We start from the raw sequence: 288,358 nt of genomic DNA on the forward strand, positions 1-288,358 counted from the left end.
TGCTGCTGACCAGACACTTCCTTCACAACTGACCATATGGTTTTAATTTTATCCTGTGAATTTGCTATTCTATTTCAGTACCACATACTCCTTGCCCTCCTAATAAAATTTTTAAGCACCTCACAATACTGTTTGTAATGGGCTGCTGTAGCTTGATTGTGACTATTTCCAACATTTTGATATAATTCCCGCTTTGTTCTACATGATATTCTTGTCACACTACTCAGCCACCCATGCTTTTACTGCTAGTACCCCGTTTAGAACGTTCTAATTGAAAGCAATTCTCAAAGAGCATGAGAAATGTGTTAAGGAAAGCATTATATTTGTCACATCCTGCCACTCTTGTTCCTTGTTTAAAAAACTCTCTATTACCGTTGGATTAGCTTTCCTACATAGTTTGTAATTACATGTTACATTTGTTTGAGTACAAAAGCCTTTTAGTGTTAAAATTTTCGCATCATGGTCTCGAAGGCCATTCACCCTTTTACTAACAGAATGCTCATCTGCTAATGAAGAATGAATAAAAATATTATCTATGATTGTGCTACTGTTTCCCTGCGCCCTAGTTGGAAAGAATACAGTCTGCATCAGATGATATGAGTTCAGGAGATCCACCAACATCCTTCTTCTTGCACAATCATGTACAATATTAATATTGAAGTCACTACATGTAATTAATTTCTGGTACTTCGCATAAAGTGAACCAAGAACCCTCTCTAGCTCGAGCAAAAATGCTCTGAAGTCAGAGTTAGGGGACCTATAAACAACAACAATTAGAAGTTTAGTTTCACTAAATTCAACTGCCCTGCACAACATTCAAATATCTGTTCAGTGCAGTGTCGTGATACGTCTATGGACTGAAACTGAATACTGCTTTTTATGTACATCGCCACTCCCCCCCGCAAGTACTTCTTTGAAAAACAGCCAGCTTATCTGTATCCAGGTATAGGAAGCCTCTGAATTGTCAAATTATTTTAGTGGTGATCCGATATAGCAATAACGTCAGAGTCAACCTATCAGCAGTTCACTAACTTTATTGCCTCAACATGTGATTGATGACCTCGTTCACAGCATGCCTCGTCGTTACCCGACCTGTATAGCTACCAAAGGTGGTCGCAATCTACACTCCTGGAAATGGAAAAAAGAACACATTGACACCGGTGTGTCAGACCCACCATACTTGCTCCGGACACTGCGAGAGGGCTGTACAAGCAATGATCACACGCACGGCACAGCGGACACACCAGGAACCGCGGTGTTGGCCGTCGAATGGCGCTAGCTGCGCAGCATTTGTGCACCGCCGCCGTCAGTGTCAGCCAGTTTGCCGTGGCATACGGAGCTCCATCGTAGTCTTTAACACTGTTAGCATGCCGCGACAGCGTGGACGTGAACCGTATGTGCAGTTGACGGACTTTGAGCGAGGGCGTATAGTGGGCATGCGGGAGGCCGGGTGGACGTACCGCCGAATAGCTCAACACGTGGGGCGTGAGGTCTCCACAGTACATCGATGTTGTCTCCAGTGGTCGGCGGAAGGTGCACGTGCCCGTCGACCTGGGACCGGACCGCAGCGACGCACGGATGCACGCCAAGACCGTAGGATCCTACGCAGTGCCGTAGGGGACCGCACCACCACTTCCCAGCAAATTAGGGACACTGTTGCTCCTGGGGTATCGGCGAGGACCATTCGCAACCGTCTCCATGAAGCTGGGCTACGGTCCCGCACACCGTTAGGCCGTCTTCCGCTCACGCCCCAACATCGTGCAGCCCGCCTCCAGTGGTGTCGCGACAGGCGTGAATGGAGGGACGAATGGAGACGTGTCGTCTTCAGCGATGAGAGTCGCTTCTGCCTTGGTGCCAATGATGGTCGTATGCGTGTTTGGCGCCGTGCAGGCGAGCGCCACAATCAGGACTGCATACGACCGAGGCACACAGGGCCAACACCCGGCATCATGGTGTGGGGAGCGATCTCCTACACTGGCCCTACACCACTGGTGATCGTCGAGGGGACACTGAATAGTGCACGGTACATCCAAACCGTCATCGAACCCATCGTTCTACCATTCCTAGACCGGCAAGGGAACTTGCTGTTCCAACAGGACAATACACGTCCGCATGTGTCCCGTGCCACCCAACGTGCTCTAGAAGGTGTAAGTCAACTACCCTGGCCAGCAAGATCTCCGGATCTGTCCCCCATTGAGCATGTTTGGGACTGGATGAAGCGTCGTCTCACGCGGTCTGCACGTCCAGCACGAACGCTGGTCCAACTGAGGCGCCAGGTGGAAATGGCATGGCAAGCCGTTCCACAGGACTACATCCAGCATCTCTACGATCGTCTCCATGGGAGAATAGCAGCCTGCATTGCTGCGAAAGGTGGATATACACTGTACTAGTGCCGACATTGTGCATGCTCTGTTGCCTGTGTCTATGTGCCTGTGGTTCTGTCAGTGTGATCATGTGATGTATCTGACCCCAGGAATGTGTCAATAAAGTTTCCCCTTCCTGGGACAATGAATTCACGGTGTTCTTATTTCAATTTCCAGGAGTGTATATTGAGCAAATGAACTAGTTGTTGGAATGTGCGTGCAATTCCGATAAGCTGGAACAAAGGGAGTAGTTTCGTCTACTGTGATGCATGTTGCAGTTGTTTACGTTCTGTATTCTTTACACTGTTTCACTTTAATGCAACCTGTTTATACGGTACTGTAGCAAAATATGCGCAACATATGCGTAACATTTCCATTTGTTGCTTTAATTTTAGAGACCAGTCTATTTTAATTTGTGTGGAATATCGCTAATGTCAAGTGCTACAAGACATTGATTCACGATGGGAGAGTTATGAAGTTTTGTCTAATATGAGACATATTACTGTTAAGAATTTTTTTATACTCGTATCATCTAGGAAATGCTTGCCTGTATCAAAAATAATACTCATAATAATGGGACGAGTACATTTGTAACGCGTTCTGTCTGAGAGACTACTATTCTATTCATACCTGAAGCTGTTCAGGTACCTTTTTCAATAATATCCTCTCAACATTTTATAAACGATAATTGTCTGCTTAGGAATGAGAAATCATTTTAAATGTAAAGTCCTCGTTATAGGATAGATAAATCACAATGCTTCCTGTACAAATCGGGAAATTATCGGCAGGTCATCCAGCGGATTGCGTTCTATTTACATGTTTATCATATTTCTTCGTAGCAGTATCCATGACAGTGACATTAGCTCAAAAAAGTTACGCGAACTCTAATCAGAACGTGGTTGGAATCCAATTACTCTGGGTGTTAAAAAGCCTCGCTTATGAAATGTGTGAGTATTTAGCCTAGATAAAGGGTAATACTTTCTTATAGGACAAAGACGTCACAGGTGCACCACGCACCATGAAGCTTTTGGCGCTAGCGAAGTATAGTGCTTTGTAGGTGCTATTGGAAACGTCGTCCGTCTAAATTAATATACAACTGACTTCTACGTGATAATAATGGTTTAACACACTGAAAAAACTGTTTCACGAATAATTACATCAAATTCAACCAAATAGGCAAGCACTTCTTCTTGTGCTTCCATCGATAATACATACTTCGAACGCTCCCCAATCCCTCAAAAACAAAAAACAAAGAAAAAAAACTCTCTCCCTCCTCCCCCCCCCCCCCCCCCCGACACAAATACCATACGGCGTCAGCAAACTGACTAAAATAATATTCGACACACGGCAGTCTCAACATGATAACCAAAAATTGCTAGCTTCGAAACTTTCTAGCTGCGAAACGATGGACATGTGACACTTTTGGCGCAAAAAAAAAAAAGGAATTTCTTACAGCTAATATATGAGAGGGTGCAATGACAATCCCTCATAAATCGCCTGAATGTTGTACTAGAACATACTGTTTCGCAAATAAATACTGGATTTCCCTATTAGATAATATAATCGAAACGAACAACCTATCAATAAAGATTTTTAGGCTGTCTTCCTATTATTGTCTTCAGTAGTACTTTCATCTGACTGAAACCATTCAATGATCTGTTATTCTAGTCTGTTACTTTGGTGATAGCTGAACACTGTAAAAAAGCATAAAAGTTAGCGTACAAGGCGAAGCAATGAAGCAAAAAATCCTTATTGCTTCATACACTACTGGCCATTAAAATTGCTACACCAAGAAGAAATGCAGATGATAAACGGGTATTCATTGGACAAATATGTTATACTAGAACTGATATGTGATTACATTTTCACGCAATTTGGGTTAATAGATCCTGAGAAATCAGTACACAGAACAACCACCTCTGGCCGTAATAACGGCCTCGATACGCCTGGGCATTGAGTCAAACAGAGCTTGGATGGCGTGTACAGGTACAGCTGCCCATACAGCCTCAACACGATACCACAGTTCATCACGAGTAGTGACTGGCGTATTGTGACGAGCCAGTTGCTCGGCCACCATTGACCAGATGTTTTCAGTTGGTGAGAGATCTGGAAAATGTGCTGGCCAGGGCAGCAGTCGAACATTTTCTGTGTCCAGAGAGGCCCGTACAGGACCTGCAACATGTGGTCGTGCATTATCCTGCTGAAATGTAGGGTTTCGCAGGGATCGAATGAAGGGTAGAGCCACGGATCGTATGTAACGTCCACTGTTGAAAGTGCCGTCAATGCGAACAAGAGGTTACCGAGACGTGTAACCAATGGCACCCCATACCATCACGCCGGGTGATATGCCAGTATGGCGATGACGAATACACGCTTCCAATGTGCGTTCACCACGATGTCGCCAAACACGGATGCGACCATCATGATGCTGTTAACATAACCTGGATTCATCCGAAAAAATGAAGTTTTGCCATTCGTGCACCCAGGTTCGTCGTTGAGTGCACCATCGCAGGTGTTCCTGTATGTGATGCAGCGTCAAGGGTAACCGCAGCCATGGTCACCGAGCTGATAGTCCATGCTGCTGCAAGCATCGTAGAACTGTTCGTGCAGATGGTTGTTGTCTTGCAAACGTCCCCATCTGTTAGGGATCGAGACGTGGCTGCGCGATCCGTTACAGCCATGAGGATAAGATGCCTGTCATCTCGACTGCTAGTGATACGAGGCTGTTGGGATCCAGCACGGCGTTCCGTATTACCCTCCTGAACCCACCGATTCCATATACTGCCAACAGTCATTGGATCTCGAACAATGCGACCAGCAATGTCGCGATACGATAAACCGCAATCGCGATAGGCTACAATCCGTCCTTTATCAAAGTCGGAAATGTGATGGTACGCATTTCTCCTCCTTACACGAGGCATCACAACAACGTTTCACCAAGCAACGCCGGTCAACTGCTGTTTGTGTATGAGAAATCGGTTGGAAACTTTCCTCATGTCAGCAGGTTGCAGGTGTCGCCACCGGCGCCAACCTTGTGTGAATGCTCTGAAAAGATAATCATTTGCATATCACAGCATCTTGTTCCTGTCGGTTAAATTTCGGGTCTGTAGCACATCTTCATGGTGTAGCAATTTTAATGGCCAGTAGCGTATTAAAAAAGCATGAAAATAGTAGAGAAACTATGTCCTACGTTTTATATGCTACCTCTATGCAGTTACTGTGTCACCCAAAGTCATCTATTAAGCTTACTCACGTATGTCCGAAACACTATGTGGAAGAGTTATGTTAAGTTTTTCACATGTTCTTTACTCACAGTAACCTCTCTTCACATACTGGTTTTAACTGCTCTGCATTTTTGACTGGCTGATTTTTGCTAATTATGTCGAAGAATGTTACATAATGTCTTGTGTGCTCCAAGTTCTCTTTTTAAAGCTCTCCTTGTGTTAATAAATTCTGTCACATCCTAGCAACGAAATATATAGTGCATAGAATACTGAAAATGAGGGTCGACATGAGTGTTCGATACCACCTGTCAACTTGGGGCCGTAACGTAGTGCTGTTGTCGTGGGCGACGTCTTTCGTTAACGGGTTTGCGTTCCTAATCAGTCAGACCATGGAATCTGATATTATCCATTTTATTTGGCTGTTCTAATAACAAACAAAAACACTGACTTCAAATACTTGAACTTGGAATTATTTATGTCGCCATGACAACGGGTAATGTTACAGGTCGCCATTATGAAATCATGTTATGTTAGGTATTGGGACTTGTTATGACATCATTGATTAAAGCCGACGGTTGATGCTGACGACTCTGATTTAAACCAAAGTGTTACGTGAGATAACTATACCGAAATAAAAAATATGGAACATCAATATGATCAACTATTTCAATTTTCTTTAAAAAGGCATTTAGCAATATAGACAATGCAATACACGCATCGTTGTATTGAAGCACCTAAATTTTAAGAATCTAAACTCGTAAATATTATTATAGTTTACAAACTATCACAGTCGGAATCTGTCATATAGCTGTAATGCGTCTCAGAAACTGCTTGTAATAATACTCCAAAATTGCTGATTTATCTTTCCAGTTAACAGAAGCTGTCATTTTCATTGATATATATGTATATGTATGTATGTATGTATGTATGTATATTTGACAGTGGGTGAACTGTTGGAGCGATCTGAATTGTTACATTATTCCTAAAAACAAGGTTCGCAAAGACCGCTTGTAAATCTTTTTATTTATTACCGATTTCAACAGATCTGCGCTTTCATAAGCGAATCTGAAAGTTTAACAAACAAGCATTCCAGTCAAGGCAGATAATACATATATGATTTCATGTAAACACTGTATACATGACTGAAACATGAGAGCATACCTTGTAACATATTGACAGAAGTTCATGATCTTTAAAAGCTTGCAAGCCACAATAATGATGTTGTGTGATTTTACAATAAAAGGTAGTAAGGAACATTAGCATGGCAGACAAAAAAATACCACAAATATAAAACGCAGAGCATGTTGTACTGATGTCCTAGCTCACTTGTTCAATTGGTTCCACATTGGGGGCTGAGCTAGTACGATATCTGCAGGGATTAGTCTGTGTACAGTTGTTTACTTTGTGATAGGCGACAACTGATATGTATGCGTATAAATTTCAAATTTCATGTGCAACAATACAAATTCTTTCTTCATCCCAATTTCATTAAAATTACTTTTGAAAGAATTAGATGAGATATTTAAATTACAAATTTATGGAAAATAATATTTTGAAAATATGCAGTGTCATTTATAAAATGTAAATTTACGATAAAATTATTGTTAGAATTATTCATCTACACACGGTACATACATCACTACAATTGGCAGAAATAGATCACTATGATAACTGGGTGCAAAACACTGGATCATACTTCTTTTTGAATATATATAAGGCAATGTCCTGATTGACTGACTGACTGACTGACTCATCATTGCTCAGTCCAAATCGCTAAACATAAAAACTTGAAATCTGGAGAAAGTATAGGTCCTCCCCCACACATTCAGGCGATTTATAAGGGATTGTCATTGCACCCTCTCATATATCACGTGTAAGAAATTCCTTTTTTTGCGCTAAAAGTGTCACATGTGCAACGTTTCGCAGCTAGAAAGTTTCGAAGTTAGTAATTTTTGGGTACCGTGTTCAGACTGCCGTGTCACGAATATTATTTTAGTCATTTTTCTGACGCCATATGATATTTGTGTGTGGGGGCGTGTGTGGGCGTCATTTAAGAAGGGATTTTTCGAAAATCCAATCCTAAGGGGATGAAATAGGGAAGAAAGTTTATTTTTGAACAATGTCTCTATTAAGCTAATTTTGAAGATAGATATACGAAAATTGGTGTTTGGTTTCTCGGTCAAAAGTAAAGAAATATGAGTTTCAGCATTCTTGGAAACTTAAGCTCTTGGGGGTGAAATAGTGCGTGAATGCTTTTTTTGAAAATATATCATTAAAGAACCAGTAAAGTGTTTTTAAAGCTACATCTCTCAACACTGGTATTTGACTTATAGGTTATAAAAAAGTACGTGTTTCAGTCTTCCTGGAAATTGAAGCCCTAAGGGCATGAAATAGGCGATCTGATTTTTTATGAAAATTATTTTGAAAGCATTTTTGAAGCTAAATGTATGAAAATTTGAATTTGGCTTTTCAATTAGACATAAAAAATATGTATTTCACTGTTTTTGGAAATTCAGGTCCTCTTGGCATTGATATAGGGGACAAAAGTTTTTATGGAAATATTTAATTATGCAAACATTTTTGAAGATAAATCTATGAAAATTTGTATTTGGCTTCCCTGCTAGGAATAAAACATATGCATGCAACTGTTTTTGGAAATTTAACCCTTTGGAGCTGAATTCATGATTCACTGACTCGTCATTACCCAGCCTAAATCGCTAAGGATCGGAGCTCGATGTCTGGAGGCGGTGTGATATTATGCTCTAGGCATCGTTTAAGAAGGGATTGTCCGATATTCCACTCCTAAGGATGTGAAATAGGCGATGAAAGGGTTTCTGAAAGCCTGTCGCCATTAAAGGATTTTTGAAGCCAGAACTACAAAAACTGGTTTTTGGTTTCTCAGTCAGAAGATAAAAAAATATATGATTCAGGATTTTTTAAAATTCAACCTCTAACGTGTTAAAACAGCGAGTGACATATATGACAACTGGTATTTAACTTCTGGGTTAGAAATTAAAAAAAAAGTATTTCATTGTTCCTGGATGGAAGTGCAATATGGGAGTAAATCTTAAAGAAAATATTTCCTTACATTAAAAAATTTTAAAACTAAATTTATGAAAATTGGTATTTCACTTCTCAGTTAGATGTGAAGAAATATTTGTTAGGGGATGAAAGTTGCCATGGAAATATCTCCACAGGAATTTAAAAGGCTTGATTAACAAAGACTTTGGACTCCAGCTTTTGGAATCGCTTTTTAGTCAGAAGTGCACGTGGAAAAAACCAAGGCAGTTAATTAACTTCCAAAGCTCAGAAGGTGTTGCAATTTGTGAATAACTTAAAAATTCGATTAAATAAAAACCAAAGAATATCTGCAGGTCTTACAGTTTACACGTGTGAAGCACTGGACGCCGAGCTAGTACAAGGTATTGCGGAGCTCGTGGCATAATGTGGTGTGATGCCTGCTGTCTGCTCAAAATTACATTAACAACCAAAATCACAGATATATATGTACGATATGGCAATGACCATGACCCTTATTATGTAATCATTTTCTGACACACTGTTAGGTTTACATAAAAGTAATTATCACACCACATAAATTATAGAAAAACATACATACAAATATGCCATTTTCGAGGTGTATGTACGAGAAAGTCCGTTTAAGAAACATGTGTAAAGTCAGAATAATACAGTTCACAAGCCACCAGGCTCACATGACAGCTATCATAATACATTCGTGCATAGTACAAGGTCCCATTCAATAAAAGACTAGCAAATTGTTATAGAGCTCAAAGCAGAGGTATGACTAATTGCTTGAGGTTTCCACTTGTTACAGTACTCGAGATTTAGTTAATAACAGGACCAACAGTAGATTCATAAAGTAGTCAGGCATGAAATAGTACTGAAGTACAAATATTCCTTAACAATATATAAATAAACTAAGAAGATCCTACATGCAAAGGATGCAGTATTTACATAACTGCACATCCACTCACATCAGAGTCTAAAGGTGCTGTAGCAACTAATCATTACTTTATAATATATAACATATAATAAAATACTTTGTAATACATAACATATAATAAATTTTAAAAGACCCTATATGCAGCTGTTATGGTGATCGAGGTCAACATAAGATCACGTGCACCCATGAAAATGGCGGTAAGGTTAGAATGATGTGGTGCATAAGGCATGAGGCTTACAAAATTCAATTTCTTGTGTAGTACTTGCTCACTCACAAAAAGATTCTCACGTATGGCAGAGCTTAAGGTTCAGGTATGCTACAGAGCTCAAGCTTTATATCTCTTATGGTACTCAAGTTTTAGTTTAAGTAGGCATAAGGTACATCCAGAAATGAGATGTGCTTCCAAATACATGAATGAAAAGATTATATGTAAATTATGTGGTGCTCAATGTTTATGCTTTTTATGGTGCTCGAGATTTAGTTCAAAGTAGGCCCAGCAGTAGATATATCACAGCAGACTGACGTGTTACAGCAAAGAATTACAAAATTTACTGCATAATTACATTCACAATATATAAAATGAAATTGAAATTATACTTGCAAATGATGTGACAATAATAATAATAATAATAAGTCTTGCATAGACCACCAAATAACCCACAGGTCGAAACAACAATAACACTATCAATACAATTGTACACAACAAAATAAATGGAAATACAACTATGGAAGAGTTACAACTACTGGTTTATATAGGACCACTCACTACACTAAATATACACACTAGGCAGAGGTCAGAACAAACCAACACACAGAAGAAACCCACAAAACCAGCATGGCAACACAGGCTACAGATCAGAATAGAAAAACGGAGAAAAGACATCGGACAGCTAACACAATTTATAAGAAACGAAATATCAGACAAAAAACGAAAAAGGTTAGGTAAAATCTCACATCAAGAAGCGATAGAGCAATTAGATGAAAAGAAGCAGAAATTACGAGAATTGGCCAAACGACTTAGAAGATACAAAAAAAGTAAAAATAGAAGCTAACAAAACCAAACATTCAACACAAACCAAAAGAAATTTTATCAGACAATGAATAACACACACACTAAAATAGACAACCCACCAAACATAACAGACATGGAACACTTTTGGAGCAACATATGGTCAAACCTGGTACAACATAACAGGCATGTACGGTGGATACATGTAGAAACAGACACATACAATATGATACCACAAATGCCTGAAGTGATAATTTGCAACATGAAGTCACCCGAGCAATTAATTCTATGCACAGTTGGAAAGCCCCTGGAAAACATAAAATAGCAAATTTCTGGGTAAAGAAGTTCACCTGAACACATTCACATCTAACTATATTATTTAACAGTTACATTGCAGACCCATACACATTCCCTAATACACTTACACATGGAATAACTTACCTGAAACCTAAAGATCAAGCAGACACAGCAAACCCAGCAAAATATCGCCCCATAACATGCCTACCAACAATATAGAAAATATTGACTTCAGTCATTACACAGAAATTAATGACACATACAACACAGAACAAAATTATAAATGAAGAACAAAAAGGCTGTTGCAAAGGAGCATGAGGATGTAAAGAGCAACTAATAATAGATGCAGAGGTGACATATCAAGCTAAAACTAAACAAAGGTCGCTACACTGAGCATACATTGATTACCAAAAAGCTTTTGATAGTGTACCCCACACATGGTTACTACAAATATTGGAAATATACAAAGAAGATCCTAATTTGATACAGTTCCTAATCATAGTAATGAAAAATTGGAAAACCACACTTAATATCCAAACAAATTCAAATAATATCACATCACATCCAATACAGATTAAGCGTGGAATATACCAAGGAGACTCATTAAGTCCTTTCTGGTTCTGCCTCGCTCTGAACCCACTATCCAACATGCTAAATAATACAAATTATGGATACAATATTATCTGAACATACCAACACAAAATCACACATTTGCTATGCATGGATGATCTAAAACTACTGGCAGCAACAAATCAACAACTCAACCAACTACTAAAGATAACTGAAGTATTCAGCAATGATATAAATATGGCTTTTGGAACAGACAAATGTAAGAAAAATAGCATAGCCAAGAGAAAACACACTAAACAAGAAGATTACATATTGGATAACCACAGCGACTGCATAGAAGCGATGGAAAAAACAGATGCCTATAAATATCTAGGATACAGACAAAAAATAGGAATAGATAATACAAATATTAAAGAAGAACTAAAAGAAAAATATAGACGAAGACTAACAAAAATACTGAAAACAGAATTGACAGCAAGAAACAAGACAAAAGCTATAAATACCTATGGTATACCAATATTGACCTACTCATTTGGAGTAGTGAACTGGAGTAACACAGACCTAGAAGCACTCAATACACTTACACGATCACAATGCCACAAATATAGAATACATCACATACATTCAGCAACAGAAAGATTCACATTAAGCAGAAAGGAAGGAGGAAGGGGATTTATCGACATAAAAACCTACATTATGGACAGGTAGACAATTTAAGAAAATTCTTTATAGAACGAGCAGAAACTAGCAAAATACACAAAGCAATCACTCATATAAATACATCGGCTACACCATTGCAATTTCATAAACACCTCTACAACCCTTTAGATCACATAACATCAACAGATATGATGAAAGCAAATTGGAAAAAGAAAACACTACATGGCAAGCACCCGTATCATCTAATATAGCCACACATCGATCAAGATGCATCCAACACATGGCTAAGAAAAGGCAGTATATACAGTGAGATGGAAGGATTCATGATTGCAATACAGGATCAAACAATAAACACCAGATATTACAGCACGCATATCAATAAAGATCCCAATACCACAACAGATAAATGCAGACTTTGCAAACAACAAATAGAAACAGTAGATCACATCACAAGCGGATGTACAATACTAGCAAATACAGAATACCCCAGAAGACATGACAATGTAGCAAAAATAATACATCAACAACTTGCCATACAACATAGACTAATAAAACAACACATTCCCATATACAAGTATGCACCACAAAATGTACTGGAGAATGATGAATACAAATTATACTGGAACAGAACCATTATAACAGATAAAACAACACCTCATAACAAACCTGACATCATACTCACCAATAAAAAGAAGAAATTAACACAACTAATCGAAATATCCATACCCAATACAACAAATATACAGAGGGAAACAAGAGAAAAAATTGAAAAATACATCCAACTGGCTGAGGAAGTCAAAGACATGTGACATCAAGATAAAGTTGACATCATACCAATCATACTATCAACTACAGGAGCCATACCACACAATATCCACCATTACATCAACGCAATACAGCTACATCCAAATGTATATTACAACTACAGAAATCTGTAATTCTTGATACATGTTCAATTACCCAAAAGTTCCTAAATGCAATGTAACATATACCATACAGTTAAAAGGATGTCACGCTTGATCAAGGTCCACGTCACTCTCCATTTTTAACCAGACATAATGTCTGAGACAGGAAAGAATAATAATAATAATAATAATAATAATAATTTAGTAACACATCAAAGGTTAGGTGAAGTGGAAATATTGGAATTAACTGAACATCTACAGTTTTCACTTGCCTACAACAATTTAAAATTTCATAGTAAAATCTATCACCAAAATGAAGGGTAAGTCATGGTAATAGTCAATCAGGGTCCATGGCTCACAGTTTTATAAATAAATTAGAAAATAAATTCTTTTTTCTGCACAAGAAACTCGCTGATAAAACAATATATTTTAAATGATATATCGATAGCATAATTGTTCTTATAAATGAAAGCATGAGTGATGTTAGAAACTACTGTACCAAATTGACAACATACACAACAAAATAAAATTTTCCTTAGAAATCGAAAAATATAACAGCATTTATTACCTAGATCTAGCTATAAAAATATGAAGTATATATTCAGCAATTACAGAAAACTTACAAAATTGGCTAGGGTTATTAATTCTTCTTTTTGTCATCCGATGTGGTACAAAATGGCATATTTTAATCATATGTTACATCACTTAATAAAACTGACATTAGAAAAGAAAGTGATAGAACAGTAATTTACTACACTGAGGTACATTGCCTTTGCAAGTGGCTACACTCATAATTTAGTCAATGGTCTGTATACTAAACTTAAAAACATAATTAACGAGAATAAAAATAAAAATACAGAGAGAGCAATTCAGAATACAAAAGTAAAATATATTCCCATGACATACAGAGATGAAGTGTCAGACAGTCTTGAACTCAGCTTCATAGATTTGATGCGGTCCTAATGTTTAACATGAAGATAGGGTAAAGTAAAAACTAAGGCATAAACTGAGGAAGTGGTCATTAAATATAACAAGACAGCTGTATACAGGTGGAATTGTGAATATAAGGACTTTTACATAGGTCAGACGGGTAGATCATATTTCATTAGGGTTAAAGAACATACAGCAATACATAACAAAATAACTTTTGCTGATCATCTCAGAAACAGGAAACATAAGATTACAGATATACAGCATAATATGAAAATATTGCATGATATGCCCAAAGAAAAGAAATTAAGAAGTCCTGAAAATTTACAGACATATAGTCACCACAAAGAGATCCCAGGAGGTTTGCTCAACGATCAATTAGATTCAAATCAAAAGAATTTTTTTGCTATCTTCGATGATATTTTATAGCTGCACACACTACCGGGCAAGACGAAAAGGTCATCAGGTATTAGCTATACAGCATTGTATGTTATACATAAATATACTTCCAGCTAATTCACGATGTACACTCCTGGAAATTGAAATAATAACACCGTGAATTCATTGTCCCAGGAAGCGGAAACTTTATTGACACATTCCTGGGGTCAGATACATCACATGATCACACTGACAGAACCACAGGCACATAGACACAGGCAACAGAGCATGCACAATGTCGGCACTAGTACAGTGTATATCCACCTTTCGCAGCAATGCAGGCTGCTATTCTCCCATGGAGACGATCGTAGAGATGCTGGATGTAGTCCTGTGGAACGGCTTGCCATGCCATTTCCACCTGGCGCCTCAGCTGGACCAGCGTTCGTGCTGGACGTGCAGACCGCGTGAGACGACGCTTCATCCAGTCCCAAACATGCTCAATAGGGGACAGATCCGGAGATCTTGCTGGCCAGGGTAGTTGACTTACACCTTCTAGAGCACGTTGGGTGGCACGGGATACATGCGGACGTGCATTGTCCTGTTGGAACAGCAAGTTCCCTTGCCGGTCTAGGAATGGTAGAACGATGGGTTCGATGACGGTTTGGATGTACCGTGCACTATTCAGTGTCCCCTCGACGATCACCAGTGGTGTAGGGCCAGTGTAGGAGATCGCTCCCCACACCATGATGCCGGGTGTTGGCCCTGTGTGCCTCGGTCGTATGCAGTCCTGATTGTGGCGCTCACCTGCACGGCGCCAAACACGCATACGACCATCATTGGCACCAAGGCAGAAGCGACTCTCATCGCTGAAGACGACACGTCTCCATTCGTCCCTCCATTCACGCCTGTCGCGACACCACTGGAGGCGGGCTGCACGATGTTGGGGCGTGAGCGGAAGACGGCCTAACGGTGTGCGGGACCGTAGCCCAGCTTCATGGAGACGGTTGCGAATGGTCCTCGCCGATACCCCAGGAGCAACAGTGTCCCTAATTTGCTGGGAAGTGGCGGTGCGGTCCCCTACGGCACTGCGTAGGATCCTACGGTCTTGGCGTGCATCCGTGCGTCGCTGCGGTCCGGTCCCAGGTCGACGGGCACGTGCACCTTCCGCCGACCACTGGCGACAACATCGGTGTACTGTGGAGACCTCACGCCCCACGTGTTGAGCAATTCGGCGGTACGTCCAACCGGCCTCCCGCATGCCCACTATACGCCCTCGCTCAAAGTCCGTCAACTGCACATACGGTTCACGTCCACGCTGTCGTGGCATGCTACCAGTGTGTTAAAGACTGCGATGGAGCTCCGTATGCCACGGCAAACTGGCTGACACTGACGGCGGCGGTGCACAAATGCTGCGCAGTTAGCGCCATTCGACGGCCAACAGCGCGGTTCCTGGTGTGTCCGCTGTGCCGTGCGTGTGATCATTGCTTGTACAGCCCTCTCGCAGTGTCCGGAGCAAGTATGGTGGGTCTGACACACCGGTGTCAATGTGTTCTTTTTTCCATTTCCAGGAGTGTATATTAAAAAGCAATGACTTAGAATGTGATATGAGAATAATCATGTAAACTATATCTCAGGTCATGCACCACGCCATTCTGACTTTGCCAATACATTCTGGATTAGAGATACTCTTAGGTAGGCCTTGAACACCACATCTTTTGCACATAGAATCCTTTCATTTTATACATGTATTAGGGAAATTATTATGTAAGCAATATATTAATGCAATTTATTGCCATACCAAATCTGATTTCATGATGAATTTCATGTCTCTCCATAAATAAAACTTGAATACTACAATGTATACACATCTCGAAATCTGTATTACACTTAAACGGTTGTTTTTTGCGTTAAGTGAACACACTCTATAACAGAATGCATTATGAGTGTCTTTTTGTAAACGTGGCGCTGTGTGCATTGATCTTTCTGACCTTGCCAATGTCTTTGTAGCTGAGAAGGATCTTATGTAGACCTCGACCAACATGTCAATCAAATATAGGTCTTTATATGATTATTTTATTTTATATGATAGGAGAACAGTTGTATAAACATTATTTTGATCCATTAATGTATTGTGTGTGACTTCTTGATGTGGGTGCACGCACTCTTATGTAGACCTCAAGTACTGCATCTTTGATGTATAGGATCTTTTTAGTTTATTTTATATATTCCTTAGAAATATTCTAATTTATTATCACATCACACCTGACTTCTTTATTTATGTACTGTTTCGCTAGTTTTTAAATAAACCTCGATTACTCTAACAAATATAAACCTCAAGCACTGAATCAAACATTAATTTTGAGTTTTACAATATTTGTGTCTTTTGAAAAATAGCATGTACTATACACAAATGGATTGTGGTTACTGTTATGTAGGGCTAGCGGCCCATGCACCGAATTATTCTGAGTTTATTGAGATGCTCGTGAGAGGACATGCTCTTACATAGAGTCCAAGCTCTCCATCATTTGAATGTATGACTTCTATTAATGTTATATGTTGTTAAAATAATTACATTGTAAATTTTTCGACTCTTTATGATAAAATGTCTGTCTACCGTGATGTATGTACGCTAGAGTGTACTTTGAACTAAATCTCAAATACTGCAACAAACATTAACATCAAGCAAATCATTAACATATAATCTTATTATTAAGCAGTATAGTAACCTGTTACCATACCACATCTGATGTACCTCATGCCTACTTAAACTAAGATTCGGATACTTCAACATATATAAAGCTCTATAGCATACTTAAACGTCAAGCTCCACAATACATATCAAATTTTCATGCACGAGTATGTACTACACAAGTAATTTTTATGATTGCCTTTTGTATGCCTTGTGCCTTACGCACCATGTCATTCTAAGCTTACTGCTATCTTTCTGGGAGCACGTGTTCTATGTAGACCTCCACCACCATAAAATTTGCATATATGATCTTTTAAAATTTGCTATTTGTTGTTTGTGTTCGCATTATTCTGACATTACCAATATTTCTTAATTCGACATGCTCATATGTAGACATCAAACGCCACATCATTTGCACATATGGCTTTTTATAGTTTATTTTCGATAGTGTGATAATTACTTTTATGTAAACCTAAAGGTTTGTAGTAGAACGATTGATGCTAAGAAGAGTTGTATTCATTGCCATATTGTACATTTACCTCAGTGATTTTAATTATGGGTGTAATTTTGAGTAGGCAGCAGGCACCGTATTACATTATACCACGAGCTCTACAATATCTTGTATTTAAAAAAAGTATGACTGTGGTCTATAGTGTTTAGAATACCGTTATCATGGTGAACTATTTCTGTCCATTACAGTCGCTGCATGTACTGTGCTGTAGATGAATAATTTTCAGAACAATTTTCTTGTAAATTTATATTGAAAAATGGCACTATATACTTTGAAAATATATTTATCATAAATTTGTAATTTAAAAGTCTTACCTAATACTGCCACAAGTAATTTTAATAAAATTCGAGTGAAGAAAGAATTTGTATTGTGCCACATGTAGTTATTTTGCGAGTACACATCCGTTGTCGACTATCGCAATGTAAACAACTGTATACAGACTCATCTGTGCAAATATAGTATTAGCTCAGTCGCCATTGTTGTGCCAACTATACAAGTGCGCTAGGACATCAGTACAACATGATTTGCATTTTATATTTTTTTAAATTTGTGTTTGTCATGCTAATGTCCCTTGACACCTTTTATTGTAAAATCATGAACTATGTGGCTTGCAAGTTTGTAAAGATCATGAACTACTATTAATATGTTACAAGGTACGTTCTAGTGATTCAGTAATGTATACTGTGTTTACATGAAATAATATATGTATCAGCCACCTTCACTTGCAATGCTTGTTTATTAAACTTTCAGATCCGATGATGACAGCACAGATCTGTCAAAGCTAGTAATCAGTAAAAAGATTTACAAGCGGTCTTGGCGAACCTGGTGTTTAAGAACAATATAGATGTAATATTTACTATTTGAAACAACTGTTGTGTGCACACTACAGAATTAAGAATAAGAAACAATTGTAAACAGTAGTCTACTAATGTTTTGTGGCACCTAACATGGCGGCAACGTTCAGTGTAAGTGTGTAGCGCCATATCGCCTTACTGTATCTGTATGGGTTTGAAGCTTATCTTATGGGGCTGTAAGGCAGCCACTAAACTGCGTGTGATACGTGAGCGTACAGCACACGGCAAATGCGAGCGTTATTCTATTTAATGTACTTAAAACACTCTCCACTTCAACCTCGTAAAGGAAAGTGTATGTGAAAACAGGAACACTCACTGGAAGAGAAAAGGGTAGGTAAACTTATCGCTATGACAGATAACAACAGAGTAATCATATAAAAAAACTAAAACCACAGAGCCCAAAAGTGTCTGTTTTTAGGCACGGAAAATGCGCATGCGTCAACGCCTCAGGCGGCGAGCATGCGAACTTCTTTGACGTAACTTGGGGATCAGCTGATCGCGCTGCGAAACGCGCGATCTCCGCCGTCGCCAGAGTTTCATCGCATTTTGAGTCCGACGTGTATAATTCTTTGAAAGAGTAACTCTCCACTTCAACCTCGTAAAGGAGTCCACGTTTACTCTGTGACTTTACGCTGGTTCTTCCAGTCGCATCCAGTTGGGATTAAACATATATTAATGAGTATTAACGAAATTTACATTATCGATAGCCGGAACTTATACAACAATAAGAATAGACATACGCACTATATACGTATTTATATATTCTGCACAGTTCATTTACATTATATATAAGCAATAAACGTTTTTGAAATCCTGCAAACAGCGCTGAATGAATGCCCAGAGTGCACAACCAGTCAGAGGAAAATCGATGAACTCACACATTGGCGATAGTTCTACTGCAGCTGGAGGTCCGATAATTTTGGTTGTAAAGTCAGTTTTCGTAAAATGATTGAAGCTTTGCACACGCCAGGCATGTGCTGTACAATGCTGTGATTTAGGTCTCTGCGTGTGTAATAGCTAAATCCCAAAGTGCTCTCAATGGAACAAAACGTGTTTGAATAAGTATCTCTGCAAGTAAGACGACAAAGGAAACTCGGATCCTGCATCTGGCGCGGTGAAGTGGTGATCCATCGGGTACACAATAGGACCACCTGGCTCGCATAATTGGTAATTTGCACATCATCCGTTACATTTCTGACGTGTTTAGATCTGTGGCTGTCTTATGTTCGATCTACCTGTGACTTTATCTTTCACCAAAATAACAAAAGAGCGCACGTTGCCCGTGCGGCTCGTCTACAGAGAGTGCCAGATAAAATGCTGCAAATTAAAACATTTTTTTGAAGAGATGGCGTTTGGACAGCACCTGGGCGTCACCACTACATTTGTTCCGGAAGAAAGATGGTACGTGGCATCCTTGCTTGGATTACTCGAGATTAAATGCCAGGACTTTGCATACAAATATCCTAGTCCACATATTAAAAAATTCACAAACGCTTTGGCTGCGGCAACTGTTTTTACAGTAGTTGATTGCCGCAGAGCCTAGAACCAGATTATTTTAGCAGGTATGGATGTTTCCAAGATAGCAGTGATCACAATCTTAGGCCTTTTAGAGTTCTTGGAAATGCCCTTCGGTCTTAAAAGGTGGGTCAGATCTGACAATGGTTGATCGACAACATTTTTCACAGATTGCCGTTTTCTGTGTATCTCGACCGCATTTTGGTATTATCTTTTGAAGCACAATCACATGTCAGGCTGGTGGCCAAGGTACGGAAAGGTTACAAGATTACGATACGACACTGAACAAAGACAAATACATAACAGATCAAACTGACGTGACGTTTCTCGGTTGTAGATTTTCATGGAATGGAATGGAATTTTCCTGTTGCTGGAAAAGTTGGCTTTGTTGTGAGAGCTGCAACGTCTGAAGAATTACCGACAACTTGGATGACCGTACAGATGGTGAATTTTTGTCGCCGTGATATACTAGCAAGATCATCCTATTCAAGCACTTCTTACGAACGTTCGTGCTAGCCACTACACTAAAGGGAAGTCTTTACTGAAGTGGACTTCAGAGATTAACGCGGCCTTTCGCACTTTGCAGAACAGTGTTGAGCAAGCAGTGTTACTGGCCCACCTGGTACCAGCTGCACCGTTTGGTGTGATGTTCGACCTCAATTGGGGCCGCGCCGCAACAGAAAGTGGACGATTGTTTGCAGCACATTAGTTTTTTTCCGAAGATGCTACTGCCACAGCAACGGAAGTGGAGCACCTATGATGGAGAATTGTTGGCAATTTTTGAAAGACGAAGCGCTTTCATCTTCATGTCGACGCTCGTCCACTGAGAATTTTATGGACCGCAAGTCAACTTTCCCCGCAATCCAGAATGCAAACTATTAGTGCTTAACTCTACAGGTACATCGAGTCTGTTGCCAGTTCACGACGGATGTTCGACATATTAGAGGCGCTGAAAACATATTGACCGACTTCCTCTCCCGCGCGTCTGGAGCGGTTGCGATCCTGATGTACGATGACCTCGCCAAGGCACAAATGGCAGACCATTAGCTGCAAGACCTACCGAGGGATCAGTGTTCGAATCTGCCGTTACGGCAGGTCGAGGTTTCACGTTGCGGTGTTACGTGTTGGTGGAGCGTCCTTTTTCAGTCCAGAACCACGTGGCTGCTACGGTCGCAGGTTCGAATCCTGCCTCGGTCATGGATGTGTGTGATTTCCTTAGGTTTACGTAGTTCTAAGTGTAGGGGACTGTTGACCTCAGACGTTAAGTCCCATAATGCTTAGAGCCATTTGAACCATTTTTTTGGTGCGTACTTTGCCAAGGGCCGCGGCCCTACATCGCTCCACAATTTCGTAAGATAGTGCCCGAAAGCGTGCACAGCCTAGTGCATGCAGGGGCGAAGACCACTGTCAAAATGATAATGGAACGTTTCGTGTGGCCATCGGTTGGCAAGCTGGGTGCACTCTGTCCTTGTGTCTGGTCTCGTAAAGTGACACACGGCCGCGTGAGAGCTGCGTGCTGACCACAGACCACAAACCCCACATACCGCCGCTCCACCCCCCCCCCCCCCCTCCGCTTCGATATCCGCCTGTGGGCTGAGGATGACCGGCGGCTGGTCGGTACCGTTGGGCCTTCGTGGCCTGTTCGGGAGGAGTTTAGTTTTACTCCACGAATAGCGATAATGTAGTAAGCAATAAATCTGTTACTTTTCTTTTTTGGGGGTCTGGGCGGGAGGAGGGGGGGGCGGCAGGAGAGGGGGGGGGGCGACGGGACCAGTGAGAAGAAGTTTCGAGAAGCTTCGAAATTATGTGTGATATTTGTTGGAACTGGATAAATAATCTTGTACTGAAATACTGGATCAACGTAGTCTGGCTATTCGCGCGCCCTGATTTAAACTGCCTGAGGTGGTATACTCAGTTTCTAACTGTGATACTTCACTTATTGTGATAAAATTTTAACGTAAGATTGTACCTCTTATTGAGGAGGTTATGGCGGCAAACGTTTCAGTTCGGTCAATGATTGTATGAAATACCAAAGATAAAATGTTGCCCCTGAAAGCCGTTATATAGGCAACTTGCAACTGTGACCTGGTGAAGCTGTTGGCCGTTTAATACGAGTGACAGAGGTTCTGATTACGCAGAGTGAGTAAAATTTCTGACTTTGCCGTGCTTCCTGGAGTTACAGTTGTGACGACCAGCAGTGTACTTTGTTCCCGGTGCGCAGCCCGGCCAGCGTGAGATGGAGCTGGTGCGCCTGCTGCTGCGCCTGCTGCACTGGAGCGGCGCCCTGCGACACCCCTCCCCGGCCGCCGGCTGCTACCCGCTCTACTCGGCCGCCCTGCTCGGCCTCACCGCCTGCTTCGTCGCCACACAGGTAACACGGCGGGACGTGTCCGCATTTCGTTTTATGACAGCCTGAACTCTGGTGGGAATTGTGAATGTCTGTGGAGGAAGGACATTGTTCCTCAGCAGCAAAAACTAGAGACGCTAGTGATTTTAATTATTTGTTTATTCTTCGCAAGTACCACTTATTATTTCAGAAGCTAAAATAGGACAAATAATTCACATTTTCGTGGACAATAACAAATACGTAATTAACTACTTCTTCCTGGTAGTTGATCTGTTCCGTTGTTGTTCATTTATTTTGGAGCATTTAAACACTAGATGGTTGTTTCCGCTAATGGATCCACCCTCATCTTACACCAGTCAACAACCACCGCCTACTGGGTTCCTTGGGTGTAGGGCAAGACATCAGCAACGTTTCCACTGAAACGAACAGTTTCACGATCCACTGTTACATCTTCGAATCCACACTTCCGTGATCACTTGCACCAACACAATGTAAATTCTCAAGAAACTTGAAGATTGTGATGTTGGATGTCGGGATGTGAACCGACGTTGTAACTATTTCAGAGCTGTGCGATGTGTTCAGATTGGTATTCTGGGCAGGCCAGTCTATTTCAGGAATGTAATTGTTCACAAACCATTGTCTCACAGATTTTGCTTTGTGGCAGGTTGCATTGTCATGCTGATACAAACAATGACAGACTCCGAACTGTTCCTCTGCTGTGCACAGTGCTGTGAAATGTTTTCGTATCCTCCAGAATTTAGCGCTTTCTTAAGAGCGATAGGAGAACCAAAACTTGACCTCGATAACCACCGCGATACCGTAACACCACCTCCTCTGTACCGCACTGTTGGCACTATACACGATGACAAGTGATTTTCTCCAGGCACTCGCCGAAAGCAAAACGCCTCCATCGGTTTGCCATACGGTATAGCATTATTCATCACTCCAAATCAATCGTTTCGACTTATCCAGTGTGAAGTCGCGTCGCTCTTTACACCAGCTCAAGTGTAGCTTAGTATTGGCTAGAAAAATGTGTGGCTTATGAGCCGCTGCTCCACCATTGTATCCATTCTTTAAATTCCTACGCATACTAACAGCTGACTAATGCTAGCGTTTCCGAACTCGCGAGTGATTTCTTCCGCCAATTTCGTGCGCAATGCTGGGCGATCCCGACCTTCAGCTCATAAAGGCTGTCTTGGTTTAGATGTGATTGTACCTCCGCGTTTCCGGTTCACAATTACATCATCAACAGTCGATTTCGGCAGCTTCAGAAGGGTTCAAATGTTGCTGATGGATTTATTGCTCAGATGTTATCGACTATGTTGTCCACGTTCGAAGCCACTGAGCTCTCCTGCCCGACCCATTCTGATGATGTTGATGATGGTTGGTTTGTGGGGCGCTCAACTGCGTGGTTGTCAGCGCCCTTTCAAATTCCCAACCTTTGCTCAGTCCAAACTCGCCACATTCATGAATGATGGTGAAATGATGAGGACAACACAAACACCCAGTCATCTCGAGGCAAGTGAAAATGCCTGACCCCGCCGGGAATCGAACCTGTGACCCCGTGCTCGGGAAGCCCGACCCATTCTGGTGCTACTGCTTCTCATGTAGTGGTCAGCTGCGCATCACATAGGAGTGTCCCTATACTTCGGATCACATAATATACATTCATAATAACCCTCTCAAATCAGAATGACAACAAGTCCATGCTGATGAGTAAAGTATTCTACTAAAAGCATATTCATCCTAGGCACAGGTCAGTTGTGCCTGCTTTGCTCTCTCATTGTGGTGACCTACAGAGAGGATTGCTAGCACATTTTCACTTAGTACTATCTTAGTACTATCATATGGGATAGGCTTCTGTGTAACGTACGAGGGTCACTGCCAAACAAAAACCTCACATTTAATTTCGTGGAAACTACGACACATACAGAAAGCACAACAGAGTAAGACTTCACTCACACACTGTCGTTTTTCTGCATACTCACTACCATCCATTATGCAGTTTTGCGAAGGATGAACCAAGTGAGGCTAGCAACAGTCTTGCCACTTTGACGACACCATGTGAGTCTAGAGAGTGTTGGGACATAGGTCATCTGTTACAGACACAGGGTAATGGAATTCTGAAAGTGCTAATGCGGACTGTGTGGCGAATGTGGGAGGAAAGTCCATCCAAGCAGGGAAATGAGTTCCACAGTCGCGAAACTGTTGAGGGACCTGGAGTCATCACGTTGCAAGCGCAGTTCGTATTCTTCTCTGGCGTGACCTTTAAAATTCAGGCTTGCAGCCTAGTCTATGTCGTATTGTAGCATTCTGAAAGGACAGTTGCTTTTGGCTCCAAGACATCCAAAAGAACCATATCCGTTGCCTACACATGGCTGTATCTTGAATTACTTCTTTTCTGGAGAAATCGCATGTCGCCATTCTGTGGAATGTCGTTTGGATTCCTGCTCGTAATGGTAACACCACGTAATGGTGTTCAGTCTTATATTGGTGCAACAAGTCCCGACAAAATTAGATGATTTGCTTGGTCTCTTCTGAGCATGTCACATACGCCTTGTGATAAACCAAGTTGCGTAAGATATTGTCTTCTATAACAGCCGACTATCAGCTGCACATAGAATTTCTCTGTCGTAATCCGCCGATCATCACGGATGAGTTGATCTGGATGCTATTCTTCATGAAGGATGAGTAGGGCGACAGGGGTGTGGCCTATCACGCACACTCACTTCGCCACAACTGAATCGCAGTAGGCATCGCCTCAGATTATTGACGTCTACTGTATCGTCTCCTTACACCTTTCGATGGATTTCAATTTGCTCAGTTTGTTAAACAGTCAGGAATTCTGTGGTGTCACCGCCAGACACCACACTTGCTAGGTGGTAGCTTTAAATCGGCCGCGGTCCATTAGTACATGTCGGGCCCGCGTGTCGCCACTGTCAGTAATCGCAGACCTAGCGCACCACATGGCAGGTCTAGAAAGACGTACTAGCACTCGCCCCAGTTGTACGACGACTTTGCTAGCGACTACACTGACGAAGCCTTTCTCTCATTTGCCGAGAGACAGTTAGAATAGCCTTCAGCTAAGTCCATGGCTACGACCTAGCAAGGCGCCATTAACCATATCTGGAGAGAGTCTCATTTGTATAGTCAAGAGCGATGTACCACAAGGATGAATTAAAAGTTAAGTAAACAGACGCTACGTGCTTTTTTAGTGCATTAATAACGTATCCTGTTCCAGACTTCACGCCAGTCGGCGTGTGTGTACGCGTGCCTTTCGGTTACCCGTCACTGTGGACTGGCTGTCTTGTCAGTCCACTACAAATTCAATTACACATCACTGTTCAAGCGTACGCCATTTCCGAACGCTCCCTGCTGTCGTTGTCCGTCGCAGGACAACGAAACCAACAGTATATAAGAGGGACGATCAATACTACAATCTGGCTCGGAGGCCGGCCGCGGTGGTCTAGCGGTTCTAGGCGCGCTCAGTCCGGAACCGCGCGACTGCTACGGTCGCAGGTTCGAATCCTGCCTCGGGCATGGATGTGTGTGATGTCCTTAGGTTAGTTAGGTTTAAGTAGTTCTAAGTTCTAGGCGACTGATGACCACAGATGTTAAGTCCTGTAGTGCTCAGAGCCATCTGGCTCGGACACTCAACAAATCAACACAAAAAATAAGAGACATTAGTTTCGGAAAGAACTTTGTAGCTTGGGCAAAAAGAAATATACAGGGTCGTTATAATTAACATTTCTCTACTTGAAAGGACACGCGTAATCGTAGGGCAATGGAATATTGTAAGGACATGCTGAAGAGAAATAACAAACAAACCATTGAAAGAAAAATATTTTAATTTCCACATGAGATGATACCATTTGTTTATTACGTATTATGTTTACGCTCCAGGTTACAAACGTTCAATGTGACGACCATCTGAATCCACGACATCCTGGATTCGCACTGGAGATACCATTTCAGAGCTGTTCTCAGCACTTTTTGAACGCCGGACCATGAAATGTTCAGCCGTCGCTACGCAGGTCGTCCACTGCTCGAAGATCTCACACTGCATACTGCATTCGCAGTCGTGGCAACACTAAGTTCTTCAACAGTTTGTGACGTAATTGGTGGTCGCCTTCTCGCAGGAGCAATTCCTAAATCCTTAATTAATTCTACTTTTGTATCACATTCTTTAATCCCTGTGCGGAAAGAGGACGTCTCCGTCTTCCTCTAATGCGTCGATACTCGCTGGGAGCGGCAGCGCTAATGCTGTTGTTTTGCTATAACATTTTTACGAGTAAAGCGCGCTCACCTTCTGCAGACCAGTATTAACTGTCTGCAACTGTAATGCACATTGATGCTCGTGTTTCAGTCTTACGTCGCCATACCAATACCGGCGCCTAATGGCAAGTCATGACACTGACACTACGTATAGTAAAAATATTATGTAAAGTAGGTAATCAAATATCCTGCAGAAGCGTCTTCCCAGACTTGTGTGTCATTGCATACAGAGTATCCAGCTGCGCCTACCTATGGGTTTTATGCAACCCACAACACCTTCAAATGCCACAAGTAAGATCCTCATATTCTCACACTCGCTATGAGTAGAGTGTTAGTCCTGGAGAAAAAACGAACAGGATCTTTATGTAGGAAATTTAATGTAGTTAAATAATGTCCTGGTATAAGTTCTTGCTAGAGGCCATAGTTATCGAATTATCCAAGAAAAAAGTACAAAAGTGACCTTCAAAAGCGTTTTTCTTGAATAATTCGAGAACCGTAGTCTCCAGCAAAAACATATATACAAAATTGAACTATATTAAATTTCCTACGAAGAGGTTCTGTTAATTTTTTTCTTTGGGACTAATAGTCTGCACATAGGAAGTGAGAGAATAAGAAAATCTCTTGTGTGGTTTTTGAAGGCATTGCAGGTTACATAAAACCCAGTGACAGAGGCAGCTGAATAACCCTGCAGATCGCTAGTGGTGTTTATGATTAATAATAGTAAGACTGAATTTAGGATGAACTGTGCAATTCATAATCATAACTATAGTAATTTGTATAATGACCATGTGTCCCTATGTAGAGCTCAGAATTAAATTTTATACTTTGCAAGAACACATCTGTCAGGAAATCCCCAGACAAAACAAAGAAAAAGATTATCTTATGGTTTGCTGGTTCTAGAATTTATCAGAATATATTATCTCAGCAACGCAAATTCTACTTAAAATAATGTTGATTTTAAGCAAGTCGTTAACTTTAGCAATATACGAGAAGCAAGTTGTGTTCTGTTGTGATCCCACCGAATAGTTCCTTATCGAATCCACCACGAAGATAACGATGACGATCGGTGTACTGGCCAGCCTGGGATGTGTTTTTACGTGGTTTTCCCCATCTGACTAGGTGAATACTGAGCTGGTACCCGACGACCCGCCACAATTTACGACTGGCAAACACTTCGAAAACGTTCTTACACTTTCACACTGGGTAACACTAGGTGCAGACAAATGAGACCCAACAACTCCTTCCTAGGAGGATTGGGTTGCCGACAGAAAGGACATCTGGCCGGCCTCTACCAATACTTAACTATCGCTTTGGCCTGGAAGACCACATGTATTCGCTACATTCCTCCTCCAGTCATTTCTGTTCGTGACTTTTGTGGTCCATTCTCCTTTCCCCAGGCCCATAGTTTCGGAGTCCCTGTCAATATCACCGTTCTATCTTGTCCGTGGCCTCCCCTTTCTGCGTTCCACGGGTAATGAGAATGCTACTCGTGGTAGTCTTCCCCCTTCCATCCTAATTATCCCACTTCAATCTTCTTTTCTCATCCTACCGACAATATCAGCTTGTGAGTATAGGTCTGCCAGTGTCCGGTTTTTTAAAATCTTCCATTTCTGTGACAGGTGTCCCTTTTTGGGTCAAATACCTTCCTTAATGTCTTTCTCTCAAAAGACTTCGGAGGGTACTACTAATTTGATTTTAAAACTTCTCAAAACTTCTTTACAGCACGGTACGTCCCGTAAGCCATAATATGATCTATTTTCCGCTGCGGTCCTTGCCTTAATATCAATTTCCATTCTATTCTGCGCGCTAAAAACGCTTCCCAAATTTTTAAATATGTCTACTCCTTTAAAAGTGAACAGGTCAACTATACATGGGGTTTAATCATTGTGTGCCCTGCTCACGACCATGTACTCAGGTTTCTCCTCGTTGGTTTGTAACCCTGATTTCCTTACAATATTTCTGTAAAAATTTGTCATGAGCTGTAAGTTCTCCTTACTACCAATTGATAGCACATCATCGTCTGAGTATTCAAGCGGATTTATTGTGATATTATCCAGTTTGGTTTAATTTTTAGTGTTCTCTGTCTTCCTTCTCTAAAATTAAATTAAAAAAATGGAGCTAATGTGTCTTCTTGTCTAAGACCATTTCTGGTCTCAAAAAGCTCTGGAATTCCTGCAATGATCTTCATTCTGCAAGCCTTCAGTGCAGATGCACAACACGAGCGAACTCTTTCGGGAATCAGCGGAACGCTGCGAGTAATGAGAATAATGGACATAGGCACTAGGTCAGTAGCATGTGGATAAGTTGAGAATTTAGGTCTGACGGGAGGCCGTCTATGATAGTCCGTGCAGGTGCTATGATGTCTGTGTCCGGGCTGCATAGTGGTCAGGGCATGTGCTTAGTGAGCAGGGCACCAGGGTTAAAATGTCCGCCACAAATTTCCAACTTTCCTCATTGACATAAATCAGTGCCAACTACGCAGCAAAATGTCATTCATTGCTTTTTGTCTTGATGCCTGAGAATTGTTAGACTGTTTTAGGCAACGTTAGAGAATATATTGCAGAAACCTACTCCTTCGGAGTTAAAGATGCCGTCATGTCAGGTTTCAAGTGCAGTTTCGTCCAGAAAGGAATTTTCTTTCACGATTGTTCGATAATGAGTGGCAAAGGTGAACATTCGAAGGCCAAAGATTACAACACACGGTGCAGTTTTGTCGATAATTTCTCTTACATTGCGACCAAAAGTTTTCTCAGTTGTTGGCCCCGTGCGACCAACTGTATCAACCAGAACGTTGCGTCCCTTTTGCTGCAGTTGGTCCCAACCCACCACAGTTTCACAAACTCAACCAACGGATTGATGTTGGGAACTACTTCATTAACAAAATTTTAAGTATAATTATGGCAGTGGTGAATGATATATCCTACCAACAGGCTACTAATGGCCTCATTCCACTACTACAAACAAACTCAATCCGGAAGCTAATCCAAAATGAGTTAACCCTATTCCTTACGCCACAAAACGGCCTATAAAATCATCCAGTGGGACATAGGATCGCTCAAGGCAAACAAGGGTAGCCTTAGACATATTCTGCTCGAAACTCAAGTAGACATTTGTGCCATCACAGGAACATGGTTAAAACCGAGCGAATCATTATCGCTCCCAGACTTCCCTGTCATTAGAGGAGATAAAAATGATGCAAAAGCGGTGCAGCATTGTTGGTAAAACAAGACATCCACATTTCCCTTGTCAAAACTGCCACTCAGCACGACTCATTGCAAGTGGTAGGTATCCGTCTGCGGATTGACACACCCTTTCTGCTACTAGATGACTTAAACGGCCAACATGCATTGTGGGGCTGCAGATATGCCAACGCAAATGGCAGAAATGCTAGTGGGCGTACTATTTTCGGAAAACCTTAAAGTACTAAATGTTGGCTCAGGAATAGTCCAACCAAATGCAGCCCCAGCGGCAGTGGACTTGAGCATAACATCCCTTGTACTGTCTACCGGAACAACATGGGGAGTGATACCGGATACTTTAGATTTGGATCATTTACCAATTCAAATTATATTAAACGCACAACCTAGGGAGACTGTCATATATGCAAACGGAGAGAGATAGAACGCAACCAAAAGGCAGTTGGAACCTATACGAAACACTACTGGAAGACAACTGGAATCGATCATCGGAATTGGGAATCCCGAAAGAGACTCTGAGGTTCTGATATTCCTTATCAGTGATGCAGCGGAAGTCTCAATACCTCAAGAAAGACATAAGCGGACTACTCACAGGCCATCACCCAGTTGGTGGGATTCAGATTGTGACGCAGACATCAAGTAACGGTGGGAGGGATTAACAAAACACAAAAATCTGTGTAATGGTACAAACTTTCTTGTCCTTAAGAAAGCACAAGCTGCAGCCAAGAAAATATTCAAGCACAAAAAAAGAAAATCGTGGCACAGATTCTGTACTGCAGTCTGCAAAGAAACTCCGTTAACCAGGCTCTGGAATGTAATACGGAACATTAAAACAGATCCAACAATGGATATGCACACACCTACAACATCCGACGAACTTCTAGAACCGTTCTTGCGTATGAGAGCTGCGCCTGATGTAATGGACAAGCAAGACGAGGCGGAATCTGAAGAGGACAACGGTGGCATAACACAACCATTTTCGCTACCAGAGCTCCAAGGTGCTGCACTTGGCGCGAAATATAAGGGTGTTTCAAAACGGACTTTACAATTTTAAAAATTCATATAAATTTATAGAAAGAAGATATAGAGCTGGGTTTACTATTATTTTGTAGGCAAACACATCAAGGTTTTTTACCTTACATTAAAGATGATTTATGTTGGTTATCCTGCACACGTCCCATTGAAAGTTAATTTCTTCCCATACTCACTGTAGCATTGCACATGTAACTTACTCGGTGGTTGCGTGAATTCTTGCTCTAAGTTCAGATACTTCCCCCCGTGAACCATGGACCTTGCCGTTGGTGGGGAGGCTTGAGTGCCTCAGCGATACAGATAGCCGTACCGTAGGTGCAAACACAACGGAGGGGTATCTGTTGAGAGGGCAGACAAACGCGTGGTTCCTGATGAGGGGCAGCAGCCTTTTCAGTAGTTGCAGGGGCAACAATCTGGGTGATTGACTGATCTGGCCTTGTAACACTAACCAAAACGGCCTTGCTGTGCTGGTACTGCGAACGGCTGAAATCAAGGGGAAACTACAGCCGTAATTTTTCCCGAGGCCATGGAGCTTCACTGTATGGTTAAATGATGATGGCGTCCTCTTGGGTAAAATATTCCGGAGGTAAAATAGTCCCCCATTCGGATCTCCGGGCGGGGACTACTCAAGAGGACGTCGTTATCAGGAGAAAGAAAACTGGCGTTCTACGGATCGGAGCGTGGAATGTCAGATCCCTTAATAGGGCAGGTAGGTTAGAAAATTTAAAAAGGGAAATGGATACGTTAAAGTTAGATATAGTGGGAATTAGCGAAGTTCGGTGGCAGGAGGAACATGACTTCTGGTCAGGCGAATACAGGATCATAAACACAAAGTCAAATAGGGGTAATGCAGGAGTAGGTTTAATAATGAATAGGAAAATAGGAGTGCGGGTAAGCTACTACAAACAGCATAATGAACGCATTATTGTGGCCAAGATAGACACGAAGCCCACACCTAGTACAGTAGTACAAGTTTATATGCCAACTAGCTCTGCAGATGTCGAAGAAATTGAAGAAATGTATGATGAAATCAAATAAATTATTCAGATAGTGAAGGGAGACGACAATTTCATAGTGATGGGTGACTGGAATTCGGTAGTAGGAAAAGGGAGAGAAGGAAACGTAGTAGGTGAATATGGATTGGGGCTAAGAAATGAAAGAAGATGCCGCTTGGTAGAATTTTGCACAGAGCACAACTTAATCATAGCTAACACTTGGTTCAAGAACCATGAAAGAAGGTTGTATACATGGAAGAACCCTGGAGATACTGACAGGTTTCAGACAGATTATATAATGGTAAGACATAGATTTAGGAACCAGGTTTTAAATTGTAAGACATTTCCAGGGGCAGATGTGGCCTCTGAATACAGAAATACAGTAGAAGAAGAATGGGTAGATTTGAGGGATGAAGTAGTGAAGGCAGCAGAGGATCAAGTAGGTAAAAAGACAAGGGCTAGTAGAACTCCTTGGGTAACAGATGAAATATTGAATTTAATTGATGAAAGGAAAAATATAAAAATGCAGTAAATGAAGCAGGCAAAAAGGAATACAAACGTCTTAAAAATGAGATCGACAGGAAGTGCAAAATGGCTAAGCAGGGATGGCTAGAGGACAAATGTAAGGATGTAGAGCAAAGAAGGGAAAGCAGAAAGGTGGAAGGAATATATAGAGGGTCTATACAGGGGCGATGTTCTTGAGGACAATATTATGGAAATGGAAGAGGAGGTAGATGAAGATGAAGTGGGAGATATGATACTGCGTGAAGAGTTTGACAGAGCACTGAAAGACCTAAGTCGAAACAAGGCCCCTGGAGCAGGCAACATTCCATTAGAACTACTGACAGCCTTGAGAGAGCCAGTCCTGACAAAACTCTACCATCTGGTGGGCAAGATGTATGAGACAGGCGAAATTCCCTCAGACTTCAAGAAGATTATAATAATTCCAATCCCAAAGAAAGCAGGTGTTGACAGATGTGAAAATTACCGAACTATCGGTTTAATAAGTCACAGCTGCAAAATACTAACGCGAATTCTTTACAGACGGATGGGAAAACTGGTAGAAGCCAACCTCGGGGAAGATCAGTTTGTATTCTGTAGAAGTGTTGGAACACGTGAGGCAGTACTGACCCTACGACTTATCTTAGAAGCTAGATTAAAGAAAGGCAAACCTACGTTTCTAGCATTTGTAGACTTAGAGAAAGCGTTTGACAATGTCGAGAAGAATACTCTCTTTCAAATTCTGAAGGTGGCAGGGGTAAAATACAGGGAACGAAAGGCTATTTACAATTTATACAGAAACCAGATGGCAGTTATAAGAGTCGAGGGACATGAATGGGAAGAAATGGTTGGGAAGGGAGTGAGACAGGGTTGTCGCCTATCCCAGATGTTATTCAATCTTTATATTGAGGAAGCAGTAAAGGAAACAAAAGAAAAATTCGGTGTAGGTATTAAAATCCATGGAGAAGTAATAAAATCTTTGAGGTTTGCCGATGACCTTGTAATTCTGTCAGAGACAGCAAAGGACTTGGAAGAGCAGTTGAACGCAATGGATAGTGTCTTGAAAGGAGGATATAAGATGAACATCAACAGAAGCAAAACGAGGATAATGGAATGCAGTCGAATTAAGTCGGGTGATGCTGAAGGAATTAGATTAGGAAATGAGACACTTAAAGTAGTTAAGGAGTTTTGCTATTTGGGGAGCAAAATAACTGATGATTGTCGAAGTAGAGAGGATATAAAATGTAGACTGGCAATGGCAAGGAAAGCGTTTCTGAAGAAGAGAAATTTGTTAACATCGAGTATTGATTTAAGTGTCAGGAAGTCGTTTCTGAAAGTATTTGTATGGAGTGTAGCCATGTATGGAAGCGAAACGTGGACGATAAATAGTTAAGACAATAAGAGAATAGAAGCATTCCAAATGTGGTGCTACAGAAGAATGCTGAAGATTAGATGGGTAGCTCACATAACTAATGAGGAGGTATTGAATAGAATTGGGGATAAGAGGAGTTTGTGGCACAACTTGACTAGAAGAAGGGATCGGTTGGTAGGACATGTTCTGAGGCATCAAGGGATCACCAATTTAGTACTGGAGGGCAGCGTGGAGGGTAAAAATCGTAGAGGGAGACCAAGAGATGGGTACACTAAGCAGATTCAGAAGGATGTAGGCTGCAGTAGGTACTGGGAGATGAAGAAGCTTGCACAGGATAGAGTAGCATGGAGAGCTGCATCAAACCAGTCTCAGGACTGAAGACCACAACAACGACAACAAGTTCAGATATAGAAGCTGATAAAGGAGGTACAAACACGATATCCTCGATGAACCCCATTAAAAAAGATCGAGTGGCGTCAGGTGTGAGTAACGTGGGTGCCATGCAATTGGCGCATCACGCCAATCGATTGACTTGAAAAGCGCTCACTGAAAAAGTCCCGGACGTCAGCCAGGTAGTGGGGTGGTGCACCATCCTGCAAGAAGTAAACGTTTCAGTCTTGGTCTTCCTCATCGATCTGTGCCATCAAAAAGTGTTGTAACACATCCAGGTACGCTCAACGGCGTCGTTAGATGTGCTTGGACGACCTGATGATCTCCCATGTCTTAACGAACACCCTGTTTCTACAAAACATTTATGCCACTCATGAATTATAGGTATACTAGGAGGATATGTAGCATACTTGGTACGGAAATTACTCTGAACTGTTGTCGCCAGCTTCAATTCTTCAAACCAAAACACACAGCTATCACGCTCGGGTCCAGTGAAGGCAGCCATCTTGAAGGAACCTGCCATTAGCGCTCGTTACGGTGCGATTCGTCACTAGCAAACTACGCGAAGCAAAACTTGATGCTGATGATGTTTGGTATGTGGGGCGCTCAACTGCGCGATCATCAGCGCCCATACAAAATCCCAATTTTTTGCTCAGTCTAATCTAGCCCAGTCCCCAGGCAGAGAAAATCGCCAACCCAGCCGGTAATCCAACCTGGGACCCTGTGATCCAGAGGCAGCAACGCTAGCCACCAGACCACGAGTTGTGGGCACAAAACGCGATGTATTTTCCTACAAATTGACACTACAGTCACCTCTGTAGGTACCGTGAATTAATTTATATGAATTTTCAAGTTGTAAAGTTCTTTTTGAAACAACTCGTATTGACCACCCTTTGTTACGACTCATCCCACACAAAGGAAACTGCTGCTGCTCAAAATTTACCGTAGTATATGGACAGAAAAGATCCAAACCGACTCGCTACAAAAATGTCTTGCAGTCCCCATCGACAAATCGGGAAGAAGATGTGATAAACCTTATTCTTATCGGCCTGTCATCTTACTACTCTATTCGGCACAGAGAATGGTGGAGTGAAAACAAGAAACTAATACCGCAAAAACGACTTGGATTTCGAAAAGGAAAAGGAACAAGTGAAATCCTTTTACGGTTAGTTACTGACATACAGCTAAATTTCCCTCGGAATAATAATATGATAGGTGCGTTTATAGACTTGACCAAAGCATACGACAACGTTGTCTTATCAGTCTTAGGGAAGAAGTAAAGAAACTCTTGATTCCAAAATCACTCTTTCATAACGCTGTAAGGTTTCTGAGCAACAGGGAGACAATCATTTTGCAACACAGAACTACACTGGGACCCAGAGAAACTAGCTGGGGATTCCCACCGGGATCAGTCTTGGCTTCCTTAAAGTTCCGTGTCTATACTGCAGACCATCACCCCCTCTTCGACAGTGATATTCAAATATTACAATACGCAGACGACGCATGCATATATTCCGAAGCCAGTACTCATCAGTTCTGTCATCTGAAAATAACACCGCACTCATATGTCTGCATGAATGATGTACAGAAAGTGGCTTCAAAATCTCTGACAGCAAGTCCATTCTTATGGTCTTTGTTCGCAACCTGATTCCACTTTCCAGAATAAGATTTTCACTCTCCAGCGGAGTGTGCGCTGATATGAAACTTCCTGGCAGATTAAAACTGTGTGCCCGACCGAGACTCGAACTCGGGACCTTTGCCTTTCGCGGGCAAGCGCTCTACCATCTGAGCTACCGAAGCACGACTCACGCCCGGTACTCACAGCTTTACTTCTGCCAGTACCTCGTCTCCTACCTTCCAAACTTTACAGAAGCTCTCCTGCGAACCTTGCACAAGTAGCACTCCTGAAAGAAAGGATATTGCGGAGACATGGCTTAGCCACAGCCTGGGGGATGTTTCCAGAATGAGATTTTCACTCTGCAGCGGAGTGTGCGCTGATATGAAACTTCCTGGCAGATTAAAACTGTGTGCCCGACCGAGACTCGAACTCAGGACCTTTGCCTTTCGCGGGCAAGTGCTCTACCATCTGAGCTACCGAAGCACGACTCACGCCCGGTACTCACAGCTTTACTTCTGCCAGTACCTCGTCTCCTACCTTCCAAACTTTACAGAAGCTCTCCTGCGAACCTTGCAGAAGTAGCACTCCTGAAAGAAAGGATATTGCGGAGACATGGCTTAGCCACAGCCTGGGGGATGTTTCCAGAATGAGATTTTCACTCTGCAGCGGAGTGTGCGCTGATCTGAAACTTCCTGGCAGATTAAAACTGTGTGCCCAACCAAGACTCGAACTTGGGACCTTTGCCTTTCGCGGGCAAGCGCTCTACCATCTGAGCTACCGAAGCACGACTCACGCCCGGTACTCACAGCTTTACTTCTGCCAGTACCTCGTCTCTGTGGGTACCGGGCGTGAGTCGTGCTTCGGTAGCTCAGATGGTAGAGCGCTTGCCCGCGAAAGGCAAAGGTCCCGAGTTCGAGTCTCGGTCGGGCACACAGTTTTAATCTGCCAGGAAGTTTCATATCAGCGCACACTCCGCTGCAGAGTGAAAACTCATTCTGGAAACATCCCCCAGGCTGTGGCTAAGCCATGTCTCCGCAATATCCTTTCTTTCAGGAGTGCTAGTTCTGCAAGGTTCGCAGGAGAGCTTCTGTAAAGTTTGGAAGGTGGGAGACGAGGTACTGGCAGAAGTAAAGCTGTGAGTACCGGGCGTGAGTCGTGCTTCGGTAGCTCAGATGGTAGAGCGCTTGCCCGCGAAAGGCAAAGGTCCCGAGATCGAGTCTCGGTCGGGCACACAGTTTTAATCTGCCACGAAGTTTCATATCAGCGCACACTCCACTGCAGAGTGAAAACCTCATTCTGGAAACATCCCCCAGGCTGTGGCTAAGCCATGTCTCCGCAATATCCTTTCTTTCAGGAGTGCTAGTTCTGCAAGGTTCGCAGGAGAGCTTCTGTAAAGTTTGGAAGGTAGGAGACGAGGTACTGGCAGCAGTAAAGCTGTGAGTACGGGGCGTGAGTCGTGCTTCGGTAGCTCGGATTGTAGAGCGCTTGCCCGCGAAAGGCAAAGGTCCCGAGATCGAGTCTCGGTCGGGCACACAGTTTTAATCTGCCAGGAAGTTTCATATCAGCGCACACTCCACTGCAGAGTGAAAATCTCATTCTGGAAACATCCCCCAGGCTGTGGCTAAGCCATGTCTCCGCAATATCCTTTCTTTCAGGAGTGCTAGTTCTGCAAGGTTCGCAGGAGAGCTTCTGTAAAGTTTGGAAGGTAGGAGACGAGGTACTGGCAGAAGTAAAGCTGTGAGTACGGGGCGTGAGTCGTGCTTCGGTAGCTCGGATGGTAGAGCGCTTGCCCGCGAAAGGCAAAGGTCCCGAGTTCGAGTCTCGGTCGGGCACGCAGTTTTAATCTGCCAGGAAGTTTCATATCAGCGCACACTCCGCTGCAGAGTGAAAATCTCATTCTGGAAACATCCCCCAGGCTGTGGCTAAGCCATGTCTCCGCAATATCCTTTCTTTCAGGAGTGCTACTTCTGCAAGGTTCGCAGGAGAGCTTCTGTAAAGTTTGGAAGGTGGGAGACGAGGTACTGGCAGAAGTAAAGCTGTGAGTACCGGGCGTGAGTCGTGCTTCGGTAGCTCAGATGGTAGAGCGCTTGCCCGCGAAAGGCAAAGCTCCCGAGTTCGAGTCTCGGTCGGGCACACAGTTTTAATCTGCCAGGAAGTTTCATGTCAGCGCACACTCCGCTGCAGAGTGAAAATCTCATTCTGGAAACATCCCCCAGGCTGTGGCTAAGCCATGTCTCCGCAATATCCTTTCTTTCAGGAGTGCTAGTTCTGCAAGGTTCGCAGGAGAGCTTCTGTAAAGTTTGGAAGGTAGGAGACGAGGTACTGGCAGAAGTAAAGCTGTGAGTAGGGGGCGTGAGTCGTGCTTCGGTAGCTCGGATGGTAGAGCGCTTGCCCGCGAAAGGCAAAGCTCCCGAGTTCGAGTCTCGGTCGGGCACACAGTTTTAATCTGCCAGGAAGTTTCAGATCAGCGCACACTCCGCTGCAGAGTGAAAATCTCATTCTGGAAACATCCCCCAGGCTGTGGCTAAGCCATGTCTCCGCAATATCCTTTCTTTCAGGAGTGCTACTTGTGCAAGGTTCGCAGGAGAGCTTCTGTAAAGTTTGGAAGGTAGGAGACGAGGTACTGGCAGAAGTAAAGCTGTGAGTACCGGGCGTGAGTCGTGCTTCGGTAGCTCAGATGGTAGAGCGCTTGCCCGCGAAAGGCAAAGGTCCCGAGTTCGAGTCTCGGTCGGGCACACAGTTTTAATCTGCCAGGAAGTTTCATATCAGCGCACACTCCGCTGCAGAGTGAAAATCTCATTCTGGAAACATCCCCCAGGCTGTGGCTAAGCCATGTCTCCGCAATATCCTTTCTTTCAGGAGTGCTAGTTCTGCAAGGTTCGCAGGAGAGCTTCTGTAAAGTTTGAAGGTGGGAGACGAGGTACTGGCAGAAGTAAAGCTGTGAGTACCGGGCGTGAGTCGTGCTTCGGTAGCTCAGATGGTAGAGCGCTTGCCCGCGAAAGGCAAAGGTCCCGAGTTCGAGTCTCGGTCGGGCACACAGTTTTAATCTGCCAGGAAGTTTCTAATTCCACTTTCCCGAACAATGCAACTGCGACAACATACTTTTCCATTTGCGAAAATTGTTCAATATCTTGGAATGATCGATGACAAACTACGATGCAGTAGCTGACATATCATTACCAGATGTGAAAAAGCTTGCAATCTCATCAGAGCTACAAGTTTAGTATGGTGGGGACAGCGATGGCTTTATACCAGCTCCTACTAAGGAGACTTTACAGACACCTATGCTACGGATAAGCATCACACGGCACGGTTAAAAGAATTGACACTACACAGTACAAAACCTTGCGTAGAGTTACTGGGGCGTTCATGTCAAGCCTGACGAACGCATTACTGGTTGAAGCCAATAAGCCACCATTAAAAGTTGCGACGAATATTCCAGTACAAGAAATTCCTCCTATTACTCTGTTTCGAAGAATATGAATCCTTTGACGAAAAAATTCGGGTATAAACATCCTGTTGTGCAAGCGGAAGATACTGGATAAATAAGCAACTTCCACCTATCGCCGCTGAATACATGGAGATGCAGATATTAGGGCACCAAGTGTTGAAAAGTGTTCTTCTACCGCACTACAAGAGGCCACACGAAGCGTTGACCCTGCAGATTGATATCATGACCAGTATACCAGTTTACGTGTCAAATCCAGGACCCAATTAACGCAACGAAAATGGGATTCCTACCTCACAAACACGATAGATGTGTGATGTGTCCAAATGGATCCAAGTCTAGTGAAGGCGCTGGTAATACATACTGGATACCCCCAGGCAAACAACAAGGCCTATACAAGCTGGATCGAGACTCCACTATTATGACAGCCGAGCTGACTGCCATTTTGTAAACCTTATAATTCGCATAGACGTCCACACGAGTTATAGTAGTCACTATCTCTGTTAGTACATTGTGCCGGCCGGAGTGGCCGTGCGGTTCTAGGCGCTGCAGTCTGGAACATAGCGACCGTAGGTTCGAATCCTGCCTCGGGCATGGAAATTTTAGGTTAGTTAGGTTTAATTAGTTCTAAGTTCTAGGCGACTGATGACCTCAGAAGTTAAGTCGCAAAGTGATCAGAGCCATTTGAACCATTTTTGTTAGTACATTGTACCAGCTATAGTACAGTTGTACCAACTCCATAGTAGCTGAAATTGTCGATGTTGTGTTTTGGATGCAGAGGAACACTCGCGACATCGTGAAGTATGGATGAAAGACCACTCTTGGATGCCTGGAAACGAACAAGTAGAAGCCCTAGCAAAGCAAGCATCTCTGCCTGGAGCTATGAAATATGATACCCTTGCAAATAATCTTCGGGCTCTTGGTCATCGGTTTCGAAGCTCCCTCCAAAACTTGCTAGCATCCAAGGATGTAGCAATGTACTAGTTTGTCAACAGTGCTAACAGCATATAGCTCCTTGCGCTGCTAACCTAATAACTCGCTACGATCACGTTTAATACTCGCACTGGGTACGACATTCACTGCAGAGCTCTCAGAACACTAACGAACGCTCATTGGTTGTCAAAGAATGATTGGCGCAGGTGTGGCGAGCGAGCCTCGACCGCCGCCGTCTGTGACCCCACTTTTAGACTACGAGCAGATACAGCTTTGTGACAACACTTCGTCCAGAAACTTTTGTGTCCTACAGTGTTGTAAAATCGTGCCGACGGCCAGACCTAGAATTCTGACGTGTGGAAAATTTTTTGTGCTGTTTCCTGTACTCAGGAAAGAGTACTGCTCTGCGTTTAACAGTGACATTCTTGTTGCGCTCTTAATGTTGACGCCTTTGGTCTTCTACATCTACAACCATACTCCGCAAGCCACCTGACGGTGTGTGGCGGAGGGTACGCTGAGTACGTCTATCGGTTCTCCCTTCTATTCCAGTCTCGTATTGTTCGTGGAAAGAAGGATTGTCTGTATGCTTCTGTGTGGGCTCTAATCTCTCTGCTTTTATCCTCATGGTCTCTTCGCGAGATATACGTAGGAGGGAGCAATATACTGCTGGACTCTTCGGTGAAGGTATGTTCTCGAAACTTTAACAAAAGTCCGTACCGAGCTACTGAGCCTCTCTCCTGTAGAGTCTTCCACTGGAGTTTATCTATCATCTCCGTAACGCTTTCGCGATTACTAAATGATCCTGTAACGAAGCGCGCTGCTCTCCGTTGGATCTTCTCTATCTCTTCTATCAACCCTATCTGGTACGGATCCCACACCGCTGAGCAGTATTCAAGCAGTGGGCGAACGAGTGTACTGTAACCTACTTCCTTTGTTTTCGGATTGCATTTCCTTAGGATTCTTCCAATGAATCTCAGTCTGGCATCTGCTTTACCGACGATCAACTTTATATGATCATTCCATTTTAAATCACTCCTAATGCGTACTCCCAGATAATTTATGGAATTAACTGCTTCCAGTTGCTGACCTGCTATTTTGTAGCTAAATGATAAGGGATCTATCTTTCTGTGTATTCGCAGCACATTACACTTGTCTACATTGAGATTCAATTGCCATTCCCTGCACCATGCGTCAATTCGCTGCGGATCCTCCTGCATTTCAGTACAATTTTCCATTTCACCGAATGTCGTCGTGACTTCACGTAACTTGTAACTGTCCTTCTGATAATCATTTCCTTTGTGATTTGTTCAGATTTTTCCTGCAATCACTTAGCTTTACCTACTCTGCACATATTATTTATGTCGATCCTAACACATTGACATTGTATTATTCTTTGCTTTTCCTGAAGTTTTTTCCCTTCCTTCTTTCGACGATTAGTTCAAGTATTTCTTCTGTTACCCGTGGTTTCTTCGCTGTTACATACCTTGTACCTATATTTGTCTGCTACTACTATGGTAGTCACTATCACGGTATCTACATCTTTCGCGAACTTGAAATAAACATCATCATTTTTCAGTAGTTGAACATCCCAATTATTCCACACTGATTCTTCCTGACTATTCTCCTAAACTTCAGTCTGCTCTTCATAATTAATAATTTGTGATCTGGGTCTACAGATGCTCCTGGCCATGCCTTGGAATTCACTATCTGATTTCGGAATCTGTCTCTGGCCATGATGCAGTCCAGCTTGAGTCTTCCCGTGCCTCCAAGTATGCTTCCTCCTCCTGTGGTTTCTGAACAGTGGTTTCTATTACACGGTCCAATCACACTACTGAGACCACCGCCTATATTCGATGTCAACGTGCAATAACCCCTTACAGGCGGCATGTGACACCACTAGCGGTGGAGAGTGTATAAAGTGAAACGGGGGAACGCAGAAAACCGTGCAGACTTTGTCGGAGTGCTGAAACGGAGCGATTTATCTGACGTCCAAAAGGGCATGATAATTGGCTTTCCGGCCAAGGGTGGAACCATTTCCGAAACGGCCAAGTTTGTAAACTGTTCGCGTGCCACCGTGGGTAAAGTATACCGTGTATGACAAAACGGCGCTGTCCAAAACTGACGCCGAGGCATCTGTGGTGAACAACGGGCCATACATGACACGGATGGACGCCTGCGGAGATGTGCAGGAGCGAATGGATGCGCAACTGTTGAACAGTTGACCACCCATATCCGGTGGATACACATTATGTGTCTTTAAGGCAGTGGTTTCAATTGCCTTCTGCATCTTCATGCCGTTGATCGCTGCTGATTCTTCCGCATTTTGAGGGCAGTTTCTCACCCCAAGGGTAAGAAAGTGTCCCCAACCTCCATTCGCTTCTCCGTTCTCTTTTACAAGGCCTTCGGCAGTGTCTCCTTATGCTATGACTGTAGGAGGATACAAGATGACTTGGACAGGGTTTGTGATCGGTGTAAAGAATGGCTGCTAACTCTAAATATAGATAAATGTAAATTAATGCAGATGAATAGGAAAAATAATCCCGTAATGGTTGAATACTTCATTAGTAGTGTAGCGCTTGAGACAGTCACGTCGATTAAATATTTGGGTGTAACATTGCAGAGCGATATGAAGTGGGACAAGCATGTAATGGCAGTTGTGGGGAAGGCGGATAGTCGTCTTCGGTTCATTGGTAGAATTTTGGGAAGATGTGGTTCATCTGTAAAGGAGGCCGTTTATAAAACACTAATACCACCTATTCTTGAGTACTGCTCGAGCGTTTGGGTTACCTATCAGGTCAGATTGAGGGAGGACATAGAAGCAATTCAGAGGCGGGCTGCTAGATTTGTTACTGGTAGATTTGACCATCACGGGAGTGTTGCGGAAATGCTTCAGGAACTCGGGTGGGAGTCTCTGGAGGAAAGGAGGCGTTCTTTTCGTGAATTTCTACTGAGGAAATTTAGAGAACCAGCATTTGAGGCTGACTGTACAATTTTACTGCCGCCAACTTATATTTCGCGGAAAGACCACAAAGATAAGATAAGAGAGATTAGGGCTCGTAGAGAGGCATAGAGGCAGTCATTTTTCCCTCGTTCTGTTTGGGAGTGGAACAGGGAGAGAAGATGCTAGTTGTGGTTCAAGGTACCCTCCGCCAAGCACCGTATGGTGGATTGCGGAGTATGAATGTAGATGTAGATGTAGATGTAGGGGTCTTCAATCGCCAATGCTTATAATTTTCATCCAAAATTTAAACAGTGGCTGGGATTGAAATTGGCGTACAATACGTAATTGATTTTCAGCCAAACACACTACTCCTAGTGGCCGGTGCTGGGGTTGTGCAAACAAATTAAAAATATATGACGCAGCTTAATTTTTTTCAGTTATAACTTTGTGATTGGGCCTCGAAATAAATACGCTCTCCGAACGAAAGGCTGTAAGAGATAAGGCAGCAGCGCCGAGCGGCGCCGCCCTGCACAGTTGAGGAGCGGGACCTGCAGAAGATGTGCTGGTGTGTGGTGCTGTGCCGGCAGGTGGTGTGCTGGTGTGTGGTGCTGTGCCGGCAGGTGGTGTGCTGGTGTGTGGTGCTGTGCCGGCAGGTGGTGTGCTGGTGTATGGGGCTGTGCCAGCAGGTGGTGTGCTGGTGTGTGGTGCTGTGCCGGCAGGTGGTGTGCTGGTGTGTGGTGCTGTGCCGGCAGGTGGTGTGCTGGTGTGTGGTGCTGTGCCGGCAGGTGGTGTGCTGGTGTGTGGTGCTGTGCCGGCAGGTGGTGTGCTGGTGTGTGGTGCTGTGCCGGCAGGTGGCGGCGGTGGTCGACAGGCAGGCGGGCGCCGACCTGGACCAGGCGACGCTGGCGCTCTGCGTCGCCTCCACCATGTGCGTCGCCATCTGCAAGGTCCTCAACATCCTGCGCTCCGAGCAGCTGTTCCTCAGGCTGGCGCACGAGGTGAGTCTCCGGTCTGGCGCCGAGTGAGGTGCCGCAGTGGTTAGCAGACCGCACTCGCATTCGGGAGGACTACGGTTCAAACCCACATCCGGCCATCCTCATTTAGGTTTTTCGTGATTACACAAAATCGTTTCAGGAAAATGCAGGGACGGTTCCTTTAAAAGGGCACAACCAACTTCCTTCCCCATCCTCCTCCAATCCGATGGGACCGATGACCTCGCTTTCTGGTCTCCTCCCCCAATCAATGAATCCAGTCTGCCCAACGTGGCGACTTCCTTTTGTTCAGTTCAAATGGTTCAAATGGCTCTGAGCACTATGGGAGTTAACATATGAGGTCATCAGTCCCCTAGACTTAGAACTACTTAAACCTAACTAACCGAAGGACATCACATACATCCATGCCCGAGGCAGGATTCGAACCTGCGACCCTAGCGGTCGCGTGGTTCCAGACTGTAGCGCCTAGAACCGCTCGGCCACAGCGGCCGGCTTCTTCAGTTCTTGCAACCTCTTTATAGGGAACGTAACTCGAAAGATGCGAGTAATTAAATGAAAGCGTGGTGTCTGTTCTTGTCCAAAAGAATGTACACCACGCGGGATCTGCAGCTGAGACACATATTACGTTAACTTAAAGGGGGGGGGGGGAGGAGGCGGGCAGACAGGAAGGGAAAGGGAAGGCGCTAGTAGTGTTAGCTGCATCAGGACTTTGTACGTAATCTGTGACGATAAGAGAAAATGTATGGCGAACCGAGACTCGTTCTCCTGCTTACTGCGCAGTTGCGTTTACCACTCCACTACCTGGACACAGTGTTTATCTCAAATGCGCGGACTGTCTCCCACCAGGCACCACCTACCAGCAGCCCTGCCCAAGTCTTCATGTTCGCTAATTTTACATCCGCGCTGGCGGTCGAACATCAATTTTCATCTGCACTGAAGGTTGTAGATTTATTACCCATAGAAGCGAATAAATCATGTGAATGCATGGTGTCTGTTCTTCCTGATCTATCCAGGTGTTTGCGATGGACACTATATCCAGGTGACGCAGTGGTAAACGCAACTGGTTCCAGTCCCGGTCCGGCACACTCGTCCCGCCGATTCCCCACAACTCGCGATGCTGCTGATATCATTAGTTCCTTCCCTTCCATTTCCTTCCGCCCCCCCCCCTCTTACTTCAATTTACATAATATGGGAGTAATTATCTTCCAGTTTCTTTACAGATATATTTCTCGGCGCCGCGAGGGACTTAGGTACACAATAGTAGAACTTTTCACGTCACAGTTTCAAGTCAAGGAGAGTTGCTCGACAGAGAATTCCCTTTATACATTCACTCACCTAGGCTTAAACAACAACATACACTAGTTGATATTTCTTGCGATCTGTCGAAACGTTTGATTACGTTGATCACAATAGTCTCTTAGAAAAACTTAAATTTTAGAGAACTATTGGCTTTCCAAACAATTCACTTGAATCAAACTTAAGAAAAAGAACGTAAAAATTTGTTGAACGAGAGAAAAGTTAAGTGACTAGGGAGGAATTATTAACAGAGCTGCACGTGGTTGTAATTTCGGTCTACTCCCATTTCTTAAATACCTTAGTGACATTGTAATAAGTAGTATTTATAAATGAGACAAGCGTTATAATTAATCGTGGTAGGAACAAACCAGAAGAAATTGTTAGCAATCTTTTTAAACCAATTATTAAGTGGTTGTCTCAAAATGTACTCTTTGTTCATTGTAATAAGAAAACACTACATTCAGCTCTATACAAAACATACAAATAACACAACAATTCATGTTTCAAACTTACAGGAGTCAGTAAAAAAGGGTGGAATGGTCCACATTTTAGAGTGCACAACTTAATAAAAACTCTAAGTGGAAGAAATATATTACTGAGTAGAGCAAAGAGCAAAGTCCAGCAACTTTTACTGTCCTGGAAATTAAAAAATCACTGCTTTCACTTCTTTTTTATATTGCTAGGGCCATTCTCTAATAGTATTTTCTTCTGGGTAGCTCATCACTTAGAAAGAAATTATTTATTGCAAAAGTATGAGCAATGGGAATACTATGTGGTGTACACTCACAAACATCTTATAGATGCCTATTTAAGGAACTAGCAATTTTAGCTGTTCCCTCACAATGTATATTTTTACAAATGAAATTCGTTGTTAATACTACATCACAACATGTGCAGAATAGTCATGTCCACTGCTACAAGATTACAACGGAAGAGATTACCTTCATTACTTTTTACTTTACTTTACAGAGGATCAGAAAGGAGCACAATATAAAGTCACGAAGAACTTTGATCATTTTCACAATAACACTAAATATTTTATAGGCACGGAGTAAATTCCAAATCTAACCTAAAACCATTTTTACTGGACAACTCCTTCTACTCTATAGACGAATTTTTAATTAACAATAGTTAGCATACGTAGCTCAAAAAATAAAACTTTAATGTATCACCAGTTAAATGAGTAGTATTAAATACTAATACAGTATATGTGCCCCCCCCCCCCCCCATGAACATTGGACCTTGCCGTTCGTGGGGAGGCTGGCGTGCCTAGCGATACAGATAGTCGAACCGTAGGTGCAACCACAACGGAAGGGTATCTGTTGAGAGACCACAGAAACATGCGGTACCTGAAGAGGGGCAGCAGCCTTTTCAGTAGTTGCAGGGGCAGCAGTCTGGATGAATGACTGATCTGGCCTTGTAAGACTGGTGTACTGGTACTGCGGACGGCTGAAAGCAAGGGGAAACTACAGCCGTAATTTTTCCCGAGGGAATGCAGCTTTACTGTATGGTTAAATGATGATGGCGTCCTCTTGGGTAAAATATTCCGGAGGCAAAATAGTCCCCCATTCGGATCTGCGGGGGGAACTACTCAGGAGAAACAAAACTGACGTTCTACGGATCGGAGTGTGGAATGTCAGATCCCTTTATAGGGAAGATAGGTTAGAAAATTTAAAAATGGAAATGGATAGGTTGAAGTTAGAAATAGTGGAAATTAGTGAAGTTCGGTGGCAGGAGGAACCAGACTAGTGGTCAGATGAATACAAGCTTATAAATACGAAATCAAATAGGGGTAATGCAGGAGTAGGTTTAATAATGAATAAAAAAATAGGAGCATGGATAAGCTACTACGAACAGCATAGTGAACGGATTATTGTAGTCCAGATAGACACAAAGGCCACATCTATCACAGTAGTACAAGTTTCTATGCCAACTAGCTCCACAGATGACGAAGAGATTGAAGAAAAGTATGATGAAAGAAAATAAATTCTTCAGACAGTGAAGGGAGACGAAAATTTAATAGTCACGGGGACCCTAATTCGATAGTAGGAAAAGGGAGAGAAGGAAAAGCAGTAGTTGAATATAGAATGAGGGTAGAATTCTGCACAGAGCAGTTTGGTCCCATAGGATCTTACAACAAATTTTCAGTATAAATCCTTGAGTAACAGAAGAGATACTGAATTTCATTGATGAGAGGAGAAAATATAAAAATGCAGTAAACGAAGCAGGCAAAAATAAATACAAAAGTCTCAAAAATATCGACAGGAAGTGGAAAATGACTAAGCAGGGATGGCTAGAGGACAAATGTAAGGATATAGAGGCATATATCACTAGGTGTAAGATAGATAGTGCCTACAGGAAAATTAAAGACATCTTTGGATAAAAGAGAACCACTTGTATGAATATCAAGAGCTTAGATGGAAAACCAGTTCTAAGCGAAGAAGGGAAAGCAGATAGGTGGAAGGAGTATATAGAGGATCTATACAAGGGCGATGTACTCGAGGACAATATTGTGGAAATGGAAGAGGGCGTAGGTGAAGATGAAATGGGAGTTATGATACTACGTGAAGAATTTGACAGAGCACTGGAAGACCTAAGTCGAAACAAGGCCCCGGTAGTAGACGACATTCCATTAGAACTACTGATAGCCTTGAGAGAGCCAGTCCTGACAAAAGTCTACCATCTGGTGAGCAAGATGTATGAGACAGGCGAAATACCCTCATACTTCTAGAAGAACATACACTCCTGGAAATGGAAAAAAGAACACATTGACACCGGTGTGTCAGACCCACCATACTTACTCCGGACACTGCGAGAGGGCTGTACAAGCAATGATCACACGCACGGCACAGCGGACACACCAGGAACCGCGGTGTTGGCCGTCGAATGGCGCTAGCTGCGCAGCATTTGTGCACCGCCGCCGTCAGTGTCAGCCAGTTTGCCGTGGCATACGGAGCTCCATCGCAGTCTTTAACACTGGTAGCATGCCGCGACAGCGTGGACGTGAACCGTATGTGCAGTTGACGGACTTTGAGCGAGGGCGTATAGTGGGCATGCGGGAGGCCGGGTGGACGTACCGCCGAATTGCTCAACACGTGGGGCGTGAGGTCTCCACAGTACATCGATGTTGTCGACAGTGGTCGGCGGAAGGTGCACGTGCCCGTCGACCTGGGACCGGACCGCAGCGACGCACGGATGCACGCCAAGACCGTAGGATCCTACGCAGTGCCGTAGGGGACCGCACCGCCACTTCCCGGCAAATTAGGGACACTGTTGCTCCTGGGGTATCGGCGAGGACCATACGCGACCGTCTCCATGAAGCTGGGCTACGGTCCCGCACACCGTTAGGCCGTCTTCCGCTCACGCCCCAACATCGTGCAGCCCGCCTCCAGTGGTGTCGCGACAGGCGTGAATAGAGGGACGAATGGAGACGTGTCGTCTTCAGCGATGAGAGTCGCTTCTGCCTTGGTGCCAATGATGGTCGTATGCGTGTTTGGCGCCGTGCAGGTGAGCGCCACAATCAGGACTGCATACGACCGAGGCACACAGGGCCAACACCCGGCATCATGGTGTGGGGAGCGATCTCCTACACTGGCCGTACACCACTGGTGATCGTCGAGGGGACACTGAATAGTGCACGGTACATCCAAACCGTCATCAAACCCATCGTTCTACCATTCCTAGACCGGCAAGGGAACTTGCTGTTCCAACAGGACAATGCACGTCCGCATGTATCCCGTGCCACCCAACGTGCTCTAGAAGGTGTAAGTCAACTACCCTGGCCAGCAAGATCTCCGGATCTGTCCCCCATTGAGCATGTTTGGGACGGGATGAAGCGTCGTCTCACGCGGTCTGCACGTCCAGCACGAACGCTGGTCCAACTGAGGCGCCAGGTGGAAATGGCATGGCAAGCCGTTCCACAGGACTACATCCAGCATCTCTACGATCGTCTCCATGGGAGAATAGCAGCCTGCATTGCTGCGAAAGGTGGATATACACTGTACTAGTGCCGACATTGTGCATGCTCTGTTGCCTGTGTCTATGTGCCTGTGGTTCTGTCAGTGTGATCATGTGATGTATCTGACTCCAGGAATGTGTCAATAAAGTTTCCCCTTCCTGGGACAATGAATTCACGGTGTTCTTATTTCAATTTCCAGGAGTGTATTAATTCCATCCTGACAGGTGTGAAAATTACCGATCAGTTTAATAAATCACGGCTGCAAAATACTGACACGAATTCTTTACTGACGGGTGAAAAACTGGTAGAAGCCGACCTTGGGGAAGATCAGTCTGGATTCGGTAGAAATGTTGAAACACGTGAGGCAATACTGACCCTACGACTTATGTTAGAAGATAGATTAAAGAAAGGCAAACTTATGTTGGTTGCATTTGTAGACTTAGAGAAAGATTTTGACAATGTTGACTGGAACACTCTCTTTCAAATTCCGAACTTGGCAGGGGTCAAATACAGGGAGCGAAAGGCTGTTTACAAGTTGTACAGAAGCCAGATGGCAGTTATAAGAGTCGAGGGGCATGAAAGGGAAGCAGTGTTTGGGAAGGGAGTGAGACAGGGTTGTAGTCCATCTTGATATTATTCAGTCTATATATTGAGCCGGCAGTAAAGGAAGCAAAAGAAAAATTTGGAGTAGGAATGAAAATCCATGGAGAAGAAATAAAAACTTTTGAGGTTTGCGGTCACAATGTAATTTTGTCAGTGACGGCAAAGGACCTGGAAGAGCAGTTGAACGGAAATGGACAGAGCCTTCAAAGGACGATACGAGGGTTGGAACTTAAATAGTGGCAACTATTCATTCGCAACCGATACAAAAGACTTACATGTTTGCACCTGTCACTGTCCTTCAAAGTAGTCACCAGCGTTGTATAGAACCCGTTTCCATCGATGTGGAAGTCGTAGTATACCGTTAGCAGAGCCTGTTTTGTTGATGGTGCTAATGGAGCGGTCTACTGCCTATCGAACCTCTGGAGTTCTGAAGCGAATGCCACGAAGTGGTTCCTTCATCTTCTTCATCTTCAGAATCAAATCAAAGTCACAAGCGCATAAGTCCGGGGATGGTACAGTACTTCCCAGTCCCACCGACCGAACAGAACACCCGCAGCTTGTGCTGTATGCGCCCGTGCATTGTCACGCAAAATGATGAGTGGGTTGCGCAGAAAGTGTCGCCGCTTCTTTCGCAAAGCTGGTCGCAGGTGATGCTCCAAAAACGAACAGTAATACGACTTAAGTCCTTGTGACTTTGATTTGATTCCGAAGATGGAAGGAACCACTTCGTGGTATTCGCTTCAGAGCTGTTCCAGAGATTCGACAGGCAGTAGACCGCTCCATTCGCACCATGAGCAGAACAGGCTCTGCTAGCGGTATACTACGCCTTTCACATTGCTGGCAATGGGTTCTAAACAGTGCTGGTGACTACTTTGAAGGACAGTAACAGGTGCAAACGTGTAACTCTTTTGTATCGGTTGTGAATAAATAATTGCCACTATTTTTTGTTCCAAAACGAGGATAATGGAATGTAGTCGAATTAGGTGATGCTGAGGGATTTGCATTGGGAAATGAGACACTTAAAGTAGTAGATGAGCTTTGCTATTTGCGAAGCAAAATAACTAATCATGGTCGAAGTAGAGAGGATATAAAAAGTGAACTGGCAATGGCAAGAAAAGTGTTTCTTAAGAAGAGAAATTTGTTAACATTGAGCATAGATTTAAGTGTCAGGAAGTCGTTTCTGAGAGTATTTGTATGGAGTGTAGCCATGTATAGAAGTGAAACATGGACGATAAATAGTTTAGACGAGAAAAGAACTGAAGCTTTCGAAATGTGGTGCTACAGAAGAATGCTGAAGATTAGATGGGTAGATCACATAACTAATGAGGAGGTATTGAATAGGATTGGGGAGAAGAGGAATTTGTGGTACAACTTGACAAGAAGAAGGGACCGGTTGGTAGGACGTGTTCTGAGGCATCAAGGGATCACCAAGTTAGTGTTGGAGGGCAGCGTGGAGGGTAAAAATCGTAGAGGGAGACCAAGATATGAATACACTAAGCAGCTGCAGAAGAATGTAGGGTGCAGCAGTTACTTGGAGATGAAGAAGTTTGCAGAGGATAGAGTAGCATGGAGAACTGCATCAAAACAGTCTCTGGACTGAAGGCCACAACAACAACAACACAGTATGTTCATTATTTTTAATTTTAAGCCATTGTGCGATGTATTAATCTGTAAGCATGTAGCCATCCATATTCACCAACTAATCAGTTATATTTAGCTAGTAAAGGCCTGGAGCATTATGGGCTGGGCCCTCCATCCAACTTTGGAGTTTGATGATCTTATCCCAAATTGACGCGGGAAGAAAACTGAAAATGTTTTATACATCTAACTCTCCAGTCGGACAGAACCTGGCACAACATCCCTCAGGATAACTGATTGCATAAAGGCCAGAGGTGGGCCAACGTGTTATTAACTAGCTCTTCTTCTTGAATAAATCACGTATTTTTTCTGAAATTGTAATCATTTATTTGTCTGCATATTTATATCAAATTTACGGATTACCGTCCCACTCTGATAATTTCTTCGTGGCGCGTCGGCTTTTTTGTCTTAGAGTGTACCTTGGGTCTGTGTTTAATAGACATCGAAGCTGAGAAAAGGATACACAAGTACAACAGCAAATGAACCAGAAACAAAAAGCCGTACAACGTCTAAATGATACGTCGTGAACGAAATTGACAAGATATGATGTTAAGAAACGGATATATTATATAATTGGATAAGGAAGTACGCTCCACAGATGAACAGTATGGAACTTTAACAATAAACAAAGATAAGATTGTTGATTGTGGTCATGCCGATAATTAGAAGAAGCTGCGGAGAATTGTGCTGCAGTATGTGACAAATGTAACCATAAAACAACGGGCGAAGAGAATATATTAAGGCAAGACAGAATAAAATAATTCGCTATGTGACGGACGTCTTAGAAGAATCGAAGACGAAGAAAGATCTTTAAAAATTGGAATTAGTTCTCTTCTGAAGAACGACGACGGAGAAGCCAGAGATAACACGGGGATTAGTAGTTGTGGTATGAAACAGTTAATAATAGAGACTTTCGGCGACTGAGTGTAGAAAACGACGAACTCTATGAAACAGATTTTATAAATGCAAGAAGAAGATTATTGGAGAGATAGCTGACTCTTAAGGAGTTGTCGGACCACTGAGAGCTTTTAACGCTATTGACGCTTTTTCGCTACTCTAAGCGGAGGTCTCGGGTTGAATTCACAATACTGCTGGTTTTTTCCCCCCTTGTTGGGAGGAATGGAACTGGGAGCACTCAGTCTCGTGAGACCAATTGCGAGTTAATGGAATAAGAAATGGTGTCTCGAAGGTCCCAAAAACTTAGGGAATCGCGTGCCGTCTTTGGCAGTGAAATGCATACGGCTTCTGTTGTTTTAACGCCCAGGAGATTTTTCGACAGAACTCCAGACTGGCGGAACACATTTAGGTGTTATTTTTTGCTTTGGAGTCATTCAAATTATTTTCGTTTTGGTAATGATCTAGCCAGAAATTCTTTAAATCGGGACATCAGTTCTTTTTGATTTGTTGTGTCATTGTTGTTGCCTTCTGTCCGTAGACTGATTTGATGCAGCTCTCCGCAGTACCCTGTGCGAATCTCTTCACGTCAGCAAATCTATTGCAGTCCATACTCATTTGCACCGACTTAGACTTCCTCCTCATTAGACATCGTATCTATCCATCTGCACTGACGGAAAAAATCACAACACTAGAAAGGAGTTGCGAGACATAAACGAAAGTTGGTAGGTCTATTTCTACAGCTGAGAGATGATATCTGTTCAAATTTAGCGCAACTGCAAAAGAATGGCGCTAGTAGCGACACTGTGTAGATGCAAATCAGATTTGCGTTAAGTACACGCTGTAACGATCGTGAGAGTCAGTTACCTTTGAGATTGGACATGGCGACAAAGACGCCGTTATCAACACCTCACTGAGTTTTAACGACGCCGAGTAATAGGACCACGACAAGCTGGATGTTCTTTCTGCGACGCTGCAGAAATACGTGGCAGTAATGTTGTCATTTTACGTGATTGCTGGCAGCAGTGGTCACGATAATTGACAATCGCAAGAAGGCTCTGCTCTGGATGGCTCTGGTGCATCGTACTTTATCAGCGGTTGCATTTCAAGAAGCAGTCGGCAGCACAGTGACACAACGAACTGTGGCCAATCGGTTACTTCAAGGACAGCTCAGAACCAGACGTCCTGAAGCGTGTATTCCACCGACCTTCCACCGACCCCAAACCACTACCATTTGCGACTTAGTGATGTCAGGCGAGAGCTCACTGGAGGGCAGAGTGGAGGTCTAAAAATGGTTCAAGTGGCTCTAAGCACTATGGGACTTAACATCAGAGGTCATTAGTCCCCTAGACTTAGAACTACTTAAACCTAACTAACCTAAGGACATCACACACATCCATGCCCGAGGCAGGATTCGAACCTGCGATTTTAGCAGCAGCGCGGTTCCGGACTGAAGCGCCTCGGCTCGGTCACAGCGGCCGGCAGTGGAGGTTTGCTGTGTTTTCTGATGAAACCTGGTTTGTCTCGTTGCCAGTGGTGGCCGTGTGTAGGTTACAAAGAGGCCAATTGAGAGCCTACAACCAACCTGCCTGCGTGATAGAAACGGTGAATCTAAACCTGGAGTTATGGACTGGGATGCGATTTCATATGACAGCAGGAGCACTATCGTGGTTATCTCATGTATCCTGTTGCAAATTTGCACGTCAATCTGGTGATTTTACCCGTTTTGCCGTCAAACATGAGCTGCATTCCAGGAGTATTTTCCAGTAGGATAACGCTCGCCCACACATCGCTGTTGTAACCGAACATACTCTACAAAGTGACGACATGTTGCCTTGGCCTGCTCGATCACAAAATATGTCTACAATCGAGCACATATTGGACACCATCGGACGACAACTCTATCATCCACAAACAGCATTAACCAGCTCTGTATTGCCCGACCAAGTGCAACAGGCATGGAACTCCATTCCACAGACTGACGTCTGGCATCTGTACTACACAGTGCATGCACATTTGCATGCTTGCAGTCAAGAGATGGGATTATTATTGTACCACCATTTCACATTTACAATGGCTTATCTCGCACTTACATTAACCTGTGATCTTGCAATATTAATCACTTAAATATGTTATCCAGACAAATGTATTCCCAGAATCTAATTCCTCTACATTAATTATTTTTTGGTGCTCCGATTTTTTTCGTCGTTGTGGATTTCAGCATTCTTTCGTAGCACAACATGTCAAAAGCTTCTACTCTTTTCTTGTCTGAACCGTTTATCATCAACGTATCACTTGCGTACAGGGTTATAAATCATTCAAAAAAGTTCAGAAAAAACATCATAACAATTAATTTACTTTCGGCATTTGCATATTTTTCTTTTTCAGAAGTTCTTTGTCTTGCTAATGTAAGTCTGCCTTTCATGTCCTCTCTACTTCGGTTATAATCACTTATTTTGCTGCCCAATTAAAAGGGACCTCAGCCACTGGTTTCGGTGTCTCATTTTGTAAGCTAAATCCCTCAGCATTTCATTACTCTTGTTTCATTTTTTTGTATACATCTTATAACTTCTTTTCAAGACACTATCCATTCTTTTCCACTGATCTTGGCCTTGCCGTTTCTGAGAAAATAACATTGTCGGCGGGAAACCTTAAAGCTATTTTTTATTCCTTTCCCTCAACGTTAATCCCCTGTCCAAATTTGCCTGTCATTTCCTTTACTGCTTTCTCAATGTACAGATTATATAAGATCGGGGATAGGCTGCAAATCTATGTCACTCTCTTTCGAACCACTGTTTCCGTTTTACGTCTTTCGCCTCTTACAACTGCAGTCTGTTTTCTGCGCAAGCTGTAAATAACCTTCAACTCCCTGTATTTCATCCCTGTTACTTTGAGAATTTCAAGGAGTGTGTTTCTTCAAAACTTCAAATGCTATCAACGTAGATTTATGGTTCATCAATCAATCGTCGAAGATAAGTCGTAACATCAGTACTGCCGCACATATTCGTACGTTTCTCGACAACTGTGTGTTCTGTTTCAAATATTTTTGACAGTGAAGTTATTAGTCTATTTGATCAACTGAGAGCGTTAAACAAATACGACTGGTGGAACTTTAGTAGTGGCAACACCGCCGTGGAGATGCAATGGAATCATGTAATGTCGGTTACACCACAACCTAGTACGTAAAGCTGCTGTACATCAGCACAAATGCACGTTGTGTTTCCACGACACACGCATGCCCAGTTGTAAGAGGAACAGAGCCCCGTGTTTCGTAGTGCTGTCACAATGTTTTCGAAACAACGACAACAGAGTTGGATAAAAATTGTATGTGCCAAAGGACGTACAACACGGCAGTAATTGCTCAGACGAAGGAAGCATTCCGTTGCATTCGCCTCAGAAGTAGGTATTCCAGTGAATAAAGAGACCGCCTGCCCTACTCTTGTCCGTCCTCTTCTGGAGTATTGCTGCTTGGTATCGGTATCAGATAGTAGTGACGGGGCACATCGAAAAAGTACAAATAAGTTTGCTCGTTTTCTATTATCGCGAAGTAGGGGGGGGGGGGTTAATCCGCGGCCTGGGGTGACATTCATTAAAACAAAGGCGATTTTCTTTTCAAGAAATTTTAATCACCAGCTTTGTCCTCTGAACGCGAAAATGTTTTATTAGCGGCCTCCTACATACGGAGAAATGATCATCTTATAAAATAAGAGAAATCAGAGCTCGCAAGGAAAGATTTATGTGTTAATTTTGCCCGAGAGTGCAATAGTAGAGAAAGAGCTTGAAGGTGGCTCGATGAACACCCTGCCGGGCACTTAATTGTGAACTGCAGATGTGAACTGTAGATGTAGATTTTTCGGGCAATGGAATGCTCCATTCGAACTGTTAACACATGCTGCTGTTCAAGATATCCAAAGATGCGGCCGGACGGGGTCGGTCTTCTGCGTTTTTATTAACGCCATCGTTCAGTCCATCTATCTACCTCTATAGGATTCTTGCCGATGTCCCTTCACTCTGTGGTAGCAGATACGTGCTAGGCAGTGCAGAGCAGCGTTGATGAAACCACCACCTGATACCTACCACACAGAGGCCGCGTAACTCTATTGAAAGTCAGTTCCTGAAAGTTAATGATTAAGAAATCGGCCGTTCGGAATATTGAGTCTACTTGCAGAAAAGCGTTTAACATTAGATTGTATCTGCTTTTTATTCATATTGAAACACATAAAATGGATATGGTAAAATGTTACCATTCAAAATTCACTGTCTGTATAACAAATATTCACTCGAGAAGCATTCAGAATTTTAGTAAGTCCGACCCGACTAATTGTCACGTTCTACCAGTCACAGACCCACAACTATTCACGAGTTAAACATTCGGTCGTTTCAGAGGTCTGCGTAAGAGGTGCTCGCCAAAACATTCCGTACAGAGTACGAAACACGCTACGCGGAGTTGTTACTACGACCAGAAAGTTCACACGCTCATACCTCTCAAACTATTCAATTTATAAACACCAAACTTTCATTAAAATGTTCATAAGTCCAGTTGCTTCAGTCACGGTATGTTCGAACCGAAATTAGATCACTATTACCTCAACTTACAGAGTATTTTTAAGGAGCGATCTGACATCGTGTTATCCGTAGACCGGCTAGAAAGCGATTCCTCTTTTCGTGCGGGAACAGCTTCATTCTGATTGGTTGTTGATCCAGATTATTCTCGCGGTAAATCTTGCCTCCTTATCGAATCACTAATCTGATAGTAATTCATGTCAGCAAAACTTCAAATTCTTCTATTCTGTTTAATCAAAATAAACTAAGTGCGAAATATTCTTCAAGTTGATAAATAAAATTATTCCACCTCTAGCTTCCATTCTGGCTGCTTTTATACAAAAGCATGCTCACACAGACATACGCCACCTGAGTGGTGGTGCAACATCTTTCCCATTGTTAGTTTGTACAAGGTTTTACATAAAATGAAATATTAAATATTAACGTATGTCCCACATACACTCTCTCAATCATTGTCACGCACTCACACGGAAAAATATAAGCAAATAATAATTTTGACCGATTTTTGTATTACGTAATGCACAGTGACAGAAGTTTTAAAAAAGAATATTCTAATTAATTGATTTTTATACACTGATAACTTTGGAAGGGCTTCAGATGATAATGAAAGTTAATCTGTTACTGTGCATAACTTAGTTTTAAAAAACAAGTGTAGGTTTTAGGAGTTTTAGGTAATTCTCTTTATCTCCAGAACTATAACAAATAAAAATCTGACATGATCGTTCCATCAATAACAAAAGGCTGTGTAGCAAATTTGAACAAAATCGGATAATAACAAATATGGGTTATTTAGATTCGTAGAGGGTATGAATCTTCGTATCGACTGAATTTACGCCATGCAGCGTCAGCTGTGCTGTGAGCGAGGCGAAAAAAAAAAACCATCCTGCAGCCACCGTACTAAACGGCTCCGTGCCTTACTGCAACGAATGTCTTCTCGTAATAACTTTTTGCGTTACACGCTGGCGGCTTGTTATACACAATGCTCGTAACTTCCACGAAGAGCAGTGAAGCTTCGGAACACGTATCGATTATGCATCAGTTTGCCACTGTAAAGTGTCGACGGCCTCGCGTTGTTGAATGCGGCACTCTCGTTAGAATCCTAAGATAAGCAACGTCGGCCGTCCCGAGGATTTACCTGGTCAACTTCAACTTCTTGGTACAGCTCGTGTGGCTGACTGCTTTGGCTTTACGACAAAGGTGAGGAGATAGGTGGCGGCAAGTTTCTGATCACCAGACTTCGCGCCGCTGCCCTGGGTTTGTGAGGCAACGTGAAACTGTTCAGGTGATCCGTCCGTCGGATGCCGTCGTTAAGCTTGGCGGCCCCCTTGCTGCTATTGGAGAGGCGTAGGCTGTGTGGCGGCACCGGGTTTGACCCTCGCCCTTCTCCAACCATCATTCAACACAAACACGGCGGTACACTGTACAGGCTCCCATTACAATCACCTGCAAGGTGATTATTTTTCCACCGTGTAAAAACTTTGGGGATTGATCGACGAGAGGATACGGAACGAAAAGGGTCTGATGAACTTACGTCCTATAACGCATGGTTTCCGTGCAAGAGACCATCTATTCAGTCAGACATTGTTACAGAGACTGCGGTCTAATACGCACTATACCATGCAGGCACAGTTACAGTATGCTTGGTTTCCTTCTAGAGTCTGATATTCTTCCTCATACATTATGCCTTAGCCCCCTCTCCTGCCATAGTAATTGGTAATACGTCCAACACATTTCTCTTGCTGACTCACCTTGTGGTGGATATGATGCAGCATTGTACACATTGGTTCCGTATTCGAATCGAGAACTTGCCGACATGGTGTTTACTTACGGAAAGGCAAATGGCAACGGGTGGCGGGCAATGAGGTAGTATCGGGTGACCTATCCCGCTGACAACAACAGCATTCAATGTCTGGAACAGTGTCTCGCCGTTTGTCTGAAACAGGGTCGTTTCAGGAAGCAGGAAATCATGAAGGGCGTATCACAAATGTTCGGATACCAGACTTGGAGGAAAATGTGATTAACACTGTGGAGCCGTGTCAGTACTAGACTGTTGGCCCGCCAGTACAGGCTAAACCAGACGTCGATGTGTTACTAACCTTATCGCTTACTAGCAACAGACTTTCCCCATTAGGAGCAGTTTTGTCACTGATTTCTTTACCAGGCAACCACGATTCCAGGACTTTTGTTCTCCATCCTATTCAAAGAAGACGCCACCTTTACGCGGAGTGCTATCTTCAACTTTCATAACAGGCACCTGTCATACAGTATGCAGAACCTCCACGGTATGGCTACCGTCTTTTGGGACCAGTCTTCCTTCCACGTCGCCTAATGGGCCGGAACTATCGGGATTTCTTGCGGGTAACTTTGCCTCCCCTGCAGGAAGTAGTGCCATTGATGATTCGGAAGGTTATGTTGCTGCGCCCACTTCGCCGTTAACATCCGCATGCATCTCAGTCGTGTCTTTCCTGCTCGATGGATCAGACGAGGGGCTGCAGTTGCATGACCCGCTCGTTAGTTGGATCTCAACCCGTGCGATTTCTGGTTGCGGGGCCATCTGAAAAGTATCGTGTATACAGGCCCACTCCAGATGTGGAGACACTGGTGCAGCCCAATCATGCTGCCTTTCACACTGTTCGTATGCAGCCTCGCCGATGTGAAGGTGTGAGACAGAACATGCTACGGAGCGTACACGCAAGCGTCGAGGCAAATGGAAACCATTTTCAGCAAGCACTGTAACTGTGGCTGCATGCTACAGTGCATGTCAGATAGCAGTCTCTGTAACCATGTATGAGTGAATAAATGGTCTCTAGCACGGAAATCCATGGAGAAGAGATAAAAACTTTGAGGTTCGCCGATGACATGTCAGAGACAGCAAAGGACTTGGAAGAGCAGTTGAACGGAATGGACAGTGTCTTGAAAGGAGGAAATAAGATGAGCATCAACAAAAGCGAAACGAGGATAATGGAATGTAGTCGAATTAAGTCGGGTGATGCTGAGGGAATTAGATTAGGAAATGAGACACTTAAAGTAGTAAAGGAGTTTTGCTATTTGGGGAGCTAAATAACTGATTTCTGAAGAAAAAGATTTGTTAACATCGAGTATAGATTTAAATGTCAGGAAGCCGTTTCTGAAAGTAGCCATGTATGGTAGTGAAACGTGGACGATAAATACACTCCTGGAAATGGAAAAAAGAACACATTGACACCGGTGTGTCAGACCCACCATACTTGCTCCGGACACTGCGAGAGGGCTGTACAAGCAGTGATCACACGCACGGCACAGCGGACACACCAGGAACCGCGGTGTTGGCCGTCGAATGGCGCTAGCTGCGCAGCATTTGTGCACCGCCGCCGTCAGTGTCAGCCAGTTTGCCGTGGCATACGGAGCTCCATCGCAGTCTTTAACACTGGTAGCATGCCACGACAGCGTGGACGTGAATCGTATGTGCAGTTGACGGACTTTGAGCGAGGGCGTATAGTGGGCATGCGGGAGGCCGGGTGGACGTACCGCCGAATTTCTCAACACGTGGGGCGTGAAGTCTCCACAGTACATCGATGTTGTCACCAATGGTCGGCGGAAGGTGCACGTGCCTGTCGACCTGGGACCGGACCGCAGCGACGCACGGATGCACGCCAAGACCGTAGGATCCTACGCAGTGCCGTAGGGGACCGCACCGCCACTTCCCAGCAAATTAGGGACACTGTTGCTCCTGGGGTATCGGCGAGGACCATTCGCAACCGTCTCCATGAAGCTGGGCTACGGTCCCGCACACCGTTAGGCCGTCTTCCGCTCACGCCCCAACATCGTGCAGCCCGCGTCCAGTGGTGTCGCGACAGGCGTGAATGGAGGGACGAATGGAGACGTGTCGTCTTCAGCGATGAGAGTCGCTTCTGCCTTGGTGCCAATGATGGTCGTATGCGTGTTTGGCGCCGTGCAGGTGAGCGCCACAATCAGGACTGCATACGACCGAGGCACACAGGGCCAACACCCGGCATCATGGTGTGGGGAGCGATCTCCTACACTGGCCGTACACCACTGGTGATCGTCGAGGGGACACTGAATAGTGCACGCTACATCCAAACCGTCATCGAACCCATCGTTCTACCATTCCTAGACCGGCAAGGGAACTTGCTGTTCCAACAGGACAATGCACGTCCGCATGCATCTCGTGCCACCAAACGTGCTCTAGAAGGTGTAAGTCAACTACCCTGGCCAGCAAGATCTCCGGATCTGTCCCCCATTGAGCATGTTTGGGACTGTATGAAGCGTCGTCTCACGCGGTCTGCACGTCCAGCACGAACGCTGGTCCAACTGAGGCGCCAGGTGGAAATGGCATGGCAAGCCGTTCCACAGGACTACATCCAGCATCTCTACGATCGTCTCCATGGGAGAATAGCAGCCTGCATTGCTGCGAAAGGTGGATATACACTGTACTAGTGCCGACATTGTGCATGCTCTGTTGTCTGTGTCTATGTGCCTGTGGTTGTGTCAGTGTGATCATGTGATGTATCTGACCCCAGGAATGTGTCAATAAAGTTTCCCCTGTCTGGGACAATGAATTCACGGTGTTCTTATTTCAATTTCCAGGAGTGTAGTTTAGACAAGAAGAGAATAGACGCTTTCGAAATGTGGTGCTACAGAAGAATGCTGAAGATTAGATGGGTAGATCACATAACTAATGTTGAGGTATTGAATAGAATTGGGGATAAGAGGAGTTTGTGGCACAACTTGACAAGAAGAAGGGACCGGTTGGTGGGACATGTTCTGAGGCATCAGGGGATCGCAAATTTAGCATTCGAGGGCAGCGTGGAGGGTAAAAATCGAAGAGGGAGACCAAGAGATGAATACACTAAACAGGCTGCAGTAGGTACTGGGAGATGAAGAGGCTTGCACAGTATAGAGTAGCAAGGAGAGCTGCATCAAACCAGTCTCAGGACTGAAGACCGCAACAACAACAACAGCACGGAAACCATGCATTTCTTGACATACGTTCATTAGACCTGTTTTGTTCTGTATCCTCTCGTCGATCAATCCCTAGACTTCGTACACGGTGGACAAAATCACCCTGTATTCACTTAGAACACACAAACTCTACATTTCGCGAAGGAAAAGCGTCACTGTGCGCGAAGGGCAGGAAAACATTCCTGTCAGGAGGTGAACCTGTCCGCTGGCGGCTCTCGGGCACCAGTGCCTGATATGCGGTCGCCTCAGTAGCGACCTTGACCACTGCTCTGCGATAACTCAGGTGACGACGCAGCCGGACGGCCTCTCCGCCTGGGAGCGCGCGGCGTGGGTGGCGTCGGCGCGCCGCGTGCGGCGCCTGTCGGCGGTGTACGGCGCGCTGGCCGCCTCCATGGCCGTCACGTGGCCGGCGGCGCCGCTGGTGGCGCGCGGGGGCGGCGGGGCGCTGCCGTTCGTGGCGCGCTTCCCCTTCGACGTGGGCGCGCCCGCCGGCTACGCGGCCGCCTTCGCCTTCCAGCTGGTCGTCGTCGGCGTGGTGGCCGTCGTCGTGCCCTGCAGCGACCTGTTCACCGTCGCCTGCGTCCAGCGCCTCGGCACGCTGCTGCGCATCCTGGAGCGCCGCGTCGAGCGCCTCGGAGCCGCGGCCAGTGGAGGGCCGCGCCCCACCCCCGCCACGGGACGCGCCGTCGCCGGCGCCGACCCCCTGCACCGGGCGCTGCGCGACTGCGTCTCGCTCCACCAGCGCATCATCAGGCAAGCTCACAGTGTGTGGCACCTGTCTGCATCTCACAGGATACGACCGTGCCTTACACGCGCCACTGCCGAGCTCCTTTTGCAGCTAAGCTCAGTACGCCAACTATTAGTCACCCCACTGAAAGAGCCCACTGGTCGGTTATGAGCGCTGTAGATGGTGCATCATTCTACGAGGGTGGTTTGATAAGTCTGGTAAATTTCCATTAGAGAACGCATCATTTTTGTCGCGCCTTCACGGTTGGTAAGCTCGATTACTCCAAGGTTCGTATAAACAATTTCAACAATTTGCATTGTACGCCTTATTCTTGACAGTCGTTTGAATTGGTCATTGAGTCGACTGTAGCTGAAAACGGAGAAAACTGAAGTATGTGCTGTTATCAAAAATTTTCATTTCGAGGTTTGAAGTCTCCACATATCAAAACAGAGTAGGATGAAGTTCACACGGACTCTGCGCCGTTATTGAAGACCATTTACTTTTGGAACGTGTTCGGACAAGCACCGAAGATGGAGTGAGTTCCGGCTATCCATTTGAGGTCACTACAAAGGAAACCATTGACAGAATCTATGGTATGGTAATGCAAGACCAGCAAATAAAAATTTGTGCGATTGCTAAGGCTGTAGGCATCTCAAACGAACGAATACATAACGTCTTGCACAGAGAATTTTCTACGAACAAGCTGTGTGCGAGGTGCATGCCGCGATTGTTCACAGTTGATTAAAAGCGCATCTGGCATGACGTTTCGATACAACGTCTGGCTATGTTTAGTAGCAATCTGCAAAACTTTTTGCGCCGATTTGTGAATGTTGGTGAAACCTGGGTCCATCATTACACACCACAGTCAAAACGAAAGTCAAAAAAATGGACGAACGCTGATGAAAGTGCACCAAGGAAGGCAAGGCCATTTTTTTAGCTGGTAAGGCGATGATCACTATTTTTTGGGATTTCCAAGAAATAATCCTAAAACATACCTCTCAGCCATAACAACGTCGAAAATACATGAGGATTGGAGATTGAATTTCTTCTTCATTCAACCTACTCCCTAGACTTAGTCCCAAGTGACTTCTTCCTGTTCCCTAACTTGGAACTTGCTGGGGAGAAATTGTCATCAGATGAGGAAGTGATAGTTGCAACTTTACTCTCGTGGATATTCTGATCCTCCAACACTGATGCAAGTCATGACGATAATGCAGTGTGTATGGAATGAGTGCAGTATGATGGATCGACATCATGGACTGCCATGAATGGGATGTCATGTTTGAACGTGACCATGAACGCACCGAGACTGAAGTTATCCAATTTCTTGCTGCATCAATGAGGACTGTCCAAGTTGTCTAAAAATAATGGTATACCACTCGGAGCCACGTAACATGACGTCACAGCAAAGCAACCTAGCTGACAGCGACAGAAGACGAGTGCCACGCCTTGTTCTGACAACTGCTTTGAAACCAGACTGGAAAAACTGCTGTCGGTGAATACAGGTACACCTCAACCACTTCTCTATTTGAAGCAATGGAAAGGGAAACGCTTGGAATGGACATTGGGAGTCATCTACCTCACAAAAGTTGTGCATGGGCCAAACAACCCAGAATTTGGATAGCAGCTGGTGTGTAGTGCACTGTGCTCCAACAAGTCACGGCTTTCAAATGACGCAAAAGGTGGACACCGACCGCCTATGAGACATTTGACCTCTACTGTGTGGACGATGTAGTTCATTCAGGAGGTCATTCTGTGGTATTTTGGGCCTATTCACTCAGAATACCGTCGTGAACATGAAGCAGGATATTCCTTTCAGCTCTCTAAATCATAGTGTTGACCTTTCTTCTCGTCCGCAGCTCGTGGTCGTGCGGTAGCGTTCTCGCTTCCCGCGCCCGGGTTCCCGGGTTCGATTCCCGGCGGGGTCATGGATTTTCTCTGCCTCGTGATGACTGGGTGTTGTGTGATGTCCTTAGGTTAGTTAGGTTCCAGTAGTTCTAGGGGACTGATGACCATAGATGTTAAGTCCCATACGGCTCAGAGCCATTTGAACCATTTTTTGAACCTTTCTTCTCGTTTTCGTGGTGAGTATGCTGTAAACACTCCCGTCTTGCAAGATGCGGATACATGTGTTCATGGAACTGTGCCCACACATTCCTCGTCCGTCCAACAGTCGCCACCCATGGCACCTCGACTGGCCCGCTTAATCACCCGATCGTAGTCCCACAGGAAACATCCGGTACTGTTTGGATCAGTGGGTGAAACATAGCAGTCAACAAACACTTCATCGACTGTGCAGTACTGTAATGCACCAATTTCGTAACACCAGATCTCACTATCTTACCACACAACCCATTGGCTGTCCAGTTTCATTATTGTATATCTTGTACTTGGAGCATTATTTTGTAAATGGTACACTGATCAGAAAATTGTTTTGTTCACTGACTTATCGTCTTTATTTCATTTGTAATCACATGTGGTATCTAGTGTGTATTGGGTTTATTATTGAAACAAATAATTGTTGTATGGGAATATAGACTTCATTGGCGAATTTCACGGTGAAATCTTCTCATGTTACCAGCCGAGCCGTAGCGTCGTGTTGACGCAACGCTTCGACGAGTTTCCTATTCATCATCTTCAGGAGAATGGTCAAGTTCACGTCTAGTTCGTTCCCTTAAAGATGGATGACTGCAGAGTCTTTTGCCTAGAGCTCAGTTTGGCGGGTCAGTCACGTACCTTGGTAGAGATGTATCAGCCGGTGATGGCTCTGGACATCGATTCCTGTCTCTTTCGCTCGCTGCCTCCATTGCTCTCCTCACATCAGATTCCTCAGGTATTTTTGATAAAGCCACGCCCCTTGCAGAGTTCACAAGATCGTCAGGTATTCGTATTTCCACTGCCCCTTTTATCGCCGCATCCCGGAAACCGTTGGAGCGGCGCAGCACCTTTGTCTATTCGGAAAAAAAACCATGCGTCCTTCGTTGATGTTGTGCTGTGTCACTACAGATTTCTCGTCGATTTGGCCGAGGCAAACGCTTCTCACATGCTCCGAATATTGATACGAGATGCATCGCTGCATCTGGCCAATGCTCTGTCTGCTATACTCGCAACTGAATTACAGATGTCAGGTGCCCATAGCCCTAGTTGGTCTTTGACCCAAGCCTGTTCCTGATTTTAACCGTTGAGTGTAAAGTTATTTCCTGTTGAGTTTGTCCATTATCTTGGCAGTCCTTGCTGTGGGTGGTCCTGCATGCGGAAGGAACGCAAGGCGCTTGGTTTCTTCTTTTGGATTGCTTTCTTTCTTCTTCTTGCTGGCTGGACGTCTTGTTTGTACGTCCGAGTTCCCGTTCCTGCAAAAGATTTCACATAGATACTGTAACTTGATAACTCGTCGCATGTCTGTACCAGGGCGATGAGCAAATATTTGCTGGAAGCTATTGGCGTTTGGACATAGGTCTGTGTGTGTCTTCTTGCAGTAGACGGATTATTCCGGCGTACAATCGGGTTCTTTTTTATTAGAATGTCCAAGAACAGCAGGCATCCCTTTTGTTCATCTCCATGGTGAACCTGACGTTATCACGTATGTTGTTAAAGTGACAGAGGAATTCATTTCAGTTTTCTTCACCATACAGCCAAACCACGAATGTATCTTCTACATATCTGTAGAATGCCTTTTGTTTCAGGCGCGCAGTTTCGACAATCGTTACCTCAAAATGCTACATGTAAGGGTTAGCGATACCTTGGTCTAGAGGGCATCTCATGATGATTCCGTTCGTCTGTTCGCAGAACTTTCTATGAGTACCACGTTGGAATTAAATGATGATAAACGCATATTGCACATTTTCACCACACTGCTGTCGAAATTACTTTCTAGCAGTTCTGATATGAAATGTTTATGATATTGTAGCTGATAGGAGATTATCAGATATATCTCTTGAAGCACTTTCACAAACTCTCTCAAGTTCTTGACATAGTGTGGGCAGCGGCCCATGAGAGGATTCCGTTGCTGTGCCAGACGTTTGACTATGCCATACTCTTGCAAATGTACAGTATTCACTGTTGGACATGGTGGAACTCCCTTTTTTTCAGTAGACTATAAAGCCATTGTGGCACCGGTAGTATGGGTTACTGTACTCTGGCCACATTCTTGTTCAGTCATGTGTTGTTGAGGAGTAACATGATCTTTCTTGTCACAGCTTGTCTAGGACGTTGCTTCACTTGCTTATATCCCAGATCCCGCAATAGCATCTCAAGCAAGCCTGACAGCATCATCATAATGCCTTTATCAGCTACCTGGACGACTCTGTCATTTTCCTCACAGAAGACACGTATAGTCCAGCGTTCTGCCCGTGAGTCGTTATTCTTTGGCATTTTGGCTTCGTCAAGGTCCTACAGGTGTTTCTTCCCACCTTTGTGGTAGTACGGGAGGAGATTATAGTCCCCTAATCACTAGTGCTGACCTCCTGCAGGCAAGTGCTCGGAACTTGCTGCACCGTCGTGGTAGCTTTCCACTTACAGAGTTGTCTGGTTGAATGGTGAGAGACTGGATGCAAGGTGCAGTTGGCAACTGTGGAGCGTTCGTGTAATTTGCAGTACTAGCCTGGTGACACACATGTGTTCCTGCACTAAGCAGTACACTATAGAATGCGTTTTGTTTTCGTCGTGCTGACGGGTTTTCACCAGTAAGCTAACTGCGCCACAACCTTCTCACTCCGACACCACTGTAAGAAGACGAGCCCGCTGCGCATAGTCAGCTTACTGCGCCAGGTACATACCTTAGATTCACAGATTAAATTTAAGGGGGTTGTAGAATGAATGGTAAGGCCTTGTGACACTAAAAGCCTTATGAAACGAAAAGAATAACTTTGTGAAACAAAAATAAAACAATACCAAAATAAAGGCTGTAAGTTCGAAGGCGCAAATTTTTGTACATCTATGAAGTCAGAACTGCTGCTGGGTAATATTTTACGTCCTGTTCCCGCGCCCCCTGCGCTGAAACGTGTCTGAATCCTAATGACAAGATATCCACAAGACGCTGGAGACGTTGTTCCTCAAGCCTGTACCACTCTTCGACGCTGGCGCTCCTGACGTCATTCAATGCATAAGGAAGGTTTCTTCGACGATACACTCCTGGTTTCAGCTGGTCGCAAGCGTTCTCAATCGGGTTGATATCAGGCGACGCCACAGGTCAGTCCATTTGATTGATTATTGCCTCCGGGAGGGAAGATTTGACTAGGTGGGTGCGATGCTCTAGTGGACAGGTGTCTTGAAACACTAATACATTGCCAGCAAGTAAACTATAGGGCTGGTCAGTAGGTTGGAGGATTCTATTCTTGTACTAAATAGCTCACAAATTATCCTCCATAATGATAAGATGCGTTCTGGATGCGTCCCAAATATTGACTGACCCTCCTCTTTGGTGGATACATGGGACAGAATGCCGGAGACGCACATTCCTATATAGTCGCCTTCACACTCTTCTCCAACTATTATCAAGCCACATGCACATCCTGCAATAGTCGGTGAAGGGATGCAAGTTCCATCAATTTCAAGTGCTTCCTTGGGCACTTTCGTGTGCACCACGGTACGGGGGAGATGGAGGGAGGAAAGGCTGTACTCATATTGGTGGTGGACACCTAGAGGCGAAAGTGTCCTTTGAAGACGGTACCGTACAATTTCAGTCCATATGGTACTCGCAGTTGTCTCCAAAAGAGCCGCACCCAGTTCTGCTGCGTTCTCCTCGGAACCTAGAGGTGCCTACTAGCCGTAATGTGTAGATAATGACGGTCGCACAGTGTCGTTCATCGCTGCAGACCATTACGAACTAGATCTTCAGTGTCTTGTACCTCACGATAGTGGTTCAGTGTTTGAATGGTGTCCCTGAATGTTGGTTAAAAAATGGCTCTGAGCACTATGGGACTTAACATGTGTGGTCATCAGTCCACTAGAACTTAGAACTACTCAAACCTAGCTAACCTAAGGACATCACACACATCCATGCCCTAGGCAGCATTCGAAACTGCGACCGTAGCGGTCGCACGGTTCCAGACTGAAGCGCCTAGAACCGCTCGGCCACATCGGCCGGCTGAATGTTGGTCAAACCAGGAATGCAGGTGTACAGCCTTATGGAAAGAACTTTCGTCTTAGAAGGCAGGAATGATCAGCGTATACTCATGAAGAAGATGTAGAACATAGGGCAACACTCGGTCAACGAAAATGATGAAATGACCATCCTGATAGATGTACGTGGTAACCTTAATGAGTGGACAGAAGCCATGGTACGAGAAACATACTCAAACCACGACTGAACGACCTCTGGTTTTAACTACGTCTCATTGGGCGGTCGGCTCACTCGGAGTCTCGTATAATTTGAAAAGAGGCAAATTCGTGACTCATTGGGTCTCACCGCAACCATATGCATCCAGTCGGCTATTGCGTGGTTTCTGTGACGTTTGACCCATTGAACAGGTACAGATATTTGCGCCGCTACGAGCGATGGCGTTCTGGGAGTTACACGACTCCAAATGTTCTTTGCATATAGTGTCCTTCGAAATGTTCGCTCGGAAATTGATTGAGACGGATCTGTAGCATCTCTGCCAGGTATGACACGGATTGTCAATGACAAGGCCTAATACTCGTCTCTGGTCCCTGTCTGTTAGTCTTTTCGGTCAGTGTTCTTATGCAGTGTTACATCGCTGTGAAGTGTACACCTTTTTATGTGCGCACATTTGACACTCTGCATTAATACAACAACGAATTAGACCACTTCATACACATATAGTCATGAGCACATCCAAACACTATAGGTCTTTTCTGCCAATCAATCACGTCGAACCATATTACTGCAAGATTCCATACAAACAATTGGCACATACGCACACCCCTTCACTGCCATCTCTTACATCAGCAGTGGATCGTTATAGGGCCGACTGGCATCACTTATAGACTACCTACACGACTCCAAAGTGACCTACGTATCTCTTAACGAGGTGATTAATATTTTTTTCCGTGATCTTACAAAGCACACAGCGTGGTCGAACTCCTCACTAGTGATACCTTGTGTAGTCCGACATTAAGAAGCCAGTTTCCAAACAGTCGTATTTACAAAGAGTGTGTCAACCCTCTTGGGTTAACGCTCCGCAGTTGACCTGGGGCGGGATACTAAGTACATGGAGAAAGTAAAGGTAGGTGGTCGGATGAGAGGAGTGGGGTGCCAGAAGTATCCTACCAAATGTTACGCTGCACCCTTCATTATTTTATACGAAAGCGCTTTACATGACTTAAAACCCTTTGCTTCATCTGTCATAAAGAACGGAATTCTTCACTGAATGAGGGGGCTGCAAAAAGATACTTGCTATGTTGGCATATCAAGTATCTTTCATTGACTGCTGCACTACAGTTCAAAGTGACGCAGATACATGAGACAATTCCTAGACGACAGAAATCCGTTCCTTGGTTACGGAGACATTGGAGTGTGACCGACGCCGTTGTCGGGAAATGTGCGACTGCTGCTGGTGAGTTGCTCAGTTGCCTGGTCAGTGCTGCCTGCGGTTGATTCAGATTGCCTTCCTCCCCAACCAGCATCACGCACGTCAGTGTGGCCTTGGTCAAACTGTTTGCACCATTTCACTACGGCTGGACACGGCGTTGCATTTGGTCAACACACTGTCAGAATTTCACGGTGAATCTGTGTACAATGAAGGTGTTTTGCTCACAAGAATTGTACTGTCCCACATATTTCAACTTTGTGGTACAGTTCATGTTCCTGCGCTACTTAACTCCCATAATGTGATACACTTGATATCTATCACAGCAGTACTGTGCGTGCACGGAACCCAGAACACGTACTGTCATACGACAATGCGCCACTCTTGTCGCACAGTAGTATTACCGTGTGCAAGGGTTGGGTCGTGACTCCCAGAGTGGCAGCTGACAATACCAAAATAAAGGCTGTAAGTTAGAAGGCGCAAATTTTTGCACATCTGTGAAGTGAGAACTGCTGCTGGGTAATATTTTACGTCCTGTTCCCGCAATCCCTGCGCTGAAACGTGTGTGAATCCTAATGACAAGATATCCACAAGACGCTGCTGGTAACTCAGATGAAGCTCAGCTCAGCTCAGCTCTGCCAGTGCATGGTCTGCAGTGATCTTAGTGGCACTAGCTGCACTGTGGCCCGCCAGTAAAATATCCCTGATTAGGAAAGTACACTACTGGCCATTAAAATTGCTACACCACGAAGATGACGTGCTACAGACGCGAAATTTAACCGACAGGAAGAAGATGCTATGATATGCAAATGATTAGCTTTTCAGAGCATTCACACGAGGTTGGCGGCGGTGGCGACACCTACAACGTGCTGACATGAGGAAAGCTTCCAACCGATTTCTCATGCACAAACAGCGGCTGACCGGCGTTGCCAAGTGAAACGTTGTTGTGATGCCTCGTGTAAGGAGGAGAAGTGCGTACCATCACGTTTCCGACTTCGATAAAGGTAGGATTGTAGCCTATCACGATTGCGGTTTATCGTATCGCGACATTGCTGCTCACGTTGGTCGAGATCCAATGACTGTTAGCAGAATATAGAATCGGTGGGTTCAGGATGGTAATACGGACAGCCGTGCTGGATCCCAACGGCCTCGTATCACTAGCAGTCGAGATGGCAGGCATCCGCATGGCTGTAACGGACCGTGCAGCCACGTCTCGGTCCCTAAGTCAACAGATGGGGAGGTTTGCAAGACAACAACCATCTCCACGAACAGTTCGACGACTTTTGCAGCAGCATGGACTATCAGCTCGGAGAACATGGCTGCGGTTACCCTTGACGCTGCATCACAGACAGCAGCGCTTGCGATGGTGTACTCAACGACGAACCTGGGTGCACGAATGGCAAACCGTCAGTTTCTCGGATGACTCCAGATTCTGTTTAGAGCATCATGATGGTCACATCCGTGTTTGGCGACATCGCGGTGAACGCGCATTGGAAGCGTGTATTCGTCATCGTCATACTGGCGTATCATCCGGCGTGATGGTATGGGGTGCCATTGGTTACACGTCTCGGTCACCTCTCGTTCACATTGCCGGCACTTTGAACAGTGGCCGTTACATTTCAGATGTGTTACGACCCGTGGCTCTACTCTTCATTCGATCCCTGCGAAACCCTACATTTCAGCAGGATAATGCACGACCGCATGTTGCAGGTCCTGTACGGGCCTTTCTGGATACAGAAAACGTTCGACTGCTGCCCTGGCCAGATCTCTCACCAATTGAAAACGTCTGGTCAATGGTGGCCGAGCAACTGGTTCGTCACAATACGCCAGTCACTATTCTTGATGAACTGTGGTATCATGCTGAAGCTGTATGGGCAGCTGTACCTGTACACGCCATCCAAGCTCTGTTTGACTCAATGCCCAGGCGTATCAAGGCCGTTATTACGGCCAGAGGTGGTTGTTCCGGGTACTGATTTCTCAGGATCTATGCACCCAAATTGCGTGAAAATGTCACTTCTAGTATAATATATTTGTCCAATGAATATCCGTTTATCATCTGCATTTCTTCTTGGGTTAGCAATTTTAATGGCCAGTAGTGTAGTTTGTTCATAATATTTACAGTGATGGAATCACTGCTGGAGGGACAGTCAGTGGTCTCTCATAACATTGTCAGCCACAGTCACTGCAGCATGCCAGGACCACTGGTTGGCCGCCAGGAAGGTAGGGCACGTGCATTGGTGGCTAGTAGTGGCTAATGCCGACAGAAAACCGAGGGCAACGCTGCTGCTGGCTCCCTTCTGTAGTGGCAGTGTAAAGGCCACGGAGCAAGAGGGTTAAGCTGAGGCCTGCGATATGGCGGATGTCGATGGTGTACACTGGGTCTGGGCAATGGACGGCACCAACGTGCGCCCACACGGGGCGATGGACAGCGATATGCAGCTGGGCAACTGGGTGGCCCAGGCTCGGGTCAGCGGCTCACAGAGGAGGCGCCAACAGCAGGGGGCACTCAATCTTTAGTTTGCTTCAGATTGAAGAGAATAAGAGGAACTGTTGGCCAATATCTTACTTATGGTACATACCATATATATGTTTTACGTGAGCACTGTTCCGGGATGTGTTTCTCGGGAAAACGTAAGGGGAACCTTTGTTTCGAAGAAGAAGTTCCAAATGATGTAAAGAAGCAACGAGTTAAAAAAGCTGCTGGATAAATGAAGAAATACCGAGCATAAAAAATTAAATGTGAAAGGCCATCAGATTATTACCGATCTTTTAAGAGAATTTGTTGAGAAAAGTGAGTTCTATAATATTATTTTATCAACTGGTTAGTGATGATTTAATGGTGTAATGTCTGCGTGGGAAACTGGCTAATGTTTGGAAATAGCTCTTGAGTTAGTAAGAAACCTCTCAGGCTAAATTTGAGTACAGACGCCAAGTTGACTGCATACATACTTAGCTAAAGCAGACGCCTGTAGTTACTGTCAGTAAAGTCTGTCATGGGCAGTTGCCTGTCCCATCTCAGAATGCACGCGGTCTTTTTCTCGCAGTTATTAGCTGGCACCGATTACGTTACTGCGCATAATGTGCACAGCTGAACACCACTGACATTGACGGTCTAAAGTGGGCGGTACGTACGTGAGCCCGGCTTGCTAGTGTTTCCCCAGTGGCAGCACTCTTGGCCTATAAGCCAAAAAAATGGTTCAAATGGTTCTGAGCACTATGGGACTTAACTGCTGTGGTCATCAGTCCCCTAGAACTTAGAACTACTTAAACCTAACTAACCTAAGGACATCACACACATCCATGCCCGAGGCAGGATTCGAACCTGCGACTGTAGCGGTCACGCGGTTCCAGACTGTAGCGCCTAGAACCGCACGGCCACTCCGGCCGGCCCTATAAGCCACACCGAGCGAGGTAGCGCAGTGGTTAGCACACTGGACTCGCATTCGGGAGGACGACGGTTCAATCTCGCGTCCGGCCTTCCTGATTTAGGTTTCCCGTGATTTCCCTAAATTGCTCCAGGCAAATGCCAGGATGGTTCCTTTGAAAGGGCACGGCCGACTTCCTCCGCCGTCCTTCTCTAACCTGATGGACCGATGACCTCGCTACTTGGTCTCCTCCTCCAAAAACAACCCAACCCTGTGAGCCACTATAGGCTGGAGCAGCCGGCCTTAGTCGTTGGGCAACCATGACTTCGTCTACCCTAGTTTTTCCAGTGTGGCCAGCTCTTCCAGAAGACCTGGATCTGTTGTAAGGCGTCACAAATTCAGCTTTCAGATACGCTGGTTATCCTTTTTCACGTTATCAGCGTACTGAATGAGTGTTCTCGCGTACTGAGTACTCACTAATGTGCCATGGAAGCTAGTTAACGAGCTGATGGTGTCGGGCAGATTTGTGATGATATTCGGTGCGAATGTGCAATCATTAACCCACGTTACACATCACAGGAGCTTCTAAGCTCTTACCTTTTTTTGGCATGTGTCGGAAACTTGCTGTTTGAAATGTCGCCGAGCGCGGGGGTGAGTTCTCATGGCGCCACACTTTTGTAGCATTACAGGCATTTGTAGCATTGCAGGCAGCCTTGAGCCAATTCAGACGTATATGTCGCAGTGGGAGACGGTTACAGGAGTTCGAAGAAGTGATCGTTTAATCCTATTGTGCAGTCTAATTAACGAGCTGGTGGATGCTTCTCTCTACATGACGTTCTCTTGAACTCATGCTGTAGCATTCAATTAACCTCATTGACGTCCGGTGCACCATGCGGGGAGAGAAGCTTCTTTCTTAAGTCCTTTCATAGTTAATGTTGATATGGCAAGTGTTTTCTTATTATTGTGTGTCAGCCTTTATAGCTGAATGATGAAACTACAGTAACTTAGGTTTGCACCGAGAGTCGAAGAGACGTAGATCTCATACTGTTGATGTGCTCACTATAAGTGGGTAATCTTGGAAGCCACACAAGCACTCTCATCTGTGCGTATCATATCTCAAAGCACTCGTATGATTCGAAAGTAGGCTCCTCAATCTTTCGCCCGTGGCAGAAGATGGTACACTGGGAGCCCATTTTCTCAATTATGTACCTCTATCCCACAAAGGTACTTTCAGCACTGCTGTTGGTAGGCGATGTGCATCACCCCATATGGATTTCTACGCACTCGTAGCCTGCTATTGGCGTATAACAACGTGTACCGAGATTCATCTGACTAGTCGTAGCCGGCCGGAGTGGCCGAGCGGTTCTAGGCGCTACAGTCAGGAACCGCGCGACCGCTACGGTCGCAGGTTCGAATGCTGCCTCGGACATGGATGTGTGTGACGTCCTTAGATTAGTTAGGTTTAAGTAGTTCTAAGTTCTAGGGGACTGATGACCTCAGAAGTTAAGTCCCATAGTGCTCAGAGCCATTTGAACTAGTCGTAATTTAGAGTGTCTACTGACGGTATACCTGCGCCCGTGCTAATATTTGTGCTCCGTGACGAATGTTGAGTAGAGGAGGCGTATGCGACTGTGTTCTGCACCTCATAACGAGGAAACGGGATGATGCGAGTGCTCATCATTTCTTGTCCAGCTCTGAGCTGGGGACTGGGATGCTACACTGCGACCCACATATCCATTGCAGAACTGGCGTAGTTGCGCACAGTAACTGGCCTTTGCGGCAGCTGTTTTCCCTGTATTAGACATCTCCGGCACATCCGTGATCCGGTGGCTTGTGAAAAGTCTTGAGCCTCTCTCGACCTCGGTGATGAAGTGAACTGCGGACTCGATATTCATAATGTGTGCATCAAGTCGGCTGAAATCACACTGCTGGATTGTCCAGCCTATGGCCAATACAAGGTCTGAAGACAATGAAGTGACTGTCTCAACTATTCCATTCGCCGAGTAGACAAGGGAGAGGGGGAGGGGGGGCCTCTACACGACACAGTAGCTATCTCTTATCCACATGCTCGACAAGGGTAAAGGGGGGGGGGGCATCTACGTGATACAGTAGTTATATTCACTTGCTCAGAAGTGTAAACGATAGCGGAATTTCTGCAATAGGATCTAGTCCCGCTCCAGAACAATGTATCAACTGCTCGCCTCTTTTTCGCTTTTCGTCGTATCTTCATGTGACAGGTCGAATGGCTGGCTTGTTATTACAGTCCTCGCCAACGACAGTTATTTACTTACATGTCGTGTCGGAATATTGTGGAACAGAATGCATGTCTTGCGTCTCCTGTGTGTTGGCAGTCGGGGGAGTGCACCTGGGTGGCCTTACACTTGCGTGCGTTGTTGCAGCGAGGCGGAGTGCCTCAACCAGGCCGTCGGCGGGGCGCTGCTGCCGCAGGTCGTCGCCTCGGCGGCGGGCATCTGTTTCCTGCTCTTCCAGGTGGCCAAGGTAAGCGTGCAGCTCCAGGAGTTGTCTTCTCTGCCATGGAGCCTCGTAGGCAGAGCCCGGAAATACTTAACGTGGAAAACATTAACACCAGTGAAGTCACAGTCAGAAAGGAAGGCGTTGTCGTAAAACGCGTGAACGAGTTTGTCGCGCCACTTTGCCTTCACCAACACATTCGGATCGGCCGTCATAATCTCCATAGTCGTTTCCCTTTGCGATTTTTTGTGGTTAATAACGCCACCGGTCGCATTGGTCTAGTCTTGTAGGATAGTTCTTGTTGGGTGCAGATTTCCGTTATTGCTTATGATAATGCTGGTGTCATCCGCATATACGTGACATACGGGTTTAGTATTGGTGACTTATATAGGCCATGTAGAATTGTATGTAACTTTTTCAGGAGAGGTTCTACTACTTGCACCAAGAGTTACAGAAAGTGGGCAACGCCGTCGTATGGGTTGTTTGAATAGTATTGGACGAGTTGTTTGACCATTTACCTTGTAAACTGAGAGAGTGTTTGGAAAGCTCTGTTGTATTGTGCGAATTACTTTAGCCTGATATGAGAAGTGACAAAAGCTAACGCTAACTGTACTTTAATGGCGCTTGTTAGGTGAGTTTTATCCATTCCGCTACAATATTCACCATGGAACATCCTTTTATGGCGCTGCTCTGATACTGACCGACTACTTCTGGGAGAAGTTCTTTTATCCTGTCATTTAACATCCGTGTCCATAATTTTAAATCAGAGTTGAGCGCGATTACCGGCTGGTAATATAGGATTTTTATTTTCTTGTGTGTATGTGTGTGTGTGTCTGTGTGTGTGTGCGTGAACACTGAAAGTCCTTCTGTAAAGTATGAAGGTAGATTTTCGTCAAACATTGTCTCTGTACTCTGTGTGCATCTTGGTTATTTGCGGGCCGATCAAATATCAGAAATATAACGAAAATTCGACAGACATTCCATCAAAACCTGCTTCTTTCTTTTTCTGTGACTCCTCAATAACTGTTTGCAACTTTGATAGCTTTGTCTCATATAACATAGTTTCTTTGTTTTCTCAATTGATGCTGTGTGTTACGTCTGATAAGAAAACTTCATGAGTGTCGTACTCGTTTCGGTCTTGGCAGACATATCCGTGAAATACGGTACGATGTAGGGAAGAGTGGTGTACCTTTTCGCCTCTAGCAAGTCCATTAAAAGGAAGTTAATGTATGTTCCATTTTTAATTGATAGCATTCATATTTTGTGGTGCTGTGGTCCTTTTCTGAAATTATGGAAGTTGCTCCGTAAACGTAAGGTTTCTCCAGATATGAAATAATGTTCGAAGGTACAACACAGTCGTGTACTTGGGAACAAATATTCTATTCAGATTTAATAATGTTGCAATTGAGAAACTCTTGTCAACACTTGCATTTCATACTTTATCTGTTAAATTATTGCTCTACTAGACACCAGTAACCAGTAAGTGAAATGAGATTCAGTATAAGTAGTATCGAAAACCAGTTACAAGTTAAAACACATTATGGAATATAAAGCTATTGGAAACTAACACAAATTTCCGTTTTGAAGATAGGTAAAACTGTTACGAGATTAATTAAATTTAGTTCGTTTGCAAATACCACATGTTACGTGGTAAAAGACTTTGTTCCGTTACAGCTTAACTGTCCAAACTGTACATAATTAGTTTTAAAGATATTGAAAAAGAAAGACTGAAACACGGGCCAGGAAACATAATGTGTTCCTAGGTAAGCTATGCCTTAGTCTCTCCCCTATCCACTGATGGAATTTTATATATCATATTGCTCCACTCATGCGTTATCTTAAAGATGATCTTTTGTTGAGCTGTTCCCGTTTCTCTTTCGATGTGGCCTGTGCCACGCGGCTACTTTCCATAGCTACGCGGTGGTCTAGCTTCACCCCTCTCCCCCGTGAGGAAATGCAGGCATACATCCGCCGACTGGCCGAGCTGATGCTTCCCTCCCTCTTGCCACCCTCACTCCGGCGTCACACGCACCATGCGACGACTGTGCTTACCGGCCTGGTCCGGCGACTATGCTGCAACTTTCCAGACACACATCGCTCAGTTAAACCTTCTATCCCATGACCAGTACATGTGCTCGTATATGAGTAACTGCTCGTAACACCACGTGCTGAGTTATTGGAGGAGCTCAGTGGCCATTGTTTACAATCCATAACGTAAAGCTTGATATTGTTTTTAATATACATTCTGTAAGAACTGGAAGCGAGGTGTAGCAAAGCTAATGCAGTGAGCGCTCAGCTACGATCTACTCTCTTCTGCAAGAAGGAAGTCAGTACCAAGACTAAGTTACCTGTGCACCGTTCAATCTTTCGACCAACTTTGTTGTATGGGAGCGAAAGCTGGGTGAATTCAGGTTACCTTATCAACAAGGTTGAGGTTACGGATATGAAAGTAGCTAGGATGATTGCAGGTACTAGTAGATGGGAACAATGGCAGGAGGGTGTCCACAATGAGGAAATCAAAGAAAAACTGGGAATGAACTCTATAGATGTAGCAGTCAGGGCGAACAGGCTTAGATGGTGGAGTCATGTTACACGCATTGGAGAAGCAAGGTTACCCAAGAGACTCATGGATTCAGCAGTAGAGGGTAGGAAGAGTCGGGGCAGACCGAGGAGAAGGTACCTGGATTCGGTTAAGAATGATTTTGAAGTAATAGGTTTAACATCAGAAGAGGCACCAATGTTAGCACTGAATAGGGGATCATGGAGGAATTGTATAAGGGGGGCTATGCTCCAGACTGAACGCTGAAAGGCATAATCAGTCTTAAATGATGATGATGATGATGATGATACATTCTGTCTAATCTGCTAATGGCGGTGTTGCTAACACACGAGAAAGCGGCGGCATTTGGTTGAACGAATGTCTACATATCGACTAACTTAATTCCGTCTGCTAAAATACGAAATTCTTGACAAATATTAAAATTAGAATTGTAAAATTGTTTAAAACACAACAACCACGCCTGGAGGAAAACTAGCCTTCCAGCCGGTCCCAAGCCGCGATATTGGTTCAAATGGCTCTGAGCACTATGGGACTTAACATCTATAGTCATCAGTCCCCTAGAACTTAGAACTAGTTAAACCTAACTAACCTAAGGACAGCACACAACACCCAGTCATCACGAGGCAGAGAAAATCCCTGACCCCGCCGGGAATCGAACCCGGGAACCCGGGCGTGGGAAGCGAGAACGCTACCGCACGACCACGAGCTGCGGACCAGCCGCGATATAGTGGGACGGTTTAATCTTTGGGCTAACCAACATTGTAAAGAACTGATGGGTTCCTATACACTCACACACAGCCTCGGATTGGAATGGATATAACGGAAAACGACCCAAGCTTCTGAATAAAGGACTACGAATAGGTACATGGAACGTAAAAACACTGTACTCTGCAGATCAACAAAGATACTTGATGAAGAACTAACAGAGTACAAGACGGATATTACAGCCCTGCAGGAGATAAGATGGCCTGGACAAAGTATGCACAGAGAAAAAAACTACACGATCATATACAGCGGAAACAAGCTAGAAAATGTCAATGAAAGAATATGTTACATCAGAATGAAAGGCAAATATAGAAATACTAATAAGTGTTCATGCCCCAGCTGAGGAGAAGGAGGAAGACATAAGAGACGAATTCTATGACATCTTAGACCAAATGTACTCCTGATTACCACAGTATGATATCAAAATTGTGCTGGGAGATTTAAGTGCCAAAATAGGACAAGAACAGCAATGGCAACCATATATAGGCATGTTCAGCCTTCACACTGAATCAAATGATAATGGTACAAGGCTTATCAACTTCGCCACAGCTAGAAATGAAAATAGCAAGTACACCATTCCCCCATAAACACATACATAAAGCAGCATGTATCTCACTGTATGGATTAACTAGGAACCAAATGGACCATGTTTTGATAGAGAAAAAACATAAAAAGGCAGTAACAGATGTTAGGACAATGAGAGGAGCTGAGATAGGATCAGACCATTCTCTTGTGCTAATAAAGATGAAACAATCATTACCAAAACCACCTAGTAAGAGCAAAAGTGGTAAAAGAACCCAAAGAATAGACGTGAGTAGGCTAAAAGAGAAGGAGGTGAATAAGCAGTTTAAGATTAACCTTAAAAATAGATTAGCTGAATTAGAGAATGACAACAATAGAAAAGAAGATATGAACACAAAATGGAAGAAGTTGACAAGAGTTATGAGGGAGACTGCGCATGAACTACCAGTTGATAATAATAATAGCAATATAAAACGCAAATCATGGTTCAGTGAAACATGTAGAAAAACAGTACAGGACAGGAAGAGAGCCAGACGGGCAATGATGAACAGTTGTTGTGTTGTTGTGGTCTTCAGTCCAGAGACTGATTTGATGCAGCTCTCCATGTTACTCTCTCCTGTGCAAGGTTCTTCATCTCCCAGTACCTACTGCAACCTACATCCATCTAAATCTGCTTAGTGTATTCATCTCTTGGTCTCCCTCTACGATTTTTACCCTCCACGCTGCCTTCCAATACTAAATTGGTGATCCCTTCATGCCTCAGAACATGTCCTACCAACTGATCCCTTCTTCTAGTCAAGTTGTGCCACAAACTTCTCTTCTCCCCAATCCTATTCAATACCTCCTCATTAGTTAAATGATCTACCATCTAATCTTCAGCATTCTTCTGTAGCACCACATTTCGAAAGCTTCTATTCTCTTCTTGTCCAAACTAGTTATTGTCCATGTTTCACTTCCATACATGGCTACAATCCATACAAATACTTTCAGAAACGACTCCCTGACACTTAAATCTATACTCGATGTTAACAAATTTCTCTTCTTCAGAAACGCTTTCCTTGCCATTGCCAGTCTATATTTTATATCCTCCCTACTTCGACTATCATCAGTTATTTTGCTCCCCAAATAGCAAAACTCCATTACTACTTTAAGTGTCTCATTTCCTAATCTAATTCCTTCAGCATCACCCGACTTAATTCGACTACATTCCATTATCTTCGTTTTGCTTTTGTTGATGTTCATCTTATATCCTCCTTTCAAGACACTATCCATTCCATTCAACTGCTCTTCCAAGTCCTTTGCTGTCTCTGACAGAATTACAATGTCATCGGCGAACCTCAAAGTTTTTATTTCTTCTCCACGGATTTTCATTCCTACTCCGAACTTTTTTTTTGTTTACTTTACTGCTTGCTCAATATACAGATTGAATAACATCGGGGAGAGGCTACAACCCTGTCTCACTCCCTTCCCAACCACTGCTCCCCTTTCATGTCCCTCGACTCTTATAACTGCTATCTGGTTTCTGTACAAATTGTAAATAGCTTTTCGCTCCCTGTATTTTACCCCTGCACCTTCAGAATTTGAAAGAGTGTATTCCAGTCAACATTGTCAAAAGCTATCTCTAAGTCTACAAATGCTAGAAACGTAGGTTTGCCTCTCCTTAATCTAGCCTCTAAGATAAGTCGTAGGGTCAGTATTGCCTCACGTGTTCCACTATTTCTACGGAATCCAAACTGATCTTCCCCGAGGTTGGCTTCTACCAGTTTTTCCATTCGTCTGTAAAGAATTCGCGTTAGTATTTTGCATCCGTGACTTATTAAACTGATAGTACGGTAATTTTCACATCTGTCAACACCTGCTTTCTTTGGCATTGGAATTATTATATTCTTCTTGAAGTCTGAGGGTATTTCGCCTGTCCCATACATCTTGCTCACCAGATGGTAGAGTTTTGTCAGGACTGGCTCTCCCAAGGCCGTCAGTAGTTCTAATGGAATGTTGTCTACTCCCGGGGCAGTAACAACCATGAAAACCAAAGAACGAACAGGAAAGCCACGAGAGAAATGAAGGGTATAATAAGGCGAGGGAAAAGAGCATTCATATGTAAACAGATAGAGGTGGCTGAGGAGGATTATAACCAGAACCCACAATTAAACACAGGACAATTAATAGCTACAGAAAAGAGTACAGAGCTAAGTCTTTGATAATGGAGGACGAGAATGGAAAACTGATCACTACAAATTAAGGAAATTTAAAGAACTGGAGGAAATGCTTCAAAGAAATGCTGAATAACGCGGCATATACCTACAACATCGAAAACAAGGCAGAAAATCAGAACGTTCAACAATTAGTCGAAGAACCAACTCTGATGGCGGTGAAGGATGCAATAAAAAGACTAAAAAATGGGAAGGCCCCTGGCATAGACATGATATCAGCAGGGCTAATCAAAGAAGGGGGAGAGAAGATACATTAATTGTTAGCCGAACTGATAAAAGAGGTATGGAGAGAAGAAGTAATGCTAGAGGAATGGAAAACTGCTGATGTATATCCCATATACAATAAAGGATACAAAATACTGACACAGAACTACAGAGGGATATCTCTACTATGCACATGCTTTAAAGTAATATCAAGAATTAAACTAAACAGGCTGAACCCATACATTGTGGAAATATTAGACAGCACAAGGGTTCAGAAAAGGTAAATCAACGGTCGACCAAATATTCACATTAAGACCAATATTAGATAAGAACTGGGACCACAATCATGATACATTTTGCCTGGTTATAGATTTCAACAAAGCATATGACAGCATAGTAAGAGAGGAAATATGGAGGATAATGCATAGTGTGGGATACCTGAAAAGCTGATAAAGTTAACTAAAATGTGTGTGATGGAATAGAAGTGTAGAGTGAAAGTACAGGAGAAGTTCTCAGAAGCATTTGAAGTAAAAACTGGAGTGAGACAGGGATATATTAGATCACCAAATGTTCAAATGTGCTTGAATTCCTAAGGGACCAAATTGCTTAGGTCATCGGTCCCTAGACGTACACACTACATAAACTAACTTATGCTAAGAACAACACACACACCCCTGCCCGAGGGACGACTAAAATCTCCGGCTGGAGGGGCTTATATCACCAACCCTGTTCAATTTGGCCCTCAACAGCACCCTGAGGAAAGTAACATGTGAAAGTTCAGGAGTCACCATAGGAAAAAAGATAAATGTCTTGGCTTTTGCAGATGATGTTGTGCTGATAGGAAAGAACATGGAAGACCTGGAGAAAATGGGGAGTGTACTAATGGAAGAAGCTAAGAAAGTAGGTCTAAGTATAAATGAAAGTAAAACAAAGTTCATGTGGTATTCGAGTTGCCAATACTCCGTGATCTGCTACGGCAGATTTTGTTTTTCTTGATTGGAGACAGCCGTGTGACTATGGCATCACAGCTTGGTGTAAATTGTGGCATATTCCTGTAGTCCAGCGATTGGTGGTCGTGTGTAGAGGATGGAATGAGATCAGTGTAAAAATATGAAATACACTCCTGGAAATGGAAAAAAGAACACATTGACACCGGTGTGTCAGACCCACCATACTTGCTCCGGACACTGCGAGAGGGCTGTACAAGCAATGATCACACGCACGGCACAGCGGACACACCAGGAACCGCGGTGTTGGCCGTCGAATGGCGCTAGCTGCGCAGCATTTGTGCACCGCCGCCGTCAGTGTCAGCCAGTTTGCCGTGGCATACGGAGCTCCATCGCAGTCTTTAACACTGGTAGCATGCCGCGACAGCGTGGACGTGAACCGTATGTGCAGTTGACGGACTTTGAGCGAGGGCGTATAGTGGGCATGCGGGAGGCCGGGTGGACGTACCGCCGAATTGCTCAACACGTGGGGCGTGAGGTCTCCACTGTACATCGATGTTGTCGCCAGTGGTCGGCGGAAGGTGCACGTGCCCGTCGACCTGGGACCGGACCGCAGCGACGCACGGATGCACGCCAAGACCGTAGGATCCTATGCAGTGCCGTAGGGGACCGCACCGCCACTTCCCAGCAAATTAGGGACACTGTTGCTCCTGGGGTATCGGCGAGGACCATTCGCAACCGTCTGCATGAAGCTGGACTACGGTACCCCACACCGTTAGGCCGTCTTCCGCTCACGCCCCAACATCGTGCAGCCCGCCTCCAGTGGTGTCGCGACAGGCGTGAATGGAGGGACGAATGGAGACGTGTCGTCTCCAGCGATGAGAGTCGCTTCTGCCTTGGTGCCAATGATGGTCGTATGCGTGTTTGGCGCCGTGCAGGTGAGCGCCACAATCAGGACTGCATACGACCGAGGTACACAGGGCCAACACCCGGCATCATGGTGTGGGGAGCGATCTCCTACACTGGCCGTACACCACTGGTGATCGTCGAGGGGACACTGAATAGTGCACGGTACATCCAAACCGTCATCGAACCCATCGTTCTACCATTCCTAGACCGGCAAGGGAACTTGCTGTTCCAACAGGACAATGCACGTCCGCATGTATCCCGTGCCACCCAACGTGCTCTAGAAGGTGTACGTCAACTACCCTGGCCAGCAAGATCTCCGGATCTGTCCCCCATTGAGCATGTTTGGGACTGGATGAAGCGTCGTCTCACGCGGTCTGCACGTCCAGCACGAACGCTGGTCCAACTGAGGCGCCAGGTGGAAATGGCATGGCAAGCCGTTCCACAGGACTACATCCAGCATCTCTACGATCGTGTCCATGGGAGAATAGCAGCCTGCATTGCTGCGAAAGGTGGATATACACTGTACTAGTGCCGACATTGTGCATGCTCTGTTGCCTGTGTCTATGCGCCTGTGGTTCTGTCAGTGTGATCATGTGATGTATCTGACCCCAGGAATGTGTCAATAAAGTTTCCCCTTCCTGGGACAATGAATTCACGGTGTTCTTATTTCAATTTCCAGGAGTGTATAAAAATTAGAAACAAGAAGAATAAACAAAATACCGCAGTATTCTCGAAAAAATTCAGATGCAGTTTCGCCAGTGTGCGTTGTCACGAATAGCGACTGGATTTTTATGCAACTCTAAGATAAGTTTTTTTAAATATTCGCGTGCATTGCTCATAGGGAAACAAATCTCAGTGTTTTCGTGCTGAAAGAAACTTTTCAATCAATTCTATACTCTTGTGACTCACTTGCGAAGAAACATACCAAATACGCTACCAGAAAGAAATTCCACATACTCAAGGACTGTGTTCAGTGGCACAAGGATATATAATATGCGCATACTCAGGAGTCGTAGTATTAGTGATTCATTTACCACAGCCATTGGCAACCATATGGAGCTCAGGGGGTCTGTCTGTGCACCCTCTGTTTTGACTATGCAGGCAGTAACTGTACGAGGTGCATTCAAGTTCTAAGGCCTCCGATTTTTTTTATAATTAACTACTCGATGAAACTGGCGCTACTTCTCGACGTAATCGCCCTGCAGACGTACACATTTTTCACAACGCTGTCGCCATGATTCCATGGCAGCGGCGAAGGCTTCTTTAGGAGTCTGTTTTGAGCACTGGAAAATCTCTGAGGCAATAGCAGCACGGCTGGTGAATGTGCGGCCACGGAGAGTGTCTTTCATTGTTGGAAAAAGCCAAAAGTCACTAGGAGCCAGGTCAGGTGAGTAGGGAGCATGAGGAATCACTTCAAAGTTGTTATCACGAAGAAACTGTTGCGTAACGTTAGCTCGATGTGCGGGTGCGTTGTCTTGGTGAAAGAGCACACGCGCAGCCCTTCCCGGACGTTTTTGTTGCAGTGCAGGAAGGAATTTGTTCTTCAAAACATTTTCGTAGGATGCACCTGTTACCGTAGTGCCCTTTGGAACGCAATGGGTAAGGATTACGCCCTCGCTGTCCCAGAACATGGACACCATCATTTTTTCAGCACTGGCGGTTACCCGAAATTTTTTTGGTGACGGTGAATCTGTGTGCATGGACACCATCATTTTTTCAGCACTGGCGGTTACCCGAAATTTTTTTGGTGACGGTGAATCTGTGTGCTTCCATTGAGCTGACTGGCGCTTTGTTTCTCGATTGAAAAATGACATCCACGTCTCATCCATTGTCACAACCGACGAAAAGATAGTCCCATTCGTGCTGTCGTTGCGTGTCAACATTGCTCGGCAACATGCCACACGGGCAGCCGTGTGGTCGTCCGTCAGCATTCGTGGCACCCACCTGGATGACACCTTTCGCAATTTCAGGTCGTCATGCAGGATTGTGTGCACAGAACCCACAGAAATGCCAAGTCTGGAGGTGATCTGTTCAACAGTCATTCGGCGATCCCCCAAAACAATTCTCTCCACTTTCTCGATCGTGTCGTCAGACCGGCTTGTGCGAGCCCGAGGTTGTTTCGGTTTGTTGTCACACGATGTTCGGCCTTCATTAAACTGTCGCACCCACGAACGCACTTTCGACACATCCATAACTCCATCACCACATGTCTCCTTCAACTGTCGATGAATTTCAATTGGTTTCACACCACGCAAATTCAGAAAACGAATGATTGCACGCTGTTCAAGTAAGGAAAACGTCGCCATTTTAAGTATTTAAAACAGTTCTCATTCTCGCCGCTGGCGGTAAAATTCCATCTGCCGTACGGTGCTGCCATCTCTGGGACGTATTGACAATGAACGCGGCCTCATTTTAAAACAATGCGCATATTTCTATCTCTTTCCAGTCCGGAGAAAAAAAATCGGAGGCCTTAGAACTTGAATGCACCTTGTAGTGACTTAAGAGATGAAGAATGTTTGCAGGATTCATTCTAGGATACAACTGTGCCCCACTGACGAGTACGTACTCTGCGAACGACTTCAGTTATTGGAACGGGATTGCACAGTGGGTCTGTGGGGAGCTCCACAGCCGTGTAGAAGGATTGTTGCACACAGTGAATCGCTGTTATGGCGGCGCTTCCTGCAGTGGTCTGTCGAACGTTCCCACAGCCGTAGAACAGGTTGTGGACGTCGACGTGGTACAGAGGCACGTAAGGGTGGACGGCCGAGCATCGTCCAGGGAAGAATTCCGGGCACGTGTTGCACCTGCTGCCACATCAGGGTCTGTTGCGACAGGATTAAGACCACGTGTGTCTCTGGCCAGGCTGCTGGTACACTGTGGACACGTTTCGCTGTGGCGCGTGTGTTTGGTTTTAATTTGTTATCGTATACTCCGACAGCGATGAACTACTTGTTTGCCTTGTACTTGAGGCAGTTGCATCTTTTCTGGCACTGGATGTAGAAAAATCAGTGTAATATGTTTGTTTGCGTGGCGATCTTCCGCAGCAGCTGTTAACATATATTTTTATAGGTTATCTGTCTTGAGCTGACTTTTAATCAGTTTGCAGTCACTCAAGACAGATAACTATAGTAACAAAATCACTGTATATATGGTAAGGCTGAAACTTCTTAATGAAGATTTTGCTTAAACTGCTGAATGATTACTCAAGTATTTGCTTAAACTGCTGAGTGAAATTGAATGCGAGTGAATCTACTTTCTCTTTACTTATTCTTATCATCGCAACACTGACCCACGATACTCTAGCGCAACGCTATCCGACTGCTCAAAAATGATAACCTGACTTTAAATAATCAATACAAAAGAATGGCCATGAATTAGAAGAAATACTGACAATAACCCATACATATCATAAGTCACTTACCTCATAGAAAATTTTCATTACCCGAACTACTGCAACTCAGCAAGCGCCAATACAGCCAGATAAATAAAAGATTCTAACTACTGTAGGCTCTAACTACTAATAGGCATAAGGTTAGCAAAGGAAATATTTTGTTGCAAAGCAAACATTGTATTTTTTTACCTTAATAATGTGACATCCAGTTAAAAAAAAATAGTCTTCCGTGACATCCAGTTCCAAGAAGTATATAGTCATGAATAATATTCAGTCTCCAAGTCGGACACGTCGAGATCGTCCGCTCGCGCTAACACTTCAAACCTCCGCCACTGCTAATTGTTAACCTCTAACCTCCATTACTACTGACTACTCACACCCAACTTCCATCACTACTGGCTGTTCACCTCTAGTTCTCGCATTTCTTTTGTCTTGTTGTTTCGAGGTTGGTTGCCGAATGTTGGATTATAAATGTGTTTAATCTGGTAAAGATCTTGTCTCTGGAACAAAGGAATTTAACGGCACGTGCATAAAACTCGTATTTGCTGTCCTTTTAGTTATACTTTTGAGGATATATCACTATGTTTATGAGTTAAAATGTTTGCAGTTGCACAAATTTGGTTTTGTCTTTGCCATTTTTCAAGTAGGTTCTCTACTTCCTTCTTTATTATTTCGTCTAATCTTCTTGAATCAAAATTCACTCCAGGGGCACTGTCTTTGAATAGTAGCACAAAATTTAGAAGCAGTACCTCCTTGGAGGTTAACGATATCCAGAACAGAGAAAGACAACTAAAATAGGGGCCTTTGTTGGACATATTAGCATCTGTTTCCTCATTTTTCAACACATCTTAGAGAGTGCAAATTGAGATCGCAATCTGTGGCTCGTATGTATTCACAACACTCTTAACAGTTGACAGTGTCTGGTATTCAGATTTCTAACATATGACCACCGTTTCAGTGTGTGGTAATTATTTGCGATGGCAGGGGAATGTCAAGAAGCTTTGGCTTTGAATGCGTGTTTTCTGTATGGTCTTTAAGTAACTTCTCTACAACGAATATAACAGCTTACGTTAACAGGTTGCACGAATACTTTGCATGTTGCAGTCCACAGCTAATTTTACCACGCCTAGACGTATATCTTTCAGAGCTATACCAGTTTTTATTGTGTAATTTGTGTAATCACTCAAAAAGAGCAGTGAGCGCTTTTACTGAATGCCATACAGTCATAATAAGTTCATGGAATCAATAAAAATGATAAATCTGCAAAGTTTTTTGTCGTCTTACACAGCTCTCCCGTAAGAACATATGGCTTAGGTGTTCATTGCTAAAAAAATGACTAACAACATAAATCGCATTAAATTTAATTTGACACGAACCACTAAATAATTTTTTGTGATGTATTGGTATTTAGCATTTCATTACCTGGTTACAGTTGTAGTCATCTTCGACGTCGACATGTGCAAATCAGTGAAGTGCTCATTGTTTAAGAATGGTATTACAATCACTGCATTAAACAACTGTCACACAGTTACATTTTGTCGACAGACATACTTTTTATTGCTGTCTCTTGTACTTAAAGAGAGGTCGTACCTTTGATTAACGTAAGTTTTTGCAAACAGTGGATTCAACTGGAAGCATATTGTAGACATACCCAGCGCGAAACAATTATGTGAGCCCCGAAGGGATGAATAAGCTTCCAGCCAAAAAGCTTCCTGCAACTAAAACTTTTCACCTCCGATTTTTTTAAAGATGTTGATGATTACTCTGCACAAACCATCAATATATACTTTCAAGAGTAATTATTGTACTTAATGTTCATTCCACGGAATTATCAGTTTTTAATTTTGTAACTTTCGCCTGAGGCTTTTGCAAATCTCATACTGTTTCTGTACCCGACAAATGCCGAAATTTTACTTATGCGTCTTCTTCTCATAGTAGTTAGTGCTGTTGAAAGCTGACATGTACATGCAAATGGCAGTGGTATTTCCTGTATTGCAGAAAACCTCGTTCCATGTGGTGGAGACAGGCAAGCTGCTAGGCTACCTGACGTTCATGCTGTCGCAGCTGCTCTTCTACTGCTGGTTCGGTGACGACATGCTTTCCAAGGTAACACTCTCACATCAGAACGCATTCTCTCATTCATCACCACGTCATACCCGCCACTAGTCGGTTAAGAAAACTGCGTTGGGAACTGGGGACATATTTTAATCCCTTAACCTCTCTCTCTCTCTCTCTCTCTCTCTCTCTCTCTCTCTCTCTCTCTAACGCAAGTTTTACCCTCTATATTTGGCTCCACATCTTACAATTAGAGAGGACCTGTAAATAATGTTGTTTCTGTGCACGTCGATATTCGTTTGTTATTTATCAGCTCATTGTGTACTCCAAAGTCGTGCCGAAGATATTTTAAGGTTAGAGTGACTTGTTGACTCGTAAATAATTAATCTCACTTTTTTTTCAATTCGTGGTGAAATGGTGAGACAAAAGCCAAAAGAGCATCATGTGCTTTTAGAGCTTCGCTAGGGTAGTAACGCAACAGTTGCTACCAAAAACATGTACTATGTTTCTCCAAGTGCGTTAGACGTTCGTAAGTACCAGAGCTAGTTTTCTAAGTTCAACTGGTAATTTTGATCTTACCAACTCCTAGAAAATGATATGTCAAGGGCGGAAGTGGAAGCAAATCTTTGTCAGTCAAGCGAGGATCTGTCGAACACTCTTAACTAATTTTGATCGACCATCCAAGAACATTGTTGCAGCAGACTGGTAAACACAAACAAAGCTAACCGATCCACCACATTCAAGTTATTGCTTCAGTAACAAAGTACAGGAGCGTTTTTTGATCGCTTGGTCACTGGAAATGACAAATGGGTTCTCTATGAGTAAAACACAAAAGGCAGCGACTCTCTACGAATGAATCGCCACGAACTACTGCTAAGCCAGGTTTACACCCCAAAACCGTGCTTTATTGTGTTTGGTGAAGTATTCGCTGGGTCGTTCATTTTCAAGTTCTGTAACCTGGACAAACCGCGAGTGCAGACCTTTTTTGTGAACAATTAAACTGAATAAATCAATCTTTAATCGAAAAACGCCAAGATATTGTCAAAAGAGGAGGTATTATTCTGCAACACGATAACGCAAGACCGCACTGCACAAAACGAATCCTGGAAAAAATTAATGAATTGGGGTAGGAGGTATTGTCTCACCCAAAATATTCGCTCGATGTTGCACCATAGGATTTCCATTTATTCCGAACGCTGCAGCTTTTCTTAAGTAGCATACGATTTCAAAATGTGGATGGCATCTCCAGGTATTTTACCCAAAGCCGATTGATTTTTATCCATCCAGCATTGAAAATTGCACACTAGATGGCAAAAGGTTGTTGATAACGAGGGTGATTACGCCACTGATTGAAAATAAAAATTTGTTAAGAATTTATGTGGTTTAATTTAGAGTAAAAAAAACGACCCTGCTTTCCAGTCCTCCTAATGCAGTATTCTGAAGTACCTTTTCACGCACAAGAAGAAATTCTACTATAGATGCCAGCGTTTACTGCACAAAATCTGACGAGTCTTTCAGCTTTTCTTTCCCATTGTGTTGATTTGAATTTTATTGCCTTCTTTATTTTACTCTTCCATTACCGAAATTTGCGGAAGAAGAGGCTTCAAATATGTCTTCGTCGAACTAGTTTGTGTTCAATCGGCTGGAGTTGCTGTTCCTTAGTTTCATAGAATTTAGATCTCAGAGATTAGATTGAGGTTTAGTTTTTCTCTCCATTTCTGAAGAAACATTACTTTGAAGGTGTCAAATACTTTATTTATGGTTAAGTCAGCGTTTTGTGAAACACTGCTTCGTCCAATAATATTCACTGCAGGGCGCTGGTTTAAAAAATCCAATAACGTAGTTCAGCGGCTCCTGCGCGTGCAACTGCGAGATGATGTCAATGTGTAAAGGACAATACAGTAGTAAAAATATTTTTGGTGATGGATTACTGCTACACCTGAGTACGGGGAGTAGATGTGAAAGAAAAATAGGATTGATGTTGATGCGTTAATGAAGTGACGGCCCCTAAAACGTGATTGAGAATTGAAATGTGGGTAATATGTTGGAGGAAAGAGTGGTGATGTGATAATGGTTGAGAAGAAAGGAAACGAAAGAATCTTTAGAATGTATTTACAACTGCAGACTACAAGACATTTCTGCAAATTGCAGTAAGTGGTCTGCAGACCTATTATCAACTAAAGATTAGGATTTTATAAAGAGAAACATTTAGCTCAGTGTTCTCATGAAATGTCCACCAAACAGAAACCACTCTGTGAGATCTGCCAGAAGCGTTCAGAAACTTTGTGCAGTTTTAGCAGATCTCTCGATACTCGAGAGAAACACACTCTCATGCATAGTCGTCATACGGCCAGATTACAAAAGATGGCAGCAGCAGACACCTTTCGGGCCTATACAGCAGGGAAAGAACCAACGAGTGTTTCAACAGTGTACGTAGACAAGGATACCAACAGCAGAATTTGTTAGACATTAAGCCCTGGCCACAAGTGTCTATGATGCAGTTATAGCTTTTAAGTAAAGTTCTCAATTACCCCAGTAGTTTGTCATTAATCCAGCGCCCAGGGTTGTTAATATGATTACATAAATAGAAGAACTGTAGGCACCCCGGTGTTCCTTCAACCTGGCAAACCGCCGTCCGCCGTCTCCTCCTACCGTCCCATCAGCCTTACCTCGGTCTTCAGCAAGGTCCTGGAATCTATCCTCATCCGACGCATCCACCAGCATCTCCGCCAGCACCGCCTCCTTCCCGTTACCCAGTGTGGCTTTCGGCCGTCCTTCTCTTCCGACGACCTTCTCCTTCACCTCACTCATCTCCTTTCCGAACAGCTTAATTCCCGTCGCTCCGCAATCTTCCTCTCCCTGGACCTCGAACGTGCATATGACCGCGTATGGCATTCCGGTCTCCTCTTCAAGCTCCAAACCTTCGCCCTTCCCATTAACTACGTTCGTCTGATCGGCTCCTTTCTCTCCCGCCGTCCTTCCTATGTCACCATTCATAACACCGATTCCTACACCTTTTTCCCCTCTGCCGGTGTGCCCCAAGGCTCCGTCCTCTCCCCCCTTCTGTACCTTTTGTACACGGCGGACATGCCGTCGCCGTCAGCCCCCGTCCACCTTCTCCAGTTTGCCGATGACACCGCCTTCCTTGCCCTTGCCCCTACCCTACAGCGCTCCCAACACCTTCTCCAATCCCATCTTGACCGGTTCACCGCTTGGTGCAACCAGTGGTTGCTCAAGGTCAATCCCTCCAAAACCCAGGCGATCATTGTAGGCAAAACCACCCCTTCCTTCCGCCTCCTTGATTTCTATCTCACCATCTATGGCCGTCCTATCGCACTCACTCCCACCCTTAAGTACCTTGGCGTCACCCTCGACTGTCGCCTCTCCTGGACTCCCCACCTCCGGACAATCCAAGCCAAGGCACGCTCCCAACTCAGTCTCCTCAAGCTCCTCTCCGGCCGTACGTGGGGTCTGGACCCCTCCACCATCCTCCACACCTATAAGTCCCTCATCCGCCCTATCCTTTGTTATGCCCATCCGGCTTGGATCTCCGCCCCCCGTACTTTTTATAAATCCCTCCAATTCCTTGAACGTCATGCTCTCCGCCTCGCCTATTGCATCCGTCTCCCCTCCCTCACGCGGATCCTGTATGATCTCATCCCCTTCCCCCACCTCCTCCTTTTCCTTGAAAGGATACAGCTCCTGTACACCTCCCGCAAACTCGATCCTCCTCACCCGCTTGTCTCCCCGATCCTCTCCCACCCCTGCCCGCTGCCGCGCCTGTATTCGCACGTCCCACCCGGTCTCCATCTCTCCACCCTCCTTACCCTCTCCCAAGGTGGCTTCCGCCAGCTCCCCCTCCCTGATGATGCCTTCCTCCCCTCCATCTACCCCTCCTACCAACTTTGATCCTCCTGCCCTCCTCCTGTTCTTGCTCCTCTGGGCACCCTCCCTCCTTTCTCTCCCTTTTCCCTCCCTCCTCCTTTTCTCCCCTCTCCTCCCCTGGGCTTCCCCTCCCCAGTCCCTCTCCTCCTGCCCCCGTCTCCTCAGCCATTGGCATCCTTTTTCTCCCCTCTCCCCCACCTCACCCCTGTTCCCCTCTTGGCAGGTCCTCGGACTCGCACACGCTAAGTGGACATTCGCGCGCCGGAGATCACCGCCATCAGTGTTTCGTGTGTACCGTCGTGTTTAGTGCTCAGTGTTCACCGTCACACTCCATCGTTCACCAGTGCCATCGTCATCTTCAGTGTTTGTGTGTCGTCTCATCAGTTAGCAGTGTGGATTATCGACGAGTGTGAACGGCTCCGTGTTTGTCTCTATGTGTCTCCTGTTTTATTGCCCACTGTTCTGTCATTTATGTGTCTTCTCACTGTTTTTGCTCGTTGTATATTCTACGGCTGAAGAGCAGCATAGTGTGCTGCTGACAGCCTGCCTGTTGTCGAGGTTTACAATAACAATAAAGTAAAAAAAAAAAAAAAAAAAAGGACCCCAGTGGTCCTGGTCGCCTGCGGTGGAGGCCGAGCGATGACCTCTCCAGTTGGCAGGATGCTAGGAAATGACCGTGGACGCTTCAGAAACGCCAAAGAAACATTATTAATTCATAACCACTTTATTCCTGCCGAGTACAATGTGGTCCACGTAACACAGGCTGGCTGAGCTTGGTGATATCAACGACCTTCCCCGAGTCCTTGCTGATTCGTAGTGATGACACCAGCTCCAGGTCGCACAGTCTTGCTAGCGCAGCGCCGTGTGCTGTGACGTAGCGAAGGAATGTCCTTACTTCGTACTTCGGCCGCGCGTGGCTGGTGGCGCCCGGCTGGCCGGCCGGCTCGGCTGCAGACAGCAAGCCGCTGCACGTATGAGGCTCCGGGTTGGAGTCCCGGCGCTGTCGGCACGAGAGGCGTTCTCGTAGTGCGGGGTGTACTCTATCCCTCCCCGTCTTCTTCCCTGCTCCTCCTGGTGGCTCGTCCGCGGTAGACGGGCGGAACGGGTTGCAGGCCCCCAGCGTCGTCGGCTCACCCGGTTGTGACAGCGGATGCACAGGGCCTAGGCCCCGCACGATCTCGACGACGGCTCACTGATGTGGTCAGCACTGGCAGCGAGCGAGTCTGCCGCGATGTCTGCTAATCCCGGGTTGATGATTGACAGCGGCAGCAGAGAGGACCAGAGCTGGTACTGTCCACTCACGCCTGCTGCTGGATGAGCCGCCCTTACTGCAACATCTCCTTAACAAAGATTAACACGTCGATCACTGAGCTGAGCGCTACCCAGCGACCCAGTACACACCTAACTGCGAGTGCGAGTGCCTCGTTGCTATCAAAGCTGTAGCATTTAAAGGAAGCACCCAGCGACGTCCCTACGTCGTGCTCGTTTGTAATGACGGCATTCCTTCCACTTATACTGCTGATTCATCTGTCGTACTCGCCCCTCAGGTGTTCTTGCGACAGAGTTACGTGTTATTACGGCAGACTTACGCGGAGTTGTGAAATGCAGTACAGCTGACGCTATACCTCTGTCTTGCACTCTACGAAAGTCTCCGTCTAAGACAAACCCGCGTGCTAAGCAATTCTCTCTCGCCTGTTGTGTGTAACCAGGCCATTTCCCCTGCGTGACGACACATTCCGATTTATGTGCAGTCACCTACTGCCTCTGGCTCACGGCATAGGCAACGAAACTTTAACAATATTCCACGTTTCCAACTCTTTACTATTCCACGACACTACAGAACGGATGCAATTAAGAAAGTTAAGTAAGTCTTAAGGATTTGAAAATACCTGGAGGAAATCTAAAAAGAAGAGTACAGTGGGAAAAGAAGCACCTGAAGTTGAAGATGACGAACTCTGTACATGGGCAATATTAGAGGTATGTTTTGTTCCACTTATACGAAAGAGATTTTGAATATAAAAACTCGATTTCCTTAAAGTCCATTCAACATAAATTTTTACAGCGTGTATATTACATTTTTTGAAGTTGCTGCTATATTATAGTCAAGTATTCTGTAAAGTTACCAACTTTCATATTAAGCTATCAATGATAAACATTATTAAAAAAGCTAGATTTGAAAAAGTCAAAAAATAGCAGTTGACTTCAGTTCCCACAGCAGTCATTATATTCGTAAAGCCAGCACCTAAGAGTGCAGACTGATGACCATAGCTGTTAAGTCCCATAGTGCTCAGAGCCATTTTTGAGCCTAAGAGTGCACCAAGTTTCTAATGGTACTTTTCGTAGTTTTTAACGTAAAATGGCCTTAAATATGATAAATTTAATAATGTGTAGATAGGATGTACAAATGCACAGATGTTGGTCAGGCTTGAATGACTCTTACAGCTCTTTCTTTACTCAACACTCATACGAAAAGAGTCTCCCTCATGATGTAATGTATGATACTTACCTGGAGCTAACATCTGTGTCAGAAATTGTTATAATGCATTATGTGTCATCTTACCCCTAGTGCTGCCATTGCCGGCCGCGGTGGCCGTGCGGTTCTTGCGCTGCAGTCCGGAACCGCAGGACTGCTACGGTCGCAGGTTCGAATCCTGCCTCGGGCATGGGTGTGTGCGGTGTCCTTAGGTTAGTTAGGTTTAAGTAGTTCTAAGTTCTAGGGGACTTATGAGCTAAGATGTTGAGTCCCATAGTGCTCAGAGCCATTTCTTTTGCTGCCATTGCACTGTGTTGTGTTGTGGTCACATTACTTTGCAAATATTTCAACTCGTTCGCTACAGCCCACATTTTTACATCAAGTAGAATGTCATTTTCTCTCTGAACTGTTTAAGATTCTCTCTTAGTGAATGAACCAGAAGGGTAGCTGCACAGAAAAGCAAAATAAAAGATCTACACCTGGCAATGAAGGTCTGTGGTCTGTAGACAAAAAATTTTATGAACCCCGACAGTTTCGCACAGGTAGACCTACAGGGGTAGACAAAAATATGGGAACTCCAAAAACAACACACTGCCATGCCCAATACGGTTTAGCAATAACTTTTGACATTCAAAACAGCTTCCAGTCGTCTCGGTATGGATACGTACGGCCCTCAAGGGAATTTTATACACTTCTCCCTGCAAAATAGTGGCAAGTTAAGGTAACGGTGAAGGAGATGGATAACGATTAGGCACCCTTCTCTCCAGAGTAGACGACAAAATCCCAGTAGTACTGAGATCTGATGACTGTAATGACCATGAGAGATTCATCCTGGAGCTCACAAAACCAGTCGTGGACGATGCGAGCTGTGTGAACATGGGCCCCGTCGTCTCGGATCGTTGCATCACCACTGAAGAACAAATCTTTGTACCATTGGACGGACCTGATCAGCCAGAATGACCACACAATCCTTGGCAGTAATTCGATCTTCCAGAGTAGCCATGGGACCCATGCAGTACTACGATACGACCACCCAAATCGTCATTGAAACCCCGCCTTGTTTCACTCTTGGGACGTAAGTTCGGCCAGAAGTTGGAAATAGTGTGAAACTAGACTTATCCGACCAAATGATTCCACAGTCCAGATTTTATGGCTTCGATTTTGCTGTGATCTCTGACGCTGTTGTCCTCTTATTTTTTGTCACATTCCTCGTAAATGACCGTCTGTCAGGATCAGGCAACATACTTTCGTCCGCGTTGCGTCCCAGCGGGTGACATTCTTTCCCATTCCCTGTATGCTGTAGACACCTTCGATACGGTGCCTCTTACAGCACCAGTGTCTCTTCCAACGTCAAGCACTTCGGCTACCTCGGTTACGGAGGCACCCACCATACGAACACTAACAATTTGCCCACTTACCTCCGCCATAATGCACTCTCATCTACTCAGAACACCGCTCTGACCACGAGTGACGCTCGCACAGTATTCGGGGCATTTCACGGCTGCTGTTCGTGGTCAAATATGAGAGTGCAACATGCAGGCTTGACTAATATGTGTGTATTCATCTCTTGGTCTCCCTCTACGATTTTTACTCTCCACGCTGCCCTCCAATACTAAATTGGCGATCCCTTGATGCCTCAGAACATGTCCTACCAACCGATCCCTTCTTCTAGTCAAGTTGTGCCACAAACTCCTCTTATCCCCAATTCTATTCAATACCTCATCATTACTTATGTGAGCCCGCATCTCGTGGTCGTGCGGTAGCGTTCTCGCTTCCCACGCCCGGGTTCCCGGGTTCGATTCCCGGCGGGGTCAGGGATTTTCTCTGCCTCGTGATGGCTGGGTGTTGTGTGCTGTCCTTAGGTTAGTTAGGTTTAAGTAGTTCTAATTTCTAGGGGACTTATGACCACAGCAGTTGAGTCCCATAGTGCTCAGAGCCATTTGAACCATTACTTATGTGATCTACCCATCTAATCTTCGGCATTCTTCTGTAGCACCACATTTCAAAAGCTTCTATTCTCTTCTTGTCTAAGCTATTGATCGTCCATGTTTCACTTCCATAAATGGCTACACTCCATACAAATACTTTCAGAAAAGACTCCCTGACACTTAAATCTATACTCGATGTTAACAAATTTCTCTTCTTCAGAAACGCTTTCCTTGTCCTTGCCAGTCTACATTTTATATACTCTCTACTTCGACCATCATCAGTTATTTTGCTCCCCAAATAGCAAAACTCCTTTACTACTTTAGTTGTCTCATTTCCTAATCTAATTCCTTCAGCATCACCAGACTTAATTCGACTACATTCCATTATCCTCGATTTGCTTTTGTTGATGTTCATCTTATATTCTCCTTTCAAGACACAGTCCATTCCGTTCAACTGCTCTTCCAAGTCCTTTGCTGTCTCTGACAGAATTACAATGTCATCGGCGAACCTCAAAGTTTTTATTTCTTCTCCATGGATTTTAATTCCTACTCCGAATTTTTCTTTTGTTTCCTTCACTGCTTAGTCAATATACAGATTGAATAACATCGGGGAGAGGCTACAACCCTGTCTCACTCCCTTCCCAACCACTGCTTCCCTTTCATGTCCCTCGACTCTTATAACTGCCATCTGATTTCTGTACAAATAGTAAATAGGCTTTCACTCCCTGTATTTTACCCCTGCCACCATCAGAATTTGAAAGAGAGTATTCAAGTCAACATTGTCAAAAGCTTCCCTCTAAGTCTACAAATGCTAGAAACGTAGGTTTGCCTTTCCTTAATCTAGCTTCTAAGATAAGTCGTAGGGTCAGTATTGCCTCACGTGTTCCAATATTTTTACGGAATCCAAACTGATCTTTCCCGAGGTCGGCTTCTACTAGTTTTTTTCCATTCGTCTGTAAAGAATTCGCGTTAGTATTTTGCAGCTATGACTTGTTAAACTGATAGTTCAGTAATTTTCGCATCTGTCAACACCTGCTTTCTTTGGGATTGGAATTATTATATTCTTCTTGAAATCTGAGGATATTTCACCTGTCTCATACATCTTGCCCACCAGATGGTAGAGTTTTGCCAGGACTGGCTCTCCCAAGGCCGTCAGTAGTTCTAATGGAATGTTGTCTACTCCCGGGGCCTCGTTTCGACCAAGGTCTTTCAGTGCTCTGTCAAACTCTTCACGCAGTATCATATCTCCCATTTCATCTTCATCTACATCCTCATCCATTTCCATAATATTGCCCTCAAGTACATCAGCCTTGTATAGACCCTCTATATATTCCTTCCACCTTTCTGCTTTCCCTTCTTTGCTTAGAACTGTGTTTCCATCTGAGCTCTTGACATTCATACAAGTGGCTCTCTTTTCTCCAAAGGTCTCTTTAATTTTCCTGTAGGCAGTATCTATCTTACCCCCAGTGAGATCAGCCTCTACATCCTTACATTTGTCCTCTAGTCATGTCTCCTTAGCCATTTTGCACTTCCTGTCGATCTCATTTTTGAGACGTTTGTATTCCTTTTTGCCTGCTTCATTTACTGCATTTTTATATTTTCTCCTTTCATCAATTAAATTCAATATTTCTTCTGTTACCCAAGGATTTCTACTAGCCCTCGTCCTTTTACCTATTCGATTCACTGCTGCCTTCACTATTTCATCCCTCAAAGCTACCCATTCTTCTTCTAGTGTATTTCTTTCCCCCGTTCCTGTCAATTGTTCCCTTATGCTCTCCCTGAAATTCTGTACAACCTTTGGTTTAGTCAGTTTATCCAGGTCCCATTTCCTTAAATTCCCACCTTTTTGCAGTTTCTTCAGTTTTGATCTACAGTTCATAACCAATATATTGTGGTCAGAGTCCACATTTGCCCCTGGAAATGTCTTTTAATTTAAAACCTGGTTCCTAAATATCTGTCTTACCATTATATAATCTATATGAAACCTGTCAGTATCTCCAGGATTCTTCCATGTATACAACCTTCTTTTATGATTCTTGAACCAAGTGTTAGCTATGATTAAGTCGTCCTCTGTGCAAAATTTTACCAGGCGGCTTCCTCTTCCATTTCTTACCCCCAATCCATATTCACCTACTACGTTTCCTTCTCTCCCTTTTCCTACTCTCGAATTCCAGTCACCCATGACTATTAAATTTTCGTTCCCCTTCACTACCTGAATAATTTCTTTTATCTCATCATACATTTCATCAATTTCTTCGTCATCTGCGGAGCTAGTTGGCATATAAACTTGTACTACTGTAGTAGGTGTGGGCTTCGTGTCTATCTTGGCCACAGTAATGCGTTCACTATGCTGTTTATAGTAGTAAGTTAGTAGGACCAATTTTTTCGCTTTGTGATAGATGGCGCTGTAATAGTCACAAACATATGGCGCACAATTTTAGACGAACAGTTGGTAACATGTAGGCTTTTTAAATTAAAATACAGAACATAGGTACGTTTGAACATTTTATTTCGGTTGTTCCAATGTGGTACATGTACCTTTGTGAACTTATTATTTCTGAGAACGCATGCTGTTACAGCGTGATTACCTGTAAATACCACGTTAATGCAATAAATGCTAAAAATGATGTCCGTCAACCTCAATGCATTTGGCAGTACGTGTAACGAAATTCGTCTCAACAGCGAGTAATTCGCATTCCGTAATGTTCGCACATGCATTGAGAATGCGATGACGCATGTCGTCAGGCGTTGTCGGTGGATCACGATAGCAAATATCCAACTCTCCCCACAGAAAGAAATCCGGGGACGTCAGATCCGGTGAATGTGCGGGCAATGGTATGGTGCATCGACGACCAATCCACCTGTCATGAAATATGCTATTCAATACCGCTTCAACCTCACGCGAGCTGTGTGCCGGACATCCATCATGTTGGAAGTACATCGCCATTCTGTCATGCAGCGAAGCATCTTGTCGTAACATCGGTAGAACATTACGTAATAAATCACCATAGATTGCACTATTTAGATTGCCATCGATAAAATGGGGGCCAATTATCCTTCCTCCCATAATGCCTCACCATACATTAACCCGTCAAGGTCGCTGATGTTCCACTTGTCGCAGCGATCGTGGATTTTCCGTTGCCCAATAGTGCATATTATGCCGGTTATATAGAACGCGTGCAAAAAATCTGTCATCGTCCCGTAATTTCTCTTGTGCCCAGTGGCAGAACTGTACACGACGTTCAAAGTCGTCGCCACGCAATTCCTGGTGCATAGAAATATGGTACGGGTGCAATCGATGTTGATGTAGCATTCTCAACACCAACGTTTTTCAGATTCCCGATTCTCGCGCAATTTGTCTGCTACTGATGTGCGGATTAGCCGCGACAACAGCTAAAACACCTACTTGGGCATCATCATTTGTTGCAGGTCGTGGTTGACGTTTGACATGTGGCTAAACACTTCCTATTTCCATAAATAACGTAACTATCCGGCGAACGGTCCGCACACTTGGATGATGTCGTCCAGGATACCGACCAGCATACATAGCACACGCCCGCTGGGCATTTTTATCACAATAACCATACATCAACACGATATCGACCTTTTCCGCAATTATTAAACGGTCCATTTTAACACGGGTAATGTATCACGAAGCAAATACCGTCCGCACTGGCGGAAGGTTACGTGATATCACGTATTGATACGTTTGTGACTATTACAGCGCCATGTAACACAAAGCGAAAAAAGTGGTCCAACTAAAACATTCATATTTATTTACGTACTACACGAATATGTGATAATAAATGGGCGTTCCTATTTTTAAAAAACGCAGTTGATATCCGTTTGACCTATGGCAGCGCCATCTTGCGGGCCAACCATAGCGCCATCTGGTTTCCCCCTTCAAGCTAGACGAGTTTCGTTCTCCGTAGTTTTTTCGTTTGAGATATTTCGTTTGAGATATTTGGCCCGGTCATGATCAATGGACCACCATGTATAGAAACCTTAAACGTGAATCAGTCTATCTATTAGTGAAAACGGCATCAAAATCGCTACAGTAGTTTCTAAGATTAACCATCATATTCAGATAGCAAAAAGCGACGGGAGAATTTAATTCATCACAGTTCAGCAAATTTGCCTGTTGGTGTGACCTATCGCAAAACATTAGTAGAAGTGAAGCAGTCTTATGACTATGTATTGTTTTACTAACATTTAAGTTTGACAAGGCCAAATTCTGGCATGTTTTAATTTTATATTGTGACTTTTCTGAAGAAGCCTACATCATTATAGCCGAAATCTAGGTAAAGTTTCTTTGCTTATGCAACTGGAGACTGAAATTTAATACAATTATGTACATAAACCTTCGTGAACTGGTCTATCAACAAGTGAAAATCGTGTCAAAATCCATACAGTAGTTCCAGATTAGTGTTCACGTACATACAGAAAACGTGCCGTGGGGCTTTAAGTATGTCGTCAAAAGTATCCGGACACCTGATAGTGGACGTCAGTATGAGGTGCGTCTATCCTTCACCTTGATGACAGCTTGAACTCTGTTTGGGACGCTTTCAGTGATGAGGCTGGAGGTCTGTGGAGAAATGACAGCCGATTGTTCACCAAAAGTTCAAACCAGAGAAGGTAGTGACGTTGCACGCTCGGGTCTGGAGCGAAGTCGACGTTCAAACTCATCGCTAAGGTGTTCCACGGCTTTCAGATGCGGACTCTGGGTAGTCCAGAGTTGCCTTATGAGAGGGAGCATTACCATGCTGGTACAAGCAGTCATCATCTCCGAACTGTTTCTCTACCGTTCGCACTAAACAAGGCTGTAAAATCTGTCCATATCCTTCAGCATTTTCCGTTTTCTTAAGCGCAGTTGGGGGACCACATCCCAACACTTCCACACGCTTACACGACCGCCTGATTACTTCACTCTTAGCACTACACAGGGTGACAGCAACGTTTTCCAGGCAATGCACAAACCGAAACCCTTCGATCACATTGCAACAGGGTAGGGCGTATTCCACCACTCCAAATCGTGACTACAAAAACGTGTGTGGCTCATGCGCAGCTGTTCGACCATTGCATCCCATTCTTTTTAGTTCCTTACCTGCAATCACTGTCCTACCTGGCCTGCTGGTAGTACTTTGGAACTCACGGGCGATTCTTTCGCTGATTTCATGCTTTTTTTTCAGCTAGCCTCAGGAATGCTCGACGGTCCCCGTCTTTCAGTTTAGGACGTGTGCCGTGCCTGGCCTTGGTTTATTTGCGGTTGTTCCTTCGCGATTCCATTTGACTGTCACACCACCAACAGCCGACTTGGAGATTTTCTACTCAGATGACATCCGATGATTAGCTCACGTTCGAAGTCACTGAGCTCTCTGATCTGCTGATACCGCCTCTACTGACAACACAGTACCACCTGCTTCCTTTTATATTGGCACGACAATCCCTCTAGACATCTAGTAGTCAATTCTGCATTACACAGGGGTGTGCGGCTACATTTCAGCAGATAGTACACGTCTAGATGTTCTCAGTTTTTCAGTATATCTCCTTTCAGGACTGGGCACTTTATATAACTTTTATCCTAACGATAATTATTCCAGTCTGAACTTAAGATTTCGTTGCTATTCACTTCCGGTGTGAACCAACTTTCTTTTCCTAATACTATCTGAGCGCGATAACTTCCAATAAGCGATACTAATTCTCGGAGCTGCAGTTTACCAATGCATATCAATCTTTTTATATCCTGTCTGCGAATACGAGCATTCTCTGAGAACGCTGGAGGTTTTCTCTAAACTAAAAAAATCCCATTTGCGCACCGTATGCATTCCACTACTTGGTCCTCGGTATGCTCATCAGTGCAACAGAATTAAATCTTGAAAGTAGTATACCACTCTGCATCTAGTACACCGCCCACGAATGAACAATAGGGAAATGATAACTGAAAGCACGAAAAATTTGGAGGTTCAGTCAATGAAATGTGTAATGAAGCCAGTTGGACTTGAAATTCAGCATGATATGAATATCGATTATGTTTCAGGGTTCTATATTAGGACCAAAGGCTCCCAAGATATGCCTGGAAGAACGTTTCCCGAGTTATGTTTTCGTGGCCGTGGAGAACCAGTTGCTGCCGGTTTCTGCTTTACGAGGTGTTTACACTAGCCATTCCACGGCAGAAAGCTAAACAGATTCTTAAACCGAAAGCCCTCTCCATCATACGACGCACTGCGACCAAACAGTCCTGCGTAATTTGCTAACTGTACGCTGTACATAGTTAGCGTTTTATTTCTGCTAACAAAACCGTGTATTATGTTACACGATTTGCATCTACATATGCACTGGTACTCCACAAGTTACCGTAGTGTACGAGGCAGAGCGTATGTAGTGTACTAGTAAACCTCCCTCCTCCTCCACCACCCCCTTCTCCTCTTCATCCCATTCCACCCCCATCACAAAAATCTCTTACCCACTCCCCTTTGCTACTCCACTCTAGAACGGTACGCACGAAAAATGAATGCCAGTATCCCTTTATTACGTTCCCGAATTTTAGCGTTGTTATCATTAAGTGACATGTATGTTCGACTGTCTTCTCAATCTCCTCTTCTGGCATTCACTTTTGATGCTGATTACATTAAACTCGGCTTTAAAAGATATAAACTAAGGTCTGTTATTGCTGTGTTAATGTCTGTTCTTGTTGTGTTCTTGCAGCTCTTTACGCTACTCTATCCTGTGAAAGCTTCTTCATCTGCACATAACTTCCTGTAGCGCAACCTACTTAGTGTATTCCCTTCCGCAATTTACCTTCCCCTCCCCCCTCTACATCTCCTTCTCTTTATTACGCAACTGATGATTCCTTAATGCCTCAAAATATTCTCTGTCAACCGACCCTTCTTATAGTCAAATTGTGCAACAAATTTCTTTTCTCTCCAGTTAGATTCACTACTTGTTTATCAGTTATTCTATCTACCCGTTGAATCTTCAGCATTATTTTCCAGTAACACGCTTCGAAAGCTTCTATTCTCTTATTGTCTGAAGTGTTTATCGTGCACATTTCACTTCTGTGCAAGGTTAAACTACAGGTAAAAAGTTTCGAAAAATATACTAAACACTTAAATTTGTATTTGATATTAAAAAATTCCTCTTTTACAGAAATGCTTTCCCTCCTATTATTAGTCTTCATTTCATGTACATTCTAGTTAGGCCATCATCACTTATTTTGCTGCCGAAATAGCAAACTCATCTAACACCTTTATTGTCTCACATACTAATCCAGTTCTCTCACCTTCGCCTGATTTCATTCGACTACATTCCATTACCCTCGATTTTACGTCTGGTGATGCTCATCTTATAATCTCATTTTAAGTCACTATCCATTCCGTTCAACTGTCCTTTCAAGTTTTTTGCCATCTCTGATTGTGATACATTGCGATGTCGCTGACAATCTAAAAGATTTTTATTGTTCCCTCTCAACTTTAATGGCGTTTTTCATATTTTTGTTGGGTTTCTTTACTAATTTTATAATGCACAAATACATAATAAATCAGATGACGTGCAACACTGTCTCATTCCATTTTCAACTACTGCTTCATTATAATTGCTACCCAGTTTCTGTACAAGTAGAAGACAACCTTTCGCTTTTATATATTTCCCTTCAGAATATCAGCATCATAGTCAAGAGTGTCGTAAGTTTTTCCCAAATCTACAAATACTATAAACGTAGGTTTCGTTTATTTCAGTCAACTACTGCTGAAACAAATGAAGCAGGCGATAGTGAATAAAGATTGGTAAAAATGAGATCGACAGATCATGCAAAATGACTAAACTGGGACTAGAGGAGAAATGCAAGGCCGTACTAACATGCATCATAAGGGAAAAGGCAGACACCACAGTGGGAAAATGTAAGCGACCTTTGGACAAAAGAGGAGCTGCTGTATAAATATCAAGAGCTCAAATGGTAAGCAGGTATTAAGCAAAGAAGAAAAAACTGAAAGGTGGAAGGAATATATGAACGGTTATATAAGGGAGCCAAAATTGAGGACAATACTATAGAAAGAGAAGGGGAGGTAGATGGAGATGAGATAGAAGATATGATACTGCGAGAATAATTTGACAGAGCACTGGAAAACTTAATGGAAACGAGGCCCTGGAATAGGTGACATTCCTTCTGAATTACTGAGATCCTTGACGGAGCCAGATATGACAAAACTATTCCACCTGGTGTGCAAGATAGACAGGCGAAATACTCTCAGACTTCCAGAAGAATGTAATAATTTCTGTTTCAAAGAAGGCAGTTGTTGACAGGTGTGAGCACTACTGAACCGTTGGTTTAATCAGTCACGCTTGCGTAACATTGATACGAGTTATTTACAGAAGAATGGAAAAACTTGTAGGACTCAACCTCGGGGAAGGTCAGTTTGGGTTGTGGAGATATGTAGCAACGCGCGAAACTATCTGACCTTGCGTCTTATCTTTTAAGATACATAATTTTGTATAAAGTTTGCAAAGTTTATATATAAAGCTCAATATAGTTTATATAAACTCTGCCGCTGTCCTTAGAACTGAACTACGGGCGAGTGCGGCACTTGTGAGAGAAAGGGAGCGCTATATACGTCAGGAATTGTGCTTGGTGTCCACACAGTTACTATCTCTCCATCTGAAGATTTCAGCGAACCTTTCAGCGGTATCTTGCAACTGGGTAGATAGCACCACTTGGGTGCTGGCAGATTGCACTGAACGACAAACTAAGGTTCGTCAAATGACAAAATACGATCGGCTCGAAGCCCGAACGCAAGAGGACTTGCCATGAAGATGTACCGTGTTTAATCTCACGGAGAAAAGTTTCGACGACGCTGCAGTTTCAGTGCTAGAGAAGGGTCTGAATTTTACACCTACACGGGGGACCATTCCCATCCGAGATGTCATTAGTGGAATAAAAGAGGCTGTTTCGAAACTTTCTAAGGGGGCTACCAACGAGATTAGGCGTGACACATGCCGCATCTTGACTCGAACTCCACCTAAGAAGTCCAACTTGAATATCACCTGAGCTGAAAGAGATGCTCTACAAGAATTGAAAGGAGACCAAGACATCGTCGTCTTACCTGCTGACAAAAGAAATAATACTGTGCTTCTCTCACGCACAGAATATAATAGCAAGACACACAAACTGCTCGACGATCCTGCATACAATAAATTAAAAAATAATCCGACACGTAGGATCCAGAGAAAGACCTTGGAACTCATCAGGAAGAACTCGATACCAGCAGAAGTCACCAATGGTCTGGGTAACAGGCTGCAGTTCCTCCTAGACAGGTATGCGATCCCATGAATTGATTTTAAAGGACCTCGTACGTAGTTTAATTGGTTTCCCTGGTAACAGTTATTCAGTAACTGCAACCCCAGCAAGTGACACAGCAGAATGTTTCCCGATTTTTGTATCAGCGCTAAACCACCCTTCCACTACTTTGCAAGTACCGTATACTAGACTATGAATGCCGATAGATGACTGTGCAGTATGTCCATTTGGTCATATACACCAGTATACACCAGATAGCGTCCTATACCAATGCAGTGTGGTTATCTGAATATTTCTAGCGTATTGACCACAGTGCGGAATTTACGATTACGATTGGCTATCTTTTCACGTGTGGATGGGAGTCACAGAGTATTCTCGTATTCACAGGACAAAGTCGGAGACTGAAAGATCTGCCTGTATTGTCCTTGACCAGTCCCCCTTGCTACACGATCGCCCATTGAACCTGTCTGACCAGAAGTAGGAGGATACTACACCCGCTACATTCCACGTCTCGTGAAGGAACAGAGTGAGCTGTGTCCATAACTGCTGTTCAGCAAAGACTGTTCCGCACCAGTCTTACTCAAGGCACCCAAGTGCACAAGATCTTTCCAGATGCGAGCATGTAGAGATGGTTAGCACCCCTTAGTGGTATATAGTAGACATGAGAGTGTTGTGGTGATATAACAGACAGTTAAGAAGAAATGTGTGGTTTATGCATGATGGAGCTCCGGACGGATGGAGTTTGAAGCATTTTACATAAATCAACTGCTATCAGTTCTGGAGTATTATTCCAGACTCTGGAGTCAGTACCAAGAAGGCACCGGTACGAGAGAAATTATTGTTGAAAATAAACAAACACTCCTGCAACTACACAGCTCTGCATCTAAAAATGCTATATTGTTAAAGCCAGACGGTTTCTGAAATATTAGGAGTGTAGAATGGTGGGCTCTTATAATTCTAATGCAGGACATATACGTCAAACGTGTGAGGTACAACCACACTGGCTGTTTTCTACCACAATCACTACGGTGACAAACTTTAAAAGGATAAAACTACTCCCTTCTGCACCGTTCTGGTGTCATAGGAAGTGACCGAGTTGTTCCTCGCAGCGAAGGTATCGTCGATGTACATCAGCCACTCGAGCTGCTTATAAACCAAGTAGAATGAAGTTGGGAGACTGCTGTTCTGTCTCTAAGAAACTCGTGGATTTTATACGTCTTTTTAAGTCGGAAATGTATGTACCCTCAATCAAATTCCCCGCGTCAGTCATGCTTATTAGTAGTAGTAGCAGTTTTGACGCGACTATGACTCACTAGGAAACAGAGTGAGGAAAAAACGACATGAATATTTTCTATAGTTGACACAGTGAGTTACCACACATGCCCTGCTGCACGAAAATGCACACGAAGAAGCAGTGACTTGTTACGAGGGAGTAAGCACCACAATCAGAGGCCAAATGATATGTAACAGTCTTGTTGCTGTTTACAGCAGCATCACCATGTCCCTAATAGCATTCCTCTTGCACACAGAATTCATGGTCTGATGTTAAATAGTTTGGCTCATGTATAGGATAATATAGCAATTTCGTTCTTACTCCATTTCTCTAGAGTGCACCCTCCTTACACTGTTAAGGCCATCAGTCCAATCTCGAACAGAACACGCTACGGAATGGCTTAACCTCACAAGCACTTATACTTATGGAATAACATTGCTTGTGAGAACCAATCGTAATTTGGTAATATCTATATTTGACTGCATGTGCGAGAACATAGTCCTGGATTGGGATACATATCTTTTGCCTGCTTTAATATAGCGCTTGTAGAGTAATATATATATACTCCTGGAAATGGAAGAAAGAACACATTGACACCGGTGTGTAAGACCCACCATACTTGCTCCGGACACTGCAAGAGGGCTGTACAAGCAATGATCACACGCACGGCACAGCGGACACACCAGGAACCGCGGTGTTGGCCGTCGAATGGCGCTAGCTGCGCAGCATTTGTGCACCGCCGCCGTCAGTGTCAGCCAGTTTGCCGTGGCATACGGAGCTCCATCGCAGTCTTTAACACTGGTAGCATGCCGCGACAGCGTGTACGTGAACCGTATGTGCAGTTGACGGACTTTGAGCGAGGGCGTATAGTGGGCATGCGGGAGGCCGGGTGGACTTACCGCCGAATTGCTCAACACGTGGGGCGTGAGGTCTCCACAGTACATCGATGTTGTCGCCAGTGGTCGGCGGAAGGTGCACGTGCCCGTCGACCTGGGACCGGACCGCAGCGACGAACGGATGCACGCCAAGACCGTAGGATCCTACGCAGTGCCGTAGGGGACCGCACCGCCACTTCCCAGCAAATTAGGGACACTGTTACTCCTGGGGTATCGGCGAGGACCATTCGCAACCGTCTCCATGAAGCTGGGCTACGGTCCCGCACACAGTTAGGCCGTCTTCCGCTCACGCCCCAACATCGTGCAGCCCGCCTCCAGTGGTGTCGCGACAGGCGTGAATGGAGGGACGAATGGAGACGTGTCGTCTTCAGCGATGAGAGTCGCTTCTGCCTTGGTGCCAATGATGGTCGTATGCGTGTTTGGCGCCGTGCAGGTGAGCGCCACAATCAGGACTGCATACGACCGAGGCACACAGGGCCAACACCCGGCATCATGGTGTGGGGAGCGATCTCCTACACTGGCCGTACACCACTGGTGATCGTCGAGGGGACACTGAATAGTGCACGGTACATCCAAACCGTCATCGAACCCATCGTTCTACCATTGCTAGACCGGCAAGGGAACTTGCTGTTCCAACAGGACAATGCACGTCCGCATGTATCCCGTGCCACCCAACGTGCTCTAGAAGGTGTAAGTCAACTACCCTGGCCAGCAAGATCTCCGGATCTGTCCCCCATTGAGCATGTTTGGGACTGGATGAAGCGTCGTCTCACGCGGTCTGCACGTCCAGCACGAACGCTGGTCCAACTGAGGCGCCAGGTGGAAATGGCATGGCAAGCCGTTCCACAGGACTACATCCAGCATCTCTACGATCGTCTTCATGGGAGAATAGCAGCCTGCATTGCTGCGAAAGGTGGATATACACTGTACTAGTGCCGACATTGTGCATGCTCTGTTGCCTGTGTCTATGTGCCTGTGGTTCTGTCAGTGTGGTCATGTGATGTATCTGACCCCAGGAATGTGTCAATAAAGTTTCCCCTTCATGGGACAATGAATTCACGGTGTTCTTAGTTCAATTTCCAGGAGTATATATATATATATATATATATATATATATATATACACTCCTGGAAATGGAAAAAAGAACACATTGACACCGGTGTGTCAGACCCACCATACTTGCTCTGGACACTGCGAGAGGGCTGTACAAGCAATGATCACACGCACGGCACAGCGGACACACCAGGAACCGCGGTGTTGGCCGTCGAATGGCGCTAGCTGCGCAGCATTTGTGCACCGCTGCCGTCAGTGTCAGCCAGTTTGCCGTGGCATACGGAGCTCCATCGCAGTCTTTAACACTGGTAGCATGCCGCGACAGCGTGGACGTGAACCGTATGTGCAGTTGACGGACTTTGAGCGAGGGCGTATAGTGGGCATGCGGGAGGCCGGGTGGACGTACCGCCGAATTGCTCAACACGTGGGGCGTGAGGTCTCCACAGTACATCGATGTTGTCGCCAGTGGTCGGCGGAAGGTGCACGTGCCCGTCGACCTGGGACCAGACCGCAGCGACGCACGGATGCACGCCAAGACCGTAGGATCCTACGCAGTGCCGTAGGGGACCGCACCGCCACTTCCCAGCAAATTAGGGACACTGTTGCTCCTGGGGTATCGGCGAGGACCATTCGCAACCGTCTCCATGAAGCTGGGCTACGGTCCCGCACACCGTTAGGCCGTCTTCCGCTCACGCCCCAACATCGTGCAGCCCGCCTCCAGTGGTGTCGCGACAGGCGTGAATGGAGGGACGAATGGAGACGTGTCGTCTTCAGCGATGAGAGTCACTTCTGCCTTGGTGCCAATGATGGTCGTATGCGTGTTTGGCGCCGTGCAGGTGAGCGCCACAATCAGGACTGCATACGACCGAGGCACACAGGGCCAACACCCAGCATCATGGTGTGGGGAGCGATCTCCTACACTGGCCGTACACCACTGGTGATCGTCGAGGGGACACTGAATAGTGTACGGTACATCCAAACCGTCATCGAACCCATCGTTCTACCATTCCTGGACCGGCAAGGGAACTTGCTGTTCCAACAGGACAATGCACGTCCGCATGTATCCCGTGCCACCCAACGTGCTCTAGAAGGTGTAAGTCAACTACCCTGGCCAGCAAGATCTCCGGATCTGTCCCGCATTGAGCATGTTTGGGACTGGATGAAGCGTCGTCTCACGCGGTCTGCACGTCCAGCACGAACGCTGGTCCAACTGAGGCGCCAGGTGGAAATGGCATGGCAAGCCGTTCCACAGGACTACATCCAGCATCTCTACGATCGTCTCCATGGGAGAATAGCAGCCTGCATTGCTGCGAAAGGTGGATATACACTGTACTAGTGCCGACATTGTGCATGCTCTGTTGCCTGTGTCTATGTGCCTGTGGTTCTGTCAGTGTGATCATGTGATGTATCTGACCCCAGGAATGTGTCAATAAAGTTTACCCTTCCTGGGACAATGAATTCACGGTGTTCTTATTTCAATTTCCAGGAGTGTATATATATATATATTGACTGTGTGTAAATGTGAATGAATGATCGTCTGTAATGTAACTGAAACGTGTTGTACAAAATTGTCTTTTAAACAGATGTTATTGTTGTGGTCTTCAGTTCAGATACTAATGTGATGCATCTCTCCATGCTGTTCTATCCTGTGCAAGCTTTTTCATCTCCCAGTGCCTACTGCAACCTACATCCTTCTGAATCTGCTTAGTGTATTCATCTGTTGGTCTCCCTCTACGATTTTTACTCTCCACGCTGCCCTCCAATACTAAATTGGTGATCCCTTGATGCCTCAGAACGTGTCCTACCAACCGATCCCTTCTTCTAGTCAAGTTGTTACACAAATTTCTCTTCTCCCCAATTCTGTTCAGTACGTCCTCATTAGTTATGTGATCTACCCATCTAATCTTCAGCATTCTTCTGTAGCACCACATTTCTTCTCTTCTATTCTCTTCTTGTCTAAACTATTTATTGCCCATGTTTCACTTCCATAAATGGCTACACTCCATACAAATACTTTCATGAAAGACTTCCTGACAAATCTATACTCGATGTTAACAAATTTCTCTTTTTCAGAAACGCTTTTCTTGCCATTGTCAGTCTACAATTTATATCCCCTCTACTTCGACATCATCAGTTATTTTGCTCCCCAAGTAGCAAAACTCATTTACTACTCTAAGTGTCTCATTTCCTAATCTAATACCCTCAGCATCACCCGACTTAATTCGACTATATTCCATTATTCTTGTTTTGATTTTGTTGATGTTCATCTTGTATCCTCCTTTAAAGACACTGTGCATTCCGTTCAGCTGCTCTTCCAGGTCCTTTGATGTCTCTGGTAGAATTACAATGTCATCGGCGAACCTCAAAGTTTTTATTTCTTCTCCATGGATTTTAATACCTACTCCGAATTTTTCTTTTGTTTCCTTTACTGTCTGCTCGATATACAGACAACCACTGCTTCTCTTTCACGCCCCTCGACTCTCATAACTGCCCTCTGGTTTCTGTACAAATTGTAAATAGTCTTTCGCTCCATGTATTTTACCCCTGCCACCTTCAGAATTTGGAAGAGAATATTCCAGTCAACATTGTCAAAACCTTTCTCTATGTCTACAAATGCTAGAAACGTAGGTTTGTCTTTCCTTAACCTATCTTCTAAGATAAGTCGTAGGATCAGTGTTGCCTCACGTTTTCCAACATTTTTACGGAATCCAGACTGATCTTCCAAGAGGTCGGCTTCTACCAGTTTTTCCATTCCTCTGTAAAGAATTCGCGTTAGTATTTTGGATCCGTGACTTATTAAACTGATATTTTGGTAATTTTCCCGTCTGTCAACACATGCTTTCTTTGGGATTGGAATTATTATATACTTCTTGAAGTCTGAGGGTATTTCGCCTGTCTCATACATCTTGCTCACCACGTAAAGTGCACGTGACATTATGTAAGTAAGTAGGCATGAGAACCTTTTTCGTTTTTTCAGTAAATACAGAACTTAGAAAATCAAAATCATTCTTCACCGCTCTTCGTCCCACCAGGGGGCTTGCCGCTCTTTGGCGGGTTCGTGTTTGGCTACCACAGGGCCCCAGCCTTTGCAGCATTTTTTCCCTTCCGTGCTGCATGTCTAGCCTCTTGCTGTTCCTTTTCCTCACTTGAGGAACATGTCTGCGATTTTTTTGGAAATGTGTTCTGCACTTTCAGTAGCAGATATCAGAACAGTCCTTCCACAGTTTTTCTTTATTAGTTCTCCTTCTCCTATCCTTCCTCCACTTTGGGGTTTGAGGATCCTGTTTTCCTCCCGCCCTTTGCGCTGAAGGGCGAAGCGTTATAGGTGACTGGATAACGCGTAATTCCCAGCCGCGTCTCAACAGGTAGGGTTCGCACGTACCTGCTGGTACAGGCCAGGCCAGGGGAGGGGTGATTGCTTGATTTGCTACCTTCCCAAACTGCCGATTGCTCCCTCTGTCGGGTACTAGGGAGGTGTGATCTGATGTGTGAAGAGTCACATCAGAGGGGTCCGCCACTTTCAGAAAATGGTTCAAATGGTTCTGAGCACTATGGGATTTAACATCTGAGGTCATCAGTCCCCTAGAACTTAGAACTACTTAATCCCAACTAACCTAAGGACATCACACACATCCATGCCGAGGCAGGATTCGAACCTGCGACCGTAGCGGTCGCGCGGGTCCAGACTGAAGCGCCTAGAACCGCTCGGCTACACCGGCCGGCACTTTCAGAAGGGGTCGCAGTTGGAAAGAGCGCGCCATCGGATAATCATGGGTATTTTCTCGCAATGAGACAATGAATTCTTCACAGTCCACGTATACTAAACGTGATGGATCGTGGAGACCCTCACATCTACACCACGGTTCCTCGTGTTTCACGTACTGTAGATGGCTAGTACTTGCCATGATAAATCCGTTTATTATTCAGAAAGGTGTTGATGCAATTGCTGGCCCTGCGATACTATGCTCTCGTTTACGCAATGGCACTCTGCTTTTGGATACTTCTGATTCTCACGCAGCTTCGCTCCTCCAACGCTATCCGGTTCATAACGAGGCCCATTGAACACTGAATTCTTCCCATGGTGTTATTTACTCTAGGCTATTCGAAGACCTGACCGAGACAGAAATTCGGACGTAACTCACTGATCAGGGTCTCATTGCAGTCCATTGGGTGATGGAGAAGGTAGATGAATCCTTAGTGCCAACACGCACCCTTATTCTCAGTTCTGATAGATTGACGCTTCTGTCAAAGATCAAAGCGGGCTATGAAGTTACCACAGTCCGACCGTACAATCGCGCTGCTATCAGTCTCATTGTTACAAACACACTCATGTTTCCTGTCGACAGCCTCTGCCCCATGAAATAGTGAGTCTTCGAAGGCTGGAACTCGGCAGCCACAGAGGTGACACCCCTTCATTTTTTTCCTCCCCCAATTTCTTTGTCATGACTCTGCTGCAATGGAACATTTGTGGCCTTCGCTCCAAAAAGAGGACTTACGGGTGATCTTGGAATTGCAGCGTCCACTTGTTCTCTGCCTCCAGAAAACAAAATTGCATCTTCGTGAACACTCTGGGCTTTCACATTTCTTCCTGTTCCTCTTTGGCGTGCCCCCAGAGGACAACATTCCATGACGCAGGGGAGTCAAGCTGCTCATCCGCAGTGATGTTCATAGTCAACCCATCTCCCCGGTTACCCAGTTTCAAGCTGTTGTATTCCGTATTTTCCTTCCTCGCTTCACCTTTTCACTTTTTACCGTTTACATCCCTCTGTCATTTGGTGTCACCAGGGCACACTTCGTCCAGCTTATTGGGCAACTGCGTCACCCCTTTCTGCTGCTTGGTGTATTTAATGAGCACTACCCCCGCTGGGGCTCTCCCAGAACCAGTCAGAGAAGTGCCTTCTTGGCTGACTTCCTCAGTTAAGTTAACGTCGTCTGCCTTAACACGGGAGCACATAGGTTCCTTTGAGACTTCTCACACACCTCTTATTTGGACGTCTCCTTTTGCACTGGCCAGATTGCCCTACACCTCGAGCAGTCTGTTCTCCCTGACATGTACTCAAACGACCATTTCCTGTGTGCTGTCCGTTTGCTGATTCCTATCCCACGTAAGTGCGCACACAAATGGCAGTGTCTAAGGCCGACTGGAGGCTTCAGTTCCCCATGGCGACATTCAACGAACGACATTCCCCCAGTTGTGATGACCAGGTAGAATATCTTACAAACGTTATCCTTACCAAGCGTCCATTTCTTACACTTTCTTCTTTGCCACACCGTGTCCTGGTCCGTTGGTGGACCGCGATGCAATTAGCGCGTGGAGACGCGCTCTGCACCTTTTTAACAATCTTCCTGTGATGACAAACTTCATTCGTTATAAACAGTTGCGCGCACTGTGTCGTCACGTTCTTCTGGATAGCAAAAAAGCCAGCTAAACTTCCTTTACCAGTTCTTTTAACAGTTCCATTCCCTCTTCCATCATGTGGATCAACCTCCCATGGCTGTCTGGGACCAAGGTCCATTCCCCGATTTCCTGCCCGACAGTAGCAGATGATGTCATAGTAGACCATGTTGCTATCTCCAACACCTTAGGCCGCTATTTTGCGGAGGTTTTGAGCTCCACTCACTATCACTCTCCCTTTCTCCATTGCAAACGAGTAGTGGAGGATCGGTCGATACCCTCAGAATCGTGAGTGCATCATTAGTGCTACAATGCTGCCTTTACCATGAGGGAGCTAGATCATGCTCTCACTTCATCCCGATCCTCCACCCCAATGCCAGACGATGTTCACATTCAGGCATTGCAGAATCTTTCTCTTGCGGTCAAGCACTTTCTCCTTCATACCTACAAACGTATCCGGGAAGAGGGCACGTTTTCCAGACTCTGGCGTGAAGCCACTGTCATAACCATGTCTAAGCCCGATAAGGACAAACACCTTGCTTTTAGTTATCGCCCCATTTCTCACACCAGATGTGTTTGCAAGGTGATGGAACGTATAATTCATGCTTGGCTGGTATGGTGGCTCAAGTCTCGCAGTTTACTAACCAGTGCACAGCGTGGATTTATAGCGCGCTGTTTTGCGGTTGACCATCACGTTAATTTGTCAACCAAAGTCATGAATGGTATCCTCCATACTGTCTACACGTGGGACTTCTGTGGCCGCATGCTCATTTTCCTTCAGGAATTTTTAAAAGATCGAGTTTTCAAGGTATGTGTGGGTTCTGCCGTGTTGGACACCACCATCCAGGAAAACGACGTGCCCTAGGGTTGCGTCCTGAGCGTCGTCTTCTTTGCTATTGCCGAAATCTATTGCAGTTCTCCACAGACTTGTCTGCTTAAGCGGCGTCTACAGCGATGTCATGAAGCATAGACAATGCCTTTCGCTTTTCCACTAACAAAATCGTTTGTATGAATTTCTGGTGGCGCAATTGGTTTCTTCCAATGTCTTTATATCTGGTGGCGCAATTGAAATCTTCTACTGTCTTTACATCTTGGGCCTTCCGTTTGTTAAAACTATGAAATTCCTTGGGCTCATGCTCGATAGGATAATTTCTTGGTCCTCCCAAGTGTCTTATCTGGCTGCCCACTGTACACGGTCCCTCAGTGTCCTGCGTGTCCTCAGCAGTACTTCCTGGGGAGCAGATCGGACCATCTTCCTCTGTTCATACCGGTCCCTTGTCTGTTCGAAACTAGACTATGTGTGTTCGTACATCTGCACGTCTGTCCCTCTGACGCCATCTCAATGTCATCCATCATCATGGCATCCGTTTGGCTACTGGCGCGTTTTGCACTAGTCTGGTTGAGAATCTGTACGCAAAAGCTGCCGAACTACGGCTGTCATACCGCTGTGACTTTCTCCTCACCAGATATGCATGCCTTTTGTCTGCCATGCCTGGCCACCCATCCTATGTCTCCTTCTTTGATGTCTCCTTTGATAGGCAGTATGTGACGTGTCCCTCTTCTCTGTTACCTCCCGGAGTTTGCTTTCTGCTCTTGCTCCAGTACCTTAACTTCACACTATCTGTCACTTTCCCAATGGATGAGAACCCTTCACCATCTTGGCTTCGTGTGGCAGTCCATGTTCACCTTGGTCTTCATTCGCTTTCTATGGACACTACTCCAGCCTCACAGCCTCGCTCCATCGCCATTAATCTCACAACCTTCACGCGGAACTTCGCGATGCTACGTTTCTGTACACTGATGGCTCTCGGACTGACCGTGGTGTTGGGTGTGCCTTCGTCAAGGGCACCGACGTTTTTCGGTATCGGCTTCTGAAACACTGCTCAGTATTTACAACAGAGCTCTTCGCCCTGCATCAAGCCACACAGTACATCTGGCGACACAGGCTTCTCAGTTGCGTCTACTGGTCTGACTCTCTCCGTACCATTCAGATCCTCCTTGTGTTGTGCACCATCCATCCCTTAGTACAATGGGTCCACGAAAGCTGTCACTTGCTCACTCTGCATACGGGCAATCTGATGTTTATGTGGGTTCCTGGTCACGTCGGTCTGACGGGAAATGAGGCCGTCGACGCTGCTGCCAAGGCTGCAGTGCTCCTAACTCGGCCCGCTAGTTCTTCCATTCCCTCCGATGATCTCCGTGTTGCTGGTTGTCAGAAGGTGGTGTCTCCTTGGCATCACAACTGGACCTCCCTTCATGGGAACAAGCTCCGGGGAATCAAGCCTCTCGCAATGGCTTGGACGACCTCCTCTCGGCCCTCTCGCTGTGAGGATATCAGGTTCAGTACTGGGCACTGTCATCTTAGCCATTGCCATTTGTCAAGTGGTGCTCTGCCGTTTCCTGACGAAATGTCCTTTTTTAAACCACTTAGATTCTCCTTTACGTTTGCCGTTTTAGCAAATGACGCGGCGGTTTACTTATATCCATCGTAGCTATATGGCGAACGACCTTTAATCTTTTGTTCAGGATCTGCGTTTCTCTATGTCGTACTGTATGGACTTTTCTCCAAGTCCTTTTTTTTTCCTTGCGTCGATTGAGCTTAACATGTAGTCGTTTCCAATTGCTTCTTTGTCTTCGTGTTCTACGGTCCTGACATGGGCGTGTTTGACCCTAGTTGTTGTTTCACCCTGAAATTCTACACGTGCTCTTGAGAACTTGCTATTGACCACTCTTTCCGTGGAACCTCTGTAATGGCTTCCTGCAAATGTTTCATAGTATATTCGTTTAATGCGAAAGCTTTGTGTGCGAAGAAACTTCATTTGCATATGGTAGTTGCAGTACAGTCGGAGAAGAAATGTTCTGCGATTTTTCTTGTACTTGCTTGTATAACTGCGTATTCTGAAAACACCACCTTCACAGCCAACATCCCTGACAGCCACCATCCCCATAAAGAAAATTGTGGTGCACACCCTCTGGCGCAAATAAGACCCTGAGTTCATGGGTTGTTGTAAGATGTGTTTTTCGTCAATAGCATCTGCAGCCTGTGGGAAGTTTCACTTTTCCTCAGATTATTGGGCAGTGCTTAGCCATTCTCGTTCTGAGCTTGGAATATATAAAAAAGTAATTACCGTAAGATGCAGGTCTTTTTTCAGGATTGTGAAACGTCTCACTGTGATCAAAGTTTATCTGCGAAGGAGCAGAATGACCGTAGTGCTTCTGAAGCAGTAACCGCTCCTCGGTCATCAGAAGTGCCATCTGCTATAGCAAGATTCAGATCTCACAAGTCTGTCAGCGCTGCAGCCACACAGCAAAAGCAGACAGTGCTAGTGGGAGCATTGGAGATTTTGAAATCGAGTGCAACGGCGCCAACCGGCCCCTATTTTCATATGGTCGACACATTGCTAATCAGCTGAGAAAATACGATCAACGTATCTTACCCCAAGTGAAGTATGGGATTAATAACGTAATTTTTGATGCTGATACGGGAAAATGCTTTCATGCTGAAAATTTTCCTGCGTCTTTATGGCCCATCGACGGGAATTAACAGACTTCGAACGTGGAATGGTAGTTGGAGCTAGAGGCACGGGATATTCCATTTCGGAAATCGTTAGAGAATTCAGTATCCCGATATCCACTGTGTCAACAGTAATTCAGGCATTACCTCTCACCATGGACAACGCAGTGGCCGATGGCCATCGCTTAACGGCCGAGAGCAGCGGAATTTGCGTAGAATTGTCAGTGCTAAGAGACAAGGAGCCCTGCGTGAAATAACCGCAAAATTCAGTGCGGGACGTACGACAAACGTACCCGTTATGGCAGTACGGCGAAATTTGGCGTTGATTGGCTATGATAGCAAATTGGTTCAAAATGGCTCTGAGCACTATGGGACTCAACTGCTGTGGTTATCAGTCCCCTAGAACTTAGAACTACTTAAACCTAACTAACCTAAGGACATCACACACATCCATGCCCGAGGCAGGATTCGAACCTGCGACCGTAGCAGTCGCACGGTTCCGGACTGCGCGCCTAGAACCGCGAGACCACCGCGGCCGGCGATAGCAAATTGGTTGGACCCAGATGGCTCAAATGGCTCTAAGCACTATGGGACTTAATATCTGGTTGGACCCAAGACGACTGGAAAACAGTAGCTAATTACATGAGTCCAGATTTCAATTGATAAGAGTTGATTGTAGGATTATAGTGTAGGATCCCATAAAGCTATGGACACAAGTTTTCAACAAGGCATTGAACAAGCTGGTGGTGGCTCCATAATGGTGTGGGATGTGTTTACATGGAATGGACTGGATCCTCTGGTACGTTCGGCTACTTGGGCACCATTTGCAGCCATTCATTGACTTCGTGTTCCAAAACAGTGATGGAATTGTCACCGGCCAACAGTTGCTTGCAGTTTGTTTCAAGAACACTGGACAATTCAATCGAATGATTTGGGCCGGCAGATGTGACCGAGCGGTTCTAGGCGCTACAGTCTGGAACCGCGCGATCGCTACGGCTGCAGGTTCGAATCCTGCCTCGGGCATGGATGTGTGTGATGTCCTTAGGTTAGTTAGGTTTAAGTAGTCCTGAGTCCTAGGGGACTGATGACCTCAGAAGTTAAGTCCCATAGTGTTCAGAGCCGTTTGAAGCACTGGAATGATTTGGCCACCAAGGTCGCCCAACATGAATCACGTCGAACACTTATGGGACATCGAGAGGTCAGTTTGTGCACAAAATCCTCCTCCGCCAACACTTTCGCAATTATGAGTGGATATAGAGGCAGCATGGGTCACTATTTCTGCAGGGGCCTCCAAAGATTTGAGTCCGTACCACGTGAAGTTGCCGCACTACACCAGGCCTCGATGATGGCATCACAAAGCCACACCCTACTTTTGATATTCTTTGTTTGAAAATTCGGAAAAGGTATTTGAAACTTGCGAAGGAGTGTCCTGTGGCTGAGAATCTCAAAGTAATTGAGAACCTCTACCTCCCAGTATACACCTCTATAAATTGGATTTTTATTTTTCTTATTTTTGACTGTCATTGGGGTTATTGGTCGAAATCATGTAACGACAAAAGAGTAAAATTTTTTGTTGTGTCTTGTATCACTTCGAACGTTATGTCTCCATAAATCTGTCTCCATACTGGATTCTTTGTCGATACAACTCTTTCACCCGCCAACGCTTTCGTCTCGACTTCCTACTGTTTACGATGTCATCCATCAGCATGGAGTCAGCCGCTGCACGTGTCGTATTCACGACGTTGCCGCGCGGACCGAGAAGTCAGCGACGAGCAGTGAACACCCGCCGTGGACTGAGGCGGCGTATCGGCTGCGAGCGGCAGCGCACCAACTGTTTGTTACACGCGGCCGCCGCGCTCAGTGGGTACGCGGCTTAAACGCAGAGTCGCAAAAGAGATGTCATCAGACTACCCTGATGTGCAGTAATTAACTACCCTGTTCTTACTCCATGGGGTTCTTGGCGTAATGCTGCTGAGTAGCACTACAACGACTACGCCAAAGCAATGAATCAAGTGCTGTCAAAACTGCGAAGAGATCTTAAGACATACGTTGCCCGGAAACTTGGCACACGTCAACGCCAACTTTTTAGTGGTATCAAAAGCCATCACACGACTAGAAGCTGCTGGTATCAGTTGTGTGACGCTTTGGGTATTGTGTAATATGTGCAGAGTAAGTTGGATCGACCTCGTGGTCATGTGGAGGGCAAAGTGAAATATCCGATTCCTGGATATTCTACAATATGCGAAATTAGTGATACTCGTTTTGGGCATGCTACAACACTTGAAGACAACGAATCAAAGCTGGCATGCAGTGACCTCTCAGCCTTCAAATACATCCCTGCGACGTCCTATGATGTGGAGAGGAGCTTTCCCCAGGCACAAAACTACCCTCAGCGACAGTCTCAGATCTTTGAAAACGGAAAACGTAAAAATTCATCTTGCAATCCAACGCAGCTCTGCAGAAACTGATGATTGACAGGATGGATTGACAGGATGTGTTAACTTATTTACAATACTTCAAACAAGTGGTGTGCATTGATAAGAACATTGTCTCATTGTTTAGATATGTGCTACTGTTTTCAGTGTACTTCGTGGGTGGTTTTTTTTTTTTCATTATTTTCAGGACAAGGCTGTTCAAAGTAAGAACTATACTCAGAATTTGTTGAGAAGTAAATTTTGTACATGGTATATAAAAACTCAACAAGAGTATTTTAAATGTATGAACATTTTATTTTTTATGGCCATTTTATAGGTATTAGCTCATAAATGCTTGCATACTTCGTTGTTTTTTTAGGTCAATAAAATTAAGTCCCTAATACTGTTAAGACAAAAATTCTTCAAATTTATAGTTTCAACAAACAGAAACACTTAAAATAAACTTAAATGCAGTTAACAGAAACTGAAGCCTTGATCTTGTGGATGCAACTGTACTGAACTGAAGGAAACCCGATGAGTGAGTCCTTACACTTCGAGTGACTGGATGTACGTCATTCCCACCTGCGGTGGTCGGCCATGTCCACTCGAAACGACGCAGATGTAAACGTGATCCTCAATGTTCTGAGGATCAACTGAGTTACAGTCAAATCGCAACTTAAAAGTTTCCCTATGTATCACCACTACATTACTAGTTAGCATTGCTCAATAATGATTCTCTGACGCTGATCGACGTACCAGTGAATCTCGTTGCGGCGTCTTTAAAATAATTATCTATTACTTTTATTAAATCCTAGCAATAATTTTGCCATTTCGCCAGAGAATAAAGATTCTTACAGCTTTGTCCACGCACTTCCATCGGGGTGGTCGTGGTATTGATCAGCGGCCAAGACCCGCCTTTTTAGACATAACTGTCACCTCGAGAGAAAGGAGCAATCGTTACTTCGCGAGGCAGACTCGTACAGGCACTTTTTCATGATATTTGTTCTTCTTTAAAAATTTAATAAGTCTTGAACATAATGCTATTCCTTAAGATTGTTCTTCCATTCTTATCTCTAAAGTATCGCGTGACGACCAATGTTGCTTCCAAGTTTAAGAGTAACCAGTGGAATTTTTCCGTTGTTCTTCAACAACTGTTCTTACATAGCCCTCTGTACGTTTTGTGGGATGGATCTGTTCAAATCTGGTTCATTTGTAATATTACGAGGGGTGTTCAGTAAGTAATACAAGACATTCTTTTCTGAAAGCAGCTTGGTTTTATTCAGGATTCCAATACACCATATTATTCCCCACTCTCCGTGCAATGCGACGGCCTTACGCCACCTTACTGGAGGGTCTGCATTCCCGCATGGTACCATCTACTGGTCGACGACGGAGTCAACATCTTGCTGCATCAGTAACTTCCCCATCCACGTACCTCTTCCCACGGAGTGCATCTTTCGTTGGGCCAAACAGATGGAAGTCGGAAGATGCGAGATCCGATTTTAGGGTTTTTGAGGAAGAGCAGTCCAATGAAATTTGTGAGCTGCCCTCGGATGTACAGGCTTGTGTGAGGCCTTGCGTTGTCATGGAGAAGTTCGCTTGCATTTTTGTGGTGACGAACACGATAAAGCCGTTTCTTCAGTTTGCTGCCGGCAGTACAGTACAATAGAGTTGATCGTTGCACCATTACGGAGGACATAAACAGAATAACCACTTGAGAGATCCAGAAGGCCGTCGCCATGGCTTTACCGGCAGTGGGTGCAGCTTTGAACTTTTTCTTTGGAGGAGAGATGGTGTGGCGCCACTCCATCGACTGCCGTTTTGTTTCCGGTTCGAAGTGATGAACCCATGTTTCATCGCCCGTGACGATGTTACACAAAAACTGTCACACACAGACGTCCCTTCGTTGCTGTTTATGGTGTTGTATTAGGCGGCGAGGCACCCAGCGAGCGAGCATTCACCTTCGAGTATCCCAACTCGTGGAATAGTGTGTCAGCACTACCGACAGTTGTGCAGCGAGATGTTCGACTGCAGTCCGTCGATCACCTGGAGTGACAGTGTCTGCACTTTCCAGCTTCACAGGAGTCAGAATCCGTACGGCCGCCCACGGGATACATGACACCTTTGCGCGACCGTGTTGCGATGATGACAGACGCCTAGCCCGACGACTCACCGTGCTTTTGTTCATTGACAGGTATCCGTAGACATTCTGCAGGTGCCTATGAGTATCTGTGATTCTCTGGTTTTCCGCAAAAAGAAACTCAGTCACAGCTCTGTGCTTAGAACGCACTTCCGGTACAGACGCCATTTTGAAGGCTTCTTATGGCGCCGCCACCTTCCGGAACTGTAGGCGCTGAAACGGGAATATCCTACGACGTCTCACAACAAATTCTGCATCTTTTAAATAGAAAATGGCCGAAAAACAGTTCAGTTACTAATTGGACACCGCTCGTACAACGAGCAGAAAGGAATGAATCTGTAGAACATCTCATAAAATTATGTATCTGATCTGCTCAATAACACATCATTTTCCCGTAGGCTATTATCGGTACTGTTTTTGTTGTTTCGATTACCAACCTTAAGCCTGGTGTGTTGCAGTTCGTCATTCTATAGAAGATGAGCGCCCCCCATCACTACCAATACCAGAATTGGAATCCCGCAAGCTCTGCACAGGACGTGATCTGCCACAAGTACTGAATGTATGGACCCAATCAATTTAATTTGCTAAATCTTATGCTTTCACTATTCGTTTTGTATTAAGTAACACCTCCATAATCAGCGATCGTTTCTACTGCTCGTAGTTTTCTAATTTCGCTTTCCGGTTTGAGTAGATTTTAACAACTGCGTGATATTCCATTTTGTGTCGTCTGCGTTGCTCCTTCTGTTTAAATCTGCACGTTCCTTCTTACCGCCTTCTCTGCGGAGCAGCGGACGAGGCTGGACCCACGTGGAGCGCCCTGGAGGGGAATACCCGCCTATTTGTGTGCTCGCCGGCAGGCCGCCTGTATTTCCAAACTCTCGAGAGTAGTGCTCTGTCTGGCGCCAGCGTTCCGTTCCGCTGGATTTAATCGGAATCTTCAGCTTATTTCGATACAGACACTACGGTCGCCACGCAGCTCACGTCCAGCCGCCGTAAACTGCTTGAAACACGTAACTCAAACGCAGTCCCACTTTAATACCAAGCTATGCGAAAGAAGTCAGCTTACGTGTAATATCCCAGAGTACGCGAAAGAACTTGCCCCCCTTCTAACAGCCGTGTACCGCAAGTCTCTAGAGGAACGGAAGGTTCCAAATGATTGGAAAAGAGCACAGGTAGTCCCAGACTTCAAGAAGGGTCGTCGAGCAGATCCGCAAAACTATAGACTTATATCTCTGACGTCGATCTGTTGTAGAATTTTAGAACATGTTTTTTGCTCGAGTCGCTTTTGGAAACCCAGAATCTACTATGTAGGAATCAACATGGATTCCGGAAACAGCGATCGTGTGAGACCCAACTCGCTTTATTTGTTCATGAGACACAGAAAATATTAGATACAGGCTCCCAGGTAGATGCTATTTTCCTTGACTTCCGGAAGGCATTCGATACAGTTCCGCACTGTCACCTGATAAACAAAGTAAGACCCTACGGAATATCAGACCAGCTGTGTGGCTGGACTGAAGAATTTTTAGCAAACAGAACACAGCATGTTGTTAACAATGGAGAGACGTCTACAGACGTTAAAGTAACCTCTGGCGTGCCACAGGGGAGTGTTATGGGACCATTGCTTTTCACAATATATATAAATGACCTAGTAGATAGTGTCGGAAGTTCCATGCGGCTTTTCGAGGATAATGCTGTAATATACAGAGAAGTTGCAGCATTAGAAAATTGTAGCGAAATGCAGGAAGATCTGCAGCGGATAGGCACTTGGTGCAGGGAGTGGCAACTGACCCTTAACATAGACAAATGTAATGTATTGCGAATACATAGAAAGAAGGATCCTTTATTGTATGATTATATGATAGCGGAACAAACACTGGTAGCAGTTACATCTGTAAAATATCTGGGAGTATGCGTGCGGAACGATTTGAAGTGGAATGATCATATAAAATTAATTGTTGGTAAGGCGGGTACCAGGTTGAGTTTCATTGGGAGAGTCCTTAGAAAATGTAGTCCATCAACAAAGGAGGTGGCTTACAAAACACTCGTTCGACCTATACTTGAGTATTGCTCATCAGTGTGGGATCCGCACCAGATCGGGTTGACGGAGGAGATAGAGAAGATCCAAAGAAGAGCGGCGCGTTTCGTCACAGGGTTATTTGGTAACCGTGATAGCGTTACGGAGATGTTTAACAAACTTAAGTGGCAGACTCTGCAAGAGAGGCGCTCTGCATCGCGGTGTAGCTTGCTCGCCAGGTTTCGAGAGGGTGCGTTTCTGGATGAGGTATCGAATATATTGCTTCCCCCTACTTATACCTCCCGAGGAGATCATGAATGTAAAATTAGAGAGATTAGAGCGCGCACGGAGGCTTTCCGGCAGTCGTTTTTCCCTCGAACCATACGCGACTGGAACAGGAAAGGGAGGTAATGACAGTGGCACGTTAAGTGCCCTCCGCCACACACCGTTGGGTGGCTTGCGGAGTATAAATGTAGATGTAGATGTAGATCCCTATTCCTAGACTTCCAATTGCATCGAACAATAGCCGAGAACTGATTTCCTTCCAGCAAGAGCTGTGTATTTGACGTCGTACGAATTTCGGCACTTATATATAGAAAGAGCATAAAGTCCTTCTCTTCTTGCATCCCTTCTTATCCATTAATTTCTAAGAAACTATGCTAGATACAATTACTCGGTTTGTTGCAAATGGTAGCTTATCTCAGTTTTTTATGGATACAATTATGCATGTCTATGCCTTTTTTTTCCATCAAGCCTACCATTACGGCAACATTGTACCTGGACATACTGAAAATTTAAGTTGCACTTCAATTACAGGAATTTCAATCATGGGTACTGTTTCAACAGGAGGGTGTACCACAGACTGGGGGTTATTTATCTGCCAGTCCTTGGATGAAATATTTCTAGGCAGATTGGTCGGTAGGGACGGTCAAAATCTTGTCCACCACGTTCACCAAATCGTCTTGACTTTTCTGTCGCACAGCCTTACAGATAAAGTGTTCCGTTCACCAGTTCCTGCTGTACAAACTTTCGCGGTATGAATACGGATGTTGTAGAGGCGGTGACTGCAGAGGTGTTGGCAAAGACATGGAGAGAAACAGTGTCACCAGGACGTTATACGGCAAACAAACGAGTCGCATGTGGAATAATATCAGTAATAAATTTCACAAGTTTAGTCACCTTTTACAACATACCGCACAGCTGTACCTAACATAGTTGCTTCGAAATAAATTTTTGTTGGAAGGGAAGGAAGTAATGTACCTCATGTTATGTAAGAAAGGCTTCCAGTGAACAGATATTGCTAGAATCATATTCTCATTTCCATGAACCATGTTGGCAAGCTCCCCCAACGTTGCTCTGTCATTTTACAATAACTAACCAGTAGACCGTCTCAGCAGGCAATGCTGAGTAAAGCTGTGACAGCTGTTACTATTGCATCACCCAGCCTCTGTCATCAATCACCCGCAGGGTTGCTGCTTTGCAAACATTTAACCTTCACTAACTACGACTATGGTTGTCACTGTCGGGGGGGAGGGGGTGGGGAGGGGGGTTCAGCTGTCTCTCTCCCCCCCCCCCATCCCCCATATCATCAATGTAAATTTTTTGAATCTTAGTTGACGGAAAAAGACACCGTTGAACGAAAATATTCAGACTTAACTAATTAGACATACTAGAAGTTCTTGTGCAGTAAGAATTAACAGTAAAAAATGTTCGAGAATTATTTGCTAATGTTGAAACACTGACAAGAGTTAGGCTTACGTGCTCGTCTTCAAGCTGCGAAGCAGACGGCTGTTTTAGATCCCTACGACGACCGGAGAACTATGTTCAACAATGACACAGCAGAGGCTCAATCACATAGCAGTTTAGAGTGTGCACAGGCTGCTCTTGGTCATGGAGGACGAAGAGTGTGAAGACACTTCTCGATCGCAGATTCTCAGTCCCCTAAATACATACTTTGTATATAAATTTATAAGTTAATATTATACAACTTTTTTGTAATCGGTAATCGCAAAATGTGTTTTTACTCAGATTCAAATTCGCGCGCCTTAGGAGTTTGAACTGCTATTTAAATGTAATGGCCTGAGGTATCCACTTTTGCAAGGGCATCTCCGATTTTGATACCCTTGTGATTTATACCCTATGTATTGAGCTAGTGCTACTGACGCCCGTGCTAATGACAGTAAACGGCTTGACAATGTGACTGCCACTTCCTTGCAACACTGACTCCAAGAGCACGTTGCTAAACATAGCCACTGTAACTGTTTAGTCGATTTCAGCCAGGCTTCCAGAGTCAAACAAAGGTAGAAGTCGTCAAAAGTTGAATTACAGTACATGATCACTGGAAGTAGTTAACCGGATTTAAAATAAAGTGATACAAATTACGCCGCTCCCTTGGATAAGTGGCTGATTTGCAGAGATAACATGACATCCCATGGGAGTGATTCACTGACTGTCTGTGCGCCTTTGAATGTATATTTATATAAAGTATATAAATTTCAAATAGGGAAAAAGATTCGACTTTAATCAAAGTACATTTGCTTCTTCCTCTCAGCAACGTTAGTTCTAAACACAAAACCAAAGTGCGCAAACATTACGTTGAATATGTGACATTAGGGTTTACCATAAATCATTTGATTAATGAGAAACAATCAAACGTGTTCTTTGTTTCGAGATTTTAGCCAACGGTAGCTTGAAGCGTATAAAAGTAAAGAGACACTTGCAGACAAAACATCCAGCCCATGTAAGTAAACCCACCAATTGTTTTAAGTGTCATGAGCAACAACTAAAAGGAAATGTTAGATTCCTCAATCAGTTCCTAAAAAATCTCTGAAAACTGATGCATGGGTATCCTTCTTAATTGCAAAATCAAAGTCATCAAATATTATTGGTGAAAACATTACATTCTCCTGCAGCCATCAAAATGTGCGAAATCATGCAAAGAGAAATATCGAGCGAGAGTATGAAGTCGATAGCACACTCAGCTGCTACCATGGTTTGTTGTGAGTAGTGAGTAAGATGGTGGCGGTACTGGGATACTTTTGACAAAAAAGGTTATGCAAATTAATGAAATTTATCAATTAATTAGCTCCAACTCTTGGATGACGTCATGGGCTTTCTCCAGCTGGCACATGAGTCCCAACCCCCTCACCTCCCCCTCTCTCTCCTGCCCTTATCGATGGGGATGTCGAATTTTTGCGATATTTCGAATTTGGTGAAAATTTCTAAATTTGGCAGGAATTCCGAAATTTGGTGGGAATTCCGAAATTTGGTGGGAAATTCGAAATTTGGCAAGAAATTAAAAAATGGAGAATTTCAAAAATGGTGGCAATTTCTGTGACCCAGGGCTTTGCTGATGTCCCACCCTACAACCCCAACCAGCAATTGTCAGGAAACTAAAATTTGGGTGGGATCTTTCTTTTCGCCACTCACGTGACAAGAATTGGTGCGAGACATTCAGTCTATGCTAAGCTCTTGTTCTGCAAGCATCGTGATGTGTTCTGTCAGCGAGATGAATGTGAAGGACAGAGCTGCTGTCAGTAGCTGCATTACACGCATGCATTCAAGGCAGCAGTGCAGTCATAGCTCACTACGCGGGGGATGGAGGAATATGATAATGGTACAGTGTAGGAGAAAGAAGCAGAGGAATTGGGTGTAGCAGATTGTTGCCATGCAGAGGAATGGAGCCAAGATGCGTATTGCAGCCGATACATGCTCATGCACATGCGCAAACTGCCGAGATATTCCACATGAAGCATTCACTCTTCGAAAACGGAAGAGGCAGGCAGTTGATGCTAATTTTCTTCATTGGAAACATATTTGTATACGTAATATATACCATTGTAGAGCTTCAACTGCTCATTCCAATCCACTTTCCCCTCCACCAACCGATCCTCTCATCCCATCATCACTCGCTCGCTATCCTCAGTGCTCTGCGGAATGTGTTCTATCGAAGAGCTGCTGTCCTCTGAACGGGAGGAGTTCAACAGCCATGTTGCCTCTAAGCATACAGCTGAGGACTGCGCCCATAGCCTCCTGCATACAGAATGGAAAGGAGTTGTATTGGATTAATGCCTGAGGAAGAAGAGAAATACTGTCCAGAAGATAATGGCTATGCAATAGAACGAGCAGGATGGTATCAAGATGCATTCTGCAATTCATGCAGACCGATACTATCGTTACGACTGCTTGGCATTTTTGAAATTCACAATGAGTTTTCCACCTCACAAGAGACGTATGCCTCTAATCCAAAGAATCAATCGACAGACCTCGTTCTCAATTATGCCACCAGAGGTGCTTGAAATTGGCAGTAGTCAATAGGAAAGCAACATCCGATCACATTGGGGATATAAGATGGACCCAGTTGCCTCAGTTGCAGTCACACAGCATGAAGCACCAGCCGAGATCGTCCGACACTGCACAGCAGCAGCAGAATAGGAGGAAGCTGTGGAAGAGTAAGTACCCCTTACCTAATACCTCTGCTTACTGTTGTTGCAGTAAATGAAGCAGGCAAAAAGGAATACAGACGTCTCAAAAATTAGATAGACAGGAATTGCAAAATGGCTAAGCAGGGATGGCTAGAGGACAAATGTAAGGATGTAGAGGCTTATCTCACTAGGGGGTAAGATAGATGCTGACTACAGGAAAATTAAAGAGACCTTTGGAGAAAAGAGAACCACTTGTATGAATACCAAGAGCTCAGATGGAAACCCAGTTCTAAGCAAAGAAGGGAAAGCAGAAAGGTGGAAGGAGTATATAGAGGGTCTATACAAGGGCGATGTACTTGAGGACAATATTATAGAAATGGAAGAGGATGTAGATGAAGATGAAATGGGAGATACTATACTGCGTGAAGAGTTTGACAGAGCACTGAAAGATCTGAGTCTAAACAAGGCCCCGGTAGTATACAACATTCCATTAGAACTACTGACGGCCTTGGGAGAGCCAGTCCTGGCAAAACTCTACCATCTGGTGAGCAAGATACATGAGACAGGCGAAATACCCTCACACTTCAAGAAGAATACAATAATTCCAATCCCAAAGAAAGCAGGTGTTGACAGATGTGAAAATTACTGAGCTATCAGTTTAATAAGTCACAGCTGCAAAATACTAAAGCGAATTCTTTACAGACGAATGGAAAAAAACTGGTAGAAGCCGACCTCGGGGAAGATCAGTTTGGATTCCGTAGAAATATTAGAACACGTGAGGCAATACTGACCTTACGACTTATCATAGAAGAAAGATTAAGGAAAGGCAAACCTACGTTTCTAGCATTTGTAGACTTAGCTTTTGACAATGTTGACTGGAATACTCTCTTTCATATTCTAAAGGTGGCAGGGGTAAAATACATGGAGCGAAAGGCTATTTACAATTTGTACAGAAATCAGATGGCAGTTATAAGACTCGAGGGGCATGAAAGGGAAGCAGTGGTTGGGAAGGGAGTGAGACAGGGTTGTAGCCTCTCTCCGATGTTATTCAATCTGTATATTGAGCAATCAGTAAAGGAAACAAAAGAAAAATTCGGAGTAGGTATTAAAATCCATGGAGAAGAAATAAAAACTTTGAAGTTCGCCGATGACATTGTAATTCTATCAGAGACAGCAAAGGACTTGGAAGAGCAGTTGAATGCAATGGACAGTGTCTTGAAAGGAGGATATAAGATGAACATCAACAAAAGCAAAACGAAGATAATGGAATGTAGTCAAATTAAGTCGGGTGATGCTGAGGGAATTAGATTAGGAAATGAGTCACTTAAAGTAGTAAAATAGTTTTGCTATCTGGGGAGCAAAATAACTGATGATGGTCGAAGGAGACAAGATATAAAATGTAGACTGGCAATGGCAAGGAAAGCGTTTCTGAAGAAGAGAAATTTGTTAACATCGAGTATAGATTGAAGTTCAAAAATAGTTCAAATGGCTCTGAGCACTATGGGACTTAACATCTATGGTCATCAGTACCCTAGAACTTAGAACTACTTAAACCTAACTAACCTAAGGACAGCACACAACACCCAGCCATCACGAGGCAGAGAAAATCCCTGACCCCGCCGGGAATCGAACACAGGAACCCGGGCGTGGGAAGCGAGAACGCTACCGCGCGACCACGAGATGCGGGCTATAGATTGAAGTGTCAGGAAGTCGTTTCTGAAAGTATTTGTATGGAAGTGAAACATGGACGATAAATAGTTTGGACAAAAAGAGAAAAGAAGCTTTCGAAATGTGGTGCTACAGAAGAATGCTGAAGATTAGATGGGTAGATCACATAACTAATGATGAAGTATTGAATAGAACTGGGGAGAAGAGGAGTATGTGACAAAACTTGACAAAAAGACGGGACCGGTTAGTAGGACATTAGTAGGACATGTTTTGAGGCATCAAGGGATCACAAATTTAGCATTGGAGGGCAGCGTGGAGGGCAAAAATCATAGAGGGAGACCAAGAGATGAATATACTAAGCAGATTCAGAAGGATGTGGGTTGCAGTAAGTACTGGGAGATGAAGAAGCTTGCACAGGATAGGGCAGCATGGAGAGCTGCATCAAACCAGTCTCAGGACTGAAGACCACAACAACAACAACTGTCGTTGTGAGAGAGATGAAGTCTTTGTGTTGCTATTATCGCTTGTAACGGCTTTTCTTCTTTGTTCATCAGTGGATGTGGCGTCTTCCAGCCTTTGGTTGGTCTGCAGCAGCGACATGTCCCAGTTTGTTGGGACCTGCGGCGGTGGCAGCACCCTGGGATCCTGTTGCGCACATGGTCGGCTTGTTGGAGCAAGACAGTGGGCAGTTATTGTTGGCTGGAGACACTCAGCCAGTTCCTGACATGCAGAAGAGCACAAGGAGTCCTAATCAAGGTGACACAGGCCGGTACTCGACCCCATCATACGCGCCATAGCAGAATATTACAGTGATACTGCATGGACAAAGTGAGGGTGTAGTGGATAAGAAGGTAGCAAATATCGCACATTGCAAAAACAGACATATCTGATGGGATAGCAACAATCAGTGATTGTACAATGTCACTTATAATCCCTCTTGATTGGAATTTTTTTTTTTTATTTGTATGACCGGTTTCGGTTCATTCACAACCATCTTCAGATCTGTAACGATAATCATACTAATTTACTATTTCACGAAAGCAAATCTTTTTCAGCCTATCTAATCAACATCAAATGTAGCAGAACGTATCTGATATTTCAGTTACAGGAGTAACCCGTCCAAATCCAGCAACTTTCACATGCTGCGTCACATAAAATTGGTTGGCAGTATGAACGTCGTTTATATTTATTATAACACTATTACCGACAGGTGGCGTCTGGTACATTTGTTACATTCCATTTGCACATATTGTATTCAGTAGATTTTTTTGATTAACTTTTATCTCCAAAAATACTTAATTAAAATCTGTAGATGTCAAGGTTAAAAATGGTTCAAATGGCTCTGAGCACTATGGGACTTAACTGCTGTGGTCATCAGTCCCATAGAACTTAGAACTACTTAAACCTAACTAACACAAGGATAGCACACACATCCATGCCCGAGGCAGGATTCGAACCTGCTACCGTAGCGGTCGCGCGGCTCCAGGCTGTAGCGCCTAGAACCACTCGGCCAATCCGGCCGGCTGTCAAGTTTAAACTCTGTACTTATCAAAATTAAAAAACAGTAAAATTATCATATTTTGACTAAAGTTCAGTCTTGATCACACCATTTATGTTTCAATGACTGATCAGTTGACTTCGTAGCAGCTGAGGAGAGCTCCGCCTATCATCCTAAGGGAGCCGTGGGTCTGATGATGGTTACTAAAACTAACCGAAAACGGTTAACTATGTCATTGAAACATAAATGGTGTGATCAAGACTGAACTTTAGTCAAAATATAATAATCTATTGATCACTGTATTTCAAAAAATGTTTACCAAAATAGTAAAATTATTATTTTTATACGATCTAAAAAACGTAGGGCGATTTCTATATCTATGGCGCTGGTGTAGACTTGTTTTCCTCTACGGCCTGCTTCCGTGGTTCCCGCCATTTCGGTGTTGTGCCACGATCCGCTCAGTTGTCTGTTGTCCATCGCCGCGGGCAAGAGGGCCGCGTAGGGGACGCCAGGCGCTGCACGCGTCTCCCAGCTTCTCCATCACGCACCATCTCTCCTCCCTCGGCCTGGACCCCCACACGCAACAGTTGTCATCTTAGTAAGTCGTAATAAATGCTAAAATAGCGTTATGATTGAACTCGCTTTGCTCGTTGAGGATTAAATCCGGATCTTTATTTTTGTGGCTGTATATTTCAATTTCTTCCAAAATGTTAAGAAACCGTCCCTTATGAGCTCTGTGCAGGATGCCTAAATTGTGTTCAATGTTCGTGACTGAGTGCTTTGAGGCAGCCATATGCGCCCCAAAAGCTGTTTTGTTTTGAGAGTAGGTGCGCTCCCTGAATCTGGTCTCAAAGTTCCTACCAGTCTGTCGTATATATTGTTTACAGCAGTCATTACATTTGATCTGTATCTCGTAGAGAGGATCATACGGCGTCAAGGGACTAAATGGCTTGGTTTTGCTGCATCACAAAACAGCTGGATCGACGCTGGCGATTTGCTACATAAAAGGGCTCGCAGACCACAACAACCTCAGTAGCGTAACATGCGTGATATGCGGCGTTAGAGGAGGAGGTGGAATTCTCGTCAAACTACCAGTCGAATTACACTTTAACGGATGTAACTGGAACAAAACATCAAACACGACTCGCACGCAGTGATGAGGGGATAAATCTGCTGGGAAAAAAATGGTTCAAATGTCTCTGAGCACTATGGGACTTAACTACTGACGTCATCAGTTCCCTAGAAATTAGAACTACTTAAACCTAACTAACCTCAGCACAGCACGCACATCCATGCCCGAGGCAGGATTCGAACCTGCGACCGTAGTGGTCGCGCGGATCCAGACTGTAGCGCCTAGAACCGCTCGGCCACAAATCTGCTGGACAAAGTGTGTATGGCACACGACATAGCATACACAGAAAATAAAGATCGTCAGGCCGCCGATCGAATTTTAGCTGATAAAGCTAAGGCAATACGTGCAGGAAGGAACATTGGTATAGGTAACGCATCGCAGCATTTGCAGTTGAAAAACATCAAGCATGATAAGGTTATGTTGTGCCTATGAAGAAGTTATGAGCACTGCACGTCGTGCGCTAAGAAAGAAGACCACCGAAAAGTGATTGAAAAACTGCATCCTGACAGCAATGTATGCAGCTAAAAGCGCCCTGAAGCAGAAACAACGAGAAAAAAAAGATCGATTAAAACATCCAGAGTTCTACAATACCAAAGACATCGCGTAATATTATACCCTTCCTCGTTCCTGCCCTAGTGAGACTCAGCGGTGGCTTCATTGGCGGGGAGTGCAGTGGATATTGCCAGGACACTCAAGAATGCACAAAATTCGCAGGAGCAACTGCAGGAGGCAGCAACCATTGGAAAAGGCCTTTACTTGAAACCATACAAGAATGGACTAGGACTCTTCATAAACAAAGAAGGCCTCTAGCACTCCTATCAACATGGCGCTTACAAAAACAGATTTTCTGAGGCTTCTTACGATGACTCTTCTGCGGTATCCTCAGGAGGCTCGCCGCTCTTAGCCAGGTGCATGGTTAGCTACCACAGGGCCCCAGCTTCAGCAGCATCTTTTCCCTGCCGTGTATACTCTTGCTATTCTTTTTCCCTGCCATTGGGGAACATGCCTGGGGTGTTTTTCGGAACGTGTTCGACGTTTCCAGCGGCTGACATCAGGTTTCACCAACGTTTTCGTACCTTCGTTCACCATCTCCTATCCTTCCTCCGCTTAGGCGTTTGAGGTTCTTCTTTTCCTTCTTCCTCCCTGTGAACTCCTGAAGGACGGCCCACACGTCTGAAGCGTAACAGGTAACTAGGGAACGCATAGTTCCCAACCCTGGGTCGACAGGTAGCGTTCACACATACCCCTGGTAGACGCCAGGCTCAGGGATGGGTGATTGCCTGAGCTGCTTCCGGAGGTGTGACCTGAGTTGTGAATAGTCACCGAAGGTGGATGAGCTCCCTATGAGGGGGACCCGAGTTGGAAAGAGCACGGCATTGGAGACGCTGGCAATCACAGCGGATTTTCTTGCAATGAGCCAATCATCATCTTCTCAGTCAATGTCTACCAGACATAAATAGAATCAAGCTCCTCATTCAAAGATGCTCCCAGCTGCACCACAGTCCCTCGTGGTTTCACGTACTGAAAACGGTCAGTCTTTTGCAATGGTAAATCCGCTTCTTATTCAGAAAAGTGTTGATTCAATTGCTGACCCTCTTAAACCCTGCTCTCATTTATGCAAGGGAACGTTGCTTTTGGAGATTACTTCAGATTCTCAAGCACAACAACTGCTTGCCACTTTGCTTCTTCACGGCTATTCGGTTCATGTCAAGGCCCACAGAAATCTGAGTTCTTCTGTCATGTTATTTACACTAAAGTGCGCGTCATTGATGTTGACGGCCGAGTTTAGGTTCGTTCTGCGCATCTGACGTCACAAAACACAGTCAGCCAATGAACAGAGAACGACGTTGCCAGAGCTCGACTGCAGTGCAGAGCATGGACGAGTGTCTTCAGTTTTAGAAACGTTCAGTCATAAATAAAGTAATAGAACAAAAGCAATGTCATGATAGCAGACTTTCTTTTATAAAAAGTTTGGAAAAAGCATTCTTTATACCAGTTGCTTCATTTCTATTAATTAATTTAACCAAACAAGCAATAAGACTCCTAATTCAGGCGATAGCAGGGAAAGGTGTTTGTATCACTCTCACGAACCGGTTTTGTCGCAATAAAGAGCGGTAATTGTTTATTTCCTATTGTACTTCGACGAAGTGTGAGTAATTCATAGTCATACCAACAGTGTATTTTGCGTGACGTGTTAAGAGTCCTCAAGGAATTACATAGTAGGACGAGCTGCGTTAGCGTAATGGACAAGGCGTTGAGTTAGTAAGCGGAAGGTGAGGAGTTTAAACCTTGTGCGGTGCTTAATATTTTCTTTATTTAAAAACAATATCGAAGTGTCTTACTTCACGAATTTTATTCGTTTGAATGCATTTTTTTTTTAATTTCTAGTGCTTTGTCTCTTCATTAACCCTTTCGCTGCTGCAGACACGTGCTCCCCGCATTCCGCGCTGTGCGCGATTTTGTCATCACTACACTGCTCGCCTGTGCAGACACATGGTGTTCCCACTGCTTTGACACACTTTTCATGCGATTTCACAAAAACTATTTGGCCCAAAAATTAGATTTTTACACATCTTCTTGACTGATACCTTCCCCCCATAAATGACTTAATTTTGTTTCGATGTTCAACCCAATTATTGTGCAGCATTAAATGTAGTAAACCATTGCATGAAATTTTGAAGAGTTTGCAGAGGTAAAAGTCCATAGCGTATACTTTCCGTATGGTCGATTTTCGTTGCCACAATGTTGAGAATGAAATGTGGACAAGATAACTAAATTTCATATAAAATTTACTGTATAACAATATCTCATTTAATTTAAGTACCACATAGGTGCCGTATGTAATATTGAGAAATATTCTGTCTTTCGCGACTGTAATAAAAGTTTTATTTACACCGTGCGCGTTTTGGCTTTATTTTAAAGCACTTCAATCAATGAAAGGTATGGCACATACACAATGGTACTCATGTTCTCTTTCTTGTTTTTGTTCCACAGTCGCAGTTTTACCAATGGTACTGAAATATATTCCTCTTTTGCAACTGTAATAAGCGATTTATTTAGACCAGACGCGTTTCTCTCTTTTGAAGCATCTTCAGTGGACAGTATTTTGTCTCCTCCATTACCAAGTCACCTTTCGTAGTTTTGTGCTGCGGTAACACAATATTCAACGTTTGTGTCAGCTGATCAGTGTTTTAGCAAATAAATGCTGTTTTTGTGAGCCACACACAAAAATTATATTTGGCATAACTCAGAGCACTTCACTGATAGACGGTTTATTCAAACCCTAATGTTTTTGTAAGCCCACAGTTTTGTTTAATGTATTTTGTCTACTTCCTTTTGATTGATTGAAGTGCTTTAAAATAAAGCCAAACGTGCCCGGTGTAAATAAAACTTTTGTTACAGTCGCGAAAGACGGAATATTTCTCAATATTACATACGACACCTATATGGTACTTACAGGGTGTTTCAAAAATGACCGGTATATTTGAAACGGCAATAAAAACTAAACGAGCAGCGGTAGAAATACACCGTTTGTTGCAATATGCTTGGGACAACAGTACATTTTCAGGCGGACAAACTTTCGAAATTACAGTAGTTACAATTTTCAACAACAGATGGCGCTGCAAGTGATGTGAAAGATATAGAAGACAACGCCATTCTGTACGTCGTCTTTCCGCTGTAAGCGTGTGCTGTTCACAACGTGCAAGTGTGCTGTAGACAACATGGTTTATTCCTTAGAACAGAGGATTTTTCTGGTGTTGGAATTCCACCGCCTAGAACACAGTGTTGTTGCAACAAGACGAAGTTTTCAACGGAGGTTTAATGTAACCAAAGGACCGAAAAGCGATACAATAAAGGCTCTGTTTGAAAAATTTCAACGGACTGGGAACGTGACGGATGAACGTGCTGGAAAGGTAGGGCGACTGCGTACGGCAACCACAGAGGGCAACGCGCAGCTAGTGCAGTGGGTGATCCAACAGCGGCCTCGGGTTTCCATTCGCCGTGTTGCAGCTGCGGTCCAAATGACGCCAACGTCCACGTATCGTCTCGTGCGCCAGAGTTTACACCTCTATCCGTACAAAATTCAAACGCGGCAACCCCTCAGCGCCGCTACCGTTGCTGCACGAGAGACATTCGCTAACGATATAGTGCACAGGATTGATGACGGCGATATGCATGTGGGCAGCATTTGGTTTACTGACGAAGCTTATTTTTACCTGGACGGCTTCGTCAATAAACAGAACTGGCGCATATGGGGAATCGAAAAGCCCCATGTTGCAGTCCCATCGTCCCTGCATCCTCAAAAAGCACTGGTCTGGGCCGCCATTTCTTCCAAAGGAATCATTGGCCCATTTTTCAGATCCGAAACGATTACTGCATCACGCTATCTGGACATTCTTCGTGAATTTGTGGCGGTACAAACTGCCTTAGACGACACTGCGAACACCTCGTGGTTTATGCAAGATGGTGCCCGGCCACATCGCACGGCTGACGTCTTTAATTTCCTGAATGAATATTTCGATGATCGTGTGATTGCTTTGGGCTATCTGAAACATACAGGAGGCGGCGTGGATTGGCCTCCCTATTCGCCAGACATGAACCCTGTGACTTCTTTCTGTGGGGACACTTGAAAGACCAGGTGTACCGCCAGAATCCAGAAACAATTGAACAGCTGAAGCAGTACATCTCATCTGCATGTGAAGCCATTCCCCCAGACACGTTGTCAAAGGTTTAGGTAATTTCATTCAGAGACTACGCCATATTATTGCTACACATGGTGGATATGTGGAAAATATCGTACTATAGAGTTTCCCAGACCGCAGCGCCATCTGTTGTTGAAAATTGTAACTACTTTAATTTCGAAAGTTTGTCTGCCTGAAAATGTACTGTTGTCCCAAGCATATTGCAACAAACGGTGTATTTCATCGCTGCTCGTTTAGTTTTTATTACCGTTTCAAATTTACCGGTCATTTTTGAAACACCCTGTAAATTAAATGAGATATTGTTTTACAGTAAATTTTATATGAAATTTAGGTATGTTGTCCACATTTCATTCTCAAAATTGTGACAACTAAAATCGACCATACGGAAAGTATACTCTATGGACTTTTACCTCTGCAAACTCTTCAAAATTTCGTGCAATGGTTTACTATATTTAATGCTGCATAATAACTGCGTTGAACATCGAAACAAAATTAAGTCATTTATGGGGGGAAGGTATCAGTCAAGAAGATGTGTAAAAATCTAATTTTGGGCCAAATAGTTTATGTGGAATCGAATGATAAGTGTGTCAAAGCAGTGGGAACACCATGAGTCAGCACAGGCGAGCAGTGCAGTGACAAAATCGCGCACGGTGCGGAATGCGGGGAGCACGTCTCTGTAGCAGCGAAAGGGTTAGTGTGTGGTTTGAGGATTTCGGGCGCTAAACAGCGTGGTCATCAGCTTTACTTCATGAACTGCGCGCTCCCCCCTAAACGTAAGCTTGCGAACTATGCTATACTATGGCGCTGCTTCTCTTGGCGCGTGCGTCGTGTGCAACTGGCAACGCAGCAATCTCCCGCGTCTGGGCGGGCATGCGCGAGCCGCCAAGATAAAAGAATTGAACTATAGGCTGCTCGATGGTGTGACCAAGGCAGAAATCCAAATGTAACTCTCTCATCAGGGTGTCATTGCTGTCCACCGGGTGATGAAACACGTAGATGCATTCTTGGTGCCCACATTCACTCTTCTTCCCACTTTTGATGGAGTGGTGCTTCCGTCCTAGATCAAAGCACGTTATGAAGTTATCAGAGTGTGACCGTACACTCCGAATCCGATGCGCTGCTACCAGTACCACATTCAAATGTCCTGTCAACACCCAGCCAAATGTATAAACTATGATAGGGATGCTCATGAGGGCGATTGTCCCCGTCCTTCTCCCCACTGTATCAACTGCGATGGTGACCATGCTGTCTCCTCTCGAGATTGTCCCATGCATCGATAAGCGGGCTGGCCAGGAGATCCAGGTAAATGAAACAATGCCTTACCTGGTCGCTCGCAAGTTACAGGCTAGTCACAAATCCTGCATTCTCCCACTGGCACTTACAGTACTGTTCTTGCTACATCTCGTTCCATGAAGGACATGTCCACGCAGACGTGCGACCTCAGATTCAGCACTGCGGTTGTGAAAGCGTCCAGTGTCATGGTAGCAACACCGTCTCCTCGCCCAGGGTGCAACAAGCCACCAAACTTCCACCTCACAGGGAAAAGTCACCTGCTACATCACCGGCAAGCCAGAAAGGACAGAAGGAATACTCCCACAAAGTCTTCTTACATCCTTCCAGCCAACTGAGTCTTCCTCTGCCATTCAGAAAGACTCCAAAAAGTCAAACAAAAGCAAACGTTCTTCTCCTTCGCCAACTTGGAGTTCCTTTTCGAAGGTATCGCCACGTAATACACTTGCCCGGCCGACCTCCATGTCGCTGGTGTGCACCGCCAAACGTTTTCTGCTTTGGACCAAGCAGATTGACAGAGGGAGAGTGCTGACGCCTCTTTAGATCTCATGGAGCAGGATCTCCCAACCTCTGTGCCATGTAGCGGTGAATCTTCGAAGACTGGTACTCGACAGCCGCTGAGGTGACACCCCTTCATTTTTTTCCCTCCTCCTCTTTCCTCGTTATGGCTCTCTTTCAATGGAATGTTCGTAGACTTCAATCAGACAACGAGGATTTATGGCTGCTCTTAGAATCACGCGTCTGCCTCTTCTCTGCCTCTACGAAACAAAATTACGTCCTCACCACCACTTTGTGCTCTCGCATTTCTTCCCAGGCCATTCTGATCTTCGCCCCGAGGACGGCATTTCATCCCATGAGTGAGTGATGTTGCTCATATGGGATGACATCCATAGTTAACCCATCTCCCTGACTACCCGACTTCAGGCAGTTGCAGTTTTCTTTCCTCACTTGACCTTTTCCCTTTGATTGTTCACATCCCTTTGTCATTCGATGTCAGCAGGGTACATTTCCTCCAGCTTATTGGGCAGCTACCTCACCCCTTTTTTCTGCTTTGTGGATCTCCCAGAACCTGCCCGAGCGGTGTCCTCTTGCTGACCTCAGTCAGCCTCCTCAGCCTTAACACAGCAGCACCCTAATTCATTTCAGACTCTGTGCACCCTTATTCCCATTTCGAACTTGCAGAACTAGCACTCCTGAAAGAAACGATATTGCGGAGACATGGCTTAGCCACAGCCTGGGGGATATTTTCAGAATGAGATTTTCGCTCTGCAGCGGAGTGTGCGCTGATATGAAACTTCCTGGAAGATTAAAACTGTGTGCCGGGCCGAGACTCGAACTTGGCACCTTTGCTTTGCTAGAGCACTTGCCCGCGAAAGGCGAAGGTCCCGAGTTCGAGTCTCGGCCCGGCACACAGTTTTAATGTGCCAGGAAGTTTCATATCAGCGCACACTCCGCTGCAGAGTGAAAATCTCATTCTGGATCACAGAGGCTACCAATTAACTGCATCTGGAAATTAATGTAAAAACGAAATTGTGGAAATTGAACCTGGTGCTACGATACTGACGATCTGAACGAAGTTTGAAAACAATCTGAAAAAGGGATTGAGCTCCGTGCAAACATCAGTGCACTTGTTCCAAAATGAGGGCAGTGAATGCATCCGTTGACTTTAAGCAGAAAGGTGCAATAGGCCACTACTGTGGTTCACAAAGGAACAGATTTTGAAGACGGATCCCAGTAAATTTTACAAATCTGATCAGACAGTGAATGTTCTCCCTGTCCGTGCTGAGTGTAACATTGCAACGAACTCATATCTCAACGATAGATTGATTCATTCAATTTACGGATTCTCCTATCAGCTGGAACAAGATTGTTGAGACTCCTACCAACGCTACGTACCTTCCAGTGACATTTCAGACATTGGACTACCTGGTGCTGCGTACTGTGGATCAGGAAAACCAACTTGTTGACTTTCGTGTTAAATCATCTTATGACAAATTCTATGGCGGGATGGGCGTAAGGTGTAAAACAAGCGCACAGCACAGCACTTCACAGCAGAACCTCAAAGTGATAACACGTACGAACCCTAAGTTTGTTAAATCAGTAGGCTTAAAACATCGCAATGACGTCGTCGCAGAATATATCCCATCCAGTAGAATATTATGAGTAAATCATATATTAGGAATACTTCTTGCATAAGCCTTATGGTTCTACGACATTTCGACATTTAATAAGAACGAGCACTCCTGTTCCAGCAAATAGGCTACGAACTTAGTGGGGTAGAGAGTGATCATACACCTAATGTTGGCACAGCATCAACCCTTAAAACGTATGTCTCATCATCACCCTCAGATTTGAATAATTAAGAATATGCAGGATGGTTCATAAACAAGCCTTTGGGCAGGCAGAACAGCAGAAGAGTACCGCCGCTTTACTGCTTATGGAGTACTTTGAGAACATGCAGTGAAGTATTATGAATGCTAAAGAGGAACGTATTCTAGTACGGAACGCAACGGATAGCAACTCATACAGTCAAGGTCCCCAAGAGGAGAATCAGATCATCGTCAATAAAATTATATGGAAAATGCCGCACATGACTGTGGCTGATGAGGAGATTTTGAAGCTTTTAAAAGTCCTGAATACCACCACGTATCTGCCATTACCTTCATTATCATTAGAGCTTTTTGAGTGTCCAGGGCTACCAATGGCGAGCAGACAGACATGGGCTATTAAAACCTCCATGCAGGTGCAGCCACTGTGATTCGTCATACTTGAGTTTCAGACCAATAGAAGGGGGAATTTAGCGAATGGTTCCACCGTATTTTACAACTGCAATTTAACTAATGCCAGAGTTTACTTGAATTCAGAATTGTACCCTTATGACAGTTTACTGCTACAGTGGGACAAGAATGTATAGAGTCTTGCATTTGACGTGGATGAAGGTGCTGAAGGGGAAAAATGCCTACTCGGTCCACGGAAATTCAAGGAGCTGGCACCAATCATCGTAATAGACTGTTCTAAGCAGAATGAGGTAGTTGAATCAGGACCATTAGATTTACGAATCGGATTTGAATCTTCATCAAACTTCCTAGAACACATCGCAGAATATGCTCTAGTTCTACATGACCGCGTAATTAACGATTGCCCACTTACTGGTGTTGTGGTCTATAAATCACTAAGTGCTGTGACATACCAAGAGCATTTCACAATGACAACTTGCAGTGTGAACTTTGTTGCTGAAATTCAAGGTTTCTATGGTGATGAGTGTAGACAATGCACATTTAAAGATGTTGCACTCATAGCGTGCACAGAAGATGCTGGTATCAAAGAGACATTATCAGCAAGAATTGCATCACTGTGGCCTTCCAAGGATGTGAAATATCCTAAAACACGGAGGAGCGCAAAGTGGCTAACACGTTTCTTTCATGTATTCCACTACGACGAACCTGGCATACCTTATAAAGAAATGATGACGGCACTTCGAATATTCGATCATCCTGAGACCATCTTCTACGTCAAAGACGAGGAGAAGATCAAATGGATGCAGCGAATCTTCAAATTGGCGTCTATTCAAGACTTGGAATTCTACAGGCGTCCTGCTATCCATCAGCTCAAGAACTAGAAGAGGTTTTAAAACAGTGTTGTGTCTGCATATGAAAATTTAAAATTACCTTTAAATTGGGTTAATGAAAATAAAAGAAATTTTAGCTCACATTTTGTGTTTCTCTTTCTTTCTACGTAGTTCCTACTTAGATAGTATGTAGCTTTGCCGTGACCCTACGTCTGTGGCTTTGTTCAAACACAGGAGATATAATTTCAGCCATGTATGCTATATGCCTAAGTGGATACGATCACTTGTCGCCTGTTCCCAAAATCCTGTATGTGCAGCACGATAGGCGAGATCCCATGGAAACATTACATATATTTTTTCCTCCATCTTAAGCGTCACCTCCCTTATTTTTAAACTGATTCTTGTGCATCTTGCACAGCTTTATATACGTTTGTAAGGGTAGGGCTTTGTGAAATAACAACATAGAATTATGGTAACGAATAAAAAATTTTTATTCAGTAGTAATTCAGCTTTAAATTCACAAACCCTGTTGTTTTTACAATAAATAAAGTTATACTGCTTTTAAATTCACATTTATTGTTACTGTTTTAAATTTTTTATTCACAGTTCTTGGTTTTACAAATAATAGTACTGGTTGAAAAAATTTTTTAATTTACATTGCAGTACTGTTTACAGCTCTTGCAGATGTATGGCTTCTCATACAGTAATACCATTACTAGTGAAATTCCACCCAAACAGAAGACTTAATTTATACGTTTAGCTGGATGTCTCTATACATTTTCCACCTCCAGCAGCTGAAATAATGTAATATATTCACCCCAAACAGGTGCGCTAAAGTGAACTGGGTGGGACTCACACTTAAAACTGTATGAGTTGGACAACTAGCGGTAGGTAAAACTTAAAAACCACTCTATTTACACAAGCACTCATACAATCACACATGGACATTAAGTGTAAAACTATATTTTTTCTCCATTTGCCATTTTTTACTTTGTTTGAAGACTTTTCTACAATTTTTAAACTGTTTTATATACTTTGCACATTATTTAACTTTTTTATAGTTTATTTCCTCCAGCACATTGAGCTTACATATTCACACATACATAGTGTGCTACTTATGAAGAAAAAATCAACAGGATGTATTTACACATAGGCATACATCTTTACACAGGCATTCAGACTCAAACATACTCACATGCATACACACAGACACATAAGCACTCACACACCGAGGCACACCATATATCACAAACATACAATATCTAAAAAATGACAAAAGCGCCACACTATTCGTTACAAGCTCTCACCCAACCAGTCTCTCTCTCTCTCTCTCTCTCTCTCTCTCTCTCTCATTCACGCCCACCCCCTCTCAAACTTCAAGTAAACAGTGTGAGTACAGGAGGGTATGGATCCCCTCATCACAAATGGCTCTTTTATCGTCATGATGTGACAGTCGGACTTAAGAGAGCTACTAGTTTGCTGTACAATATGCGCAGGTTTCAGTGAAACACTGCGAACACCACTGTACAGGCACTGCAAGTAGTCTTCAACCATGAGGACACATGATGCCACACGTCACACACACCCTTAGCCCATCTCTGGGTGGCTCCATCTGTAGTATGCTATGCATAAATTTTGGATCTTAGACCCACAAACTCCACAATCGGCAATCCATCCGCCTCCTACTTCATTAAGCCGATAACCACCTTGTTCTGAGGAACAATACCGTAAGGACTACCAGTTGCATATCCTGATATCTCAAATTGATTACTGTGACACCTAATTACTTCATATGGATCACAGTTCTTCACCTAATTGCTGAAGCCATCTGTACCCACATAAAGTAACTTTCGTTGCAAGAATTGAGTTTTAGCAAGTCATCGTGGAAGGGGTACATGTGGAGCTCGGAGATGTCCAGTATACACGTACCCAAATAGATTGGTTGCGTAAACTCTACTGAAACATTCGTCATCACCACAGCAACAAAGTTCTCATTGAAAATAGTGAACCGCTTAAAATTTGATTTCGTGATGCACTTTCTTACGCGCCACGACCACTCCCGTTCGGTTCTATTGAAAATGTAGCATTCATTTCTTACATTCTGCATGGTTTTACCGAAAATAGAATTATTCATTAATTTATAAAAATCTTTTTCGGACTCACTAGTCGTGCCCGTTCTGTTTTCGGTATTTAATTCGGTATATTCCTTCAACCAAGGAGACTGAAGAAGGTAGCCCAGGTGATTCTACCTAGCTCCATCCCTAAGCTGAGGCACTGCTGGAGATTAAGACAACGCATTACGTACCTCAGCTTGTGTCTAAAAGTGGCCATCAGTTTAGGGGCAGTGCTTCCTAGCGGAACTTGTTGTTCTGGACATAACAGCAAGTCGCTTGCCATTTAATGCATACTAACAAATTATGTGAGGTCTCTCTCCATGACATACCCTACATCAGAATCAGCCGCCAGACCCAAAATTTTTCCACCTAATCTGTCTAATCAGTTTTCGGAGACTCGTTGAAACCCACCAACTGGCAGTCGCTGCATCATGGTGTGCCCAAGTAAGTTGTTCATATCCAAAAATCGAATATAACTTGAATCGAAGGATGCGTTGATGTCGGTGTGCCCAGAGGATGCCCCATCAGGTCTTCATTTGAGCTGATTCAGTTTTGACAGGCTCCTACTACCATTCCATTTCAGTGGTGATTTGATTTCATTTTATAAATACATTGATCGACAAGAATTCTCAAGGATTCATGCCCTTGCCCTGAAATGTGTTGCTGCGTTCAGAGCAACGTTAGTTTGTTAACAAATATTTTCAATTACAAGTATTAAAAAAACGAAAACAAGGTCAAGTTTGTCTGATGCTTCGTTGGAAGCTACGCGTATGCTTAGAATTGCAACTGCCAAAACAATTGTCCCAAATATCGGATAATTAGTGGCTTCAAAGTGATGCGAAAGGTAAACAACGAAAGTTGTAAACGAGTGCGAAATAAGGAGCGCAATAAAACTATTCTTTCTGCCTGTACGCAAAATTTGCGTTATTATTATAACTACTATTATTTGTAGTAATTCCGATAAGCCGCCTGAGGCGCGCTGATTTGGCCAGCCCCAGTCACCAGACCCGACTCTCTCGCCTCGCCGAGTGCTGCCACGACACATTCCTCTGTGCCTGCCTCCCTTACGTTCCCTCACTCCACGAGTGCCACAGCAGAGCACCGGTGCTTTTGCCGGTGCCAGCCGGTGCTCGCGAAGCACCTGAGTTCGCGTGGGTGCTGTAAAGCCTATCAACATTCCGTGAGAGGTTTTCAAGCTCCGTGAGCAACCAAACCGCAAGGATTATCTCCGACATAAGACTCGTAGCGATTAAGACTTGAATCATATGAGCAAGCAACTTGGTACACTGACACATACAGTTCGTGCTTTTGCGCGACGGTGGTATGTGAGGCAAAGGGGTTCCCTTTCAGCGGGTGATAGGGGCAAAGAGACATTCGATGTCAGCGGGCGCAACAAATGCACATCTTTTCTAGTGGTGAGCATCCTTGAATTTAATGCACTTGTTTTCTTCTAAAGGAATAAAAACACGTACCTGTCCCTTAGATTCAAAGTCCTCCAGATGCCATTTTAAATACATTTGATCCGAAAAGGTATTTGGACACTTGAAGCAAATGTGTTTTTTATGTTCGTGTTTCGACAGTTGTCTGTAAAGGAGGCGGGACATATCTTTGATCCAAACATAATACTGATTATCACCTTCAGAGAAGGGCAGCACGTTTACTCATAGATTACGCTCACCTGTAAATTTCGAAATGTGGAGGCGACAACTACAGTACACTTGTCTTGATTCTTCAGGCGCTAAAAATGAATCAATATTCTGGAATTTTGTGCTTTAAATTTTAGTATGTCCTGAATCTTTACAAGGAACTAGATACCGTCAAAGTTATACCTCTCAGGGATAGTATTTTTGCGTAAGTGTTATTTACCTGTACGGCCTGGATGTACACTTTAATTTCCCTCACAAGCCAGGATTGATCATGCAAAACAAGAATTATCCTCTTCATTTTGGACGTTAGTATATGCTTCTCATCACATAGGAGTTTTATATAACTGCACACTCCTGTTAACGGAACATAGTGATGAATATGGATGTCGATGTGTGGCATTTGGCTGAGTACTTTAACTGAACCATGGACCTTGCCGTTGGTGGGGAGGCTGCGTGCCTCAACGATACAGATAGCCGTACCGTAGGTGCAACCACAACGGAGGGGTGTCTGTTGAGAGGTCAGACAAACGTGTGGTTCCTGAAGAGGAGCAGCAGCCTTTTCAGTAGTTGCAGGGGCAACAGCCTGGATGATTGACTGATCTGGCCCTGTAACACTAACCAAAACGGCCTTGCTGTGCTGGTACTGCGAACGGCTGAAAGCAAGGAGAAACTACAGCCGTAATTTTTCCCGAGGGCATGCAGCTTTACTGTATGGTTAAATGATGATGGCATCCTCTTGGGTAAAATATTCCGGAGGTAAAATAGTCCCCATTCGGATCTCCGGGCGGGGACTACTCAAGAGGACGTTGTTATCAGGAGAAAGAAAACTGGCGTTCTAAGGATCGGAGCGTGGAATGTCAGATCCCTTAATCGGGCAGGTAGGTTAGAAAATTTAAAAAGGGAAATGGATAGGTTAAAGTTAGATATAGTGGGAAATAGTGAAGTTCGGTGGCAGGAGGAACAAGACTTTTGGTCAGGCGAATACAGGATCATAAATACAAAATCAAATAGGGGTAATGCAGGAGTACCTTCAATAATGAATAGGAAAATAGGAGTGCGGGTAAACTACTACAAACAGCATAGTGAACGCATTGGTGTGGCGAAGTAAGACACTAAGAAATGAAAGAGGAAGCCGCCTGGTAGAATTTTGCACAGAGCATAACTTGGTTCAAGAATCATGAAAGAAGGTTATATACATGGAAGAAACCTGGAGATTCTAAAAGGTTTCAGATAGATTATATAATGGTAAGACAGAGATTTAGGAACCAGATTTTAAACTGTAGGACATTTCCAGGGGCAGATGTGGACTCTGACCACAATCTATTGGTTATGAACTGTAGATTAAAACTGAAGAAACTGCAAAAAGGTGGGAATTTAAGGAGATGGGACCTGGATAAACTGAAAGAACCAGAGGTTGTACAGAGTTTCAGGGAGAGCATAAGGGAACAATTGACAGGAATGGGGGAAAGAAATACAGCAGAACAAGAATGGGTAGCTTTGAGGAATGAAATAGTGAAGGCAGCAGAGGATCAAGTAGGTAAAAATACGAGGGCTAGTAGAAATCCTTGGGTAACAGAAGAGATACTGAATTTACTTGATGAAAGGAGAAAATACAAAAATGCAGTAAGTGAAGCAGGCAAAAAGGAATACAAACGTCTCAAAAATGAGATCGACAGGAAGTGCAAAAAGGCTAAGCAGCGATGGCCAGAGGACAAATGTAAGCATGTAGAGGCTTATCACAAGAGGGGTAAGATAGATACTGCCTACAGGAAAATTAAAGAGACCTTTGGAGAAAAGAGAACTACTTGCATGAATTTCAAGAGCTCAGATGGAAACCCAGTTCTAAGCAAAGAAGGGAAAGCAGAAAGGTGGAAGGAGTATATAGAGGGTCTATACAAGGGCAATGTACCTGAGGACAATATTATGGAAATGGAAGAGGATGTAGATGAAGATGAAATGGGAGATACGATACTGCGTGAAGAGTTTGACGGAGCACTGAAAGACCTGAGTCGAAACAAGGCCCCGGGAGTACACAACATTCCATTAGAACTACTGATGGCCTTGGGAGAGCCAGTCCTGACAAAACTCTACCACCTGGTGAGCAAGATGTATGAGACAGGCGAAATACCCCCAGACTTCAAGAAGAATATAATATTTCCAATCCCAAAGAAAGCAGGTGTTGACAGATGTGAAAATTACCGAACTATCAGTTTAATAAGTCACAGCTGCAAAATACTAACACGAATTCTTTACAGACGAATGGAAAAACTGGTAGGAGCTAGCCTCGGGGAAGATCAGTTTGGATTCCGTAGAAATGTTGGAACACGTGAGGCAATACTGACCCTACGACTTATCTTAGAAGCTAGATTAAGGAAAGGCAAACCTACGTTCCTAGCATTTGTAGACTTAGAGAAAGCATTTGATAATGTTGACTGGAATACTCTCTTTCAAATTCTAAACGTGGCAGGGGTAAAATACAGGGAGCGAAAGGCTATTTACAATTTGTACAGAAACCAGATGGCAGTTATAAGACTCGAGGGCCATGAAAGGGAAGCAGTGGTTGGGAAGGGAGTGAGACAGGGTTGTAGCCTCTCCCCGATGCTATTCAATCTGTATATTGAGCAAGCATTGAAGGAAACAAAAGAAAAGTTCAGAGTAGGTATTAAAATCCATGGAGAAGAAATAAAAACTTTGAGGTTTGCCGATGACATTGTAATTCTGTTAGAGACAGCAAAGGACTTTTGAAGAGCAGTTGTAAGTAATGGACAGTATCTTGAAAGGAGGATATAAGATGAACATCAACAAAAGCAAAACAAGGATAATGGAATGTAGTCGAATTAAGTCGGGTGATGCTGAGGGAATTAGATTAGGAAATGAGACACTTAAAGTAGTAAAGGAGTTTTGCTATTTGGGGACCAAAATAACTGTTGATGGACGAAGTAGAGAGGATATAAAATGTAGACTGGCAATGGCAAGGAAAGCGTTTCTGAAGAAGAGAAATTTGTTGACATCGAGTATTGATTTAAGTGTCAGGAAGTCGCTTCTGAAAGTATTTGTATGGAGTGTAGCCATGTATGGAAGTGAAGCATGGGTGATAAATAGTTTCGACAAGAAGAGAATAGAAGCTTTCGAAATGTGGTGCTACAGAAGAATGCTGAAGATTAGATGGGTAGATCACATAACTAATGAGGAGGTATTGAACAGAATTGGGGAGAAGAGGAGTTTGCGGCACAACTTGACTATAAGAAGGGATCGGTTGGTAGGACATGTTCTGAGGCATCAAGGGATCACCTATTTAGTATTTGAGGGCAGCATGGAGGGTAAAAATCGTAGAAGGAGACCAAGAGATGAATACACTGAACAGATTCAGAAGGATGTAGGTTGCAGTAGGTACTGGGAGATGAAGAAGCTTGCACAGGATAGAGTAGCATGGAGAGCTGCATCAAACCAGTCTATGGACTGAAGACCAAAACAACAACAACAACAACTTTAACTGCCCCTTTTAATTTCATCTTGGAAAACCGGGCCAATGTAGTACCCCAGGTGGATTCAAAAAACCACTCGGCGATTGATGTACTCCGACATATAAGGCCATTATCAACCCAAATATATTGCAGGCTTTTCTCCTCAGCAGCACCCTGCTGTTTCTGAGAGTGAGTCAGATCGTAGCAGAATACTGTGTTACATTTAATTGCTTTAAATCTAGAATCATCTAGGGCTTTGAGGATGTCCACCTCCAGCTCCAGCAGGCACGCTTCCAGAAACTCGACTGGGTCGCGATACCTCCCGACCGGGTTCTCAATTCTAATGAAAGATGCCCCTCAAAGTCCCTAGCAACAGCCGAATATTCTAGAGGATTCATGACACTGCTAATCTGATGTCGTATACTATCAGGACAGGAGAGAGCACTACCGCCAGCCATGGGTTCATTACCATTAGCACTATGGATAAAACTATGTCTAGGACAAACCGACCACTGTATCCAACCACGGATGACAACATTGGGAAGGAAGCGCCTGCTGGGGTGAGGGCTATGCAGCGAGGCATACATACCTTTTGTTTCCGGCGAGGCGGAGCAGTAGGACCCACAGTAGAAGGAGGTGACGACGGTGAGGCCCTCTGGGAGCATCCAGGCTGTGGAGAGGCCGCTCGTTGATACGGCTGCATGCTGGAGCGTTCACCACCACCATCTTGGAGAGTGGGACACCGTTGCTGCTCTTCTTTCGATTGAACCACCCACAGACGCCGAATAGTATGCGGTGGTGCGGTGGCCGGCACTGCAGTGGTCGAAGCTGGTTCTGCCCCTCTCGTGGAGCCAGGAGTGGCACTTTGCAAGGCGGGCATGCTGTTCGCTGCCTGCTTTCACAACCACTGCTCTAGGCAACCATTCCACTGCGAGTTGTTGTGCTGGCGATATTTGTGACACCTCTACAACGGACGAATAACTAAAATAAGTACAGTACTCTTTTTTAAATATATGCTGTAAACAAATAAGAACAATTAAGTAAATCAACATTCCAGAATGATAACTATTATTATATGCTGTAACGACGACAGTTGCATCCTAATCACCTTTTACATTTTGGGTCCAAGGATTGAGCAGTTCACTCGGTGTTTCTACTTGTTCTCCCACCCAGTCCTGTATTTCCTCCTCCTCATCCAAAAGGGCGACATTGCGTTGCCTTTCAGCTGCCTCAGGAGCTCTCAACTCAGGCACCCTCTCTGTGTTGGTTTGATTTGGGGGAAGGGACCAAACAGCGACGTCATCGGTCCCATCGGATTAGGAAAGGATGGGGAATGAAGTCGGCCACGGACCTTCAAAGGAATCCTGGCATTTGCCTGAATTGATCTGGGAAATCATGGTAGACAATGATGGCCAGACGTGGTTTTGAACCGTCGTCCTCCTGCATGCGAGTCCAGTATGCTAACCACTGCGCCACCTCGCTCGGTAGCATCTCTGGTACAGTCCATCTCACTGATGCCATCTACAACGAGATATTGACTGTCAGAAACAACAGCAACAAAGAAAATCGGCATAGAATTTTCCTACAACGAGATACTGATTATACATAGCTAAGAAAAAAAAAGAAATAAAGTTCATACCAGATGGAAGTGATTTCGCGATACATACTCCCCCTAGATAATCCTCCTCTTGTTCCATAGCAACATTTGTAACAACGAAGAATATGTCTCAAACAACTGTATGAGAAGTATGTCTAACAGCAATATATTACAAATGCACTTATTTTCCTGCTGCAAGTGCCGTTCGGCCTTCAGCAGCCGCTCATGGTCGGTCAGCTGCTGTTCTAATGATGCAACAGCGAGATCAAAATTTTTATAAACACATACCCATACCCATACACAAGCACACATACACACACACACACACACACACACACACAGACACACACACACACACACACACACACACACACACACACACACACACACACACACACACACACACACACACACACACACACACAGAATGTGGAGTGTAGTTACAGGGCTGCTTCTCAGCTACCAGCTTACGCTCCAGGTCGGCCAGCATTTCGGCAACGAATGCTGCAACAGCAAGAAAGAAAAGTTTTTAACCACTTGTCACGAAAATGTATCACAATCTCGAAAAATCTGAATACTCTGTTAGGAAATTTTACAGCTTTCACGATATGAATTCATAACTTTTTATATAAACCCTTAGATGCACACCTGACAACTTTTGTAAAGGGCTATCAGTAAAACTGATGCATGGAAAAAAGCTAACGATTTTCAACATACCCCCGCTTGACGAAAATAATAATACTTCTGCACAAAAAAATTACAATAATTCATGCTATAAACAGGATACTTCAATGAAATCACATCTACCTACATCATAGGCCAATAATTTGTAGGTGAACATAACGATCAAGAAGAAATCCATGTTAAACAGCAGCAGGAATGGTGAATTTTGATTTGGAGTTACATAACGGGATTTATATTAATAAATGAAGCAGATATGCGATAGCTGAAAAATGCTTGTTTAACATAACACAGGCAAGAAATTATATTGTCGCAGCAGATGCTGAGTAGCACCGTGGTGTAGTGGATGTGACACTAAACTGTTGCATGGAGGGTCGTGAGTTCAAAACTCACCTGGGCTGTACAGCTTTAATTTCTATATTCGGTTCGAGTACATTCTAGAAGTATCCACAAGTGTCAAGAATCACTGTCCTGGAATGTTCTGTAGCTGTATATATACTGTATGTGTTCTGGCCGGAGGCTCTTGTATGTGCAAGTGCTGAATCAACCTTCGCTAAGTGAAGTTAGTGTTCGTCACTCATCTACTTACACCTTCTTCTACGTGACATTATTCTGGTGGAGACGCTGGGTCTTGGAGCTTGTGATAGAGCACATTATCGACGACAAGGTGGCTCCCATCACGCCACGATAGAGCCGCCGTTTACGTGGCGAGAAACCCGAGTTCGAGCCATATTCAACAGACCGCAGTCTATCGGAGAAAGAATAAGAAGAGGACGTTACGATGACAGCCACATGAGACATCCTTCCGGGTTCTCTGGGACGAGGGCCAAGATCCACACAAGTGGCTGAAGTTATACGAGCGTATAGCGAAATTTAATAAATCGGATGACACCTTTGGTTGGCTAACGTATTTTTCTGCTTGGAGGGCACTGCCAAGCAATGGTGTGAGAACAACGGGGAGAAGTTCACAAGCTGGGAAGTATTCCAAGCGGAACTGCGCAAGTATTTCGGCGACACACAACGACAGAAGTGCAAGGCTGAAGATAAAGTGCAGACCACAGTGTCCAGGAGAAACTACAGCATCCTACATTCAAGACCTCTTGGAGCTGTGTAAAATGGTGGATCCTAGAATGAAGGAGGGAGATAAGGTTGCACATCTCATGAAGGGTGTTGCTGAGGACATGTATCAAGCCCTACTCCTGAAGGAGGTTTCGACAGCAGACGACTTCATAAAATGGTACCAGTATATCGAGACAATGCATCAAAAAAGAATTACACGCAAGATGTTTGAACGGCTTCCAAAAGTCGTATCGATGCCTGTGATGGAGGAAGAAACTAATTTCACAAGTGTTCTTCGTCAGATAGTGAGTGAGGAAGTTCATAAGGCACTTGGTCTGCACGGCGAGCAAAAAATCGAGACGCTTCAAGACGTTATAAGGGAGGAAGTGGAACAGACATTGAACCCAATTTCTCGACCTTCATTTCCCTTTAAAACGGTAGAAAAGTCGAGACCCAGGCGAAGGTACGTTCCTACAATGCCGCATGAGGAATCTGTTTGGGCACCAAGGAAGACTGATGTCTGGAGGACCCAGGATAACCAACCAGTATGTTTCCACTACGGACGACCGGGACATGTGGTGCGCTATTGTCGGGAAAGGCGGGGCGGCGGGTATTGGATGACGCCCGCGCCAGAAGACAGCAGACCGATCTTAGGCGACGCCAACTCTGGGACGACGAAAATGAAACTGATGATCTGAGTGCAGGCGGGTCCCATGGTTCCACTGGTGACCACCAGATACCATGCCAAGCGGTGTGCATTTGATGCAGCGTACAGCTGCTCATTCAGCTATAGGACGCAGCCTGAGTGACATCCTTCACTGGACAGCCACAACTGCATGGCACGGCTCCCTGAATGTTAAATACGTGATTACGGGCGCCGTATATAGTACCCGGAGGTGCTTGTGGAACATCTTAATGGCAGTGCGACTGCAGTACACGATGCTATCAGAAGTTAAACAAGAGTATCCCTGTCCTACAAAATGCAAATTATGTCCTCTGCAGTGCATAATTCCCTGATTTCCCATACTCTATATTTTTTCGATATCTGCCACCTGTCCTCGATTTATAAACAATTTCCATCAACATCTTCTGTTAATATTACTTTCTCAGAAGTGATAACCGAATTTTACCGTAAAAATTCAGAATTCCTGCCAAAATTCGAAATTCCCGCCAATAGGGCAGATGAGACAGGGGGAGGGGGAGGGGATGGGGCTCACAAGCTAACTAACAAGGGAACCTCCCCATCTGGGGTGGGGGTAATTAATTGATCAATTTAGTTAATTTGCATGTTTGATATCAAGAGTTCAGTACCGCCATCATCCCACTACTGTCATGTTGATGCAGCAGCCACTGCATTTAAAATCAATTGGTACCACGTGTTTATGATTGCCCAAAATGCACCCTGCAACTTGATGACAGTACTGAGACTGGAAATTAGTCGCGGCTTCTTGTTGTGGTACGCTACTGCTATAACAATGAAATGCACGAGGACTTCGTTTTTTAAAGCACTTGAAGGGAGCACTACAAATTCAAATGGCTCTGAGCACTATGGGACTTAACTTCTAAGGTCATCAGTCCCCTAGAACTTAGAACTACTTAAACCTAACTAACCTAAGGACATCACACAACACCCAGTCATCACGAGGCAGAGAAAATCCCTGACCACAGCCGTAGATATTTTCTTTCTTTTGAATTCCATTTTTGCTGACAACAGTGGGTCATGGACAAACTGTGTTGATGGATCTACTGATGGAGTGGCAGTAAAAGGATGTGCATAGTAAGAGTACGTACTGTTTCTGCTTTTGCAAAATTCACAGATAAATGACACGCTAGTAAGCATTCGCTTCGAAAGTAGCACAACCTGTAGTCAATAATATGCTGAATATGTAATCAGTGTTGAGAATTTTCTGAAAGGACGGGCTTTTTAACACTAGGCTATTTTCCATTCTTTGCGAGGAGATTGGTTTCACTCATGATTCGCTTCTGTTGCACACGGAGGTAAATTGATTGCCTCGTGGTAAAATTCTTCGTCGCATGGTGGGGCTGCAGGGTTAATTTCGCCTTTCGCTACTGAACAGCAGTCCTACACTCGCTGTTCTTTTTCTGGATGAGAAACGGCTACCAATGTGTGTTTCTTCGCCGACATTGTTCAAAACCTGGATGATCTTAACATATCACTTCAACGCCGAAATAGTAATATCATCTTTCTAAGAGAGAAAGTGCTTGCATTTAAGAGAAGGCTTGCGTTTTGAAAAGCCCTGATGGAGAAGGATAACTGCCAAATTTTTCTTGTGTGAATGAGTTCTCGAAGGAAAATGGATTGTTCGATGTTTGTAAAATTAGTAAAATTCGCATAGTACATTTCGAAAACCTTAGACATTTCGGGGATAATTTTCCAGAAACTTCTGGATTCACAATCCGTTCGATACTATTATAAGAGACCAATCGACAACATTAGAACAGGAGGTGCTAACAGACCTCTCAAGGATACAACACTGCGAAATGAATTTAAATCGAAACCACTTGAAAATTTTTGGGTGCGAACTAAGCAAGAAGGGCAGTGGACCCTTCGCATCAACTTACTTGTGCGAGTTAACGTTTCCCGCAGTGGCATTGTTGTTGTTGTGGTCTTCAGTCCAGAGACTGGTTTGATGCAGCTCTCCATGCTACTCTATCCTGTGCAAGCTTCTTCATCTCCCAGTACCTACTGCAACCTACATCCTTCTGAATCTGTTTAGTGTATTCATCTCTTGGTCTCCTACGATTTTTACCCTCCATGCTGCCCTCCAATACTAAATTGGTGATCCCTTGATGCCTCAGAATATGCCCTACCAACCGATCCCTTCTTCTAGTCAAGTTGCGCCACAAATTTCCCTTCTCTCCATTTCTATTTAATAGCTCCTCATTAGTTATGTGATCTAACCATCTAATCTTCAGCATTCTTCTGTAGCACCACATCTCGAAAGCTTCCATTCTTTTCTTGTTTAAACTATTTATTGTCCACGTTTCACTTCCATGCATGGCTACACTCCATACAAATACTTTCAGAAACGACTTAATGAGACTTAAATCTATACGCAACGTTAGCAAATTTCTCTTCTTCAGAAACGCTTTCCTTGCCATTGCCAGTCTACATTTTATATCCTCTCTACTTCGACCATCATCAGTTATTTTGCTCCCCAAATAGCAAAACTCATTTACTACTTTAAGCGTCTCATTTCCTAATCTAATTCCCTCAGTATCACCCGATTTAATTCGACTACATTCCATTGTCCTCGTTTTGCTTCTGTTGATGTTCATCTTATATCCTCCTTTCAAGACACGGTCTATTCCGTTGAGCTGTGGCATTAAGACGAAACATCGATTTCTACTGGAGCTGGAAGGGTCTATGTTCCAAAGATCCAGCGTAGACTCGATCTGCTTTTTTTTCACAAATACAAGTACACACATCATATTGCACGTGCTAATTTCAGAAAATTTCCTTATTTTGAACCGTATGCATTTTTACTTTGGTTGTTTTCTTCGTGGCTGACCAGATTGCATCTAACAGAATTTAAAATGACATTTAAATGTTGGCTGCTGTTCTTCTGTCATTTGCACGTCCGTGGTCTCTCTACATGAATTAAGATGAATGTAGATGGAAACAAACTTTAACCAACCAATTAAAAAAATATGCAGTGAAATACTTTATTTGCTCTGTCTAAATAGTTTGACACGCAGCTGTGGTTCTTTATAAACTAATTTTCATTTGTAACTTTCGTCATCTCTGAATAATACAGGTACATGATAATTTTTTAAGAAAAGTTCAATTCTTATGTGCTCGAGGGAGATTCTCTTATTATTACTGTAATTTATAACTGCAATAATTAGACAAAACTAAAGAATTCTTGGGCCGGTTTCGTGCAAGCATAAGAAGTGATGAGGAAGGAAAGAAAAAACGGGGACCAAAGCAATTTAGCGCGACGGACAAAGTTCGAGAACCCCTGACACAGAGCACCCAATTCCTGTTCGGAATATCGCTGTGACGCTGGAACCAAACACGCACATTCCCGTGAGATTCGCTCAGCCACGTAAGAAGGGGCTCTCCGCCAACGCAGGCGTGCTCGCGCTGACGTTCTTTCATACGAGCTGGCGAGGGCGTCCTCTGCTGGCGCGCCGCCGCCACACTCAGCACTATTTAGAGACACGCTCTGCCAGAAAGCGGCGACCGCCGAAATCTTAAACGAGCTGTTGATAAGACAAAACGCGCGGAAACTTACTGCACACGTACTCTCCATCACCGTGCCATGTGTGTAATAACTCCCTCGGGGTACTGCAGAAAACAACTCCTATGCTTGATTCGAAACTCATAGGCTCGCACCATTTACTGGTTGTCTCAAAGGTCTAGGCTTACATTACAAATCAGGTAGTATAGAAAAATAGACTTCTTACTAATGTACAACATTTTAACGATATTCCAGTTTCTGCTTCTTTCGATTGCAAAAAAGAGGGATAAACTGTAGTGATGTAAAACGCGTGTAGTAGCGTATCCCACATTTCCCAGCCGGTAAGGTTTAGTACACCTCGACCTCATAAACGATTACGCAGCACGAAAATTTATGCAACTAAAAGTTTAAACTAGTTTTCCCGCTCAACTCTTATTCTGTTTACTTCATAAACAGGACGTAAAGCCATACCGGGCGCGCCTTTCCGCAACTTCCGCTTTTTTCTTATGCAAGTTATACGACGCGATCGACAAAGCACGTCAATGTTCTAAGTCCATCAATAAACAGAATAAAACCACAGGTCAATCTTAAAAACATATTTAGGTGTGTCTGCGCTTTCTTTGTCCATGTTTAGTCTATAATATTCAGATTCCTACGTTTTGTGCTCCTAAAACCTAACCCTGTTTTGGTTTCTTCAATCACTCTGTCGGTATGTGAGCACTCTACACTGCTTCTTCGTTTTTACGAACTGCTCTGGAATGTCTATAATTAGAATCTACATGTAATGTCCACTACATTGCAGTGCAATGTCTCGAATGGCCTTATTAATTTCAGATCTCTTCTTAAACCACAGCATCGATTTCAACTCGGTACACATATCCCTTACTGTAAGACACTTATCACATATGTTCTGTGTGGAATGGTCACCTCTCTGGCCCAATAAGATTCAAACTTCCCCCCTCCCAGTCATCATTTATCACTAGAGCATTACGTAGCCATCTTCATTCAAGAACTGTCTCCATATGGAGAGAATAAAGTTTGTTACAAACACACATTATAAACAATAATTTTTTCTCTATGGTCCATTTTTACTCTGTGTTGAAAGGGTCATAAAACAATAATGATATAACAAAATATCTTGTGGTTTATTAATAATTTTTCTACTACAATATTTATTGTTGTCTATTAACAATCGAGCAGGTAGGTTAGAAAATTTAAAAAGGGAAACGGATAGGTTAAAGTTAGATATAGTAGGAATTAGTGAAGTTCGCTGGCAGGAGGAACAAGACTTTTGGTCAGGCGAATACAGGGTTACAAATACAAAATCAAAAAGGGAAAATGCAGGAGTCGGTTTAATAATGAATTAAAAAATAGGAGTGCGGGTAAGCTACTACAAACAGCATAGTTAATGCATTATTGTGGCCAAGATAGTCACGAAGCCCACGCCTACTACAGTAGTACAAGTTAATATGCCAACCAACTCTGCAGATGACGAAGAAGTTGAAGAAATGTAAGATGAAATAAAAGAAATTATTCAGATAGTGAAGGAAGAATTCGGTAATAAGAAAAGGGAGAGAAGGAAAAGTAGTAGGTGAATATGGATTGGGGCTGAGAAATGAAAGAGGAAGCCGCCTGGTAGAATTTTGGACAAAGCACAACTTAATCATAGCTAACACTTGGTTCAAGAATGATAAAAGAAGGTTGTATACGTGGAAGAACCCTGGAGATACTGACAGGTTTCAGATAGATTATTATTGGTAAGACAGAGATTTAGGAACCAGGTTTTAAATTGTAAGACATTTCCAGGGGCAGATGTGGACTCTGACCACAATCTATTGGTTATGAACTGTAGATTAAAACTGAAGAAACTGCAAAAAGGTGGGAAATTAAGGAGATGGGACCTGGATAAACTGACTAAACCGGAGGTAGTACAGAGTTTCCGGGAGAGCATAAGGGAACAATTGACACGAATGGGGGAAAGAAATAGAATAGAAGACGAATGGGTAGCTTTGAGGGATGAAGTAGTGAAGGCAGCAGAGGATCAAGTAGGTAAAAAGACGAGGGCTAGTAGAAATCCTTGTGTAACAGAAGAAATATTGAATTTAACTGATGAAAGGAGAAAATATAAAAATGCAGTAAATGAAACAGGCAAAAAGGAATACAAACGTCTCAAAAATGAGATCGACAGGAAGTGCAAAATAGCTAAGCAGGGATGGCTAGAGGACAAATGTAAGGATGTAGAGGCTTATCTCACTAGGGGTAAGATAGATCTGCCTATAGGAAAATTAAAGAGACCTTTGGAGAAAAGAGAGCCACTTGTATGAATATCAAGAGCTCAGATGGAAACCAAGTTCTAAGCATTGAAGCGAAAGCAGAAAGGTGGAAGGAGTATATAGAGGGTCTATACAAGGGTGATCTATTAATATTATGGAAATGGAAGAGGACGTAGATGAAGATGAAATGGGAGATACGATACTGCGTGAAGAGTTTGACAGGGCACTGAAAGACCTGAGTCGAAACAAGGCCCCGGGAGTAGACAACATTCCATTAGAACTACTGACGACCTTGGGAGAGCCAGTCCTGACAAAACTCTACCATCCGGTGAGAAAGATGTATGAGACAGGCGAAATTCCCTCAGACGTCAAGAAGAATATAATAATTCCAATCCCAAAGGAAGGTGCTAACAGATATGAAAATTAACGAACAGTCAGTTTAATAAGTCACGGATGCAAAATACTAACGCGAATTCTTTACAGACGAATGGAAAAACTGGTAGAAGACGACCTCGGGGAAGATCAGTTTGGATTCCGTAGAAATATTGGAACACGTGAGGCAATACTGATCCTACGACTTATCTTAGAAGCTAGATTAAAGAAAGGCAAACCTACGTTTCTAGCATTTGTAGACTTAGAGAAAACTTTTGACAATGTTGACTGGAATACTCTCTTCCAAATTTTGAAGGTGGCAGGGGTAAAATAGAGGGAGCGAAAGGCTATTTACAATTTGTACAGAAACCAGATGGCAGTTATAAGACTCGAGGGCCATGAAAGGGAAGCAGTGGTTGGGAAGGAAGTGAGACAGGGTTGTAGCCTCTCCCCGATGTTATTCAATCTGTATATTGAGAAATCGGTAAAGGAAACAAAAGAAAAATTCGGAGTAGGTATTAAAGTCCATGGAGAAGAAATAAAAACTTTGAGGTTCGCCGATGACATTGTAATTCTATCATAGACAGCAAAGGACTTGGAAGAGCAGTTGATTGCAATGGACAGTGTCTTGAAAGGAGGATATAAGATGAACATCAACAAAAGCAAAACGAGGATAATGGAATGTAGTCGAATTAAGTCGGGTGATGCTGAGGGAATTAGATTAGGAAATGAGACACTTAAAGTAGTAAAGGAGTTTTGCTATTTGGGGACCAAAATAACTGTTGATGGACGAAGTAGAGAGGATATAAAATGTAGACTGGCAATGGCAAGGAAAGCGTTTCTGAAGAAGAGAAATTTGTTAACATCGAGTATAGATTTAAGCGTCAGGAAGTCGTTTCTGAAAGTATTTGTATGGAAGTGAAACATGGACAATAACTAGTTTGGACCCGAAGAGAATAGAAGCTTTCGAAATGTGGTGCTACAGGAGAATGCTGAAGATTAGATGGGTAGATCATATTACTAATGAGGAAGTATTGAATAGGATTGGGGAGAAGAGAAGTTTGTGGCACAACTTGACTAGAAGAAGGGATCGGTTGGTAGGACATGTTCTGAGGCATCAAGGGATCACCAATTTAGTATTGGAGGGCAGCGTGGAGGGTAAAAATCGTAGAGGGAGACCAAGAGATGAATACACTAAACAGATTCAGAAGGATGTAGGTTGCAGTAGGTACTGGGAGATGAAGAAGCTTGCACAGGAGAGAGTAGCATGGAGAGCTGCATCAAACCAGTCTGTGGACTGAAGACCACAACAACAACAAGGCCCTGACCCGCGCACCAATGGAAAGAGCGCCACACCTCCAGGAGGTCAGAGTTCAGCGCTCCCTGTCAACGCTGTCTTAACTAGCCGCTCATTGCTGGTCGGGACGCAGTTCGGTTGCAAATTTTCTGGAGTATCAGTACTGAGTAATAGGAAAACGATCCTTAGTCTCAGTTCTGCAAATGATAGTAGTGTGTTAAGTAAGTGCATGCAGGAGGCAGAGGAAGCACATCAGGCCACTTCATAACGAGGAGCTAACTTATGTACTTTTCCTTTCACAAATTCAGAGTTCTATTAATCTAGAAGAGTATGTACAGATTGTTTTGGATTCCTGCCACAGTAGTATATTCATTACTATTAGCTACACGTACATTTATACACTAAAAAAACTAGAGAGCCAAACTTAAATACTACGTTTCCCATATAATTTGTACGTTTTTTTTTAAATCCTATGCACGGCTTGTACATTTTCAATCGTTCCTTTCTGATCATTTATATATACATGGCAAATCACCTAAGATTTGCACCGCAGATATTGCGGAAATGAAAAGTGCTATTGATGTGCGGTTTTCACAGAATGGATTGGTCGTCAGGGGCTCGTATTGTTAGCAAATTAACATATTTAATAATACTTAGAAAGTGTATTTTCGGTGCAAACATACTTTTTCAAACGAAGCAACGCCATTCACATTAACAAACTAAAAGTAGTAAAAATTAGAAGTCAGTGTTGTTTGTTTCAGTATTCTAGTGCGAGTTGTTTATGAGGTATCGTATTTTGAAACATTTCCACCCTGACACTTGGTAGTGCTATTCAGCCTGTGCAGCCACTAGGTACGATGTTGTTATGTTTTATTCCCGTGTGCTTGTGTGTTCCATGAAGTCATTGCGACTTGCTAGTCAGTTAGTGCGTGCCAGTCCTAACAGTAGGTCGTGGGTGGACGACGGAATTTACCAATGCAGGAAAAGCCCACATGGTCGTGGCGTATGGAGAGTAGGAAGAGTGCAGTTCATTCTTATAGGGTGTATGCAGCAAATATCCCAGTAGACATCAACCATCTCGGCAATTATTTATCAACCTCTCCAACCAGTTACGTGAAAGTGGTAGCGTAACGCCAATTTAACGTAACAGAAGGAAACAAGTGACGGCAGACGAGGAGGTAATTATTGTTCTTGCTTCTGCTGCAATTGATCCACATATTAGCTCCTGCGCAGTCACATGAGGGAGCGGCATTAGTCAGGCAACTGTTGTACACATTCTCCATCGACATAGTTTCCGTCTCCATCATGTCTCTCTTCATCAAGAGCTGCATGGAAACCATTATGAGAATCGTGTTAACCTCTGTATATGGGCATTAAGACAGGACACTCCAGACGTATCACGTACCTTGTTTAATGATGAAACCACATTTACCAATCACGCCCAAGTAAACCGCCGAAACATGCACTACTGTTCTGTTAACAATCGCTATTGGCTTCGTCAAGTGCCACGTCAGCGTCCATGGAGTGTAAACGTGTGGTGTGGGATGGTGAATCATCAGCCCACTGGTCCTTGTTTCATAGACGGAACACCGAATGTGCACAAGTATAGTGGCCTCCTTATAGACCGTCTTCCAAAGATACGAGAAGAAGTTAGTGTGTACTATCATAGGTATTGTAAATGTGTCGATGTTAGAACTTATCGAAATAATCTCGTAAACGACTCGCACTAGAATCCAGTAAAAAGCACCACTGACATTCTTATTTACCCCATTTTTACTCTGTTAATGCTAACAGGCACTGTCCCAATTAAAAATTTATGTTTGCACAAAAAACACACACATTCCTAGTATTATTACAATTTGTTGCTTGGTTAACAATACGAGCTTCTGCTGGCCAATCTGTTCTGTGAAAACCACACATCAACAGCACTCTCCATTTCCGGAATATCTGTGGTGCAAGCTTTAGGTGATTCACCCTGTGCAATATATCGGACATAGAGATTAGTAGCAACAGATGAAGAAAAACCACACATATACAGGGTGATTATGTGATGTTACAAATTTCCAGGGATTATGCAGAAGGGTAAATGTATCAATTTCCGATAAGGGAGTCTGGTCTGGAAACGACCAGGTCGAAAGTTATAAGTGAAAATAGTTCCGGTACCTCTCACAGCGGACCACTTCTACTGCATGCTCTTTGCATTACACTCGCAGTTCATCCTCGTACGGTGTATGCAGCAAGATATCCCAGTAGACATCAAACGTCTCGGCAGTTATTCATCAACCTCTTCGACCAGTTACGTGAAAGTGATAGCGTAACGCGAAGATAACGTAACAGAAGGAAACAAGTGACCACAGGTCTAGCAAAGATGGGCTCTAAAATGCATACCTTAAAGAGCTGTGACCACTAGTTCAGTAGAAGGGGTGTGTTTCACCGTAACAAAGCTCTCAAGGTATACACTTTAGAGCCCACGTTCTAGACTTTTCGTTTTTTGATCCGTACAAGCTCCTCTCAAAATACCGAAAGTAAAGAGCTTGTCACAGAAGGGATCCACTGTGAGAGGCACCAGAACAATTTCCCTTATGAATTGCCAGACAAGGGTCCCTTACTCAAAATAATACCTTTACCTTGCCACATGACCCCTGAAATTTTTTAGTATCTTCACAGGAATATACAAGGATACATAGTGTACAATCGTGTAAAAAATTTGCACACACAAATAGTATACAATGAGGTATTCGTACTCAGTCACACACCTACAATAAGTGACTCATTCAACTGTTCTGCCCACACATCCACACACCAATCCCTTGATTGAAGATAGTGGCCAGCTTAAAATCTGGTCTGGCGACGTAGTCTGTTGGGCCATAACGCCCAACCCGATGCTAAACTAATTGAATTTCGCGGTATTCTCTAATATTTTCCATAGTTTCCCTAAAATTTAATTATTCATTCATTTATAAAAATATTTTTCAAAGTCAAATGTAGCGCAACAAAGTACTCCTTAAACCAACGGTGGTGCTTGAAGGAGATACCACAGGTAGGTCTAACATCTTTCATCCACTAACTAAGTCATTCCTGGAGGTTTCTGTGGAGCAGAATACATATTCGCAAGCGTTGTCATGAGCTTAGGGATGTGTTATAACCAGGAATAACACAATTACCTCTTCAGTCTGGTTTATTAAATCACAAATCACGTTTTTAACAATTATGTTAGCCAAGCGTCTACCCAGGCTCACACTCAGAAGTAATGCAGAATTGAAGTTTGGTTATACCAATGTCCGAATGTGCGTGGTGGGGTGCACGTTCCGTAATTATTCCCAAGTCCAGTGAAGGTCAGTCTCTCCAAGTGAAGTCGCAAGATTTTCCGCCGAGCAGCCAGGTAACCTCGAGTGGTGCGGCGAGTCATCCACAAGCAGCTGGAACACGGCGTACTGCACTTCCCGATGAGAACTGTCGTTTGCGGCAGCGGCCGGGTTTATATAAGGCTTGCTAGTTAATGGAGCCGTCGGCTGGGGTCGCTGTTTTCCAGGGAAAACCAATCGCAATGTTTCCTGGCGTAGCCAATTGCTGTGGGCTGACAAATGCGCGTGCGCGAAGGCGGCCAGCGATGGTAGCCGCGAGCCGCCCGTAGAAGTGCGGCCAGCGATGTATTTGGCGGCCGCGTACTGGAGCGCGTTGTTCGGTGTTTGTTATAAGTGGTGTATACCACAGGACGGAACCTCTGTGAAACACCAAACGCTCTGGACACACTTGCAAGTCTCTGCGTGCATCATGCAAATGCGTGGGATATGCCTGCACTGCTTCCAAAGCGTATCTCTCAACAGAATAGGCAGCCAAATTTTGGATCTCTTTCCTCTAAATGGCAAAGATTATTGCAATGTTAACATCCAAGTAAAGAACGTAACTTAAATCGTTAGATGGAGTGGACTTACCATCGCACATCTGCGGGTTAATTCTCTTAGAAAATCTGTGCGCACACACCTAAGTCCCATGCAAATCCAGTGTTCGAAAAAGTGTAACATGTCAACATTGGTCAGCAGTTCTATGCTGACGTGTGTTCTACTTAACATTGTGTACCATGAAAGCCCTGGAAAGATAAAATAGACGGCAGAATACAGAGCGTATCTGCCCTGGAATTTCCCAATAATTTCAGTTAGCAGTGTTCATATACAATTTAGCATATTCCCCTAAATCAGAGATGCTGAACTCCACCAAACAGTCACTGTACACCCGTACTCCATATCCTTATGGGAGTACCTATGAGTTTACTGTAGAATGCGGTTATGTCAAGAAAAGTGGGTTTGTGGAGCCTCTCAGTCGAATCCAGCTATTTGTAAGGAAAGACCTCCTTCTTCGTCACAAGCTGAAACTTCACATCATCAGGATATGCACATCTGGTGATATGCATATCCTCCTGATACAGAAACTCCGCAAGTTTCTGAAAAGACTCATATGGAAAATGAGATGAACTTTTCAATTGTGTTGCGTATCACACTGACCTTTCACCTCACACCGGAATCACGCTACAACTTAATAATAAAATGAGCATCACACCCACTCAAGTTATGGAAGAAGATGGGTATGTGTAGAGGCAGTTTCTACTTCAAGTTGCATGCCCTGTGAACTGTGCCGCGTATCTTCCCCTTTAGACAACGGTGGTCTTTACATGGAGTTTCCGCTTCTCTAATTAACAGTAGCCCACAAATACGGGGCGTTCAAAAAGTCTCTCCGCAGTGCGTGAGATCGTTAGCCGCGCGTGCCGTATGATTGTTCGCCTGCCTGTGTTACTTCCCCTCAAGTGGACTCTCCCAACATTCCACTGTTTCGCTTATCTCAGCCAGCGTCAGTAGTACCATTAGTGTGTGTCGTTACGTGTTGACGTGAACGTTTAAGTTTAGTTTCTTTGTTAGTTTGTTTCGTTTTTGTCACTGTTAAAATGCTAACCATTGAAGAACGTGTGTTTTTAGTCGAACAAGAGTTCAAAGCTGGGGGTAAATACACAGTTTCAGTTCGTCAAATATTCAATTCAGTTTTCCCGGGTCAACACTCCCACATCGCGATACTGTGCGAGATTTGATTAACAAATTTCGAAGTACGGGTTCAGTGACAGATACACCGAGAAGTGGTCATCCTAGCGTTTTGTCTGAGGATAAATTACTCGATAATTCCGATAAAATGTCCACGAGTCCGAACAATTCAGTAAGAAAAATCGTCCAGGAAATCGATGTTAGTGTCGGAACGGCCCACACAGCTGTAAGGAAAAAATTAGAACTTTTCCCATACAAAGTGACAGTCGTGCAAGAACTGAAAAATACTGATCATGGCAAGAGACTGAATTATTGTCAATGGTTCAGAAATTTCGTTCAACAAAATGGAAGGGATATTCTTAATGAAACGAACTTGCAAAATTCTCGTATGTCGAGTACTGCAAATCCAATGTGTATTCATGAGGAACCACTTCATTCTGTGAAAATAGGAGTTTGGATTGCAATTTCTAGACGTCGGATTGTGGGTCCCATATTTTTCAACGAAACAATAAAAGCACAACGATACTGCGGTGATATTCTGTACCCATTCATAGGAGAACTTGTGTTAAGTGAAATACTGAACGATTATTTTCAACAAGATGGTGCAACCACGCATACAGCTAGCGTTTCATAGTCACTGCTTGATCATGTTTTTGGTGGTCGCATAATTTAACAAGGACTTTGGCCTCCACGATCGCCTTATCTAACACCACCTGACTTTTTCTTCTGGGGTGCAGCGAAAGCAACTGTCTATAAAAACAGTCTAACTCCATCGATGAATTGAAAACTGCAATATCCACTTTCACTGCTTCTGTTACAAAAGAAATGTTACAGTTTGTGTTTGGAGACATGATTAGACGAACTGATTGGACAATAGGGGGGACACTTTCAACATTTAACGTGCAAATTTGTAAGTAAGAATGAATATTCAACAAATTAATAACTTGTACTTCACTGAGTTTCATTTCGGTATATTCACTGCGGCATACGGCACGCGTGGCTAACAATCATACGGCACTGCGAAGAGACTTTTTGAACACCCCGTATGACAAGTGCCTCCCCGTATAAGGCATCATTCTCCTGTGAGTTGATCATGGGTACGTTGCTGTGATCAACTTTCCGTGTAAGCAGCCGTCTCACAGGATTATCCCCGACGTTCTGTGAAGGTAGCGTGAGGGGCACTGGGATCACCTCGACAACACGGCACAGGAGTTTTTATCCTCGGTAGGCACTTCCCTGTCAAGAGCAGTCAGTCACATGCCTTTCTCGATACTAACACTGATAAAACAGTTGTGGCATCTATGGCAAAAATGTCATGTACCACATTGTTTTCACAACTGTCCGGAAAGAAAGTACGACATGCTTTTGATTTTGACGTGGTGTTGCTTCTCACCCTCTGAGAATAGGAACAAATCTATGTGTTAGGAACGCTGACTAATTCTGAAAAGTAGAGGTGTCCAACTGTTTTATGCTTTACATCTTTCTGCACAGTCCGCTCTTCGTTATCTTCTGGCCTGCTTTTATTGACGTCCAGGTCATGAACGTGAATTGAATAGTCTATATTCTACCCGTCGATTTTTGGTAAGTCCTTGAGTTTTATGGGGAGTCAGATGCTTTAGTAATTATAATACCCACTGACATAAGATGTGTTGAATGCACCTGTACACACTGCCTTTTTAGGATAAGAAGTAACCATGGTTGGCTAATATGGGCGAGATGACCAAACAGCAAAGTCATCGACCCCATTGCATTAGGGAATGATGGGAAATGAAATAGGGCGTGCTCTTTCATAGGAACCATCCCAGGATTTGCCAGAAGCGATTTAGGGAAATCATGGAAAAGCTAAATCAAGATGGCCGGACATGGGTTTGAACCATCGTCCTCTCGAATGCGACTCCAGTGTGTAACCACTGCGCTACTTCGCTCGGTAAGAGACCATGCCAAGCTATATTCGTTGCCCTGATCAGTATTCTGGATATTAAAACATCCTTTTTTTAATGGCAACAGCTTTCCGGAGAGGAATGATACTGGATCCCCAATAAGTGGATCTAAAACATAAGCGAGGTGGAGCACACAGCTGAGAGCCTTATCATCCCTCTTTCCAGCAGTTCAGAAAAATGGCACAGTACGACACTCTCTGTGGAAGTTCTGAACCACTCTGTAATTGATTTGCCCCGCAATAGCACACCATTACCCCCTAAATTTGGACAATGCTCTTTTACTCGCCAGCATTACTACATTCTTTTAGGGATGCGTGAGTTTGCAATGCAGAACTGCCTTGCACTTAATGGTGAGAAATCGTGGGTTGTTGACGGTTCCGGGGAGCTTCCTTTTCAAAACGGCTTCACAAGCAATGAAAAAAGTTGCAGGATCTTTGTACCCTGCATTAATGTTGTCAGTGTGGGGTTGTAAAGTCCCGTCCCCAAAAAGCGTCAGCAACTACAGAGTAGCCCAATGACGGTGCTTGTTTTACGTGATGATCGTAACACAATGGATGGGGGAGCAGCTATTGCTAGGCCCTCGATCATATTAATATGATGCCCAATGCTTTGAATGTCCATGACGATTGTAAGGTGCTGCAGCGAAAAGAGAGCACGGCTGGCTTGGCAAACGAGGTGGTGTCACCAGCCCATACCACAACTATGATGATGATGAATCTGGCTGTTGTGCTGTTTGCAAGTGTGGTAAATATATCTTCAATGGACTGGGTTGATGAAAGTACCATCACTGTGTCAGCTGCAAGCTCAAGCCTGAGTCCACATATACCCATCACATCTCCAATGAAAATACATAACCATATTAATAAGTGTCATGCATAAAAAATATGTGTACAGACTTCTCTATTAATTGATAGTAGTATTTACACTCCAAATTATGAATATCTAGTTCAGTCTAAGGGGCTCCAATCACGTCATTATTGGCTGCAATATTTTTTAATATCATATTCAACTCTGGATCAACATTCATCTAACTAATCACAATATTATCATCGAGTGCACATAGAAAGAAATCCTACAAATAATGTTCACAAGTATATGTAACAAATGTATTAATTTGGAACAGAAATAGAAATCAACAACTGACGTCACCACCGATGTCCTGACACTGGAGAAAGGGGTCGTCTCAATTACCAGGACGAAACTGCGCAGTAAGATGTAAAGCATAAGCTAGTTGGACTCTTCTACTTTCCAAGTTTAGGCGATGAGCATTCCAAAAGTGAAGATTTTTCACTGTTCCCTCAGTATGAGAAGCAAAACTACATGTGAATCAAAGGCATGTCCTACCTACTTTCCACAAAATTGTCAAAACCTTGTGTAACACATCATTTTTGCTGTAGCGCCACAACTGTTTCACTGATAGTGAGTATCTAAAAAGGTACCTGACAGACCGATCTATTCAGGAACTGGTTAGTGTACAAAATCCTGCCGAGGATAAAACATCCTTAAAGTTTAAGAATGTCCCTTTGTCGCACATGCTGCCTTAGAGTGCCCCCTGGCTCCCGTGACACATTGTGAACATGGCCCCATTGCCTCCCATACCTTCAGAGAATGGCACAAACCATATGCAGTTGCATATCAAGTTGTATGCTCGTATGACTCACGTCGCAACAAATTTGAATCATACAGCGGTAATAATGCTGAGAGGTCATTGCTTGTCGAGCTCAACAAACTTGCATGGGAAGTTGACAGGATTTATTGCGACATCATCTCCATGACTGGCTCTCAGGAGGATGATGCCCTATACGAGCAGGCAGTTGACTGTCATATTTGTGAGCTGCCACTGGTTAGAGAACCAAAAACTCCATTAGACACAGCATTGTCTTCTAATAGGGAAGTATTAAGCGCAGTTTGCAATGAATGCAACTTGAGCTGCCAACTGCCACAGAACATACCCATCTTGCTTCACAATTTTAGCATGGATCATGCCCACTTTCACGTTCATCATTTGGGTGAAGTCGGTTAGAATGGTGATAGGGTCATTCTCATTCAGAGTACCAGTGAAAAGTACATTTTCTTTTCCTAGTGAATCATGACAAAAATATCATGGATTCGCGAAGTTTCGCCCACATTTGTCGTCAGAAAAGTGCTGAGAGAATGCGTCAGGATCATATGCACATCATCAGAGATGGATATCCCGATGATGCAAAGTTTCACAGCTTATGATGGACGGAGTATTTCCTAATAAGCAGCTAGATTTGATGGAGAGAGACCTCATAACCACATTGCTCGACATACCCACATTCTCCAGTAAATTCACAGGCACCGCCATAAATGACTGTGGAGTATGGTCATGTGGTGAATGTTTGGGTGAAGTATGGCATCACAGATTTAGGGGAACATGCTAGACTATACATGAACACTGATTTTCATCTGCTCGCAGACATTTTTGAAAAATTTCAGAGTGTATGGTTGGGCACATAATCTCTAAATCGTACCTTATATGTCATTACCAGGACTTTTATGGGACACTATGTTAAGAAGAATACGTGTCGGCATCGAACTGTTACCAATATTGACATGTCACTCTTATTTGAATGTGGGATTTCTGTGGGCTTTGCAGTCGTGTGGACACGCCTTTGAATGAGTGAGGAGGAGTACAGTATACCTAACGATTTGGGTTACATCATTTACTTGGATGTAAGCAACCTCGACCGACATGACATGCAACTATCTCTGCCATTTGGAGGATTCCGATCAATGTCTGACGAGGAAATCTTACGACTCGAGAAAGAGAACCCAAATGTGGCTGTTGAATCTGGTGAGGGATGTGTGTTGGAGGCAGAACAGACATATCCCACTCATTTATATGATGTGCACTATGAATTAGAACTGTCTGGAGTGGTTCCATCCGCAAAGTGATGACAACGCTAGGTAATAAGCAGAGATATATTCTGCATCACAGAAATCTCTAGCAGTGTCTCAGTTTCAGGATGGAACTTGTTGTATCACCTATGGCATTTCCTTCAAATAGTATCGCAGGTTGAAGGACAACATGGATGTAAACACTGAACACTGGGCTCTCACAATGTTTGACTCTGAAAAAGAATTTTATAAATTAACAAATAATTCAGTTTTCAGGAAAACTATGGAAAATGTTAGATAGTACCACGAAATTCATTTAATTTAGCGTTGGTATGGGCATTATGATTCAAGAGATTACATCACCAGATCAAGGACTAGTCGACATGGAGATGGCTAAGATTTCGGTGCACTTCACGAAGCCTGTGTGCCTCAGTATTTGCGTTCTGGACCTCTCCAAACTCCACATGTAGCATTTGACACAACTGGATGTGTGGACAATAATCATTACGGAATAACACCTCAAAACAAGAAAGTTATCAGCCTGAGAAAGCTGAGGTGAATGGTCCACAGACTGTGTGCTCAGATCGGAATTGTATGCACACTGCATAGATGCAGGTGCCACCCAGAGGTGGGCTGAGCGCGCTTGCTGCGCCGCGTCGACGACGATCGTGATATAAGATTACAAGAGAGGCTCGCTCGAGGATGTTGACGCCGCTCCACACATGGTGTGCCAAGTCGTTTTTCGATCGCAAGGACCTGAGCAATGCACTGCAGCTCAAAGTTTGTTTGTCGTGTCATGACGACAAATGTTTCATCTGTGGGGGTGGAATTGGAGCCCGTACACACTCTCACTATTCCCTTGACAGTGATTCAGTGTGTTTTCTTGCACATCACCTTCACACTCCACAGTGCAGCAAGGTTTGTGCTGCTATCGATAATGGACGCCTAGATGCCAAATCGTGTGAAGGCAGTTGAGTACTGACTGGGTTGACACTACCTTTCCAGTTGCCTCCAGAAAGATAGACCGAGGGACGTGGTGCAGTGATTAGCACACTAGACTAGCTCTTGGAAGGACGACGGTTCAAGTCTCCATCTGGACATACTGATTTAGGTTTTGTTGGTTCTTAGAAGAGGGCACGGCGGATTTTCTTCCCGCTCCTTTGGTAATTCGAGCTTGTGCTCCGTCTCTAATGACCGCGCTGGCAATGGGACGTCAAACTGTAATCTTCCTTCGTTCCAAAAAGGTAGCGCACAGTACTGCAATGCTTCGTTATGAGACATAAATTGTACGTCGTGCCCATCAGCTGGTGGTTTTCATCTCGGACGACCGCTAAGAACCTGGTGTTCAATGTTTTGTGTCTCACGACAGCAGTTGAATGTTATAATTACGTCGCTGTCATGTACACCAACTCGAACGGCTAATTTCTGCCGTTAAATGACAATGACCACATGGTCTGTTCTTGAAGTAATGCTTTTGAAGCCCATTGACAGACTGAATGGTGTACGCAAGAGCCGTGTCCTGTCCACCGTACCGCTTCCAGTGACCTTTCCTGAACTGACGAAAATTTAGTCTTGCGATCACTATATACATGACTGTGCATAGAGATGTCCAGTAGCCAAGTGTACTAGCAAGAGGTATACGATCAAAAATTACTATGAGTGTAGGGCAAAAATTTTTTATAGCAATTTAGTAATGATTCAAAGGAATGTTTGGTTGTTTTCTGAAAAAAATCTGTTGTTTAGTGTAGGTCTCATTGCATAATTATTTTCCAATAAATTCCAAGTTCGGTTTATTTAGTCTACATTCCATTTCACTCACACCATCGGCAGTCTCACTTCGTCACGCTCACTTTAGGAGTTTGTTTAGCACCAGGTTATTCCGAACGATCGAAGCAGCAGTGGAACATCAGTAACATTCTCTATATGATAGCCGTAGTAAAAATAGACTTCATTCTCGTCAACAAAGTGGCGGAACTGTGACTGTGTGAGTTAACTGGTGCGTTCCTCAATGTTATATAAATTATTCGTTGCTTGGAAATACACTCCTGGAAATTGAAATAAGAACACCGTGAATTCATTGTCCCAGGAAGGGGAAACTTTATTGACACATTCCTGGGGTCAGATACATCACATGATCACACTGACAGAACCACAGGCACATAGACACAGGCAACAGAGCATGCACAATGTCGGCACTAGTACAGTGTATATCCACCTTTCGCAGCAATGCAGGCTGCTATTCTCCCATGGAGACGATCGTAGAGATGCTGGATGTAGTCCTGTGGAACGGCTTGCCATGCCATTTCCACCTGGCGCCTCAGTTGGACCAGCGTTCGTGCTGGACGTGCAGACCGCGTGAGACGACGCTTCATCCAGTCCCAAACATGCTCAATGGGGGACAGATCCGGAGATCTTGCTGGCCAGGGTAGTTGACTTACACCTTCTAGAGCACGTTGGGTGGCACGGGATACATGCGGACGTGCATTGTCCTGTTGGAACAGCAAGTTCCCTTGCCGGTCTAGGAATGGTAGAACGATGGGTTCGATGACGGTTTGGATGTACCGTGCACTATTCAGTGTCCCCTCGACGATCACCAGTGGTGTACGGCCAGTGTAGGAGATCGCTCCCCACACCATGATGCCGGGTGTTGGCCCTGTGTGCCTCGGTCGTATGCAGTCCTGATTGTGGCGCTCACCTGCACGGCGCCAAACACGCATACGACCATCATTGGCACCAAGGCAGAAGCGACTCTCATCGCTGAAGACGACACGTCTCCATTCGTCCCTCCATTCACGCCTGTCGCGACACCACTGGAGGCGGGCTGCACGATGTTGGGGCGTGAGCGGAAGACGGCCTAACTGTGTGCGGGACCGTAGCCCAGCTTCATGGAGATGGTTGCGAATGGTCCTCGCCGATACCCCAGGAGCAACAGTGTCCTTAATTTGCTGGGAAGTGGCGGTGCGGTCCCCTACGGCACTGCGTAGGATCCTACGGTCTTGGCGTGCATCCGTGCGTCGCTGCGGTCCGGTCCCAGATCGACGGGCACGTGCACCTTCCGCCGACCACTGGCGACAACATCGATGTACTGTGGAGACCTCACGCCCCACGTGTTGAGCAATTCGGCGGTACGTCCACCCGGCCTCCCGCATGCCCACTATACGCCCTCGCTCAAAGTCCGTCAGCTGCACATACGGTTCACGTCCACGCTGTCGCGGCATGCTACCAGTGTTAAAGACTGCGATGGAGCTCCGTATGCCACGGCAAACTGGCTGACACTGACGGCGGCGGTGCACAAATGCTGCGCAGCTAGCGCCATTCGACGGCCAACACCGCGGTTCCTGGTGTGTCCGCTGTGCCGTGCGTGTGATCATTGCTTGTACAGCCCTCTCGCAGTGTCCGGAGCAAGTATGGTGGGTCTGACACACCGGTGTCAATGTGTTCTTTTTTCCATTTCCAGGAGTGTAATTGAGCACCTCTTCCATCACCCGATGGTCTGAGCTTTTCAGAATCCTTTCTAAGCGGATGCATGTGTTACACAAACAATGTTCCCTCCAAAATTCATTTCTCTAGGATCATTGGTTTATGCTAAGCGATGATTTTTAGACAGTATCTTTTCGCATTCCTCAGTTATATTAATAGCCCTCTCAGCTCCTTACAGGCTGATCTTATCAAAGTCCTTTCTCAGTGAGGACTTGCGAGAAATAATAAATATTTACACTAAATTTCGTGATTCTAGGACGAATGGTCTAGGTTGGGCGTATATTCTGAAAAAGAAAACTGGGAGTATATGGGAAAAATCATCGGCATGTACACCCATGCTCCCCAAACCACTGCAAGACAGAGGATGTTTTCTAATAAAGCAATTTCATTCACATGTTGAGGGCAGAAAGAATTGTAACTTAAATGCTTCTGTGCATCGTGTAATTAGTCTAATCCTGTTCTCCCGATGCGCACGAGAACAATAGGTACGGGGTCGTAGTATATCTCTGGATTCGCCCCTTAAACCTAGGTCTTGAGACGTTATAAGTGGGCTTTGACAGGACAGTTTGCGTCTATCTTCAAGCATCCGCCAGTTAAATTTTTTTACCATGTTTGTGATGCGCTCCCTTGGGTCAAGCAAACGATCAATCCTATAAGAACTTGTGAGCCACACGGTGATGGAACGTGTAGTTCGTGTCACGTTAAGTCTAATCTGTAGGCGGATGAACTGTCGATGAGGAAGAACGCTGTTCTACCACAAGCTTCCATTTTTGGGCCAACATTGTTCACTATACGGAGGGTTCAGATGCCAATCAGTGTAAGTCAGTCCACAATGAAACTGAAGATAATTAGATGTTTTCAAAATGTAACACACAAAAATACAGGTGATTCATACAATGATAAGACGTTTTTTATTGAAACCTAATACAACAACTCACCTATTGTGAGGATACAGAAGAACGTAACTTAAATAATTTACAACATAACTATAATTTAACACAAAAACTATGTCTTATTGTCACTGCCCACTGCACTTTTTGATGAATTTGGTCTATATATTCATCTTTATCGCTGCCATACTCTGCAGGATTCTTGATTTCATTTGTTTTTGAGGATGATGCACGTGTGCTTTGGTTTATTGAAGGTAACCATCGATAAAACGAGTGGTAATTTGGAGGAATATATTGCAAAATTTCCAACATAGGCTTTGTTTCAGCTCTTTAACAGTTCGGCGGTATGGATACAGGGGATCTTGAACAATATGGATCGAATGAGGACGCCTTCCTTTTGAATTCGATGTAATGTTGATCTCATAAAATGGAATATCTTCCAGCAACGTTTCTTTGTAGAAAATAGAATTTTCTTGGTGTTTGCAGTATCTTAGCCATTTCATTTTCAACCAGTTTACTTTACCCCATTCAGTATTGGTTTTCTTATTGAAAATTGAAGCTTCCAAGTTTTTGGTTGAAAGAAACTCTTCTCGCTTCATCTCTGTTACCAGAAACTGATTTTTTGCGTTTGGCAATTGTTACCAAAACAATCCAATCTCTTGGAGCAAAAATAAATTCTTTCGTTTTTGCTTTGGATTCGATAACGCCAAAATCTGCATCATTTTGTAGGTAACTGTGTCCTGATACCATAAATTTGTTGTCAATGTAATCAGCTGCCATCCCTGGATCATCCAAAAGTTTTTGCAACGATAAGCTTAGTTTCTATATTCCTGTTTTGACCTGTGCAAGAATCTGAATACATGATAACATGGCGATGAGATGAGGCATGTTGTTTAAGATGTTTGACATGCTCCAATTTCCTGCGATCCTCGAGAGCCTTCTGTCTAATCCCACATGTACATGTAACCTTTAGAGTCATTAAAACTGTGCACGCCTATCTTATACATACGCATTTAGTTTGTAATAGGCAACAGATGTGGGAAGTTTTGGGAAAGGTAAAGCCTTTTCCAGATCAAAAGTAAAAACGTAAACATCTTCTCCTGCAAACAACTTCTCTGAATACAAAGAGTCTCTTGCTTGTTGTGCACGTCGAAGATGAAGTTCTTCTGTAATCTTTGCCTCGTCCGTTTCTGCGTCATCATTCTCAAATGGTTCAAAATGGTTCAAATGGCTCTGAGCACTATGGGACTTAACAGCTATGGTCATCAGTCCCCTAGAACTTAGAACTACTTAAACCTAACTAACCTAAGGACATCACACAACACCCAGTCATCACGAGGCAGAGAAAATCCCTGACCCCGCCGGGAATCGAACCCGGGACCCTGTGCTCGGGAAGCGAGAACGCTACCGCGAGACCACGAGCTGCGGACTATCATTCTCAAAAGTAAGAATGATCTGCATGGAATCGCATAGCTGACATGCATCTTTGTACGAGGGTTTAACATGTAAATTGAAATTACTAGAAAACACGTGGTAATATATCTTTTCTTTGACAGGTTCGGTACCATCCTGTGCACATTTCTCCACTTAAAGGTTGTACATCTGTCTGATATCAAGATAAGACTGCAAATATCTCCGATTTGTCACATCAGAGAGGGTATAATGACATTTATAAGAGGGAAACGATTCGATGTGTTCTTTCACTTTTGTCACATCGATTTTATTTGTTGGCAGCGTATGGCCTTTTATCAACACATGCGGATGGTTCTGTATTACCCCTATATTTTACAAAGACGAACATCACTAACTTCAAATTTGTCCATAAAAAACCTTTTACACATACGAACTGACAACACTGTTGTCAAATAATAAGTCAGAGTTTTCGGTTTTGGTGCCTTCGATGAGTTTCTTGGACGACATTGCTTCACCTTCGTATTGTGGATCAGTCCTCGAAGATAGACTTTCTGCTTTGCATTATCGTCCAATTTATAAAAGGATTCGAACAATGATCGCCGTTCTGCAGGATTTGCTAAAGCCAAACACTTTCGCGAACATTTACAGTTCACATTTTTAAAGGATTTTGCAGGCATATTTTTCCTACTTCTGTTCACATAAGCTTTCCTAGAACATCTTTTGGCAGAACTGACTATCCTCTTCCATGAATATTGCTTCCTCTTCCGTTTTCTTTCTTTCTGAATCATCATATTTTCGTTTTAATTGCTTTTATCATGGTTGTGTAACTGGCTATGATCTTCTCCAGTGACATCTACAAATACAACATTTAGGAAGTCATTCAATGTAACTCAGCAAACAGCTCACAATTCAAAAAAAATATTCCAAAACACGCGTTCAGCAATGCTTGTAATGTAACGTTCCGGTTGTAAGGTTACTACATCAATAACGAGATAAACAATTCACTAGTTTTGGGAGGTAACCCTTTTCTGAGTGGTGACAAGAAATTACGACACATTTTAGAGCTTAAAATGTACATACCTGTATCGCACGAATTATCATCATTTTCTGGTGCATATTCAGAACCGCTATCTGAAAACGGCGTATTTTCAACGAGTGGAGAGGACATCCTGATCTAAAAATCACATATTGTGTAATAGTAGCAGATTACTATATCTAACAGAACGCCAAGACAAACATACCGGTGTTGCAAACTGACTTAGACTAAATGACTTCAGAACATTTCGGTTCATTTACTCTGTGGTCAGTTCATGTGCTGCCATATAGCGTAAGAAATGTCAAATTGTGTCTTACTCGTCTCGGCAACTGAAAGGCTGAATACTCTGAAGTCCGTTACGACATATAAGTCACTTGCAGATTGTTATAACCAGGAATAACACAATAACCTCTTCAGTCTGGTTTATTAAATCTCAAATCACTTTTTAACAATTATGTTAGCCAAGCGTCTACCCAGGCTCACACTCAGAAGTAATGCAGAATTGAAGTTTGGTTATACCAATGTCCGAATGTGCGTGGTGGGGTGCACGTCCCGTAATTATTCCCAAGTCCAGTGAAGTTCAGTCTCTCCAAGTGAAGTCGTAAGATTTTCCGCCGAGCAGCCAGGTAACCTCGAGTGGTGCGGCGAGTCATCCACAAGCAGCTGGAACACGGCGTACTGCACTTCCAGATAATAACTGTCGTTTGCGGCGGCGTCCGGGTTTATATAAGGCTTGCTAGTTAATGGAGCCGCTGCTGCTTTGCACTTGAATTCCTCTTCTTGAGGATGTTAAGGGGGAGTTTGTTGTCGTTAGACATTTACTCAACTTAGATGGGTTGAAGTTTACTGGGACGTTTAGGGAATAACTGGGACGGTTGTGCGTGTTTGGGTACATATGATTGCCGGTCAGAGACAGGCGGTAGGTCACGTGAATTGACAGGTATGCATCGGCTAGGGGCCTTTACTTGACTGGCCCTGTCGACGCCTGGGACTGTCAGTCGGCGACTGACAGAGCGGATATTTGATGATGATGGTGATGGGTGTCGGGCGCAGTGAGGAGGAGAGTCTTCTAAGTCCTCCTGGCGTCAGGGTACCTCTTCTTGTCCTTCTTCTTTTTCTTGTTGTAGTATGTGTCTGCTTGTGACACTTTAGGATGTGTCACATTCTCCCAGTTGGCAGCTTCGGCGTCTTCGGCGGTCCTCGCCCCTTGTGGTTGGCTTGTTCTTGTTGTTCTATTGAGACGAAGAGAGCTTCCCACTGGACAGGCGTGAGAGGAGGGCGGGCGTTGTAGGACCTGAGAGTGTCCAAGTGAATGGACACTACCTTCTGCAGCTGCGTCTTGGAGAGGGGGCAAGGAGCCTCCTCCATGATGACTTGGGTTGCCATGTTCTTCGCCGCGATGGTTGTCTGTGCGGCTGTGTCTTGTGTTTCCACCCTCGTGGCTTCCTGTATTACTACAGGTTCCACGGGGGCGGCAGTCTGCGTGTCGGCATCCTTCTTCTGTGCTGTGTGGGGCTGGCTGGCCAATGCATCACGGAGACTGTGCACCAGCAGCCGAGCCTCGGCTAGTTCGGCTCGGAGTGTTGCCCTCTCTTCCGCCATTGCGGCTTTGAGGGCAGCAATTTCTTCATCGGCGGCGGCGCAGCCCTGTCGCACGCCTCGCTGACTGCGTCCGGTGGTACCGCCACGTCATCGGCCACCACGGATCCGCCAGAGGCGGGGGGTGGCGAGGACGCAACGGCCTCGGCTGTATCCAAGTTCTTGGTGGTCTTGTGTCTCCGTCTGGCTTTGTCGCCGCGACTCCAGTTCTTGATGTAGCTGCACCCGCGGTAATTCGCCGCATGAGGGCCGCCACAATTGGCGCAGCAGCGTGTGGCGTCTTTCTTGGCGCAGTGGCGCGAATCGTGTGCTTGCGCACAACGAAGGCACGCCACTGCATTACGGCAGTACTTGGCAACATGGCCAAGTTTTTGGCAGCGATAGCACTGCTCCTTCCGCTCCGCCGTCTTCTTGCGTTCCCCGTCTTCTGATGCGCCGAGCAATTGCAGCAGGGCAGCAGCTTTGCCTCCCTTTCCGCGTCGTCCATACACGCTGGGGAGCTAGCGCTAACATACAGCGATCAGCTCACCTCCGCAGCCTGAGCGGGAATGTAATGGAGCCGTCGGCTGGGGTCGCTGTTTTCAGGGAAACCAATCGCAATGTTTCCTGGCGTAGCCAATTGCTGTGGGCTGATAAACGCGCGCGCGCGAATGCGGCCAGCGATGGTAGCCGCGAGCCGCCCGGAGAAGTGCGGCCAGCGATGTATTTCTCGGCCACGTAAGGGAGCGTGCGTGTGAAGACGGCCAGCGATGGAAGCAGCGGGCCGCCCAGAGAAGTGCGGCCAGCGATGTATTTGGCGGCCGCGTACTGGAGCACGTTGTTCGGTGTTTGTTAGAAGTGGTGTATACCACACAGATAAACGATGACTTACACTGATTGGCTTCTGAGCCCTCCATATATTTATGTGACATAGGCTGCCAGACTTCCAGCCAGTTAAAATAGCTTCCTTCGCCGATTACAGAGCGATATATTGCTGTGACAAGAACGTAACTGACATCACGGCAAACTCCAACGGCTCTACTACTACTTGAAAAATGGTTTTCACAATTGCAGGTCAAACTAAATTTGGGCAAAAGTCAAGCAACCTTTCCTACACGAAAAAGACAGGAGTTACAAATCGCACTGCTGTCATTCAATGCAAGCATTCCTTGAACTGAGTTCACCTGTTGAAACGCCTTATCTTCAAGAAACGTATAACGGAAGTAGCGCGTAAAGGAAATAGTGTGCTAGCTGCCTTATATAACTTACTAAAAGCATGACTGTCTTTGTACAAAACAAATAGTCCCCTACTTTACAACTCGATAAGACGACCAGTATTGCTGCATGTCTGCCCCATATGGGGCATGCTACGTCCACACAAATCAGCAAACTGAAGGTTTTTCAAAATAAGACATCGTGAATGATAAATTTTTCATGGTCCACTGGAAACTCAACAGTCTACAATGATTTGAAAATAAAAACTGTTTCAGAAGAGATCCACTCCATATCTGAGAGCTTTTACACCAAACTTCCTTACTGAAGCTACACACTAATTCCTCAAGCCTCCACGTATGCTATCCACGACCAGCACAAACATAAATGTCCAAACCTGGTATTGTTAGCATGTCAACAATAAAAATTGTGGTTGACATACAAGAAGAATGAACATTGTAACTATAGCAAGAACTGGGATTTGGAGAGAGTTGGTGTTTTCCAAACAGCTTAAATCCCCACTGCAAGGGTTCAAATGGCTCTGAGAACTGTGGGACTTAACTGCTGAGGTCATCAGTCCCGTCCCTAGAACTTAGAACTACTTAAACCTAACTAACCTAAGGACATCACACACATCCAAGCCCGAGGCACGATTCGAACCTGCGACCGTAGCGGTCGCGCGGTTCCAGACTGTAGCGCCTAGAACGGCTCGGCCACCTCGGCCGGCCCACTGCAAGGGGGAGTGCACCCAGTTACCAATAATGAACATACAAGTATCCCACAATACGTGTACAGAGATTTTGATGGTCTGATCACGCCTTCAGCCTTCAGCATTTCATCAACTGTGTATTTTAGCTATTTCATCTGGGGGGGGGGGGGGGAGCACAAAACCTGTTAGGAGGGTGTCTAACTGGCATATTGTCAGCCAATTCAATCTCGTATTCCTCACCCCACCTTTCTCCAATCGGTCTGACAATACGTCAATTCGTTAACTCGTTACATAATTCTGTAAGACGCCAACCTTGTGAAGGCTCAGTTTGGTTAAATATGGCGGAATGCTTCGTCTTGTCAGGATGTCTCATCACTGTGAAAAAACCTTGTTTCCCTCCTTGTAGGTGTTGACAAAACGCATAGACGCATATTCAAAACAGAATCTGCCGTACTTCTTGTCAGGAACTAACACACTCCTCTCCCCCTCCCCGCCTTCTCCACTTGATGAATGAAATCGACTTCAAGTATGGCAGGAACAGATCAATCCTGTGCCATTCCAGTTTAAATTTTCCATGTGAAATTTTGGACACCGATCTTGGTCCGAAAATCTCTCAGCAACTGCATTCTTTTGAAATTAGCCGCTTTGACTTGCGCCTTGTCATCACTAAGTTCTGTATCAAATTCTGTACCAAACTTCACTAACTAGGTTGTACAAACTCCCTGAGTCTGACAGCGTGCACATAGGCTCTTCATTATTAGTTGCACACAGATACGGTGCGTTGGACCCTGATGTTGACATGATCCGATTTGAACTGCCGCCCCTCCCCCCCCCCCCCCTTGCGGCTCCGCCCTTCCCCTTACGTGACATGCTCCCATCCCCCCTTTGACGGTGAGAGCAATTCTCCGCTAGATAGCCTTTCTGTTAGCACCTGTAACATCTAACATCGGTCCAGCCCACTCTAGCGTCTGGTTCCTTTTTCTTGTACCATTCACTACCACTCACCCTAGTATCCATTCACGTCTTGTCAGCATGCCTAACCGCCACTACCTCGGTGATTACTTTCTCTAATTGCTCATAATTAGCCGGTCTTACACAGAAGGTAGTCTCGAACTATCATTGCGGTGCCTGGCTTCCAAGATGTTACCCACGATTTCCTGTTCGGTCAATTCCAAACACACAACTCGAACCGAATCCTGTATCCTCCTCACGTAATCTTCTAACAATATACAGCAACACTGGACGCCAAAATAGTTTCTATCAATTAACCGATGTGCTTCCCCGCCGATAGGAAGTTCTTACAGACCGAAGGCGTAAAATAAAATAAGAAATAGACTATTAAGCTTAGCCTGCCTCTAAACTGCACTAACCTACCAGACAGGATAGGGCCAGCTGGCAATACTGTTTACCACTAGCGCTGAGGTTCGGCGCGACCACCGCGCAGAAGATGGCTCTGAACACTATGCGACTTAACTGCTGAGGTCATGAGTCCCCTAGAACTTACGAGGTGCATTCAAGTTCTAAGGCCTCCGATTTTTTTTCTCCGGACTGGAAAGAGATAGAAACATGCGCATTGTTTTAAAATGAGGTCGCGTTCATTGTCAATACGTCCCAGAGATAGCAGCACCGTACGGCAGATGGAATTTTATCGCCAGCGGCGAGAATGCGAAAAGTGTCATCCAGGTGGGTGCCACGAACGCTGACGGACGACCACACGGCTGCCCGTGTGGCATGTTGCCAAGCAATGTTGACGCGCAACGACAGCATGAATGAGGCTTTCTTTTCGTCGGTTGTGACAATGGATGAGACGTGGATGCCATTTTTCAATTCAGAAACAAAGCGCCAGCTCAATGGAAGCACACAGATTCACCGCCATGAAAAAAATTTCGGGTAACCGCCAGTGCTGAAAAAATGATGGTGTCCATGTTCTGGGACAGCGAGGGCGTAATCCTTACCCATTGCGTTCCAAAGGGCACTACGGTAACAGGTGCATCCTACGAAAATGTTTTGAAGAACAAATTCCTTCCTGCACTGCAACAAAAACGTCCGGAAAGGGCTGCGCGTGTGCTGTTTCACCAAGACAACGCACCCGCACATCGAGATAACGTTACGCAACAGTTTCTTCGTGATAACAACTTTGAAGTGATTCCTCATGCTCCCTACTCACCTGACCTGGTTCCTAGTGACTTTTGGCTTTTTCCAGCAATGAAAGACACTCTCCGCGGCCGCACATTCACCAGCCATGCTGCTATTGCCTCAGCGATTTTCCAGTGGTCAAAACAGACTCCTAAAGAAACCTTCGCCGCTGCCATGGAATCATGGCGTCAGCGTTGTGAAAAATGTGTACGTCTGCAGGACGATTACGTCGAGAAGTAACGCCAGTTTCATCGATTTCGGGTGAGTAGTTAATTAGAAAAAAAATCGGAGGCCTTAGAACTTGAATGCACCTCGTAGAATTACTTAAACCTAACTAACCTAAGGACATCACACACATCCAAGCCCGAGGCAGGATTCGAACCTGCGACCGTAGCGGTCGTGCGGTTCCAGACTGAAGCGCCTAGAACCGCTCGGCCACTCCGGCCGGCACCACCGCGCAGACCACTGCCTGTCGCAGCTGCCATGTTAACTCGCATGCACTTCCGGAAGCCTCACACCCTCTAATTGCAAGTTCATAACGCAATCCCTGTTTCCTCAGCTCTGTGGTGACAGCCACATCTTTTGTTGCGATTATACAACACAAAGGAATAAAAGTAGCATCTGTAAAGATAAATACACCCCAAAAAATTACTAAAACCAAAAACTTGCAATTCCACAATTTTCTAAAACTAAAATTTGTACCAGTTAAGTGTACACGCCTCCCACCAACCCAATACCACACTCTACTAGAAGATGTGGTTAGGGGAGAGGTGTTGCTGTTGGAGAGATGTCACACACAGACAGATTCAGGCTGGTCCAACTCCAGCTACAGCACTCTCAAATTAATGCCTTTAAATGTTTAAACAAACCACTCACACAAGTTTCGTAACATACACTAGTTACAGTTCGAAAACACGTGCTTGAATTACAATTTCAGCAAGATAAAAGGTCCATATCATATTCATATCACAAGTTAACCTGTTGTAAGGAATATTCGATACAAATGGCTGACAAATGAGAATTTAGTGCCAAAGGAGAGCACCATAGCATGTGGCACATAAATGACGTTACATTCACCTATTCAAGAAGACAATAACCAAGAACCAGTAGCACACATGAACACAGAACTCAAACCCGACAGTGGACGGCTGTTTGTGCGCAAAGCGTAAGTTGCGTATTTCAGAGGATTGGTGTTCAACCTGCCATTGACAACGAGGTCATTACAGATGGAGTGTCGAACTTCGGATAAGGGGAGTATGAGGAAGGAAGGTGACCTTGCCGTTTCAAAGGAAACATCTGGATGATCAGAAGCGTATTCGAATCGTCGTCCTCCTGAATGCGAGACCAGTGTGCTAACTACTACTTATGACGAAGACAAGTCGTCTTTATCTGTTGCGGAGAATCGATGAAGACGCACCAAGTCTTTCAGAACTATAAGTTCCACAAGTATCTGAGAAGCAAGTAATGTGAAGAAACCAAATCCATCCCTCGCGCAGGCAAGAAGTGTTAGCGTTATTGCCAGGAGACGTAAGTCAGTAACGTCATTGTGTGATAAAACCAAAGAGCGCCATTTTACAAGTACAATCCTTTTTAACCATGAAACCTATTTCATAGGGGATGGTATAGTTAATTGTCAGAATATGCACTAGAGGGCTGAAGAAACTCCACACGGCACACAACTTTGAGGGAAATCAATAAGAGTAACGTATCAAATCTTATGCAGCACTATCGACCATTCTCTTATAAGCCCACACGTACTACCGCCAATACGGGCAGGAAAGCAATACTTGCGTTACCTGTATGCTCCTTTCCCTTAATTATTGAAAGACGTTAGTCTGGCCTACCTTTCGAGAATGTGGTTCATGCACGATGGAGTTATCGCCCACTTCTTGGCCAGAGTGTGACACCGTCTCACGGTCCCTCACCTTCTAAATGTATTGGTCACGTAGGACCGTAGGGGGCCAGCTAGATCGCCAGACCTTAATCCACCTTCATTTTTATTTTATTTATTTATATATTTTTTGCAGCCATCTGATATCCCCATTTCGTAGAAGATATTTCTGACATCAACCAGTGGCGCAGAGTACAACAAGGCTATGACATTTCCCGATGCGTCACAGACATCGTTGTTTATTTTCAGCAATCTTTTCTGCGAAGAGTCGAATTTCATCATACACATCTTTGCCGTCATGTCGAACAATACTTATCAATAGTGACAGCAACTTACGGTCTACTATCTCTTTACTGTGTACGCCTGTCTTCGATGTAACTGAGCAAAAACTCGGTATTCGTATTTTGTATTGTAGCTCTGTGTAACTGTTCTTTAAAATTAATTGCAGCATAAAAGCATGCTAAAAATACATGCGTATAAATACAGTTACTTTTTCCTTCTCCTGCCAACTGGCCGCGATGCAAAGTGCCAGACATAGAGGAAGGGGAGAGAGAGAGACAGAGAGAGAGAGAGAGAGAGTGAGAGAGAGAGAGAGAAGGCGCTGTCGTTGTTCACATTCAGTGGCACGGGCGGTCGTCTTACAATATTTGCGGATCATTTTATTACCGCTGCAGCTCTTTCCTCCTGAATTACAGAATCTCTCAGAAACACACCAACTTCCCGTTCACATTTCCCATTTTATGAAACCCACTGGCATAGCGAACTTTTAAATTAGGAAAATGAGAAAAACATTTGTTTATAGCGCATTGCGACACTATTCACAAAATATTTTTCCTCCTGCAGTAGACACACTGATGAGACAAAACATAATGGCCATGGCCATCGCGAGATTGAGTTCCGCCACGTCATTCGGCAAGGAAAGTGCATAAGCGGAAATGGAGAAATCCACCGACGTAAGCGAATCCGCGGAGAGAGACGTTGTTGCGGAATGCTGACTGGGGAATGTGAAAGTTGGTGGAATCTTTGTGTGCCACTGTCACGAGAACCTGTGGAAAACGATTGAGGGATGGTGCAAGCAGGAGTTAGGTCGAAGGCTGTATCGTGACAGAAGACTGCCACGTGGCCTCACCACGCGCGTAAGGAAACATGGACCCTACCTGCACAGCATCGGCACAATGTAGCAGCACTCGGCAGGCGTTCAAACGCATTTAGAATTTCTTTGTAGTTGTCGATTTTCAATGTTTTCCATAGACAAGGTGGATGCTGTATATATGACATACCACAGTATAACGAAAATTCAAGTGATAACCGAACACTGAATTTATTGAAGATCATTGTTTCAATTGTGGAACTATATATTTCCGTGAAATAATACACACATCAAAATAAATTTGCATCAAATCGGTTCCGAGAGTTTCGGAACCTGTACAGAAAATTGGAATAGAGAACAACATAAACATCATTTCCGCCCTTTTTATTGCTCATGAAAACCACACATTGCATGTTGTACCACCATACAGTGAGACCTTCAGAGGTGGTAGTCCAAATTGCTGTACACACTGCTACCTCTGACACCCAGTAGCACGTCATTTGCATTGATGCATTCCTCTATTCGTCGTGGCATAGTGTCCACAAGTTCATCAAGGAACTGTTGGTCCAGATTGTACAACTACTCAACGGCGATTCGGCGTAGATCCCTCAGAGTGGTTGGTGGGTCACGTCGTCCACAAACAGCCCTTTTCAATCTATTCCAGGCATATACGATAGGGTTCATGTCTGGAGAACATGATGGCCACTCTAGTCGAGCGACGTTGTTATCCTGAAGGAAGTCATTCACATGATGTGCACGATGGTGGCGCGAATTGTCGTCCATGAAGACGAATGCATCGCCAATATGCTGCCGATATAGTTGCAGTAACGGTCGTAGGATGGCATTCACGTATCGTACAGCCGTTACGGCGCCTTCCTTGACCACCATCGGCATACGTCTGCCCACATAATGCCGCCCCAAAACAGCAGGGAACCTCCACCTTGCTGCACTCGCTGGACAGAGTATCTGAGGCGATTAGCCTGACCGGGTTGTTCCGGGTTGTGTGGTTGATAGCATATACGACACTCATCGGTGAAGAGATGCCAATCCCGAGCGGTCCGTTCGGCATGTTGTTGGGCCCATCTGTACCGTGCTGCACGGTGTCGTGGTTATAAAGATGGAACTGGCCATGGACATCGAGAGTGAAGTTGCGCATCATGCAGCCTATTGCGCAAAGTTTGAGTCGTAACATGACGTCCTGTGGCTGTCCGAAAAGCATTATTCAACATGGTGGCGTTGAAGTCAGCGTTCCTCTGCCTCATAATCCGTAGGTAGCGGTCATCCACTGCAGTAGTAGCTCTTGGGCGGCCTGAGCGAAGCATGTCATCGACAGTTCCAGTCTGTGTGTATCTCCTCCATGTCCGAACAACATCGCTTTGGTTCACTCCAAGATGCCTGGACACTTCCCTTGCTGAGAGCCCTCCCCGGCACAAAGTAGCAATGCGGACGCAAACGAACCGCGGTATTGACCGTGTAGGCACGGTTGAACAACAGACAACACGAGCCGTGTACCTCCTTCCTGGTGGAATGACTGGAACTGATCGGCTGTCGGACCCCCTCGGTCTAATAGACGCTGCTCATGCGTTTGGGCGGGTTTAGTGACATCTCTGAACAGTCAAACGGACTGTGTCTATGATACAATAGCCACAGTGAACGCCTATCTTCAGATGTTCTGGGAACCGGGGTGACACAAAACTTTTTTTCGTATGTGTAGCTGATGAATCAATCTTCGCTTCCAATCAGCTGCTAAAGTCAGACTGACATTTAGACATATTTTGAACAGAACAGACTAAATAGATTTAATCTGAGAACTGTCAGAACGGAATGTAATCGTCAGCTTTGTTTACAATTGACAAAAAAACCTCCAATCCAGTTACACCGTTGGCATTCGTCAGTAAAAAGAGTCGCATATCAAAGAAGGGAGTACCGATGCGTGCGTCATTATAGGAATGGCTAATGGTTCAAATGGCTCTGAGCACTATGGGACTCAACATCGTAGGTCATAAGTCCCCTAGAACTTAGAACTACTTAAACCTAACTAACCTAAGGACATCACACACACCCATGCCCGAGGCAGGATTCGAACCTGCGACCGTAGCAGTCCTGCGGTTCCGGACTGCAGCGCCAGAACCGCTAGACCACCGCGGCCGGCTCGTCATTATAGGAGATGAAGCGTTTGTATACCTGGAGATTTAATGCGTCCTTGTGCAGGAAGAAGTTTAACAAACAATAAAAGAACCTTAAAAAACTGACTGTCTCGGACTAGGAGGTTTATAGAATACTATCTGGAAAATAAATGAAGAACGGAGAATTTTTAATCGACCGATGGATATTCGAGATAAATTCGCAATACCCGTAATAAATTCATACTCTACTTTACAAAATATTGTGCCACAAAGAGATAAATATAAATTTGAAGACATATTGTTCGTCCGTGGAGAATTGGAAACTGCCCCAAGTCCAACAAGCTGTCAAAAGTCATCATGGAATTTGTTTGAGGATGGAAGGGAAGTGTGGCTGCTCCGACAAGTGCCTGCACGAGACAGCCCTCTCACAACTGGCGGCGCTGAGACAGCTGGCTGTGGCAGCGGCCCCGTGCGCGGGCCTCGGTGCACGTCACTGTTTTGTTGGCAGCAGCGGACAGCCTGCCTGCTGTGTTTCAGCCCTACCGCACTACAGACTCGGCCCCCTTCGTCTCTCTCTGCGCCTGCCAATACGTCTCACCCTCCCACTGTTAACGTGGCGCAAGAACTCTACGTAAGCAGCCGACGATGAGAAGGCAGCCGACGAAAACTCCCAGTCTTCAAAACTGTTTTTTAGGTTGCTAATACTATCGGGTATGCGTGTCTCCTCAGCATAATTACACAATTAGTGGTTACAGTGCTACCAAATGAGTAAACCAAGCAAGAACTCTGTGGTTCCTAACGATTGACATCACCATACATTTAATCTAAAGTCTCCTGGAATGCTGCTGGACGTCATACTCATCCAAAATGTTTCAGTATTAACTCTGAGTGAGTCTGCCCTTACAATATGGAACAGTTTTTCGATCCGATATCCGTCCATGCAGTTATGTAGAGCTTTGAGTTTCAAAAATTTCGGAAGAGATATTGGATTCGTCTTTATAAAACACTTCGCAATATTGTAGCACACTTGCAACTTGAGTGTGAAGAGTCAATTGCAAGACTTTTTCGCCTTTCTATACCACCTGCAATTCTTGCATCAAAGTCTTACCCACCACATAAAAAAATTAGGTCGCCTGTATTGCTGTATATGACCAAGAGAGGGTTACAGCAAACTTTAGACGTATAATAGCCAAAGAAATGTCAAAGAAATGAGGCCGCGATTTTCGAATGACATTACTACGTAAAAAGAAGATTTGATTTGGAATGTCATTTGAAAAAAAAAGTGGAATCACAACGAATTATTTGCCACGAACTACAGCGGAATTGATTATTTCTCAATTTTTTCTGAAGACGATTATGAGCTGAAAGTCATACTTCGAAGCCATGAGTAAAAACGAATTCAGGAGTGCACTGCATCAAATGGGTCAAATGGCTCTGAGCACTATGGGACTCAACTGCTGAGGTCATTAGTCCCCTAGAACTTAGAACTAGTTAAACCTAACTAACCTAAGGACATCACAAACATCCATGCCCGAGGCAGGATTCGAACCTGCGACCGTAGCGGTCTTGCGGTTCCAGACTGCAGCGCCTTTAACCGCACGGCCACTTCGGCCGGCTGCACTGCATCTATGGAATATATTTTCTTTAGTGTCACAATGGTAAATCTCCATAAATCAAATAGTGTTCTGATGAGACGTTTCAAAAAAAAAGAGTTGTTCTGAAAACAAACTTAAAAGAAAAGAAAAGTATACTCGTTTAATAAATTAAAGCTATAAATGCAACTAGATTTGAAATTTGTCTATTGTTGTTAACATTTTTTATTGAGAGATGTCGAATAAGTGTTTTTATTTATGTAAGTAAATAATGTTTCGAATAATATTTATTATTCGCGAATAACGACATTCGTATAAATTTCGTCCAGTTCTGGTGCTAAACGAAGTGTATCAGGCACGTGCCCACAGCAAATCCACAACTGTTGTGCAAGTGAGAGCAGGCGTGTGAAATCCGCCTTGGCTACGGAGAAGCCGTCACGCTTCTGTCATGACCGTTGGTAACCTCCGGCAACTTCCGCTAACGCTAGCTAAGTGTACCGGCGCTCTCACTCGGACACCACACGCGGATAGGCCAGGCTGTCGCAGGGATGACCCGGCGAACGGCTGCTCGAAACACGCATCGCGCGACGGATGCAGGCCGTTGGCCGCGGTTTTGTTATGGATGACATCCATTTAGGATTCCGTCGGGCCTATGGTAGTAAGCTACGGCACCATGACAAATGCGGAAAACATCAACATTATGATGGACCATCTCCATATTTTCATGCTTGATGTTCACCTTGACGGTGACAGCCTCTTGTAGTTGAATAACTGTCCGTGGCACATGTCGTGCTACAGTGGTTTGAGGAGCGTGATAGTAAATTCGCAGTGACCTCTTGGCCACCAAATACTGCTGATCTAATGCCATGCAACGCATCTGGCACGCCACAAACCGCCAGCGTGTAAATGACGAGAATTGTGTGGCCTGGGCGTAGAAATCTGGTGCCATATACTTCTCAAAATCTACCAGTCGATACCACGCAGAATCGCTCCTATACTGCGTTCCAATTGAGGAGAAACGGGCTATTGCGCACGTGAACATAATGTTTTGGATCATCAATTTAACTGCGTGGATAGAACAGCTCCCGCATGATACTCCGTGTCACAGTATGGAAGTTTGACTCGTCTACTTCCATGGCATGATTATAGAGGCTGTACCGGCAAGAACAGCCCCAAGCCAGTGTAATGTGCATTGTCTAACATATTGTGCAATAGAAGCCGCATGGACGAAACAAACGATGCTTTCCGACTCGACACTGCATCTTGCCCTCTTCAGGTATAGCATACTCCAGTTATGTAAATTCTCCGATAAGCTTTTCATGCTATCGACTGAGTATATTGTATGTGAATTTTCATATCTGTGTGATGACAGTGATGGCCCATTTATACGCATCTGCCAAAGATTTCTTTCTTACATCGTGATTCCATACCTTAGATTCCGCTTCACAAAATCAGACTCAAAGAGCAAAGCTTACTCAGAATTCGCCAGATGTTTGGGTGCTAATCTTCTACATGCTGGAGGTGATAATTTTTTTAGAATGTTATGTTATTTTTTTATGTTGGAAGTAAATTCACTGCCAAGTAAAGCCTTGAAAATTGCGGAAAGTTCATGCACTGTTAGGAGGTAGAGTCTGAAACCTTTTCTTGACTAAATAATTTATGTACACGTTAGTATTTGGTGTTCCTGGTTATGTGTCGTGTCGTATGTACTGGGTGGTTATTATTAAATAATGTTACTTAAAATCCGTCTTGATTGGAAAAAAAATTTTTTTTAATTCATATGACCGGTTTCGGTTCATCCAGAACCATCTTCAGATCTGATATTTCAGTTACAGGAGTAACCCGTCCAAATCCAGCAACTTTCACATGCTACATGCTACATGTGACGTAGCATGTGAAAGTTGCTGGATTTGGACGGGTTACTCCTGTAACTGAAATATCAGATCTGAAGATGGTTCTGAATGAACCGAAACCGGTCATATGAACAATTTTTTTTTTTTTTTTTTTTTTTTTTTTTTTTTTTTTTTTTTTTTTTGCAATCAAGACGGATTTTAAGTAACATTATAAAATCACTGATTGCTGTTATCCCATAAGACATTATGTCTGTTTTTGCAAACTCTTTATTAAAGTGCACCTCCTAACTGAGGTCCAGTGTGGGCTACGGATATTCTATCACCGTCTAACCTTATATTCTAACGCGTTAATGCGAAACCGATTCACGCCGGAAAAAAATTAGTTCTAATTTTGGCCACCAGGTGAAAACGTAAGAACGTAAGAATGACATGTGGATATGTAATGGATTAGGAACGGGACCTGAGCAGAAAATATCAAACAAGTGAGAAAGGCATAATGCTGAAACCGCTCCTTACACAATTTCTTTAATATGAGCACCACAGACGTCAACGAGATGCTGAATCCGTAAAATTGCGCGATCAAGAGTTGTTCGGCAGTCGTTTCGGTGGAAACTAAGCAACGTGATTGACCTTCCTCCTTGGCAAATGCGTTCTTCTAGGTGTCCGCAGAGCAAAAAAGTGACGGATTCAGATCAATTGATCTTGTAGGCTATGCATCTGGAAAAGCTCTGGAGATAACACGTTCGCGAAAGGCTTCATTATGCAGCTCTTTCGCTGGGCGACCGATATGAGCTGTTGCCCCATCGTGCACGAAAACAGTGGCTTCTACACAGTTGCCCTCTTCCAAAGGAGTCCTACGCTTTACTAGTAGGTCTCTATAACGTGCAGGCGTCACGGTAAAGTTTACAGGCCTCTCGGACGGACCGAGAATAAAGGTGCTATGGAATGCACACCACAGAGTCACATTCGACCAGTGCAGTGGCTCTTCGTGTACATCACGCAGTTTGACAGTATTCCAAATTCGGCAGTCCTATGTATTCACTGCTCCCTGTAGTGTAAAATGTGCCTCGTTACACTGTAGAATATTGCGCGGCCTCGTGTCATCACGTCGATCAGCGCCAGAAACCGAAGAGCAAATTCAGAACATTGGTGCGGGTCATGAGGTTTCAGCTGCTTCACCGTCTAGATCATGGACAGGTACCAGTCTAATATAGCCGCGCTACTTTTCGTTCTGTTGACGATGGGAAGGACAATTCTCGTGACACTGCATGGACAGTGGCGCTACCCGGGGCACGTTTTGTATTGTTGCATTGTCAATGACAGTAACAGCAACGCCATCAGTAACTTGCACCGGGATAGGACATCTTCCCCTTCCAAGTGTCATATCAAGCTAACCCGTGTTTTCGAATTTTGTCATCATTTTCTTTAAACCATTTAGTGGCTTCAGGCTTCTCCTTAGATACACTCTCAGTACAGCACTGTTATTGCCGTTGTTCACATAAAACAGTTTCACTACCAGCATACGGTCTCTCTGCTCGACAGCCGTACTGTTCCCTCACGTTACGGCTAGTAAAATGAGAGCGTGGGTGTCATACCGTCAAACAAACAGTGTACAACACCAAATCTGCACCTGAAGGCCAAAACTGGAACTATTTTTTTGCAATGTAAATCGGTTTCGCGTTAGCGCATTAGCAAATCTACCACGTTTTGCTGCCATACGATAATTACGGCCCACACTGGGCCTCCGTTAGCATCTGCACTTAACCCATGACTGGTACACCTGGGTGCTAGAGACCCGAGAGAAATTTATTTTTTCCAGCACTGCAATGTGTGCAGCAGCACAGACTTGCACTTCTATGTACTCTCCCAGCATTCAGTTGTCTACCAGCCCACAGCATTGTCGCAGGTGTGTCTTTGCAGGTTTTGCACCTATAACAGCACACGGGTCTCAAGGACCCAGTTGTACCTGCAGTGAATGTTTTTTTTCTTAAGGGCGCTTGCAATATTTTGGTTTTATTGTACCAGATTTCATAAAAACGGCCGGCCGGAGTGGCCGAGCGGTTCTATGCGCTACTCTCTGGAACCGCACGATCGCTACGGTCGCAGGTTCGAATCCTGCCTCGGGCATGGATGTGTGTGATGTCCTTAGGTTACTTAGGTTTAAGTAGTTCTAAGTTCTAGGGGACTGGTGACCTTAGAAGTTAAGTCCCATAGTGCTCACAGCCATTTTTCATAAAAACGAGTGAGGAAGATATCATCGATACTCAGAACGAACCAGTGGACAATGATATTGATGATATAAGCGGAAGTGACCAGCGATTGTGAAACTAGTGAACATGAAACTGAAAGTGATAAAAGTGCTGATGACAACAATGAAGGGCAATCCACAGGTAATAATATCTATGGGAGGAATAGATTCAAATGGTCAGCAACACGCAGCATACATCGAAGAACCCCTCAAAGCAATATCATCTCTCCAATTCATCTTCCTGGAATACGTTGTACAGCTAGACAGGTAAACAAAAGGATTTCTCTAGCATTTTGGGAACTACTTTTCACTGATGAAATGATTGCCTCAGAACCAATGAAAAAATTGTATCATTGTCACCTGAGTCTAAAAGAAATTCTTTTTCAAAAGTAACAGATAAAGTGGAAATAAAGGCCCTTATGGGTCTTTGTTATCTCTGCGGAGCCTTCAAATCAAACAATGAAGATTTTGATGGTTTATATGGTACAAATGGGGCTGGTAGACCGATTTGTAGAGCAACTATGCCCTTGAAACGTCTATTATTTTTATTGCGTTGTCTTCGTTTTGATGATACAATAACCCGTGATGCCAAAAAACCCAGAGACAAACTGCACCACATCTCTTGGCTATTCAATTCATTTGTAAAAGCCTGCCAAGAAAACTCTTCAGTTGGAGAATATGTCACCGTGGACGAAATGCTTGTTGGATTCCGTGGCAGATGTGCATTCAGTGTGTACATTCCTTCCAAGCCAAGGAAATATGGAATAAAAATATTCATCCTGGCTGATGCCAAAATGCATTACTGATTGAATGCCAAAATTTATACTGGAAAATCACCTGTAACCACCCCACAGCGTATGCTCACTTCAAAAGCACTTGTCATGCGGTTGGTTGAACCAATTAGAGGAAGCGACAGAAATGTGTCTGGAGACAACTGGTTCCCAAGTGAAGAACTGGTTTACGAGTTGTCCAAATGCCATTTGACTTATATTGGCAGTATATGAAAGAATAAGGTTGACCTACCATCAAACTTTTCGACAGCGAAAGGCAGAAATGTGGCTTCCTCAATCTATGGACACTCTGGGTGTATAACACTAAATTTCACACATCCCAAATTTTGTGTTAGCAGAAGAGCCAACACCGTGTTACGAGTGGAGGCCGAAATGCACGCGTTTTAGCTCAAGCAGGCTAGCGTGAGGAGGGAAGAACTATACTGACGTGGGGTCTGGAACATGACAAGGAGTGAGAATTCAGAAAGCGGACGTAATTAGTTTGATACTTAACTTTAATCCATTAATGGTGAACGTCGCTCTTGACGGGACATGATTCACAATATTATCTGTTCAGAATACATTCTAGAAGATATTTCTTATAGTAACTGAATATGGCGCCTTGCTAGGTCGTAGCAAATGACGTAGCTGAAGGCTATGCTAAACTGTCGTCTCTGCAAATGAGAGCGTATGTAGACAGTGAACCATCGCTAGCAAAGTCGGCTGTATAACTGGGGCGAGTGCTAGGGAGTCTCTCTAGTAGTGGTGGCCAGGAAATCGCGTATCTGTTAGAAATCACAGTGACTGAGAAGTCACAGATATCACAGTAGCAACTTTACAGAATCTAACTGCGACTTCAGTCACAGTTAGCAGTCGCAAGTAGTATTTCATATTCAAAGACGTGAGCCATCTATTGGTCGAATTTAGCACTGCTTTCTGCGATTTCAGTGACAAGTCGCAACTAAGAGTCGCAAGTAGCAACTAAAAAGCGCGGTTAACAGTGGCATCTGTTGGCCAAAGTTCGTACTACCTCCATCTCTGCGATACGGTATCGAGTCAAACTGCGATTTCTGTGACAAATCGCAAGTAAGAGTCGCAAGTAGCAACTAAAAAGCGCAGTTAACATACTTTTCCTAGTGTCATCTGTTGACCGACGTACGTACTTCGTTATGAGAGCCTTGTGCCTCACGAGATCGATGTGCTGTGTGTGCATATGAAGGGCTTATTTCAATAGTGGTACAAGTAAATGGTAAATGAGCGCTGACAAATCTGCATTTGAGATACCAGAAATATTCAAGCATATGGCTTCTTGCTAGAGATGAACCTTTATTTATGTTTGTTTGGATCACTAATTTCAGAAGCATTATAGACAGAAAAGTGGAGGTAATGGACTTGTACCACTATTGAAATAAGCCCTTCATATTATGTGACGACATGCACATTCAGCATCAGTTATGGTTGGTCAAATGCTGCTGTGACTCTGAATGTATTATATTAATAAGAAGCAACATTGCCTTTTTCTCCTGAAAATATCAAGTAACATAACAAATGTGTTTGATTCTGCTTCCAATATGACAGTTTTGGTTAATACTCCACATGCCTACAGAACTTTGCAATGTTAACACAGCAGAACTCAGACATCTGTATAAGTGTAGAGAAATGAAAACAGTCATATGAATGCCTCACTTTTGTTCCGACATAGTTCAAGACTCGGGAGAAAAGTTTTACACCTGGTGTTCTACATGGCAACTTCACACACAAGAACTTTTTGCCGACACTACTACCACCTACATAAGTAAGCTTTTCCTGTGTTACTTTCAACTAATGCACTTAAGCTATTCCTGATTTAACTGGAAGATCTGTACTTCCCACTTTCATATCAACAGCCTCAAAATGCATATTGTAGACTTCGGGATACGTTACAGGTCAGTGTCACACCAAGATTGTGGAGAAAAGGGGGGGGGGGCGGCATGTCACTCTCCAACAAGTGTTTACCAATAAGTAAGTGGCGGAAAATTATGGGTATAGGAGGAGGAGGAGGAGATTAGTGTTTAACGTCCCGTCGACAACGAGGTCATTAGAGACGGAGCGCGAGCTCGGGTGAGGGAAGGATGGGGAAGGAAATCGGCCGTGCCCTTTCAAAGGAACCATCCCGGCATTTGCCTGAAGCGATTTAGGGAAATCACGGAAAACCTAAATCAGGATGGCCGGAGACGGGATTGAACCGTCGTCCTCCCGAATGCGAGTCCAGTGTGCTAACCACTGCGCCACCTCGCTCGGTGGGGTATAGGACGGCTTAAACATGTGGAAAATGAGATTTTTATTATTCACTCACTGTATTTGACATTTTTTATTCCTTTAAAATCGCACAACAACTTCAATAAAACACAGTTTAATCATTCACACACTTATTTCACAATTATTTCACTTTTAAACTGCAAATCCTCTAAGAGCTGTCTTGAATCTTCACGAGTCTCTCTCAAAAACAGCCTTGATGTGGATAGATACGTACAGCAACCAGTAATCAGAGTCAGAACTGTGTCTGCAAAAACACATGGATTATTAAACAATTTTTGCTGTCATTAATTACTAGCAATATAATTGACAGAGTAGATTGCTAATATTTGCTATAATGAATATCACATTTGCAAGAACGATCTCACTGAAGTAATTAAGTCCATCGAAACGCTTAGAAACTAACCTCTCGTCTGACGAAAACGGTCTAAAGACGCAGTGGCAATTTCTTCAGATCTGTTGACAATGATATTTTGAGTTATCACTTTACTGAGTGACTGAAATGTAGTTCAGGTACCTGTGAACATAACAATATGTTAGAATTCATTTTCTAAATACGAACTATTACGGTACTGTACGGCTACTTACATATTAATTACACTATTAATATTTTCACAGTTGTTTCTTTAATACAAAATTAAAGCCAACGGAAGAAAAAACGTAAAACATACTTGCCAATGACAGGTTTGTTGAGATGCAATTTTCTGTGTTGACAGATGTAACTTTTTCATACGGTGGTAAGTCGCAGAAATCGCAGGAATCACAGAAATCGCAGAAGTAGCAGAAGTCACAGAAATCGCAGAAGTAGCAGAAATCACAGAAGTAGCAGAAGTCACAGAAATCGCAGAAGTAGCAGAAATCGCGAAAGTAGCAGAAATCGCAGAAATAGCAGTGGCGGAGGGATACACGACCTATGTTCCTTAACTGCGACTCTTAACTGCGACAAATCACAGTTAAGAATAACAGATAGTGAAAAGTAGCATTCACATAAATCACTGATATCGGAAAATCGCAGTTTAGCCCATCACTACTCTCTAGATTAGACCTGCCGTGTGGCGGCGCTCGGTCTGCAATCACTGATAGTGGCGACACGCGGGTCCGACGTATACTAACGGACCGCGGCCGATTTAAAGGCTACCACCTAGCAAGTGTGGTGTCTGGCGGTGACACCACACCCAAAAAGAACAAGGTAGTGAACATGATATCGACAATGCAACATAGTGAATGTGATGTGGAACATGAGCCTGAAATTTTACACGACTACAATAGAACAAAAGGGGGTTTTGATGCTCTTGATGAAAATCATAATTATACAACTTCTAGAAGAACAAGGCGATGGCCTATGGCCATCTTCTATATCATATTGGATATAGCCGGTGTAGTTGCTTTTGTTTTACACCATGGCAAAGAAGATAACAATTATGTGACTCGTCGAGAATTCCTCATTCATTTAGGAATAGCACTTGTAAGCGACCATATGAGAAGAAGACTGGATTCTCCATTTTGGAGAAAAGATGTCAGAAATTCTATTTGTGATATTTTAGGAATGAATCCTAACGAGGCACCAGGTACATCCCAAGCACGCCAAGGGGCTTCTGCTACTGAATGTAAGAGAAAAAGGTGCTCAATGTGTCCATGTAAGAAAGATAGGAAAGCAACACGAGAGTGTGCCAGATGTCGACCACCATTGTATTTGGAATATTCCAGTGTTTTGTGCTCAAAGCGTTTTGGTGGCTTGTACTAGTAAAAATACTGGTTGGTTGCTTGGTTGTATGGGGAAGGAGACCAGACAGCGAGGTCATCGGTCTCATCGGATTAGGGAAGGACGGGGAAGGAAGTCGGCCGTGCCCTTTGAAAGGAACCATCCCGGCATTTGCCTGGAGCGATTTAGGAAAATCACGGAAAACCTAAATCAGGATGGCCGGACGCGGGATTGAACCGTCGTCCTGCCGAATGCGAGCCCAGTGTCTAACCACTGCGCCACCTCGCTCGGTAGTAAAAATACTGAATTTAACTGGTAAAAACAATAACTTACCTACAACCTGAGATTTTTAAGCAACTGCTGCTACTTTTTACCATTTTCATAAATAAGGTATGTCATTCGGCTGAAAATGTTACCATAGATGCTTTTCAGAAGCTATGCCTACAGAAATCTTTATACTGTATTTGAACTTTTCTTTTGGTTTACAGCTTTGAAGAACAGTCCATTTTGATTGTAAATGTGTAATTTCAGTTATACAGGTTAATGTTTGTAGCTCATGAGTACGACTTGACAAATGTATGTTTTTCACTTTTTGTGCTTTAACTACTTCACTGTCTTTTTATATAGTTCCTGAAAGAGATGACCAGAAATAATGAAACTAATTTTGTATTAGCATTAATAGTACCATATTAAGTAGTTAATATTTAAATTTTATCGACTTCATTATTTTCTTCTAAAACCTGTTCAAAATTTATCTGGGTCCCGAGGACATTTTTCGATGTACCAGCTAGGGGTTAAATTATAACCACCCGGTATAATGTTTTGCCCCGATTAGTGGCGACGAAACTGCAAGCAACATTTCTCTTGCATAGAGTGTGAGCAAGGTGTTAGATATACTGGCGTTTGCAAAACTGCCGATCAGAATAGTCTGGCGGGGTTATTAAACGACGACACTGCGCCTCTGAACTCCACTTTCGGAGGCGCGGGCAGTGACTGCCAGGAGGGGCCAGTGGCAGAGCAGCGCGCCTGCGCACCGCGGCAATGCCAGTTCAGTGGGGCGGGAACACCTGGCGCGCAGTCACCTGCTGTGCGTGCTGCCTAACTAACAAGCTGACGTCGCGAGAGGGAGCAGGGTGGGAGCACGGCAAATACGAGCCGTACTTTTCTGTGGAACATTAAAAACTTAAGCTTCTGCAAATATTCAGCAGATGGAAGCACTGTTAAGATTCGCCGAAAGCTGTATCCGGAAGAAATTATTTTAGAATACAGACAACCGTGCCCAGGGACCCAAATTTGAGGTATATTGACTATACTCCGTTCATCATAACAATAAACCAGATATAAACATTACGCCGTGCATTCTTCCGCGTTTGCTTGAACCTCATTCGCTTTCGTTTCATGTGGAGTGACAACCAAGCTGTGCCCAGTACAGTCAAGTGCGATCATAAGGGTTTTATGCTGTGTTACACGCACATGGACTGAGCGATAACGCGGGACAATCTTATGGGACTTAACTGCTAAGGTGATCAGTCCCTAAGCTTACACACTACTTAACCTAAATTATCCTAAGGACAAACACACACACCCATGCCCGAGGGAGGACTCGAACCTCCGCCGGGATCAGCCGCACAGTCCATGACTGCAGCGCCTACAGACCGCTCGGTTAATCCCGCGCGGCTTTGGCGGCACGGGACAGCCAGCGCTCCAACTAATCTGCAGTGATATGAGCGCTGCATTTCAAACGTGAAAAGAGACGAGCAAACAAACAATGTCGAATGTCATCTACTTTTTAAAAAGCATGAAACAATATGTATTAGGCAAAACTCTACCACTACCACGCGCTTCTTAGATGGCCAAACAGAAAGCATAAAATGCTCCTGTTCTCACCTTACATAGCGCTCTAATTACAAACAATAGTGATGAAAATTCTTAACTTAAACACTGGGTAATTTTTCTGAGCGCGAATGCAAAAGCATGTGATGCAAAAGCGCACTGCACCGTACAGTTGAATACTGAAGCCAATGAAGGTATTAATTACAGTCACTCGTCAGGTAATCTCTTACCTTCTTCCTTATCCACACCGTGAAATACCTTTCAATTCCTGAACTGTCATGCGCTACGTTGATAACGAGTCGATCCAACAACAGAACCCACGAAGCCAACCAGGTGCCAAATTTTCTCCTCTTCTTTTATGACGAGCCGTTCTGTATCCCGCCAGCGTTCGGCGGTGACGAGTGAAGAAGCTGCGTGCGTCATTTCCAATAAGTCTGACAGTCTTGTTATTTCTCGGGCCAAATCCCTTAACTTGGCTCCAGATCAGTTCTGCTGGGTTCATATTGTAATGGTACAGTGGCAAATGTATAAATGCAGAATTTGTATGGTGTGTTCGAAGCTGTGAAAATGATTGTTTTCCATGTTTCTCGACACTTATCTACATCTGTGGTATAAAATAATGGACATAGTCCAAATAAAGAGTATTTGGTTTTTCATTTTGCCTTAAAATTAAACTGTTATGTTTTCGTAATTTAAGCAACCTTTCTTAACAGTCTTCCATAAAATATCGATGATTAAAAATTAATATTTGAAATGAAAACAGTAATTTCGCGTGCAGTATGTAATTAGAAACAAAACGACGTGCATTATTCATAATAAATGATGATGAATTTTACCATTACGAGATGTAAGTATTTCAAATTGAACGAGAAAAAAATGACTCAGGCTAGCCTTGAACCAGTGAACCATGAACTGCACAAAATTAATCTACTACGCTACCGGTACCGCTATATTCTGAACGTTGTGTGAGTCTTTATGGAAAACTTCAAAGCCGATTATCTCTGTAAATTTATGATAAGCATTAATAACAACCTATTTCTCGGCACTCTTCACCCGTATCCCACACGCGTGTTTCACTAGGGAGCTGTAAGCAGCCTCAGCCATTTTCATACTGCTTATTAACAGAGCGACAATCAAAGCACAACAGTGCAGAGACTGTAACTGTACATGATTTAAATAAAAGCTACATAGCTAAAGTGTGATTAAGAAACACGTTGATGGCCGTTAATACATTCGAATGCCTTAAAATTTCATTTAAGGTAACTTAGTGACATATCTCACACAAAAGTAGGACCTACTTCGAAGGGCGTAACAACACCAGCGCACGTGTGATACGGCTTCTGACAAAAAAAAAAAAAAAAAAAAAAAAAAAAAAGGCTCTGGGCACTATGGGACTTAACATCTGAGGTCATGAGTCCCCTATAACTTAGAACTACTTAAACCTAACTAACCTAAGGACATCACACACATCCATGCCCGAGGTAGGATTCGACCCTGCAACCGTAGCAGCAGCGCGGTTCCGGACTGAAGCGCCTAGAACCGCTCGTCCACTACGGCCGGCCGGCTTCTGACCAGTCATCGCGTTTGTGTTTGTTTACATCAGGTTTATTTTTATGATGAACGGAGTATAGCTATTCATCTCCACGCAGCTAATGTTGGGTAGACAGCATCTGACAGATAGAGAACGTATCTTGAAGAAGAAAAGTTTGTTACTCTTAAGGAAACATATGATTGGCATGATAATGTGATAAAGTTCTATTCAACTCTGGTATGTACCGAAAAACGGCCATGTGAAATAAATTCTGAAGAGAACTGCTATAAACATTAATAGTCATTTCCGTACACAAATCATTAATTGATAAGTATCGAATGCATCACCATTGGATACGTCCATGATGCACGTATAATATGAGGAAATGTTATATCTCCAGGTTCACAACATCATCTGCAAATATTGGATATATAAGGAGCACTCAAAAGAAGACCAAACACCTGCCACAACGGAACCATGGAATGGTTCCATTCAAAAGTAATCACCACACGCTTTAAGACATTTAGCCCACTGGCAGACGAAACGAGCAGTTCCTATTTCGTAGAGCGCGATCGGCCGCTGGCGAATCTACCTACTCTCTCACTCCATCGCCCGACTGAAACCGACATACAAGGATGTCTTTCTTTAGGTTGCCGAAGACGTGAAAATAGCACCCTGAAAGATCCTGGCTGTACGGAAGATGTTGCAGTGTTTCTCAACAAAATCGCTGAAGTGTAGTCTTCGTCTGACTGGCAGTGTGAAGGTGGGTGCTATCATGCAACATGGCGATTCCATTCGACTGCATTTCGACAGTCCGAGGTCAAACTGCAAAGCCAACAGTGGAAACATCCCACATTTCCCTCGCCGAAGAAATGCAAAGTTGTTCACATAAGTTCCTGTAAGGCAATTACGACCTCCTCCTTCGACTGCAGGGGCCCTCTGCTCGTAGAGTAAGTCACGCGTGCAACCACAACAAATGTGCTGCGCTTTGAAGATACTTGGCAGTAACTGCGACGCGCAATAAAGTAAAAACGCCCAGGAATGATGTCTACGGAATAATCTCGTTTCACGATAACGGCCGCCCCCACCCTACCAATCGGACAAAGTCTACGCTTCAGCGAATCAGTTGCGAAAAACTGCAACGTCATTTGTAAGGCCCGAATCTCTCACCGTCTGAGTTTCACATCTTTGACGTACTGAAGAAAAACATGCGTGGAGGTCGGTTTCAGTTAGACGTAGAAATGCAAGAGCGGTTGCAGTTGTGGATTGTCAGCCATTGATCGTCTCGTGTCTATCAGTGGGACAAATGTCTTAGTGTGTGTGGTGATTACTTTTGAATGGAATCGTCTCATGGCCCCGTTTTGGTGGGTGTTCGGTTTCCGTTTGACTGTACCACACAGTCATTCTACCAAGGGAACAGACGTACATCATTCTCTTTGCTGCATCTTGCTCACGAAGCATCCTTGGTCTCTTTCCGTTTCTTTCAACTGTCATTTACATTGTCCTCCTCATGTAATGTTCGGTTGCCACCGTGCTATCAAAGACTATCGCACCGATTATTCCGTGACTGGACACTGCACACAACACAGTAACCCGTTGAGGGTGAAGAGACTTCTCGATCGCGAATTGCGGATTCTCAGTCCCCCAAATGCGCCAATTTTGCTTATTGACGAACCCATCCAAATGAAAGCCGGCTGCGTCGCTGAACTACGCATGCTTGCGCATACCGATTCCCATCATCCATCATGACCCGTGGCCAACCGTGCACTTTGAACGTCCAAACGGAACCCGTTCAGAAGTCATGGCAATTTTATTTCATATAGTTCAGTAATTATCACCCTGTAATATTACAAATTTTTATCGAAATGATTGCGTGTTAGATGTCCGGTGCTGGATAAAGGTCTCCTCTCATCTTTCCCATGTGTTACGATTTCAGCGATACGCATCCATTTTGTTGGTATATCTTTTCAGCTGCCATCCACGCAGCTTCAATTACCTCGTTATCTTGGTCTTTTCATTTTTGTGGAATAGTGTTATTTGGCCAACATTTTGTAAATAGTTTGGCAGATTTCTTTCGCAGTGCCTTTCCTCCATCTTCAGCAATTGCTATTGCTTCAAATTGTCTAAACCACGAGTGACTTTATAGGCCTCATGTTGCATTGCTGTAGACACCTTTATTAATCATCAGCTGAATTGATTTCTTTAACTACACAAAGTAATCAGCCAAATGTTGGAATGCTTGCTCAACTTTCTTTCTGTTCCGGCGTAACTAGAAACGCCGGAACGAAGAGGCGGCACGCAAGAGCAGAGAAGGAAGGCGGTGAAGAAAGGGTGGCCAATGGTGCGTGGAATCGGTCCGCGGCGCACCAGCGCGTCCCCTGCACCAAGTGAATGTATACGAAGCTCCTGCTAGACTCGGCCGCTTATATCGGCCCGAGTTTACAACATGTTTACTGCTTCGCTATCAGACTGTATTGTTTCCATGTCGCCTCCTGCTAGCAATATTTACTGTGTTAACGAGTGGGGCACGACACCACACTTTCTGTTGTTAGTTTATTTGTTATCTCAACTGACAAAATGTGACGTCTAACAGACATAACGTTCTGTTTTGTTTTCTTCATGCTCTTCTTTTCAGCTGTTTCTGCTACCACAGTTTTATTCTATGTTCTCACGTACACTCGACGACATTTTCGAATATGTATGTTTAATTCCTGAGTCGAAACAAGGCCCCGGGAGTAGACAACATTCCATTAGAACTACTGACGGCCTTAGGAGAGCCAGTCATGACAAAACTCTACCATCTGGTGAGCAAGAAGTATGAGACAGGCGAAATACCCTCGGACTTCAAGAAGAATATAATAATCCCAATCCTAAAGAAAGCAGGTGTTGACAGGTGTGAAAATTACCGAACTATCAGTTTGATAAGTCACAGCTGCAAAATACTAACGCGGATTCATTACAGACGAATGGAAAAACTGGTAGAAGTCGACCTCGGGGAAGATCAGTTTGGATTCCGTAGAAATGTTGGAACACGTGAGGCAATACTGACCTTACGCCTTATCTTAGAAAAAAGATTAAGGAAAGGCAAACCTACGTTTCATGAGTTTGTAGACTTAGAGAAAGCTTTTGACAATGTTGACTGGAATACTCTCTTTCAAATTCTAAACGTGGCAGGGGTAAAACACAGGGAGCGAAAGGCTATTTACAATTTGTACAGAAACCAGATGGCAGTTATAAGAGTCGAGGGGCATGAAAGGGAAGCAGCGGTTGGGAACGGAGTGAGACAGGGTTGTTACCTGGTCCCGAAGTTATTCAATCTGTATATTGAGCAAGCAGTAAAGGAAACAAAAGAAAAATTCGGAGTAGATATTAAAATCCGGCCGGCCGCGGTGGTCTAGTGGTTCTAGGCGCTCAGTCCGGAACCGCGCGACTGCTACGGTCGCAGGTTCGAATCCTGCCTGGGGCATGGATGTTTGTGATGTCCTTAGGTTAGTTAGGTTTAAGTAGTTCTAAGTTCTAGGGGACTGATGACCACAGATGTTAAGTCCCATAGTGCTCAGAGCCATTTGAACCATTTTTTTATTAAAATCCATGGAGAAGAAATAAAAACTTTGAGGTTCGCCGATGACATCGTAATTCTGCCAGAGACAGCAAAGGACTTGGAAGAGCAGTTGAACGGAATGGACACTGTCTTGAAAGGAGGATATAAGATGAACATCAACAAAGCAAAACGAGGATAATGGAATGTAGTCGAATTACGTAGGGTGATGCTGAGGGAATTAGATTAGGAAATGAGACAGTTAAAGTAGTAAAGGTGTTTTGCTATTTGGGGAGAAAAATAACTGATGATGGTCGAAGTAGAGAGGATATAAAATGTAGACTGGCAATGGGAAGGAAAGCGTTTCTGAAGAAGAGGAATTTGTTAACATCAAGTATAGATTTAAGTGTCATGAAGTCGTTTCTGAAAGTATTTGTTTGGAGTGTAGCCATGTATGGAAGTGAAACATGGACGATGAATAGTTTGGACAAGAAGAGAAGAGAAGTTTTCGAAATGTGGTGCTACAGAAGAATGCTGAAGATTGGATGGGTAGATCACATAAATAATGAGGAGGTATTGAGTAGAATAGGGGAGAAGTGGAGTTTGTGGCACAACTTGACAAAAAGAAGGGACCGGTTGGTAGGGCATGTTCTGAGGCATCAAGGGATCACAAATTTAGCATTGGAGGGCAGCGTGGAGGGTAAAAATCGTAGACGGAGACCAAGAGATGAATACACTAAGTAGATTCAGAAGGATGTAGGTTGCAGTAAGTACTGGGAGATGAAGAAGGTTGCACAGGATAGAGTAGCATGGAGAGCTGCATCAAACCAGTCTCAGGACTGAAGACCGCAACAACAACATGTTTAATTCAACATGTTTTATTACGTTCCTATTATCGTTTGCTAGAAAATCTCGTCTCGTATCTGTCTTGTATCCTTTGAGAAGTGCTCCTTTTGTTTCTTTCGTTGTATGATCACATACACGTAACTAACTTTTTTGACGACACTGCGCTGACAATGCTTAGTGATGATTACATTGCATTTGCATTTGTTATTTTATTGCCTCTTGTTCTCCTTTCTAAACGCACGTACAATTCAAAGAAAACTGGAAGCGTGTAACAATCGGTATTGACAATGTTCAGTACCAGATTTCGTCGAGACGTTTTGTTATATATAACAGCACGTTTTTACGAACGTTCGCAAACACCTTCCCGGGCCGCAGCAGTGGTCTGCGAGACTGTGCCGGCCGCTTGTAACACCATAGCTCTTATGCTGTACGGATTTATTTTGCTTTTTTTTAATGTTACATCATTGAGCTTCTGTAAATGTGTGTGATTGAATCGATAACATAAAATTGTATACTGCTTTCTTTATATAAACTTTGATGTCATGTTTTGGTTCAATGCAAAGTTGTGTATCTGCAATTTATATTCTTTGTCCCATTTGGAGGGAACAAAACTTACTGTATATGATAGTAATTTTGTGTGAATAATTTCTTGTAGAAATGTCAATATGTGCAAATGTTCGGTCTTATTTAATGTATTTAGTTGCTGTTATGTAAACTGCTGATCCTCACTTAGGGTTGTTAGTTAATTTGTATGTAAAAGTTGTTGTGGTTCCCCTCGGGAACGGAACTTTGTAGCGCGCGCAAATTGTGGTTGGCTACGTAAAAAAGGTGGAACTGATAGTCAGTCGGGGACAAGCTACGAGTCGGGGACGAGACGAGCTAGGAGTCGGAGCACTGCCATGTAAATGTTGCATAATGTGCTGGTTCCGAGAGAGGCTTTTCCTGCCGTTTTCCAATGCCTCGGAAGAATGGATAAATAGCTGGAAATATTCTGGGATTGGTATCAATCATCGCCACCAAGAAATGACAGAGTCCAGCAATTCTACCTGCAATTCCACCTAACAACATGCAGTTGCCACCACATTACGCAATCATTACATCGGAATACTACAATGATGTACAGTGAAGGATCAGCTTAATGGATGTGTTAGTGTGCTCAAATATAAGGTAATTTGTATCTGAATTTATGTACCTACCTTGATTTTTCTCCTCATCATAACACTTCTCAGGTTCCTCTCCGTTTGAGCTAAAGTGATATCCGAGTGTCCTTACTAAAAGAAATTAAAGCCTAGAGTTTTGCTAATTAATGCCTCTTGAACTTAGTAAAAAGAAAGTTAAAGTTAATGTGGCAATAGAGTGAGTTAAAGTAAATGTTATTTGCTCAAAATAATTTTCCTATTAAAACTGCTATTTAAAGTGCTGTTGCTAACTTCAATATTAAAAGTTCTTAAGACTGAGGCTTATAAGGCAAATGGTCACATTATTGTCTGTAGTAAATTCTAAAAGGTGAGTCAGTTTCTTGCAATTTGGTCAGTATTGTGTTTCGCTGTAGTAAAAGTGAGAAAGCTGCAGTTGTGAAACATTATATATTCATGTTTGCTAAGTGTTTGTGTATCTTGTGTATTAGAAGTGCATGTTAATAGTAATGTTATAAAGACCATTCACTTTATGTAAGCCTGAAAGTAATAGGGTGTTTCGGTATCTCTTATAATTTTGCAAAAAGTTTGTGCTGCTCCAGTTGTTAGCTTCAATCTTAAAACATATGTGTGTCCGAGTTCATTGCACTCGCGTGTGGCTAAGTCTAGGTTGTGTTTGTCCGTTATAGTTACTTATACCTACTTTCTTAAACGAGAACATTAATCTTTCTATTGCCTAATTAGGCTGGCGACCGTTTCCCTTATTCTATAAACAGTATAGCTAGGCAAAATTTTGTTTGTTACTGTTCAAATATTTACGTAATTCTGACTTTCATTTCCGATAAGCCACCTCCGTTAGGAACAACACGGTCAACCTAGCAAAATTCCTCTCAGAGGGTAACACTGTTCTGTTGCTTTATACCATTATTAATCTAACAAAATAATTCTGTTTTGCAAATTGCCTCCAGTTTTGAGGTTATGGTATAGTAGTAGCAGACAGGAGTGTTATACGCTGACGGCAGTGCGTGGTGTTCCGCAGAGCGAGCGCGTCGCGCTGGCGGCCTACCGCTGCGCCTGGCCGGGCGCGCCGCCGCACTTCCAGCGCGCGCTGCTCCTCGTCTCCATGCGGGCCCGGAAGCCGCTCACGCTGCGCGCCGGCAAGTTCTTCGTCTTCTCCAGGCAGGCCTTCGTCCAGGTGCGTACAACAACCCCCAACTCCGACAGAAAGGCATAAATAGAGCGTACATTTTTCACGTGCACTCTTTGACATAAAACCTTGCCGGTTACCGGTCGCCGCAGGAGCATAAGTCCGCGACGTGGAACAAATAACGTGGACGCGCTGACTATTCTACAAGTCCGCACAAACCGGCGACACTGTAGGTTGCGGCAGTTACTGAAGGAAGTCCAGTCTTCTTTCCGAGTTGTTACGCGACGTCTGCGCTCCTAGTTTAGCAGTAAACAACGCGTCATCTGAATAAAACGTCTCGCAATCGAAATCAGCCGTTGTGTGAGTTTTTATAGGATCTTCGTCTTAACACTGAAGCCTTAATGTAATTGCAGCACGGCTGCAATATATTTAACTTTCTGACGCATTGGTAATGACAGTTCCATCCAGTAACATTTTTGCGAAATATTTCTCGGCGGAGTGGTTCTGAAAGTTGCACGCGTCGCAGCTGCTCGGGGCCCACCTGCTGGCACCCAGAAGTTTCATCTCACATTCGATAGCAACAGAGCGAGACGATATATTTTAACAAGATAAATATTGTATTACGCTTATATGGGACACGCATCGCCCAAAATTAGTTTTATAGCTTGTGATCCAATCAGAATACCTCATTACGTAGTTTTATCTTATAAGCAATGCATTATGCGTTATATCTCGTTTCTTTTTCTTTTATAACCGATCCTTCTTGCAGTTTTTTTCGTCAGGAATCTGTATGATTTAGTTAAGCCACAGTGAGTAACTCTGCTGTAACGCATTTTCCTGCCATCGTTTCACTTCTTACGGTAAATATATGCGATAAACTCTGAGAATACCTCAGTCTGTAGTCGATAATAATGCCGGCACAGTGCACATTTTGACGTCCACATATGGATTCACGGAGAACGTAACACTGATCGAAAGTGATGTTTAAGGTAGTCATCTACTTTTAAACCACCCAAATCGCTCATTTTTCAAGCTACCCAGAATGCGAGGCAGTAGCTAACTCCAGAGTCAGCAAATGTCTACAGGGATGGCTAACTGCTGTGACACACATTTAGGCCAGAGGAACTACCAGTATACTGACTTCGTTACTCTTTCTGATGTATGAGTCCTACGTGACGAACCAAACTCTGTTCGTATCGCTGACGGTCGAGTCGAAGCTCTTCGGAGACATTTGCACCAGTACACTGAAGCACTTTGGTATTCTGACAGCAGACATCTATGACCAGTAAGACAGCTTACTGAGTCGAGCCAGCGAAAGCGCTCAATGCGTAACGGCTTTCTTGAGATTTTGTTAAAGAATTTTTTCTGGAAACTTGCAGTTCCATTAAATAAAACGGAAAATAAGAAACTAGAATGCACTGGTCTACAGTGCGATTAGAACTGACAACTCACACCAGCCTCGCATAACAACGGATCTGCGGAACCACTGCGCAAACGAGACTCTGCCGGCAGGAGCTCTCTCTCTCTCTCTCTCTCTCTCTCTCTCTCTCTCTAACTCTCTCTCTCTCTCTCTCTCTCTCTCACACACACACACACTCACTTACTCACTCTCTCATCACAGTATCAGATGACGAGCCTCATAACGCAACGTTAAAGATCAAAGCAGTTGTTATATAAGTCAAGTACGGGCGTTCCTGACTCCAGGCTATCTATACTTAAGGTACTCAATTAGATTTAATCTAGAGTTCCTCAGTTTTTAAGCTCTGTGGTGTGAATGGGAGCTGTTTACGCCGTTGTTACATACACTGACGGAAAAAAAATCGCAACACCAAGAAGGAGTTGCGACATAAACGGCACTTGGTAGGCGTGTTCCTACATCTGAAAGATGTCTGTTCAAATATCGCGCCCCTCGCATAAGAATGTAACTAGTAGCGCCATTATGAGGATGCAAATCATGTTCATTTAAATACTCCCTTTAACGGCCATGAGCGTTAGTTACCTTTAAGATTGTACATAGTGAGTTGAGGTTAGTTAAGAATGCCTTTAAGACTAAGAAGACGCCATTATAAACACTTCACTTTGAACAAGGTTGTTTAGGGCTACAAGAAGCTAGATGCTCCTTCTGCTATATCGCTGACAGACTTAGCGGGTATGTAGTCATTATAGATGACTGTTAGCAGCGGTAGTCATGAGAACGTACAGTCACAAGAAGACCGCCACGTGGCGGCACCGAAAGGGAAGACCATCGTGTTCGGCATATGGTTTTGGCGCAGCAGCAGTTTGAGCAGCAGTTGGCACCACAGTCACAAAACTGTCATAAATCTGTTACTTCAAGGACAGCTCTGAACCAGACGGCTGTAGCGCGCATGCCACTGACCCAAAACCACCGCCATTTGCGACCTCAGTAGTGTCATGTGAGAGCTCATCGCTGGGCGGGGTGGAGGTCTGTTGTTTTTTCTGATGAAAGTTGGTTCCGCCTCGGTGCCAGTGATGGCCGTGTGTTGATTAGGAGGAGGCCAATTGGAGGCCTGCAACCATCTTGTCTACGTGCTAGAAACACTCGACCTTCACCTGGAGCTGCGGTCCATGGTGAGACTTCGTACGACAGCAAAAGCACTCTCATGATTGTTTCACGCAGCCCGACTGTAAAATTGTACGTCAGTCTGGTGATTCGACCTATTGTTGGTTGATTTGCTGGAGCGGACCAAACAGCGAGATCATCAGTCCCATCGGATTACGGAAGGATTGGGAAGGAATTCGAACGTGCCCTTTCAAAGGAACGATCCCGCCATTTCTCTAAAGCGATATAGGGAAATCACGGAAAACCTAAATCAGGATGACAGGACGCGGTTATGAACCATCGTCCTCCCGAATGCAAGTCCAGTGTGCTAATCACTGTGCCACTGCCCTAAGTATGAACAGCATGCCAGGCGGTGTTTTCCAACAGGATAACGCTCGACCACATGCCACTGTTGTAACCGAAGATGCACTACAGAGTGTCACTACGGTGCCTTGGCCTGATCGATCACTACATGAGTCTTCAATCGAGCACATGTCGGACATCATCCGGCGACAAATCCAGCATCATCCGCAAACAGCATTAACTGTCCATCTATTGACGGGCTCCGTTTAACTGGTATGGAACTTCATCCTACAAACTGGCATCCGGCACCTGTACAACACAATGCATGCACCTTTCGATGCTTGCATTCAACATTCTGGCAGTTACACCGGTTATTAGTGTATCAGCATTTTACATTTGCAGTGGTTATCTGGCGCTCACATTAACATGTCGTGTTGCAATGTTAATCACCCAGACATATGTATTCCCGAAATTTCATTACAGTACATTATTTATGTTTTGTTGTTGCGATTATTTTTTTCGTCAGTGTAATTTCACTGCAGAAACAGCAAAGCTACTGATCTTAGTTTCCGCTCGTGCAACAGTCGGCATGAGAAATATTGAGGTATATAATTTTCCAACACAATTACAGTTATCACAAATACAAACTAATAAAACACGTACCTTGACACTTTGCAGCGAAGGCTTATTTCAGTAGAATAAAAAGTAATTTGAAATCCACCTTGCCTATTTGGAAATTGACCTAGCCCCACATGTCACGAAACAGTAAGATATCAAACAATTAGAACTTTGAAATCGATTATGTCCCCGTGCAGTCTTGTGCAGAATTTTCATTTTAGTTTACGTAGCTGTGTAAGTAGAAGCAAGAAGAAACCCTAATTTATCCATTTGCATAATTTATTCGAAGAGCAGTGGAACTAAATTATTAAACATAACCTTCCCTTTAGAGATTTAACAATATAACAAGCAGCTGAGCCAGTGGTAAACTTGGTTTTGTTCACAGATTCGTAGTTATCTGTAGCAATGGTAAAGTCCACTCTACATATTCATTTATGAGTAATGTCCCGCGACACGAATTTATGTGTTGTCACGGTATTAAATCAATATAAATTGTTGCAGAGTTCTGCCTGTCTCGCCGGATTCCCATTGTCGTGTCTTCTTATTGGTCTTTTCCAGTTGCCCGACAAAAAGACGCCGATGAAAATGTGTATATTCTACACGGTGAAACATCCAACATTCCATTCTTCTAGATTCACCGATCATGTGCATTGGTACCAAATATGGAGACGAAAGCTCTTCGAGTGAATGAATATGAACAACGATAGTGACAACGGCATACTAATAATGAATGAAGTTTTTTGCGTTACAGGAGGACACTTACGACTAATAATAAATCAGGATATGATGATTGCGCAGTAGACACAATGCAAAAGTTTTGTTAGCATTTTGTTACTGTATTCCATGCTGGCTGTTTGCACAGAAATAAGAAAAAGTCTGAGGCGACACACACAAATACTCAGATGAGATCTGAATCGTCAACTACCCTTTTCTTAGACTGCGAGGCGAGCATGGTGCAGCGGAGCAAACAAACACGACACTGCTTCGTTTAGCTCTCTGCCATTGCTCTGACGGTAGTTAATGCAGACAGTTCACATCATCGATACAAAACCAAATCAAATATTAGCATGGGATGAATTTCTTAGGGCAGATTGATCCATCGATGAAAACAACGCTCTCCTGCTCGGCTTGCAGCGAAATCTTATTTTAACAAAACTAAAAATGTGTACAAAACGACATTGTCTAAAATGTTTAGGAACAGTAAGATAATATGCGCTGTTGACCTCAAATGGATTGTATCCATATCTGGTCTTGCGTCATAAACAACTGTAATATCAGAATACCACCAAAATGTGGAGACTAACACAGCGATGCCAGGACCGCATGACATGTACTCCGACCTCGGATCTGTCTCCATCCTTTGGACCAAAACGTTGAGCTGAGCGTGTGGTGATTCACCACCTGTTCCTCGCTGTCCTCGATGTGTTTCCAGGCACGGAAGCGGTAGATACTGACGGCTCAACTATCGACGGAAGAGCCGGTGTTGCAAGGTGCACTGATCTATTCTCCTTGCCAAATGGAGGAAGTGTCTTCACTGCTGAATCGGTGACCATCAAACGAGCCCTTAGCCATGCTTGTTCTTGTAGTGGCAAGTTGCTTCTAATCTGCAGCGGCTCCCTGAGCTATACACCACTGCTAGCTTCGTTACCCATTAATCGCGACTATGCAGGATCTTTTTCGTGAGCTCCATCAAGCTGGACGGCCTGTCGTTCTTGTTAGGACCTCTGTACGTGTTGGGATCTCAGAGAATGAACATGCCGAGTGCTTGGCAAGTTGCCTAGCAGGACGTCGATTTCGGAAATGGGGTCCCAGAACTGGTCGACTCTACGTCCTCAGTTGTCTGGAACTCAGAATGGTTCCCCCAGCCTCCGCGAACAAACTGGAGAGAATAAAGGAGACCATGATCACTTTCCGCAGAGAATTCCCTGTCCTTTGTCGGCTATACATTTATCACACTTTACTGACCCGTGGCCACATTATCCAACGTGAGCACTTTATTGCTGATGTGGTGTCTATCTCCTAATAGACTGCCCAAATTTGGTGCTTTGCAGCGATATCTTAAACTTCCTGACACGCTACCTAAGGTGCTAGCGGACGACGCCAAAGAGGCTGACTTGGTTTTACGTTTCAAACGCGAAGGTGCCTTCTACTCGTCTGTATTACGTGGGACACTTTGGCCTCGCTGACTGCCCGAGGGATCAGAGGGGCACCTCTCGTCTGCTCTGGCCCAGAGCTCACTTGGCGGGCCTTGCTCGGTGGCCAAGCCTGGCCCCTACCCTTCCCGCCTTTTTATCCTCCTCATTCTTTTATGTTTGCCGTGTTTAATGTTTTGTCTTTCCCAAAATTTTATTATCTTGTCTGTGCTGCAACTCTATAGATGTAGCAGTTAGGGCGAACAGGCTTAGATGGTGGGGTCATGTTACATGCATGGGAGAAGCAAGGTTACCCAAGAGACTCATGGATTCAGCAGTAGAGGGTAGGACCGAGGAGAAGGTACCTGGATTCGGTTAAGAATGATTTTGAAGTAATAGGTTTAACATCAGAAGAGGCACCAATGTTAGCACTGAATAGGGGATCATGGAGGAACTGTATAAGGGGGGCTATGCTCCGGACTGAACGCTGAAAGGCACAATCAGTCTTAAATGATGATGATGATGATGATGATGATGTCTGTGCTGCTAATTTTCTTGGGGTAACGGACGGCGTGGTAGTGCTGGTCGGACGCAAAGTGTGCATCTCTCACCGCATACCGTGGTCCAGGCACCTCCAACTGTATTCTGGGCTGAGAAACTCCCCTCCTACTTCTTCTTGATTTCATCTCAGTCTTATTATATCTTGCTTACAATCGGGCTTCTCGAGGTTTGGCTTTTGTATCCTTCTTCCGAGATTTATTGCTAGTTCGATACATATAGGATGAAGGAACTGATGATCTCGCAGTTTGGTCCCTTTAATTCCAACAACCAACCAACAGTTACTCACTGTGGCTTGACGAAGACATACGAATTCCTGGCGAAAAAAATGCGTAAAGAATCGCTTATAAAAGGAAAACAAACCAGATATGAAGAATTACTAGTAACATTAAATAACGTATAGAGTTATTCTGACGGGATCACAAAGTATAAAAGCTAATTTTGAGCGATACTCATGGCTTGCATATTAGTATAATACAATATTCACCATATAATAACGGGTCGTCTGCCTCTGTTGCTGTCGAGTGTGAAATGCGAATGTTAGCTTCTTTTTGTGGAGCATCACTCAACGTCATTAAAGCATTTTATGTTATCCAAGGAGGTGTGTGCTGCCGAGAAACCTTTCGCAAAAAATGTTATTGGCCGGAATTATCATTACCGGAGCTTCAGAAAGTTGAATACATTTCAACTGTACTACCATTACACTCCTGATGTCAGCATTAGGACGAAAGTTGCAATAAAAACATGCAACGAGCAGTTTCGATTGCGAGATGTTGCATTCAGATGACGTGCGGTTTACTGCTAGACCACGGGCGTAGACGTAGCATAAAAACTCTAAAAAGGAGACTAGACTTCCTCCAGGAGGTGTTGCAACCTACAGAGTTGACAGTTTGTACACGCAACAGGATTTAACGAATTATCAGCGTGGCCATGCTGTTTGTCCCACTCCGGGATCGGAGAGGACTTTGTGGCGGCCGGCCGCTGACCAGGTTATATGTCAGAGTGTGCCGTCAATCATTCACATCTGCGCACTTTTACGTTGTTATTCATTTCAAAACTGTTATCTTCGTACTGTAAACTTATGTGATTATGGGTCCTAATTCAGCTCCTGCTCCTGTTTTCGTCGCCCTAGGAATTTCCAGTATCTAACTAACGTTTAGTAGCGTGCGAATGTCTGACCTCATTCCACTGTATTGTTAACCGCATCTGTTGTGCACAGCGTGTACGAGGGAGTTCAGTTTTTATGTTGAGGTGAGTTAGAGCAGTGGCCAAATTTACAGCGTGCTATTCTTAGCGTAAGTACTGATTAGCGTTCAAATACTGAGCTGTGTTTAAGTCCTGTGTTGCTCTTTCTGCTGTGTAAAGGCTACAGTCAAGGGTGTAGCGTATATTACTGCAACAGCCATTATAATAAATCTAGTGAGGATTGCAGTTTCGTCCGCCGCGCGGGATTAGCCGAGCGGTCTTAGGCGCTGCAGTCATGGACTGTGCGGCTGGTCCCGGCGGAGGTTCGATTCCTCCCTCGGGCATGGATGTGTGTGTTTGTCCTTAGGATAATTTAGGTTAAGTAGTGTGTAAGCTTAGGGACTGATGACCTTAGCAGTTAAGTCCCATAAGATTTCACACACACTTGAACATTTTGCAGTTTCGTCCCCCTTGTAAATCCTATTTCGCCCTCGGAACGAAATTTAGAACTGTTATAAAAATTTGATTTTATTTGCTATTTATAAAGATTATTTTACTTTTCTTCGGATAGGTTACCGCAAGCAGAGAGAAATGGATTCGTTTCACGAAATATTCGGTTTACATTACAAAACATGCTAATCATCAACACAGACATCGAATTCATACGTGACACATGTTTAGAAGACTGAAAATAACTTGAAAAGGTTGTTCATTCATGGCGTTCAAGTGACTGATGAAAGTCAATTAACTTCCATTATGATTGTCTAAGTTCAAAATGGTTCAAATAGCTCTGAGCACTATGCGACTCAACTGCTGAGGGCATCAGTCGCCTAGAACTTAGAACTAATTAAAGCTAACTAACCTAAGGACAGCACACAACACCCAGCCATCACGAGGCAGAGAAAATCCCTGACCCCGCCGGGAATCGAACCCGGGAACCCGGGCGTGGGAAGCGAGAACGCTACCGCACGACCACGAGATGCGGGCGATTGTCTAAGTGGTTTTGATGGTAGGAACTATCCTTGTAGAAGTGTCGCAGACACAATGACGGTGCACGCTCTCGCATTGCCCTGCATGAAATAAACGTATGTATTTTCGTTAGTATTTATTTACATTAAAAATGTTGCACTGTATCGCTCATAACCCTATCAGAATTAATGGTTTGTTCAAAAAACATCGGTCCTGTAGATCGAGTTGCACTAATTGCGCACCACTCTCCTCATGAAAAGGCTCTGGTGACGATTTTCACAATTCCACCGCCAACTGCTGCGCGAGTCCACATATCCAGAATAAAGCAAACACTTTAAGACTGTTATCCACAAAACGAGCCACTGCTGATGATTTGTGCGTCCTAACACTTTGCAGGAAATCGGTGTTGGCTTTGAAGGTCTTCTCCGTCGAGTTTGCAAACAATGAGGTTCTCAGCGGGACGTCCACACGTCAGTTGTTTCGGTGCGCGGTGGCAGCTTACAAAGACCAGGACGCTTTTCAGGGCCTCCTACTAACAAACATCTGAACAGCTTTTCCTTTTAATGGTGATTCATCAGGAACCTGTTCCCCATGGTACTGCTGAAGGAACACGTTACATTCAGGTACTTGAAGTCTGTCCAATAAAACGTTCGCAACAACCATAGCGGAGCACATATGAAAAAATTTGCATCTGCATCAGAAGCGATTACACTGCTACGTGTATGTCGCGGATGTTGAGACTACTTAAATCACCCGATCTGTTTATTACAGGTCAACACAGAAAAATATCTCCGCCGGCAGTGAAAGCATCATCCATCGAACGCCAAGATCTTATTTGCGGTGGTAATTTTGATAGAATACGACATATCTACATCTACATCTACATCCATACTCCGCAAGCCACCTGACGGTGTGTGGCGGAGGGTACCTTCAGTACCTCTATCGGTTCTCCCTTCTATTCCAGTCTCGTATTGTTCGTGGAAAGAAGGATTGTCGGTATGCCTCTGTGTGGGCTCTAATCTCTCTGATTTTATCCTCATGGTCTCTTCGCGAGATATACGTAGGAGGGAGCAATATACTGCTTGACTCTTCGGTGAAGGTACGTTCTCAAAACTTTGACAAAAGCCCGTACCGAGCTACTGAGCGTCTCTCCTGCAGAGTCTTCCACTCGAGTTTATCTATCATCTCCGTAACGCTTTCGCGATTACTAAATGATCCTGTAACGAAGCGCGCTGCTCTCCGTTGGATCTTCTCTATCTCTTCTATCAACCCTATCTGGTACGGATCCCACACTGCTGAGCAGTATTCAAGCAGTGGGCGAACAAGCGTACTGTAACCTACTTCTTTTGTTTTCGGATTGCATTTCCTTAGGATTCTTCCAATGAATCTCAGTCTGGCATCTGCTTTACCGACAATCAACATTATATGATCATTCCATTTTAAATCACTCCTAATGCGTACTCCCAGATAATTTATGGTATTAACTGCTTCCAGTTGCTGACCTGCTATTTTGTAGCTAAATGATAAAGGATCTATCTTTCTGTGTATTCGCAGCACATTACACTTGTCTACATTGAGATTCAGTTGCCATTCCCTGCACCATGCGTCAATTCGCTGCAGATCCTCCTGCATTTCAGTACAATTTTCCATTGTTACAACCTCTCGATACACCACAGCATCATCTGCAAAAAGCCTCAGTGAACTTCCGATATCATCCACCAGGTCATTTATGTATATTGTGAATAGCAACGGTCGTATGACACTCCCCTGCGGCACACCTGAAATCACTCTTACTTCGGAAGACTTCTCTCCATTGAGAATAACATGCTGCGTCCTGTTATCTAGGAACTCCTCAATCCAATCACACAATTGGTCTGATAGTCCATATGTTCTTACTTTGTTCATTAAACGACTGTGGGGAACTGTATCGAACGCCTTGCGGAAGTCAAGAAACACGGCATCTACCTGGGAACCCGTGTCTATGGCCCTCTGAGTCTCGTGGACGAATAGCGCGAGCTGGGTTTCACATGACCGTCTTTTTCGAAACCCATGCTGATTCCTACAGAGTAGATTTCTAGTCTCCAGAAAAGTCATTATACTCGAACACAATACGTGTTCCAAAATTCTACAACTGATCGACGTTAGAGATATAGGTCTATAGTTCTGCACATCTGTTCGACGTCCCTTCTTGAAAACGGGGATGACCTGTGCCCTTTTCCAATCCTTTGGAACGCTACGCTCTTCTAGAGACCTATGGTACACCGCTGCAAGAAGGGGGGCAAGTTCCTTCGCGTACTCTGTGTAAAATTGAACTGGTATCCCATCAGGTCCAGAGGCCTTTCCTCTTTTGAGCGATTTTAATTGTTTCTCTATCCCTCTGTCGTCTATTTCGATATCTACCATTTTGTCATCTGTGCGACAATCTAGAGAAGGAACTACAGTGCAATCTTTCTCTGTGAAACAACTTTGGAAAAAGACATTTAGTATTTCGGCCTTTAGTCTGTCATCCTCTGTTTCAGTACCATTTTGGTCACAGAGTGTCTGGACATTTTGTTTTGATCCACCTACCGCTTTGACATAAGACCAAAATTTCTTAGGATTTTCTGCCAAGTCAGTACATAGAACTTTACTTTCGAATTCATTGAACGCCTCTCGCATAGCTCTCTTCACACTACATTTCGCTTCGCGTAATTTTTGTTTGTCTGCAAGGCTTTGGCTATGTTTATGTTTGCTATGAAGTTCCCTTTGCTTCCGCAGCAGTTTTCTAACTCGGTTGTTGAACCACGGTGGCTCTTTTCCATCTCTTACGATCTTGCTTGGCACATACTCATCTAACGCATATTGTACGATGGTTTTGAACTTTGTCCACTGATCCTCAACACTATCAGTACTTGAGACAAAACTTTTGTGTTGAGCCAACAGGTACTCTGAAATCTGCTTTTTGTCACTTTTTCTAAACAGAAAAATCTTCCTACCCTTTTTAATATTCCTATTTACGGCTGAAATCATCGATGCCGTAACCGCTTTATGATCACTGATTCCCTGTTCTGCGTTAACTTTTTCAAGTAGTTCGGGTCTGTTTGTCACCAGAAGGTCTAATATGTTATCGCCACTGTCGTAATATCTTAACAAGTACTATTTGGCAATCTTTTATAGGCGCACACACTTCTTAGTCCTGAATCGGTAGATCTCGCTAGTACTCGAAAAACTGTGGGCCAGCAATCTTTCGTTTGCCTCACTGCCAATAATGGCTACTTCAGTGGTACACACAGTATTTTTATTGTATCTGCAGTGCATTTGAGAATTGAAATTCCAAATCTTAGAAACTTAAGCAAAAGCATGTCCTTCATAATCCAAGTGCAGTTAAACAGGTATTACCGCCTTGGAACACGATTTTTAAAGATAATTTACTTCCGTCTTCAATCTTTATGGTTGATCGGATTAGGATACTTTCGTAATGGGGCGACCTGCTGAGGGTGAAGGGATGTACAGAGCATTCATTTTAACTGAAGACATTGAAATATCTCGAAAACTTCACATCGGATCAAAAAAAAGTTGTAATTCCTGTTTGTTTGTCTCTAAGGAGAACATCTAATGACACGACACTAGAGTCTCCACCCTACCCCATGAGCGGGTGGCGGGGGGGCAACTTTGAAATCTTAAATGGGAACTCCATTTTCTTTTTTGCAGATTACGATTCTACGGCAAAATGTACGTACGTTTTGTACACAGCATTTCCTTCGTTTCGCCACAGATGGCGCTGTAATCGGAAGAACAGAAATGCGTACACAATCGTAATTTACATGTTACACAATGGCGCTTGAATGTCAAATGGCACGTGGTACCCATCCTCCATGCTCCGAGTGTAAACCAGGCCAGCACATCGTAACTTCTAATTGGAAACGCCATTCGCAACGTTGCATTCTTCCGACAAATCGAACAGGGGACTACTCGACGCGCCGCTATGGCCGTGGCTCGAGGCAAGCGCTGCTCGACTTTCCCAATTAGAGTAAGTGTTCAAACGAAGTACCACCAACTGCAATACACTTTGTGATCCGCTTTTCAAATGACCGGCCACAGGACAGAAGCAAATCTGCGGGAATGTCATCACAGGTGTTTCTGGTGGTGTCGACCACGATTTCACACCCTGTTGGCACTTGCTGGTACACCTTATCTTTTAAATATCTCCACAGAAAGAAATCTGACTACGTCAAATCCGGTGACCATTAGAGCCAATTAATAGGGTCACCACTGCCGATCCACCGACCAATGTAAACAAGGGCTAACACCTCCCGTGCTTCAGTTGCGTAATGCGCTGGGCAACTGTGATGCTGAAACCACATGCGTTGTCAAATGTCCGGGGCAAGATCCTGCAGTAGTACCGGTAGTTCTTGTCCCAAAAACATTCCATATTTGCGTCCATTCAACGTGCCGTCGAAAAAATACGGACCAATGAGTTGCCCCCCGTGATGCCACACTATACGTTAATCGACGTTGATCGACGTTGATGGTCAGCTTGCCGTAACCAATGGGGATTGTCTACACTCCAGTAATGCATGTTACGCCGATCAACGCTGCCATGGTTTGCGAATGTAGACTTATCGGAAAATAGCATCTCGGCAAAGAAAGAGGGAGTCGTTTGCATTTGTTGACATGTCCATTCACAAAACAGTACCGCGTTATGGAAATCGACGCCATGAAGTTCACGTGGTATGGATGATACTTACGATGATGCGGACATACCAGAATCGAGGTGTAACTGACGGGCGCTTATCCGTGGGTTGTGGTACACTGCCGCTAGTGCAGCTATTTCACTATCTTCTCCTGTAACACGTTTGCTTCATTTCTTCTCGCCGGTCTGTACGCTGCCATCAGACATAAAGGCGTTCACAACATTGTAAGAGAATGAGCGAGAGTACGCTTTCTCTGCAAAACGATCGGCATACATGGCAACAGCAGCCTCAACATTTCCATAAATCAGGATCATTTTAATTTTTTCTTTTGGGATTCAACAGTCATCGTCCACCTGCACGTCTGTTCTCCAAACGATAGGTAGGTGTGCAGGCAAAAAACACTGAAGTATTGTAACGGTAATGTCTAGAGCCACTATCTATTCCATGTCTGCACGATACCTGAGCTCCGGTCGCAGTATACGGCCTGTTGTGATACGTCGTAGTTCGCTACACGGCCACGGTGGCGCGTCGAGTCCGATATGTCGGAGGAATAATACGTTGCGAATGGGTTTTCCAATTAGAAGGTATGAATCACTGGCTGGAACCGTTATGGTACCGCTTTTCTACAGAGGTATGCAAACCAAAACAAACAACCTTCAACAGTAATTAAAACCTCACCAGGAACCAGCAATGTTCGTGCCTGAGAAGCAGGAATCATGAAAGGACTGGCCAAGATGGTTTAATTGAACATCATTTAGCAAGACATTTTACTAACGCAATTATTGCGACTTTATGTAACTATAATGAACATTCAAGTGTAGCACAATTACTTTTTTTAACAATGACAAGTATTAAAGAGAAAAAAACAGTCTCGCAGTAGTTTAAATGAAACAATGAAACAAATCCACACAAGGACCATAAATAAATAAATAAATAAATAAATTTTTTGCCTGACTCATGTAGTACTATCACCGTCAGAGGGTGGTACGGGACTACAAGTCCCACCGCCACACCTCCAAAGTGAATTGCAGTGACGCAGTCACTGCCCTGTGGAAATTACTGCCTCACCAACACAGTTAGACCGCAATAGACCGGTGATGCTGTATTGTAACATATCACCCCGGACTACAAGTCCATTAAAAAAAAAAAAACGAACTAGATATCCGTTTCCTGTTGATTGGAGCCACCTTTACCTCCAGGAAAAGTCCGTAGATCAAAGTGAAAACATAAAATCCGACACCCGCCGAACATCAAAACAACAAAACCGCAGTAGCTACAACAGTTAATACTCAGTCACAAAATTAAGACTACAATAAGGAAGCAATACAAGTGAACAGCATAAGTAGATAAGGCTGCGCTCAACGGTACGTTCACAAGCATTCATTCAACGGCCAACCCACCTAGACGAGGGCCCCACCGTCCGGTACAACCACCGAACCACACCCTCTCAGCGGACATGGTAGGGTGGGACAATGGACAGCCCGGCTACGAACACCACAAAAAGCAAAACACAGTTGAACTGTACGTCACCGATTATTTTCTATGCGGATGAGAATAAGGATGATTTACCGTGCAGATGAACGCATAACCAAGTGACACACCGTAACCTGCATATACATAAGGGGTGGCCTACAAGAATTTACTAGAAATAAAGCACCCTGCAAATATATACGTATGTACATGTGTCGATCTCCGCGAATTAGGAGAAAACTATTTTTAGCTGCTATGTTTACAAGTAAATGATAACTTTCTTGCAATTATTTTAAAACTATCAGTGAGAATAACAGTAAATGCGTACAAATAACCTTCAGACATTAGAGACAATTTAAAGCTGATTGCAACAAGTGAGGAAAGAAAACCGTACTGCTCAGCAATTGAAACAAATTTCTGGTCACAGCTCAACTAAAAAGAGGCTATCCTATGACATAAAGTACACTGAAGAGCCAAAGAAACTGATACACCTACCTAATATCGTGTAGGACCCGCGCGAGCAAGCAGAAGTGCCGCAACACGACGAGGCATGGACTCGACTAATATCTGAACTAGTGCTGGAGGGAGCTGAAACCATAAATCCTGCCGGGCTGTCCACAAATCCGTAAGAGTAGGACGGGGTGGAGATCTCTTCTAAACAGCACGTTGCAAGGCATCCCAGATATACGCAATAAACTTCATGTCTGGGGAGTTTGATGACCAGTGGAAATGTTGAAACTCAGAAGAGTGTCCCTGGAGCAATTTCGGACGTTTGGGATGTCGCATTGTCCTGCTGCAATTTCCCAAGTCTGTCTGAATGCACAATCGACATGAACGAATGCAGATGATCGGGCGGGATGCTTACGTACGTGTCACCTCTCAGAGTCGTATTTACATGTATCAGGGGTTCCATATCACTCCAACTGCACTCGACCGAAATATTTACTGAGCCTCCACCACCTTGAACAATCCCCTGCTGACATGCAGGGTCCATGGATTCATGAGCCTGTCTCCATGCCCGTACACGTCCGAACGCTCGATTCAATTTGAAACGAGAATCGACCGACCAGGCAACATGTTTCCAGTTACCAATAGTCCAATGTCGGTGTTGACGGGCCTAGGCGAGTCGTAAAGTTTTGTGACGTGCACTCATCAAGGACATACATGTGGGCCTTCGACTCCGAAAGCCCATTTTGATGGCTCAAATGGCTCTGAGCACTATGGGACTCAACTGCTGTGGTCATAAGTCCCCTAGAACTTAGAACTACTTAAACCTAACTAACCTAAGGACAGCACACAACACCCACCCATCACGAGGCAGAGAAAATCCCTGACCCCGCCGGGAATCGAACCCGGGAACCCGGGCGTGGGAAGCGAGAACGCTACCGCACGACCACGAGATGCGGGCCCCATTTTGATGATGTTTCGTTAAATGGTTTGCATGCTGACTCTTGTTGAAGGCCCAGCACTGAAATCTGCAGCACTTCTGTCACGTTCAACGACTCTCTTCAGTTGTCGTTGGTCCCGTTTTTGCAGGATCTTTTTCCGGCCGCAGCGATGTCAGACATTTGATGTTCTACCTGATTCCTGATGTTCACAGTACACTCGTGAATTGGTCGTACGGAAAAATCCCCACTTTACCTCACCTCAGAGATGCTGTGTCCCAGCGCTCGTGCGCCCTGTACAAATTCATTTAAATCTTGATAATATGCCATTACAGCAGCAATAACCACTCTAACAACAGCGCCAGACACTTGTTGTCTTATATAGGCGTTGCCGATCGCAGTGCCGTATTCTGCCTGTTTACGTATCTCTGTGTTTGAATATGCATGCCTATACCAGTTTCTTTGGTGCTTCAGTGTATTCTCCTTACGTAAGACAGGGTACAGACCACGGTTTGATAAACGATAACGACTTGGAACACAAACTTTACAAAAGTGACTTAGCATTAACACAAAGAGGTTGAGCCAGTGCCGGATCACCAAACTTATAAGCGTCGGGCAAAACAGATAACTAGTGAGCTTAATTACTGATCGATTTCAAACAGTCTGAACTGCCAAAGACGACCGTGAGCAGCAATACAATACTACCGGGCTGTTGTGGCCGGAAACAGTCAATATCTCGAGTTACAGCTTTACGTCCGCGGCCGATAACAGCAGAAGACCACTTCGGGTTGAGTTAGCAATCTCCGCCGAGTCGTGCAGAAGTGCCCGCCTTCCAGCACAAGGTGGCCACACAGCCGCAACTTGGTCCGGAAAGCCAGCAGGCCTCCACGTGCGGCACTCAATGGCCAACTCGGTACTCTCTTTGCCACAAACACCGCTCACTGCCCGTCGTCCAAACCCTCGCTGTTCACAACCAAAACCGGCCAAGAGTGCAAGACAGTGAAGATATACGACAACGCCAAAGACACCAAAACAAGAATCGACCGAAACATGCGAGCCGCACCTGTTTACTGGCCTGTCCTACCCTCGCAGCATGGAGGCGTGATCCCGCGTGCAGTTGGATATTCAAGGGCCACTGAGTAGCATGTCGTGAATTACGATTTTGTACCCATTTCTATGCCTCCGATTACAGCGCCATCTGTGGCGAGACGAAGAAAATGCTTCAGACAAAACTTATGTAGATTTTGCCTTAGATCCGTAATCTGCAACAAAAAACGGGAGTTTCCATTGAAAATTTCAAAAGTTGACCGCCGCAACCCACACATGGAGTGGGGTGGCGGGTAGAGTGTGGCGTCGTTGGATGTCCCCCTCCGAGACAAACAAGGTGGCATTATAACATTTTTTGATCCGATGTCTAGTTTCAATGTCTTTAGTTAAAATGAACACGCTGTACAGTTAAGTCAGGATGAAATGTACAAGCTTTGAGCGGTCACAGTATTGGTAATACTGAACAAAAAAAAGCTTCAAATGAACATATGCCTTTTTCTTAACCGTATTCGACAAATAGCTGTTTGAAAGTCATGGGCGTCAGCCGGATGTCGTTCTTCACCAGCAGTCACGTGTGAATGCAACAAAAGTGACTTTAGGCTACGTTGTTGTTGTTGTGGTCTTCAGTCGTGAGACTGGTTTGATGCAGCTCTCCATGCTACTCTATCCTGTGCAAGCTTCTTCATCTCCCAGTACCTACTGCAACCTACATCCTTCTGAATCTGCTTAGTGTATTCATCTCTTGGTCTCCCCCTACGATTTTTACTCTCCAATACTAAATTGGTGATCCCTTGATGCCTCAGAACATGTCCTACCAACCGATCCCTTCTTCTGGTCAAGTTGTACCACAAACTTCTCTTGTCCCCAATCTTATTCAATACTTCCTCATTAGTTATGTGATCTACCCATCTAATCTTCAGCATTCTTCTGTAGCACCACATTTCGAAAACTTCTATTGTCTTCTTGTCCAAAATATTTACCGTCCATGTTTCACTTCCATACATGGCTACACTCCATACAAATACTTTCAGAAATGACTTCCTGACACTTAAATCTATACTCGATGTTAACAAATTTCTCTTCTTCAGAAACGCTTACCTTTCCATTGCCAGTCTACATTTTATATCCTCTCTACTTCGACCATCATCAGTTATTTTGCTCCCCAAATAGCAAAACTCCTTTACTAATTTAAGTGTCTCATTTCCTAATCTAATACCCTCAACATCACCCGACTTAATTCGACTACATTCCATTATCCTCGTTTTGCTTTTGTTGATGTTCATTTTATATCCTCCCTTCAAGACACCATCCATTCCGTTCAACTGCTCTTCCAAGTCCTTTGCTGTCTCTGACAGAATTACAATGTCATCGGCGAACCTCAACGTTTTTATTTCTTCTCCATGGATTTTAATACCTACTCCGAATTTTTCTTTTGTTTCCTTTACTGCGTGCTCAATATACAGATTGAATAACATCGGGGAGAGGCTACAACCCTGTCTTACTCCCTTCCCAACCACTGCTTCCCTTTCATGTCCCTCGACTGTTATAACTGCCATCTGGTTTCTGTACAAATTGTAAATAGCCTTTCGCTCCCTGTATTTTACCCCTGCCACCTTTAGAATTTGAAAGAGAGTGTTGTCTTTACTGATCGTTTCACTTAGTGTGGTGCGGTATTATTAACAACTCATCATTCCAGTTGTTTTGGATAACATAGATAACAGTCTTAATGGAGTTCGATACCTTAATTTCCTTCAAATCTGTTACCAGTATAGACCGAGGATTTCCCTTTGGCAACACGACGCAGTACGTACTTTCAGTACTATGGAGCTTCTGCACATTCCGTACGGCAAGTGACACAGTACCTCTCTAAATGTGTCCTGGTCGTGGGATGCGTTGCCGTGTAGTCACTTCTTGGACACCGAGGGCACCCGGCCTTACTTCATTACATTACTGTTTGTGGGGTTATCTTATGAGCGAAGTCTGCAAGCGCAGAGTGGACACAAAGGAAGAACTTCTGGCTCGAATTTTACATGCGTGTGCTCAAGTAAAGGAGCCTACGAATGAGCTCAGATCGCCAATACAGCAGCTGAGTACAAATTCTGCTTCATTGTGGACTCTTCTTTTGTGAGGAAATGTACCAAATTAAACAAAATATTAGATCAAGAGGTTTCATTTACTATCGTCGGTAGCCGCGCGGTCTCAAGCGCGTTGCCACGGTTCGTGCAGCTCCCCCAGTCGGAGGTTCGAGTCCTCCCTCGGGAATGTGTGTGTGTGTGTGTGTGTGTTGTCCTTAGTATAAGTTAGTTTAAGTTATATTAAGTACTGTGTAAGCCTAGGGACCGATGACCTCGGCAGTTTGGTCCCATGGGAACTTACCACTACCAGTTACTATCACCTGCATTCGTCGTGTTCTCCATCGTTTCACTAGGTTCCTCGGAAACTATTAAGAACGTAACATATGTTGATATGACGTTTTTCGTTCAGAATCACTAATACCATCTCTCCTCAAAGCATGGACACTTAGAAGACGCAACAAGTCCAGTAAAGAGACAGCTTACACTACACTCGTTCGTCCTCTGTTAGAATATTGCTGCGCGGTGTGGGATCCTTACCAGGTGGGATTGACGGAGGACATCGAAAGGGTACAAAAAAGGGCAGCTCGTTTTGTATTATCACGTAATAGGGGAGAGAGTGTGGCAGATATGATACGCGAGTTGGGATGGAAGTCATTAAAGCATAGACGTTTGTCGTCGCGGCGAGATCTATTTACGAAATTTCAGTCACCAACTTTCTCTTCCGAATGCGAAAATATGTTGTTGAGCCCAACCTACATAGGTAGGAATGATCATCAAAATAAAATAAGAGAAATCAGAGCTCGAACAGAAAGGTTTAGGTGTTCGTTTTTCCCGCGCGCTGTTCGTGAGTGGAATGGTAGAGAGAGTATGATTGTGGTTCGATGAACCCTCTGCCAAGCACTTAAATGTGAATTGCAGAGTAATCATGTAGATGTAGATGTAGATGTAGATGTAGATGTACCTCTCCTCCTCATTCACCCAGTACGTAGCAAAGAAACAATAATGTGTAATTTTATGCAGCATTAATAATGTGGGGCCACAGTCATAACATATTTCCTTAAAGTCAGCACCGCCATTAGACTGTTTTTATATTTGCAGTGTTACGTTTACACTCAGTGATAAAACAAAGCAGTAGGCTTTTACCATAAATAGTGACCCTTAGACTATATGTCTAATAGTGTATTTTAAATACGACAGTATGCCGTCTTAGGCACTGTATAACATTAACACACTTGATAACGGCACATTAAAGCCGAAATCATGATCGTGTAAATGTAACACTGCAAATAAAAAACAGTCTAATGGCGGTACTGACTTTACAGGAACTTGAAATATGTAAAAACATGCAATTATAAAGAAATAAGTAAGAATATGTAACTTTAAAATGAAATATATCAACGATGGCAACAGGATTCGCGAACATTTACACTTTTTATGCGAGTAGAAGCGAAGGAAAAGAATATAAAAATTGTTCAAATGGCTCTGAGCACTATGGGACTCAACATCTTAGGTCATAAGTCCCCTAGAACTTAGAACTACTTAAACCTAACTAACCTAAGGACATCACACACACCCATGCCCGAGGCAGGATTCGAACCTGCGACCGTAGCAGTCCCGCGGTTCCGGACTGCAGCGCCAGAACCGCTAGACCACCGCGGTCGGCCGGAAAAGAATATATAATAACATAAATACCCGGGCTCTAACGATGATATTGTGACATATTATGTAATATTCTGAAGTCTAAGTTTAATTTTATCGTCTGTCTGAAGCACAAATTAGACAGTATGCAACATTCGGTTAGTCAGACTTGACATATAGTACGTACGATACGTCAGACAGGAAGCGAGCGGGAACTCAAATGTTTAACTAGCTCTAGTACTCTAATTGCTCATCATTACACGTCAGGTTCAGTACGAGAGTATCGTCTGTGTTCCAGGTGATGAACGTATCCTACTCGTACTTCACTGTGCTGCGCAGCCTCTCGGAGGCCTGAGTGGCCGCCCAGCACCGGTTGCAGCCACGGCTCGCAGCCCATCACGAACAGCACGACCTCGCTGCGCTTCACCCCTGTCTGCTGCTGTCTCACCCGAGAACGCGTCACAAATACTTCACAAGCAAAGACACAGAAATTACTAACGGATTTTCTACTCTAACCGTGCGATATTTTCACAATTTTCCCACCAAAATAGGTTCTCAAGGTGTTACAGATGCCTCAAGCAGGACTGTTTAACTTACAAAGATTTCTCATGTATATTTCATTACGTTTTCGCCGTATTACGATTTCTGTTATCGTCGTACGCAACTTCACGTAACTGAAAAATATTTCGCTTCAAGTGATGAAATACAAGTCAAAGGATCAAACAGAAGTGTTCCATTCGTTATGGTTTTGAAAACTGTAGATGTCAGTGGAAAATAAAATTATGAAATTACAGCTTCATTTCCCTACGATCAGTCAGTAAGAAAACATCAGAACCTGGAAAATAATTTGCAATTTTTTCACGAAACTGAATTCCAGTTTCATGCAGAAAATTACTGGAGGAATATTCTTTATGTTAAATCATTTTTGGAGTCCAACATATGAGGAAAACTTCCCACCAAGCCGTAGAATGCACACAATTACTAAAAGACATTCATCCGAATTCGTCCGTACTATATTCTCTCTGCTCAATATGCCAAGCGAAATTCAATTTCTTTAAAAAAAATCGTCTCTAGGTCTATTAATTTCTAATGAGCCATTGCAAAAAGAAAGAAATAAAACATTGTTAAGGCGTTATAGACTAAGTACAACGTTGCATTCAGTGGAATAAAACTTGGTGGAAGAAGGCAAATAAGGTAAATTCTGCATTGAGTGGGGCGAGTTCTACATTGCACAAAAAATACATTAAAATGCCAATATTGTGACGCTATTGCAGAAATATAAAGCACCTAATATTTTTTAATGTTGTGTCAGTATTTTCCCATTTTTACCTTACGTCCTATCCCTGTTTGTACAGTTCATATGACATTGCATGCAACTGAGCTGAAATTTGAAATTTTCAGCTACCTCCAACATGGACTTCATGCCAAACGACCTACCTGTGCCATTATCCGCCAACTACGAAAAAATTGGAAGGGGAAAGGGTAGGGTTTGGAAACAAGAGGGTAGAGGAATCGAATATCAGAATTTCATACCTAATATTCCAGTCCTAGTATCACTAGGAAGAAAGGAGAAACTCTCCCACACAAAGGGAGTGTCCCAATCTAATAACTTAATCAATACTAAACTAACTGCTGTACGGCAATTACCAAACTTCTGTCGCTTCAACAATCTTCATCTTCTTCTAAGTCTACAATGGAAGCTGAGGCCTACAAAAATTTATCTACACTCTACTGTCTCCGATCGACGTATCGAGACAATATAGCTTGTCTTACAATATTTGGCAAATTATCGGACTTTGAAAATAGTTCGTACATCAAGTAATTTAGAAATTATATGCTGGAAGAATATAAAATTAATAAAACCGACAAACTGTAAGGACTAATTCCTGACTTTCGCACGTGAAGTAATTTAGCAATCATATGCTGGAAGAATATAAAGGGTGAACCTTAACAAAACCGACAAACTGTAGGGACGGATTCCTGATTGAAGGGGGAAAAAAAGAGCATGAGTTCGGAAATGCATCGTTGCCACGGTAGATGTCACTGAGCAATGAAAGTTCCGCTGACCACATGCCGAGTGTTCCGCGTGTGTTGCAGGCTGTGTAATTGATGCAGCGTACTGTGAGCAGGAGAATGGTCTGGTATTCTTGTTGGGAACAAGCCGAGATGGGATTTGTGTGCGGCCAAACAGATGGAAACTGTAGAGAGGCAGCAAGGCTATACCAACACAAGTACCCTCAAAGACATAAACCACAATAAATGGAATGAAACCTGTAACTATGAGTGAGGAGTACAAAGTAATTCGACCACGCTATCGGGAAAAACTGTGACCAGCCGTTGCACAAAATGGCATTTCGTTGGGGACACACCTTGTTGATTGGTTGTCCACGTGGTTGGATGGAAGTACCGCCTGGATGCAGATGGTTGATTCAGTGTCTCGGACACGAGCGTCCTGTACACTGACATCAGCATCTGTCAGCCCTGTGGTGGGTCCAATGGCAGAGGGGCATGCGTCTCCTCACTTATACACTATGTGATCAAAGTGTCCGGACACCCCCAAAAACATACGTTTTTCATATTAGGTGCATTGTGCTGCCATCTACTGCCAGGTACTCCATTTAAGCGACCTCAGTAGTCATTAGACATCGTGAGAGAGCAGAATGGGGCGCTCCGTGGAACTCACGGATTTCGCACGTGGTCAGGTGATTGGGTGTCACTTGTGTCATACGTCTGTAAGCGAGATTTCCACACTCCTAAACATCCCTAGGTTCACTGTTACCAAGTGGAAACTGAAGGGACACGTACAGAACAAAATCGTACATGCCGACCTCGTCTGTTGACTGACAGTTGAAGATATTCGTAACGTGTAATGTATCCACACCATCACACAGGAATTCCATACTGCATCAGGATCCACTACAAGTACTATGACGATTAGGCGGGAGGTGAGAAAACTTGGATTGCATGGTTGAGCGACTGTTCATAAGCCACACATAACGCCGGTAAATGCCAAACGACGCCTCGCTTTGTGTAAGAAGGGTAAACATTGGACGATTGAACAGTGGAAAAACGTTGTGTGGAGTGACGAATCACGGTACACAATGGTACGATCCGATGGTAGCATGTGGGTATGGCGAATGCCCAGTGAACGTCATCTGCCAACGTGTAAAGTGCCAACAGTAGAACTCAGAGGCGGTGGTGTTATGGTGTGGTCGTGTTTTCCATGGAGGGGGCTTGCACCCCTTGTTGTTTTGCGTGACACTATCACGGCAAAGGCCTACATTGATGTTTTAAGTACTGTTGAAGAGCAATTTGAGTATGGTGATTGCATTTTACGACACGATCGAGCACCTGTTCATAATGCACGACCTGTAGCGGAGTGGTTACACGACAATAACATCACTGTAAAGGACTGTCCTGACAAAATCCTGACCTGAATCCTATAGAACACCTTGGGAATGTTTTGGAGCGCCGACTTCGCGCCAGGTCTCACCGACCGACATGGATACCTCTCCTCAGTGCAGCACTCCATGAGAATTGGCTGCCATTTCCCTACGAAACATTCCAACACCTGGTTGAATGTATGCCTGCGAGAGTGGAAGCTGTCATCAAGGCTAAGGGTGGGCCAACACCATATTGAATTCGAGAATTACCGATAGACGGCGCCAAGAAATAATAACTCATTTTCAGCCAAGTGTACGGATACTTTTGATCACATAGCGTAGGTAAACTATACACAAGCGCTTTTTCGGATGCTGTTGCACTTGCAATTCTGACAATGGCGAATGTTTCAGTGGTGTGTGCTACAAAGATTAAAACGACTGTTGAGTGCCAGACACATCTCGGCACGGTCTAATCCCTGCAATTCCCAGCGGAATCGTTGTGGCTCACAGACTCCGCTATGTGTCGCTAAAGTGGGGCACGCCACCAGCACCAGCGTGGAATAAATACACTCCTGGAAATTGAAATAAGAACACCGTGAATTCATTGTCCCAGGAAGGGGAAACTTTATTGACACATTCCTGGGGTCAGACACATCACATGATCACACTGACAGAACCACAGGCACATAGACACAGGCAACAGAGCATGCACAATGTCGACACTAGTACAGTGTATATCCACCTTTCGCAGCAATGCAGGCTGCTATTCTCCCATGGAGACGATCGTAGAGATGCTGGATGTAGTCCTGTGGAACGGCTTGCCATGCCATTTCCACCTGGCGCCTCAGTTGGACCAGCGTTCGTGCTGACGTGCAGACCGCGTGAGACGACGCTTCATCCAGTCCCAAACATGTTCAATGGGGGACAGATCCGGAGATCTTGCTGGCCAGGGTAGTTGACTTACACCTTCTAGAGCACGTTGAGTGGCACGGGATACATGCGGACGTGCATTGTCCTGTTGGAACAGCAAGTTCCCTTGCCGGTCTAGGAATGGTAGAACGATGGGTTCGATGACGGTTTGGATGTACCGTGCACTATTCAGTCTCCCCTCGACGATCACCAGTGGTGTACGGCCAGTGTAGGAGATCGCTCCCCACACCATGATGCCGGGTGTTGGCCCTGTGTGCCTCGGTCGTATGCAGTCCTGATTGTGGCGCTCACCTGCACGGCGCCAAACGCGCATACGACCATCATTGGCACCAAGGCATAAGCGACTCTCATCGCTGAAGACGACACGTCTCCATTCGTCCCTCCATTCACGCCTGTCGCGACACCACTGGAGGCTGGCTGCACGATGTTGGGGCGTGAGCGGAAGACGGCCTAACGGTGTGCGGGACCGTAGCCCAGCTTCATGGAGACGGTTGCGAATGGTCCTCGCTGATACCCCAGGAGCAACAGTGTCCCTAATTTGCTGGGAAGTGGCGGTGCGGTCCCCTACGGCACTGCGTAGGATCCTACGGTCTTGGCGTGCATCCGTGCGTCGCTGCGGTCCGGTCCCAGGTCGACGGGCACGTGCACCTTCCGCCGACCACTGGCGACAACATCGATGTACTGTGGAGACCTCACGCCCCACGTGTTGAGCAATTCGGCGGTACGTCCACCCGGCCTCCCGCATGCCCACTATACGCCCTCGCTCAAAGTCCGTCAGCTGCACATACGGTTCACGTCCACGCTGTCGCGGCATGCTACCAGTGTTAAAGACTGCGATGGAGCTCCGTATGCCACGGCAAACTGGCTGACACTGACGGCGGCGGTGCACAAATGCTGCGCAGCTAGCGCCATTCGACGGCCAACACCGCGGTTCCTGGTGTGTCCGCTGTGCCGTGCGTGTGATCATTGCTTGTACAGCCCTCTCGCAGTGTCCGGAGCAAGTATGGTGGGTCTGACACACCGGTGTCAATGTGTTCTTTTTTCCATTTCCAGGAGTGTAATACGGGCATTCATTTAGGAAGACGGAAATGGTGCCGCCAATGATCGATGTCTGGAGGGTTCGTACTGTCTGTTGCACCAACACGGCCAGAGTCGGTTTTTGAGTCCGAGCAGCAGAGAATCCTCGGCCCCAAAGCTTCACATCCACCCGCTGCTCACTGCAGTCACCACTGCAGCTGCCCACTGTGTAACATAGTGTTGGGCACAAGTAGAAGAGCTTTCGAGTTAGACAGCACTTCGGGGGGATTCCTCCCTTATATCGACATTGCCCTACTGACTTGAGTGTTAATTCTGTCTCGTGGATCAAAGCAAGTTTGACAATGCTTGGGTAGACTGGTTTGCGTAGTGCAGCAGTGCAGAAAATTGATACGCGTCTGCCAACCTTTGGGGCAATAAGTCGCGTGATGTGTACGAGCGCCGGGAGCGAGACACCGTGTGGCCCCACCGCACCTCCTATAACGAGACAAAGGGATGTTTTACGTAAACAACTCAAGGAGACATCAATGCTGACATTGGTGATACTGCCCAAGACACTCACAATATGTGGTTGGTGCTTATGGCCTGAGACGACTTCACACTTCGATATCATCTGGTGATAAATTTAGGAACCAGACTCACTCCATCCTAATGTGAAGGCATCGGATGATTTCGGTCTTGGACTGTAATACCTTTCCTGGAACTGAGTGTGAAAATGATCACAATCTGCTGTACACATATAAATGCGGGTTAAGCTCAGATCCACCAAGAAGAGGGGAGCTAGACAACTAAGACTCACAAATAAGGAAGCGCTCCAGGAATTTGGTGAGATTGTAAGACCAAAACTCCACTTAACAGGGAAGCACTAGCATCACAAACATGATACCCAATGCAGGGGGTAGTTTCCTCGTTGCTTTCGACGTCAGAATGACATCTTTGTATATCATAGTCCACGCTACAATGAATCGAAGAGAGAAGCAGTATGAGGAAAAATTGTACTCATACTCTCCCAGAATCAAGAACCTGTGTACAGAAATACAACGCAATTCCCGAAAGAACAGATCACACTTTATTAACGGTATCTGTGATGAGAGAGGGCATCATAATCACCAGCAAGTACATGATCTCTCCAGGAAACTCAACCACATCACTAGTGAATGAAATCCTCGTACCTGGGTGGTAGATGATGAGAATGGCAACCCTATCAGAGACAAGGAAGACGCTGTTGCGAGATAGAAACAGTACTGCAAAAAGTTGTATTCTGAAATTAAGAACAGTATGGAAAGTCAAGCAGTTGAGCATCTTACTGTGAAACATACAATCTAATGCTTCGAAATAGAAAACGCAGCTCAGTATTTGAAGCACTATGAATCTTCTGGTCTAGACAGTAGATCATGGGACGTGATCAAAGAAATGGGGCAGGAAGGTGTTTATGCGCTGCATTCGTTGCGTACAAGAGTGTGGGACACTGTGGAGTGGCCACAAAACTGAGCGAAGTGTCTCTTCATCCTCCTATATAAGAAATGGTCAATGAGGAACTCCTCCAACGACTGAAGTATTGCTCTCATATTTTGCACATCTTGAACCAGCGGCTGAAACCTAATATTCAGTCTCACGTATCTACAGAATATGCAGCTTTTGTTGAATGAGAAGGAACTCGCGAAAAAGATTCTCAATATGAGAAAAATAATCGAGAAATCTCGAGAGTTAAGTGTACCAGCCTACATCCCCTTCCTTGACTATAGGAAAGGCTTTGACTGTGTTACCTGGGAAAAGCTGTGGCAGACGCATGGAGAGTTCGGTGTCCCACAACAATTGACAGCATCGATCTATACAGTCTATACAATAATCAAAAAAATGTTTCAAATGGCTCTGAGCACTATGGGACTTAGCATCTGAGGTCATCAGTCCCCTAGAACTTAGAACTACTTAAACCTAACTAAGGACACCACAAACATCCATGCCCGAGGCAGGATTCGAACCTGCGACCGTAACAGTCGCACGGTTCCAGACTGAAGCGCCTAGAACCGCTCGGCCACATCGGCCGGCTACAATAATCACCTCGCATCTATGACGACAAGTGTTTGGTACGTCTGGTTTCTTCCGTGTATCATAAGATGTCAGACAGAATTGTGTCAAGATTGGAATTATATGTTATTTGTCTTAACATTTAAATTACTTACTTATTGCTTTGGATACCGGGACGGAAAGGAGAATAAATTTAAGTGCTATAGCTGTTCTGATCTTCCCAAGTAAATGAGTCAGATTTTAAGATTTTTATTATGTGAATTTTTTTATAACTTGTATCAGCTGATGCTGTACCTTATTTAATTCTATTTGATTGACTTCTGTGATCACCACTACATCTTGCATGTTTGAACCTATCCGTATTATGGTTGTACTAGGTTCACCAAGACTTGTTATTAGTGACTTACTATTTAAAAACCAATAGCTGTTGCAATCACATACAAGTATTAGAGTTTGATTCGTTCTTATTCTATTTATATGTTTTAGAAGTACCAACGACTGCGCTATGATGCTGGGTTTGAGTCTAACCCACAGTCATGTGATTGTAAAAGGAAGATAATTGCGCATATGCTGTCATTGTTTATGAGTGCAGTGCTGGTTTATTTCGATAAAATCGTTGTTGTACGAACTATGCTTATGTGAGGGCCTTGCCCTACTGCGGCAGGGAGGGTCTTATTTTCGAACTGAATGTCACTGTCTTTCGTCGTACTGTTCACTACAAAAGTTCCACCTACTTCAGTACGGCGGCATATCACCAGGCCGTTTTCTCTGCATGCGTATGTACTGCGCTGACGGCGTAAAAGCAGCGTTGAAGAAAACGCCGTCAATACTTACGTTTAAAAGTCCGCGTAAACTCTGGTAGCAAGCTATCCTGTAAATTCTTATATTACTTTCCGGGCGGTAACTGGTTGCTTCGTTCTCTCAGTAAAATATCAAAATTCTGAAACGAGTCTTTTATTCCATTTCAGTTTTAAAAGAAAAGAATACCTGCCATCAGCCCACATGTAATTAGTGAACATCACTGTCCTCAGTTCACAGTTCATGGAACCCGGTACACACGCAAGGCAGCCAGAAATATACTTAAGTCCAACGCGAAGAATTACGCGATTTCACAGCCAATAGTCCGCTACTATATCTGAGTTTCACATTCAGTCCTTTTCAGTGGATTTCTATTAAAGAAATTGCTCTACAAATATTCGATATACAGATACGAAACATGCCACGCGGAATTTTACAAAGGCCGAAAGTTCACGCGCGTTTATCTTTCCAAAAAAACAATTCTAGAAGTTCCAAACTTCACAAAACTGTCCGTAAATGCAACTGCTTCTACGACAACACAATCTGGACGTGAAATACCAATAACTTCCTCATTTTACACATCATGCAGACAGACACGTTCAACATTACCTGCACATTCAATAGATACCCAGCGACTATTCCCATGTTGCTCCTTCCACACCCTATAACTACCTGCCAGTGCACGGGAACTGCTAAACTCTGACTGGTTCATCAAATTACCAGCCAATCAGAACAATCGTTCGAGATCATTCTCGCGCCAAAACCGTCCTACTCCAATCACTATTCCCAGTTGCATTCACGTCATTTCAATATGCAAATATTAACATAATGTTTAACAAAACCAAACGAAAGGAAAGCTAATCTGGGAATTTATTTAGAAAACTATTACTCAGCAGACAGCTATTCGGTCTGCCTTCTTACAAAAGCAAGTACTCTTAGACATACGTCATCAGCAGTGAGGGTACAAACATCTTTCTCGCGCTATGATTGCATAATACACTACATAAAATTAATATTGAAATTTAACGTATGCTTCTCATACACTCTCACATTTACTCTCATTTACACAACAACATAAGACACAAATAATAATTTTATCTGATTTTTATATTACGAAAATGAAAAGTAGTTAAAGTTTTTAAATCAAAATCTCAATTAAGCAATTCTGCCCATTGAGAGTTCTGGTTATGTTTTCAAATTATACCAAAAGATAAACTGTTATTATTCCTAACTGAGTTTTTTAGTCTAAGTGTCGGTCTGGGGTGTTTTAGGTAATTTCCTATAACTCCGAAACTATGACAGACGTAAGGCTGAAATTTTTATACCATGTCCTCTTGAATAACAAAAGGCAGTGTATCGACTTTAAACAATATTAAATAATATGTAATATAGTTTATTTAGATTCTTAAGAATTTGAATATTCAGCCGCTCGAAGTGACACAGACACCGCTTCCCACAGCTAGCATAGCGACAGGCGTGAATGACTTATTGCTACGACACAACTGGCTGTCTCCTTCACAGCCAACGGCTCCAATGCTACGGGCAGTTGTGAGCTTACTGCAATAAAGTTATCGCGTATTGACTTGCGACGTTACACTACCACTCCCCATGCACATTGTTCAGTGGTCACTTCAAAGCAGGTTAAAGGAACTGGACGTCGTGCATTCTTTCATCTATCTTGTGTCAAGCTTCTGCGACACAGGAAGCTTTGAAGACGAGATAAGAAGACGGATCACGTTACAGCGAGTGGTTATGAAGAAGCTCACCAAGATATGGCAGAACAGAGCGACAACGAACACCACAAAGGTGCGGCTTGTAGAAACACTCGTGTACTCTGTTTTCTTTATGGTTGCGAAACATAGACACTTAAGAACCAGAGACAGGCAGCGTAGTGATGCATTTGAGTTTTGGAATTGGTGCAGGATATGTCTATTACTGATCAGCTTAATATTTCTTCTCGTGCCAACTAAAAGTTTCTCCCTTTCTTTCGCCACATTGTGAGCAGAGATGGAGAAATTCTAAGCAAAATATTCATGCAAGAGAAGATCGGGGGCTAGAGACCGACAGCTGGGATGAGGAGCAAGCAGACAGATAGATAAAATCACGAAGATCTCTGATCTCCTCTGCAGCAAGCTTGTGACAGATCAAAAAGTAATGATATAAGTGTTCATTGTCGTCTCGGTAGTTAAGTCGTATTAACTTGTTGTATTAGCAACTGGGTTAGTTAACAAAGGTAATTTAGTCTTAACTTGTTGTTTTAGCAACTGGATTAGTTCAGAGAGGTAAGTTAGAGAATTGAAATGTATGTTAGTATAAGAGTTTCTTGAATGCGTTTGTTTTTTAAAATGGTTGTAGGATTTTTCGCCATTACTAGCAGAGCGAGCGGCCAAAGCTGGTGCGAGTTACGCTCCTCGCCAAAAGTAACCGTCTGCGGCAAAGTTTACACCTGACAGGAGCTGGCCGCAGAAACAAGAGGTGACGCATATGGAATATAATGAAGTAATTGTTAAAAGTAACGGTAGTGGTGTACGTTTGTTTGCTGAAAGATTCCTAGACGGTTTTAACACGGGGATAATGGTCAGCGGTGCACCTGACATCGAGCAATTCAGTTGAATATCAGGAATTGTACAGGGCAATGGAGTCACGGCAGGAAGGACTAACAGGTGAGCTGCCGGCCGGAGTGGCCGTGCGGTTCTAGGCGCTACAGTCTGGAACCGAGCGATCGCTACGTTCGCAGGTTCGAATCCTGCCTCGGGCATGGATGTGTGTGATGTCCTTAGGTTAGTTAGGTTTAAGCAGTTCTAAGTTCTAGGCGACTGATGACCTCAGAAGTTAAGTCGCATAGTGCTCAGAGCCATTTAAACCATTTAACTGCTGAGCTGTCGTACCGATGGTTTAACTGCTCGACTGGTTCTGTTCAGAGGAACACTTTCTGAATAAGTTTAAGGTGGTATTTGGAGGATACTGGTATGTGGAAGGTTAAAACTGACAACCAGTGGGTACTGTACGGTCCACGGAATTCTGATCGTTGTTAATTAACTGGCGATTGTGGGTTTCACAGGATTTAGGGATTGTCTGATAGTTTACTATGATGTGTAGTAAATTCTGTACGTGGACCAGAGCACTGACAACTGCTACTTAGGTTGCTCTACGATCAGTCTTCGTACTGATTGGTTTTGCGCATATTAACCTAGTGATCCTGTTCGTGGACTGCAAGGAATTAGGGTGTTCGTGGTCTCTCCTAAGAGACGTCAAGAGAATTTTACCCGGTGTTTCGGCAGATATCTGCAATTTTGTTCTTGCAACGTGTAGCTGTAGTCAGTGCAAACAAGAACTGCTCATCGTAAGTTTCATGCGACACACAGCGTCGACGGAATGCATCAGTTTGTTGCCCATTTCAAAATAATTTCTGAATCGGAATTTTAGGTGGTCATTCGATAGAGCACTGCCACACAATCGGATCGCTACGCAGTAACAGGGCCAGTGAAACACGAAGAACGGTGAGCTCTCCACCAGCGACAGCGCCGCCTCGGCCCACGCTCAGCGCTGCCGCCTCGGAGCAGCGCCACTGCCCAGTCGCTCCTGGGAGGCTGGCTGGTCTTCCTGTTTCGCTGGCCCTGTTACTGCGTAACGACGACACAGATACAGCACTAGAGTAATTTTGACACCACTCTATCGAAAGAGCACGTAAAATTCCGGTTTGAAAATCATTTCGTTTGTAACGGGAAAGAAACCGACGCTTTACGTCGACACTGTACGTCGCATGAAACAAGTGATGAGCAGTTCTTGTTTGAACTGAGACCAGCTACACGGTACACAAACGAAATTGCAAATATCTGCCAAGACAACAAAGAAAATACGCCTGACGACTCTTACACACCCGGTATGTGTAATTCGGTGGTCAGCGCACTCCGAAGGTTAGTGATTGCGATTTATTGGCTGTATTGGCACACACTGCGGCAATAGGGTGATTGCTGAAATTGCGGATAGGTGAATTTACGATTTTATTGAGCAGAGGACTCAAATTTATTGAATTAATTTACCAAAGGCACTATTATTTGTGAAAGCGGAATTCTAAAATTGGCGTAGTACAGCGTAAGCTGTCCATTAATTGTCGACATTTTCCCAGTAATAAGCAAACCGTACCAAATTTGAACAATTCGAGTAAACGCGCGACAAGTCTTCTATTACTGCTAACTTTAAGTGACGAGCTGGTAATTAAAACAGGGCATGAGAGTGGCGAAAAGCCAGCAGCTGAAGAGATTAAATTTTCTTTGCATTGCGTAAGTTGAAACAGAAATCAAGAAAAATAGAGAATACCAGAAACTGAAAAATAATAAAACCTAAAAAATAATATTTTATTAAATCAAACGTATATGTAATTACCGAATGTAAGATTTTTTTGCGAAAAATGTCATAAATATTCGTTGCTTGAGAAATGTGAATTTCGACGAAATAATTTTATTAGATGTTTCACTTCTACCATTACAAAAAGGAAGTTATTGTATTTTTAATACAGGATGGTTCAAATGGTTCAAATGGCTCTAAGCACTATGGGACTTAACTTCTGAGGTCATCAGTCCCCTAGACTTAGAACTACTTAAACCTAACTAACCTAAGGACGTCACACACATCCATGCCCGAGGCAGGATTCGAACCTGCGACCGTAGCAGCAGCGCGGTTCCGGACTGAAGCGTCTAGAACCGCTCGGCCACAGCGGCCGGCCTTTCAATACAGGAAAAGTGGCTGATAAAAGTAGTCTTTACATGAGTGTTGTCCTGAAAATCATTGAGAATAGGAACTTACGTAGATTAACAAAAAAAGATAGAAGTAAAAGTCGGAAGCTACGGATATATCGCTGGCTCAGCGGTAAATTACGAGGGGCGCTCATATGGCAGGAGGAGCACTCTCATGGTTATCCCACGCACCCTGAGTGCAAATTTGTACGTCAGTATGGTGTTCCGAACTCTTGTGCTGGCATTCATGAACAGCATTCCAGGAAGCGTTTTCCAACAGGACAATGCTCGACCACATACCGCTGTTGTGACCCAACATTCTCTAAAGAGTGTCGACATGTTGCCTTGGCCTGATCTATCTCCAATCGAGAACATGTGGGACATTATCCGGCGACATGACTTGCGTCATGCACAAATAGCATTAACTGTCGCTGTATTCACCGACTCCGTGGAACAGGCACAGAACTCCGTCCCACAAACTGACATCCGGCCCCTGTACAGGATCCTACATGGACTTCTGCATGCTTGCACTCAAAATTTTGGCAGTTACATCGGTTATTAATGTATCACATTTACAGTGGGTTATCACGCGCTTACACTAACTTGGGATCTTACAAAGTTAATCACTTAAATATGATACCTATTATGTAACGTCCCCTTAGAACAATTATACATGACTGTGCTTAAACTGACAAACAGTATTTTTAGCGCAACGCAATCTGACTTTCAGTAATCCCTACAAGAGAATGGCCCTGACTAACATTAACATATACGTTTCACAAATCACTTACCTCACAAAAATCTTCGTTACTCTAACTACTGCAATACAGCGAGCGCCACTACTGCCAGCTAAATAAAAGATTCAAACTACTGAAGGCACTAACTACTGATAGGCATAGTTAGCAAATGAAAGATTTTGATAGAGAACAAACAATGTATTTACCTTAATAGTCATCAAAAGTCATAATATATATAGCAGTTCATGCCATCCAGTCTGACAAATTTCAAAACTCCGCCATTTCCCTCCCCACATCCACCACTGCTGGCGGCTCACCTCCAACTGCGCAACGCTACGCGCTGTTAACATCCAGCTGCCCAATACTACAATGGGAGACAACAATGCAAACTAGCCACAGACTGCACACAGCACAGCCAGTGATTTTCATACAGAGCGCTACGTAACGTTGCCAATAAGAAAACACAAACAGCCTATTTACACTATAAAAATGTATTTCCGAGATTTCGTTATTCTACGTTATTTATTTCTTGGTGTTGCTATTTTTCTCAGTTAATGTACTAAAAATATTGTTTAAATTTGCTGTTATAGCCTGTTCTAATTCTCAGTGAAAACATTTGTGGAGGCCAGAAATGAGAAGGGGGAAAATATTCTCGGAAAAAGTACTGTCTGGAGGCGGCATATTCAGCTTTCAGCGTCAGTTCTGTAATTAAGAATCGTAACTTCCCGCACGTTTGTAAAAAATAAGTAAATAAATAAATGAACAAATTTCACAGAATATATATTGTGGCGTTTCATAACAAGCTAACTTTAGTAGCTCATTGTTTCTATGGTCAGAATAACAGCTGAAACAAAAGCATCTAAAATCCGAGTGATGAGCACTGGCTTTTGTATAGAAAACGAAACATTTGCAAACACTTTATTATTGACAAGTAATACGAAATCAAAATATTAGAAACAATTATTCCGATAGACTTGCATATAAAATTTATTCTCTGCGTCGGAGCACTTGGGGATCTCTTCGGTGGCGTCTGTTTTCTATATACAATGCAATGACATGTTACGGCCCGTATGATTTCCTGGAATATTTACGGGCTCTGTAATACAGAGTAACACTGCATCCGAACTGCAAGCGGACTTGCACAGTTAATAGTGACTCGACGATACACTTGTGTGCCCTACTGCGTGCTCTGATTGAGGCTGTTACGCCATAAACAACTGTTAGTTTGCTCAGATTCCTGTGTCTCGTGTCTCTTGGAACGTCCAGTACCAACATATAAATTGCATTTGTGAACATATTGTAGTGGACTGACCCGACAGCCAATCCACTATGACTTGTAGCCGAATAGCACGCGTTAAGCTCACGCAGACTGGCGTGAGGTCTGGAACAATTAAAGGAGTTGAGTCTAATAAATAAAGTACGTAGTTGATGTAATACTTAACTTTAATCCGTAATTGGTGTACGTCGGTCTGATGGTTCATGCTTCATTAGATACATAGCAAAGGATAAATGGCGCCTTGCTAGGTCGTAGCAAATGACGTAGCTGAAGGCTATGCTAACTATCGTCTCGGCAAATGAGAGCGTATTTGTCAGTGTAGCTTCGCTAGCAAAGTCGGCTGTACAACTGGGGCGAGTGCTAGGACGTCTCTCTAGACCTGCCGTGTGGCGGCGCTCGGTCTGCAATCACTGACAGTGGCGACACGCGGGTCCGACGTATACTAGCGGACCGCGGCCGATTTAAAGGCTACCACCTAGCAAATGTGGTATCTGGCGGTGACGCCACACATATGTTTACTGCTCAATAAGAAATTACATTTGTTCGACATTTCATGCAGCGCCCCTGCCTAGTAGCGGATTTTTATTTCAAAAATGTGCAATTTTCAAACAGACTGTCTTTATTTTGAAATTGTATTGCATTTATTTTACAGGAAAAGTATTTTTTTTAGCTATCAGAGGCTATTTGGAATGCTTATCCCCTTGTATTTAAGCCCACACATGCCAGCAGATATGCAAGTGGTGCATGACTTTTTTAGGAGTGCCTATTAGCGGGTTCGTCCACTTCTGCAACTGAGTGGTCGGCGCAGATGATCGCCGTATGGTACTGTCGTGTGCTGACCCCACGCCCCTCCTTCGGCAAAGGATGACACGGTGGTCGGCCGGTCCCGATGGAACGCCTATGGCCAGAGCGGCGGAACTCTGCCTTCGTTTATTAGTAGGTTTACCACCACTGCTATACTTACGATTAATACTTATGAAGACAGGTGGTGAACATCTGCGTGCGTCTATCACAAGAAACAGTGTGTGACGTGGGGCACTTTGAGAAACCCCACCATTTACCCCTCTCCTCTTTTCATTTTCCATTCGCAAATAACGTATGGGAAGAACGACTGTTGGCTTACCTGCTTCCCGCGTATGAGCTTTAATAACTCTGATTTTACAATCACGGACATTTCATGGGAAGTACGGGGAGGAAGGGACTTGTTGCTTCAGTCTTTTTGCAGACTACGCTCTCAAAATCTAACAGCAAACGTTTCTTGTGGTGTCTGCCACTGGAGCGGGACGAGCGTCGCTCTGGAGAACATCTGGCAAGCCTCGTCGTCTCCATTCCCAACAGCACGCGCGTCACAATCAGGCATCTGTCACAGTCGCTTCAATCAGCAGTGTTCTCCAACCTGTTTGTAGAAAACTCATTAAATGATTCCTCTCTACCGCCAGATGCATGTGACGAATTGCTCATGGAGACAGGAAACAAATGTCGATTAGGATCAATAGGATCTCCAATCCACGAAAAGCATAAGCGGAGATCGTTTGCGAACTTCAAAACTGCACAGTATTTCAAATTGAGACATGCCATCTAGACTCACTCACTTGAAAACAGCCGGCCGTTGTGACCAAGCGGTTCTAGGCGCTTCAGTCCGGAACCGCGCTGCTGCTACGGTCGCAGGTTCGAATCCTGCCTCGGGCATGTATGTATGTGATGTCTTTAGGTTAGTTAGGTTTAAGTAGTTCTAAGTTCTAGGGGACTGATGACCTCAGAAGTTGAGTCCCATAGTGCTCAGAGCCATTTGAACCATTTTGAACTTGAAAACAATCGGAAGTTGTTTGATTACCGTACATTTCACGGCAATTATGAATATGAGAATGAAAAAAAGGGAAAAATCCATAGTTACCAATTAATTTTATTTATGCATACTTCCGTTACTTCTTGGTAGAACAATTCCATATTTAAGGTTAAATAACGAGATCACTCACTTTGTTCTCCTGATTTTTCTCTATTTCAAACTAGTTTTCGGCTTGTTACGCCATCTTTCACAAACAACTAACTAGTGTCTGGAACGGACACAGGTTCTTAGCTATCCAAACATTATACGCCAACATGCCATAACTTGCATAGAGTGTCGAGCATGAAACTTGTTTCTCAGTGTTGAAATTACACTTTACACAATGGACAATGTTAAGCACAATAAATAATTAACCCACACACTATTACACGCTAATTGATTTTTCCCGAAATACTGTTGCAATGAGTACTTTCATTTGTGTTGCATAACAAACACTTTTTCTTACATTGTGAACTACACTCTGGGCAAATTGCAGTATTATAAATAATAATTAGAATACAAGATCTTACATTATTACAGGATATATCGTTATGATGCCATAACAGAGCACTACCAACTTATATTGAGAAACAAACATGTTTTACATTGTAAATGACAGTCTTATGCAATGGGCAATATTGAACATAGTACCTAGTTAAAATATACAGTATTAAATTATTACAAGCTATATTGCTGACGTTTGTGGGGTAAGGAATAGAAAAGGCTGTTATGTTTTAATTTTGTGTGGCAGTACGCGTCATTGTGGCGGTTTGTAGGTATATGGCGGGTTGATAGCATCATGTGAAGCTTAAAAATAGGAATATGCTCAGCTGTAATTGATCATTCAGAACCATGTTCGTTTATCTCAACTGCTTCTAATAGCCTAAAAAATGTGTGAAATCTTATGGGACTTAACTGCAAAGGTCATCAGTCGCTAAGCTTACACACTACTTAACCAAAATTATCCTAAGGACAAACACACACACTCATGCCCGAGGGAGGACTCCAACCTCCGCTGGGACCAGCCGCACTGTCCATGACTGCAGCGCCTTACACCGCTCGGCTAATCCCACGCGGCTACTTGAATACATGTTGTACAACTGTGTGGATTTGGTATTCGTGTCCATCCTTCAGCACATGTTCGGCAAAGCTAGAGTCTGACTTACCTAATCTCCAGATGCGTTTACGTTCAGTCGGCCTCGATGTTATGGCCGTGATTGTCTGCCATATAATTATTGGTTGTTACTTTTTCCGTGAATTCTCCAGAACAAAGTTTTCCTTTATTTCTGAGTTACGTCCAAATAGTCTAGGTTTAACCGTTGTGATTATTTCAACTACATACACAGTAGAAGAAGGTCATGATAGGAAATGACGTGCATCACAAACTTTGGAAGTGACGACACTCAGGGTTAATAACGGATATCGGATAGCGGGTATCGAATTGATACCAAAATTAATTTATGCAGACTGCCGTGTAACAAGGCTCACTGCTACGTTCAGCATCGAAGTGCACTGTCTGATAGTAGTTGAGCCACTATTTTCTTGACTCTGCTACGGTCTTCCTGGTAAGAGCCTTGACGGAAAGTTTGTCCTAGAGCCATAAATTGTTTGTGCGCGAGGAAAAGAATCTGCTTTTTCTTAGGATGCACTCATTCTTGATTTCTTGGTTTCCTGTATGCCACTCCCGACTTTGGCGTTTTGCCTTGGTGGCTTAAGTATTTTCGCCCTCTCTGAAGGACATCGAGAACATCGAGACACACAACTTTCCAATCGTTCTCCTCATTAGTGTCGTTCTTTCCAATCATCTTTGTGCACATTTTAAAATTTGAGGGACGGTCAAATATAACTCGTTGCTATTTTCACGGTCAATCGGCGTGCTGACCTTACAAGACACTTCACTCTTTAGGTACGTCATCTACGACATTCGCCTTCCACATCTTCTCAGCCTTCTAAAGAGGACGTCCCGTCTGTACATATGTGCTCTGGACAGGCAACATTCTCCACAAGCCTTTTGTAACTTATAGTAAGTCACAGTAGCTGTTTTTCCAGGCTTCACACAAAATTTATTAGCACAGCGTTGCTCACACTTCTGCCAGTCCATGCTCGTAACACACTTGACAAAAACAACTTCACTTCGGACGTCCTCAACTCTAGTGCAGCAGCTTTGGCAGGTTTACACTGAACTGGCTGTGTCTCCAGAGCAGGATTCAGGAGGCAGCAGTGACGTAGGGTTCTGCACACTGCAGCGAGGAAATTTATTAATCCTTCCGAACCCTAAGCAATTGCTTCAGAACGATGTTGGAAATTTATTGTGAATGATCACTGGTCGAATAACCTGAAACATAAAAGTTGGTTGTTATGTCGACTTCAGAGGTGTCACACATCTGTAGGATGGTTTCCCACATCTTGAGCGAAGAAGGTTAGGTGCCGTTTCGATGGCAAATGAAGAGTCGCGCGATTGTTTTGCTCCAATTGCTGTTGGTTTCGGTAGCGCTACTTCTTTATTTAGTAGAAAAGACGCTTTTATGGTACCAGTGCAACAGGGTTGAAGGAAAGTTAGAGGGCTATAAATCCACATCAGGCGCGATCAGCTGCTGCCAGCGGTCTAACGCGCTGCTTCCCGAGCGGGAAGGCGGTGTGCCGGCGAGCCTGTGGATGGTTTCTAAGGCGGTTTTCCATCTACCTCGGCGAATACGGGTTAGTTCCCTTATTCCGCCTTAGTTACACTGTGTCGGCGATTGCTGCACAAACAGCGTCTCCCATAATTATTCTATAACACATACATTTGGGGTTACACTCGTCTGGTATGAGACGTTCCCGAGGGGGCCGAACCGCACAATAACCCTGGGTTCGGTGTGGGGTGGCGGTGGTGTGGGTGGACTGCTGGGGCCTGTTGTTGGGTTGAGAACCACTAAGGGCTAAGGCGGGACGAAGCCTCTCCGTCATTTCTAGGTCCCCAGTTTAATATATAAATACATACAAAGTATCGCCCGCTCTACAAGCAGGCAAAGTCAGCTTTGTATGACACATTTTATTTTATAACGAGGGAAGATACGCTAATCTTACATGGCTGCTTAATATTCTTTCAGTAACTCCTTTTAGAGAAAGATAATCACTGGCAAGCCGTTTCAGTATCAATAAATATTTAAATTTAGTAAGCATGTACTAATAACAATTCCGTGGAACAAGACTTTCAACTGAACGTCACTTCAGCAACTTGCGTGTGCCTATCCTACCCTAAAAATTCTACCGGGGAAAAAGGGCGTACGGTTTAACGTGTCGTTCCTGGCGAATCTTCAGATGATTGACAGATGAAGGCTAGGTTAAAAAGGAGACTGAAGTATTCCGTGGTGACACAGTATAAAGGCACATTTGCATGCCGAGCGTGAGTTTCCTCGGAAACGCGAAATATTAATTAAATAAATAATCAGTGACAAATAAATAAAGCCTATGGCACACAACTGCAGCGCTGTGTCGCTGATAAAACAAAAACACAATTACGTTACTTTTATGTTTGATTAAGAAAGGAGAGAGCTCTGGTAGAAGTGGTGCGAGAAGCACGTATTTTATTCTATTGTCTGGCACACCGCCATATTTCATGTTATAGAAGAATACTGCGAGTTGCAACCAGACTAGGCACTCGATTCTGTAAAGAATTTATATTTATAAAAGTAAGTAGGATTATGAACTGTAGGCTTATTCATTGAATATATCTGATTTAACTAACTGTGTAACTTTTTTATGTTTAGTAGACAATCACCTCTGTACGACGTATTGGCATGGCTGGCAAATTATTGAAATATTGAGATTTAGATTATGAGTCCGCACCTACCGCAGCAGTCTTTGGAAACGATTTATTTACGAAGTCCGATTATTTCAGTTTTATTTCACGGTCAACTACGAGTAACATTGCCTTTACGAGAAAGCCATTGTCAAGCGTCTGATACCGAATAATTAAACGTCCACGTTCCAGATAAGCAAATATTAATTACAATTACAATCACAATCACCGTCATACAGATAGAATAATTAATATTCAAATAATATTTTTTTATTTTATTTATTTTATATTGGCGACTGCGTGTCGGACTTGTTATTTTGTCATTTGTTACATTGTTCTCTTTGTTTCATGTGAAAAATCAACTTTCTGGACCTGGACGTGAATGTATGAGAGATAACAAAAAAAAATCTGAAGATATTTTCCAATTCTAAAATTTTGCGGGAAGACGCAATGAAACTTCCAGCAAAATAAAGTAAGACGCAGCACCTTTGCATTAGCAGGCTTGACCAGACGTATAATTCAGTGTATTAGCTTTTCAGTAGATTCTGTAGTGTTTCTTTCGTGCATAAGAGTTTTCAGTGATAAATTTCATTCTCAGTACTTTTCCTTAAACAATAACGTATGCAACAATACCAATACACGAGTGTACAATATGGCCGACTTCTGTACGATACGTAGTAACATGGGCAGCAGCCATTACCAATAATCTCAAATTCAGTTTATATTTTTAAATTAACAGACAGCCATTGTTGCTACGAGCGATTCATGCTCAACTGCATTTTATTTTAAAATCAGTGTCAAATATTTTCTTGAAACATATATCACGTGTGGCATGGTAATAACTAGAAATCAATACGCAAAAATGGAACAGCAAAGACGTACTATTCAGACGCAATCCGACTCGGACGAGAGACAAATGTTAGAAAATGACTTTACGACAGCAACCGGTAGTGACGATTTATCAAACATTGACGCAAGTGTTGACGGAAATTTTGGCAATAGGCCGTCCACTACAAAAATTTCAAAGTCTCAGTCAGAGCCCATGTTGATGCATGACGTCACGTCTAATGACGCGACGGGGGCACAGACCTTGCAAACAGTAAACATTGCCGACATGTTACAAATGCTAATGAAACAAAACGCCGAAAACATGGCAACCTTACAGACACAAAATGACGCAATTAAATCTGACCTCATAGCACTCAAGACAGGTAATGACACTTTATGTAAACGTGTGGAACTTATAGAGGCCACACTGACCAAACAGATGACTGAACTCAGGACTAAATTTTCCCAGCTTAATACGAGACAAGAAAAGACTACAACTGACGTAGCACTTTTACAGACACAAGTAAAAAACCTTAATGTCACGTGTGAAGTTCTTACTGAACAAATTCAAACATATCCTTCAGTACATGACAACCTTGAAAAACGAATTACTGACGTACAGAATAAATTTGACAATGTTGAACAACACCTGACTGACATCTTACAATCTGATGCCACAGCTCATTTTCAAAATATTAATAAAGAATTTCATGATCATGGTAAACCACAGCAACATTATCGTAATTACTCGCCAGCTGAACATACCAGTAATTACAGTGGAATAAATCCATATCACAATACGAAGGAAGAAGAAAGCTTAATGAAACACAGGCAATTTCAGATTTTTATCCCAGAAAAACGAACCATTCATCCGGTGATTTTTCTTAAATCTTTTAATAACGCATTTCCACGCACTTGGAGTGACCGGAAAAAGATTTCATATATTGTCGGTTACATCCAAGGCGATGCAGCTGTCTGGGCATACAGTCAAGCTGACGTATGTACCACGTACAGTGAGTTTGAGCGTGCTTTTCTGAACAAATTCTGGTCGCAATCCGTCCAGGAGCGACTCAGAAGACAAATTTTAGAACCTGAAACTTTTAACAGTAAAAATGGCAACTTACGCAGATATTTTGAAAAATACTTGAACATGGGACACTTTTTAGACGAACCAGTCGCAACGCGTGATATACTCCGTGCGTTGAAGGCCAAATTGCCTTTCAACATTAAAGAAAAACTCCTACATATCCCGGATGACGATTCAGATTATTTTTTAACAGCCTTAGATTCGGTTGACATGTTACTTGAAGATCAGCGCTTCGCGCGGCAAAACAGCAGCCACAATGTTTACACTAGTGGTATGCAAAACATGCAGGCTTGCCAACTCAATTCTGGCGCGCCCACAGTTGGATACGCGGTACAACAAAAACAGCAAACTCACATGCCGTCTCAATACGAAAATCAAAATCAACACGCGTATTCCAATACAAACAATAGTTACAACAGTAATAACACTTCATGCGGCAATCCATACAAAAGGCACCGCGGTAATAACTACAACGGTAACAACGGATACAAAGGCAACAACAAAAACACAAACAGAAATAGAAATAATAATAACTACGAGCCAAGACAGCATCAAGGTTGGACTCGTAACGATCAGTACTTTCATTCAAACTCTGCTTTACCACAGCAGCCACCAGGACAAAATTGGAGCATACCTTACGACCGACAGGTAAGTTATAATGCGCAACAGCAACAACAACCGCAAAAGTTTGGAGATCATAATAGGCAATATCCGAATGTGAATATAATAGAAATGACACCTGATGCACAACCTCAATCTGTGTCAGTACCTAGTACAAATGCTAATCCAACAAACTAGAAACAGTCACTTCTATGCCCCAGGTCGTGGCTGAAGAATTCTTGGGGGGCGACTTCAATGTTAATCAGTTATTTGACACCACACTTGAACAACAGAATAATGATATGCCGAATAATTCTAAACAAAAATTACCTGTTTTATTTATAAGATACAACCACAATGAGAATATATCAGATGAACTTTTACAAGACAGTACACAATGTCGTTCAAACACAAATGAAATTGTTTTAGCATCTACTACTGGTGTAGTAGGTGGGATTCCAATTACTATTATCCTAGATACAGGTGCAGCTGTGAGCGTTTTGTCTTTTAATTTCTATAAAAAGATGTGTGAATTGGAACCTGTGCCTGAGTTTCCTGCCCAAAACTGTAAAATAACTACTGCACTAGGTAATAAGTCATGTAGGGTTACGAAGCAAGTTTTTGTAAACATTAAAATAGGTAATGGAACCGTACAATGGCCATTCCTGGTTGTACAAAACCTTGCGACAAATTGCATATTAGGAATAGATATTATGAGCGAGAAGGACTCTATTATAGACTTCTCCAAAGGTAAATGTATTTTAAATGATAAAGGCAGTGTAATTATTATTGATTTGGACAGGAGAACTCTAAAGCATGACAAACACTGTACAGGGTACAAGGTTCAATGACATTCAAGATATGCAAACACACTCATCTGACACAGAGCTAATGGACTTGAAAACATTGCTTGATCATAAGATAAGTGAAGCTACAGCTCTCAGTGTACATGAACGTATAAAACTACAGGAAGTGTTATCCAAATATTTACAAGTTTTTACCAAACGATTAGGTGTTATCAACACGTATGTGTACAAGATTGAAGTTAAGCCTCACAAGATCTTCTACCACAAGACATATAACGTACCGTTATCTCAACGACCTGCTGTGTGGCAAGAATTAAAGCAAATGTTAGACTGGAAGGTCATTGAACCATCCACCTCACCTTATTGTAGTCCTCTACTTATTGTCAAAAAATCAAATGGAAGCATTAGGTTAGTGTTAGACGCACGAGCAATTAATGAAATAATTTTACCGGTTCACACAAAACCCGAAAATTTAGAAGAGCAATTACAGAAATTTCTAGATGCAAAATATTTTTCCACAATAGATCTCGCTAATTCGTTTTGGCAGGTGGGTATCACTCCTGATTCACGGAAATATACTGCATTTATGTTCGGGGGGCGAACCTATCAGTTTTGTGTTCTACCTTTCGGACTGAATGTCAGCTCTGGGGTATTCATTACAGCCCTGGATACCGTGCTTGGCGACGATTTAGTTGAGACAGTCACACACTATGTAGATGATATACTGATAGCTACACAGTCTTGGAAGGAACACGTTGGCACACTTCAAAGAATTTTAGAAAAATACGCACACCGAGATCTTAGAGCATTTCATGCTGAATAATGTCAAAGTCATACCCATCAAAATATTGCTAAGCAACTCGAAAAACTCTGTTGTTACAACACAGATAATAAGTAGTGTAGAAATTTTCATTTCAGCGGTTCCAGAGTCGCAGTTGAAGGCAGAAGAACTCTTCTTTCAGCGCGCGCCTCCACCTGGAAGACGGAATATTAAAATAAAATTTATGATTACGTAGCAGTGAATGATATATTAATTTTTCACGGAACATTTGTTATTGTAGGTACCACTGACTTGGTATGACACCTGACGAACCGACAGACGTCATCTGTGAAGCGATCTTTTACTTTGAGAAATAGATTAGACGCACATCTCTCAACACGAAAAGCATCTGTCAGTAGTCAAGGCCACACAGACACTCCACACACACGCACAAAACGCGAGGAATCGAACATTTTTTCTCTCTTACTATTTTGAATATTTATTGAGTAGTGAAAACGCCTGGTCTTGCCTACTGATGTAATGAATGTTGTGTCTAACCTATCTTAATATCAGATGACATCACGTGACACAATGTAATAACCTATAGCTATGTAATGATGATGCAAACATGTTTATGTGCAACTGTATTATGTTTATGCTAAGAAAATATGTGACGTGTGTATGTATAATTACTTATTTTTTTAACTGATGTATCATGTAACTGTTACTATGTAAAAAATTTGAACAAAACGAGTGCCAAAAAGACATTGCATAGTGAACCTCTGTTCACGGACATTAACGAACATTACTAACTCTGCAACTACGCAGAAACCTATGTAAAAAAAAAACGGTTAATGCCATTCATTATGCAGCGTATCTATGTAAACACGATGAATGATTTCTTTGATTAATAAGTACGAACATTTAGGTGAGCTATATTCAGCAAAAAAAAACTGAAAATGTGAAGTGCATAATTCGTGCATCGTCTAGTGACATTACTACAGTGCCTAACTTCAAGATGTTAACTGGATTAAATGGACACAAAGTGCCTGTCCAGAAAACAACACGACGGGTGGAAGAATTTTGGTTGGAACTTCAGGGAATGAAATGTTCCCGAAATGTGACGGACACTCTTACCTGGACTGTCCAAGGATCGACGCCAGCTATGTGCCGTCCGAGGTTCTGCAACCAAGCTTCCACGGAATGTAAAAAAAAAAAAACGAACTGCACGTGGACCAATTACTCGACGGGTCACGTCTGATCTGTAATGAGCAATGCCTTTAGTCACAACGAACTGCATCACAACGACTATAATGGAAATGGGAAATGGACACGCTTATGTATTAATCACGTTGTTATACAACGATGTTACTGTGAACAAAAAAAAAAAAAACTTTACCACGACGATACTAACCTATAAAAAAAATTATTGTGCAGCAGATGAATATGAACTGTAATAACGACACGATGTGTATAGGTCAACGCACCTGAAACATACGGACATTTTTCTTTGAAGTATTTCAAAACAATACTATGTAACTAAGAACATTCAACAATCTGAGTTGTATTGTGTGATAACAAATATTGTAAATTTAAAACTAAGTTACCTGTCATAGAATGTAGTCTTCATATGTAATCTTGGTTGAATATTTTCTTTGTGCAACGACTGAGAAACACGCGCACACGAACAATATGAACTGCAATACTGTGCCGCGTGATCTAACTGTACGATATAACGGCAGTGCCGGAGTCACACAGACGCTTCTGCGCATGCGCGCACTCTATCTGCCAACATAAGAACTTTTGCGGCGCACCCGCGTCATTCAAATTTTGTATATAATGTGTATAATGTAAGTCATGTAAATAGTTGTAGATAACTTAGATTTTCTTGTGCCTTTAGGTGAATTGCTCGCCTGCAGGGGTGTCCTTTCGCCTCGCAATTCAGGGGGCAATATAAAGGCACATTTGCATGCCGAGCGTGAGTTTCCTCGGAAACGCGAAATATTAATTAAATAAATAATCAGTGACAAATAAATAAAGCCTATGGCACACAACTGCAGCGCTGTGTCGCTGATAAAACAAAAGCACAATTACGTTACTCTTATGTTTGATTAAGAAAGGAGAGAGCTCTGGTAGAAGTGGTGCGAGAAGCACGTATTTTATTCTATTGTCTGGCACACCGCCATATTTCATGTTATAGAAGAATACTGCGAGTTGCAACCAGACTAGGCACTCGATTCTGTAAAGAATTTATATTTATAAAAGTAAGTAGGATTATGAACTGTAGGCTTATTCATTGAATATATCTGATTTAACTAACTGTGTAACTTTTTTATGTTTAGTAGACAATCACCTCTGTACGACGTATTGGCATGGCTGGCAAATTATTGAAATATTGAGATTTAGATTATGAGTCCGCACCTACCGCAGCAGTCTTTGGAAACGATTTATTTACGAAGTCCGATTATTTCAGTTTTATTTCACGGTCAACTACGAGTAACATTGCCTTTACGAGAAAGCCATTGTCAAGCGTCTGATACCGAATAATTAAACGTCCACGTTCCAGATAAGCAAATATTAATTACAATTACAATCACAATCACCATCATACAGATAGAATAATTAATATTCAAATAATATTTTTTATTTTATTTATTTTATAACAGTCATTCGATTCCGTGACATCCATTTGCAGGCAGATGCATTATCACCGGATCAAATAAAATGGTTCAAATGGCTCTGAGCACTATGGGACTCAACTTCTGAGGTCATTAGTCCCCTAGAACTTAGAACTAGTTAAACCTAACTAACCTAAGGACATCACAAACATCCATGCCCGAGGCAGGATTCGAACCTGCGACCTTAGCGGTCTTGCGGTTCCAGACTGCAGCGCCTTTAACTGCACGGCCACTTCGGCCGGCTACCGGATCAAGGGACAGGCCAGAAAGCAAGTGAAACTAAACTGCACCCATTTATCGGTTGTACTCCTGTGTCTGTAGCTTTGTTTTGTGCACCTGACAATAGATATCCATTTATAGATAATCAGAAATCTCCCACCATTGATTCCTTAAAGAATCGAATCGTCCCATTTTAAGACATGCTAATTTTTTTTTTACTCGTTTCAATGTAGATAATGTCATACTCGTGTCCTCGGAGTCTTCCGCGACGGAATACATGAATAAAACGTTCTCGGTTTTCACCACCCTGTACACAAGAAAGCGGTCCTGAACACGTTGGGTCATAGAGCCAAGATTATCTCTGACGACGACCACCTACAGTCTGAATTGCAGAACTTAAAATGTGTTTTCGGGTAAAATGGATACAGCAAAAGAGACATCGCAAACGCTTTCAAGGGCTGCCGACGAAAGACACCTGGTGAATCAGTAGAAGAGGCCAAACGGACTGCATTTCTATCATACTGTGGAGCAACTAGCAGTAAGGAAGTCTGCTCCAGAACCAGTGTTCCGGCCCGCTCTCAAGATACGAGATATGTTGCACCCTATTAAAGACGACATTGCTCTTCGAGTGTCTGGCATGTATGGCGTACCCTGTGAATGTGGCTGCATGTATATCGGACAAACAATAAGCACGGTTGCAGAGCGTTGTACTGAGGACAAGCGCCATCTAAAACAAAGGGAGCTTCACAAGTCGGCCATAGCGGAGCACTGCCTAGAAAGCGGACATAAAATACAGTTCGAAAATAGAAAAGTGTTGGCTCATGCATCTAGATATTGGGACTCCGTTATAAAGGAAGCGACCGAGATTCGTTTAAACAACAACAATTTTAACAGAGACTAGGGGTACACACTCAGCAGGGCATGGGGACGGGCGTTGGACATCGAAAGAAAGCAAAGGCAGATGCGCGACGCGGGAGCGGCAGTTTCAAACATGGCGCCTGCCCCTGGCGCCACCTGGCGTCACCGGTGCTGCCACGGGCAACAGCTCCGCCAGCTGCCCGGGGCGACTTACGCGCGCGCGCCACATTGGGTCTATCTGATTGGCTGCTGATGATGTCATCATGCCTGTATAAGCGAGAAACCGTAGCAGCCCCGGCAGTCAGTGAACTCCTGACGACGATGGCGGCGATGGTCATCGAAAGCTGGAGGATTTTATTCGAATTGACGCGGCTTCAAAACCGAGATAGTTTTATTAAAGTCATACTTCCTGAACAATATCAAATTTATATAAATGGATATGCAAATTAACTAAATTGATCAATTAATTACTCCCCCAACCCAACGCCCCATCCACTCCCAATCCCAGATGTTTTCCTCAGCCTGCACATGGGTGCCCCACCCGCCTCTCCCCCTCCCCAACTCCGCCAACCTTAATGGCGGGAATTCAAATTTTGGCGGGAATTTCTTTGTCCCAGGGCTGAGCTGGTGTCTCATCCGATCCAGGAATTGACGGAACTATAAGATAGCGGTGCCCTTTCTGGTCCTTCTGGGCGTAAAGCCCAAGTGCAATCCATAACACATGCAAACTGTCCAGATGCACGAGAAGAAGGTTAGGTTAGTGTACTTTATTTACTTTGGCTGGGAAACTGAAGTAAATATCGGTCCTGATTACATAATTTATAATAAAGATCGGTCCTAATAAAACAACTGTACATTGTACTGCTCCCTTGGAGGCAAGTAGCCAGTGGTCAAAGTGACTTTGGATGGATCTGCATAATGTTTTGTCGACTGTACTGGGGAAGACCATATCCAATAGACTATCAATCACAAGAGTGGGTTCCTGTATTGTTTCTTCACGAGCAATTTAACACACAAGGAGTGCCTAAAATCGTAATACGGCCAAAAAATTGACGATGCCATATCATTGGTGTTATCGTACTGGAAAAGATATCATGATACAACTTGAAACTAGTGAGACGTACTCCTAACTCTACCGTTCACCCACAAGCTGGCGACAAAAAAGCGTGAAGTGGGAGATACTATCTTTATTTTTTTATAGGAATTGTGTTCAACTGAAGAGACCGTGGTGTTGGACTGACAGGAGTTTAATAAGTGTATTAGCTGTAAACATTCAGCTCAGTACTCTATGTATCGCTGCTTGACGTCAGTGTTCGCTACAAGCGCCTCCTAGAAAATTACAGTGCATCCCAGGTTATATAAGCCAATACACACCGGAACTATCGTGAAAAAAAAGACAGCACTCGTAATCAACGGGTCAGAATGCAGCACATGTACTGGGAAAATCGTCCCAAAAGATTGCAGAGGGAGCGGCAGTTGCAGCTGTGTCCTCCTCGAATTTTTCTTTCAGCTTGATGGGCAAATTACATGACCTGAGCACGTCTCCAGAGTTGAAATCAGTGTTTGTAAATAAACTGTGTGAAATAACATTAAAGAATACAGCCTTTCACGCCATTTGCTCACAAGTCAGAAAAATAAAGTCGTTTCACATTCGACAACAAGCTATAATTCAAGAGGTAGTAGGTGTTTTCTGCACTATGACAAGTCCCGTTGTAGCAGTGCGAAGCTAAATCACATTGGCGTTTAAGAAACGAATCGTGAGAGCCTGTCTCATAGTAGAAAGTCTTATAAAATTTTACCGCGTCCTTCTGTCTTCTGTCACATCGAAACCAATTATGTCTGCATGTGTGCATTTGACATTTTTTATCAATAGCCCCCCCCCCCCTCTACCAAACTGTGTGTAAAATTTCTGTTAAATAGTAGAGAAATATTTGCAGTAGCAGCAAATTCTTACATTCTAGTTTTATAAGCAATTTGATCATCACAGCCTGTTTCATGCAATCCAGTCATATGTCAGAAAAAATCACTATCATTTCTAGTTTCCATAACAAGTTATACTGCAAGTGTATCTACTTTATTATTAGAGGTTATAAAATAATAAATAACATAGGACTTGCAGAAACACATATTTTAAAACACACAGTCATGACAATAGTAATAAAAACAGTCATGATTCCACGAGAATAGATACAGCTGATTTCTGTTAGTTTTATGAGCAAAATCGGCGTAGTTTTGAGAGAACCATCTGCATCGATATTTAACCAGTTACACCACTTTTGTAATAGAACCTCCAATAAGATTTTACACATCTATTTCTTCCGATACATCGAAAAACAAATACCGTCTGTGTGTTGACGTTGGGCAAACTACACATACATGTGGCTCCCTTGGAGCCAAGTGGCCATTGGTCAAAGTCACTTGGATGGATCTGCATAATGTTTTGTCGACTGTACTGGGGAAGACCATACGCAGTAGACTATCAATCACAAGAGTGGGTTCCTATATTGTTTCTTCACGAGCAGTTTCATACATTGCATTTTCAGCTGTAACATATCAAAGCAGTGTATGACTACAGCTTCGTACACTGCCATACATTTTGTTTTCTACCATGACTTCGAGGTCTGCATCATGTGTTATATCGACATTAACATTTTTCGATCCACTGGCTCTCACAGAAAGCTGAACATCGCATGGTGTAAACAATGCAGCTCCTGAACATACAGGTTAGTAGAGATAAGACACAGTGCGATGTTTGTCATTGACAAAAATGTGGGAGACATCCCAACATATTGAAACTGGAAAAATTTACCATACTGTAGAGCATTTGCAACAGCTATCCAAAGGTCATGATCTATGCAGTTAATCTCATCTTCTACAGCCTTGGGGTAGCAGATGTCACCGTGTTCTGATTCGAAGAGCATTGTTTCCTCATTTTGCAGGCAAATACATGATTACTGTTCCATTCTTGACCATCACCAGAAGATGCTGATCATAACACCTGTGAGGTAGTAGAGGTAAAAATTGATGAAAAGAAGTGTGAGGGCATTGCAGCATATAGAAATAGGATGAGGAACGCTTCCAAACAACTGTCTGAAGGCGATGACATCTACATTTAGTCCCACGCTCCACAGTGACAAGTAGAGATATCCAGTGATCCGCCAAGGCTTCCTCCATCTCAACCAGGTGGTATCTGTCAATCATCATGTTGTAATTAACAGTGTACCAGTTGACCGATGGGATAGGAAAGACACCGTTGATATCGGACGATATACTGTGTCACGTACCGCAGTTGATAGCGAGATTAATTTCAGCAATTTTACCAGTTGTTCCATAATTTCAACACCAGCCAGTGTCACATCAGAAGGTTTCCCAACTGCTGCAGCATCGCTAAATCACCTCTCCACTACTTTGCGGGTACCATACACTAGATTGCAAATGCAGATAGATGGTTGTGCTGTACATCCATTAAGCCATATACGCGAAATTGTACCATACACCGCCCTATACCGATGCAATTAAGCTATCTACATATTTCAGAGCATCTATCGTGGTGCAGAACCTGCGACCGTTGCAGCAGCGTGGTTCCGGACTGAAGCGCCTAGAACCGCTCGGTCACAGCGGGCGCCTGACGATTACAGCTGGCCATCTTTCCGCGTGTGGGTGGGCGTCACAGAGTATTCACGCAATCTTAGGACAAAATCAGAGATTGACAGATCCCTCCCACATTGTCCTTGACCAATTCTCCCTGTAACACAGTCGCCATTTAAACTGGGACTGACCATAAGTATGAGGATCCTACACCCACTACATCCCACATCTCATGAAGGAAGCGTGCGAGCTGTGTCCACAACTGGTATCCATGAAAGACTGTTCTGCACCAGTCTTGCCCACAGCACCCAGGTAAATGCACAAGATCTCTCCAGAAGTGCCCATGTCGAGTAGGGTTGCATCTCGTATCAGTGTGTAGTAGACATGAGGGTGTTGCGGTGATATAACAGACGGTTAAGAAGAAACATGTGGTTTATATTTAATAAAGATCCATACAGATGGAGTCTGAAACATTTCACATAAATCAACAGTGCCATCAATTCTGAAGCATTATTCCACTGTCTGGAGTCAGTACCATGAGGGTACCACCATGAGACAAGTGATTTTAGAGCATAAACACACACTCCTACGGTCACATAGTTCTGCACCTGAAAATGCCATATTGTTAAAGCAACATGTTTGCCGAAGTATTAGTCATGTGGAATGCAATGCTCTTCATATTTTAATGCTAGATATATTTGTCCAAGATCAGCTATACAACTGCCCCGCGAGTTTCCTACCGCAATCACTACAGTGACAAACTCTAAAACGATCAATTTACTTCCATCTGCACTATTCTTGTGTCCTAGGAAGACAGTGTATATCCGCGGCTCGATCTGCTAATAAACCAACTAGAACGAAGTCAGGAGCTGCTCTTCTGTTCCTTACGAAATTAATGGATTTTATTTGTGTTTTTAAGTTAGAAACATACGTACCCTCAATCTCACCCCCGCGTCAGTGGTGCTTACCATTAGTAGTAGTAGTGGCATCGGTTTTGACGGACCCGGCTGTGCCCCACTAGGAAATAGAGCTATCAAAAACAGACATGAATATTTTCGATAGGTTATACATTGAGTTACCTCCCATGCCCTGCTGCACGAAAACGCACAAGAAGAAACAGTGACTTCTTATGAGGGAGTAAGTACCACCATCAGTAACAAAGGAGATGCAACAGTCTAATTGCTGTATACAGTAGCATCACCACAGCTCTGGTAGCACTCCTCTTGCACAAAGGAGTACTGGTCTGGTTTTAGGCTGTTTTGCTCATGGGTGTGTTACATGCGCTTTGCTGCCCATCGTGGTGCTTACTCCCTCCTAAGATGTTGCTGCTTCCTTTTGTGCATTTTGATGCAGCAGGGCGTGGGTGGTACCTCAATGTATCAGCTATCGAAAATATTCATGTGGTTTTCTCCTCTCTCTGTTTCTTAGGAGACATAGCTGCATCTGTCACAGATGATACTGCTACTACTAATGATATGCACAACTGACACGGAAAGTGTGATTGAGGGTGCGTGCGTTTCTGACTTAAAAAGACGGATAAAATCCATTCATTCCCTATGAGACAGAATACCAGTCTCCTGACTTCATTCTAGTTGGTTTACTAGCAGCTCGAGTGGCGGATATACGCTCACGATGCCTTCGTAATATACCAGAATAGTGTGTAAGTAGGCCGTTTAGGTTTTTATATTGGTAACGCCACGTAGCGCTCTGTATGAAAATCACTGGCTGTGCTGTGTGCAGTCTGTGGCTGGTTCGCATTGTTGTCTGCCAATGTAGTGTTGGGCAGCGGAAGCTGGATGTGAACAGAGCGTAGCGTTGCGCAGTTGGAGGTGAGCCGCCAGCAGTGGTGGATGTGTGGAGAGAAATGGCGGAGTTTTGAAATTTGTAAGACTGGATGTCATGAACTGCTATATATATTAGGACTTTTGATTACTACACTCCTGGAAATTGAAATAAGAACACCGTGAATTCATTGTCCCAGGAAGGGGAAACTTTATTGACACATTCCTGGGGTCAGATACATCACATGATCACACTGACAGAACTACAGGCACATAGACACAGGCAACAGAGCATGCACAATGTCGGCACTAGTACAGTGTATATCCACCTTTCGCAGCAATGCAGGCTGCTATTCTCCCATGGAGACGATCGTAGAGATGCTTTATGTAGTCCTGTGGAACGGCTTGCCATGCCATTTCCACCTGGCGCCTCAGTTGGACCAGCGTTCGTGCTGGACGTGCAGACCGCAAGAGACGACGCTTCATCCAGTCCCAAACATGCACAATGGGGGACAGATCCGGAGATCTTGCTGGCCAGGGTAGTTGACTTACACCTTCTAGAGCACGTTGGGTGGCACGGGATACAGCGGACGTGCATTGTCCTGTTGGAACAGCAAGTTCCCTTGCCGGTCTAGGAATGGTAGAACGATGGGTTCGATGACGGTTTGGATGTACCGTGCACTATTCAGTCTCCCCTCGACGATCACCAGTGGTGTACGGCCAGTGTAGGAGATCGCTCCCCACACCATGATGCCGGGTGTTGGCCCTGTGTGCCTCGGTCGTATGCAGTCCTGATTGTGGCGCTCACCTGCACGGCGCCAAACACGCATACGACCATCATTGGCACCAAGGCAGAAGCGACTCTCATCGCTGAAGACGACACGTCTCCATTCGTCCCTCCATTCACGCCTGTCGCGACACCACTGGAGGCGGGCTGCACGATGTTGGGGCGTGAGCGGAAGACGGCCTAACAGTGTGCGGGACCGTAGCCCAGCTTCATGGAGACGGTTGCGAATGGTCCTCGCCGATACCCCAGGAGCAACAGTGTCCCTAATTTGATGGGAAGTGGCGGTGCGGTCCCCTACGGCACTGCGTAGGATCCTACGGTCTTGGCGTGCATCCGTGCGTCGCTGCGGTCCGGTCCCAGGTCGACGGGCACGTGCACCTTCCGCCGACCACTGGCGACAACATCGATGTACTGTGGAGACCTCACGCCCCACGTGTTGAGCAATTCGGCGGTACGTTCACCCGGCCTCCCGCATGCCCACTATACGCCCTCGCTCAAAGTCCGTCAACTGCACATACGGTTCACGTCCACGCTGTCGCGGCATGCTACCAGTGTTAAAGACTGCGATGGAGCTCCGTATGCCACGGCAAACTGGCTGACACTGACGGCGGCGGTGCACAAATGCTGCGCAGCTAGCGCCATTCGACGGCCAACACCGCGGTTCCTGGTGTGTCCGCTGTGCCGTGCGTGTGATCATTGCTTGTACAGCCCTCTCGCAGTGTCCGGAGCAAGTATGGTGGGTCTGACACACCGGTGTCAATGTGTTCTTTTTTCCATTTCCAGGAGTGTATTAAGGTAAATACATTGTTTGTTCTCTATTAAAATCTTTCATTTGCTAACTATGCCTATCAGTAGTTAGTGCCTTCAGTAGTTTGAATCTTTTATTTAGCTGGCAGTAGTGGCGCTCGCTGTATTGCAGTAGTTCGAGTAACGAAGATTTTTGTGAGGTAAGTGATTTGTGAAAGGTATAAGTTAATGTTAGTCAGGGCCATTCTTTTGTAAAGATTATTGAAAGATTGCGTTGCTCTGAAAAATATCGAGTGTTAGTTTAAGTACAATCATGTATAATTTTTCTAAGGGGACGTTTCAAGTGTAGAAGGAAGTAGTTTTCTCATCTTAATGTTTGTCACTGTAGTGATTGGGGTAGGAAAATTGCGGGGCGGTTGTATGGCTGATGTTGGGCAAATATCCTGCATCAGAGTATTAATAGCGTTGCATTCCGCATGACTAATCGGAAACCATGTGGCTTTAACAATATAGCATTTTCAGGTGCAGAACTATGTGACCGTAGGAGCGTGCGTTTATGCTCTACGATCATTTGTCTCGTGTTGGTACCATCCTGGTACTGATTCCGAACAGTGGAATAATGTTTCAGAATTGGTAGCACAGTTGATTTATGTGTAATCTTCAAATGGTTCAAATGGATCTGAGCACTATGGGATTTAACATCTGAGGTCATCAGGCCCCTAGAACTTAGAACTACTTAAACCTAAGGTCATCACGCTCATCCATGCCCGAGGCAGTATTCGAACCTGCGACCGTAGCAGTTGCGCGGTTCCGGACTGAAGCGCCTAGAACCGCTTGGCCACCGCGGCTGGCAGTGAAATCTTCCAAACTCCGTCTGTCCGGAGCTCCATCATGTATAAACCATATGTTTCTTCATAACCATCTCTTATATCATAACACTCCCATGTCTACTATATACCGATCAGAGGTGTTACCCGTCTCGCTATGCATGCATCTCGAGGGATCTTGTGCATTTGTATGGGTGCCGTGGGTAAGATTGATGCAGAGCAATCTTTACAGAACAGCAGTTATGGACACAGTTCACACTCTTATTCACGAGACGTGGAATGTAGTGATTGTAGGACCCTCATGCTTCTTGTTAGTTGCAGCTTAAATTAGCGACTGTGTTGCTAATTCTGCACTATGATCGATGTGCTGAAATATGTAGATAACTTAATTGATTCGATATAGGACGCTCTCTGGTATACTTTGATGTATATGGCCGAATGGACATACAGCCCAGTCATCTATCTGCATTCTCAATCTAGTATATGGTACCTGCAAAGTAGTGGAGGGGTGGTTTAGCGATGATACAGAAACTGAGAAGCGTTCTGCTGTGTCATTGGCAAGTGTTGAAATTATGGAACAACTGGTATACTGTGATGTATATGACTGAATGGATGTACTGTACAGTCATCTATCTGCATTCGCAATCTAGTATATGGTACATCCAAAGTAGGGGAGGGGTGGTTTTGCGATGATACAGAAACTGAGAAGCATTCTGCTGTGTTATTGGCAGGTGTTGTAATTGTGGAACAGCCGGTATATTTTTATGTATATGACCAAATGGACATGCTGCACAGTCATCTATCTGTATTCGAAATCGAGTATATGGCACTTGCAAAGTAGGGAAGGGGCGATTTAGGCACGATACAGAAATTGGGGAGCAAAATGCTGTGTCACTGGCTGGCGATGAAATTACCAAACAACTGGTAAAATTGCTAAGATGGAGTGCACTATTAACTGCGGTGCATGTTACAGTACATCATCCAATATCCACAGTGTCTTTCCCATCCCATGTGTCCACTGGTACACTGTTGATTACGACATAATGACTGACAGATGACACTTGGTTGAAATGGAGGTAGACTTGGCGAAACATTGGATATCTGCTACTTGTCACTGTGGAGCATGGGACTAAATGTACCTTTAGACAGTTGTTTGAAAGCGTTTCTAAATGCTACAGACTCGTCCTATTTTCATATGTTGTGAAGCCCTACACATGGTTTTTTTTTCCGCCAATGAGCTAACAGTACCTACTTTTATTTCCACTACCTCAGCCGTGTTGTGAACAGCACCTTCCAGCAATGGTCAACACTGGAGCAGCAAAATGAGGAAACAATGCTCTTTGAAACGTATCACTGATACATTCACTACTCTGTCACTGTGGACAATGATATTAACTGTACAGATCGTCACCTTTGGATAGCTGTTGGAAATGCTCCACAAAGCAATAAACTTTTCCAGTTTCCATGTGTTGCAATGTCTTCAACATTTTTGTCAATGAGAAACATCGCCTCTGTGATTTAATTCTACCAACCTGCATCTTGTGTGAGCTGTATTGTTATGAGAGCAGAGGAATCGAAACATATTAATGGCCGTTTAGCACCTGACAAGACCTCGAAGTCGTGGTAGAAAAACAAAGTGTATGGCAGTGTACAAAGCTGTAGTTGTACACTACTTAGATGTGTTACAGCCAAAAAAAAAAGAAAGCCTTAAACTGCTAATGAAGGAACAGTGCAGGAAACCTCTCTTGTGATTGACAAGTGTTGGACATGGTCTTCCTCCAGTACAGTCGACAAAACTTTACACACATCTGAGCAAGCAACTTTGAGTACTGGCCACCTGCCTCCAAGGGAGCGACATGGTGTGTGTAATATGCTCGATGTCAACATGCACATAGTATTTGTTTTTCGATATAATAGAAGAGAAAGATGGAGTAAAATTTTATGGGAGGTTCATTACAAGGAGTGATGTAACTGTTTAAAGTTTGGATGCAGATAGTTCTCTCAAATCTACACCGATTTTTCTCATAAAACTAAAAGAGATCAGCTGTATCTATTCTCGTGGAATTATGATTGGTTCTATTATTATCAACACGGTTGCATATTTAAAAATAGGTTTTACTGCAGATCCTATGTTATTTCATATTTCATAACCTCTAATTACAATGTAGACATGTAGACAATGTAGACAATGTAGAATCATAGCTCATTGTGGAACCTAGAAATTATAGTGTTTTTTTTTTTCGTCATTTCAGTGGATTGCATGAAACAGGCTGTGTTGATCAAATTGCTTACAAAACTAGAACACAAGAATCTGCTGTTATTGCGAATGATTGTCGGCTGCATGACAGAAATTTTACATACCGATCGACAGAGCAAAAATGTCAAATGTACACACACAGACGGTAATTGGTTTCAGTGCAAGGGAAGAGAGAGAGATGCAGTAAATTCGTATAGGAGATTCTATTACGGGCAGGCTCTCACGATTTGTTTGTTAAACGCCTGTGTGATATGGCTTCGCACTGACAAAATGGAACTGCCACAGTGAACAGAACAGCAACGTATCCTAGAATTATAGCCTGTTGCTGACGAACGTAAAATGATTGTGTTTTTTCGATGGTGTGAGCAAATGGCGTGAAAGGCTGTATCCTGTAATGTTATTTCACGTGTAGGAAATGTTTGTAATACACACATGCATAACACTTTCTTTATAAACACTGATATCAATGCAAGAGATGCTCTCGGGTCGTGTAATGTGTCCATAAAGCTGAAAGAATTTGCTTAACACAGATGTCTTTTTTTCTGGAGTTTAAATTCTCGCTTTTTCTTCACTTCGATGTTGGTTTAGAAATAACAAGGACATTCGGCAGTGATCGGTAGTTTCAGCAGCAAAAAAAAATTGGAAGATTTTCTTCCCGATTTTGAGCATTGTGGACATCTGAATTTTGGTCATCTGCAGTCGGTGGCGGTGCTGTTCATTGGATGTCGCAAAATAAAGAGATGTGAATTGTATCCTGCAGTCGACCATAAAAACTATACTGACTTAGATTAACTTCTCATTGTTGGAATTCATCAAACTAAAAGAAAATCGAATGCACCTACTTTCATCGAAAGAGCACATTTATTATTGTCGCAATTGTGTTTTCCTTTTTATAGATGCTCCATTATAAGAGGTGTGTTGACGTTAAAAAATGACTGCCGGCAGAGGCGATGAGCTGCCTGTTTTCCAAGCAGTGGACGTTTGAAAAAGCGATCTCGAGACTTCTCTGGGATTTCGTTGTTGTTCCCGGGGATTCCAGTCTTTCCAAGAAATACATTTAACAGGTTGCACAGAATGTCCTCTTCTTGTCTTTTGTCTATCTGTGACTGATTTCTGCAGACTGGAGACAGTATTTCGATGCCACCAGAAGAATCCATTCGTGGACCAGACAGAACAGGCCTATCCCTACATACGGTGAGGAAAGGGAGGGGTGAGGGTTCGTTAGGGAGAGGGGAGGGTAAGACTGCCTTCAAGATGGTTAGTTCATGAGCGCCCATTGAGGGCACAGCTGCAACTGCCGCTCCTTCTGCAGTCTTTTGGGACGATTTCTCCAGTACATGTGCTGTTGATTACGAGTGCTGACTTTGTATCCCACGATAGTTTCTACATGTATTAGCTTCGACCACCTGGAATGCAGGGTGATTTTCAAGCAGGCGTCTGTAGCGAACACTGATGTCAAATAGCGATAGAAACAGTACTGAGATGTATGCTTACAGGTAATACACTTATTAAACTCCTCTCTGTCGAATACCAGCGTCTCTTCAGTTGAACACAATTCCCAAAAAAAAAAATAAATAAATAAAGGTAGTGCACTTGAACTTTCTGTCCAGAGAGGTCAGGTTTTGCGCCCCAGAAAGGGCACCGCCATTTTGAATTTCCCACCTTTTCCCGGAAGTGGGGTGGGGAGGGACGTCAGCACAGACTTGGGACAAAGAAATTCACACCAAACTTCGAAATTCCCGCCGAAATTCGAAATTTTCACAAATAGGCTAGTGGGGCAGGGGGGGCAAGGACCCATGTGCAGGCTGATAAAAACACATGACTTCATCTGAGAGGTGGGGGTGTGTGCGGGTAGTGTGTGGTGTTTGGGAGGGGGGGTGTTTTATTGATCAGTTTAATTAGCGTATCAATTTGATATCAAAATTGTGCAGCTGGAGCGCCAGTACCCTGCTACTGTAAGGAAGTAACGAATTAAATTGAAAATTTGTGGTAAGGGCTGTGGGACCAAACTGCTGACGTCATCGGTCCGTAGGCTTACAAAGTACTTAATCTAACTTGTGTGCTAAGGACAACACATACAGCCATTCCCGAGGGAGGATTCGAACCTACGACGGGGCGAGCCTCGACGAATTAAAACGTCGCGCCTCGCTGCCGAGATTGTATCTCACGATCAGCGGTCCACTGTCAACTTTTCTCCTTTCCTTAAGAAGGAGGCGCAGCAAGAAAAGTTTTGGCAAGGTTTAAAATTATGTGCAATGTTTGTTTTAGATCGCTAACTGATCTAATTCTGAAATGCTGGATGAATATGTTTCTCGTAATCTGTGCGCCGTGAGTCGCGCTGCCTCAAAGCAGAGACACAGCTTCTGATTTGATATTCGACATATTTTGTTAAAAACATGAACATAGCACTACACGCCTAACTAACTAGATTATGACAGCGTTTCAATTTTTTAATTCGATCAATAATTGTGTGAAATGTTTCGAGGGATGTACCGACGCCAGCCACAATTAGGCACTGAAACAATGGCGGAAACTGAAACCCTATGCTGGACTGGGACTCGAACCTCGATTTCTCGCTTTACACGAGCGCTCGGTTTAACCGCTTCGGCTGTCTGAGCACGCTTCCTGTCGGCGACCAAATCTCAACTTATCGCACACTAAAAAATGGTCCAAATGGCTCTGAGCACTATGGGACTTAACTTCTGAGGTCATCAGTCCCCTAGAACTTAGATCTACGTAAACCTAACTAACCTAAGGACATCACACGCATCCATGCCCGAGGCAGCATTCGAACCTGCGACCGTAACGGTCGCGGGGTTCCACACTGTAGCGCCTAGAACCGCTCGGCCACTCTGCCCGGCCTATCGCACACTACGAAGTAGCGTTCCCGTGCATTATTTCATTTCTTCGTAGCTTTTCCTCTATTCCAGCAAGTGGTTCGGATCCTATTGTCCATCTTCGCTGAGGATATTGTAGGAGTCAAGCATATATACACGGGTGTGATGTTTCTTCTGTCAGACATCTCCAACAGAACAAAATCCCCACAAGTATAGTACAAAATTATGCGAACTACTGAAACAGACATTTTTCTTGACTCTGGATACAGTTGGACTGGCAGCCTGCGACTAGGATTTGGTGACCGTTTTAGCCGAGCAGTAATGCTTTTTTCTTCTTCCCCTACTTCTTTTGCCTTTCTCCGTTTCTTATGTGGAGTCGGCATCGTTGTACAGATTGTGGCAATGTTCGTTACAGTTGGTGGCTGGCCAGCACTCCTGGAACTGTGTACTCCGTCTATCTGTGTCCGGAGTAATCTCACGTTCAAGTGTCAGGACGTCTGCTAAACGCTACTGTAGCGCGAGACGTACGTATCAGCCCGCTATCCACCTAACCACACCTCGAGTGACCGGTTCGCCAGCCACCGTTGTTAATCCTCGCCGAGGGTTCGATCCGGACCAGGTTAAATCCCCGAGTTCCAGAGTTGACGCTCTCGGATAGCAGGGAGGCTGCGGCAGCAGGTGACGCTGGTGCAGCGAGGCGGGCGACTGCCCGCCAGCTGGGGAGGCGTCGCCGGCGGGCGCGTGCGCGCCGCGAATAGCGCCGGCCCGGAATACGCCGGCCAGTCATGCGGCTGGAATGTGGCCAGCGCCGCGGCGCGGCCATACGGCGCCCCAAAATACGACGCGCAGCGCCGCGGCCCGCCGCCCTGCGGCGCCGTTGCTCAATGAGATGGCAAATTAGGGGCGGCGCGGCCGCACAGCGCTGCACCTGCCGCCGCCGGCACGCCCACCCTCTCCCCACGGGCTCACCGCCTACCTCTCAGTCCTCTGGTTCACACTGGAGCGAATGGAAGCGAAGCGAACGAGCACTTCCATAGTGTCCACTACCGTTCCCTTACGTCTGTCAGCAAGTTCTAACCTCCCAACAGATATATTACATATTAACCTCCCAACAATAAAAAATATAATTATTATGTTCGAGTATAATGACTTTTCTGAAGACTAGAAATCTACTCTGTAGGAATCAGCATGGGTTTCGAAAAAGACGGTCATGTGAAACCCAGCTCGCGCTATTCGTCCACGAGACTCAGAGGGCCATAGACACGGGTTCACAGGTAGATGCCGTGTTTCTTGACTTCCGCAAGGCGTTCGATACAGTTCCCCACAGTCGTTTAATGAACAAAGTAAGAGCATATGGACTATCGGACCAATTGTGTGATTGGATTGAGGAGTTCCTAGATAACAGGACGCAGCATGTTATTCTCAATGGAGAGAAGTCTTCCGAAGTAAGAGTGATTTCAGGTGTACCGCAGGGGAGTGTCATAGGACCGTTGCTATTCACAATATACATAAATGACCTGGTGGATGACATCGGAAGTTCACTGAGGCTTTTTGCAGATGATGCTGTGGTGTATCGAGAGGTTGTAACAATGGAATATTGTACTGAAATGCAGGAGGATCTGCAGCAAATTGACGCATGGTGCAGGGAATGGCAATTGAATCTCAATGTAGACAAGTGTAATGTGCTGCGAATACAAAGAAAGATAGATCCTTTATCATTTAGCTACAAAATAGCAGGTCAGCAACTGGAAATACCATAAATTATCTGGGAGCACGCAATAGGAGTGATTTAAAATGGAATGATCATATAATGTTGATCGTCGGTAAAGCAGATGCCAGACTGAGATTCATTGGAAGAATCCTAAGGAAATGCAATCCGAAAACAAAGGAAGTAGGGTACAGTACGCTTGTTCGCCGACTGCTTGAATACTGCTCAGCAGTGTGGGATCCGTACCAGATAGGATTGATACAAGACATAGAGAAGATCCAACGGAGAGCAGCGCGCTTCGTTACAGGATCATTTAGTAATCGCGAAAGCGTTACGGAGATGATAGATAAACTCCAGTGGAAGACTCTGCAGGAGATGCGCTCAGTAGCTCGGTACGGGCTTTTGTCAAAGTTTCGAGAACATACCTTCACCGAAGAGTCAAGCAGTATATTGCTCCCTCCTACGTATATCTCGCGAAGAGACCATGAGGATAAAATCAGAGAGATTAGAGCCCACACAGAGGCATACCGACAATCCTTCTGGAATAGAAGGGACAACCGATAGAGGTACTGAAGGTACCCTCCGCCACACACCGTCAGGTGGCTTGCGGAGTATGGATGTAGATGTAGATGTAGATACAGGGTGTTACAAAAAGGTATGGCCAAACTTTCAGGAAACATTCCTCACACACAAATAAAGAAAAGATGTTATGTGGACATGTGTCCGGACACGCTTACTTTCCATGTCAGAGCTCATTTTATTACTTCTCTTCAAATCCCATTAATCATTGAATGGAAACACACAGCAACAGAACGTACCAGCGTGACTTCAAACACTTTGTTACAGGAAATGTTCAAAATGTCCTCCGTTAGCGAGGATACATGCATCCACCCTCCGTCGCATGGAATCCCTGATGCGTTGATGCAGCCCTGGAGAATGGCGTATTGTACCACAGCCGTCCACAATACGAGCACGAAGAGTCTCTACATTTGGTACCGGGGTTGCGTAGACAAGAGCTTTCAAAAGCCCCCATAAATGAAAGTCAAGAGGGTTGAGGTCAGCAGAGCGTCGAGGCCATGGAATTGGTCCGCCTCTACCAATCCATCGGTCACCGAATCTCTTGTTGAGAAGCGTACCAACACTTCGACTGAAATGTGCAGGAGCTCCATCGTGCATGAACCACATGTTGTGTCGTACTTGTAAAGGCACATGTTCTACCAGCACAGGTAGAGTATCCCGTATGAAATGGTGATAACGTGCTCCATTGAGCGTAGGTGGAAGAAAATGCGGCCCAATCAAGACATCACAAACAATGCCTGCCCAAACGTTCACAGAAAATCTGTGTTGATGACGTGATTGCACAATTGCGTGCGGATTCTCGTCAGCCCACACATTGTGAACATTTACAATTTGATCACGTTGGAATGAAGCCTCATCCTTAAAGAGAACATTTGCACCGAAATGAGAATTGACACGTTCTTGGATGAACCATTCGCAGAAGTGTAACCGTAGAGGCCAATCAGCTGCTGTAGTGCCTGCACACGCTGTACATGGTACGGAAACAACTGGTTCTCCCGTAGCACTCTCCGTACAGTGACGTGGTCAACGGTACCTTGTACAGCAGCAACTTCTCTGACGCTGACATTAGGGTTATCGTCAACTGCACGAAGAATTGCCTCGTCCACTGCAGGTGTCCTCGTCGTTCTAGGTCTTCCCCAGTCGCGAGTCATAGGCTGGAATGTTCCGTGCTCCCTAAGACGCCGATCAATTGCTTCGAACGTCTTCCTGTCGGGACACCTTCGTTCTGGAAATCTGTCTCGATACAAACGTACCGCGCCACGTCTATTGCCCCGTGCTAATCCATACATCAAATGGGAATCTACATTTGTAAACATTGCACTGACTGCAAAACCACGTTCGTGATGAACACTAACCTGTTGATGCTACGTACTGATGTGCTTGATACTAGTACTGTAGAGCAATGAGTCGCATGTCAACACAAGCACCGAAGTCAACATTGCCTTCCTTCAATTGGGCCATCTGGCGGTGAATCGAGGAAGTACAGTACATACTGACGAAACTAAAATGAGCTATAACATGGAAATTAAGCGTTTTCAGACACATGTCCACATAACATCTTTTCTTTATTTGTGTGTGAGGAATGTTTCCTGAAAGTTTGGCCATACCTATTTGTAACACCCTGTATATATGCTCCTATAAGAAATTTTTTTGTCACAGCTCAATGCAATGCTGGCCGATAGATTTGTCACGTATAAAAAGAAACATGTGATTTTTCTTTACAATAATCACGATGACCATGGATTGGAGAAATTAGTAAAATCTTTAAATTGAGTTGAATGATTGTGAAAAGTTAATTTTTATAAGAAACATTATTATTAAGAGATTTCTTTTTAAAAGCATTTACATGGGACTTGATATAACAATCTACATATGCGCGAGGCTGCTTTTACCTTGTACTACAACGCTCAGGCTCTGTCATCGCTCGCCACGACCGGCCCAGCCAACTCCATACACCAGACCGCTAGCTACTACTACTACAACTGCTACACAGTTCCTACTGCTCACAACACTGCTCTCTGGTCTGAGATTCTCTTATACCTTACATATCGCAGGCAGCGCATGAGCAGTCCATCGAAATTACATCTGCTCGAGTGCGCTAGCAACAAATTCCTCAATCATGGACGTCTTACAAAGTGTTTACACTAGTGCGAACGGAAGAACACGAAATAAATGGCGTTAATAATCGGCACACACGATGCAACACTACATAGCTACAGCCACAATGCAAAACCCCGTCAGAAAGATTTTTCTGTACAGCGAGCGCGCTGTTTTTCAGGAAGTAAGCACATTACTGTACGGAAAGAAGCATTTATGTGGCTGAATTTGTACGTAAGCGTGAAATAACTGGAGGTAGTGCATTGAACACTCTATTGCAGCTCCAGCTTTTCTTAGCATTGGACCAAAACTGTCAAAATATATCGATTAGCCTTTTCCATTGCTTCTGGTTACAAGTGAGGAGAAAATTTAAAAGCAGAACATTAATTACCGGCGACCAATTCAACCCAAACAAATGCTAGTATTTAGATTCTTCTTATTATCAACGGGAGACATTTACGTTGCTACACCGATTCTTTCGCTTTTCAGTAGCCTCTTCAGGATCTTATTCAACTACGTATAACGAAGATGATGTCGACAAAAGACAATTAATAAAATATGAAATACACTATGACCCGCCACACAGGCTACTTGATACAATATCCTACAAAGTTTGCTGGAGGACAGATAGCGTGATTCCGAGTAAACCATTTTCATTTATCATCAAAAACTAACATATCTCGTACAGAAAGCAGGCGGCAATTGGCGGAATCGAGGGACATGAAAGGGAAGCAGTGGCTGAGAAAGAAGTGAGACAAGGTTATAACCTAACCCCAATGTTATTCGATCTGTATATTGAGCAAGTACTAAAGCAAAGAGAAATTTGAGTTGTAAATGAAGTTCAGGGAGAAAAATAAAAAGTTAGAGATTTGCCAATGACACTACAATTCTGTCAGAGTCAGCAAGGGACATGGAAGGGCAGTCGAACAGAATGGACAGTGTCTCGAAAGGAGGATATACGATGAACATCAATAACAGCCAAACAAGGAGAAGGACTATGGAATGTAGTCGACTTAAATCAGGTGATACTGAGGGAATTAGATTAGGAAATGAGACACTTGAAGCAATAGATGAGTTTTGTTATTTCGGAAGCAAAATAACTGATGACGGTCGAAATAGGGAGGATATAAAATATAGACTGGCAATGGTAAGAAAGCGTTTCTGAAGAAGAGAAATTTGTTAATATCGAGTATAGATGTAAATGTCAGGAAGTTTTATTTCTGAAAATCTTTCTACGGAATGTAGCCATGTATGGAAGTCAAACATTGACATTAAACAGTTTAGACAACAAGAGAATACAAGGTTTTGGAATGTGGTGCTAAAGAGCAATGCTGAAGATTGGATGGGCAGATCAGGTAACTAATGATACTGTACTGTATAGAGCTGGGGAGGAAAAAAAATTGAGGCAGTACTCGGCTAAAAGAAGGGATCGATTGATAGGATACATCCTGACACATCATAGAATTAGAGGGTAGAGCAGGGAATAAAAATTGTAGAGAGAGATCGTGAGATGGCATTATTTCTCAGTCTAAAAATACTGCCGAGAAACCTATTCAATGCTTGGAAACTTAATAAAATACAATCAGATTTTTTCAGTTTCAACAAGAATCATAAATACAGGGTGATCAAAAAGTCAGTATAAATTTAAAAACTTAATAAACCATGGAATAATGTAGAAAGAGAGGAAAAATTGACACACATGCTTGGAATGACATGGGGTTTTATTAGAACAAAAAAAAAACAAAGTTCACAAAATATCTGACAGATGGCGCTGGACAGCAAAACTGCTACCGTGACGGGTGAGAGGTACACCGATGTTACAGAATCGCATCATCCCCAGCCTGGCTGATAAACACCTGCTGGAACGTACGATGTTTATGCAGGATGGCGCTCCACCCAATATTGCTACACGCGTGAAAGATCTCTTGCGCGTCGTTTGGTGATAATCGTGTGCTCAGCCGCCACTTTCGTTATGCTTGGTCTCCCAGGTCCCCAGACCTCAGTCCGTGCGATTATTGGCTTTGGGGTTACCTGAAGTCGCAAGTGTATCGTGATCGACCGACATCTCTAGGGGTGCTGAAAGACAACTTCCGAAGCCAATGCTTCACTATAACTCCGGACATGCTTTACACTGCTGTTCACAACATTATTCCTCGACTACAGCTATTGTTGACAAATGACGGTGGACATATTGAGCATTTCCTGTAAAGAACATCATCTTTGCTTTGTCTTACTTTGTTATGCTAATAATTGCTATTCTGATCAGATGAAGCGCCATCTGTCGGACATTTCTTGAACGTTTGTATTTTTTTGGTTCTAATAAAACCCAATGTCATTCCAAGCATGTGTGTCAATTTGTACCTCTCTATCTACATTATTCCGTGATTTATTCAGTTTTCAAATTTATACTGACTTTTTGATCACCCGATATATGACGAAATTGAAATTCCGACATTACGCGCACTCGGGCGTTGAAGTAAAGTAAGTGGCGACAAGTGAAAATTTGTGCCGGCCAGCGACTCGAACCAGGAGTTCCCGCTTTGCGCGAGCGCTCGCCTCAACAGCTTCGGCTATCCGAGCAAAGCTTCACGTCCTGTCCAAATCCCCAACTTGTCGCACATTGAGTACATAGCGTCCCCTGTCCCCTATCCTCATTGCCTGGAGGCTCGCGCTGATTCCCGCAAGAGGTTAGACGAAGAGTGCATCTCCACTGCGTGATCATTTACTGTCGTCGGGACGCGTATATTTTCAAACAAAAAATTAGTAATTCAATTTAAATGTGAATAATTCCATTTCAGCTAAGAAAAGTTACTTCCAGCCCTAATTTCAGCATCAACTGCGTTTTAATCGCATTACACGTAAACGTATATTGCATAAGGAATGTATTATCCGCTGTCGAAGCAGTATACCAGACCCCTCTAGTGGCATTCGCTAGCAAAGATATTGAAGTAATGTGTGGACGCTATAATGCATACACTTTCATTACATAAGTTCGGCTGATTTTGATGCAGGATGCGTTTAGGTTCCTTTGTGTCGGCTCTACCGCAGGAGAAAAGAGCCATCGAGTGGGTGTAGCTGTAAGCGGCTGCTCTGCTTACTGGAACCACAGAGAACGGCCTGCAAAAGGCAGTCAGGCCTCTTCCGCCGTCATGAGCAGAATTCTTTCCTGTTATCGATTATCTTGTTAGTCACTGCACTCACAATGCACCATGCATTCACGCAGTCACTGAACAATCTCGTTTGTTTTTCACTTGATAATCTCAGAGCGTTGTCTTTCTCGCAGTTGCGTTCTTATGTCTTGTGTCGCAAATGAGCGTAATGTTCCATTGCAGACGGCTCCAGTTTCAGCAACCACATCGCCAGCTTCTCTCTTGTCCTCATCTTCCCATCCTAGATTCGCTCTGTGATCCTCCTTCCAGGTATCTGCAGTTGTTGTGGTACTGAGTTAAAAGAATCGCAGACGGCTCCAGTTTCAGCAACCACATCGCCAGCTTCTCTCTTGTCCTCATCTTCCCATCCTAGATTCGCTTTGTGCTCCTTCTTCCAGGTATCTGCAGTAGTTGTGGTACTGAGCTAAAAGAATCGTTTTAACCCTTTCTGCGTCTGCGGTTCCAAATGGCATCATTAAGTATTCCTGGCTTTTTTGAGCTTCCCAATGCTTCAATGATACCGTTGGGCATCACTTCATGTAGTTCCAAGTTTGGCCAACAGATCACAGTGGCGTTTGCTTTCATGACTCGCCGTTTGTTTGAAGTGCAGAACAGAGAAGTGTCGTGAGTTGTGCTACTGCATTTGTGAATGAACAATAACTGTTGTGTTTAGTTTTATTCTGTGTATAATGAAATTCTTGGTTATGGAACCAACTTTACGTAGTTCCCCAAGGGCAAGGGAAAGAAATACGGTAAGTTTACAATACAGTTATGTATGCATTTTTTGAGTAATTATTATGTAATTTCTAATTATGCCATTTGGAATCATTATTTTATTTATTAACCAATAGCTTCAAAAGAAATTTTGCAATGGATATGGCATATGTGCCACATATACAGTAAATATTCAACACAAAGAAATTTTACCCATTTTTTTTCTAAATGTGACGCACAAAGGGTTAATGCAGCTCCTTGTGCTAGCAACAGGTCTTTTAATTATTTCACCTAGTTTGGTGAAATTCCTAGCTAGCCAGTGAATACCATCTTCTCCTGTATTACACTTTCATTTATTTCGATTGACTCGATGTTAGTTCGAACATCAAATGCCCTTTAATGATGGAAACTGCTCTAACTCGACTAACAAATGCAACATACTACGGGTATAAGCCGGGCGGTAGGTGACAACAGAACCTCCAATGTGTGATTTCAGTGACGATGAATGATGAACCTGGCTGACGTTCACATGAAAGCCTTTTCTAATTGATGCTACTTGAGTGGCTAACATGTCAACTGTCTTAAGGGATGTAGGTTTCTGCAATGAATTTGTATATAGTATGCAGTTCTTCTTGTTGTGGTTCATGAAGTTATTCTTTATGACGATGATGATGATGATGATGATGATGATTATCATCATCATCATCATCATCATCATCATCATCATCATCATCATCATCATGAGAGGAGGAGAGGATGAAACCTGGTGCCGGTATATAATCTACTCATCTCGAAAGGCACTAAGGAGCTGCGAATTTAACCCTTTTTTACACGTAACTATAAAATTTCGAAAAAAAATTAAAATTACTACGAATCAGATGGGCTTCCTGAATGTTTTTGTATAAAAATATATTTAATTTATTTAAAAAATGTAGGAAGATACTTATAAGCAATTTAGTCCTCCCAGTGCCTAACCTATTAATTTACTCTTATGTAAATCAATGTAAGCTTACCTGCACCCTTCTTACAAACGAAATACTTTTTTTAAAGCACAGCAATTTGGCAACACATAGTTTCGTGAAACCCATTGCGTATGTGGCACCTGGCAACAAAATATCGAGCTACAAAGATAGGTGCCGCTAATTGTAGATAGTGAATGCATGACTGAAAGCAACGCTCCCACTTAATGTTCGTTCAGTGATTATTAGAATTCAACGTTCCTTGAGAGCAAGACTCTCTACTAAAGGGTTAACATCAACATTCGACGGATAGATTACCCACGACAGTGTAACACGCCTTCACTTCATGAGATACTGTGGGCATGTTTTTTATGTAAGGGGATTAGTATGTGAACAAGTGTTAATCAAATCGGTTTATTGATTTTGTCTTAAGAAAATTCTCTATAGTTTTCTGAACAAGAACAAGTTTACTTAGAGGAAATTTTTCCAAGGAAAGCTCCAAAAATTAGAGGAATTTAGAAATGTCTCCACACATGAGGACACCCCCGTGTGACGCAGACAGCTCTGTTAAAAGCAGAATTTTGTTCCCAGTTGTTTGTTTTTTATGACTTTTTAGTCTCTAATGTCTCAGTGACACAGGATTATTGGAGAAGTAATTACATGGTAGGATTCAAAACTCAAATGACAGTTTTAACACCTGTATATGAGTGGGCATATCAGGGAGTGTTCCGGTAGGACCAAATACTTTGACAGTAGGTGTGCCGGATGCTCTGCTATGTTTCAGTGATGGTGCAGTGTCAAGGTTTAAGGTTGTAGAATTGGCGGGAGCGTCTGGTGGCGTAAATATACGAAAAACTTGAAATGCCATTGCCCGCATTGACTATTCGAAGCGGAGAAATCAGTGTTGGAAGCCAGCAAAGACGCAAGAATAAGAAGAGGAATTCGGAAAAGAGGAGAACAACACCAGAAACAGGATGAATATGGGCCTGGGATTCATTAGTGGTATGCGGCTTGGGCAGTGAAACAAGCTTTAACTTTAGCTTTAATTTCCTGGATGTTCTGGTACATATTGCTCAAAAACTATTAAGGATATGAATGTTCAAATTTTACGTACTGGCGCAAAGCATATTTAACTAAAAAATATTTTATTTGAAAATTACAGACTTTTTTAACGAAAGAGTATGAGTTAATTACTGAAATTTTTGATAATCATTATTAAAAATTTCTGAACCATCATTACTTATGAGAGCAACATCATTTTAAAAATATACTTTGAAATTCCAGAAAACTTTACTTTAAACTTCCAAGAAAGGAACAGGCTTATGCTTTGTTTTTATTTCGAGCTATGTGTACCTATGCTGTACACAAATAATTAACACGCTTTATGTCTCTTGCAACAGAAAATACAATTCAGAAAAAAGGAGTGAGAGCAAAATTTGTGGTTCATACATGAAATTGTTCTCAAAAGGTCTGTTAAAACATGGCAAGCATTGCGTGGGCTTTCAATTCTTATTCTTTGAGTTAAAATTTAGAAAACTGACAAATGTTTCAAGATTTCCCCTTGTGTTCAGGAACCAGTACTCTTACTCATTACTTTCGCACAGAATTTGAACATCGGGAATTGTACGCCAACATATCCACTCCACTGGCTATGGAAATATCCTCATTCGAACCGGCTGCCTCCAATTCAAACGTCACTGCAGAAGCGAGGGTCAGCGACCTGTGCTGGGCACGAAGGTTGATTCGGGTTAACGATAGCAGCGCTTCGTCGCCTACGAGTATTTCGCACACCAAGCGAACGCCAAATAATTTATCATACCCTAAGTATATTTTGGACGCTGTAGCCAGCGTGACTGTTGAGTTTTTAAGAGAAGAATTTACTGTGGATGACTGTCAGTATATCTAAAAGGTAAACCAGGCAAGACTTATCAGAACGGTTCCAATAACATGATTCATTTCATTACACGTCACATTTCTCTATCTTACTACGTTTCTTCACAGATTTTACAGTTCGTCGTCAGTTGGCTTTTGAATTAGAACGAGTGGGTTATTCAGTCTCAATGGAATGTTAGAGGATGACAGGCGGTGAGAAGCGGGAGGTGTTAGCGTTGGTGGACTGGAGGTGGGGTTTCCTGGCAGTGGTTCTAGGTGGCTAAATTTCCCCTCGGGCGGAAATTCCGAGGCTGGCTTTAGATTACTTCGTCCCACTGTTCGCGGAAGGACGGAAAGTTTAGGTGCAGTTTAGTGAAAGCCTGATGACTAACCTAGTTGTAACTGGTCTCCAAAGAAAAACTATTTCTATCGCCTTGCAAAGTCTACATCTACATATACATCTACATTTATACTCCGCAAGCCACCCAACGGTGTGTGGCGGAGGGCACTTTACGTGCCACTGTCATTACCTCCCTTTCCTGTTCCAGTAGCGTATGGTTCGCGGGAAGAACGACTGTCTGAAAGCCTCTGTGCGCGCTCTAATCTCTCTAATATTACATTCGTGATCTCCTCGGGAGGTATAGGTAGGGGGAAGCAGTATATTCGATACCTCATCCAGAAACGCACCCTCTCGAAACCTGGCGAGCAAGCTACACCGCGATGCAGAGCGCCTCTCTTGCAGAGTCTGCCACTTGAGTTTGTTAAACATCTCCGTAACGCTATCACGGTTACCAAATAACCCTGTGACGAAACGCGCCGCTCTTCTTTGGATCTTCTCTATCTCCTCCGTCAACCCGATCTGGTACGGATCCCACACTGATGAGCAATACTCAAGTATAGGTCGAACGAGTGTTTTGTAAGCCACCTCCTTTGTTGATGGACTACATTTTCTAAGGACTCTCCCAATGAATCTCAACCTGGTACCCGCCTTACCAACAATTAATTTTATATGATCATTCCACTTCAAATCGTTCTGCACGCATACTCCCAGATATTTTACAGAAGTAACTGCTACCAGTGTTTGTTCCGCTATCATATAATCATACAATAAAGGATCCTTCTTTCTATGTATTCGCAATACATTACATTTGTCTATGTTAAGGGTAAGTTGCCACTCCCTGCACCAAGTGCCTATCCGCTGCAGATCTTCCTGCATTTCGCTACAATTTTCTAATGCTGCAACTTCTCTGTATATTACAGCATCATCCGCGAAAAGCCGCATGGAACTTCCGACACTATCTACTAGGTCATTTATATATATCGTGAAAAGCAATGGTCCCATAACTCTCCCCTGTGGCACGCCAGAGGTTACTTTAACGTCTGTAGACGTCTCTGCGTTGATAACAACATGCTGTGTTCTGTTTGCTAAAAACTCTTCAATCCAGTCACACAGCTGGTCTGATATTCCGTAGGCTCTTACTTTGTTTATCAGGCGACAGTGCAGAACTGTATCGAACGCCTTCCGGAAGTCAAGAAAAACAGCATCTACCTGGGAGGCTGTATCTAATATTTTCTGGGTCTCATGAACAAATAAAGCGAGTTGGGTCTCACACGATCGCTGTTTCCGGAATCCATGTTGATTCCTACATAGTAGATTCTGAGTTTCCAAAAACGACATGATACTCGAGCAAAAAACATGTTCTAAAATTCTACAACAGATCGACGTCACAGATATAGGTCTATAGTTTTGCGCATCTGCTCGACGACCCTTCTTGAAGACTGGGACTATCTGTGCTCTTTTCCAATCATTTGGAACCTTCCGTTCCTCTAGAGACTTGAGGTACACGGCTGTTAGAAGAGGGGCAAGTTCTTTCGCGTACTCTGTGTAGAATCGAATTGGTATCCCGTCAGGTCCAGTGGACTTTCCTCTGTTGAGTGATTCCAGTTGCTTTTCTATTCCTTGGACACTTATTTCGATGTCAGCCATTTTTTCGTTTGTGCGAGGATTTAGAGAAGGAACTGCAGTGCGGTCTTCCTCTGTGAAACAGCTTTGGGAAAAGGTGTTTAGTATTTCAGCTTTACGCTTGTCATCCTCTGTTTCAATGCCATCATCATCCCGGAGTGTCTGGACATGCTGTTTCGAGCCACTTACTGATTTAACGTAAGACCAGAACTTGCTAGGATTTTCTGTCAAGTCGATACCTAGTATTTTACTTTCGAATTCACTGAACGCTTCACGCATAGCCCTCCTTACGCTAACTTTGGCATCGTTTAGCTTCTGTTTGTCTGAGAGGTTTTGGCTGCGTTTAAACTTGGAGTGAAGCTCTCTTTGCTTTCGCAGTAGTTTCCTAACTTTGTTGTTGTACCACGGTGGGTTTTTCCCGTCCCTCACAGTTTTACTCGGCACGTACCTGTCTAAAACGCATTTTACGATTGCCTTGAACTTTTTCCATAAACACTCAACATTGTCAGTGTCGGAACAGAAATTATCGTTTTGATCTGTTAGGTAGTCTGAGATCTGCCTTCTATTACCCTTGCTAAACAGATAAACCTTCCTCCCTTTTTTTATATTCCTATTAACTTCCATATTCCGGGATGCTGCAACGGCCTTATGATCACTGATTCCCTGTTCTGCACTTACAGAGTCGAAAAGTTCGGGTCTGTTTGTTATCAGTAGGTCCAAGATGTTATCTCCACGAGTCGGTTCTCTGTTTAATTGCTGCTGGAAGTAGCAACTGTGGAACTTATGGGCGAGATAAACGACGACACATCAATCATTATTGTTCGTTACGAATAATAGATATAGTATCATACAGAGAATTATTGCTAAACATTGCCACAGAAATGTTTTTTCTAAATAATCGCAAATATGTTTCCTGTGCGGGACTTAAGACTTTTCACATCCTTGTGGTTTCTTGTTTGTCACCAGACTGAATGGACCATTCGAAATGAATGGCTGTCGACGCTTGCCCTACCTAAAAGAGACTGTATGAAAAGTAAATTGTGTGCACTCGACCAGTAACGCCCATTTGGACACCACTTTGTCGATTAGAGCACCCAATAACGAAACAGAAAATGCTAACAAGTCGATAGTGTACCACGAATTATGCATTCGAAACTTCTGAAACCAAAAGAAGATAGACTCGACACCATAAACTGTTTCTGCAATCCTCGGCACTGAGGATTTTGTGACAATATTGGACCTATGAAGGATTATTTACGACTGTTAAGAACAATGAATGCGCAATAACATGCTTCCTACTGAGCCTGAAGATTATGACGCGTGATTTAGCCAAAAAGAAAAACGACTAAGGAAACTGCGAGGTAAACTGAGTGCTCATGTACTGAACGCAGACCAAATTCAGCTACAAATATAAATACACCACAGCAACCTCCTACACTACCCCTCCAGGCCACAGTTTGTTTCAACCTGGATACCGGTGACAGTTGGAAGCATACATTGGATCCTAACGAGGCCAATGTACGATGTTCCGTGGAGACAACTGCAACGGTGGGAGTTCCGACAAGCCGGCCGCGGTGGTCTAGCGGTTCTAGCCGCTTCAGTCTGGAACCGCGGGACTGCTACGGTCGCAGGTTCGAATCCTGCCTCGGGCATGGGTGTGTGTGATGTCCTTAGGTTAGTTAGGTTTAAGTAGTTCTAAGTTCTAGGGGACTGATGACCTAAGATGTTGAGTCGCATAGTGCTCAGAGCCATTTGAACCATTTTTTAGTTCCGAGATTCTTTTAGCAAGAACGGTTGTATCTACATAATTCTGGCGTTCGTTTCGTAAACGAAATACACCTAAACACATGATAAACTTCAGGTTCTGGCCACATTCTTAAAGAGTGATTCGATGAAATATTAGTTACGAGACACAAATCTATAACTTACAGATGTTTAAGCCTGCAATATTTCTGGCATTCGTGATGACTGCGTCGTATATGGCACACTCAATGTGTAAGCGTGCACCAGAAGTGTATTGCCACAAACGATGACGTCAGCGCATCAAATTGGGGTCTTCGCAGATTTTCGAGTTAGTACTCTCGCAACGACTATTTGGTGATAATAGTGTCATTGAGTTCCAGGCCGGCCGAAGTGGCCGTGCGGTTAAAGGCGCTGCAGTCTGGAACCGCAAGACCGCTACGGTCGCAGGTTCGAATCCTGCCTCGGGCATGGATGTTTGTGATGTCCTTAGGTTAGTTGGTTAGTTAAACTAGTACTAAGTTCTAAGGGACTAATGACCTCAGAAGTTTAGTCCCATAGTGCTCAGAGCCATTTGAGTTCCAGTCTTGGTGTGAATGTGGATGTTCATTTTTATCTATATTCACTAGCGGCCCGCCCTGGCTTCGCACGGGTAGGAATAATCATCTGTGGACAGAAGTCTTGTCTGGCGTAATGGTACTAAATTATATATACAAACCTCCATCGCGAACCAGTTTATCTATTAGTGAAAACCGTATCAAAATCGCTACAGTAGTTCCTGAGATTAGCCTTCACATATAGTCAGAGAAACGTGGCAAGGGACTTTCATTCATTATATTTCAGAATAATTGGCCGTAATATTTGTAAACCGTACACACAACACATACACAAATCAGTCTATACCCTACTGAAAATCATATCAAAATTCCTACAGTAGTTTCTGAGATTAGCCTGAACATACAGACATAAAAACGTGGAGGGAGAGTGTAATTTATATGTATAGTGATTCGTGTATATGGTGTTATGATGTCCTGCACTCTCTTTAGGTGACAAGTGCGGGCAATGATGACTGTACTATCGTAGCCAGACCAAGAACATGCATCTGTTAATGATTTCAGCTTTCTTATTGAGAGCCCTTGTTTTGTCCTCATTGTGGCTCTCAAAAACGAGTCATTATACAGG

General features: G+C 43.9%; 1 protein-coding gene and 1 long non-coding RNA gene across 2 annotated transcripts; one reads left to right on the top strand and one right to left on the bottom strand.

The window, feature by feature from the left end:
• The first annotated feature begins 22,105 nt into the window (after positions 1-22,105).
• LOC126095347 (odorant receptor Or2-like) lies at positions 22,106-232,416 on the top strand. Its single transcript, XM_049910151.1, has 7 exons — positions 22,106-22,240; positions 43,506-43,916; positions 62,108-62,577; positions 75,803-75,902; positions 89,385-89,492; positions 210,486-210,641; positions 231,505-232,416. The coding sequence occupies exons 1-7, from the start codon at positions 22,106-22,108 to the stop codon at positions 231,559-231,561; spliced, it is 1,437 nt and encodes a 478-aa protein (XP_049766108.1). The 3' UTR covers positions 231,562-232,416.
• Positions 198,928-199,652, bottom strand: LOC126094595 (uncharacterized). The gene is made up of 3 exons (XR_007521854.1): positions 199,532-199,652; positions 199,267-199,377; positions 198,928-199,107 (listed from the first exon to the last, which is right to left on the bottom strand). It is a non-coding gene; the product is annotated as an uncharacterized LOC126094595 (long non-coding RNA).
• Positions 232,417-288,358: the final 55,942 nt, after the last annotated feature.

This window comes from Schistocerca cancellata, chromosome 8 (genome assembly GCF_023864275.1).
Source record: "Schistocerca cancellata isolate TAMUIC-IGC-003103 chromosome 8, iqSchCanc2.1, whole genome shotgun sequence".
NCBI classification, from domain to species: Eukaryota; Metazoa; Arthropoda; class Insecta; order Orthoptera; family Acrididae; genus Schistocerca; species Schistocerca cancellata.

Bases quoted from the DNA above. Each gene is read 5' to 3' on its own strand.
- LOC126095347 (XM_049910151.1), top strand. From the start codon at position 22,106: ATGGAGCTGGTGCGCCTGCTGCTGCGCCTGCTGCACTGGAGCGGCGCC. The intron at 43,917-62,107 runs GTGAGTCTCCGG...GCGATAACTCAG, and splicing joins TCCTCAGGCTGGCGCACGAG to GTGACGACGCAGCCGGACGG. The intron at 62,578-75,802 runs GCAAGCTCACAG...GCGTTGTTGCAG, and splicing joins CTCCACCAGCGCATCATCAG to CGAGGCGGAGTGCCTCAACC.